General features: G+C 34.1%; 1 non-coding gene and 1 pseudogene across 1 annotated transcript; one reads left to right on the top strand and one right to left on the bottom strand.

Moving 5' to 3' along the window:
• Nucleotides 1–139,711: 139,711 nt before the first annotated feature.
• LOC124076721 (oxidoreductase HTATIP2-like) lies at nt 139,712–285,831 on the top strand (annotated as a pseudogene).
• LOC124076812 (U1 spliceosomal RNA) lies at nt 197,625–197,787 on the bottom strand. Its single transcript, XR_006846477.1, has one exon. It is a non-coding gene; the product is annotated as a U1 spliceosomal RNA (small nuclear RNA).
• Nucleotides 285,832–288,358: the final 2,527 nt, after the last annotated feature.

The raw sequence follows: 288,358 nt of genomic DNA, 5'->3' as shown, positions 1-288,358 counted from the left end.
GAATTCACTATTTTGTGAAAACTCACAACAGAGTCTCTGTACAGTGGACTCAGGCTCCAGCTATGGCTACAACATAGGGGTTTTTATACAAGAAAAATAAAGGGCATGAAACCTGTTAAAAGGAAAAAAAATGGGCTTAATAAATATCTACACAATATTCCACATTAAAAGTAGAATAAAAATTATTCTTTGCACAAGAGATCATATGTTAGGCCACAAAACACATCCCAGAAAATATGAAAAATTCAAATAATTTATTGCCTCTTATTGGGTCATAATGAAACTGAAAACAACAGCAATAGAAACCACAGAAATTTATCCAAACCAATAGAAATTACACAATAAAACTTTGATGAATGGGTCAATGAAGAAATTAGGAGATAAATTAAAGACCAATATAATCAAATGAAAATGGAAATACAATTTACCAGAATGTGTAGGATACAACAAAGTTCTAAAAGGAAAGTTTACATTAACAAATGTTTACATTTTAAAACAAAAGAACAATCTTAAATAATCAAAATATATAAATAAATGGTGGGTTTCACAATCTTAGTAAAAACAAGAACAACCCAAACTCAAAAGCTATAAAAGGGAAGATATCATAAAGTTCAGAGCTGAAATTAGTGAAGTAAAGACTACTAGAGAAATTTTTTAAAATCAAAGTAAGAGTTGGTTCTTTGAAAAGACAAAAATTGATTATCTCCTAGCCAAACAATTGAAAGAAAGAAGGAGAGAGAGAGAAAAAGAGAGAGAGAAAGACAGAGAGAGAGAGAGAGAGAGAGAGAGAGAGAGAGAGAGAGAAGAGAGAGAACTAACTAAATTCATGGAATTGGAGACAAAAATGAAGATGTTAAAACAGATAACATTGAAATCCAGAAGACCACCAGGGATTATTGAAAAAAATTTGTATTCAAATAAATTGAAAAAATCTAGGAAATAGCTATCAGGGAATATAGGTAAAAATGATCAAAATTGAATCAAAGGAATGAAAAAAATCTAAACAGATCAATAACAGTTGATAAAATTGAACCAATAATTTTAAAAATTCACCCACAGAAGATGGCAGATTAGAGAAAGGAAATACTTCTCAATTCAAAATTTTTAAAATGAGAAGACTACTCCTAATCAAGGTGGGTAACTAAGGCTGAAATTAGTAAAGTAGAGACTACAAGAGAAATTTTTAAAAATCAAACTAAGCATTAGTTCTTTGAAAAGACAGAAATTGATTATCTCCTAGCCAAACAACTGAGAGAGAGAAGGAGAGAGAGAGAAAAAGAGAGAGAGGACACAGAGAGAAGGACACAGAGAGAACTCAAAAATACTTCAACACTGAAATTCATCATGGGACAGAAAAAGTAATCATGAAGATACGGAAAGTTAGGAACTTCGATCATAATTATTAGCTCTTCTTAACTCTTTTCCCCACAAATAATCATATTTTTCTGTGCCATTTACTTTTTGCATTTTACTACTTTTATTTATTATTTTACTCCATATTTAGAGACATCATAGGCAACATGTCACCTGCTTCTTCTCTGTTCACTTTTTAAATATTTCAAATTTTCTCTGGATTTACTACCATGTTTTCTCTTCACTAATAAACTTAAATTTCACTAACTGATAGAATAATATAGTTTATGTGATTCCTACCCCATTCATGTTGTTATTGTTAGTCAGTGTATGACATAGTAGACAACTGCTGGTTAATGTCTGATTTATTTCATGGTTGTTTATTGTTGATGCTGATATTAAATGCCAACATCACCATTCTTTTACAGGTAGAGTAATCAATGTTATTGATGTCAAAGTAGAACCTGGACATTTATTTTAAGACTATACATCAATTGTTAATATTATTGCTAGTTCTTGCTCCACTTTTCTCAAAGAGGATCAGGGAAGCAATTGGAATACTTTAGGCTCACACAGTAGAGATGCTACTAATGAGCAACACTCATCATTCAGCTGTAATGATGAACAACACTCCACCACACATGAACTAACATCACTCGAGACTCAAAAACACTTCAACACACAGAATAGGGGAAATATAAACCCCAAAGAAATAACCAGGCTTCAAGTAGGAAGTAGAGGGGGAACTCAGGTTCTAATCATGAATATCTACTATTACAGGATAAAACAAACAAACAAACAGAAAGAAAGAAATTCCTAGAAGAAAAAAGATAACTATACACTAAAGGACACACAAAAAGAAGAGAAAGAGGAATCCAATAAAACTGATATACAAATCCAAAGCCTCTGAAAACATGAGGAAAAAGACAAACAAATCCCCCCAAATTTACAATCCCCCAACAAAGGAAGCCACAGACATATGGAAGTGGATAACAACAGAGAAAGACAATAAAATATAGAATAAACTAAAAGTCATTCTAAGGAATAAATTAAGAAAGAAAATAGAGGAGATGAAAGACCATTTCAGTAAAGAAATAGTTATTGAAAAAAAAATGAATGAGAATTCCAGGAAATTAAAGCACAATGAATAAAATTAAAAATTTACTTGAAATTATGACCAACAAATTAGATTACATAGAAAATAGTCCTTTAGAACTGAAAGATGGAAATTCAATCCTTGAAGACTGTTGAGAGCCACAGCCGAAGGGGCCCCAGCAAACTTCCAGCTGCCAGCAAACTTCCAGCTGCCGGCTGATGATTGGCTCACAGCGGCCCCAGCAACATCTAGCTGATTGGCTCCTCGGCCCCAGAAACATCTAGCTGATTGGCTCCTCTGCGGTGATGCTCATTGGGCTGTTTCCCTGCCCTTTCAGACCACGGAGCTGCTCATTGGGGGACTTTTTTGGCTCCGCCCACGTGACCCAGCCAATCGGCCTCAAGAGCAGGAGGATTGTGGGAGGTGGAGAGAAGCTTGTGTTGGAGAGAGAGGCTTGTGGAAAGCCAGTGGTGGCAGTTGAGGCTCTGAGGGTTTTTCCTGAGAGGCTGTTTTGTTTGGCGTGTGTGGTTCTAAAAATAAAGTTAGTTTCTTTTGACAAGTGGCTCCTGATTGTGCCCAGCCAGACTGCGGCAGAAGACAATGTAGATGAATGTGAATACTTAATATACAAGAAAAAGGGGGAAAATAAGACAATGATCTTAATATTAAAGTATTCTTGATCAATATCCAAACCTGAGAGTAATTGAATAGAAAAGAATATAGAGATACAGGCTAAAAGCATTAAGAACCTCTTTAGTGAAAGAGTAGCAGAAAAGTTCCCTCACAATAAATGATATAACATTCACATACAGGATACATATAAAAGTTCAAATGCTCATGTGTTGAGGCTTGGTTGCCAATGCAGCAGTGTTATATGATGGGGTTGGGTGTGGCTCTGAGGAAGTACTTGGATCATGAGGCTTTGAATTAATCAGTGGATCAACCCATGAATGAATTAATGATTTGTTGGCATTAATGGGAGGTGGTAGAAACTGGGATATGGGGCATAGTTGGATAAAATCGACCATTAGAATTGTGCCCTGAAAGGATAAATCTTGTTCACAGCCACTTCCTCCCTTCCTCTCTCTCTGTTTCCTGTTTGCCATGAGGTAAACAACTTACAGCAGGCATGATGCTCTGCCTCACTTCAAACTCAAAGAAATACACTAAAACTTCAAAAACAGAGAGAAAAATAAATCTTTCCTCCTTTAAGTTATTTTTCTCAGGTATTTTGGTCTCAGTGATAAAAATATAACTGGCATGAGAGTCTCTTTCACTGGGCAATGCCGCAGTCTGGCTGGGCACAATCAGGAGCCACTTGTCAAAAGAAACTAACTTTATTTTTAGAACCACACACGCCAAACAAAACAGCCTCTCAGGAAAAACCCTCAGAGCCTCAACTGCCACCACTGGCTTTCCACAAGCCTCTCTCTCCAACACAAGCTTCTCTCCACCTCCCACAATCCTCCTGCTCTTGAGGCCGATTGGCTGGGTCACGTGGGCAGAGCCAAAAAAGTCCCCCAATGAGCAGCTCCGTGGTCTGAAAGGGCAGGGAAACAGCCCAATGAGCATTACCGCAGAGGAGCCAATCAGCTAGATGTTGCTGGGGCCGCTGTGAGCCAATCATCAGCTGGCAGCTGGAAGTTTGCTGGCAGCTGGAAGTTTGCTGGGGCCCCTTTGGCTGTGGCTCTCAACAGGGCACAAAGATATGAGGGCATTTGAAAACAAATATTGGGTTCCCCAACTAACAGTAGCACAGAGTAGTGGAAATCCTGAAGCATCATTTAAATGGAACAGACCAGATGACAAAACAAAGTATCTGAAAATTGATATGTTTGGAATCACAGCACAAAAAGGTCAAGTCAATGTATCTACCTACTAAATTAAATATTTAAATATGACTTAAAGTTTCCTAGCAAAATAGATAAAATGCTGTGGTAAATTTTAAAAAAAAATCACTATGCATACCCACAACTTAGAAAATCAAAACTGGATGAGAAAAGATAATCAACTAACAGAGCAAAGAAAATTGCTACAGATGAACAGGAAATTTCATGAGATTAGAAAGATTAATTATACAAGACATCAAGATCCTAAAACTTTAAGCACCAAATAAAAGAGTTTAGGAAAGATCCCATCACTGCAAGCAGCCAAGACTGAGAATCCTGTTTAACCACCAAAATAAATTTTTCTGTTCAGCCCAAAACATGAATGTGGGCTGATGTAATAAATATGTAAGCAAAAACTGACATGTGTGAAAAGAAAAAGACAAATACATCATTTTAGTTGGGCCTTAAACAATGATCTCAACAATTGAAAGAACTATTAGAAAACCAATAAAGATATAACAGATATGAACACTGCCATCAAACAACACAATCTAGTTTAAGATCTGGTATTGTGATGTCTCTTGCTTCACGCTTTTTGCCAAGGATTGCTTTAGCTATTCTTGGTCTCTTATTTTTCAAAATTAATTTCAGGATTGCTTTTTCTATTTCTTTGAGGAATGTTGTTGAGATTTTGATTGAAATTGCATTAAATCTGTATAACATTTGGCCAATTTGACAGTATTAATTCTTCCTTTCCAAGAACATAGGAGATCTTTCCAACTTCTAAGCTCTTCTTCAGTGTCTTTGTTTAGTGTTCTGTAGTTTTCATTGTACAAAACAGGTCTTTCACCTGTTTTATTAAATTGATCCCCAAGTATTTTTTTTGAAACTATTGTGAATGGGATAGTTTTCAAATTTCTCGTTCTGAGGATTCATCACAGATGTATAGAAATGCATTTGATTTATGGGTGTTGATTTTATATCTTGCTACTTTGCTGAATTCATTTATTAATTCTAGAAGTTTTCTGGTGGAGTTCTTTTTTTCCTCTACGTATAGAATCAAGCCATTGGTAAATAGTGATAGTTTAAGTTCTTCTTTTCCTATTCATATCCCTTTAATTTCTTTCATCTGTCTAATTACTCTTGCTAGAATCTCAAGGGCTATGTTGAATACAAATGGTAAGAAAGGGCATCCCTGTCTTGCTCCAGTTCTTAGAGGGAAAGTTTCCAATTTCTTCTCAGCAAAAGGAACAATCAATAATGTGAAGAGAGAGCCCAAAGAATGAGAGAACATCTTTACTACATGCATATCAGTATATATAAAGAACTCAAAACACTGAACACCTAAGAAATAAATAATGGGTAAGGTACTGAACAGACACTTCTCAGAAGATATACAATCAATCAACAAATATATAAAAACATGTTCAATTTCTCTAGTAATTAGAGAAATGCAAATCAAAATTCAGACTTCATCTCATTCCAGTCATAATGGCAATTATCAAGAATACAAGCAATAATAAGTGTTGGCAAGGATATGGGGGAAAAGGTACACTCATACAGTGCTGGTGTCACAGCAAATTGGTGCGATAATTATGGAAAGCAGTATGGAGTTACCTTAGAAAACTTGAAATGGAACCACCATTTTACCTAGCTATTCCAGTCCTTGGTCTATACCCATAGAACTTAAAATCAATATACTGCAGTGATTCAGTCACCTCAATGATCATAGCAGTTCAATTCACAACAGCTAAACTGTGGAACCAACCTATATGCCCTCCAGCAGATGAATTAATACAGAGACTGTGTTCTATATACACAACAGAATATTACTCAGCATTAAAAAAGAATAAAATTATGGCATTTACAGGTAAATGGATGGAGATGGAAAATATCATGCTAAGCAAAGAAAACCAATCCCAAAAAACGGATAAGTGAATGCTGATCCATAATGTGTGTGGGTGGGGGGGGTCGGGGGAGAATGGAGAAACTTTGATTGGGAAAAGGGTAGGAAGGAGTATAAAGGGCAAATGAGGGCAGGGAGGATGTTGGAATAAGATAAACATCATTACTGTAGGTGCATGTATGACTGCACATATGGTGCGACTCTCTATTGTGTACAACCAGAGAAATGAAAAGTTGTGCTCTAATTGTGTACAATTAATCAAAATGCATTCTGCTGTCATGTATACTAATTACAACAAATAAAAAAAGAGAGAGTCTAAATGACATGTAAAATATTGTATTTATGAAGAAAAAATAGGGCTGGGGTCGTGATTCAATGGTAGAGTACTTGCCTGGCATGTGTGAGGCACATGCATAAAAATAAATAAACAAAATAAAGGTATGTGTCCATCTACAACTAAAAAATCTTTTTTTAAATGTGAGGAAATTGTATTTTTTAAAGTCCTATGGTACATTTGACCATATAAACTTTATTCAAGACAAATAATAAATCTCAAAACCTTTAAAGATTAAAATGGTATAGATTGTGTTCTCTGACCATAATGGAACAAAATTAGAAATCAGCAAAAGAAAATCAATAGGAAAACATGTAACCACATTTCAACTAATGCACAAAAAATAATTAAGCAGCATGTATCAATAATGTTAAAATGGAAGTCTCCAATGACATACATATAAATATTTTAAAAAACATGTTAAAATATGTACAATGCAGCTAAATTATAGCTAAGCATGATTTTATAACACTAAATTATTATATTACCAATGAAAAAATGTTTCAAATATCAACATAACTTCCTATCTCAAATGAGCAAAATAAAGCAATAGCAAATGGAAAGAAATAATAAAGAAGAGAAGTCAATGAGTTTGAACATATGAAAAATTAGATAAAACTAACAAGACAAAAGTTAGTCCTTTAAAAGAATAACATTAATAAACTTTTAGCAAGACAGAAAAAAAAATTGAAAGGGAGATAATTCACTTATATCAGTACTAAAATATAAGTCATTACAAAAGATTCTCCAACTATTAAAATGGTAGGAAGAAAATATTATGAATAACTTGATGCTCTTTTATTTTGCAGCAGTGTAAAGGCACCAGTCCCTAAACCACATATTACCAAAACTAAACCAAGATAAAATAAAAGATACAAATGGAATTACAATCATAAAATAATTTGAAATTATAATTAAAATTTTCCCCAAATAATTTAACTTCCAAGCCCAGATTATTTCAATGGCATATTAGAAAATGTTTAAAGAATTGACACCAATTTTTCACAATGTCTTTTAGAAATAAAGGAGTATAGAACATTTTCTCACTCATTTTAATGAAATTTATTTTATATTGTTGCATTTTATTATTTATTATATTTAACATTTTATTAGTATTAACCTGATACCTAAACCTGAAAAAGAAATATATAGAAAGAACATTAGAAATCAATATTGGACTCTGGTGGTAACTATAGGAAGCCACATGTGATACATTTTTATACAACTAATTATATACACAAACAAATGAGTAAAACTACAGAAATCTGAATAAGACTAGTAGATTTTTATTCATATCATTATCTTAGTAATGAAATTGTGTTTCAGCTTCATAACATGTTATTATTTTGGAAAAGTGTCATAATGTAAAAACAATCTTTAGTATTTCTTACAACTGCATGAGAATTCGTACATTTATCTCACAACAAATTTCAATGAAAAAATATATTATAGTGGGATAAAAGACTGAATTGAGTCAAAGAATTATAGAACAATGGCATTTGAGAACTGTAAGATACATAGTGATCATATTGGCACAAAGCTTATTTTACTGATGATAAAATAGACAGGTTTTCCAAGGTCACAAAGAAAGTTAGTGGCAGACAGAGAGCTTATCTGGTTTGACCTGAATTTGTCCTATTTCTGCTCTCTATGAGCTGTGGACTTATGCAGCTCATATCACATAATCTTCCTTAGTCCATTTCTTTATCAATGAATGGGAATAATAGAACTAACTCCAAAAGTTTAGAAATATTCTTATAAGGATCAAGTAGATAGCCTATGATTGAAGTTACTTTTTAAACTATAAAGTTCAATCTACTTCAGAATGACGGAAATAAAACAATAATTATAACAATGCTTTCAAAAGATATTTCCAGATAAATATAAATAATTACATGGAGAAGATATTTTGAATATATTTTCAAGAAAAAAGGTTTTGTATGTCAAAGCTATATAAGCTTAAATTATTTATTGATTTTTAAGGAATGCTATTATAAAAGATGTAACTTTTTGTTTAATTTAATTTAAATCTATATGAAAGTAATTATTTTATTTTATTTAAAGGTAGCATTAGTTGTTTTCATTCCTTAGGATTACTATTCATGGTATATTTTAAGAAAGCAGTTAAATTCAAATGGATGTTTGTGTTAATGTACAATGCACATTAAGATATGTTTATGCTTTTCAGCTAATTACTACTAAATGATATTTTTTATTTATATATGACAGCAGAATGCATTACAATTTTTATTACATATATAGAGCACAATTTTTCATATCTCCGGTTGTATACATAGTATATTCACACCAATTCATGTCTTTATACCTGTACTTTGGATAATAATGATCATCATATTCCACCATGATTAATTAATCCATGCCCCTCCCTTGCCCTCCAACCCTAAATGATATTCTTGAACTAAGATTTTATTTATGAGATATGTGCAGTCAATTTAAAAAAAAAAATCAGAGGTAAAAAGAATGTTTAAATTAAATTATATTAAGTTGATTTTTGTGTATTAAATAGTCAAATCACATTTGAATCAGGTGAAATATTTTTTAAATTTTCTTTTCTTACCATTATTTTATTTGTTTTATTTTAATGTTATGCCAGGGATCAATCCCAGTGCCTCTCATATGCTAGGCAAGCACTCTACAACTGAGCCACAACCCCAGCCCACATCAAGTGAATTTTTAAGTACTATATTGTACCTCTTTCTGCCATAAACAAGCAATATTAGAAAAAAATGTGATCATATTATGACATTAGATCCTTTTCCTCCTTTTTTTTCATGTACCCATTGCTTAAATTAAACAAAATTTAATTTTTTAAGAAAAGATGAATCAGCTTAGTTCCCTATTAACTTTGAAGGGTGCAGGGCAATATGTCTTGCCAGGGAGCCAAATTTTAGCCATTAAAAAGTAGTTATTTCAGTTTTAAAAAAATAAAAAAGAAATAAATCTTATTTGTCTTCTTATAAAGCTCATTAAGAAAGTAAACATAACATTTTTTAGCATCTTTATTTGAAAGGCCCTTACATATTAACCATAAGAAAAAAATCTGTCCTAGTAAATCATGTACAAAGGAAGTTTAGTACCCATCCTCTACTCAGAACAATTTATAATTTAGCATAATACATCATGCAGGTTTAATTTAAGGGTTTAAATATCTCAAAATTAGAATACTGAGACTCTTATTATGTGAAAATTACTTGCATTTTTAATTTTGCATTTTTACATACAATTTTGAACTTGAAATAACCATACCTGACAAATTTTGAATCAAAATTCAATAATATAGTACAATATGTGTTGGGAATATGAAGAACAATGGGTTAATTTCAACTTGCCACATTAATAATATTTTGTGTTCAAAATGCAGTTTGTGCATTAAAAAATTTATGTTTCCATTAATATGACTTCCATAAGCCATCTCACTTTAATAGGCTTTATACTTTTTCTTAACATAATTCAAATTTCCTGTACAGGTGAATTTAGTTGCTAAAACACTAAATGTAGGAAAAAGGAAAGGACACTCTCAAGGGCGAGAGTGGGTCCTCTCAGAGAAGAGAGGGACAATGTGCTTCTCCTGCACTCTAGTTTTATTGAGGATGACTGAGAAGTTTACACAGAGTTCTTCCCAGGTCCACCTCTTGACTCTTGATTGATGGCAGGGTGACATCATACTTTCAAGGACCCATTGCCATGGCAACTCTAGGTCACTTTGCCCCATGCTGGCTGGTTTTACTTGGATTTTTTTTTTTTTATTTCTAGTTGTAGATGGACACAATATCTTTATTTTATTTATTTATTGTATGTGGTGCTGAGAATCAAACCCTGTGCCTCACGTGCTAGGAAAGTGCTCTACAACTGAGCTACAACTGCATTCCTTTTAGATTCTTAACCATACATAACACATTTTATGGTTAAGAGGTACTACCCTTATCTCCCCTACTTTCAGGATCTGATCTCAAAAGTCTCCTGGGTTCCTTCCATTGACATTATCTAAGGCCTACATTTCTCCTGCCAATTATAGGTAGTTTTGCTGAGGAATGTTACATATCCTGTCTACTTTTGCCAGGCAGGGTTGCAGGTAAATTGCTTCCTGGAAAAGAAAGGACAGGGGCCCATTTTATAGAATTATTCTCTGTACCTCATGTTTTGCCTTTTCTATCCTTAATTGTCTGTCTCTGAACAGTTTTTCATATACCAGTCTTAGAATTTCTATAAGAAGCAAAATAAAAGGAAAGATGGGGCTTTAGAAAAAGTGTACTTAAAAGTATAACAATTAATTTAAGAATCACTATGTGATTATGACATATTAAAGAATAATGTGATATTTACACCTTAAGGCTGTTGGGAAAAGTATAAAAGACAGCCATACCCCAGAGAAAAAACCCCAACATGGCGCCTAAGCACCTCTTCTTCCTACCTTCTTCTTTTCTGCAGTGGCGCGAAAAGTTCCCGCCCGTGTGAACTCTCCCGCCGGCGCCAATTTCAAATCTCGCTGGCGGGGAACCTTAGCCCCAATGAGAACTAATTCCTGGGCTCCGGAGCTGATATCTGAAAGAACTTGCCAATAAACGGGTTGCCTGCCATTTATCTAAACCCTACCATCTCCCCCTTAGTTCTATATAAGCACACTGCTTTTTGCAATAAAATTGGAATTCTCCCGGCGAAGTGTCTTTGCATGGGGAATTCTTTCATTCTGGTGCCATGACTCGGATACGGGTGAGCTCTTTCCAACAAGAGCCCCATCCCAGCTCCGCCGAGACACTCCGCCCTGGTCCGCTCTTTTCAGACTGGGCTGCCTGCACTCAACACACTGATCTGGCGTGGTAAGGATCCCCTGACCCCGGCTCGCCAACTCCCTTGGAGCTATTGCTGGATTTGTGACCGTGATCGTCCGGCACACTCCAGACGCCCGGTGGGGGAGAGGGAATCCACCCCACTAAGACCTTTACTGGTTGAAGTGGACCCTCTGGTGATCCGTTTCCCTTTGGGGCGTGAGGCTTCTGAGTTTACACGAGAGGCTCTGTGGTTTTTTTCCCTCCTCCGCTGCCGCTGCCAGCTAAGAGTTGCTGTTTCCTGCGGGGCTGCTGTGTCTGGCTGAAGCTGCCTCTCTGCTCAGGAAAACTGAGCTCCCGGCCTGGAACTGCGTTCTGCCGGAGCCGGAGTTCTGTTTTCATTACTGACTTCTTCCACTGCGGTCGAAAACTTTCCTGACTTCAGGTTGCCCATGGCTCCGACCCCATTGGGTCTCACAGATCGCACTTCACTGGTGAAGACCAGGTAGTGCCCTCTGTATTTCCTCGCGATGGCTGGTCATTTTGGGGACGCCCACCTGACCCCCCCCCCCCCGTTCGCCCTGGGCTTCCTGGAAGCCGGTCCAGCCCGGGTTTTCCCTTTGTCTCTCTTGCTTACTCTTATTCTATCTCTCTCTCTCTCTTCCATCTTTCCCTGTGACTATGGGCACCTCTTCGTCTATACCTGAAGCCTCACCTCTCAAATGTTTAATAAAAAATCTGGCCACACTCTCCCTCACACCAGACATCAAGCCCAAACTTCTAATCAAATTCTGTACCCAAGATTGGCCTACATATCCACTGGATAATGGCAATCATTGGCCTCCAGAAGGCTCCTTAGATCCAAACCTCCTCCGGGACCTTTTTAACTATTGCCAGCATCTGAAAAACTGGAGGGAGATTCCCTGCGTTGAAGGTTTTAGCCTTCTCGCACAGCACCCTGCTCTCTGCTCCTCCTGCCCTCCCTCTCAGGTCCTTCTTGCTTGCAAACCCCTCTCTTCCCCTACTTCTACTCCTGACTTCGCAGATTCTTCCTCATTTGACCCAGCAGATGAACCCCCACCCTATCCCCCAGCCCCATCTGCCCCTTCTCTCCCACTATACCCTCCTCTTCCTCTGCCTGATTCCACAGATACTCAGCCTTCCGTTTCATCCCCCTCCTCTCCGCCCTATTCTGCCTGCTCCACCTCCTCCTCCTCCACAGAGACACTCCCTTCCCCTCCCTCTCCTTCCTGTCCGCCACCTGCCTCTTTCAGTCCTCCTGTTACCAGGTCTAAGGGACTCCTTCCCACCCCCAAGACAATCGCACCCCTTTGTGAGGTAGCTGGTCCTGAGGGTGTCATCAGAGTCCACGTGCCCTTCTCCATGTCGGACATTACTCAGCTAGAGAGGAAGTTAGGCTCATTCACCACTGACCCCACCACTTACATTTGGGAGTTTCAATGGGTCCTACAAGCATATAGCCTCACTCATCATGACATCTACATGCTCTTGGCCAATACACTTCTCCCCGAGGAAAGGCGACGGGTCTGGGAGCTAGCCCAAGCCCATGCTGATGAAAATCATAGGACCAATCCTACCCACCCCATGGGCCCTCATGCTGTCCCAGAGCAGGATCCCCTACGGGATTACAACACCCCTGAAGGCTTACAGTCTCCTGACCTTTTTACATCCTGCCTCTTGGCGGGCCTAAAAAAGGCCACCCGCAAGGCTGTTAACTTTCAAAAGGTGCAGGAGGTCATTCAAAGGAAGGAGGAAACACCTTCAGAATTCCTGGATAGACTAACCAAGGCCCTTCAACAGTACACAAACCTTGACCCAGAAACCCCTGATGGCCGTCATGTCTTAATGACATATTTTCTGGCCCAAAGCTACCCTGACATTAAAGCCAAGCTTAAAAAGCTTGAACAGGGCCCTGCTACTCCTCAGACTGAAATCCTTGCTGTCGCTTTCAAGGTCTTTCATGGTAGAGAAGATGAAAGTGAACGCCGTAGGCAGAGGGCTGAAAATGCCAAATTCCAAATGTTGGCCCAGGTCATTCAGAGAAGGTCATCACCACGCCGTCCTAGTAAGACACCCCCTGGAGCTTGCTTCAAATGTGGTAAGGAGGGACATTGGGCCAGGGATTGTCCTTTACCGAGGACACCCTCCAACCCCTGCCCAAAATGCCATCAAAGGGGACACTGGGGGGCAGACTGCCCAACAACCCGGAAGGGAGGTTGGTCAGCTGCCCGGCAACCCCAGCCTCTCCTGGGCTTGGCAGAGGAGGATTGACGGAGCCCTGGGCCTTCCCTCCCGACTATTACCATCAAAAAGCAAGAGCCTAGGGTCACCTTCCTGGTGGATGGACGCTTCATTACCTTCCTCTTGGATACTGGTGCCGCTTTTTCGGTCCTGAGGGAGTATTGGGGTCCTACCACACCCTCAAAAACTCCTATTGTCGGGGTAGGAGGTAAACAGATTTTCCCTCGAAAACTCCCCCCCTTATCATGTTATATGCAGGGATCCCTTTTGTCCTTCACACACTCCTTTCTCGTTATGAGCCATTGCCCCATTCCCCTTCTGGGAAGGGACATACTCTCACTATTAAAAGTCACCATTCACATATCACCCCACACCTCTCCTACCTCTCATTTCCTCATGATGTTCCTAGGGGCAGATACACCTCCTTCATGCACTCTTCCACAACTATCTAAACAAGTTAACCCTGAGGTTTGGGACACAACTACACCCTCTATGGCTAAATGCAGTCCTATTCATATTGTCTTATGGGACCCTTCAAGATATATTAGTCAACCACAATATCCACTCACAACCACAGCCCTCCTAGGATTAGAACCCATCATCCAGGATTTATTACGAAAGGGGTATCTTAGGCCTACACACTCTCCTTTCAACACCCCCATTCTGGCAGTTAAGAAACCTAACGGGTCCTACAGGCTGGTTCAAGACCTTCGCCTTGTCAACTCCTCTGTGGTCCCCATCCACCCGCTAGTGCCCAACCCTTACACCCTCCTCTCTCAGATCCCTGCCACTACTACCCACTTCTCGGTCCTAGATTTAAAAGATGCATTCTTTTCTATTCCCTTGTCCTCAGAATCTCAGGATATCTTTGCTTTTACGTGGACTGACCCTCACACCCGCCATTCTCGTCAGCTTACCTGGACTGTCCTCCCACAGGGATTCAGGGATAGCCCCCATCTCTTTGGCCAAGTTCTTGCCCAGGACCTCACATCCTTTCACTCCACCTGTCCTGACTCTACTCTCCTTCAATATGTCTATGACCTTCTTCTATGTAGTCTATGGATCCCAACTATCAACTGCGGGGGTTGGGGGCCTCCCAGCATATGGAGGTGGCGCTGTTGGTTGGACACTTACGCCCTCTGGTGATAGAAAGGTGTTAGTAGCAGTCTCCTGTAGAGGTGGTGCTGTTGGTTGGACACTTACACCCTCTGGTGATAGAAAGGTGTTAGTAGCAGTCTCCTGTTGTAACTTTCCCCCTGATGGCTTTTTCTGTTTTACACTTTCTTTCTCTGTCTGACTAGCTTGAGAGGCCTTCTCTTTTACTTGAATCTTTTCCTCTGTCTGACTAACTTGAGAGACCTTCTCTTTTACTTGAATCATTATGTCTTCTTCTTCCTCTACCATTGTCTGAACTGAAGGCTTTGGACTAAGCAAACAAGATATGAACGTCCACAATGGCAATGTGCCAACTGGCAGAGTCCCTGGGCTTTTCTTTTCTACTCTTTTTAAATCTTCACCATGATGGTTCCATTGTGATATATTTAACAACTCCTCCTTAAAAAGCCATGGGCTACATTTTTGTATTGTATCAACGTATGCCCTGATTGTTCTTGATTTTACTGAGATGCCTCCTTCCTCTAACAATTTACTTAACACTCTTTCAGTTTGTTTTTTACTAATTTCTGATCCCATATTTCTACTATAATACAACCCAACAAGATGACGCCAAACAAAACCGAGACAGAATGAAATAAAAAGGGAACAACAAAAAGTCATTATAGCCTTTCTATCCTCCTGACATGGGCATCCGTCCTTTCTCCCTATCTGTTCCTCAGATGTAAATAGTTTTTCCTCAGATGTGAGCGGTTTTTCTTCCGTCTCACTCATCTCCAGGGACAGGCAACTTAAAACAAAAGTGAAACAAAATAACAAAAGAAGAATCTTAAAATGGCTACCCATCCTCTCGCCCTGCCCTCAGGGGCGAGCAGTTCACTTACCCTCAGTCGCTCCCCGTGCGAGCCACCAAATGCCGCAGTCTGGCTGGGCACAATCAGGAGCCACTTGTCAAAAGAAACTAACTTTATTTTTAGAACCACACACGACAAACAAAATAGTCTCTCAGGAAAAACCCTCAGAGCCTCAACTGCCACCACCGGCTTTCCACAAGCCTCTCTCTCCCACACAAGCTTCTCTCCACCTCCCACAATCCTCCTGCTCTTGAGGCCGATTGGCTGGGTCACGTGGGCGGAGCCAAAAAAGTCCCCCAATGAGCAGCTCCGTGGTCTGAAAGGGCAGGGAAACAGTCCAATGAGCATCACCGCAGAGGAGCCAATCAGCTAGATGTTGCTGGGGCCGCTGTGAGCCAATCATCAGCCAGCAGCTGGAAGTTTGCTGGCAGCTGGAAGTTTGCTGGGGCCCCTTTGGCTGTGGCTCTCAACAGTCCCTCTTGGGAACACTCTCAATCCCACACCGCCCAGCTTCTCAATTTCCTAGCAGATAAGCGATATAGGGTGTCTCCCCACAAGGCCCAGGTTTCCCAGTCTTCTGTCACCTATCTTGGTTTTCGTCTTACACCTGGGAAAAAGGAAATAACACTGCATAGGAGGCAACTCCTCTCTAATCTTCCAGTGCCCCATACGAAAGCCGAAATACTATCATTCCTAGGACTAGCAGGTTATTTTAGGGCCTGGATCCCAAATTATTCTCTTCTAGCCAAACCCCTGTATGACCTAACAAAGGGACCCCCTAGTGAATCTCTTGCCTCCTCCCCCAACTACCACTTCCGCAGGCTTCAGCAACTCCTCCTAAAGGCACCCGCCCTTCACCTTCCTGATCTTTCAAGACCATTTCATCTATATGTCCATGAAAAAGGGGGACAAGCACTTGGGGTCTTAGGTCAAAACTATGGGCCTACATTTGCACCTGTGGCATATTTGTCCAAACAACTAGACCCTACCATCCGTGGGTGGGCCCCTTGCTTAAGAGCTCTGGCTGCTGGACAAATTTTACACAAAGAAGCCTCTAAGCTGACTTTTGGGGCCCCTTTAACTATCCACTCCCCACATCACTTGAAGGATCTTTTAGCTTATAAGGGCCTTCAAACCCTTCCTCCATCCAGAGTTCTGTCGCTCCTCACTTCCTTTCTGGAAAACCCTAATATTACTTTCCTCCCCTGCTCTGCACTGAACCCTGCCTCACTGCTCCCAATGACTCCCACGTCTAACACACCAACTCATAATTGCTTGGAAACCTTAGATGATTTCCTCCCCTGTCATTCTTCCATTTTTGAGGGACCACTCACCAAGCCTGACCTTATCTGGTTCACTGACGGCAGTTCCTTTAGGCAGAATGGCACTCATTACTCTGGATATGCTGTAGTTTCAGCTACTGAGATTATAGAGGCCAAAGCTCTGCCTTCAGGAACTACCAACCAGCAGGCTGAACTTATAGCAGCCACTCGTGCCTGCCTTCTAGCACAAGGCAAATCCCTCACCCTTTATACTGACTCAAAATATGTCTTCCATATCTTATTATCCCATGCTGCAATATGGAAGGAGCGAGGCCTACTTACCACCAGAGGTAATGCGATCACTAATTCGGCTCTTATAACAAATCTGATAGAGGCCTCCCACTTACCCACCCAGTTGGGAGTTGTCCATTGTAGGTCCCATCAGAAGGATGGCTCTCTCATCACTGAGGGCAATGCCAAAGCTGACCAGGCGGCATGAATAGCTGCTACCACCTCCAGTTATGGCCCCCCTGGAGGACATATAATGGCCACTTTAGACAGCTCATCAGAAGCCCCTACTTCTTCCAGTAAGAACAAGGATCTTTTCAAGTTCCTTCATACTCTATTCCATTCCAATTCTCAGTCTTTAACCCTCTTTTTACAGAGCTTCTTCTCCCTCACCCCCTCTGACAAAGACATGCTCCAAAATATAGCCTCTAATTGTCAGATCTGTCAAAGGACCAACTCTCATACTCCTTTAAGGCCCAAACCTTTCCCTTCCCACCAAGCCCGGGGACACATTCCCGGTGCTGACTGGCAGGTAGACTTCACCAACATGCCCACAGTACGGCGCACTAAATACCTCCTTGTCTTTGTGGACACTTTCTCTGGTTGGGTTGAGGCATTTCCCACTTCCAATAAAAAGGCTTCCACTGTAGCTTCAATCTTACTGACAGACATTATCCTCAGGTTTGGTATGCCCACTTCCTTACAATCTGACAATGGCCCTGAGTTTATTTCTAGGGTCACACAAAAGGTCTCTCAAGCCCTCTCCTTCAAGTGCCATTTCCACTGTCCATATCGCCCCCAGGCTTCAGGGAAAGTGGAAAGGGTAAATCGTACTCTAAAGGAAGTCCTTACCAAATTGACAATGGAATTAAACTTAGACTGGGTCAAACTCCTTCCCTTGGCTTTGCTTCGAATCAGAGCTCTCCCTAAGAAACCATCTTTACTGTCTCCCTTTGAGATAATGTATGGAAGACCTCTTATACCCCCTGGGCTGGTCGTTTCACAAGGACCTCTCACCCGAGATTTGTCTTTGCCTCTCTTGTTTCATCTCCGCTAGGAACTCTGGAAATATCAGGACTGGCTTCTTCCAGACCCAGTCTCCTCTCCAAACACTCCTCCCTTAACACCTGGGAGTCTAGTCTATTATAACACCCCAGAGGAGAAAGGGCCTCTTGCCCCAAAATGGGAAGGCCCCTATCCTGTCATTCTCTGTACCCCCACTGCCGCCAAACTCTCCTTACCAGACAACCGTCTCACTCCCTGGATTCACATTTCTAGGTTGAAGCCATATCACCAGGATGCCCCACCTGCTGACAACAGAACCACCCCAGAGAAACTCCAAGAATCACCTCCTAAACCTCCCCTTTACTCCTGCTCTCCACACCCATCTCACCCCTTTAAGTTGCGGCTCACACGGTGTTCTCCACAGCCCAATTCCTCTTAAAAAAGACACAATGAGCTCTCCCAACACCCTAGTCTTCTCTCTCTGCTTGTTTTTTGTGCTCTGCTTATTTTCTGTGCTCTGTCGGGACTGGCCTTTACCCTCCTCTCCTACCATGTATTTATTCACTCTTCGGTAACCATACTCAGAACATGGCATGCAGAAGGTCTGCACAGTGGATGCAACTACTTGCTTCATCCACAACTACACTTCTATTTCCCTAAAATTATCACCTTCAAGGACCTTCGTCCCTGGTAGCTGGAACTGGCCTTTCATTTGCTTCCTTTTTGATCAAACCAAAGACTATTGTCATTGGTGGCCTGAGATATATAATGGGTGCCCCTATTGGTCATGCAGGTTCCATGATGAACGTGGTAGCTATTCTTACCACTCACTTGGTTACCCTGAAGGGTGGACTTCTAGTTACCTAAAGTGCCATAAAGGCTCTTCATCCGATAACAATGGATGGTATACTTTAGATATACCTGACCCCAAGGCCAAACGTTGGGACTATGTTGAGTTTGCTGTCTATGCTCGGACAACCTCAGCCAGACCCACAGGGTGGATGACTGTTGGCCGCACCCTGATTACGCCACCTAAAGCAACCATCCAGGTAGTCGAACACATCAAGGAGTCAGAATCAAAACTTCGAGATCTTATCCATAGCCCATCCAAAGAAGATTCAGAGCCTTCAACCCCCTTAGGCCCCCCTCCCACATGGCTCAATTTGCTACACCAAACTCTTCGATTATTAAACTCCACCCCTCTTTCTGTGCCTACTTCTCAGTGCTTTCTCTGTGCTTCACTTAGTCGTCCACTTCTAGCAGCAGTCCCATTAGCGTCAGGAAATATTTCAGCAAAAACCTACAATTTCTCTAAGAAAGGACAACCCCTACATGTGACACGTATCCCACTGTGGGAAAGTTATTCCACCAATACTTCATTTCCTTTCATCTGTTTCCACCTGCCAACAATGAATCCTTTACCCATTTGTTCCTTGAGCTATAGCACCCCATTGAGCCTTGCGTTTATGCAACCTGGACATTTCCTCTGGTGTAACGGGTCTTTAAGTACCTCAACAATCAATGTCTCTGGCACCTGTTTCTTGGTTACTGTAGTGCCTCAGCTGTCTTTGTATACTCCCACCGAATTCCGGCAGCTGGCCCTACCTTCCCACACCCGTAGGGCAGTCTTTCTGCCGGTTCTGGTAGGCCTCACTTTAACAACCTCAGTGGCAAGTCTCGGACTCTCTGGTGGAGCTATAGGTCATGCTCTATGGGCATCCAATGACCTGCAACAAAAACTGCAGGAAGCACTCGATACCACTGCTGAGTCTCTGGGCTGCTTACAGAGGCAGGTTACTTCATTGGCACAAGTGGCTTTACAAAACCGAAGGGCGATTGATCTTCTCACTGCAGAAAAAGGGGGGTACATGCCTGTTCCTCAGAGAGGAATGTTGCTACTATGTTAATGAGTCTGGGCTAATAGAAAAAAATGTTGTTAAATTGCAAGAATTATCGACCCAACTGCTCAAACCCACCTCCTCTAATCCCATAACGGGGTTCTTCCAATCCTCTCTTGCCACGTACTTACTACCTATATTGGGGCCCCTTATTGGGATGCTCCTTTTTTGTGCTCTCTTGCCCTGCATAATGAAGTTCCTTCAAACCCAATTGCAAAAAATTTCTAATCAAACTTTCAACCAGCTTCTGCTTAGGCACTACCAGCCTCTGATGACCGATGAACCCCCAACATCTCCAAGAGAACAGTTCACTCAGTGCTGAAGCTCACTACGAGGCACGATGGAAGGCAACGGACATCAGACAGCGGGAGACAACGAGCTCGGAGAACCTCTTAATCTGCCATCCTGGATTCATGAGCCTTTATGTCCTTCTAAGCTTCCTCATGGCCCTTGGCCTCTTCTCTGTCAGTCCCCCAACATGGAACTTCTGCCAAAAATTGACCTTTGCTTTAATTTTTATCTTCATTCTGTTTTTATTCGCTCTGATCTTCTTCAGATGCTGGTGACGCCATGTCCAGGCAACACTGCCAGTGTTTCCTAGAGTCTCTGTTACAGGACCAGTGGCTGATACCAACAATCTCCTCCATCCAGGACTGGTTCGATGCCATCGACAACTTGTGGCTTCAGGGAACTTTCACAGACTTCACCCCTATGGAAGTAGCTGTCTATAGCCACTGGGTTTTATTTCTGGCTGCCATGATATCCCCAGACCTGCCCCCCCCACCCCACCCCAGCATTCCTCCACTTCCCTTTCTAGGCCCCACAGCTCCCCCACACAGCAGGAAGCAGCCGGATCTGACTAACGAGGTCCCACTTCCTAAGAAAACAAAAAGGGAGGAATGTTGGGAAAAGTATAAACGGCAGCCATACCCCAGAGAAAAAACCCCAACATGGCGCCTAAGCACCTCTTCTTCCTACCTTCTTCTTTTCTGCAGTGGCGCGAAAAGTTCCCGCCCGTGTGAACTCTCCCGCCGGCGCCAATTTCAAACCTCGCTGGCGGGGAACCTTAGCCCCAATGAGAACTAATTCCTGGGCTCCGGAGCTGATATCTGAAAGAACTTGCCAATAAACGGGTTGCCTGCCATTTATCTAAACCCTACCATCTCCCCCTTAGTTCTATATAAGCACACTGCTTTTTGCAATAAAATTGGAATTCTCCAGGTGAAGTGTCTTTGGGTGGGGAATTCTTTCAAAGGCTAAAAAAGGCTTCTTGTGTTGCTCAAAGCTCTGTCTTTGTTCCCAATACCAATTCATGCCAATTTAATGATGAGGACATGGATTTGTGAAAAAAGGGAAAAGAAGGTTTATTGCTTTGCTATGAAAGGAGAAACAGGAAACTCCAGTCCCAGGGACTGTGGTTCTACACATCAAGGAAAACAGAGCTTTGTAAAGAAGCTCTTCAAAAAGGCTACATTCCAGATGTGCCCTGGCAGGGGGTCCCAGGTGTATCCACAGGGTGGACTTGTTAATTTGAAATCTCCTTCCTATTTCTTTGACATTCTTCCTATTTGACATTCTTCCTATTTCTTTTGCCTTTTCTATTAAAAAGCATAGCTAATGTAAGAATGCACATTATGGTGGACTAAACTAACTAAATTATCTTCTCTGCTTTCAAATTAAAAATTATGGAAATAGTATAAACCAAAGGGTAGAATACATAGTAGAAGATATATTTCAGGTGCTAGAAGACATAAAGGAAGTGTCAGAACAATGCAATGTGTATTATAGTCCACAGAATCTTGAAAGAAAATGAAGAATATCTTAGTTATAGTCTTTGCTATTTAAACTGACACCTCAGTAACCATGGGAATATTTACAGTGTCATTAACTAGATCCTCTGATTTTGGTGACATTTCAAGGATAGCATTAAGGTCTTGGACACACATATGTTAAACATAAAGCAATGGACACTTTTATAATTCAAATCATATAAAGGCTTTAAATAATCACAGTGAAACAACATACCAGGTTTAGTCAAAAAGACTTGTTTAATCTGGCTTATTAGTTGTGGTTATAATAAAATTCTCCCCCCCAAAAAAAATTGATATATAGTCACTCCCTTATAAATATTTGTGTTTCTGATTTTTAATTTCTCAATTGTCACTTGACTGAAGGGTTTTTTGACTCTTTGTGGAATTCAGAGAAAAACTCAAGAACTGTTGTCACAGAGTGAAATTCACTTGCAGTAAATAAAGAAACACAGGGATAGACTTGCAAAGCCATGACTCCCTGAAGCTAGGGCAAGCTTTAATTTATTTGTGTAGGAAATGCTTAAATGGGAGGAGAAAATGCATCAGCAAATGAATGGGTGGGGGTTATCTTTCACAGGTGCAGTCTGACAACAAATTCCTTCCTAATTTCCATGAAAATGAGGCTTCAGCTCATCTTTAGGTTGAGATTTTGGCATGGCAATGAAGTAAACTTCACCTATTTAGCACATATTCCTGAGAGCAATTTGTGGAACATTATCTCTAAAAGATTACTTTAAGAATATTTATTAGAAAAACAACTTTACTGTGAGGTCCAAAATACTGAATGGGAGAGAGTTTACATCATGATTTTCCAGGCTACTGAAGGGAAAAATCAGTTTGCATCTTGTTTTTTCAGGCTACTGTAGGGAAAAAGTTATATCCTATTTTCTCAAGCTGCTGATGGGGAGAAGGTTTCACCCTGCTTTCTTAGCCTGCACCTCTACTAACAGTGTAGAAATCCCAAAACTCTTAATATCAAGTTTATCCTGGATTGATACCTCAAGGTTCATGATAAATCGAGGTGTTGGTCATTAGTAAAAAACTATGTAGCACTACATATTAAAAACCTTAGCAGCTATGTAGCCTGAAAAGAAATATTAATGAAGAATATTTAAAATTCAAAAATTACAGCAAACTCAGGAAATTTTCATTATAGAAATTGGAAAATATAATAACTTGACAATATTGAAAAAATTAACAGATACTAAGCCATAAATATTTAAAATAATAAAATACAATATAAATAAGAACAAGCCATCTTTAAAAATAATAGATAACATTCCAAAATATGTAGGGGGGGGGAGGAAATAAAGCAGGTATTGAAAGGAAAGTGACCACAACACTCAGAGCAACCGAAAGATCTTTATTGCAGCAGTGCAACAAAGAGAAAGGAAAGAAGGAAAGAGAGAGAGAGAAACAGAAGAGATGAACAGGGAGAGAGCAAGAGCAAGAGAGAGACAGAGAATGTGCCTAAGAAAGATAAAGAGCAAGAGAGAGAGAGCAAGAGAGAAAGAGCAAGAGAGAGGGGGGCCTGGCAGGAGGGAGTTTTTATAGCCCAAATCTAATGGGGCCTCTGGGTCTGCAAGCTGCCTTGTTGGCACAAGGGGGGGGGGCGGTTAAGTGTTCAGATTTAAGCAGGGTAGAATGTTCAGACTTGAGGCAAACAGGTGATAAAGGACAGATAGAGGGGGGTTTGAGTGCGTGGGCTATCTTGCAGCCAACATCTGTTCAGCCTGCCCTGCAGACAACACAGTTCAGCCTGCTCTGCACCCAACAGGTATTCCAGTTCCACCAAAAAAAAAAAAAAAAAAAATCCAGAAAGATCAGTTGAGTAAAGAAAGGAAATTGATGGGGAGGAAGGAGGGAAGTGATAAGGGAAGAATAGTGGAATGAATATAACCTCACTTTTCTATGTACATATATGAATGTCACACAGTCTCACCATCAATTAAAATATATATATAAGTAAACAACAGAAAGATCAGTAGAGTAGAGGGAAGGAAACAGGGGAAGGGAGGAGAGGAGGGAAAGGGAAGGTACTGGGGACTGAATTACAGGAAATTATAGTCCATGATTTTATAATTATGTCAAAATGAATCTGAATGTTATGTGTAACTAAAAAGAACCAATAAAAAGTAATAGGTACCATAGATTGTTTTTTTTGCCAGAAATGATGCAATTTTTTAATAAAAAATTAACTGAGTAAAATTAAAATCATAATGGTTGGAGTAAATAATCTGTTAAATACAATGAAATAAGAATTAGTAAATGAAGGATAGATTAGAGAAATTTGGTCAGAAGGCATTACAAATAGACATTATGAAATTTTCTGAAGAAGCTGCATTTGTATTAAAGTTCCTGACCTTGGCTAACTAAAACATCAAGATTGTAGAGAAGGAATACTGTAGATCCACAGCCAATATTACCTTGTGCTATCTTACTCCTTTTCATAGAAATTTACCTTAACTTTTATCCCTGGTCCATGTGACTGCTATGTACACTTATGGGAACGTGTCACTAAGTTTAAAAGATATATAGGCTCCACTAACTTTAAAACTAAGAATGCTACAATATAGCATGTAAAACCAACAAAGGATATTTCGCTACCAGGCTGTATGTAGCCCACCTGCCTGATATTTCCACCCATGTAACTGGTAAAAATATTGATTTATTACTATCTCTTGTTCTATAACTATACCAGTTCATGTAACCTCTTTCACAGTGGAACATGTTATTCAGGATAATTTGAATCTACATTTCTGGGTCATGGTCAGAATTGAAAGGAAAGTGACCACAACACTCGGAGCAACCAAAAGATCTTTACTGCAGCAGTGCAACAAAGAGAAAGGAAAGAAGGAAAGAGAGAGAGAGAAAAGAGAAGAGATGAACAGGGAGAGAGCAAGAGAGAGACAGAGAGCGCGCGTAAGAAAGATAAAGAGCAAGAGAGAGAGAGCAAGAGAGAAAGAGCAAGAGAGAGAGAGAGCAAGAGTGAAAGAGCAAGAGAGAGAGGGAGAGAGAGGGGGGCCTGGCAGGAGGGAGTTTTTATAGCCTAAATCTAATGGGGCCTCTGGGTCTGCAAGCTGCCTTGTTGGCCCAAGGGGGGTTGAGTGCTCAGCCTTGAGCGGGACTTGACACAAACAGGTGATAAAGGACCAGATAGAGGGGGGTTTGAGTGTGTGGGCTATCTTGCAGCCAACATCTGTTCAGCCTGCCCTGCAGACAACACAGTTCAGCCTGCACTGCACCCAACAAGAATAAATTAATTTCTTATTTCCTTTAAAGAAAAGTTGGGCCAGGCATGGTTGTTGGGGTCTGATTTCCTGAAGTCATGGAAAATGTACCCTTAAGAATCTGCACACACAGTTTCTGTTTATTAGCCAAAGACAAGGAGGCTGGAATGCTGCACACATCTCCACAGCAATAACTCCTCATACTAGGCTAATTCTTGTGGGCATGATGGCCCTAAGGAGAAAAATAAGAACCTAGCTGTACTATCCACTACATAGTTTAGGTGTATATTTTCTAGCATTTTATAAGAACACATCCTATTTTGTCACTGTAAAAAAATGTTTTTTTACCACTAACAAACAAGTTAGTTGTTTTCAATATGTTATGCCATAGTTAAGGTTTAACCACACACTGCGCTATAAAAGATGTGCTGTACAAGAACTAAGCAGTCTGCAGCTTTTCAGGAACCCAGCTCCCTAAAGTAAACAAATTGTCAATTTTAGGACTCAGAGTCTTCCTGCATAATTGCGGGACCAAATGCTCAGCAATAGCTCATTTGTGGCACATAATGGCACATGCCTGTAATCCCAACAACTCAGAAGGCTGAGGGAGGAGGATCAGAAGTTCAAGACCAAACTCAGAAATTTAACAAGGCCCACAGCAACTTAGTGAGATCCTATCTCAAAATAATAATAATAATAATAATAATAATAATAATAATAATAATAAGGCAAGGATGCAGCTCAATCAGCATTAAAGTGTCCCTGGTTTCAATCCCCAGTACATAAAAAAGGAGGAGAAAATGGCTATTTTACTATTTTATTTCAACTACATAGGCATCGAAACTATAAAAGAGAAATTTGCAAATAGTGGCAATAGAATGCAAATGTCCAAGTTATTTTTAAGCACTGTCAAGATGAGATAAAATAATGGGAAAAATATGACTAAAAATGACCCTGAATTGATAAAATGTATCAATTTGAAGACTCAGAAAAATAATTGTCTGACAGATAAATAACAAGAATTTCACAATTAAATGCTGTACCTTGACATTTTAGAATATCATTAATACTGTGATATTAAAAACAAGCAAAAATGAAAATACAGATTACGTATGAGATGTCAATAAGATTAACAATAGATTCTTAGAGTATTAAGAAAAAAAACAAAAATATGCTGGCATAATATTTTCTATGTATTGCATGAATCTAAATGCCAAAACATTATTATTTACACATTTTTTGAAAACTTGTCAGTATATGCACAGTATTCTCTATAGTCTTTTTAAACAAGTGAATGAGAATCATTTGTGTGTGTGTGAGATGAAAAAATAATTTAGTGAAAGACTTTTATTTTATAGCGCTATATGATGTTAACTACAAAAAAATAAAATGATGACCAGTTAGATATATTCATAAGACATGTGTAGAACTTCTGGGAAGGCTGTTTACAGTAAGCCATGTTAAGTAGCAGCTATTACCCTTCTTCTCTTTAGCTGTTTCTGTGGCAGGCAATGCCTCCCTCTATTGACTACATTCTAAGCTGTCAGCTTAGAAAATTGGGTTACTTAGAATGTAGAAGCTACTTATTAGAATGTGTTTAAAAGAAAACATTTAAAAAGAATAATTTGTGGGGCTGGGGATGTGGCTCAAGTGGTAGCGCGCTCGCCTGGCATGCCTGCAGCCCGGGTTCGATCCTCAGCACCACATACAAACAAAGATGTTGTGTCCGCCGAAAACTAAAAAATAAATATTAAAAAATTCTCTCTCTCTGTCTCTCTCTCTAAAAAAAAAAAAAAAAAGAACAATTTGTCCACCATCATGGTGAAGCTACCATACCAAATTTGTTCTATTGCTAGAATATGTTATCTATTAAAAAAATACTTATTTTAAAGTAATTCATCATTATTTTTCCTGTATATATTCAACACAAATCAAAACTGCTGCACTAAATACGTATTCCATAATTTGATGAAAACAGAACACATTTTTAGATAAATAAATAGATGCAATATATAATAAAGAATAGTGGAAAAACTGCTGCAGTAGTACAGCAGAAGTAATATGTTGAACTCAAAAGAAAGTAATAAAATGACAGATATAATTCTGGTAAAACATGTTTTCAATTAATTTAAATAAGACTCAGTAAAACAATAATAAATATGAATAAATGGATGGTTGACAAATAAGGTGACAATTAACATAATGAATACCATTAACAGAAAAGTCAAGATTGAAGAACACCTTGGAAGATGGAAAGATCTTAAATGTTCTAGGACAGATAGAATCAATATGGTCAAAATGGCCATACTACCAAAAGTGCTATACAGATTCAACACAATTTCTATTAAAATTCCAATAACATTCTTCATAGAAAAAAAGCAATCATAAAATTTGGTTGGAAAAATAAGAGGCCTAGAATAGCCAAAGCAATGTTCAGTGAGAAAAGTGAAGAAGGAGGTATCACTATACCAAACCTTAAATTATACTACAGAGCTATAGTAACAAAAATGGCATGATATTGGCACCAAAACAGACAAGTAGACAAGTAGTACAGAATAGAATACACAGAGACAAACCCACATAAATACAGTTATCTCAGCCTAGACAAAATACCGTAATTATATATTGGAGAAAAGTAGCCTCTTCAAAAAATGTTGCTGGGAAAACTGGAAATCCATATGTAACAAAATGAAATTACACATCAATTTCTCGCTCAGCACAAAAATCATAGTGGATGAAGACCTAGGCATTAGACCAGAGAACCTGTACCTACTAGAAGAAAAACTATGCCCAAATCTATATTATGTCAGCTTAGGAAGTGAGTTCTTTAACAAGACTACTAAAGGACAAAAGTAAAATCAAGAATCAATAATGGATGATATCAACTAAAAAGCTTCTTCACAGCAAAGGAAATAATCAAGAACATGAAGAGAGAGTCTAGAGAATTAAGAAATCTTTACCACATGCACTTCAGATAAAGCATTAATCTACAGGTTATATAAAGAACTCAAAAAACTTAACACCAAAAATAATAACAACAACAACAAAAACAATCATCATCATCATGATCATCTAATCAATATATGGGCTAAGGAACTGAAGAGGAACATCACAGAAGAAGAAATACAATTGGTCAACAAATAAATGAAAAAATGTTCAATATCTCTAGCAAATAGAGAAATTCAAATCACAACTATTGTAAGATTTTATCTCATTCCAGTCAGAATGACAATTATCAAGAATACATAAATAATGAGTGTTGCCACGATATGGGGGAAAAGGGATACTCATACATTGCTTGTGGGACTGAAAATTGGTGCAACCTCTATTTGAATGGAATTACCATTGGGTCCAGCTATGTCACTCCTTGATTTATACCCAAAGGACTTAAAACCAGAATACTACATTGATGCAGCCACATCAATGTTTATAGCAGCTTAATTCACAATAGCTAAACTATGAAAACAACCTAGGTGCCCTTCAACAAATAAATGGATAAATAAAATATGGTCACATACACAGTGGAATATTACTCAGTCATAAAGAAGAATGAAATTATGGCATTTTCCTGTATATGTATGGAACTGCAGATTATCATGCTGAGTGAAATAAGCCAATCACCAAAAACCCAAAGGCTGAATATTCTCTCTGATATGCAGATGTAACACACAGTAACACACAATAGGGGCCGGGGTTTAGAAGTGCTTTGGGTTAGACATATGAGAATGAATGGAAGGGATGGAGGATGACAATAGGAAAGACAGTGGAATGAGTCAGACTTTACTTTCTTATGTTCATATATGAATACATGACCAGTATAATGCCACATTATGTACAAACACAAGAGTGAGAATTTATACTCCATGTATGTATAGAATGTCAAAATACGTTCTGTGGCCATGTATAACTAAAAAGAACAAATAAAAATTTACAAAAAAAGAAATGTCAAGAAGCAGCAATAATATATTAAAAGCTTGAAATCTTTTGAAGACCTTTAACAATATTAAATATTTTCAACTTTATTATGTCAAATATACATGCTATTTTATTAATAACAATGATCAGACCATCAGATATTAGATTACTATAACAAAATTATAACAAAACAAGAAAAGTTTACTAAAAGGAATAAACAAACTTGTTGAAGCCAAAAGAAAATGAAAAAAAAAAAAAAAAACCGAAATAAAACAAAGGGAGCAAACTGAACAAAGGAGAAAATAGTTCAAATTTAGAAATAGTAGTGGCATACTTCATGGCTGTATTTGGATCTTTTCAATGGATGTTAAGGTAGATTAGAATTTTTTTCTTTCTTAAAAAATATTTCCATGGACATTAGCCTCACATTAAGACTGATCTGGGACTGGGGTTGTAGCTTAGTAGTAGAGCACTGGCCTTGCACACATGAGGCCCTGGGTTCGATCCTCAGCACTTCATAAAAATAAATAAATAAAAATAAAGATATTGTGTGCATCTACAAATAAAAACATTTTTTTTAAAAAAAGACTGATCTGAAAAAAATATAAGTAAATTTATCCTGAATATCTCTGTTAAGCAAGCTTGTTTGGAAAGTAAGAATAAAATAGACGCAAATAATTTAGTACTTAACACAGATAACAAAAAATTAGCATGGTGTTCATTCCTCATTCATTTTGTCTTCTATTTTATAGGTTGACACCAAAATCAAAGAGCAACATATAAAAAATCTAAGTCTTATTTCTGATATTGTACTGCAGTTAAACAATTTTATAGCCCATACCATTATCACTGTAAGGGTAAAAGAAATTGAAGTTAAAGTGTAAAAGAACAGGCATTGTATAAAGTTTCTAGGCTGCAAGGCCTGAGTTAAAATGTAAAGGATTAGGTATTGTTAACCTGAAATTCCTGTAATTGTTAAGACAATGCTTGGAACCGCCCAGTAAATATTCCCTCTGACTGCTTGGTTGTTTAATAATTCAGGGCTCTGTGTGATCTTGCACGTAGGCATTGCCTGGTCTAAACCAATCAGTTTGAATGTATACCCCGCTTTAGAACTGACCTATCACCCCCGCCTGACCTGTTCCCGCCAATGAATGAACTAATCATGTTTAGGAATTGTTGTTTGATTTTCCCGTGGTGTATGATGATTTGTTAAAGGAGACTGTGATGTAGGTAAAATCCCCGCCCTCCCCAAAAAAGTGTACTTAAGCAGTGCTCAGCCCCTGCTCGGGGCTCTGGGCTGCTTTCCCTTCCTGGGTGAGCCTGGAGCCTCAGTGCGCTGAATCGGATCCTCAATAAATCCTCTTCTGCCAATTGCATGAGTGGTCACTTGGTGGTCTCTTTCTCCGACGCTTCGCTGGACCCTTACATCACAATGTGTAGATGAAGGTGGAAAATCTTGGAATCAGGATGGTAAGTAAAATACTCCCTTATAATATTTTTCCTTAAGACAGAGGAAGGGTTGTGGTGAGCCGCTTCTGCCGTTTCTGCAGATTATGGTCGCCATTACAAGATGACGCTGGCTCCGCTGTGGTCTGTGACAAACAACTCCTTATCTGGGAGAGTTGGCACATGATTTTTCACCACCCTGTGAGAAAGCTCCACGCGGCAGCTTTGCATTGGGGCTTGGGATGCTTTATTAAGGCTGGGAGGGGCATCCGAGAGAAGAGAAGAAGAAATATCAAGGGCCTGAATAAACTGTTGAAAGAAGATTCTCGAGTTGCGTCTTCCTTGCGGGCAAGGGGTCGCGACAAAGGGTGATAAATAGCTTTGTGGTAGATCTTTGCATGACTTGCTATCTTCCTATGTTTGGGGAAAATAACAGAGCATTAGGGCTTGTTTGTTTGGCTTATTGATATGTGTAAGGACTTTCAGATGCCAGGAAAGAGTTGATCACCTACAAGGTAGTGAAAACAATTGCATTGTACATGCAAATAAAATTCTCACTGAAGGAAAAGTGTATCATCCTATACACCACATTATTTCTTCAAAAATATTTACATATATTAGCCAATGTATGATAAGATAAAATAAAACATGAAGAATGATAGCAAGCCAAGCATAATGGCATACAGCAGTTCAAGAGGTTGATTAAGAAGGCTTGCAAGCTCAAGGCCAGCCTCAGCAACTTAGTGAGAACCTATCTTAAAATTTAAAACATCAAATCAGATGAAAAATAATGGGGATATAAATCAGTGCTAAAATAGTCCCAGTGTTGAATTCCCAGAACCTCCCCTTAAAAAATAGGTCAATATAAATGGAAATAAACATATAAATGAATAATAAAACAGGTCTAAAGTACTCTAGATAATAGAATTAATAAAGAATAAAACAATTATAATTATGATAATGGAATAAAAGCTAAATTTCAAGTTTTCTGCAAGAGCTTAGAAACTTTAAATTTTGACCTTGCAGTTGAAGAAAGAACAATTGGGAAATTCCACTCCATGACACATAATAATAAAAAAATCAAGAAATTAATGAATAATTTTAAGAGATTAAATATGGCTAAAAGGAATGTTATTGTGAATTGGAAGATATGACAAAACAAACTACCCATATTGATGCAGACAGAATCAAAACAATGGATAAAAGCAAGATGGAAAGGAATAGGGAGAGAGAGAATATATACAGTGAGGTATAATATATTTTTAATTTAAATTTATTGATGTGTTCCTTTCTTTATCTGATCATGTTGTTGTAACTGCTGTTTGTAACTACAAATTTTCTACTACCCACTCTGTATTTCCCTTTGCCTTCAGAAAGCACCTTAGTTAGTTATGGTTCTTTACTAAGTAATATAATACAAAACCCTTTATTCCTGAAGGGGCAACCCTTTCATAGTCATGTCTTGGCTTCAGTGTTTTAGTTTGTTATTTACCTTAATCACAAGGCATTGTAATATTAAGACATATCTGAAAGTATATACTTTATTCCAGATATAGTCTCCTTTATCTCTATTCTGTAGTAGAAGTCTAATATTCTCTTGATAGTCAAGAACAATCATATAGTAATCACTGCAATTCCCATCTTTGCCTGTTTAATCAGAGAGATGAGAATCCAAAAGAGAACAGCAATATTATTTTTAAATTAAAATTTTTGTTGATGTATACAAATTATATATAATGGATTCATTGTGACATAAATGTATGTAACATAATATGGTAAATTTCATTCCTAGTATCTCTCCTTGCACTCCCTTCTCTCTCCCTCTGAACACTTTTATTTACAGTACTGGTCTCCCTTCTATTTTCATGAAATATCTTCCCACTCCTCTCTCTCTCTCTCTCTCTCTCTCTCTCTCTCTCTCTCTCTCTCTCTCTCTCTTTCTCTCTCAATTCTACATAAGAGAGAAAAAATACTACCTTACACTTTCTGAGTCTGGCTTGTTTCATTCAACATGATATTCCCTAGTTATATTAATTTCCCTGCAATTAGCAGCACAATTTTCTTATTTTCTGTTTGAATAAAATCTCCTCATGTACAAATATCACTTTGTGTTTGTGTGTGTGTGTCTGTGTGTGTGTGTGGTACTGGAAATTGGACCAAGGATTGTGGTACCATGGAGGCCATGGAGGCCATGGAGGATTCCACCAATATTCCAAAGGAAGACTGGGAGACCAGGTAATGTGTTGCTGGATCAGAATCCCTGCAGGAAGGTGGCACATGAAGTTTTGAGAGTGAAGCCAGAGTTGCATTGTGCATACCAGGAGTTAAGAGATATCAAAGCTACAGGCTGTGAATACAGAGAGACTGAGATAGAATCCAAATAGTCTGCACCCTGCAGTTTGGCCAATTGAACTACATGAAAAATTGAGACCAAATAAGGTACAGTGGCCAAGATTAGCACCATTAAAAAAGGAGGAGGGTCACATAATTGCGTTGGCTATTCTAGGTCTTTTGATCATTTTAGATTCCCCCCTCCCCTAGATATGTGAAAAATGCCATTGGTATTTTGATAGGGGTTGTATTGAATATGTATATTGCCTTAAGTAACATGCCCATTTTAATTACATTAATTTTAAATATTCATGAACATGGGAGGCCATTCCATCTTTTAATGTCCTCTTTTATTTTTTTTTTCAGTTTTCTGAAAAATGGGATTGCAAGTAGCTAGGCTACCATGCCTAGCCTAGCTAACATTTAAAATATAATTTTTGAATTAATATTTATCCAAGGTATTGGGCTTCAGTTTTCCTTCATTGATGTGTCTTCATCTACTTTTTCTATCAAGATGACAAAGGCCTCATAGAATGAGTGTTTCTTCATTTTCTATTTCATAGAATAACATGAGAAATGTTGGCATTCATTCTTTTTGAAGGTCTAGAATTATTCTGCTGTGAATTCTGATCCTGGGCTTTTCTTTGTTAGAAGACATTTCATCATTGATTCAATATCATTGCTTCTTATTAGTTTGTTTAGGTATTTTATATATTCTTGGTTACATTTCTATAGGTTGTATGCATCTAGAAATCCATCCATTTTGTCTTTTTGTTCCCCTAATTTATTGAAATGCAAGTTTTTGAAGTAACCCCTAATGATTCTCTGGATTTCAGTGAAGTCTACTCTGCTATCTCCACTTTGTTCACCTTCATTACCTTTTCTCTCTTTCTTTTGATGTTTATCTTCAAGAACCAACTCTTATTCATCAGTCTTTTGCATTGCATTTTTAGTCCCTATCTCATTAATTTTGGCTCTGATCTTTGTATTTCTTTCCATCTATTACATTTAGAATTTTTTAACACTTGAACTGTATCATTAGGTTATTTATTTGAATTTTTCTGATTTTTCTTTTTTGCTGTGTAGTCACTCATAGCTGTACCCTTCCCCTAATATCACTTCACTGTGCCCCCAGAATCTAGTATGACACATTTCTACTTTTGTTTGATTCTAAAAATTTTAAAGTTTATTTTCTGGTTTCTTTGGTGACCCACTCATCATTCAAATGTGTGTTGGTCATCTCTATGTGTTTACATAGTTTCTATTGCTGTTGATTCTTTTATGTTTTTGTTTTTAAAATAGTTTTTATTTTTAAAAGATAATATGTGCATTTCAGGAAAGAGAAAAACACAAGTATAGAACAAAGACATCCAGTTACAAGCAGTTTAATTCACATATCTATCTGGGTCATGTGTATCCAAACATAACACCCCATTTTTATGTGATTGAGATCATAGTGTGTATTATTTTTCCATGCATCATAAATATTCACAAATTCAAAATCTCAAAGCTACATGTGTATTTTTGATAACCAAGAATGCACTACACCAACTCAGTTTGTTAGAAAAAAAATTGCAATCTTTCCTGTGGACAAAAATTTCACTGAAGACAAAATGGCAAAAGGATTCTATATAGACAAATTGCTAGACTTACAAATAAAATAACGCATTCCCTTAATGCTCAATTTAAAATGAGACAAAGCAACATAATACATCAAACGTGTTCTAAGAGCGTTCATTATCGGTTCTATACAACATAAGCAAGAATGCATATTTCCAATGAAATAAAGTAGTCCTATACTACAGCCAGAAGATGCACACACATCCACATTAGTGGCTCACAAAAAAATGTAAATTCTTGAGCACTTATTCCCATCCTGCTTATTTTCTTCTGCCCTTCTACTGCAAGCCTAATGAGCACACTGCCCAGAGATAAAACAATTTCATGTCCAAATGTATTTTTTCTCTCAAATATAACAAAAAGGTGATTATAAGTTAGCTAATTCACTAGCTTTTCTTCTTATGACACACTGCCACATCAGAACATCTACAAAGGTTAGATGTTGTGAAATAAAGTATGAACTTTGTGCACAATAAACACGAGTATTTTGCCAAAGAGTAATAATTTAAAATTGTCTACCATGTTTGGAGATACAACCTATGAGCCCTTCCCCTCACCCTTTCCCTTTTCCATCTTCATCATTCCAGTGACTAAGTTCAGGACTACTCCAAGCTTCAAGAAGCAGATTAACAAAGGTCCTTCCCAGAAGACAGTTCTTCCTAAAATCTAACAACTGATATTTATATAGGATTTATTTTCCTACTTCTTACAAACTTTGGGCATTAGGACTTATTCTTTAATACCCAACAGTATTAACTAAAATGGACATATTACAATGGCCAGGCAATCTGAGCTAGTCTAAGGGGTGCAGGATACTTCTGTCTATTTATTTTCTTTCCCCCCTACCCATGATCCAGTAAACCTTCAACATACTCTCCAAGATGTCAAGTTTAAAAATTCCATTCTCCTAAATAGCAACCATTCCTATGTAGTAACAAGAACAACAAATTAAAAAAAAATACTTAAAGAGCATTATTTTAGCCTTCTATTCTTAACATACATTGTACACTTTTAAACATCTAGAAAGACTAGATGTTTCCAACAAAGACTTAAGTTTCCAACTATACATACAGTAGCAGTGAATAAACCACACACACTTTTAACAATGACTAGATTCTGATGAATAAACAAATGCCTTTTTTGTTTTTAAAGCCTAGAATTTGAAAGTGTCTTCCAAACAGGAATATTATCACATGGAATCCTCTCTTTCTCATCTCTTGTCAAGCCAGGGGTCAGATATATTATGCATCTGTAATGCTTGAAAATGACTTAAACTATTGTACTTTGTAAGTTGTTTTAAGAACAGTCTTTCTGGGGCTGGGGATATAGCTTAGTTGGTAGAGTGCTTGTCTTGCATGCACAAAGTATTGGGTTCAATCTTTAGCACCACAAAAAACAAACAAACAAACAAAAAACCCAAAATAGTCTTTCTTATGAATTTTAACACTAACTGTTTTAGTTTACTGTCTCTACTTTTACTGTATGTAGACTGGCAACCACTTTAACATCTAGAAAGACTAGATGTAAATTAGGATTTGTTTGTCCTTTACACAAACTGTTTATATAGCACAGTAAAACAAAACTCACAAACAAAGGAGATAATGGTCAATCTTGCTTCACAGAAAACACAGTGGTATAAAATCCTTTGCATTTTCTTTTCCTCAGTTCCTCCTTGAACCAGCACAGATATAATGTGTACTGCTCAGAGAAGAATTTTGATCATTCCATTTCCAAAAGTCAGTAATTTGTTATGAATTTTAACAAAAATATATCTAAAAATGTTTTATTTACTACCTCTACTTTTAATATACTTGCGCATTTCTAAACATCGAGAAAGAGTACATGTTTTGAATAAGGACATAAGTTTGTCCACTATGTGCAAAGTAGTATGTAATAAACTATACACATGAAACAATGGTTATATATGAAAGAATCTTATAAATAGGATCATTGTGGCCTGGTATTATTTGTTTCTTCCATTTTCTTATTTCCTGTCATATGTGATATAGACACATGTGTCACTGAGACATGTTACAATTTCACTTCCAAAAGTCCTTTTCAAAAGAGTGCGTTTCTATGAATTTTAACACATGTACAAAATGCTTTAGTTTACACATTCATTGGTAACCTCTTTAATATCTATAGATTAAATCTATAGATTACATATTATAAAATCAGAACACCTTTGTCCAGCATTTGTGTGTGTGTGGGTGGTGGGAATGGGGTTCCCCTAGGTGAAATGGGCTGGCTGAACAATGAAAGCTACGAGAAATAAAACAGTGAAAAAAATACAGAACACAGAAATTAATTTCAAAAGCTGGGGCAGGACAGCCAAACTGATCAGATGGATTGAGCTTTCAGACAAAATGGAGCCCACACCTGCTTTATTTATATTAGGAACCATTAAAAGATTCTATAGAATGTTCTTCTCCAGAAAAGGTTAATGGTGGGCTGTTCAGATTATGCCCATTTCCAGAGCTATGATGAGGAAACTTCCTAGTACAGCAGAAAGAAAGGTCACATACATTGGGCAATCTATTACAGTGGGAGAACCATGGGAAGTTCCCATCACCACGCCTCTCTCTCCCTGATTTCAGGCCGAGAGAAGATCCTCATGTATTTCAAAGTTGCCTTCAAGCACCAAAAGTCATTTACAGAGAACAGATGTTGCTATGAATTCAACACAAAATCTGCTAATTTTATTAACTACTTGGAAATGAACTGGCAATCTCTTTGTCATCTAGAGACTAGATGTTACACAATTGGGACTCATTTGCCCACAATGCACACAAACAAACACACACACACACACCAAAACAAAATGCACAAAATATACAGAAAAATCATGTCTGAAAATGTTCAAGTATGAACACAGTAACATTTTACCTTTTGCAATTGCTTCCCTCCCACCTCCTCCACAGAACTGAACAAGTATAGAGAGTACTATTAATGAACCCAACCTAATTCCCTCTCAAGATTGGGAGCCATCTTGTCACAAAGTAATGAAAAATTAATTTCTGTTTTACTATAAATTACTGCAATTTCTAAACTTGTTTGGAATTCCTGCCCATTCCTTGAACTCATCCATGCCTGGCTTTCCCTGACCAGATAACAACCCTCTCTAAAACCTAGTACTGCCTCATAAATCCTGGCTCCCCCTGACCAAATGACAACCCTCTCTGAAACCTTGGTGGTGCCTCATAAATTCTGATGTTGGGATCTAAATTTATTCCCTACCTTGAAATGTTAAGCCATGAAGATCATGAACCTGCTATCTGCCTTTGTATTATGCTTGTCAAAATGTGTTACATTTTATAACTTTTACTTTTAGCATATATCAGAAACTTTAGAACATCTAGAAAGTGTAGATGTTTCCAAAATTACTTAGCATTGTCAATGATATATACAGTAATGAGGACTAAATGCACACATAAAACAATGGTTATAATACAAAAAACATCTTTTACATATAACTTGTCTGGCACAGGACCTTCTCCTTCTCAAGTCAAGATCTTCTCCATGTCTTCTTCACTGAACAGATAAGGATGAGTGTCACTCCTAGAGGTGGTCTAAGAACTGTATTTCAAAGTCACTTACATGATAATTTTCTAATTTTTTTAAATGAATGAGCATTTATAAGATATGCTATGTTCTAATTCTATCATTAGTTGGTAACCTTTTTACATCTAGAGTGGCCAGATGTAGAAAAAATTTTCTATGAAAAAGATGGGGGAAACTTGAGAGCAAGCTATTTCATATTATATTCCCAGTCCTTATACAAACGACCAGTTGATGGGCACTTTCAATTGGTCCAATATTGTGTCTTGCTTTACTGTTTACCAGAGTAGAACGAAGACCAAGCACCCAAATGCAACTAATCAGTTCATCTGCCATCATCTGGGGCTCCCTTCACCTTCCAGGACTGTTAAAGCCTTTTTTTGTCATTTTGTGAGATCTCATCGAATGGGCAGGGAAAGGTACCCACAGGGCTATGATTTGCTGGCTCCATTGTCTAATGTGTGGCCAGGCTTTCCAGTGTCTACTTGCAGCTTTAGTCCCTCAAAAACTCTGCAGGCCTCCACAACGTTCAATTAGCTGCATTATTCTTACTACTCAATGCCCTTTACTATCCAAAGTTCCCATGTCATCAGCTGCAGTTTTCCCCATCCCAGGAGATCCGGGAGTACACAGAGTCCAAGCTCCAATAGGTTTCCATTATCAGGTCATCCAGGCAGTGGGAGAGGCTTGCTGGTCCTTAACAGTCTGAGTCTGCCCAGTGTGCAACCACAGTGGGGGCTCTGGGTGCCTGCAGGGCAGAGGTCACAGCTTGTCCCAGGGTCTAGCTCCTCTACCCACCTGGGGTCCAGGGGATAGATGGTCATGGGGAAACAGGAGTTGCTGCATTTCTTACCATGCTTTCACAAACTGTCTTGTTGATTTTTAATTTCATTTAATTAGGATCTGATAACATGAAAGGAATTACATCAGTTATGTTTATATTTGATAAGACTTGCTTTGTGGCTTAAAACATGATCAGTTTGGGGGAAAGTTACATGGAAATCTGAAGAGAAAGTGTATTCACATATTGTTGGATGAGATATACTGAAGATGTCTATTAAGTCTATGTGATATATAATATGGTTTCAACCTGTAGCATCTTTGCCAATTTTATTTCTGGGTTACTTGCCTATTGGTTAGAGAAACATTAAAATCATTTGGTATTATTGACTCTTGGTCTTTATGTCAAATATTATTTGTTTAATTTGTTTTGTTGCACTATTGTTGGGGTATAAATATTTGATATCAACATATCTACTCATTGAATTGTTCTCTTTAGCAGGAAGTAGTGACCTTTTTTATTTGTTCTGATTTATTTTGGCTTGACTTTGAGAGCAGTTATTTCTCCTTGCTTTTGTGTCCCATTTTCATGGCATAACTTTTTTTCCCCCTGTCCTTTTACTTTCAGCCTTTGAATGCTTTTTTTTAGGTATTTTTTTTCTTCCCCCAGAAAAGATATATTTGGGTCATGTTCCCTAATCCAAACCACCATTCTATGACTTAGTTGAAGAATTGAGAACTGTTATATTTAATGTTATTTAAGACAGGTGTTCATTACTTCCTGCCATTTTTATTTACTTGAAAAGTTCCATTTAATTCTAATTCTCATTCGCTTATGTACTCTTTTTTTTTCTTTTTTTTTTTGGGGGGTGGGGGGGAGTGGTACCAGGGATTGAACTCAGGGGCCAGGGGCACTCGACCACTGATCCACATCCCCAACCCTATTTTGTATTTTACTGCTTATCACCTAGCTTTTGTTGAGGCTGGCTTTGAACTCACCATCTTCCTGCCTCAGGCTCCCGAGTCTCTGGGATTACAGGCATGTGGCTAGCTGCATATGTACTCTTCTAATGAGATATTTTCTTTCCCAAACACTTGGGTGTTTTATCTTATTCCTGTGTAGAATTCCATTTTGTATCTCTTGCAATACTGGCTTAGTAGTCATGAATTCTACTAGTTTAAATTTATCTTGAATCACTTTTGTTATTTAATTCTGAAGGATAACTTTGCTTGATATAGTAATCTACATAGATACTTATTTTCTTTCGAGACTTGAAAATGTCATTCTAAGCTGTCCTGGATTTCAGTGTTTCTGTTGACAAATCTGCTAACAATTGATTGGTTTTCCCAATTGGTGTCTTGGCTTTTCTGTCTTGTAGTTAATTTTTTTTTCATTCATCTGGGTTTTTGGCATTTTAATTATAATGTGTGATTCCATACCAGACATGGTGGTATGGTATAGTCCCATAATCCATGTCACACAGGATGGTGAGGCACAAGGATTGAAAGTTCAAGGTCAGTCTGGGAACCTTAGTGAGACCCTCAGCAACTTAGCAAGACTCTGTTTCAAAAAAATAAAATAAAATAAAGAAAGAAAAAAAAAAGAAAATGGACTAGAGATGTAGCTCTGTGGCAAATCACCTCTGGGTTTACAAAAATTAAAAATATAAATAAAAGTTATGTGTCATGGAAAATTTATTTTCTGATCTTGTATATTTGAAATTCTAAATAGCTCCATTATCTGGATGTACTTTTCATTCCTAGTTTAGAAATTATATGACTATTATTTTACTGAATAGTTTATCCATGTCATTTACCCATGTTTCTAATCCTACCTTGATACTTATGATCCTTAGGTTAGGTCTCTTATATTGTTATAGGTTCCTTAGAAATTCTGATTATATTTTTTGCTTTTATATTGCTATATGGTAGAGTATACCCACCTTGTCTTGAAGCTCAAAAATACTGTTTTCTACTTTATGTTTTTGAAGGAACTTTCAACTGTTAATTTTTTAAATTTTTTGATATCATGCCTTTTCTTTCTATAATTTCTAATTGGTTCTTCTGAAGAATCTGTTTCTCTGTAGTTAAAAGCCTCTTTTGTATCCTGTAGTTTTCTTCCTTAGTTAATTTCTTAGATCTTCTTTTAATTAATTGGCCATTTTGACAATCAACTTTTTTCTCCATCAAGCATTTCATCTACTTTAATGTCTTTGAATTCATTTGCTATAGGGTTATAAAATTTTGGTGATGTCAAGTTTTTTTTTTTCTTTATGTTTTCTGAAGTTCTGCATTTACACATCTGTTGTGATTTATTCCTCTTCCTTTTTTATTTAAGGGACTTTTATGAGCAGTTTTATCTTTACAATAAGCCTGGTGCTGGTGGTATATAATATCTTAACACATTTAATCATTATACTCAGAGTGTTCATTTCAACCACCAGAGCCACTTTTAGAAGAGAAACTAACCACCAGTATTAATTTAAGAGAAGACTATATAATCAGCATATATTGAAAATGTATTTATTGCTAATAATATCCTCAATGCTACTAATCAATGATAATAATGGGTAAAAAATCAATACAAAATTTACTGAAAAAAATTAATAACACATGTTATGGTTTGGATATGACATGTCCCTCAAGAGCTCCTTTTATGACAGGAATATTCAAAGGTGAAACAATTAGATTATGAGAACTACAACTCAAACAGTCCATCCTAGTTTGAATGGACTCTTTGCCAACTAAAGTAAGGTATAGTGTGATGGAAGGAGGTAAGTCACTGAGAATGTGTTCTGGAAGGGTGGTTCTTCCCAGCCCACTGTTTCCTGGTCCTGCCATGAGCTGTGCAGCTTTCTCTGATGAGTCCTTCCCTCATGATGTGCTGCTTCATCTTGGGCCCGGAGCAACTGAGTCAGCTCTCTATGGACTGAGACCTCTGAAACTGTGAGCTCTGAAAGAACTTTCCCTCGTCCTCTACATTTTTCTTGTTCCGCATTATGGTCACAGTGATGCTAAAGCTGACTAACATGGTATACTTAGTACTCAATTATATTGGGAGAAATTTGATCATAAAAAAAGGAAACCAAGCAAAAAAGAGAGTAGGGAAGGAAAGGGAGACAGAAGAAAAATGAGGAAACAGGGAAGAAAGATAAAGGAGGAGAATGAAGATAAGAAAAAAGAGAAAAAGGCATCAAGAAAAATATCCAATTAATTGAAAGGATGTAGAAAATTAATTGAAACCATTAAAAACAAGTGTTAAAAAGACAGCAAAACACTTTACACAGACCAACTAATACAACCATAATAAAATGATTTGATTTTCTTTTGTTTACTGACATATTTAAAATAAAATTTTCACACACTCTCATAATTACAAAACCAGTTGTGGGTTTGCCCTTGTAGGTTTCAGTACTTTGGATGAGGCAGCACTGGGTAGAGGCAAAAAGAAACCCCATATCTGAGATGTTAACTGGCAGTTAGCAACTCATCCATAAGGTCATGGCTGGGGAGCACAATGGGGACTGGCAGCTGGGGTTTGGTGGGGCAGCAGCAGGAATTTGGGGAATTGGAGGGTGGCTGGAACAAATGGTGGCATCTGAGACATAGGAAATGACTAATATGTGAAGTACAAGATTGCGGCTTGGGTGCCAAGTGTTTAACACCAAGGGCCTTGTCAGTGTTTGGTGGAAGAGGTATATGCTGTTTCCTAGGTGCCTCCTTCCCTGGTTGAAGTGCTCATCAAGCTGAGATGCTCAGAGGCAGCTGGTAGCAGAGGTGCACTTGACTCTACCCTCCATGACAGGGGCACTTGGCAGTGGCCCATGGCATAGTTGTATACTACTTCCTCTTATGTTGCTCTTCCTGGTAGAGGTGCTCATCTATGGCCTATAAGAGATGAATGAACCATTTCTTAGGAACTACCCTCCTTGGCAGATGTGCTCAGCAGCAGTTAGTTGCAGAAGTTATGAACCCCTGCACTGCACTCCCTGGAAGTGTTATTTTCTCTGCTGTACTCCCAATGCACATACTAGAGGTAAGGGGGAGTTCAGTAGCTTTCAGCTTTCAGTGATCCCACTTCACAGCTTACTTGGCCAGCTTGATGTAAATGTATTTTTAATGATGTTTTTTAGCTGGTGTCTCTAGATGGAATGAAGCTATAAAGATATATTTGCTTCCTGAACTGTAAGCTTAGACGTGTTTTCTGCAAAATGACTATATGCCACAGATCTCTGCAGAAAACTGAGAAAACTGGATGACTTCTGAATCACAAGGTGGCTTTATAACTTTTCTTGGATGTTAACTGAGTCTTCTCATTTTTTTCTTCTATGGCTATTTTCTAAGTAAGCTTTTCAGCTTTGCCTCTCCCTTTTTTATTCTTTCCTTCCATACATATGCTGATGTTGCGGGTGGTGGCTCCAGGTTAAAAAAAAATTCTTCTGGTTTTCTGTTTCAGGAACAGGAATTTCCAAGTCCCTCCACACCTTGGATCTTCACAAATTGTGAATCAGTACATCAGATCTGTCACCTTCTTCTCTGGCAGTTGTTCTCACACTACTTTAATCTGCAGCTGTAGAGGAATTAAGATCTGCAGTCTACCTCATTTTTGCTGTCTTGAACCTTCCCAGCTGCAGTCTTAACCTTCAGTTCAAAAGAATAATTTTTGAGTCTTTTTTTATAGTTAACATTTTCACATTACCATTAATTTATAAATAGTTTTTATTATTTCCATAGACATATATTAAAACTATTATATATGTTATTTTTATTAAACTTTTTCTTTTTTATTTGTTCTAAATAGTTATATATGAGTAGAATGAATTTTGATATATTATACATAAACAGAGTATAATTCCCTATTCATCTGATTGTACATGATATAGAATTAAATCAGTTGTGTATTCATATATGAATATAGGAAAGTAATGTCCAAATAATTCTACTGTCATTTTATTTCCATCCCCCAACCCTTTCCTTCATTCTCCTTTGTTTAATCCAAAGTCTTTTTATTCTCCCACCTCCCCTTATTGTGTATTAGCATCCTCATATCAGAAAAAAATTCAGCCTTTTGTTTTTTGGGGATTGGCTTATTTCACTAGCATGATAGTCTCCAGTTCCATCTATATGAAGGCAAATGCCATGAATTCATTCTTCTTAATGGCTGAGTAATATTCCATTGTGTATGTGGCCATATTATCTTTATCCATTTATTCATTGAAGGGCACATAGGATGATTCCAAGGTTTACCTATTGTGAATTGAGCTGTTATAAACATTAGTGTGGCTACATCAATGTAGTATGCTGATTTTAGGTCACCTAGGTATAAACCAAGGAGTGGGATAGCTGGGTCCAATGGTAGTTACATTCCAAGTTTTCTGAGGAATCTCCATACTGTTTTCCAGAGTGGTTGCAGCAATTTGCAGTCCCACCAGGAAGGTATGAGAGTACGTTTGCCCTCACATGCTCAGCAACATTTATTGTTGCTTGTATTCTTGATAATTGCCATTCTGACTGGAGTGAGGTGAAATATTAGAGTAGTTTTGATTTACATTTCTCTAATTGCTAGAGATGTTGAACATTTTTTCGTATATTTGTTGACTAATTGTATTTTTTTTCTGTGAAGTATCTATTCAGTTCCTTACCCCATTTATTGATTGGGTTATATGGGGGTTTTTTTGTGTGTGTGTTAAATTTTTTAGAGTTATTTATATATTCTTGAGATTAATGGTCTATTGGAGTTGCAAGTGGTAAAGATTTTTCCCCATCTGTAGGCTTACTCTAAATACTGGAACAAGACAAGGATGATCTCTTTTGATAATTCTATTTAACATTGTTTTGAAACTCTACCCAGAACAATTAGACAGAAGAAAGTAATTAAAGGGATAGGAATAGAAAAAGAAGAACTCTTAAACTATCATGATTTGCTGACAATATGAGTCTATACTTACAAAATAATAAAAAAAAATCCACAAGAAAACTTCTATAAGTAATAAATTAATTCAGCAAAGTACTTAATATAAAATCAACACCCATAAATAAAACAAGTTCCTATATATCAGTGATGAATCCACTGAAAGAGAAACAAGGAAAACTACCCCATTCACAATAGTCTCAAGAAATAAGATATTTAGGAATCAATCTAACAAAAGAGGTTAATGACCTCTACAGTGAAAACTACAGAACAATAAAGGAAAAAAAATGACGACATTAGAAGATGAGAAGATCTCCTATTCTCTTGGATAGGCAGACTTAACATTGTCAAAATTGCCATACTACCAAAAGCGTTATACAGATTTAATGCAATTCTATTTAAAATCACAATGACATTCTTCATACAACTAGAAAAAGCAATCATGAAATTCATTTGGAAAAATAAGCGATCCAGAATAGCCAAAGCAATATTTAGCAAGAGGACTGAAGCAGAAGGCATCACTAATACCGGACATTAAATTATAATATACAGCCATAGTAAGAAAAAACATCTGGGTATTGGGATCAAAAAAGACACATAGATCAGTGGCACAGAATTGAAGACCCAGAGACAAGCCCATATAGATACTATTATCTCATAGTAGACAAAGACTCCAAAAACATTCACTGAAGAAAAGATAGCCTCTTCAACAAATGGTGCTGGGAAAACTAGAAGTCCACATGTAACAAAATGAAACTACACTCCTCTCTCTCACCCTTCCTGAAACTCAACTCAAAGTGGATCAAAGATTTAGGCACATGAACAGAGAACCTGTGCCTAATACATAAAAAGTAGGACCAAATCTTCACCATTTTTGTGAGTTTTAACAGAAACCTTCCTCTCTGTATAGTTCTCACCTTTATGCTACTAAAGCATAGAGTAGTGAGAACAAGGAGCATTATGATTTTTCACTGGGAATAATAGAAAGCAGTGGTATATTCCCATTGCTATCTATTAATCCATTAACCTATGATTCCTGCCTATGATTAAAATAATGCCATATATTAGACATTGGTTCAGAGTCTTCTAGGGAACATTGCTTCAGCTCAGCAAGGTACTGCTCCCTAGCTTGTGTTATATCTCCGTCTTCAAAAAGGTATGTGTTGCTCCATCAAGTTAGCTACTTTAGTATGATAAGGAATATGTTAAGTCCAATAAAATTCATGTGAATTGACATATTCATGACTTCTTTTGCTGGGAAGTAATTTCCTAGATAGTGGCATTTAATCTCTGGAATACCTCCAAAAATTCCATATTGCTTTTGGTTTACCATTTCCATTTTCACTAGAATCTAGTGGCACTTAAATTCCTGACATACTTTCAGAGATTTAGTATTACTTTTGGTTTAACATTTTCCTAGGTAGAGACTATGCTATTATCTCTCATTTGGCTTTCTGGCCCTGGTGAAATTTACCCCACAGGTTAGGGAACAAAACCAGAGATTCTGACAGATAGTAAGCATCTATTTCAAATATACATTCCAGAGCTAGAGAAATAAACAGAATGCGTTCAGGACCCATTGAGCCCATTTTGAGATAGATTTGCACTAAAACTCCATTGATCACCTGGCCTCCATAAACCACTATTCTGACTGATAGACTGTGGTGATATTTTAGGTATCTATCTCTGAATTACTGCCATTTAAAAGACAATACATAGTAATAAGGAGAACGCTGATAATCCATTACATAAACTAGCAGTAGAGATATGAAGAAAATCTGCATTGAATATTCTTTATCATCCTTTATGAGAAGCAAGGAGATGGGTGACTCCACATATGATTCCTTTAAACATTCTTGGAAAACTAGTGAATTCAATGAGGTTGACTTGTTGCTTCTAACATCACTAGACAAACTGGTGGGAGAAAGAGGTAAGATATTTGATTTCCAAACTTGAACTTTGTAAAAGTGATCTGGAAACTTCCATGTGTGTCTTAAGGGACACCTTTATCTCCTGTATCATCCTGTGGTTGGCTGAATTACAATGTTAATTGAACTCTCAGCCTGGCAGTGTGCCCAATGTTAAAGTGAGGACACTGTTGGTAAAAGAATGGGAATATATAAAACAGGGATTTATGGGAAGTCTGATGAATCTGAGGTTATTGATCCCCTAAATTCTCATGAGCCAATCATTCCAGGGAAAATCTTTTCACATCCCCAAATATATATATATATATATATATATATATATATATATATATATATATATATGTATATATATATATATATATATATATGTATATATATATATATATATATATATATATATATATATATATATTTAAATTTTATTAGTTATTGATGGACCTTTGCTCATTTATTTGTTTATATGTGGTGCTGAGAATCGAACCCAGTGCCTCACACATGCTAGGCAAGCGTGCTACCACTGAGCCACAACCCCAGTCCCCTCAAATATATTAATCTCCCCATCACCAGAAAAAGTAGCCTTCCCACTCCTGGGACAAGTGATCTACCACCCTCCATGGTAGAGGATTCCACACTCCCACTAGTAACAACTTCTGAGGGAATTAACCCTATAGAACATTCTGCATCTAGAAATTGAAGAAACTTGCTTGGTATTATAACCCCTTTTTATTTGTTATAGACATACAATAATAAAATTTTCTTTATTTTAAAAGGTATGATCCAATGTACTTAAGACCACCAGAACACAAAAATCTTCATGAAAGATTCCTAAAATTTCTTAAGGGCTATCTTCCACTTTCTTGAGCACATGTGTCTTACCAAGACCTTCAAAACCTTGACAATTGTACACATCCAGTACTGTTAATTTGATGTTATTAAATCAGTGGACAAATATGATTTTCCACAGAATACACAGATTACCAAGATACTTTTGGCTGTATTGTGATAGAAAGTCAGAGAATGAATGAATCCCTGTGTAACATAATATTTATTGACCCTATTTTAAGATTATGGCTAAAAACTTCAATTTTTCTTTGTAGACAGTTTGATAAATCCACATCCCAACCATTTTCATTATCAAGTTATAACACTCCTATGTTATCTCTCTCTCTCTCTCTCACACACACACACACATACACACACACACATACACACACACACACACACCCCTCCAGAGGACCTGATTCCATACATCTAAGGATGGCCCCTTTCCTATAGTCCCACAAAATCATTTATAAGATCCAGTTCACATAAAGCTCATGTAGTCTAGCTATTCTTACTGTTTGTTAGGGTCATTTAAGAGATTTTGACTTAACCTTTTGACTATAATAGCACTTACCCATATGCTTGAATCCATAGGAGTTTTGCTAACTACAAAGTTTATCCATTCTAGTTATATGTTTAGAAACGAAGGAAATGAACACTGGAGTATTCCATGGATCCTGTGAACAGGCTATGCAGTAAGATTTAACTGTAACTTCAGGTAAGTGGAGTCACACAATAACAGATAAATGATGATGAGGTTTCAATCCCCAAGTATTATAGTGAGTTATGACTCTGTTTTTAATAGCCCCAAGACACAATTGAGTGTCCACAGGCCCCATAATGTGAAATTAAAATTATTTTCATTTAAAATTCTCACAGCGCTATTGAATTTGTTTTGTTTTGGTACTGGGGATTGAACCCAGGGGTGCTCAACAACTGAGCCGTATCCCCACCCCCTTTTTTAAAATTTGATTTAGAGACACCATCTTGCTAAGTTGCTTAAGACCTAGCTAAGGTGCCGAGGCTGGCTTTGAATTTGTGATTCTCCTGCATCAGCCTCCTGAACCACTGGGATTACAGGTGTCCTGGCTGAAATTTTCTTAGTGGCAACAGTCTGTTCTACTGTCAATGACAACTAGAACAAGTTCAAAAACTGGGCAAAGTGTTCATAATAGTTGCCTTAGAATCAGTTTTTCCTCTGAAATACTCTTGTCTCTTGCCTCCCTTTTTTGCCCACTATGGCAAGTCACAGAACCTGGAATTGTCATCCTTGTGGTAGTCCTTATAAACTAGATGCATCCCATTTTTTTGAAAGCAAACTTAAAGTCTAAAGAGAATACTATAATACCTTTCTGTCTTGGAGCTGATCATTAAGAAATTCCCTGACTTACCTTGTATGAAAGTTAAATCATAATGTCCTCATTTCATTAGAGGTCCAGCCCTACATTCAGAAAGAAGAAATGTTAAAAATAGAGGTCAAGAAAAACCTAAATATACAGACTTTCTTAGGTTTTCTCATTTATTCTATTAGCATTTGATTATAACATTTAAATTAAATCATTTCTACATGGCTATTTATGCTTCAAAGAACCAAAACAGAAAAAAATGGATAATTCACTCGGGGTTTTTGGGCCTTCAATCTGAAGACTTCTGTGTCACATAGAACTATGATTAAATAGATGTGTTATAATTTTCTCTTTTTAATCTGTCTTTTGGTATAAGTGTGTCAGTCATGATTCATTATAAATGATAGTAAAGGAAACAAGTTTTCTTTTCCTGTTACTACAGAATTATGAATTTTGGCACATTATGGTTAATTTTATGTTACAACTTGACTGGGATAGTGAATGTCCCAAGAGCCAGTAAAACATTTCCAGGTGTGTCTATAAGGATCTTTCTGGAATACATTACCATTGGAATTGGTACACTGAGTAAAGATGATTTTCCTCACTAAAGTTAATGTGTACCAAATCATCCACTGAGCTCCTGAGTAGAACAAAAAGAGTAAACACAAGTTTGCTTTCCTGTGTTTGAGCTGGGACATCAAACTCTGACCTTGGATATTGGTACTTCCAGCTCTTTAGCCTTTGAATTCCGACCAAGACTTGTATTACCACCCTCTCATCTTATCCTCAGGCCTTCATACTTGTGCTGAATTATAGTACTAGCTTACCTGGTTCTACAACTTTATGATGGTAGATCATTAAATTTCTTGACCTAAATGATCAGATGAGCCAATTTCTATGATATCTCTTAGAATTTTGTTTCTCTGGAAACCCTTGATAATACAGGTAACTAGGTGACTACTTTCTCTCTCTTAATTATTCATTCCAGATTTATTCCAACATTCCCTGGTAATATAAATTAAACAATGCCCTTATTAACTGAGTTTATTTGTCTTCAAAATTCTGTTCTCTATTATTCATATATGTTGCTTTCTGGGGTACAGTTTCCTCAATTGTTAGTTTGTTCCTTTCTTTCATTCTGTGGCTGGCATCTCTTGTATGTAATCAGTAAGCACTGCTACAGCATTTCTAAGATTTTAGGATCTTATCATCCTCATAGTTGTCAATGAGCCCAGTTCTGTAACAATAACCCCTACTCTTATCCCAACTCAAGAGATAATAGCTATCATTGCGCTTCTCAATGATGCCAAGAACCCCTTATAAGAGCATCCTTGTTGCTTTGCTACATATAGTAGGCTCTGTGAATTACAAATTAATGAAATTGACTGAAGATATTTACAAATATTCACAGTATTTCCACACAAGTAGACCCAAGTTTGGAACCATTTGGAACTTTTGAACTATCACAGAAATTATGGTATTTCTAACTCATTTTGTATGAGTCATCAGTTTTTTCTAAGTTCTAAAAGCCACTCTACCAGAGTCATTTCTAAGATGCTAAATTGCAAGTTACAGAAGTGTGTTGCTATATAACTAAATTCTAATTATTTCAACATTTTATCTATATTTCTTTGAATTCAATGCCATATATATTCTCCTAAATCTTTCCAGTTTATGCTTGTGATACTAAAATTCTTAAGGAAAAATCAATTAATCTCAATGCATAAACAGATTAACTGAAAACTACAGAAGGAGACACTGACATTCTTACAACAATTTAAGATCTGATAAGAGAAAAGAGTAAGAATACAGAAAAAAATGAAGCCATTCAAGTGGCACAAAAATAACCAGAACTTGAATATCTATAATGATGGGAAAAACAGAAACTCACTGATGTGAATTCAACATTTTCTATCTCTCATTGGTAAATGGCACAAGAGCAGCAGGCTGAAAAACCAAGTAGGAAGCCAAGAAAATATTAATTTTTTTTTCCTGTCATCCCATAGATTGGGAGAGGGGAAAAAAGCTATTAAGACAACCAATACAGATAAGAACCCTGCTGATAATGTTTTAGTGAGAAAATACAGAGAAGTATGATCCATACTCTGAGCTTTTTTTCTACTTTGGAAATCTTTGTTAATTTTGTGGTAGCAGGGATGGGATCTGGAGGATATTTGTTTCTGAACTTCATCCTCAGCCCTTTCACACACTGTCTCACTACATTTCCCAGGCTGACCTTGAATTTACAGTCTGTATCAGCCTCTTGAGTTTCTAGAACTACAGGATGCACCACCACAATTCGTCACTTCAGACATTTTTGATATGAAAATGACAGAATTAGGAAATTAGGGATAGTTGGTTAGCTAAAAAGAAAGTTGCTTCCACAATTTTGAGAACTAAGTGAACTTTCAACAATATCATTGTGGCGTATCTGTAACAACCAAGTGGCACTCAACTGATTCTTAAAGAGATTTCCTTGTGATTAAGAGCAAACCAGAAGTAAAACAGAACTCTCAAATATTGAAATCAACTCACTCTCATTGAAGTAAGGGAATGTTTCCTTAACTGTTTTATCATAATAACAAGAAAAAAAATCAAATCCTTGCAATAATTCTATATGTTTTTCAATATATTGCTCATTATTCAAATAAAAATATATAGTTATTTTAAGAAAGAAGACAAATGGGACGGCCAAAAAAATAAATCCATAAATTATCAACTTATGAAGGTTATTTGACATGGACCCTATAATTATACTTTTCAAGAACTTAAAGATATTGTAAATGTTACTAAAGGAATAAAGTGTAAGGAAAAGTAAGCGCAATATTTAAAGGATGAAAAAATACTACAATTAAACTAAGAAATCAACATCTGGGTTTAAGATTGTATTTGTTGTTGATTGTGATAATGTTATCACATATGTTTGCTTATGTGCAAATTTATGAAATTTTACACTTTAAGTATGTGAATTTGTTTCTGTATCAAATATACCTTAACAAACTGTTAGAAAAAGAGTAGATTGGGCAGAACTAATGTGAGGAATATTGAACTGAAAAAAAATACCAGCTGAAATTATAAGGAATAAAGCACTGAGAGAGAGAGGAAATGAAATGATGGAAATTAGAGAAAAGTGTGTAAGACTAACATGGTAGAAATGATGAATGCATGTATAATTAAAATTCCAGAAAGAGTAAAGACACATGCAATAAAAAAAAATGAAAATATTACAGAAGTGGCATAGTACATCACACCATGGATTCATAAATTCCAAAAAGGAATGACAATGAATAAATAAATAAATAAATAAATAACAGAAATCAATCATTATCAATTCAATATGCTTAAAAAATATGAAAAAGAAAAATACTAAAAGTATCCAGGATAATAATACATTGCCTTCTTAGAAACAATAAAATACCCAGTTAATGCTTTAGCTAAAATTTGGATCCTAGAAGATAAGCTTATGTTATTTAAAGTGTTGGAAAATACTATTAAGTATGATTTCTGTAATCACAATAAATATTCTTAAGAGACAGAGATAAAAGTATGTTTTCAAGTTAGTAAAAAATGAAAAGTCACAGATCATACAACTTAATTTAGAGATACTGATAGATTTTCTTCAGGCATAAGGAAAATGCTGCCAGAAGAAACAAAACACATAAATTCAGGAAAAAAAAAATTAATAGGGCAAACACATGGGTAAATTTAAATGAATACTGACATTACAAAACAATAATTAAATTTGTTTAATAATTTAAATTGGTAGCAAAAGAAATAACTTGTATCTTAAATAGGAAAAGATGTATTTTTTTATAATTTTAGGGTATTCTCAAAATAATAGTAAATTCAGGTATAAATAACAAATGTTTACTTGGACAAATGAATTTGGAAACATAATTGACTAAGAATAGTTAGAAAAGAATTTTTGGGTATTGTGCCCATGTAAAACTAAAATAAATAAATATATAAAATACAACTAATAATGTTTAAAATAACAGTGTAAATAAGGATTTTAATAACATAACTCACAATTGATGCAATCAGAATATGTGAAACACTACACTGACAAAATAACTCATATTTTTCTTAAGAGCACAAGGAATAGTTGTCAAAATTGAACATATTTCAGGGCCAAACAAAAATTCTAAAAAGACCCCTAAAAATAGTATAAGAAAAACCACAAAGTATATTTTTTCACAATATAATTAAGTTAAAAATCAGTACAATAAAGAAAAATAGACATTCTTAGTGTTTGGAATTACAATAGACTCCTCAATAAGCCATGGATTGAAGAAAACAATAATGCAAATTAGAATACATTTGCAAATTTCACACTTTGATTCAAGTGGGTTATGAACTCCCATTTTTACCCCGTATACAGATTGCAGAATCACATCAGTTACACATCCATTGATTTACATATTGCCATACTAGTGTCTATTGTATTCTGCTGCCTTTCCTATCCTCTACTATCCCCCCTCCCCTCCCCTCCGATATATCAAGAACTATGTAATGTTTTGAACAACCAACAATAAAAAATAAAAAAAAGAATACATTTGCAAATGAATAATATTAAAACTTGTGAATCATACCTAACACCAGCTTAGGAATAAATCTTAAAATCTATTTAAAATACTTGTATTTGAAAAGAAGGACTTGTGCAACACAGCATTCATCTCAAAAAGTTACTAAAAATATTGTCAAATTATACCACAAGGTCCAGGCGTAATGGCACACACCTGTAATCACAGCAGCTCAGGAGGCCAAGGCAAAAGGATTGCAATTTCAACATCAGCCTCAGCAACTTAGTGAAGCCTTAAGCAACTTGGTTAGACCCTGTCTAAGAATAAAATATAAAATGGGCTGGGGATGTGTTTCAGTGGTTAAATGCTCCTGGGTTAAAATCCTGTTACCCCCCCAAAAAAAATCACCTCAACATAAATTAAGTTTAAAAATAAAGTTGAGAACAAGGTATAAAAATCAATAAATTATAGTTCAATAAATAATAAATAATATTTATGGATCATTGAATAAAATATCTTTATAAATATGTAAAATATATGTAATCAATAAAATCATATTAACCAAAATTTAATGACAGGGAATTTCAATATATTAAAAAAAACTAATGAAAATAAAATTGATATCACATATTAAAGAAGCACAAAAATAACAAAAGTTATCTTTTAAGCACACATAACCAGTTTTTTTCCTTATTTTTAATTTTCATATATAAAATTGCAATTTTTCCTTCCAAATATATCTTAGAATCAGCTTTATATGTATTATTTTAAAACATGACAGTAATTATATTTAAATTATACTGATTTATTTGTTTTCATATTGGCAGAACTGACACATTGACTATATTAAATGTATCAATTCAGAAGTGCATTCTTACCACTTATAACAGCACAATTTACAATAGCTACATTGTGGAACCAACCTAGATGCCCTTCAGTACATGAATGGATAAAAAAATGTGGCATTTATACACAATGGAATATTACTCAGCAATAAAAGAGAGTAAAATCATATCATTTGCAGGTAAATGGATGGAGTTGGAGGAGATAATGCTAAGTGAAGTTAACCAATCCCCCCCAAAAACAAATGCTGAATGTTTTTTTTTTCTGATATAAGGAGGCTGATTCATAGTGAGGTAAGAAAGGGGAGCATGGGAGGAATAGAAGAACTCTAGATAGGACAGAAGGGTGGGAGGGGAAGGGAGGGGGCATGGGGTTAGAAATGATGGTGGAATGTGATGGTCATCATTATTCAAATACATGAAGACATGAATTGGTGTGAATATACTTTGTATACAACCAGAGACATAAAAAATTGTGCTCTATATGTGTATTATGAATTGTAATGCATTCTGCTTTCATATATAAATTTAAAAATTAATAAAAATATAGGAGAAAGAAAATATCAAGAAGAATATTTGAAGAAATAATGGCTAATAATTTTGTCTAAAAAAATTGTTGAAAAGATTATTGTTCACAAAAAACCTCAAAAGAAAAATCTTCAAGTGTCCTAAACACAAACTCATCCCCATCTAGACACATGATATTCAAAATATCATAATCCAAAGGCAAATAATTTTTAAATTGTCTTATTTTTTAATTTGTTATACGTAACAGTAAAATGCTCTTTGATACATCATGTATAATGAAGTATAATTCCTCATTCTTCTGGTTTTACATGAAGTAGAACCCTACTGGTTGCATAGTTATATATGCACATGGGGTAATAATGTCTGATTCATTCTAGGATCCTTCCTAACCCATAGCCCTGCCCCTCTCTTCACTTTCCTTTACCTAATCTAAAGTAACTCTATTCGTCCCTAGCACTCTCTCCCCTTACTGTGAATTAGCATCCGCATATCAGAGAAAATATTTGACCTTTCATTTTTTGGTATTGGATTATTTTCCTTAGCATGATATTCTTCAACAATTTACCTGCAAATTACATAATTTTATTCTTCATTAAAGCTGAGCAATATTTCACCATATATATGTATGTGTGTGTGTGTGTGTGTGTGCCTTTAGCTGTTATGGGGTTGTCAGAGAAGGGTCCTAGTAGTCCTTATCTTTATTCTTTGAGGTGGTCACTGTTCCATGTGGAACCAGGTGCTTTTCAGGATTTCAGTCCCAGATAACAATTTCCTTTCTTTGTGTGTTGATGAAGTGAAGTTTGGGAGTTCTTTCTATGATGATGGTGTATGGTCTGGGGTTTAGGTCAGGCTGAGTCAGAGTGACTGAACACAATGACTTTTGTTAAGATGGAGGATATGTTTCAAAATGGCACTGACTATGTCAATTTCTTCCTAACATTATTTTCTAGATAAATTTTCTTTAAAAATTTGATTTCTGAATGGATAGAATGACAGCAAAAAATCTAAGGACTATTAGTGGTGACTGACAGAAAATGTTTTGTAGTAAAGATGACATCCAGAATGTGTGTATAATTATAATGATCCCCTTAAATGATTATGTTATCTTGGCACTGAAAAGGTAGTTATATTCCCTTATGCATTTTGTTTTACTCTTCTGTGTACGTAGTTTATGTAAAGGGCAAATGAGTCCTAATCTACATCTAGTCTTTCTAGTTGTTAAAGAGGTTGCCAGTGTATGACAAAAGTAGAATTAGTAAACCAAATTTGTATGCTTTGTATTGAAATCCCTAGGAAGGATTGCCTTCTGAGAATTTGAGCATTATGGCCCACCGGATCAGTGAAGGGCTAGAATGCTCATATTTTGAAGATATTTTCAAATTAAAATGATTGTTACATATGTACACTTTATTCAAGATTGTCATGTACATAGTAGACAAATTGAGACTTTATTTGAAACATCTAGTCTGTCTAAATGTTCAGGAGTACCTGGTGTATGTTAAATACAGAGATAGTAAAATATCACTTTGTCAATACATTTTTGCTAAAACTCATATGAAATATTGTCTTTGGGGAATTAAACTTTTAAGCCAATTCTGTGAGCACTATAGTTCTGTCTGTACTTGTACAGTGATGTGTAGGAGGTGGTAAGGAAGCAATTACAAAATGTAATATATTAGTGTGTTCATACTTGGACACTTTCAAACATCATATTCTGTATGGTTTGTGCATTTTGTTGTGCATATAGTGTATATATATAATGGACAAATGAGTCACAATTGTGCAACATCTTGTCTCTAGATATTAAAGAGATTGCCAGTATATGACCAAGTATTTAGTAAAATTAGTACATGTTGTACATTTTGTGTTGAAATTCATTGGAACACTTTTCCTCTGTGAAGGTTTATGGAAGATAATATTCCTACAAGACAGCTCCCTAAGAAAAATGGAGGGACAATGTGGCTCAGGAGGATGGAGGAAAATTAGCCAAACATTAATGATGGACCCTGAGGGAAAAAGTAAAGTTTAAACCTTTCCAGGGTTCATCCCCATCATCTCTACCAAAAGCAAATATTTACACCTTCCCAATCACAATGGGTCTTGAAGGAAGGAGGCAAATACTGAAATTCCGGGCCCTGGACTTTTACCCTTTCCCATTGCAGATGAGTCCTGGAAGGAGAAAAGCAAATAGTGAAACTCTAGGTAACAGTGGGATCCAGAGATAAGCAGTGAACTCCAAGTTGTGAGGCTTTACCAGTGACAATAAGTTTAAAACATTTTACAACTGCCTTCCTTAATTAAAATTTTAACCTGCACAAATAGGTCCCTGACTTTCCAAACTGCATGTCTGCAGTCTCTGATGATTAAGTCACCCTCATTGAAAACTATAAAACTTATACTTCTTCTGTAACCATGGTACCATTTTCTCTACCCAAAAATTAAGCTCCTGGCCATGCCCCATAGAATGACTTCACTGAAGAACAAAGGAAAGCTTGCTGATCCTAGGTTTGCTTCCCATCTCCTTCCTCTGTCATTTGGTGGCCATATGCTTACACTCTGTGAATGAGTTTTGGATATGAATTTGTTCAACCATCTCTAAGTGTCACATATGCCTATACTTGTCTACTATACTAAAAGTAGAGTGAAGGAAGTGAGGCGGAAAAGGTTCAAGGACAAAATGGTCATATGAGAAGACACCTTAGATTATAACCATTGTTATGTGTACAATTTTAATTACCAGTGCATTGTGCACAGTAGACAGTTTCTTATGTGGAATATCTAGTCCTTCTATATATTTAGAATGCTTAATGTATTTAAAAGTATAAGTAGTACAATAAAACTTTTTTATAAATAGCTTTTAAAAACTGAAAAAACAATTGAAGGGAGATAGAGGTAGAAGTGGGGGACCAAGATGTAAGAAGGAGAGGAAGAAAGAATCAGGGAATGTTGACCAAATTATGCTATGTGAATGTGTGACTATATTATAACGCATTCCAATTTTATATGTAATTATAATGAATCAATTAAAATCAATTAGTTAACTAGTAGAAGGAAAACTAATAGAGAAATATAATCAGGGAACTGAAGTACATATGAAAAGTTAAAGTATTGGGGATTGAAATGGAGAAAACTATGTTATATACATTTGTGAATATGTCAAATAAACCTTGTTTTTATTTTTAACTGTAATGAACTAATACATTTTTTAAAAATGATACAACAAAGACTGATAATTCAGCATAGAAAGATAACTTAGAAGTTGCCTAAGAATCAAGGTTCTTCTAACATATCTTGTTCCTTCCCCAAAGCCCAGGAAAGAATTCTTTCTGCAATTTTGACCAGTTTATACATTCAGACCAGGCAAAAAAAAAAAAAAAAAAAAAGGAAAGAAATGCAATTTCCTCCCATCTCCACTCGGAAACATCATTTTATATTGCACAAATAGAGACTACAGAATGTAACCACACATGGAAGGACTTTGGCAAAGCTCCTTCTTAAGCTCATTTAAAAAATAGTTTCAAAGTAGTTTCTGCTTCTTGGGTACATTAATTCTCCCTAAGAACATTTATCACCCTTCAAAACTATCTAAATTCCTTATTCTCCTCTTCCTATATATAAAAGGGTAGTAGATAGACATCTGAATCATGTTGGACTAGTGGGTAATTACATCTTATGATTAATCTCTCTGTGCTTGATAATCAATTTGCACCTCCAATTAATGTCTTTTCTCCATTCATTCCAGTGATAATGACTGACTAATCCAAATGCCTCCTCACACCTAGGGTTCCATCATTTATTCATGCAAATGCCTTACATATTATCACAACACAGTGACAGTATGGTCAATATGATCAGAACCATCAGGACAAAATTCAAGTGCTATATCCTGTATCTTTTCTACCTGTTCAATTTCCATATATGTAAACTGGCTCCCAAAATGGTCCTAATGATTCTATATTATAGCATTTATGATCTTGTTTATTCTTCAGTCACACTGAAATGACTTGTCTGCGTGACTAGTGAAATACTCAGATGTGACTGTACACAGCTTTTGTGACTAGGATATAAAGAAAATTTTAATTTCTGAAATGTTCACTCTGGGGAAAGATAACTACCATGACATTAGAAAAACTCAAGAAGGCTTGTGAAGAGGCTTTCATAGAAAGTGATGATGGGGTTCAGAGCATCCTTCCTAAAATATGATACCTTGGCATTTGAGAAAATAGCAGAAGTAAGCTCTTCCTCCCTTTCTCCTTTTCTTTCTTTCCTAAAGCATTTTATTTGAGATGTCCCTTCCCCATATTGGAGGAAAGGAACATCTTTATCTGTAAAGACATGGATTTGACAAAAAGTACCTGAACAAATAAATAAGCTTTAATATTTCCTCCATTTGTTACCACTATATTATAAAATTTTGATCCTTATATTTCCTTGTAACTCTCTAACCTTCATGAAATCTAAACACAATAACATGTATGCTTTTCTTTTTTCTTTTCAGTGCTGATTTTAAAAGGTTTCCATAACTTAAAAACTTATCATTTGTTATAGATGTCTCAGTCATGCACCTACCAATAAGAACACATGTCCTTCCCCCTAAAGTACCAATGTATTTCACCAATGGCTAGCATTAACTTGACAGTTGTAAACTGAAGTTCTCTAAACAAGTTGCATCTATGATAAAAATCCTGTAGACCGATAGAATTTGGATGACTAGAACAACATAATTGTGGAGAGATGGAACATTGTACATTGTACAATATGTCCCTTATGTTTTGCAAATCTTAGGCCCTTTAATACTATTTATCTTAACTTTTATATCTGACCTAAAATGCTTGTGACTTTTATGTAAACATCTTAGAATGTATCACAAATTTTAGCAGATGTCTAGTCTTCACCAACACTAAAGCTAAGAATTTAATAACATATAAAACCTATAAAAGGGATTTCTTTGCCCTGTAGCCTGCTTACCTGATGGTTCTATCAATATAATTGGTAAATGTATTTATTTATGGCTTTATTTTTTTCAGTGACTCTAAATGTACACGTAACTTCTACTATCATGTAACATGTTTATTCAGAATCTCTTCCCAGGCCATGGAAACATATTTGACTCAGATTAAATTATTTTCTTATTTTCTTTAAGGAAGAATAGTTATTTTATGTCAAAACAGTAATATAAGTAAGTCACATTAGGAGCACATCCTACAAACCCAATCATTTCCTATGATGACAGCTACCCTAGTTGATATGTAACTGTGAACTCATTAGAGACCTGAAACCAGAACTTCCCTGCCAAAGCACTCCCAAATTCCTAACCCACAGAAATTGTGAGAGATGCTGAATATTTATTTGTGCTTTAAGATACTAACTTTTGGATAATTTGTTAAACAGCAACTGTCCCTTATTCATAGCTCCATTGCTCAGAAATTAAAAAAAAAATCAAAATTTTAAATTTCAAGATGCTCTGAGTCATGTTATAAAGTATTGTACATTTCCACTTTTTCCTGTACAGATATGCATCATTCTTTTTTTCTAGTGTTTCCGTATTTTATATACTACTTGCTAATAGTAGTCATTTAGTAGTCATCTTGATTATCAGATTTATTGTTGTGTTATCACAGATCTACTGTTAAAGTGACTGTTATTTTACACAATAACACCAAATCATAAAAATAGTGAAGGTGGCAATTCAAATATGCAAAAGAATGAAATTAAAGTGATTTAATAAATGGTAAAATAGTAAGATATTTTTAGAAAGGGACATCATATTCAAATGATTTTTACTATAGTTCTGTTACTAGCTATTACTGTTAATCTAATTGTGCTTAATTTATAAATTAAACTTTATCATAGCTATATATGTATGTAAAATAACAGTATTTATAAGGTTCTGTACTATCTGCAGTGTCAGAAATATATTAAGGGTCTTATATTCCCATGGAAAAGGCAGATTATCATGAAACAATACATAATATATACAAATATATGTACCTAGATTTGGGATGCTGTCATTAAAAAAAAGCATGAAGTGTTGAAGTGTACTTAAAGTTTGGCTATGACAAGTACCAAGAAGAACCTTGAAAAGAATGACAGTGAACATGTTGCAAGGGATTAAAATCATTTTCTTGTGTCTCTTAGGTTCAGTAAATAGTGACCTATAACTAAAACTGACAATACAGAGATTAATAGAGGAAAAGATATACAAAATTATGAATTTTTAATTATATGCACATGTGGTCATCACAGACAGAAGTAAACACAAAAATGAATGGTATAATTTGAGAATTTATATAACATTTTAATAGGGGGAAGGAAGGAAGAGATAGAACCCTTATAGGAGAGAAAATTAATATTGGGAAAGATAAATGGACATTTAGAGAAACAACTGAAATATAGGATACTCTGTGACAATATCTGTCTGGGTATATTTTCAACTTGTTCTCTCCTCTCCTATAAGAGTCTATATTTCCTAGTTGATAAATAAATAACTTCAGAGTTAGGCAAATGTTTCTGGGTTATTTTATTATCTATACTGTTGTGAAATAAGTTTCTAAGTATCGCTTTTAATCTAGGACCACAGCGTTTCAGCAAAATTGATTTCAGAATGCCCCTAGTCTGTGTGAATACAAAAATATTTTCTCTAAACTTCACAGTTCCACTCATAAGTGTTTATATTGTTGGCTTCTGGCAAAATTGACCAAAACATGCTATTCCAATGATCTTTTTATTTTAATCTTTCCAAGGAAAGTTGGGCCAAATCTGCTCAGTTGATATTAAACAACACGTATCCAGCTATTGCCAGCAGTAAGATTACGTCTCCTAGGGTAAAATGAGGTCAAATCTGCAAGTGTTGGTTTCAATCATAACCTCCAAGGATGTTGGATTTATTCAGTTGAAAAAAAATCTCATTTGCCATAAACATCTATCTTAGAAACTCCAACGGCTCCTATTTAAATGTTTGTATTAACTTTCCAACTAGCCGGAAGCATAAACCTAGGTACAACAAGATATATTAGTAATTTTCACAAGCTTCACTTTGACTTTCAAGGAAGAAGTTTATAGAAAATTCTGTTAACTAGATAACTCTTGTCAAGGAGTTTAAGCTGAGTCTTTAATGCCTTCCAGTCTTAGGTGGGTTCATGTGTCCCAGGAAAAATTTTAATACCACCTATCTAATAAAATAAGTTCTACTGAAGGAAAATATCCCTCACAATTCATCTTTGAACATTTGAATTTTCCCATTATGTATTCCTAGATATGTATGTATATGCACACACACACACACACCACATAGATTTAATATGTAGATATCTTGTGTAGAAAAGAAGGAGCCAAAGCCATCCTTGGGTGTCTTGTAATGGATGGATGGCTCAGCAGTCAGTTTGAGTTCAAATTATCCATAAAGGCATGGAAAGCAATTTGTGGGCAGGTCAGAATAAAAGGTGCATTTTGAAAGACTTTGTTTTGTTGGGGTTCATATCTCTGGCAATGGTGGTAGCAGGGCCTTCCTCCCCAATTTTTTGCTCCCTGGAATCAGGGAGCAAAAAATCAGTTGAATCAGCTCTCAACTTTACTTGAAGATGCAAGGGGGGAAGTGTTTCTGTGGCCCAGTTTTTGTCCAGATGAAGATGAAAATGAAATAGCAAAAAGAGCATTCAGTGGCACATTTATGTTTGGCTTAATACATGTTCATATCTTAAGTATTAGAACATGATAAAACCTAGGATGTTTGGGAAGAGACGGAGATGGAAAGAGAAAGCAAAACAGATTTTTAATTAGTAGTCTCTACTGTTGGGCACTATATTCTCTTGTTCCTCAATATTGGAAGATAATTCTTATTTCCATTTATTCTTGTTCTCTTTGTGCTTTTGAAAACACAATTTTCTACAGTTCAATTGGATTGTTTCTATATGTTAAGTGGCATGCCCAACATTGTTTCAGAATAGTGATTCTGATATACTATATAAGACCCTGGTACAACTGCCGTAAAACAGCCATTTTGATTACTAAATGAAAATGAATTTAACAAAATGCTTTTTTAAATAATTGACTCAAACAATTTTATTTTCTTTTTGAGTGTGTAGTTCATTTTATCTCAGATTAAAAAATACAAAGTAACAAATAATACAACTAAATCATTTCTTTCTCCTGCCAAAGAAAAAGGAGGAAAGGAATTTAGGGGCTTCTTAGCTAATTTTCTGAACTTTAGAAATCAGGGGAGAATTCTCTAAGAGAAAATTTTTGGAAAAATTTTCGAAACTCTAAAGGTATACCTAGTTTAATTGTGACTTGTGTTAGTCAGTTTTCTATCACTATAACAAATACCTTAAGTGATCAACTTATAAAGAAAAAAGGTTCATTTTTTGTTTATGGATTCAAAGACTTTAATCTATGACTGGTGGGTACCACCATTGATTTTGACCTGTGGCAGCACATCATGTTTGGGAATGGGAGGTGAAGCAAAGTTACTCACCTCATGGCAGTGGAAAAAAAAAGAAAGAAAGAAAGAAAAGAAAAGAAAAAGGAAGGTGATGGTTTCCATTATACTCTGGCCTTACATATGTCTCCCTCCTCCCTCTCTCTCTCTCTCTCTCTCTCTCTCTCTATATATATATATATATATATATATATGACCTTAATGACTCAAAGATGTTCCATTGAGCCTCTTAATGTTTCCACCACCTCCCAATACCACCAAACAGGTGATTATACCCCAGATCCAACTATAGCAAAACTCAAAACCAGTAAGCATTTGTTAGGCTCTAATATAAACACAAGGACTATGTCACCAAAGAGGTTGCAAAACAATGTAGTCCTGCTAAATATCTAAAGTTTTATCTCAAAAAATACCTGAAAATCAGACCTTCACTGTTAATAATGAAGGTTAAAATAATTGTCAAATTATTACTTTTTAAAAGTTGATGTATTCCATTTTATTTAAACTGACATTATAGTTTTATTCTAGTCATCCTCTATTTTCATATCATATATCCATAACCTTCTGATAGAAATAAAACTCTTTTTACAGAAGAATATTTTCATATCCCTTAAAGTCTGAATCTGTCAGCTACCTTCCCACCCAATATGACCTGAGGATATTTTTACCAAAAAAATGCATATACACATAGATAGATAGATAGATAAATAGATAGATAGATACACACACATACTTATGAGAATGTTTGCGCAAGTCAGACTATCAATTTATTGTTTGAAATCTACCATAAAAGGCACAAATCTCAGACTATAAATAGTTCTAATGCAAAATAAATAAATAAATAAATAAGCCAAAAGCAATGAGATATCTCTGAGAAAGTATTTAAAGTCTCATAGAAGATGGTGATCATCAAGGAAGACTTCATCCTTGCAATTTGTCCTTCTCTGACCTTGTAGTTTTGTCAGAAATTACTAAGCATGAAGGAAAATGACTAGATCAGTAGTGGTTTCAAGACTGATCATCCAATATTCACAATTCAATTCTTTGATCCAGGGTCCCACAGAAGAGTGATTTTCAATAGTTTCAGGATACTAGATCTGTCCACTGAGAGTAAGACCATGCGTGCTCTCAGTTTTGAAAGTTGAAACTCACAGCAGGAAACACCTCTTGAACCAAGTCCAAGCAATTAGAGGAAACCACTTGCGATTTCCAGAATACCAAAACCTAACCAATCAACCAACCAAAAAAAAACCCCAGACAGAGGCATTCATTTGCCTCAGGAAAGCACAAAGGATAACTGCTCTTTTCTCTTCCAAAACCAAGACTGCTGGTGTTGTAGGTAATGATGTGAACATTGAACACTTGGAAAACACCCAGGCTAGTGTAGAAAGCATGTTTTATTTAAAGGATAGAAACAGACTTCTCAGCAGAGAAGGGGGCCCAGATTTGGAATCTCAATTAGTGAGAGTGTCCTGCTCCTTTTATACATTTTAGATTTTTTTTTCTTCTGCCGTCTTCTTCCTTATCTTGCTTCTTTTCTCTCCCCATCCTGAATAGGTGACCAGTGGCCAGGATGAGCTAAAAGGTGAGAGGCAAAGGGGCAGGGATAGGGCCAAATGGTGTAGTGATCCAGGCAGTAAGGTAACAGCTCAGGAAGTATTAATTAACAACTCTTATAATACCCTTTGGAGAGGAACAATCCCTGAGGCAGGTTACCTTAGCAACAGGCTGGAGCAGGAGGGCAAAGGGCTTTGGAAGGAGGAGGAGGAAAAGGTGGCATTTGATTTCTTTTCCTTTCCAACCAGCCCCTACCTTCCTGACCAGACTCAATTATTTATTATCTACATTGACTGTCCTTTTGTCCCCCAACGTCACTGGAGTAGTATTGGTTTCTCGTGAGGCTTTTCTTTCTTCTTTTTAGCCCTATTTTTGCCAGTCATTTGAGTTGACCCACTTCTAAAAAGTATTTATCTTTTACACAAGAACTCATTAGCAGGTTTCAAAGGTACTTTTCAAAATGTCACATATCTAGCCTGGTGCAGTATCCCATGCATGTAATTCAGGTGTCTCAAGAAGCCCAATCAGGAGAATTTCAAGTTCAAAGCCAGCCTCAGCAACTTAGCAAAGCAATATAGGGAGATCCTGTGTCAAAATAAAAATAATCCAGGCTGGTGATGTGACTCAGTGGTTAAGCATCCCTGGGTTCAATCTCCCTGGTACAAAAAACAAACAAAACAAAAAACTAAAAACAAAAAAGTCATATATCAAGTTGTCTGTCTACCATTATCTGAAGATGGCCTCCCTCTTCCCAGCTGTGTTCCTTTGCATATTTTCTTGCCTGAGTGAGAAATGATACCAAAAATCCATCAAGGATAACTTTTTCAGTCTCCCATACCTTAGAAACTATAACAATATTTTAGATATCCTTGTTTTTTCTGCCTTGTTTTTCTTTTTTTTTTTTTTTTTTTTTTTGTGTGTGTGTGTGTGTGACATGTTGGTGATTGAACCCAGGACCCGACACATGCTAAGTACATGCTCTACCCCTGATCTATATTGCTAGTCTCTTGGCCTCCTTGTTGATGGTAAAAAGCCTAAACATTAGCGAGTAAGGGACATTTATCCCCAAGGGAGACAAAAAGCAGTTTTTCCCAAAAATGTTTCTCTGTGTACTTTTCTGTGATCACAGATGGTTCGTTTCTGCCACTTATGACAAACATTTTGCCACCATGAACACAAATCCAATTATTGAGAAAAAATACAAAACGTGAAAAAAATCTTTTTTCTTTTTCTTGGAAGTTTTCCTTACCCTTATTAGTTATTTTCAACATTTACAGGGCTAAAATTCACAACTGTCAAGAGAAGCTGTTATCTCTAGCTCTGGGAATGCAAATGTGAATGTAGCTGCAAAGTAGTCTTTTACATTGCCCTTGGTTTTCTTTTTATAATTAGATGGTGCATCCTACAGCATCTTTTTCATACTTATTTCTTACACCTTTCCCCACATGGGCATGTGTATGTTAGTGTCAAACAGAACTATCAACATTCAAATCTCTTACTTCTCCCATTTTCCAGGAGGTAGAAAGAGACACTAGTGCCCCAACTAGCCTTATGGCACCAGCTGCCTAGAGTAGGAAGAAATACTGTGCAAGTGATAAGTCTCTAATCAGGTCAACTTCCCTACAGCCTCTTGCTTCTGGTTTCTCTTAAAGAACCTCTCCTCACAATAAATTCCTTTGGTGTGCTTCACTATAAATAAAGCACTCATAGACTTTTTCCCTTTGTCAGGATAAGACTCATCAGATCTTTCCCAGCCATCAGGCCCCTGCTTTCAATACAAATATTTCCTTGTTTTTTGTTTATTTCCTTATATTACTTTTCATCCTTTTTATTTCCAGCTGGCCCACACCTCAGAGGGTTACATATTTTTTTCCCCACATAGGCTATGGGTGACAGAGAACAGCTGGGGACACTCAACATCTTTTTCCTTTTTAATCTCTTAGGTTTATATTCATCTGCTTTTCAGGAGAGTAGTTTGAGGGCAGTTGAACACCATATCTGGCAGCTGAAGTCTCCAAAAACACAGTTTCTGAAAGAAAGCCTTGTAGAAGTAGCATTCATTATCTTTTTAACTCTAAGAGTCACATACTTTTTGTTATAGTAATAGGTCTACTGAAATTCAAAGGAAGAAAATATTAACATCACACTATAAGACCATGCACAATGAAAGAATACACACACACAAACACACACACATACACACACACACACCTCCAAGTTGCTACAGTTGGAAAGTTCAATGGCCACAGATAGCTATATTATAAAAATATAGATAAAATATCTAAAGTGAGTAGGTAAATAACTGCTTAAAAGAGAGTAGATGCTACTTTAGTGTAAGGAAAGATAATGGAGGGCAATGGAAACTAAGCAAGAAAAACTGAAACAGACAAAACTTACAATTTACCAAGAAATATTAATTACTGCAAATAGAATATATTTTCTGCTGTACAGTTTCTTTTGCATAATATCTACCTTGTTAAGGAACATTCTCTTGGTTTATTCACATAGCCCAGTGTATTTCATGTGGTTATTTATTTACTTTTATTGCAAAAGCAATGAACACAGTAATATTTGAGAATATCCAAATATTGCAAATGGCTGTAGAAAGTGAAGACTGCCTCATCATGCTCTCTGTCACTACAGTTTTTACTAATACTAACTCACATACAATAATTACTAATAAGCTTGAATAAAGTCATTAGGTTAATAAAATATAAAAAAAGATATCTTTTTTCAACATCTCCTATAGATTTTTCCTAAACTGAACTAAATGCACAAACTTCTTTCAAATTCATTAATCCCTGGTTCTTGGCATAAAATAAATTCTGATTTTCATTAACCTAATTGAATTCTAATTTGGATCCTACTTTATCTGAATTTTCTGATGAAAATTCAAATATTTGCAATGTTTTTTTTATTAATGCTTGTTTATTTAGAAACTGATTAGGCAATTCTCAGATTATTCTGTCCTCTGGTCTTTGTGCTTAGTCTTCAGACTATGTGGACAAATTGAATGTAGGTGAAATGTAATCAAATAATTTAGTTATGTGTTCATAACGCCCCTGTAAATGTGGTGGGAATGTAGATTGTGTCCATTGTTTTACTTTATATTCAGAATTAAGATTTTCAGAGAAAAAACATTGTGAAGAGAACATCATCTGCCACAGTTTGCAAGGTGACAGCTCCCAAAGAAACAAAATGAAACTCAAAGAATGCTAAAGGACTTCAGCTCTATTCCTAACACAAATGCTTAGCATAGAATTTGTTCTCAATCTTTTCCATATCAAGAACAACACATAACTATTTTATGTTTACCATCGAAGTGTTCTTTAAAAGTATAATTATTATATACTATGGAATAAAATACAAACGTGGTTAAATAGATATATTGGTGAGCATTGATATGAGTAAACAGACCCTTTGGAGTTATTATTCCAGGTGTCATTAACTTACTTGCTGTGTAAAATGTGCTGCAGGATAAATTTTCATATTATATGCAATGATAATTTTATTTTTCAAATTTAAGGAACAATATAAGTTATCTTCCTTATGCCCTATGAAATGTCTAAAGAGAGTTATTTCCAAAAGAAATAATTAACTAATATTAAGTTTTGAATGCTAATTAAAACTTTATTAATCTCTCTTTCTCTTCTGATAAGCCAGAATTTTAATGTTCACACAAAACTAATTTTATTGACAAAGGCTTGGCATCATGAAATGCTAAAACTTCAGATTTAGTGAAAAATTTACAGTGTTTTGATAAAGTTTGAAATATTTCCAAACACTTAATTTTGTAAAGAATCTGCAAGAGACCAACTCCTAGAATACTAAACTCTTCTGTGTGTGTTTCATTCAGTTTGATAAAAAAAGTTCACCTTATAATATTCAACATTTTGTCTCACCATTACACTGTGGCAAGCTTGATTCCCAAGAAGATATTGTGGAAAATGAAAGCTTGTCACATTAAGTTATTTTAAATTTTCTTTAAATCTGAAAGTAGATTATTATTAGTTTCATTAAATATCAGTAAGAACTACATTATTATTTTACAAATCTCTAAGTGTTTAGTGAAAAAATATCTAGGTATAAATTTAAGATACCTATTTTAATGGTTCTGTAAGGACAAACAGACAAAAGGGGTGTTTATTATTTTATAAGAAAATAAACAAAGAGTTATTTAGTATTCATTACATTATCAGTTTCTAAAGATGAACTAAATAAAATTTATATTTTTCTTTCAAATAAAGAGAAATACATTGGACATTTACTGCATTTTGAATTAATTCCTTTTAGGTGGTTGCAACAAAATTTTCTCTACAAAAGTATATCTTCTCAGAAAATAAAAATTATGGAAGCATTTTACTTTTATTTTTATTTTTTTGGTACTGGGAATTGAACTCAGGTGTACTCAGCCACTGAGCCACATCCTCAACCCTATTTTGAATTTTATTTAGAGACAGGGTCTCACTGAGTTGCGTAGCCCTTCGCTTTTGCTAAGGCTGGCATTGAACCCCCAGTCCTCCTGCCTCAGCCTCCCAAGCTGCTGGGATTATAGGTGTGTGCCACCGTGCCTGCCTAAAGCATTTTACAAACTCTCATCATTCCTGGTCAATGAAATATACAAAGCTGATGAGAAGCTCAGATCATCACTTAATCCAGAATAGCCAAGGAAAAATTATCAAATCTTGTGACTTTATGTGTTCTTATGTCACTAGTTTTAGAAATTTATTCATTGAGTGTCAAGATATGATGTCCTCTTCTTTAATTTTTAGAAATACATTTCTTTAATTTTTTTTTAAATTTCTGAAAGCATTAATAACAACTTGCAATAATTGTTCTCAACAAAATCTATCCTAATTACACTTAAACCACAGCTGTACTGGCACAAAAAGTCTTGCCTTATTTTCAATTTTATATGTAAATGCATGTTATCTTTTTATTGGTATGTTGTCTATAAATAGTAACTAAGTTTCCAAGCTAACCTACAAATGAACTTCAAATAAATATGTAGAAATCCCCAAGTGCATTAGGGCTCTTAATTATTCTAACTTATGGCCATATTTAAAACAAAGAAATCTACTTCATATTCATATTTTAAAGTTATTTATAAATTAGGAATTTTCCATTTCATAATTTCCTGACATTTTGAAGAAAAAACATAGTTATAAACAATAAAAATGGCATTTAATGGTGTTAGTTTTTATTCTTACCCTCAGCAGATGAATAAAAATGCATTTTAATTTAAAACCCCAGATGTGGTCATTTGTAGGAAAAAAAAAAAAAGAAATATATATATATATATATATATATATATATATATATATATATATATCTCAACATAGATTTCTAGACATATAGTCAGATGTAGTTATATCATGAAGTTCAATCTTTAAAAATGTACTGATGATGATCATATTTTTGATGAACTGTCCCTCTATCCTCTGTTTTGAAGAGTTTAACATTGTTTTGGGCCATAACATATAGGTTAATTTGGATAAAATTCTGAAATTACTTCATGGAAAAATAGTTTCTAGGCCCCCACATAAGGTTGTGTACTGCACAGCTCTGGGGAATGACATTTCACAGTCTAGTCTATAGAAAAAACATAAATTGCTAAACTGGTAAACAGACTCGTTCACCTATGACCATAGGCAAAAGCTACATTGAACCTTAAGGTCACTGTTACTGGAAGTTCCAACTAACATTGAGATAAAATAAATATAAAGAGCTGGCAGAGCTTCTCCTTACATTATTTGATAGTTGTAAACTTTTGTATGTCTTATTTCCTTCTATTAACTGCAGGCATTAGCATGGCATCCAGATATTAAATAGACTCATTCACAGCTGTTAAGCACAGAAAAAAAGTTACCTAGCAGTTTTCCTAATTGTAGTTCTTGCTTCTCTGTTCTCAATTTTCTAGGTCTAGTCTATTTTTCCATATTCCAGTAGTCTCTAAAATAAATTCTCTCTCTTTTTGTTTTTTATTCCCTAGTTCAGTTGACTCTGTGCTAATCTCACAGAGCTCCTGAGTGGTGTCCAATTCTTCCATTTTATCTAAAAGTTTATTGTTACTGTATAATCACAATACCCAGGTTCCTTGTTGTTCTTTTTGTATTTCAAAGGTCTGTTTTGCAAATAACAAAAACAAAATAAATAAAGATTTTTCAATTAAAATCTCATTTGTTTTACTATATATTAAATATATATATATATATATATATATATATATATATATATTTAAATTAGGTGGAAAAAACAGTTACTGAAAACTGATACAGAAGTGAGGGATAGAAAGACAAATATTAGATTTTTATTTATCAGAATTTTTTGTCTCTAAAATGTGTAAGCCAAATGTGATTTTTTTGTGTAGGCAAAAACCAAAGTCTATGATGGGACAAATCTTTCTTCTCGTGATATACTTTTAGTTGCATATATTAATTCAAATAGACTTTATCTCTGAAACACACACACACACACACACACACACACACACATATATATATATATATATATATATATATATATATATATATATATATATATATTGATTGACCTTACAAAAATGGCTCTATTTTTTGCTATTAAATCTGCAGGAATCTCACATTTTACATAGGGAGATATAAGTACTTTAAGGTCAATATTCCAAATTCCTGTCTTCATTATTTGGAATGAGGCAGATCTGTTGGAATGGTCAAAGGAGGATCTGATCAAAACCAAATTAAGGACAGGTTTATTAAGAAAATTTAGCTTCTTGTTTTACTTTACACTTTTTAAAAATATTTTTTTTAGTTGTAGATGGACACAACACCTTTATTTTATTTGATAATTTTTATGTAGTTCCAGGGATCAAATCCAGTGCTTCACACATGCTAGGCAAGTGCTTTATCACTTAGTCAAAACCCCGGCCCACTATTTTTTATAATTAAATTTGTATACTTTTAATGAGTTTATGGCCCACTTTGTTTTTACTTTGTTTTAAATTACTTCTCACAGTTTCTCTATTGATGCTCATTTTTTCGTTTTTATAATTCTATATGAAAGCATAATATAAATACATGTGCGTAATAATGTGGACATATAAAAGGTAAATGTGTAGATCAGAATAAAATCAGAATAATACCATATATATATATATATATATATATATATATATATATATATTATCAATAAATACAAAACTACAGCAAAAAGGTATAAATAGGATATTTCTGATATTGAATTGAGTGAAAATGTAAAGATCATTTCTGGGTTTGTTAAGCTCAATATTTTAAAGTTTTCTTTGTTTGTTTTTGTTTTTGTTTTGTTTTGTTTTTACTGATACTCCTGGGATAAATTTAAACTTGAGAAAAATGGTTGTGTATCTTTAGCAAACATACATGTCATGTTTGTCTACATTTCTCAGTATCATAGTATTTACATAGGACCATGTAAATAATTCTTGACAACAATATGATAACAGAAGTGATACATGTCTATTCCAGGTTGAATTAAAAAAAATAATAACAGGAAAACAACAAGATAAATTAGAAAATACTTTTAGGATAATCAAAGTAAAATCACAACATACCAAACTTATGCAATCTATCTTATGCAGTATTTAGATGTAAAGGTATTTGTGACACCTATATCAAAAGAAAGAAAGATCTTGTATAAATAATATAGGTCACCATGTTAAGAACCAGTAAAAGAAGCTGGGTGTTGTGGCACATACCTGTAATCTCAGCTACTCAGGTGACTGAGGGAGTAGGATCATAAGTTCAAGCCTAGCCTTGACAAATTAGCAGGACTTTGTCTGTCTGTCTGTCTATCTATCTATCTATCTATCTATCTATCTATATAGATATATATATAAAACTCAGTGGTATACCACCCCTGGATTAAATCCCCAGTACAAATAAATAAGGCTGGAATGTAGCTCAGTGGTAGAGTGCCACTGGGCTCAAGCTCTAGTATCCAAATAAATAAATATCAGTAAAAGAGCACACTAAACTCAAAGTAAATGGAAGAAAGAAAATAATAAAGTTAGAATTGAAATAAATTTAAAATAGAATGGAAAACACAAGATTCATCAAAATCAAATATTTGATTGGTTTTATGAAAAAATTAACAAAACTGACTAACTTTAGATAAAATAAGTAAAAGAAAAAAGAAATCACTAAGATCAGTATTGAAAGATGAAATTAGCATTAAATTTATAAAATAGAAAATAATTGTAAGGTCATATGGTGAGCAACTATAGATCCCCAAAGTGAAATGGATAAATTTTCAGATATAAACAAATTATCAAACTTACTCAAGACAAAGCAGAGAATCAGACATATAACAAGTGAAGAAACTGACTTTAAAATAGTAAAAAACAAACTTACAAAGAAAAATATAGGGTCAGATAGTTTTAATGGTGAATTCTACTGAAAGTTTTAAAACAAGAACTGACATTGCTGTTTTCCAAACTCTTCCAAATAATAGATAAGGTTGCAACATGTACATACTAATCACATCAAGTCAACATTATGCTGATTAAGACAAATACATCAAAATAAATTTGCAGACCAATATAACATACCAATATAAACGCAGAATAGTAAAGTTATTGGATAAATACAGTAGTATATGGAAGGGGTTATATATCATAACCAGGTGGGATCTATACCAGGAATTCAAAGATGCTTCAAAATATAAAACAATAGTAAATTTAACACATCTTCTCAATAAAATAATATATAAGAAATTCATAGATGCAAAAAGCACATGATGAAATGAAAAAGCCTTTTGTAATAAAAACTATCAACAAACAAAAAAATTAAAAAAATCAACCCATAAAGAATATGTATTAAAAATACATACCTAAATATTATAATAAATTTTGATATACTGAAAACTATCTTTTCAATGTCAGGCACAAAACCAGAATGTCCCCTCTCAACATTGTTCAGTATGTCCTAACAAGGGCAATTATTCAAATTTTTTTTAAAAACGTGGAGATTAGAAAGAAACAGGAAAACATATTTCTACTGGCAAATGACATATTATATAAAGAAAACCCTAAGGAATCTAGCCAACGCAAAGAGTTAAGTCTAATAAATGAGTTCATTTTTCAAAGCTGCAGAATCCAAGATCAATATGCAAAAAGATTTGCATATCTTTACAGAGGCAATAAAATATCTGAAAATAAATTTAAGAAAACAATTGTATTTACAATAATATCCAAAAAATAAGTCACCTAGAAATTATTTAATAAAGGAAATCAACAATTGTCTATTTTAAACTGGAAATTATTATTGAAAGAAGTTAAATATCTAAGCAAATTAAATATACCCCATTGTCATAAATTGGAAATTTAGTATTATTTTGATGGAGAAAGACTGGACTCAACTCCAAATCCAAGAAGGACAAATAGAGATTACAAACAAGGAAGAGACTAAGGGTCAGAATATGCAAATTTAATAAGAGGAAACATTAAGGAAGATTATGGTTAAACTGGTTATGACAGGATTATTCCTGAAAGCAGGCCATGAGTTAACTCAGATATAATCACCTTGTAAATTAAATAGCACTAGCACAGGTAACATAAGGAGCTTATTGCCCAATTTGCCTAAATACAGGGTCTTACATGTCCATTCGTAAAAGTGTTTCTCTACAAGGAAAATAGTTACTGTAGGAAGTGACTCATCACCTGGGAGAGTTAACAAAACTTATATATATTAACTCCCTCACATTCCCAAAGTGTAACTTTCTCACTCAGAATTCAAAAACTCCTTTTCTGTTTTCCAGCTTAAAACAGCACTACATATCATTCAAATTCTGGTCCCCATCTTGAATATCATTTATTTGTGAACACACACACACACACACATATTATATATATATATATATATATATATATATATATATATATATATATATATAATATGTTATATATTAACATATATTAATATTATATAAGAAAGTATATATACTCAAAAACCTTACAGTATATATACTTGCATATATAATATTAATATATGTTAATATAAAATATAATTTAATATACTAATATATATCTTATATGTATGCATGCTTTATATATATATATATATATATATATATATATATATATATATTTACATGTACTTCTATAACGAGAGAGATTGTAATTTTCCATTTATTCATTTATCTTTTGTTATTTTAATTCATAAGGTCTCCAGTCACTAAACTAAGGAGGGTAGAGAAAAAGAGTTTCTTCCTTATATAAAATATTATATTTATTGATAGAGACATTGGAAGTCTTTTGTAATTTTATGCATTATCTGACACAAAGCACATATATTGTCATAAAAACACTTAGTCTAATGGATATTATATAAATATATTTTATTTGATTCCTATTTTTTGTGTCATTGCAAGTAATTTGCACAATATCTATCTGAATACAATAAGATTTAAAAATTGTTACAATGTTATTGCCAGAATATTTTATTTAACAATAAATTTCATTGTATTGTTGAGTATAAAAAGAAAAAAAAAAACTGTACTTAATATTAGGTAGGTTAGTCAGGCATGACAAGGTGGGTAAAAGAAAGGACAATGATGGAAAATAACATATAGGCAAGACATCAGACATATTCATTAAGAAAATATGTGAGTCATGAAACTAAGATCACAGTTTTATCAGGCAGGCAACTATCTAAAAAGAGGGAGTCAGAATGCCAACCTTTATTTTGGGGGTTCACACACCATTATCTTTCTTGCAAATGAGGACTTTAAAATATTCAGGTATAAGTATTGTGTAAACATTTTTATAGGACCATGTTGGTTATGAGTGGAAATTTGGACCACATAGGTTATTGTATCATGATACATGGTGGGGTTATGGAGATATCCTTGATATAACATGGTAAAAGTTTGCTGTCTGCTATCCCAGTGAAAGCAAATGAGTTTTGATTCTCAAGTGCTATATCTATTACAAAGAAGGAATTAACAAGGTTTAATATGCAATGATATGTTCCCAATTAAATACTAAATTCTTCCAGAATAGCAACTATGTTTGGAATAGCTGCATACAATAAAGAGATCACCTTATTTAATTCCCTTTAATCTACTATTATTTGCCAAGTTTTACCCATCTTTCTCACTGGCCCCATAGGGGAATTTAAAAGATTGTGGATTGGGTGAATTATGTTTACATTATCCAACTCATGTATGGTCTCCATTATCTCTTTCATTTATTTGTTATAATTAGTTATACATGAAAATAGAATGCATTTTGATACATTATACATAAATGCAATATAACTTTTCATTCTTGTGGTTACATGATGTAGAATCACACTGGTCATGTAATTATATATATACATAGGGTAATAATGTTCTATTCATTTTATTATCCATCCTACCCCATATCTCCTCTTTTTTTTATTCACTCCCCTCTGCCTAGACCAAAGTACCATTATTTTTCCCTATTTTCCAGCCCCCTTATTGTGAATTAGCATCCACATATCAGAGAAAACTTTCAGCCTTTGGATTTGGGGATTGGCTTATTTTGCTTTACATGATATTCTTCAGCCTTATCCATTTACCTACAAATGCCACAACTTTATTCTTCTTTAAGGTTGAGTAATATTTTATTGTGTATATATACCCCATTTTCTTTATCCTCATTTATAGCACCTCGTCTGCTTCTACAGTTTAGCTATTTTGAGTTGAGCTGCTTTAAACATTGATGTGGTTTCATCAGTGTAGTATGCTAATTTTACGTCCTTTGGGAATAAACCAAGAAGTGGGATAGCTGGGTCAAATGGTGGTTCCCTTCCAGGTTTTTTGATGAATATCCATACTGCTTTCCAGAAGGGTTGCAGCAATTTGCAGCACCACCAGCAATGTATGGGAATACCTTTTCCCCCACATCCTCAGCAACATTTATTGTTGTCTGTATTCTTGATAATTGCCATTCTGACTGGAGTAGGATGAAATCTCAGAGTAATTTTGATTTGCACTTCTTTAATTGCTAGAGATGTTGAAATTTTTTTTCATATATTTGTTGATAGATTGTTTTTCTTCTTCTGTGAAGTGCCTGTTCAATTTTTTGCACATTTGTTGGTTTGGTTATTTGTGTGTGTGTGTGTGTGTTAAATGTTTTGAGTTCTTTACATAACTTGGAGATTAATGCTCTATCTTAGGTGTAGTAGCAAAGATTTTCTCCCATTCTGTAGTCTCTCACTTCAGGTTATCATTTCCCTTGCTGAGACGAAGCTTTTTGTTTTAATTCATTCCATTTATTGATTCTTGATTTTACTTCTTGCACTTCAGGAGTTTCCCTATCTCTCATTCTGTACAAAACTCAACTCAAAGTAGATCAAAGACTTAGGTACTAGAACAGAGAACCTGAACCTAACAGGAGAAAATGTAGGCCCAAATCTTCACCATATTATTTTAGGAATTGATTTCCTTAACAAGACTCCATTAACTCTTAATGGCTGTTGGGAAACTGATATTGTATGGGAGTGACTATTTAATCATCAAAAGGGTATTTTGCAGGCACTCATAATATTTACTTTGCAATTAACACATGCTTAATCTCCCAGAAAAGCAAATGGAACACCCATAATATGATTTGTAGATATTTACTGTATAAGATATCAGCACCTATAAAGTATTCAGAAATGGGAGCTACCTGGACTGAATAGTGGGTAGATGACAAGTATCTAAGCTGCAGCATTAGTGTTATAGCTCAGACTCTCACTGTCTTTACCTATATCCATCCACAGTGTCTAATTTACCTGATGATTTTTCATTTTTCCCATATACAAGGCATATTTAGCTCCTATGTCCTCCAATGCTCTTATTATCTGAATATTTTTTGACAATTAGTGTATTGCCATTTCTAGATATAGCCTCCTTTAAAGTGATATGGCTTGTGCCACTGAACTTTTACCTTTACCCTAGTCCTCACACAACCAAGGACTCTTCAGGTGGAGATACTGCCTCTGTTTCAATAAATTTCCTAAGTTTGGCTATATAATCTAGTGGCAAGAAGCAGCCAAGCTAGTAATACCCAACATTTTCATCAGTGGCACTGAGTAAAGTCAGTGACATAAAGTGATGTGTGCAATTACTGAAACAGTTTTAGAAAATTATGTATCATTTAACTTTACTCCATTTGTTCCAGTTCTCCACAAGTGTAGCAGTCATGCTACTATACTTTCTTTCATTTTCTGCCTCTACTTGGACCCTAATTCCACCAGCTCCACTGTGGTTTACAAGTTTCACTTTGGTATGCAAATATCTATCTAGAACAGGGAAAATATATATGTATATGTATATAGATATAGATATATAGATATATAGATATAGATCAGTTTCATCAGGCCTCTCCTGAAGAAAGAACTTGGAGGTCTCAATGGAGAGGGTTCAGGTGTTTTATTACTCTTTGGCAGCAGTATCCTAGGATGAAATGGAGAGCCATATTATGCCTGCAAACAAGGGAGCACATAGGATAGGTTACATAACCACTTCAAAGATGGATTTCTTCTTATTTTTTATGAACTGTTTTATTTACTTTACACTATGGTCATTCTGATACCCACGTAAAGATAGGAGACAAGGGAAATGGCTAGTCTCCCCTCTCTGTTGCCTTCACTATCACATTCCTTGGGGTCCTTCCTATCTCTCCAACAGAAACCATTTTTTGTAGGCATTACTTTCTGTTTATCCCAATATAATAAGTTATATCCACAATACTTTCTTATCTTTTAAGCAACTTAAATCATATTATAATGTATTAAAATTATATATGAAACTTAACAATGATTCTTTGCTGTACTAAACTTTAATGAGGTTCCTGCACCTCCTCCCAGGCCCATATGTGTTCTCCTAGAAAAATATACTTTTAGCAAGAAACCAGCCAAGTCTGATAACAAGGCCCTCCAACATTGATATTTGATCATTATTGGTATCTGATTAAGTTATTCCACACTTGCCATCACCCAGTTAATGTCTTATCAACCTGTCCAGTCTTCAGAAAGAATAATATTTGGTTGGTTTAACCAGAAACTCTCTTACCCATTCCATTATATCTTAGTAATTTTCCATACACAATCTTCTTACCTTTAAATTCCCACTTGCACATGTTTTGTTTGAAATTGAGCCCAGTGCCTTTCCCCTACTCCAAAGTTCTATTTCAGTGGCCCCTGTACCATGGTTATAATAAAACATTTCTTACTACACTTTAACATGTAGCATTGGATACATTTTCTTTAACAAACAATAGTAAAACAGAACAAGATCACCATAGGTGACACAAAAAAATTTGTTTAGCTAACACTCACTGGTTCTAGCCTTAAAGACAGGATTGTTTGAAAGGAATATATAAATAAATAAGTACATAGATAGATAGATAGATAGATAAATTGATAGATAAAGTATGTATATATGGTGGGAAATGAAAACTAAGCCAATCATCCTTTCATTGTCTTATTACTTAATTTTCATGTATATTAGGTTGAGAGAAGCATCATTTTCAGCTCTCACTTTTTTTAATTATGCATTCTGAAATCATCATTTGTAGCTCTCACTTTTTCTTTATCTTTTTTCTTTCTTGACTTTTTTGTATTGGCAATTGAACCCAGGTTTTTAATCACTGAACCACATCCCCAAGCCTTTTAATTTTTTTTTTTTTAATTTTGAGATAGGGTCTTGCTAAGTTACTCAGGACCTCACTAAGTTGCTGAGTCGGGCTTTGAACTTGCAGTCCTCATGCCTCAGCCTCCTGAGTTCCTGGGATTACAGGTTTGTGCCACAGAGCCCAGCTCTTACTCTTTTTATTAACTTTAAAAATAAATAGGTGTGATGTGAAAGCAAGTCACTAAATTTCTTCTAGAGGAGAGTAAAAAATAAATTCAAACCTAACAATTTTCAGAAAAAGGTATAAGTTAAAATGACAGGCAATAATAATACATTAATAGAGGTGGGAGTAGTGGAAGTATTTCCTTCCAATGAGTATTTTGAATACTTTAGACATAATAATGGCTGTGTTATGCTGTGAATGAATAAATTTCAGATTAAAAAAGAAAGTTTGGGGTAACGTTGATGTAGGGAAGAAACATAAAACTTCTTGTGCACCTTAGTCATTCAGACAAGTTTATTTATTTATTTTTTTAATTTGAATAGTATTTGAATATACAAGTATGACTAAATTCACTTTAGGTCAAATTTGAAGAATACCTTTTCATATTTAAAATAGCTTCAAAATCATAATGGAAAAAGAGGTAAGATGACCTAATAAAGCTAAAACATAATGAAATTAAGCAAAGTAATAAAATAAAAAATAATTAGCAAAAATCTAGGAAGAAGGTTTTGTAAATTCAAATATCATGATATATTTTTAAAAATATTTATTTTTTATTTGTAGTTGGATGCAATACCTTTATTTTATTTATTTTTATGTGGTGCTGAGGATTGAATCCAGGACCTCCCATGTGCCAGGCAAGAGCTCTACCCCTGAGCCACAACATCAGCCCCTCATGATATAATTTTTGACCTAGAAATGTTGATAGTGAGTGTAATACCTTTGTATAATATAGAATGCATACTGAAATAATTACATATTTTAAAAATCTCAGTGAGTCTCATTAGGATTGTAACAATCAATTCTTGAATTCCAACTAGGGCTCACTTATCAGTATGCCATCTCAGTGAAAAGGAATGGTAATCTTCTGGAATCAAACAATGATATTCTCTTTTGTGGTTGGTTTAGTCAGTTTTTGCATTTTTGTAGGAAAAAATCCTGACGAGGACAAATTTACCTGATAAAAAGCTTATTTTAGCTCATGCTTTCAAAGTTTTAGTTCATAGTTGGCTGGCTTTATATCTCTGGGCATGTGATAAAGTAGAACATTTTGGTGGAAGCACATGTGGAAGCACATGCAGCTCAGAACATGGTAATCCAGAAACAGAGAAAGATCTCTCCTCCCCTGAGACAAAATATAAACTCCAAAAGCACATTGGATGGAAACCTATTTCCTTTAGCCAAAACCCTCCTGCTTAGAGTTACTGTCCAGTTAATATATATCAGTGGATTGATCCACTGATAGGTCCCATTTCTCATAATCTAATAATTTCTCCTTTGAACAAACCTTGCATTGTCTCACAGGAGATCCTGGAAACATCTCTTATCTAAACTGCAATGTTCTACCCCAGGCCTCCCAAAGATTTTCACCAATGCAAAATAAATTTAGTCTATTTCTAAGAGCCCCCATAGTCTTAACATTTTCATCATTGCCAGGAGTCCAAATACAAAATCTCATCTGAGGTTCAAACAATTGATTGTTTTTCCCTGTAATGAGCAAAAGCAAATTACATATATCTAATGTATAATGGCACGGAGTAAATATTATCATTCTGTCACAGTCACAAGAGAGTCAGGATATGAAACTCCAAACCTTGGTTCTAGTGTCTTTTTTAAAAATATATTTTTAGTTGTAGATGGACAAAATACCTTTATCTTATTTATTTATTTATCTATCTATTTATTTATTTATTTAATGTGGCACTGAGGATCAAACCCAGTGCCTTGCATATGCTAGGTGAGCACTCTATCACTGAGCCACAAACCCTGCCAGTTTTTGTGTCTTGATGAAAGATAATTTAAAGTCAGACATGAAAAGCCAAGCTAGATATTTTTATTAAAAGCAAAAGTAAAGTAAGTATTATAGTTTGGATGTGATGTGTCCCCCAATAACTCATGGGTGAGACAATGCAAGAAGGTTCAGAGAAGAAATGATTGTGTTGTGAGAGCCTTAATCCAATCAGTGGATTAATCCCTGAGTTCAACTGAGTGCTCGTTGAAGTGGTGGGTTGCGGCTGGAGGAGGTGGGCATTGGGGGTTTGACTTTGTGGTATGTATTTGTATCTGGCAAGTGGAGTCTCTTTCTCTGCCTTCTGATCATCATGTGAGCTACTTTCCTCTGCCACATCCTTCCACCATGATATTCTGCCTCACCTGGAGCCCTGAGGAATGGAGTAGGCTGTCTATGGATTGAGACTTCTAAAATTGTGAGCCCTCAAATACACTCTTCCTCCTCTACACTTTTTCTGGTTGGGTCTTTAAGTCATAGCAGTAAAAAAGCCAACTAAAACAGTAAGACTCAAACAAAAAGCACTCTCAAGAGGGATGATTGGTCATTTCCAAGCAGAGAATGCAAAATTAAAAAAAAAATTACTGTTTCCAAATTTATTGCTGTTTTATGTTTGCCTGGAGAAAGGGATCTGCATTCCATACTGTTTGCTAATCAGGTGTTCAACTCCTTGATCATATTTGGTGATAAATTTTTGACTCTTATTGATCTTCTCTATAACAGACATGGTGGCTATCCTATTCAGGGAGGTTTCATCTATTAGTAAATACTACATTTATGCGGGTATTGGACTCAATTGCCAGACAGTATTTATTTTAGCATGCCTGAGCTATTAAAGAAATCTCTCTTCTACAATACATTGAAAAACTGATGGTCAAAAATTCTAACTTTTCAATGACTCCAATGGACCCTGTCACAAGTTAGTTCCATTGATCTTTCTTTATTGATGCATTTCTTAGTTGGTTCTCTTTGTTTCCAACTATTTATTCTCAAGGTTTGTGCACCTGTTTTTTTTGGGGGGGATATTTGATTATTCATTTTCCTTAAAAGTAATTTAAAGAAAACTTTAAAAGTAATTTAGAGAAACCCTTTGACCCTAATCTGTTACTTGTTTGCATTCCATTACTCAAAGATAACTACAACCTAATACACTCCAAAAAGGAGAAAAAGAGGCATAGAAAAAATGAATGAGACCAAAATCCATCTGGGAAAATAAGTTCTGTAGCTCCTCATCCAGAATCTGGAGCACATAACATTGTTATATTCTCTCCAAAGGGCTTCTTTACCTCCACCCTATTGGCCTATTTGGTTTAATCTCATATAACCTCTCTTTTGGCTTGTTTCTGTTCAATTTCTGCAGCTTTCATAAGGAGACATTCCATAAAACTGACATCTCTTGATCTTGGAGGTCTGCATTATTGCTTTGGCTTCCTTCACAAATCTACATGCATTATCATCTGAAGGGCAGAACATAGGGACTTCAACCCTGCTACACTTGTCTGGCCTCCCTGACCTCCTTTGAAATCTTAGTAGAAATCTCCATGACCGCCTATCTCTAGGATCCTGCATTCTTGCAGAACCAGGACCACGAGGATAACAATGAGGTCTGTTACCATCTTGAGTCTGGAACCATAGCTGCAACAGCCTCTGAGTGCCTATATGGATTGATCATGGTGAAAAAATTCCTAGGTACCCCTGTGCAAGCAGAATAGCTCTATCTTCTCAAAGAAATTTTTATTTTTACATCCTTGGGCCTGAGATGGGTATGTTGTTGCCAATTCCTGAGATGCCCTCAAACCTTCTTTCATATTGTGTCTGTGCATAATAGTTTTCATCTCTTTAGTGGCTGCAATCTTTTTAACAATCACAACTTCCTTAACCCCAGTTTTACTTTCACATTCCTGACAAAACTGAAAAATTTTCCAATCTTTGTGTTTTGCTTTATGCTGCTGCTTATCACCATAAACTTGACTGAAAGCCATAGCAATATCAATGACACCATCTAAATGCTGTGGTGCCTTGAAATTTCCTCTGTCAGTTTAATAACTTTTAAATTCAGCCTCAATAGAAGTCTCAGGATATGTGCAGAATGTAGACAACTTCTTCACCAGAACATAACATAAATGGCTCTAGTTCAACTTCCAATGGATTCCTCCTTCTCTATAATGGTATGAGTCCAATCTTACTGTCATAGTCCTATCATCATTCTGGAGTTCTGAGAGCCCACAAAAAATAAAACTTTAACATCCACTTAAAACACTCTAATGCTTTTCCATCTTGCATCTCTAAACTTTTAAAAATTTCTTCTCCTGCATACCAGCTCCAAAAGTTTCTGAACCATAAGGTCAGGTTACTCATAACAATGACCCTGCTTCTTGATATTAATCTGTTTTAGTAAACTTTTGTATTGTTTTAATCTCAAACATGATAAGAACAACTTTAAAGAAGGAAATTTTTATTTTGAGTCATGGTTTCAAAGTTTCAATCTGTGGTAAGCTGACTCCATAGCTCTGGGCCCACAGCGAGGTATAACATCTTGGAGGAAGAATGTGGTGGAGTAAAGCAGTTCTGGGCATGGCAACCCAGAAGCACAAAGAGAGCTCCTTTCACCAGGACCAACATATAAACTCCAAAGGCACACGCCAGTGTTTTATTCCTCCATTCACACCCTGCATGCTTAAAGTTAATACTAAATTAATTCCGATCAGTTGATTCATTCACTGCTTAGGTTCTACCTCTTATAATCTAATCATTTCATCTTTGAAAACTTGCATTGTCTCATACATGAGATATTATGGAGCAATTCATACCTAAATCATAACAGTGGTTTATTGATTTTTTGTTGTTATTTGTTTCTAGAATTTACATCTTAGAATATGTTTCAAATTAATAATATATGTTGCCAGGCATGGTGGTAGCTTGGGAGGCTTAAGCAGAAGGATCATGAGTTAAAAGCTAGCCTCAGCAATGGCAAGGAGCTTAGCAACTCAGTGAGATTCTGTCTTTAAATAAAATACAAAATAGGGCTGGGGATGTGGCTCAGTGGTTAAGTGTCCCTGAGTTCAATACCTGGTACCCCCCTCAAAAGAATATATGTTAAAGTTTACCAAAGCTATATAATAATAATATTTTAGTCTGGTTTAAAAACAATCAACATATACTTCTGAGTTTTTGGAAAGTTTCTTTTGTAATTTAAATTTAACACTATACAGTTGAGTACTAGATTTAGATTTGTGTTTTTGAGTCCAGAAGTATGAGGAAAAACCTATAATCATCAGATTCATGTCTAGTTTATCATCTTTACTTAATTTAGTTAAGTACCTAAGAGTGTTTTTTGTATTACATCATTAAAACATAATAAGAAAGACAATACATAATTGTCTTTCTTATATAAATACTTATACATACAAGGGTAATTATTTCATGACAAATCTCTACATAGAAAAAAAAAATTTGTAAGTCAGATATTATTTCAAAAACAATATAATCACACAAACACAAACACACACACACAAACATTGATTAGGACCCAAACTAACTAATACCCATATATATTAAAATAACACTACTTCCTATTCAGTAAACACACATATTTGAATAGTTACATCAGGTATCAAAATAAAACCTAAGAATGAATTTTTCCACTTACTACTAAATACTCTATAATATAGAAATTTACTTGCGTTCATTCAGCTCTTTTGTAGATATTATGAATTATCTGCCTAAGCCTCTATTCATAATATATAAATAATAAAGTATTTAAGGCTTATGTAATTCTAAGTCTATGATTAAGTTGAAAATCAACAGAAAAGAACAAAGAAATAAAAGGAAAAAAGGAAAAAAAATTAGCCACCAGCTTATAAACTTTGTGATCTAGAAATTCACTAATACTCAGGGAGGAGAACTTTATGCAATATACATTGAACATGTAAATGCAAAGGTTGCCCTCCAATGTGGTTTTCTCATCCTGTGGCACTCATACACACTCAAAGTTCAGTGACCTAAATTTCTCTTTGGAAATATCAAGAAAAAACTTATAAGCTGATGTTAGGATGTTAAATGAAATTCTGCAAAATAATTACTTTGTGGCCTTGCCCAAGTCACTTTGAACAACAGAATGAGCAGATAAAACACTCATAGGTACTTTATTCCAACTATTTCCTTTTAAATGAGGAATCTGAGACTTAGGAAAAAAGCATATTGAGCAATTATTCAGCTAAACAGTTTCATAGGACAAAATAGAATCAACATTTTATAACTGCTAGTAAAATGTTTATTTCACTAAATTGCATGCAATCTCTGGGAACTCAACTATTACAACTCAAGAAATGAAAATACTTAAAACCGCTTCATCTTCTTAATAGGGCTGTTGTAGCAGTCAAAGACATAATATATGTAAAAGGATTTTGTCAACTAATGCTATATAAATGTGAAATATTACCTAAATAAAAAAATTACCTAAAATTTGGAGAACTATCTCTTCATAATTATAAATACTAGAAGTATCCTAATGAAATAATATGAAAATAATAGCATTGCTTTTATTATAAAATGAATCTTTGTAATGTAATAGTGTACTGGGGATTAATTGTGATAACCTTCATGACTAGCATTTCTAGGCAATTCTGCCTTATTCGTGTTTCTGAGCAGAATTGCCATAGACTTGAATTTGTCACTTCTAAATTAATATTAGTGACCTAACCAGGGGCAAAGTAAATAATCCCCTCCATATCTGAAGTAAAGTGAATGATTCAGCCAGCTCTTTTACCACTGTGACCAAAAGACAAAACAAGAACAATTTTAGAGGAGGAAAAGTTTATCTAAGGCTAAAGGTTTTAGAGGTCTTACTGCATAGATGACCCACTCTATTCCTCAGGACCTAAGTGAGGCAAAACATCATGGCAAAAATGTGTGTTGGAGGAAAGAAACAGGGAATGAAGCAACAGGAAGCAGAGAGAGCAAGTTCCCCAATAAAAAATACAAAAGACATATCCCAAAGGCATGTGCCAAATGACTAACCTCCTCCAAACATACTTTACCTGGCAACAGTTAATCGCTCCCAGAGGATTAATGCACTGATTAGGTTAAAACTCTCATAACCCAGTCATTTCATATATGAACTTTCATGCATTGTATTGCACATGAGCTTTGGGGAGAATACCTCATATCTTAACCATAATAGCAAATCTTTACAAATTTATCTTCTTGAAATTAAAATTTATAATTTTAACAATGAATATAAAGAACCTAAGGTAGTAAACATAAATAACTAAAACTAAATGATCATTATAAATGCAAAAGCTAGAGAAAAACAAAGAAAAGTTTAACCCATCACGTTAGAACTTGCATTTATTTAGTATTTTGCATTTAAGTTATACGCTTATATTTATTCACCTCCTCATATGAAAGGTAAGTGGGATATTTATCTGACATAAATCAAAAAACTTCTTGACATAAGAAGAAAATTTACATAGATCAAAGCTTTACTCAGATACAGACAAGGAGTCTAATTTCTATTGTCATTCATGGCTACATGGAATTCTACAAGCATCTGTATTAGTCAGTTTCTCTAGAGGAACAGAATAAACAGGAAGTATGACTATAAAAGGGGATTTATTAGATTGGCTTACACAATCAGAAGCTGGATAGTCCACAATGACTACCTGCAGGATAGAGAACTGGAGAAACAAGTAACTGCACAGTCCAAGAGTCTGAAGCCTCAGAATAAGAGAGACTAATGGTGGTACCTGAGTCCGAGACTCAAGGCTTCTGGAAACTCTCTGGGGAATCACTTGTGGAATTTGCTTTGAAAGAGCAGGAGTCTAATATCCTCAGGTGATCACAGTAACAATCAGGAAACTGTTCAAGGGGCTTGGGTTGTGGCTCAGTGGTAGAGCCCTTGCCTAGCTCATGTGAGGCACTGTTTTTTCCACAGCACCACATAAAAATAAACAAATAAAGGCATTTTGTCCAAATACAACTCAAAAAATATGTTTAAAAAAGAACCTGTTCAAGAAAAATCAAACTTGCATCTGTTGCTGCTTCCTTGATCTTCCAACTTTTATTTCATCCAAGCCACCCTCCTATTGGATGATAAGTCCCCTCCTTAGGGAGTGTATCCATTTCAATTGACTATCCCACATGCCAATCATTCCTAGACTCACCCTCACTGATGCACCCAGAAGCCTCTTAATCTTTGGCACCTCTTAATCCAATCAAGATGACAATTCAAATTGACCATTATGACATTCCTAAATAAACCTTAAAGATACCTAAGTTTTTGTATGTAAAGAATCTTACTTAATAACCAGTGGAGCCAGAAATTGTGGTACATACCGGTAATCCCAGCTACTGAAGAAGCTGAGTTAGGAGGATCACAAGTTTGGAGTCTTTGCAACTTAGGAAGACCCTATTGTTAAATAAAAAATAAAAAGGGCTGGGGATATAGCTCAGTGGTAGAGTGCCCCTGGATCCAATAACTAATACTCCAAAATATAAAATAACAAATGGATGTAATAAATAGACTGTGTAACAGTGTACTAAAACCTACCATGTGGCATTTCTTGTTATAATTTAATACAGTGTCATTCTGATCTTATACATCAGTCTGCTGACCTTAAACAATTATGAGAGATGGGTCTGGTTTTTCCACATTGATAAAAATATGATAAATCTCCAAGAATGTGGGCCAGTGCATAGGCTAAAGTGTGACAACTTGTTTTACACACTGAATGTGCTCATCTAAATGGCTTCTTTTAAAAAAAATGATGAAGTATGGTTTATTTATTTATTTATTTGTTCTAATTAATCATACAAGACAGCAGAATGCACTTTGATTTACTGTACACAAATGGAGCACAATTTTTCACTTCTCTGATTGTACACAAAGTAGAGTCGCATCATTCCTGTAATCATATATGCACTTAGGATAATGATGCCCATCTCATTCCACCATCTGTCCTACCCCCATGCCCCCTCTCTTCACCCCCTTTCACTTTGCCCAATTCAAATTTCCGCCATTCATCTCACTACCCCCCTCCCACATTAGTGATCAGCATCCACTTATCAGAGAAAACATTCTTCCTTTGGTTTTGACGATTGATTTACTTTTCTTAATATGGTATTATCTAACTCCATGAATATTAATGCTGAATAAAATTCAATTGTTCATATATACTAGTTTATTTATACATTTATCTATTAAAGGGCTTGTAGGTTGGTTCCATGGTCTAGCTATTACGAATTGTGCTTCTATAAACACTGATATGGCTGCATTAGTGTGGTATGGTATTTTTAAGTTCTTTGGGTATAGACCGAGGAGTAGGACAGCTGGGTCGAATGGTGGTTTTATTCCAAGTTTTCTGAAGATCTCCACACTGCTTTCCAGATTTTTTGCACCAATTTCTAGACCAACCAGCAGTGTATGAGTGTGCCTTTTCCCCCACATCCTTGCCAGCACTTAGGGTTATTTGTATTCTTGATAAATGCCATTCTGACTGCAGTGAGATGAACTATTAAAATAGTTTTGATTTGTATTACTCTATTTACCACAGATGTTGAACATTTTTTTCATATATTTGTTGATCAATTGTAAATATTCTTCTGAGAAGTTTCTGTTCAGTTCTTTAGCCCATTTATTTATTGGGTTATTTGTTTTATTGGTGTTAAGTTTTTTTAGTTCTTTATATATCGTGGAGATTAGTGCTCTATCTGATGTGCATGTGGTAAAAGTTTGCTCCCAGGGTTTGTCTCTGTGTTTTGTATTCTGTAACATTGGTCTACATATCTCTTTTGGTGCAAATATTATGCTGTTTTTGTTACCTTAGCTTTGTAGTACAGTTTAAGGTCTGTTATTCTGATGCATCCTGCTTCACTTTTCTCCCTAAGGATTGCTCTACCTATTTGGGGTATCTTATTTTTCCAAATACATTCTATGATTGCTTTTTCTGTTTCTATGAGGGATAATGTTGGGATTTTAATTGGAATTGCCTTGAATTTGTATAGAACTTTTGGTAGTATGGCCATTCTGACAGTATGAATTATTCCTATCAATGAACATAGGAGATCTTTCCATCTTCTGAAGTCTTCTTCAATTTCTTTCTTTAGTGTTCTGTAGTTTTCATTGAAGAGATCTTTCAGCTCTTTTGTTAGATTGATTCTCAGGTATTTTATTTTATTTTTTTGAGGCTATGAATGGGGTAGTTTTCCTAATTTCTCTTTCAGTGGATTCATCACTGATGTATAGGAATGGGTTTGGTTTATGGGTGTTGATTTTATATCCTGCTACTTTGCTGAATTTATTTATTAGTTCTTGAAGTATTCTGGTGAAATTTTTTGCTAAGCAACTCAGTAAGACCCTGTCTCTAAATAAAATACAAAGTAGGGCTGGGGAATGTGGTTCAGTGGTTGAGTTTTAATTTTCTGAGTTCAATCCTTAGCATTCCCCCAATATATATATATATATATATATATATATATATATATATATATATATATATATACACACACACACACACACACACACACAGTTCTATGAATAAAAATTATCCATATTACACAAGTGTTAAAAGGGTAAAACAAACACTAATATTACTGTGTTAGTTTTAAATCTTATAGAAAATACCTATGATAATTACATTACCAAGATAATTGGCTTATTTTAGCCCATAATTACATTACCAAGATAATTGGTTTATGTTAGCCCATAGTTTTGGATGTTTTAGTTTTTGGCCAGTTGGCCCCATTGCTTTTGGGCATATATAAAGACAGCTTATTATTGTGGGGAGTTCATGATGGAGCAAAGCCACTCGTCTTATAGATGGGAAGCAAAACAGAAAATGTTCCTATGCAATAGTGCACACATGTAATACTAGGCATTTGGGAAGATGAGGCAGGAGGATCATAAATTGAGGCCAACATCAGCAACTTAGTGATACACTGTCTTAAAATTAAAAAAAAATAAAAATGGCTGGGCTTGGTCGCAAAGTGCCTCTGGGATCAATTCTCAGTAATAACAAAAGAGAAAGAAAAAGAAGAGGAAAAAAAAGATGAAGAGGAAGAGAAGAAGATGGAAGAGTAGGAGGGAGATGAAGAGGAGGAAGAGGGAGGAGCAGGAGGAGAAGAAGAGCGAGAGAAGGAGAAGAGAGGAAGAAGGAGAAGAAAGAGCCTGGAGCCCAACAGTATTCCCTTCAAAAGCATGTCCCCAGTGAATGGTAAACCTGCCACTATGTCCCAACTCTTAAAGTTTCTACCAGATCACCTCCCAGTGTGGTCAAGCTGATGATTAAACTTTAAACATTTGGATATTTGGAGGACATCACTGATTCAAACTATAGCATTAATTTTTTGAGTTCTTATCTTTTAGACATTCATATTAAAATATTTATGATATATGTAAGTAATATAATATGTGTTTTTCTTCAGAATAATTGGGAGATGATTTTGGTGGTAAAAATAAAATGAGCTGATAATTTTTGAAATTGTGTGATGGACATGTAGGGGTTATTATACTACTCTCTCTACTTACAAATAAGTGTATTTCTCTAGAATGCAAAGTAGTAACAAATAAAAATTTCACATTTTCCACCTATCATATCTAACAGTCTAATATGTATTTCTACCCTTAGTCCTCTTGTTGCAATGGATGAATTCGCCTATGCATCTCATTTAATGCCTTTCTTAATTTTTCTACTCCTATTATCTACCCAACTTGTTCAAGTTAAGGTGCAATCCTCAACACACAACCAAAAAATGTTTTTATCAATACTACTAATAAATTTCACAGAGAAAAATTAAACAAGTTCTTTTACACAATTGAAAAATACACTGGAAACTGTTACACTATGAATATTTGTGTTCCTCAAAAATGCATATATTGAAATACTAACACTCAAAGTGATTATATCTTGAGGTGGTACCTTGGGGAGGTGATTAGGTCATGAGCACTGTGGACTAGTGCTTATATATAAATTCATATTTTATGACAATAAAATTGTGCCATAGACTAGGAAATTACAAAGAAGAGGTTTATTTTGGCTTCAAGTTCTGGTCCAAGGACAAGTAACTATATCTGGGCATGCACAACTTTTTTGCCTACAGAGACCAATGAAGCTCAGGACATCACACACAGTCACACAGGGAGTATTTGGAGGTGTATGTGTGTGTGTTTATTTGCCCCCTCTGGTCTCTCTCCACCTTCTTATAAAGTCACCAGTATTCTATTATGGGGTCTCCATTTCATGACCTTATCCATCCCAATTGTTACCCAAATGCCCACTCTAAACACCATAACAGTGCCCTTTGGAAAGAGATCTCAGAAAAATAGCATATGTCTTCTACCATATGAGGTCATAGGGAAAAGATGGTTTGGTCAAGGTAAAATAAATAAATAAAAAGGAGCTCAGAGGCTAAATGCTGAAACAATAGCATTTTCAAAATAAGGAATTGTAATAACAAGAAAGTATACAAGTGTTGAATCCTCTGCAGAAAAATGCTACTCAATCATGTTTAATAAGGACTTGTATTCCCATTCAATTTCATGTTTCTGTAGAAATTCAATTTTGTCCAAGCCACCACATTCTTCAGTTATTAAACTATGTTTCAATCCTCATGTGTGTGGTTTTCTGGTAGTGGAAAAAAAGCTTTCGTCTGGAAATGAGCTGACATTTCTTCTTTTCAGCATCTAGTCATCCGCCTTCTTAGCTTTCCTTAGTTCAACAACTTTTATTCAGTTCCACCTATTTCTGTACTTTTTAACTTGTTCTTGAATCTGTTAATCTAGATAACTGGTGAATTCACATTCTCATTCGTGGACATGATTATGAGACAAATGGAGAAATTTGTACACTTAGCTCAGTCTTCCATGTGAGGTGGTATGGCATCGACAAGATGTGGATCAGCTGCCATGGAAATATGAGGTGGTGTGGCTATATACTGATTTTTTACATATCTATCACAGAAAGCAAAGACGTCTTATGTGCTCTTGAAATATTAAATGTTTTATACTTGATCACAGAGATCACTTTAAAATATTATTAAAGATAAACATAATATAGACCACATTCTCTGACCAAAGTAGAAAAGTTACAGCAAAAATAAAAAATAAAAATTGATAATCAAACAAGCCAACAAAACTTTAGCCACTACATATTTAATTCAAATATTAAAACTGAAACTATAAATCATTTAGTAATTTTTCAAATGATCATATCACTCAAATGATCAGACCTAAAATTTGAACTATTCAGATGAAATTTCATGGTATTTAATGTTATTATTGAAATATAGAAGACTGAAAATTAATGAATCAAAGATTCACAATAAGAATTTATAAAGCGGGGTGGGGCCATAACTTAATGTTGGAATTTTTGGCTAGCATGCACAAGGCTCCAGGTTCAATCCCCCGCATTTCACAAAATGCAAAAACAAATAAAACCCAGAACTTATAAAAAATAAGTGGAAAAAAAGATTGTTGCTAGGAAGATGGCCGCGAATAGAGTGCATCACCCCCGGTGTACCGCGTCACTGCGCAGGTGAATAACGAGTTAGAACAACCAAAAGCTATCTTGTTAGGAATTTCCAGCAAAATTGGGGTGCACCGAAACCTAGAGGAAGGATTTCCATCACCGAGGACCGGTTACTGGGTCTCAAACGTGAGCGAACTGTGCGACCCGAGATCCAGGCTGACTGATCCGCGGCCCGTCCCACGGCGCGCCCCTCAGCTACAGACAGTGGGGCGCGCCGAGAAAAGTGGCCAGCAAGCAGAGAGAAAAGGCGCTGCGGATTCTGTGGAGTCCTGCTGGCTGTGCCCTCAATGAGCTCAAGGCTGAGTTCAGGGTTTGAGACGGGGGAAGGAAGCGGTCCAGTTCTATCCCCCACACCGGACAGTCCACCAAGGAATCCAGCGGCCACCATCTTAGAGAGCTGACGTCACCATCGCCAGTTTCCGACAGATTGCAACAATAAAACAGGTGTGTGTTACTCAGCCCATCTCCCATACAGCGGGGAATTCACATAAAATCTCTCCCCTGCTTTCCGGGGAAGGGATTATCAGAACGAGCCTGCATAGAGACTTGGGGAAAAGTAAAGACACCTGACCTCCAACTCCCCCTCCCATCAGCGGCGAAAACGAAACCTGTCTTGCCAGCTCTGAGGGAGGGGCAAGCGGAAAAAATCAAAACAATAGGGTGCAGGTTCCCAATAGCCACCCTCCACACCCAGCAAACTGCAGGCCCAGAGTACAGTTTGAACTGCCGAGAGGCATCACACTGGGGAAGGCCTGGCTAACAGGAGAAGCCAGGGGACGAGAGGCCAGGAATAAACCTAAGCTAACAGGTTTTTGACAGACACCAGTGTGGGGAGGAGGGAGCGGCCTCACATGGACTGTATCCTACAGCCAGAGGGCAAAATCTTGGCCCGGAAGGCACAGCACCACCTACTGGAAGCAAAGAAAATAGAAGCCTAACAGTGCCCCCTGCTTTTTTTTTCTCTTTTCTCATTTTTTTAATTCTTTAAGTTTTTAATTTAAAATTTTTGTTTGTTTGTTAATTATTTTTTCTTATTCAATTGTATTTTTTTCAATTGTAATTTTTATTTTACTGCATTTTATTATTATTATTATTATTATTATTATTATTTTATCATTTCTTTTCTTTTCTATTCTTTTCTCTTTCTTTCTTCTCTCCCTCTCTCTTTCTTGGTTTGCGTCCTTACCTTTTCCCCATCTTTCCTCTTAAGCATGAACACTCAGATTACATATAACTTACTAAATGCAAATAGATGAATACTACGAATAGGTCTATAGTCCGCCTAAGTCCTTAACTACCCCCAAGTACTCCTGTCAATTCTCTTGTTAATATCCGCCTGCATTTGAGCAACCCCCCAAAGAAGCTAACACATACTAACCTCCATACCATCAAATCGCCCGACCTTAACATTAAAATCCTAAGTCCAAACCTCAGTTCTCTATATGCCATCAAAATCTGAAGGCCTTTAATGAAACTAAGGAATTTACCTTATCACAATTAAATCCACCATCTCTAAACATTGTCTCATAACACAAAGGAGAGATAGTGGAACTATAAAAACCAAAACAAATTTAAAGGAGAAAAAAGAAACATAGCAGTCAAACAGAGTTGGAAAGTAACTTGAGCACCATGAAAAAACAAGGGAAAAAAGGATTACAAACAATGCAGGACAACTTAAATACACAGGTGAACCTAGAGGCATCAGAAAAATGGACAGAGAAAGAACTCAAGGCATACCTAACTCAGATGGAACGGAATCTTAGAGAAGACTTTAGACAACAAGTTTAAACAATGAAAGTATATTTTGAAAACGAATTAAATAAGCAAATTCAAATGGCAAAGAATGAGCTCTACCAGGAAATAGAGATTTTTAAAAAAAATCAAACAGTAATCCTAGAAATGCAGGAAACCATAAACCAAATTAAAAAACTCAAACGAGAATATTACAAATAGACTAGATCAAGTAGAAGCCAGAACATCAGATAATGAAGACAAAGTTTATCAACTTGAAAAGAATATAGTCAACACAGAAAGGATGCACGAGCAATCTATCCAAGAGATATGGGATGTCATAAAAAAAACAAACCTGAGAGCCATTGGGATAGAAGAAGGCATAGAGGTTCAAACCACAGGAATGAACAATCTATTGAATTAAATAATCCTAGAAAATTTCCCAGATATGAAAGATGGAATGGATTGCCAAATCCTGGAAGCCTACAGGACCCCAAACATTCAAAATCGTAATAGATCAACTCCAGGACACATAATTATGAAGATATCCAACATACAGAACAAGGAGATAATATTAAAAGCTATGAGAGAAAGGAGGCAGATTACATTCAGGGGTAAATCAATTAGGTTAAGGTCTGATTTTTCATCACAGACGTTAAAAGCAAGAATATCCTGGAACAATGTATTTCAAACGCTAAAAAGTAATGGATTCCAACCAAGAATACTGTATCCAGCAAAATTAAGCTTCAGATTTGACAATGAAATTAAAATATTTCATGATAAACAAAAGTTAAAAGAATTTGCAGCCAGAAAACCAGCACTGCAAGGCATTTTGAGCAAAACACTACAAGAAGAGGAATTGAAAAACAGCACCCAAAACTAACAGTGGGAGGTAACTCAGTAAAGGGAAGGAAAAAAAATAACCAAAAAGGAAAAACTAGCCATATCAAAATAAATAAATAAACAATCATGACGGGTAGTACTAACCATATTTCAATAGTAACCTTAAACGTTAATGGCTTAAATTCACCAATTAAGAGACATAGGCTAATAACCTGGATTAAAAAAAAAAAAAACAAATCCAACAATACGCTGCCTTCAGGAGACTCATATGATAGGAAAAGACATACACAGACTGAAGGTGAAAGGTTGGGAAAAATCAGACCACTCACATGGTCCTCGGAAGCAAGCAGGAGTGGCCATACTCATATCGGATAAAATCAACTTCAAACCTAAGTTAATCAAAAGGTATAAAGAAGGACACTATATACTGTTAAAAGGAACCATCCACCAAGAAGACATAACAATTATCAATATATATGCACCAAACAATGGTGCTGCAACATTCATAAAACAAACTCTCCTCAAGTTCAAGAGTCAAATAGACCACAACACAAAAATTACGGGTGACTTCAACACACCGCTCTCTCCATTGGACAGATCCTCCAGACAAAAGCTGAATAAAGAAAGTATAGAACTCAATAACACAATCAATAACCTAGACTTAACTGACATATATAGAATATATCAACCATCATCAAGTGGATACACGTTCTTCTCAGCAGCACATGGATCCTTCTCAAAGATAGACCATATAATATGCCATAGGACAACTATTAGTAAATATAAAGGTGTGGAGATAATACCATGCAACTTATCTGATCATAATGGAATGAAACTGGAAATCAAGATAAAAGAAGAAAGGAAAAATCCTGCATCACCTGGAAAATGAACAATATGTTACTGAATGATCAATGGGTTACAGAAGACATAAAGGAGGAAATCAAAAAATTCTTGGAGATGAATGAAAATACAGACACTACATATAGGAATCTATGGGACACAATGAAAGCAGTTTTAAGAGGGAAATTCATTTCCCGGAGTTCATTCCTCAAAAAAAAAGGAAAAACCAACAAATAAATGAACTCACACTTCATCTCAAAACCCTAGAAAAGGAAGAGCAAAACAACAGCAAATGTAGTAGAAGGCAGGAATAATTAAAATCAGAGCGGAAATCAACGAAATTGAAAAAAAATTGAAAAAATTGATAAAACAAAAAGTTGGTTCTTTGAAAAAATAAATAAAATCAACAGACCCTTAGCCATGCTAACAAAGAGAAGAAGAGAGAGAACTCAAATTACTAACATACGGGATGAAAAAGGCAATATCACAATGGACACTACAGAAATACAGAAGATAATTAGAAATTATTTTGAAACCCTATATTCCAATAAAATAGAAGATAGTGAAGATATCGATAAATTTCTTAAGTCATATGATTTGCCCAGATTGAGTCAGGAAGATACACACAATTTAAACAGACCAATAACAAAGGAGGAAATTGAAGAAGCCATCAAAAGACTACCAACCAAGAAAAGCCCTGCACCGGATGGATATACAGCAGAGTTTTACAAAACCTTCAAAGAAGAATTAATACCAATACTTTTTAAGTTATTTCAGGAAATAGAAAAAGAAGGAGCTCTTCCAAATTCATTCTATGAGGCCAACATCACCCTGATCCCGAAACCAAAGACACTTCAAAGAAAGAAAACTACAGACCAATATCTCTAATGAATTTAGATGCAAAAATCCTCAATAAAATCCTGGCGAAGCTGAACCCTTTTCTCTCACCATGCACAAAAGTTAACTCAAAATGGATCAAAGAGCTTGATATCAAATCAGAGACTCTGCGCCTGAAAGAAGAAAAAGTTGGCTCCGATCTACATATTGTGGGGTTGGGCTCCAAATTCCTTAATAGGATGCCCATAGCCCAAGAGTTAATAAGTAGAATCAACAAATGGGACTTACTCAAACTAAAAAGTTTTTTCTCAGCAAGAGAAACAATAAGAGAGGTAAATAGGGAGCCTACATCTTGGGAACAAATTTTTACTCCTCACACTTCAGATAGAGCCCTAATATCTAGAGTATACAAAGAACTCAAAAAATTAAACAATAAGAAAACAAATAGCCCAATCAACAAATGGGCCAAAGACCTGAACAGACACTTCTCAGAGGAGGACATACAATCAATCAACAAGTACATGAAAAAATGCTCACCATCTCTAGCAGTCAGAGAAATGCAAATCAAAACCATCCTAAGATACCATCTCACTCCAGTAAGATTGGCAGCCATTATGAAGTCAAACAACAACAAGTGCTGGAGAGGATGTGGGGAAAAGGGTACTCTTGTACATTGGTGGTGGGACTGCAAATGGTGCGGCCAATTTGGAAAGCAGTATGGAGATTCCTGGGAAAGCTGGGAATGGATCCACCATTTGACCCAGCTATGGCCCTTCTAGGACTATTCCCTGAAGACCTTAAAAGAGCGTACTACAGGGATACTGCCACAACGATGTTCATAGCAGCACAATTCACAATAGCTAGACTGTGGAAGCAACCCAGATGCCCTTCAATAGATGAATGCATAAAAAAATGTGGCATTTATACACAATGGAGCATTATGCAGCACTAAAAAATGACAAAATCATGGAATTTGCAGGGAAATGGATGGCATTAGAGCAGATTATGCTAAGTGAAGCTAGCCAATCCCTAAAAAACAAATGCCAAATGTCTTCTTTGATATAATGAGAACAACTAAGAACAGAGCAGGGAGGAAGAGCAGGAGGAAAAGATTAACATTAAACAGAGACATGAGGTGGGAGGGAAAGGGAGAGAGAAGGGAAATTGCATGGAAATGGAAGTAGACCCTCATTGATATACAAAATTACATATAAGAAAATTTGAGGGGGAAGGGAAAAAAAAACAAGAGAAAGAATTAAATTACAACAGATGGGGTAGAGAGAGAAGATGGGAGGGGAGGGGAGGGGGGATAGTAGAGGATAAGAAAGGTAGCAGAATACAACAGTTACTAATATGGCATTATGTAAAAATGTGGATGTGTAATTGATGTGATTCTGCAATTTGTATTTGGGGTAAAAATGGGAGTTCATAACCCACTTGAATTGAATGTATGAAATATGATATGTCAAGAGTTTTGTAATGTTTTGAATAACCAATAAAAAAAATAAGTGGAGTAGGGGGAGAAAAATAAATGTTGATGTGGAAAATAAGAAAATAAATTTTATTAAAAATAACTTGATCAAAAACAAACACATGAAAATTGTGTGAATATAAGTAAAATTTTACGGGAAAATGAATTTAATTCAAACAAAAATGTTGGACTAAATTTCAAAAGAAATTTACAACTTAAAAAATATACAAAATATTCTGTATAACTGCACAAGCCACAGGAAAGCTAGATCTCTCAGAACCCATTATTTTATTTAAGACCTACTTCATGGTAATGATAATCCAGTTCACTGAATTTAAGACCAAATGCCCTGGCTACTAGATGTTCAATAAGCCCCTGCAACATCCCTGTATTCCTCTACCTTTATTTCATGAAAAGCAACCAAAACTCTGAAGAATATAAACCATATTGTGTGCTTTTTTCCCACCTCTATATTGTAATCCTTTTGCTTGTGGCCTATAGACTCTAGTGCACACATAACTCAATATTAATATTCAGTTATCTAACAGGTCCTTAAAATTTTGACCAGGTCTTAAGGTATACTGTTTGCCATAAATAAATTATTTTGAGATGCTTTTTCGTTATCTAGAGAGAAACTTGTAAGATTTTTTTTTAACAGTATGCAATTTTACTTACTTTAAAATAATCCTCAAGTCCTTTAAATTTGAGACCACACAAGAATATTTATCTACTTATTTTTGTTTGTTTCAGAACACTTTTTAAAGTTACTAAGTTGCTTTAATTATTTTAAAGCAGAGGAGAAGAAGAATCCCTAAAACATTGTTTATAGTTACCCTGGTCCTTGCAAGGTAAATACAATCTTGACTTTTATATTCCTTTCATAACTCAGTATAAAAATATCTTTTAGCCAAATTTCTTCTCCTTTTTTCTACATAATCTTCTGATAGTAAAATTAAAATTCCTTGCCTTTATGACCATCCTTGTTAAGAAAGGAAGTTTTGTATGGTATAATTGTTATTGTCCAATTAAATTGGATATACAAAATAAAATACATTAAAAATTAAATAATGGACTAATCTGAAAATTATATCTTACTTTAAAAAAAAGCAAGTTTATTTTCCTCCAAGAAGAATTTTCTTATAATTAAAAAACAGAGGGGCCGGGGCTATGGCTTAGTTGTAGAGCACTTGCCTGGCATGTGTGAGACACTGGGTTTGATTCTCAGCAGCACATATAAATAAACATGAACAACTAAAAAAAAATTTAAAAAAATTATTTTTTGATTAGGTTCTCTTTCAAAAACTCCTAAATTCTAATTATCATTTGCATGTAAATCTGTTCATCATTTGAAAAATAAATATCAATCTAAATCTAATGGTCCTTTTAAGCACACAATTTTTACTTAAGACTACACTACATGAGAGGGTAACCCAATATGCTGAAAATCTTTCAATTGTTATTTCTTTGAGAAACTTTTAAATTGGAACCAAATTTTTAGTTAGCACATAAAAGTACCTGATAATATGGAAAAAAGTATAAAAAGAAAAAAATGCAATATCTGAAAAATACTAATACCCATAATCAAAGATTATCTGTTAATGTTAAAAAAAGGTATTTTGGGGGGCTGGGCTTGTGGCTCAGTGGTAGAGTGCTTGCCTAGCATGTGTAAGGCACTGGATTTGATTCTCAGCACTGCATAAATAAATTTTGAGGGTACACAGACATTCAGATAACACAAGTCTCTTGTGCATAGTTCTAGATATATACCTCTGGTTAAGACCATTGATTTAAACTATCAGCTATTAGTATGTATTAAATAGTCAAAGGAGTGCAAGACAGTATCTAACCCATCTCAAAATCATAGCAATGTAAAAAAAAATCCAGTAATGCAGTTGAGGAACTATACTTGACTGAACATTGCTGATTAGAATTGCATTATAAGATCTCTACATTAGCATTTGTTATTTTATTATGCTTCCTGCTGTATTGTATATGACATGAATCATAAAATGATATAAAAAGAGATGTCAGAATGTCTGACCTTCACCTTCAGACAAGTAAAATATATTATTGCCATTTATTATTATTATTATTATTATTATTATTATTATTTATTTTTTATTATTATTTTTTAGGTGAAGATGGACACAGCACAATGCCTTTATTGTTATGTGGTGCTGAGGATCGAACCTGGGTCCTGCCTTTGCTAGGCGAGTGCTCTACCACTGAGCCACGATCCCAGCCCCCATTTTTTATTATTATGTAACAAAAAGAGGGATTAAGTGTCTTGCTCAACTTATTATAGCTTGAGATTTTAATAACTGAAGAGCTTGTGGGGCCACTTGATTGTGATTCTTTACTTCATTTGCTTTTATCTAGGTAATCTTACTGCCTGAAGACTGTAAGGAATGTGTCCTAAGTATAGCATATACCTGTCAAGGAAGAAAATCAAAATGAAGTAGCATTGTTTAGCACACTTGAAATGGAGGTGGCTACATTTGGATTGGGTTTCAGGCACATACACATGTAATCTAAGTATTTTTATGTATTTTGAATGGTACATATAAATTGTTTATATTTAAGATAGATGATTTGATATTTGTGTACATTCTCTTGGATACAAATCATAAAAAATATATATATATATATATATATATATATATATATATATATATATATATATATATATATATATATATATTTTCTCAATTATCATTCATTTATGTTAAAACATTCAAAATCCTTTCTAGTCTTATAAAATATATGCAGTACATTATTTATACTCACCCTTTGTGCTATGGAATACTCAGAATTTTTTCTCCTACCTGTGTCTATTATCCATCAATTAAAATTTGCTGATTTCTCTCTCTGCCCTATTCTGTTCAGCCTCTGGCAATCACTATTCAACACTTCACTTCTTTAAATATCAAGCTTTTTTAAGTTCTACATATGAGTGAGATCATGTGGTAATGGTATTTCTGTGCCAGGATTATTTCACTTAATGTTTTATAGTTCCATCCATGTTTTTGCAAATGATAGAATTTCATCTTTTTATATGGCTGAATAATATTCCATTGTATGGATGTACTACAGTTTTTTTTTAATCCATTTTTCAGTTGATGAAAGTAGGTTGTTTCCATTTCTTGGCTTTTCTAAATAGTTCTGTAATAAACATAGAAATGAGGGTGTCTGTTTGATTAAACTATGTCATTTATTTTAGATATATATCTAGTAATGAAATCCATCTTAAATATAAACAATTTATATGTACCATTTAAAACACAAATATATCTAGTAATTGATAAATAATCTGCTAATTCTATTTTTAATTTTTGTGGAGACTCCCTAATATTTTTCACAAGAGATATATTAATTTGCATTTCTGCCCTGCATTATGCCAGTACCATGCTATTTTGCTTTCTACAATTTTGTAGTATATTTTGAAGTCAGATTGTGTAATGTCTCCTGATGATCCCCTTCCTCAGAATGGATTTGAATATTCTCAGCTTTGTGGTTTCATATGAATGTTAGAATTATTCTTTCTAGTTCTGTGAAGAATATCATTGTTATATTGATAGGTATTACATTAAACTGGTAGATTACTTTGAGTAGCATGTATATTTTAACAATATTTATTCTCTAATTTATAAATATGTAATATATTTCCATTTATTTTTGTCCTACTCAATTTTTTTAATCCATGTTTTATACATTTGTTTGCAAAGAATTTTTACTACCTTGGTTAAATTTATTTATGTTTTTTTTGTTTTGTTTTGTGTAGTACAGAAAATTGAACCCAGAGCTTGAAGCATGCTGGGCAAAAAAATTTACCACTGAACCATATCTGGAGCTTCTCCTAATTGTGGGCGGGGAGGTTACAACTATAGTAAATGGGGTTACTTTTGTTTTTCTATTTCATATAAGTTGCTGTTGGTGAAAAGTAATGCTCCTGATTTAGCATGGTGATATTATATCCTGTAACTTTACAGGATTTATTTTTTCTAATAGATTTTTGGTAGAAAAATACTTTGCTCCTTTCCAATTTTTATGCCCTTTATTTATTTCTCTTGTTTGATTTTCCTTGCTCGGATTTTCAGTATAATGTTTAATAAAAGTGCTGAACATGACATTTTTGTTCTATTCTGAATCTTAGAAAGTATTCAGCTTTTCCCCATGCAGTACTTCCTTGACTTGTTATATATGATATTGTTATATTGAAGTATAATTATTCTATATCCAATTTGTGTAGAGTTTTTTTCATAAAAGAATGTTGAATTTTATCAAATGCTTTTTCTGTATCTATTGATCATATTTTTTTTTTCTTCATTTTGATGATGTAATGTATTAGGCGTATTGATTTGTCTATGCTGAACTAGATTTTCACTCCTGGGATACATCCTACTGACATTTAATCATGGTAAATTTTTATTTTATTTTATTTTATTTTTTTAGTACTGGAGATTAAACCCAGGGGTGCTTTACAAATGAGCTACATCCTTAGTTCTTTTTACTTTTTATTTTTAGATAATGTCTCCCTAAGTTACTGAGGCTGGCCTCCAATTTGCAATTCTGTCTCAGCCTCCTAAATTCCTGGTATTACAGGCATGCCTTATTGTGCCTGGCTGAATAATCTTCTTAATATGCAAATGGATTCTAGTTGCTAATATTTTGTTGATGATATTTTACCAATATTCATTAAGAATAAGTCTTGTAGTTTTCTTAATTTTTAATTGCTTTTATTTTGTTATGTTCTTGTCTGGCCTCATAAAGTAAGTTTGGAAGAATCGCATTCACTTCAATTTTTTGCAAATTGAAATAATTTTTCTTTAAAAGTTTTGTAGCATTCCATAGTGAGGCCACATTGTACTGATTTTAATGGGAGGATTTCATTACTGATTCAATCTCATTAATCATTATTCTGTTCAGGTTTTCAGTTTCCTCATTATGAAATCTATGTAAGGTATATGTGCTAAGAATCTGTCAGTTTCTTCTACATTACCAATTTTGCCAGTATATGGTTATTTACAATAACCTCTAATGACCCTTTGTTTTTCTGTGGTATTAATTTTAATATATTCCTTTTCATATCTGACTTTATTTATTTAAACTGTTTTTTTCTTAATCTAGCTAGGGTCTTTATCAGTTTTGTTTATGTTTTTGAATAATCAGTCCCCACTCTTTATTATTTGTGTGTGTGTGTGTGTGTTTATTCAGTTTCCATTTATTTCATTTCTACTCTATTTCCTTCTACTAAGCTTGGTTTTGATTTCTACAAGCTGAAAATTGAACCAAGATGTATGTACACACACATATATCCCACAATGTGAGCTGAATTTTGACTGAGTCAAACCAGTTTTCTGAAATAGTATTAAATTCTGCTGATCTGTATGATGGACTTCTCTCTCCAAAACTATTGAGTGATTGAGAATGCACTCAAGATCTTTCTTACATCTTTATTTTTCTGGCACCAATCATTTCCTTAACTCATTCTTAAATGATATAACTCCTAGGTTTCTTTTGGTTTTTAATATAGACAACATTTTTTTAAGCCTCAAACCATAATTAAAGCCTACATGAATTTTTGTCTCCTAGGTTGCAATCTTAACTAAGCCATAAATAAATATGATTTGCTTTGTTCTCAACTAGACTGACTTTTACTTAGTTGATATACTAAAATATATATATATATATATATATATATATATATATATATATATATATATATATATCTATCTATCTATCTATATCTATATCTATATAGATATCTATATCTATCTATATCTATCTATATCTATCTATCTATATATATATATATATATATATATATATATATATATATATATATATTGTTTTTTAAAGATGGAATACTGCCTATTTAAAGTTTCTGGTTAATTGAGCTTCTCTATATTGACATTTTTCTATATACAATGAGGTAAGAAATTGCAAATTGAAATCTTCTTAAATTGATCATCAGATGTTTTAAAATTATGATTATATTATCTATCATTACATCAAAAGGAACCATTGCTACCTCATTTTTTTTTTCTTTTTACCCTAATATGATTTATGGAAGAATTGTTACATTATTCATTAAGCTTATAAATCCAGTAATTTAGAAAACAAAATTTATAATGTTTTCTTAGCAATTATCCCCATTATCAGCATAGACTAGGTTTATAACAGTATCTGAAATCAATGAAATCATTGACAGAAATGCCTCTTAAATATTTTCAAAATCTTTTTCTTAATTGATTAATATATATTCTTTAGATAATTTGGTAAGTGGAAGTGTCATTCTCCTGTAACTATGGTATGGTTGGTATACCTTTTACAGCTATTAGGAGATGCATTTTTTGGTTTTATATATATATATATATATATATATATATATATATATATATATTTTTTTTTTTTCTCATTAATATTATCTCATTGACATTTACAATAGGAATATAATAGAAAAGAATGCATTGCATAAATGATAGTAGAAAAAGTAACTGATAGAGAATTTTTGAATAATAAGTCACTCAATTGAGTTTTACTTTCTTTAAAATTATATTTAAAACTTCTTTCTTTATGTTATTATGCTCATTTAATAGGGAAAATGTGTGTTCCTCACCTAATGATGGGAATGGATACGGAAGAGTATTAGATGATGAGGAAGGCAGAGAAATAGAAGAAATTTTATAATGAATTTCTGACAACATAATGCAACCCCTAAAATAGTTTTGCTATGAGTATGAATTATAACTCAATATTGTATAATTGTTTGGAATAGACACTAACCTATCATAGTAGCCATTCATAATTAGAACACATTCCTGAAATTTTTTAAAAACTTGATATTTATACTTATCACCTAAGTGTATGCTAAATGGTTCTAAAATTCTGAGTTAAAAAAAATAAGACACCTCAAATTTTGATTGATCACCTGGCCCAAGTTGATAAAGTCACTGACTTATGATAAAGACAGTCTGGTTTCACTTATGTTACATACAAAATAAATGGCAATGTTAAACATTCAGTAAAGTGTATTTTTTTCTGAAGAACATAACTCATTATTGAAATAAGAGTTTTAAGCATCTAATTAATTTTTGATAATTTACTATTTTCATAAAACATTTGAATAAAAAGAAAGCTGGGAATTGTACCATCACTATCCTTCCCCCAATTAACAAATATTTATTTGTAATTACTTATCACAGTAGACTCTTGAGCTAAAATTAGTATTTTGAAATATAGAATTGAATTTCTACATTGAATCATTATTGTTCATACCATTATCAGTTCAAAAAATTATATTTTAATTTCACAGGAAAGAAAATTAGGATGTTTTAAATTTAACTCATGCAAAATGTCATAATGCCATATTACCTTTGGCAATACATACAAATGCAGGTTTGTGTATGAGAATAAATGATGTGAAGATTTTATTACGAAATGTATATTGATCATTTAATGCAATAACTGAAACTAAGCAAAATAGCATTAAAATTTTAAAACAGATAAATCAAAAGATAAATGCAATTGAAGAACACAGTGGAAACAAAACTTTGGAAGCTACAAAGCCGGCAAACTAGTTTTTTTAATGCTTGCAAATCCCTAAGAACTATAAGACAGAGCTTAGTGAAATGTCTTGATGCTATGAGGAACAGGAGGTGATAACTTTGTAAAAAGTGATAGCAAAAACGGAATGGTATACTGAAATAAAATGGTGAAGATTAGATCATTAAGTACAAGTGTACTTTGAATATAACTGATACCTCATGACTAAAGTTAACTATTATTTTGCTAATGGAAAGGTCTTTATTATATTTGCTTTTTCTAGAGTTCACTGGTAGGTACTCATGGAAAATAACACCAAATATAAGGAGATACATGCTTATCGAAGTGTGTTCTATTTGGTATTCTGTTGGCTCTTGATATTCTTTCATAATATATCAAGGAGCTATATCTATAATTCTAGGCCTGGACCAAAATTTTGCTGAGTTAAATATTGAAAATTTTCAAGAACTAATAAATTAAATTTCTACTAATATTTTATTCCAAGGAGACACCCACTGTTACAATATTTAAATTCTTTCTGGAAAAAAAATGGCTTTCTATTACATTGAATCAGCAAGCTTTTTTTCATTGTGCTGAGAATTATGTACTTGTTTATTTGAATCTATGCTAACACCTATATTAAAATTAAACATTTTCTGGTAGGGCATTGTGGCACACACCTTTAAACCCAGTGGCTCAGGAGGCTGAGTTCAAAACCAGCCTTAGCAAAAGCGAGATGCTAGTGAGACCCTGTCTCTAAATAAAAAACCAAATAAGGCTGGGGATGTGGGTCACTGAGTGCCCCTGAGTTCAGTCTCTGGTACTCCCCCCAAAAATATTAAACATTTTCTTCTTATTTATTTATTTACTTATTTGTTCTAATTTGTGATATATGAAGCAGTTCATAGTACACAAATGGAACACATTTTTTTTTTTTCATTTTTCTCATTGTACACAAAGTATAGTCACCTGATTCTTGTCTTCATACATGTACCTGGGGTAATGATGGCCATCTCATTCCACCATCTTTCATACCCCCATGGCCCCTCTCTTTCCTTTCCTCCACTTTAGCCTACCCAAAGTTCCTCCATTCATCCCATGCTACTCCCCACCCGCATTAAGGATCAGCATCCACTCAAAGAAAACATCTGGCCTTTGGTTTTTTGGAATTGGCTTACTTTACTTAACATGATATTCTCCAACTCCATCCATTTACCTGAAAATGCCATGATTTTATTCTCTTTTAATGCTGAGTAATATCCCATTGTATATATATACCACAGTTGCTTTATCTGTTCATCTATTGAAGGACATCTAGGTTGGTTCCCCAATTTACTATTGTGAATTGTGCTACTTAAAAATATAAAGAATTGCATTCTAAGTTGCAACTGTGAAAAATTGAAGTTGATGCTGTAAAATTCTAAATAAATTTTTAAAGCATGGAGTGAGGAAGTGGGTAAAATCAGAATGATGACCTGAAAGTCTATTTATGAAGCAGAGTTAAATCATTTCTTGAGATTATAGTCGGTTTTATGTATTAATTATACTGATTAAAATAATTAAAAGCACTGAAATAGTTTATTATCTTATTTTAAAGAAAACTTTGAAAAACTAACAAGATAGAAAAAATCTCTAAAAGAAAATTAGTAACTCAGAAAGTTAAATAAGCTCTTGAACTCAATTTATCCTCAGGGCATTTTTTGATGTTAAAAAGTTACACCTGGGGCTGTGATTGTGGCTCAGTGGTAGAGGGCTCCCCTAGCATGCAGAAGGCCCTGGATTTGATTGTCAGCACTACATAAAAATAAATGAATGGAATAAAGGCATTGTGTCCAACTACAACTAAAAATAAATATTTAAAAAGTTACACTTTAATTTACATAATCATAGCTCATAAAGGGGCAAAAATAAATGTTCAGGTTCCTTACCCAGTACTGAATGTTATAAGAGAACTCCTTCAAATAGAAAAACCAAAAATCTATACTTTTAAAATTAGTAAGATATAAAATTAAAGAAGTTCTATGGTTTAAAAATCTAAATTTTCGTTATTTGAGCAGTTCATGAAAGCTACCATCATGCAATTAATTTAATAATACTCAAGAGATAATGTATCTAGGTGCCTGATTAAAGCTAACACTCTTTATATTTGGAATAATTGATTACCTTCTTAGGCCTCTAATAAAACTATGTTTTTTTTTCAGTTACAATTATAATAATGTTAAAAAATTAATCAAGTGTCAAGGAAGATATATATATATATATATATATATATATATATATATATATATATATATATATATATATATATATTAAAATTAACCAAAGAAACAGAAAACAAACCATTATAAAACATTTCAAACCCCTGCCATCACCATCTCAAGGTGCAAACACCTTCATCTAGGAACACTGAGCAGGGTCTGGGAATCAAATATCAAGGTGCCTGCAGTACAGGTTACATCTGAGATCTTTCTTCTGGGTGTCCTAATAACCACCATCTTGCTGCTTCTTCACATGGTCACTCCTTTATGTGAGTGCATCCCTGGTAGTTTCTCTAATTGCAAATGAAAACAACATTGAAACCCTGGGTTTTGCAGCATGGCAGACCCTATGGAAAATGAAACCCAGATCCCTGAGTTTGCAGCTATGTCTATGTGGACTTGTCTGAGCCTAGAAATCCTGTGGAAAGTAAGAAACTGGGAGCATTTTGCCTGGGTAAATACAGGCTAGACAGGCTGGAGAAAGTGGGGCCCTACCCAGCTCCATGAGTCTGGAAATGCATGCTACAGAGGGTCAGAAGGTTGGAAATGGGTGTGAGGGCATCATACTCCTGGCTTACACAATCAGCCATTCCAGCAACCACCAGGTTCCCAAGGCCCACTCAGTTCAGCATGTGCTGGGCCCCAGCATCAGCCTGTTCTCCAACTAACTCCCTAGTCTGGCATTCACTGATCCCCTGGTCCTGCAAAGCCTGGCACCCAGAACCTCTGACTCCCCAATCCCCAGTCTCCTAACACTTCCCTAGCCTTCAGTCCAACTCAGTTCTCCCAGCTATGTCACTGGCCAGCAACTCTCAATACCTGGTCGTGATCTGCCGGATAAAACTCTCTAAAAAAGGTCATAGGTCCTGGTGCTCCGCTCTCAGGACAGCCTGGGAGAGAAGTGCCTGACAGGTAATTTGAAAAAGAGGGGCAGGAGAGAATGAGTTTGGAGAATAAACCAGAGACCAGGAATTTTTGAGTCTACAGGCAATGTAAGGGGCTACGATCAGGTTCCTACATCACATGAATAAAACCCAAAAAAGATCCCTGGGGGTGTTGTCTTCCAACATGGATTGGCATTTGCTACACACCACTTTGGTGAATTCTGCCTCCACTCTCCCACCTATCAATTCTCAAAATCCTGAGAGTGGCACTACCATCAAACTCCAGACAACACCACCTATTGGCTGAGAAAGGAAGCTGAGAAACTTTTGGGCTACAACAGAAACAATTGGTCAATTTTCCACTGAGGTCATTTTTTTCCCCCTATATCTCTCACATTTCTACCATTTTTAAAACCAAGTGTTTTCATGCATCTGTTTATTTAGGACTAGAATTTCTGTATAGTATATCACAGTTTTATTGTGCATCTTTTTAAAATTTAATTTTAAAATTAATTTTATATACATTTTCACTCTCTCATATCTGCTTGCATGGATTCTCTTTTTGTCTTTTCCTCTGGTAACAGCCAACCTCTATTGATTCCTCTTTCACTCTTTGTATATTCTTTTACTTCTAACTGCTCTCCTTCTTCCTCATAAACATCACACCCTATACCACTTTTGCTTTCTCTTTGTCCACCATTAAAAATTGTTAATTCTTTTGCAAACTTACTGCTTATATTGTAGAAAATAATTGAAAACATTATTTCTGTTTATCATGACAAAACTGTAGAGAATGTAATAGGAGCTATTTGCTTTAAGGCTGTATATTATTTGCATTGGGTATTAATATTGGTCTTTGCCTTAAAGGTAAGGTATTGGAAACCTTCAGAAACAATATAAGTCTACAAGATAGAAAATGTACTGTCTTCAGATCCACACTGCTAAATGGGTAGACATACAAACAACATGAAAAAAAAAAAAAAAAAAAAAACAACAGGGAAACAAAGTGTCCAAAACAAACCAAGATGATACAGTAATAGAAACCATCAACAATAGTAAAAGAAAAGAAGTTTACATTGTACATACTTAAACTAATATTCAACATAAAGGACAATGTAAGGAGTGAAATCAGAGATAAATTTTAGGAGGTGGAAATATCACTTTAATAAAAAATAAAAATTCTGAAAAGAAGTCAAGCAGAAATTCTAGGAATGAAGCAATCAACAAACCAAATTAAAAATTCAATGGGCAGATCACCAACAGACTAGAACACTTGGAAGACAGATCCTCAGGCAAGAGAGGCAAAATATATAATCTGAAAATAAAGTTGACATGCAGAGAAGATGGTTAGAAACCATGAAGACAAGATTCAAGAATTATGGGATAAAATGAAAAGACCAAATTTAAGAATTATTGGAATAGAGGAAGGTGTGGAGATATTATTTCAATGAAATAATAGTAGAAATCTTCCCAAACCTAAATACTGAAACGGAAAATCAAATACAGAGGCTTTCAGAACCCCAAATGTACAAAATTACAAAAGACCCACACCAAGGCACATTATAATTAGAATGACTATCATACACTATGAGGATGGAATTTTACAGGCCATGAGATAAAACTATGCAATTACATATAAGGGGAAACCAACTCAGATCTCAGCTGATTTCTTAATCCAGACCCCCAAAGCTAGGAGGTTCAGGAATAATATATATCAAGCTCTGAAAAAAAGATGGATGCCAATAAAGAATCTTATATCCAGCAAAATTAAGCTTCAGATTTGAAGATGAAATAAAATCTTTTCATGATAAAAAATGTAAAAAAAGAACTCACAACCAGAAAGCCTGAATTATAGAATATTCTCAACAAAATACTCCATGAGGATAATATGAAAAAAAAAAGTAAAATCCATCAAAGGTAGAATATATGCTGAAGGGATAGTCAATCAAAAGAGAAACTAAGTTAAATTAAAAACTAGAAATAAACTAAAATGACCAGGGATACAAAGCCCATATCTCAGAATAACTTTGAATGATAATGGTGTAAGCTTATCAATCAAAAGACATCAACATCTATTAATCAAACACTTTTCAATACATCACAAATTAATCCACTGAAAGAGAAATTAAAAAAAAACTACCCCATTCACAATAGCCTGAAAAAAATAAAGAAAAAAATTGCAAATCAATCTAACAAAAGAGGAAAAGAATCTACAATGAAAACTATAGAACACTAAGAAAAGAAATCGAAGAAGACTTTAAAAGATGGAAAGCTTTCCCATGTTCTTAAATATGAAGAATTAATAGCATAAAAATGGCCATATCATCAAAGAAGTGTTTCAAAACATATTCTAGAACTGATGATTCTTAGTTTTCAGCTTGAAAAGGTGCACTGTGTGCCCATTGCCCTGTGTAATAGTAGAACTACACCAAAACAGATTCATCACTGAAATTTCCAAGATTTTAAAAAAAGAGTAAAAGAAGAAAATTCAATACAAAGTACTGTATACAAACTATAAATAACAAAACATATACAATAATAGTAGAATTCAATTTCTAAAGAAAAGATATTAAAGACTAGAGAAAATTTGACATATGCTTTCAAGTTTCTGAAGGTCCACTAAGCTGAACAATTGAGTAAGGTACAGTTAAAAATTAAATATATTTAAGATTGTGTATTTCCAAACTATTTTCTATTAATGTACCCTTATTCAGAAAGACATTATAGGAATTATTGTCACCAAATAAGTAAGTAAAATGAATGATAATAGACCATTCCATTCCCCAATATACACTACTTCAGTATATTGATTATATTTATCTGAAGACAATTGAGCAAAGAGCTCTCCAAGACAACTTCTTTAACCTTTTCTTATTTGTCTGAAGGCAGAATATAAATTTACAAATTTCCCCACTACTCCTTCTGCCAGTAAGGATAGACGTTAATCACTACAGTTGATTGTAGACTTTCAGCCCAAAAATGGTACCAGAGGAAACTATGTAACAATACTTGTTAAATAATACTTATCTTCTATTATTTCCCATTTATTTACTTTACTAAAATTAAATGGCCTCAGAAGCTCAAAGTCCATTTCCTTTGTCTTATCACTTCTCTTTTTAACATGTACATAAGCCAACATAAGCTTGGAGCTACTCATGACCTATCACTCCTTTGTATGTATCTGATGCATGAATTAATAAACATTTGCTTGATTTTCTTTTGTTTATTTTTCTTTGTCATTTTCATTTGCAGGGCTTTAACAGATGAGCCTCAGATGGGTAAAGCTAAATATCTTCCTGCCCTACAAAACCAAGAGAAAGAAACAAGAGCAATAAGAGAGAGGGAGTGGGAGAGGGAGAGAGAGAGGGAGAGGGAGAGTAATTGCTTAATTAAAATAATGCTTTATCCACTAGAATGTGGAAAGATTTCCTATTCTTGGATATGCAAAAATCCTATTGTTGAAATGGCTACATTACCAAAAACAATCTACAGATTCAATGCAATCCTTATCCACATACTAATGTAATTTTTCCAATATCTACAAGAAATCAGTCCTAAAATTCATACGGAAGAGAGAGAGAAAAAATCTAGAATAGCAAAAACAATTCTGAGCAATCAGAGCAATGTGGAAGTCATCACAATTCCTTACTTCAAATTATGTTACAGAGCTAGATAAACAAAATCTTCATGGTAATGGCATGAAAATAAAAATATATACCTGTATAGTGTACTAGAACACACACAGAAAAACTCACACGGATGCAGTCATCTTATCCTTGACAAAGTACTAAAATACAAATGTTGGAGCAAAAACAGCTTTTTAAATAAATGGTGCTGGGAAAAGTAGGTACCTACATGTACAAGAAAACTGGGTACCTACCTATCTCTTACTCTGCACAAAGGTGAGCATAAACATAAAGTTGGATTAAACACCTAGGGATTAGAAAAGAAAATTTGCAACTGCTAGAAGGAAACATTGGGTCAAACTTGTTCATATGCAAACACACACACACACACACACACACATTAGAATTTCTGTTCTAACTTTATGTTGACAATTAGTAGAAATGTTGTATTTTGTATATATTGACCTTTCATTCATCATTTAAAGGATATAACTTTATATTTTATTACAGAGATAGCTCCTCAGAAGATTAACACTTATTGATCTTTCCATAATGACTTGAAAACGATTTTATAAACCAATACTGTGTGTCATTGTTATCTTTTAGGTTATTCAATAAAATGTTGCAATTATTTTATAACATGAATGTAAATTCTTGGTTAGATGTTTTTCTAGGTATGTTATGTTCATTAAAGTTGTAAATGTTGCCTTTCAAACTATATTTATGAAGATTTTTATGGATCATAAACAACACTCTTCAGGATTTCTAGTTTGTTTAAATAACTGTTTAGGTTTTCTGTGGACAGTCATGTCATCTGTGAATAATGCCAACTTTTATCATTTATTTTTCTTTATATATTTCACTGTCTTGGAACAGCACTACAAAGTGAAATAAAAATGATGTTAGTGGAAAGCCCTGTCTTATTTCTGACTTTAAAGGAAATCACTTAAAAATTTTACTGAATAGTAAAATATTGGTTTTAGAATTTGATATATAAATTTAATTAAATATAAAGTTCAATATTATAATGTGACAAAAGTTTTTGTACTGACAGATTTAACAATTTATCAACTTTTTTTCTGAGTTAATCAAATTGTTTTCTTCTCTACTCTTGAAGTCAAATTTAAATAATATAGAACAAAAAGAAATACAATAGAGGTTATGAAATGTCACAGTCTGTGAATACATGGAAACTGAAATTTAAAAATAGCTGAGGAATTTGGATATATCATTTGAATGTGCTACTTTTGAAAGTCACACTTAGCCAAAAAAGGTAAACTTTTTTTCAGATTACTTTAAAGGAATAGTTATGAACATTTAAAATAAACACAACTACTTGTCTACATTATCTCACAGTTTTTGAGGTTCATTCTCCTGTTTATTAATCTAAATAATAGGTCACTTTTGTAGAATTTTTAAAATTATTTTTTGATAAGCAGATATTCAGAATAATGGCATTGTCTGTAATAAATTCTACTTGTAACTAATCATGGTTAGCCTTTTCTGGAGAAAGCACACTGCCAATCAAGTAATGAAGTATGATCTAAGGAATCTGCCAGAAGCAGAAAGTAGAGAGCAAACATACTGAAATTAATTCAAAAGTCTTAGCAAGCCATTTAAATGGACAAACTGAATGTGTGGTCATTTGGAGACATTTTTATTAGGAAATGAAAAAAATCAGTGTGTTCATTATTAAGAAGCCCCACAGCAATTGATTCTATCATAGCCAGAGTTTGTAAAAATAAATCACAGTGTAACCTTTCTCAAACTCACAAGTATATCCTTTCTTAAACTCATTCAGATTAAACGGTATAAACATAGGTTTTCTAAATACATTTAGTTAAAATTATCCAGTCATTTACAGTCAAAGGAGATTAATATCTATCCACATTGATTCTTTTTATAAGTAATAGCTTACTTAAATCTAAATCTTACTTTATCTAAATTAAGCTAGTTCATTTTTCAACATTTTCTCTGTTTGAGTTAGTAGAAGTAGAGATTGGTTTTACTGGTGTACAATGGAATTATGTCTGCCTTACCTTATAATTTTTACATAAATTTAAAATACTCATTTTGGTACAACAAAGAGAATGCTCATATCTCAAAAAACACAAGGAAATATATTGAAATACACAATTCCCATTCTTGTTGCATTGAACGAGGCAATTCCTTGAAAAAAAAAAAAAAAAATATATATATATATATATATATATATATATATATATATATATATATATCAGTGATGCTACATTGTGTTCAGACATTGAAATGAAAAGTTGTGCTGCAATTTTGTACAATGGATCAAAATGCATTCTGCTGTCAACTATACCTAATTAAAATAAATTAATTAATTTAACAAAGATATATATCATATATATTTATGCACAAACAAGCACACATGTAAACATGAAAATGTGTGTGCATACATATGCACAGAGACACAAGCACCAGCATGCACACAAATATTAACATATGGGTAGGGATAGGAGGGGTGAGAGAGTTAAAAGGAAGAGACAGACTCTATTTTTATTTGCCAGACTATTAGGATTCTTTCCATTGTTTATTTTTAATTGTATACAAGAACAAGTTTACCTGAAAAATAGGTACACATAAATATCAATTTTGGCATAAATGGCAATGTAAAGCCTATGTTTATCTAGATTGTGAAACACCTGTTTCATTTACTCTAATTGTGTTATTTTAACATTTTTCCTTGTCTTCCATTTTCAAACATGTGATGTAATCGTTCTTGTAAAGATTAGCATGGAATACAAGTCATAAGATAAAAAACTAACTCTTAACAAAATTAGTTACCTGGTATTTCTCTTTGGCAATATGTTCATTTTAGAAAAAGGCATTTGAATGCCTAATGTCACTTGTAAAATATAAAAAAAAATTATATCATGATTTTTATAAAAGTTCAAAAAACATATGGTCCATTACGATATCATTACAGATATAAAAGGATTCTGTTTGTGTGTGTGTGTGGGGGGTATGGTTTAACTCAAATATAGGTTTCAGTTGACAATTTATCTCTTTGAGGTCAAAAATTTTAATGAAAAATTCTGCTTGGCAAATAATTATTGGCAGTGATTGGGAGGTTCTCTGTTTTGATTTCTCACTTTGCTTAAATCTGGCAATGATAGAGAAGGGATCTTGTAACACATCAATTTTACTCTATGAGTAAAGATCAATAATAGTAAATTTGTAAACTTTTTTTTCTTATACTTTTGTTCTTTTTTGTGGGAACTCACTTAGAAAGAACAGAGAGATGATGGAGGAAAAATCATGAATGAATCAACAGAAGGTCAAACAAGGATGCTTAGAATGATACAAAAAGATAGCAATTTCTGCAAGCCCATGGGAAACATACTTGCTGTGAACTGAAATATAACCTTATGAGAACACCAAAGGAATAATTTACGCTTTTTCTAGGACCTCAAAGTTACTTTATGATTTATAACTATTATTTCTTCTAATGAGTGCTTCTGGGTAAAAATACATGTATTAGTATATCAAGATATATCTATCATATATATATAGGAGTCTTCCTATATCATATATTTATCCAAGAACCTACATTTCTAGTTTTAGAATCATGAAAATCACTCTTCTAGTAGCATATGTGATCCCATTTACTCTACAATACAGGTGATATGTTGTCTATTTATATACACATGAGCACACAGAAACACATATTTTCAAGCCCTTCTATTTGAGGTTATACAAAGATGTTAATGAAGACTTAAGCTATGCAACAATTGAACAGCCAAATTATGGATCAAGGTTAAATTCTTCACAAAAAAAGAATCTCCATTTTTACTTAGTGAATTCAAATATTCATTAAAATTTTTAACTCTAATTAGATAAAGCAAGGAGAGATAGAAGGGTTCTGCATGAAAGACTTGTAAACACCCACTTAAAGCAGATAGACAGCTAGACTGTTGTGTATTACTGTGGTTCTAGTCAGACTAGGTCAAAGACAATTGCAACTACATCTCCCAATGCAATAGAACATCCATACCCCAAAATAATTAAAATCATTATCTGTTAAGGAAGTAAAAATACTTCCTTATTAACCAATAGAAACAATGCTTTGAATAGGGCAGAAATTTAGCAATTCCATATTTCTTATGTGTTGAACTATATGAGTTGAATTAGTTATGTTTAGAAACAAAATGCTTCTTCTAGGGCATGTTTTTTTTTGCATACCTATGGTGATATGTATTAAATAATACTCTCGTATAGGAAAAGGAATAGATTAAAAAACTGATTTCAATAGTTTCAAAGAATACTCACTTGACTAAGCCTAACTTTTTCTAAATTGTGATTATTGGGGCAAATTAACTTACTAATGAGTAAAAAAGCTGTTCTAAGAAGAAAACACATACATTACTTAACGTCTCAGAGAGGGAGACATACAAAAATTTAATTCTTTCACCTTCTAAAAACTCTGAGGGAAAAAATGTACTGAGATAATTGTAATAGTGCCCTGTTATTGCTCTAAATGTTTACCACAAAATTTGTGGTTTAAGGCAACAACAAAATACTACCTGACAGTTTTGATGTTCAGAAGTCTGAAATTGGTTTTGCAGAAATAAACTAAGTTATCCAAATAGCTGCACTCCTTCTGGAGGCTTTAGTGTGAAATCTGTTCTTGCCCTTTTTAGCCTCTAAAAGATGCCTAAGTTCTTTGCCTTGGTAGCTGAACCACTCTGATTTCTGTTTTTATCATGAAATATCCTTTTGTAACTTTTACCATCCTGCTTCTCTCTTATAAATACCTTGTGATTACACTGGCCGTACCTACTCTAGAAAATATCCCCACTTCAATATTCTTAACTTAAGGTATTGGTAAAACCCCTTTGCCTGAGTAAGGTAAAATACTTATAGGATAGGAAGTAGACTTTTTTTTGAGGGATAAGTATTATTTTGCCCAACCACAAATATTTTTTTTTTCATTTAATTTTGAGAATCCTGAAATCTGAATGGTATAAAATGGAAAAATTGACTGTTTGAGGTACTAAGTTTGAGGTACCAACTTCATAGGTGAATGGATGAAATGCATTACAAATAAAATATTTCCAAAGAATTCTAAACTGAATTCTCAGAGAAGCAATTCATTTAATGATGAACTTGACAACATTTAATCTTCAAATGTTAAATGGCAGTTAAAAGAATTACCGATCTTTGTCAATGACAACAAAGAGCATTATATATATAAAATACAGAATTAAACAAAAGTATCCTCTTCTCCTTTTGTTTTCCTGTACAAAATATATATTTGTATATTTATTTATTTATACAAAACTATATTGTAATCATATTTATAAACTGCTTTATAATAAAAAAAAAAATGAGAGATGCTACTATTTAATTTTTTTCCAGTATTAGGAATTAAACCCACAGGTGCTCTACACTTAATTGCATTCACAGCTCTTTTTATTTTTTATTTTGAGACAAGGTCTCACTAAGTTTATCATGCTGACATTAAACTTTCAAGCATCCTGCCTCAGTCTCCTGAGTCCCTCATATTACAGGCATGCACTACAGCACACAGGTCATTGTTCAAAATTTTATTTTGTCTAAATTATAGATAACAGAATTTCTTATTTTACTTTTAAAAATTTAATCTTTTTTAGTTTTTACTGTATATCAGGCATTGCCATAAGTTTTTAAAGCCTGTGCTAAATGATTTTTGCCATAGTCACATACCCCCCTCCTTATTCCACACTTCCTTTATCATGTCAGTAACCAAATTTTGTTTGGCTCCACTCTGCAGAGCTAAGTGCTTGGAAATCAGTTTTTCCTCCCCAGTCAAGAAAATGAATTAATTAAATCAATTATAATCATGGAGATACTTTCTTCACAGAGATTAGATTAATCAGGAGCACAAAACTCAATTTTGCTCTTAGAGGTTCTGTCCATGGTTGACCAATTCTATTGCTCTGGGCTCAAGTGAGGCAGAATATCATGGCAGAAAGGCATGACAGAGGAAAGCTACTCATAGCAGTCAGGAAACAGAGAAAAAGTGAGGTGTCAGGGGTAAAATATAAACCCAAAAGTCATTCCCTCACTGACCTACTTACAGCAGCCACACCCTACTTTCCTACATTTACTAACCAGTAGAGTAGTTCTTTCAAATTACTGATTTGTCAAATGGATTAATCTACTAATTATGTTATAGCTTTCATAATCTGATTGTTTTACCTCTAATAATTCCTGCATTGTCTTACAAATGAGTTTTTGCCCCACCATAAATCTTTGCCATAATGTCCTGCCTCACCATAGGCCCAAAGTGATGGGGTCAAGAATCAATGGACTGAGATCTCTGGAACTGTAATCAAAATAAACTTTTACTTCTTTTAAGTTGTTTTTGTTTCAGCAATGGAAAACTGATTAATATATCATGGAATTGTGCTAAGTGAATTTGGTGAAATAACTACTGTGTATACTTCTGTACATTTGACATACTGATCAGATATATTATAGTGATAGATTTTCTGCCATTAAGTCATGCTTAAATTCTTAATAGCATATTATCTTGGTCATGGTGGTGTTATTCTTTTAACGCCTTTCTATATTTGGTTTTCTTATATTTTGATTTAGAATGTGGTATACATTTCAGCATATTTAAATAAATCTGTTAGTAATTCTGTTTAAAATGATTGCATAAGGTTATCTTAGTTGTACAAAATGAATTAAAAAGTTTTCATACTTTCCAATTCCTTATGATTATTTATATATAATTAAAATAAGCTACTAATTCAAAGAACTTACATATAAAATTTCCTGGGATTGGTACTATCAACATCATGGTTTCTTGATATTTTTTGCCAATACATCCATGTCTGTTGATTTGTCCATGATTTATATTTTTCCTTTGGTAAAATTTTGCAATTTATATTTACTATAATGTTTTTTATGTGTCCTCAAAATTTTGTCATATATTAGCCTACTGATGTGAATTATACAAATTATGAATATTCACAGCATTTGTGGCAATGTATCCTTAAATTTTTATAAATTTATTTTAAATGTTGAAATTATGAAATATTATATTTGTACTACAAAAACATGTACATAATTATTATGTTAAATATAGTCAATCATAGTAGTTACATTGTGTATACTAAGAAAGCTGTATCTGTAGGTTGAATCACAGTATGTCTCCCCAAAAGCTCTAGTGTTAGTCAATGCAGGAATCTTCAGAGGTGAGATGATTAGATTATGAGAACTGTGATTTCATTAGTGCATTAGTCATTTGATGGATTAATAATTTGAATGGACTACTGGGGGGGGGGCGGTAACTGTAGACATGTTGTGTGTGGCTGGAGGAAGTAGATTACTGGGGTTTGGCTTTGGACTATATCCTGTTCCTGGTTCTATTATCTTTACACTCTGACTTCCATGAATGGAGTAGCTTTCTTTTGTCATGCTGTCTTACCATGCTGTGCTGCCTCACTTTAGGTGCAGAGCAATGAAATTGGTTAACTATGAACTGAAATTGTGAAGCCAAAATAATTTTTTTTCTCCTCCATGTTGTTCTTGTCAGGTAGCTTGGTACCAATGAAATGTGGTTCAGAGACCTTTGGAACTAGATTGCAGAATTTTAGAAAAGTGTGGAGACGCAGGATGGAGAAGACTTAGAATATTGCAAGCAGAACTTAATGGGAAATTCTGATGGGAGATCAGACCAGAATGCAGTTAAGAATGTGGAGAGTAAAGGCAGTGCTCATGCATTTTAAATGAAAATGAGGACTCAGGTGGGAAATGGATTGGAGGCCATTCCTGTTATATCTTGTTGAATAAATTGTTTACATTTTCCCATGTATTGATACTTTACCTGCCTAAATTTAAAGGTTACATACTAATTAATCTCTACAAAGAAAGTTTAAGGCAGCACAACATTCAGGCAGTAGCATGGGTATTGCTGGCAGCTTTTAGACTGTGATAATAGGAACAGAAAACGGAGATGAAATATTTTTAATAGTTGCAGTCTGGCCTGAAAAGTAAGTGTAAAACTGGGGCCAAGGAAGATGTGATTGCTGAAATGATTGCCTCTACTAAAGAGAAGGTAATTACTTTGCAGAAAGAATAGGTAATATGCCTTGAGGGCATCTTGGGAATTAGCAATGCCTTACCTATCACAGGTCCAAGGGTGTAAAAGTGAACACTTATTTGAGAAGAAACAACAGAGGTCTCCTGTTCGCACAGGAGTACCAAGGAAGTGGTTTTCCCAAGTTTCACTATGCTCAAGATTTCACTATGCTCAGTTACCCATGCATTCAGAGGTTGCTTCAGCTGTGGTTCAAGGAGAACAGGTTACTTACTGCTTGAGCTAGTGGGAGGTCTTGGCATCATCCACATTGTGGTGGTTCTGTAGAAATGCAGGATATTGAAGTTGGGGGGTCATGAAAGCATTCACTGATATCTCGGATGAAGGCCTGGGAGTCCAGGCAAAATATAGCAGGTTCAGAATTCCTGTAGTTAGCCCTTGAAAGGGAAAGGTGTGAAGTTGTGAATATGAAGCTAAAGCTGGAATGGGGATTCCTGAAATTAAGAAATGTCAGGGACATGGAGCATCTTCTGAGGAAACTTGCAGGAAGCAAGCAAAGCCTTACCAGGACAAAGGCCACATGGGCTACAATCTGTAAGGCCATAGGGGCAAGGCTGTCCAAGTTATTTGGAGCTTACTTCTTGACCCCATGTGCCTCAGATGTCAGATGTCGAGTTACAGGTCATGTTTTCCCAGCTGGATTTTGGTCTTTCTTTTGTTCCATCAATTGTTTCTATGCCATTATTTCTCCTTTTTGGCATGGCAATTAATCTGCCATTGTATAGTGGATGCATGAAACTTAACTTTTGATTTTTACAGAAATTCATAGTCAAGAGTTTTCCTTGAATGTTGGAGGAGACTTTGCAATTGGAATTTTGAGCAATGCTGGAATTGTCAAGGCTATGGGGACTCTTGGAGATGGCCTTCTGAAATGGGCATGAGGTTTTTTGGATGAGGTGGAAAGTTATGATTTAGGACCTTGAAATGTCTTCCCAAAAATCTCATGTATTAGGCAATGCAAGAATATGCACAAGTGATATGATTAAATTATAAAATTGTAACCTCATCAGTGGATTAATTTATTTTATAATAATAATTTGAATTGACTACTGGGTGCTGACTGTAGGCAGGTTGGATTTGGCTTGAGAAATTTTGTCACTGAAGGTATGTCCTTGGACTACACCTTGGTCCTGGCATATCTCTCTCTCTCTCTCTCTCTCTCTCTCTCTCTCTCTCTCTCTCTCTCTCTCTCTCTCTGTTTTTATCCCTTACTGCCATGAGCTGAGCATTTTTCATCTTCCATGCCTTTCTGCCATGATGTACTGCCTCACCTCAGGCCTAAACAACAGATTCAGCCAATTATAACTGAAATTTCTGAAACCATGAACCAGAATAAACTTTTCTTCCTTTATATTTTTTATTTCAGGTATTTTATTCACAGCAACAAGAAATTGACTAATAGAACTGTCTCTTATACTTTAAGACTACCAAGAGAAGGAAATATCAAGAAAGAGAGAGGGAGATATCTCACTTTTATTACATATCCACTCCCACATTTACTCTTTCCATAGTTTCTTTAAACCATTCATGAGGGTAGAGCTTTCATGCATAATTGCTTCTTCAATCTCCCGCTTCCCATTAAAGTTCTCACTTCCCAATACCATCATAGTGAAAATTAAATGTCAACATGAGTCTTGGAGATGCCATTTAAGTCATAGACTTTTATACTTGGGCCATCAAAACTCATGTCCTTCTCAAATAGAATATTCCTTCCACTTCTGTAGACCCGAAGTTTTCACTTATACCACTATCAACCCAAAATTCTAAAAATCAGAGTATCATATGAATCAAATATGGGTGAGATTCAAAATAAGTTGTAACCTGATGCAAATTCCCTTCAGTCTTCAGCTTATAAAATCAAAACAAATTATCTACTTCTTAAAATACAATGGTAGTCTATGCATAGGATACACACTGTCACTCTAAAAGAGAGAGATAGGGAGTTACTCCTTCCAGTAAGTTCCAAACCCAACAGGATGACCATTAAATCTTAAAGTTCCTGGAGAATATTTCATTCCATGTTCAACCTCCTGGACTGGAAATTTGGGGCCCCCAAGCATAGACAGCCTCACCCCTATTGTGTTGGTCAACTCAGATGATGCAACACTTTTCTAGGGGATGACACTATGTGCTGGTAGCTTTAAATTCCTGGAGTCATGTGAGCAGAATCTATTGTGGCTCCTCCAAAAATTGCCCTAGTGGGCACTCTTTGCAGAAGTTCTATCTCCAAGCCCACACTTTTATTCAGCACTGCCTGCATTTTTATTCAGCTACGTGCAGTGTCTTTGCCTTTGCAATAAGTTGTTATCTGGGGCCTCAGTATATAATATCCTTTGAAATCTATGTGAAGAGAGTCATGTCCCACAGCTCTTAAATTCTATGTGCCTATAGATTTATACCATAGGGATGCTACCAATACTTAACATTTGTACTGCCCATGGTGGTAGGTCAAGTCACACAAGGGTTTTCTTGAGCCATGACTGGGGTAGCCAAGAAGCATTGTACTGGAATGTAGGGAACAGAGACTTGAGGCAGCTGTGGGCAGTGAGTCAATGGAAGGCAACTTGACCTATCCCATGAAACCATTCTTCTGTCTTAGAGCTCTGGAGCTGTGGTGGCAGGGTCAGCCTCAAAGGTCTCAGAAATGTCTTAGGGATTTTCTGCTATTTTCTTGGCAAATGGTACCTGGCTTCCTTCAATCTCTGTGAATCTCTTTAGGAAAGGATTTTTTCCTTAAAACCTTGGTACTCTTTTCCAAACACATCTTTTCATTGTTCACATGGCTAGGGTAAGAGTGTTCCAAATCTTTCCATTCTTTTTTTCCCTATTAAAGACACATTCTGACTTTAAATCATCTCTTTACATTTGTACTTCATTAAATAGAGTTAAAATAAGACATCTGAATATTGCCCTGCTTATACATTTCCTCTGCCAGATGCACTAGTTCATTGCTTCTATGTTCCACTATTCATAAAATACTAGGGCATGAACACAATGCAGTCAAATTTTTGCAAATGTATAACAAAAATGGTCTATGCTCCATATTTTTGGGGGGTACCAGGGATTGAACTCAGGGGCACTTGACCACTGAGACTCATTCCTACCCCTATGGTTAGACCCTCGCTTTTGCTCTGGCTGGATTTGAACTCGTGATCCTCCTACCTCAGCCTCCTGAGCTGCTGGGATTATGGGCATGCACCACTGCACCTGGCCTATATTCCATATCTTGATCCTCATTTTTTTCTATGAGCATATTAGAATGGCTCTTACAGTATATATTTTTATTAACAAACTATTTATGATGATGCAAATAATCTCAGTGAAATTCAAGTCTTTGCATAGTCCTCTTGCAAGCATTCACTAAAATCGTCTTTAATGCTTAATTTATGACAATACTGGCTTTCATAGACAGTTCCATTAAATTCTCCCAGCCTCTACCCATTACCCAATCTGAAGTAATTTTCCACATTTTCAGACTTTTGTTATAGAAACACTTCACTTCTCAGTACTGAATTTCTCCTGTTTCACCAATAACTATGAACTATATTTGGGGAAGTAATTTCAAACCTCCATATTTGAAATGCAGAAAGCTTTTTAAATACTTCAACAGTTATTTTCACTCTTTGAAAGTGTTTAAAATGTTTCTTAACATTAAATAGATATCATGAAACTAAATGTTGGTGCTTGTAGACTTTAAACACTGAAATTCCAAATAAAAAAGCAATATAATCATATAACTTGTCCCTGATGTACAAGTAAAATACATTTATGGATTTTTATGTCATAGCATAGTATAACGTTCTTTAATTTACTTTCTTAAAATAGATTTTATAATTGCTAAACTTTATCCAGGAATCTACAGTTATATTCCCAAAGTCATTAACTTTAAAATGCTATAATCCAGTTTCTGCATAAGAGTTCAAATGCAAAGTGGAACCCCTGAAAAACCAGAGTTCACAATGATAAAAATAATAAATCAAAGCCAGCATCCCTATAACGTTCAAAACCATGCAGGCACACTAAATTTGACATATATTTAGTGAATGAAACATTATTCTGAAAACAATGTTGGCATTAAAAGTTCTAAATGCCAAGAGTTTTAGAATTAATCAATAACATATTCTTATAATAAAATAAGTTTTTTATGTTTTCTAAAAGGATCTTTTTTGGATCACTGTGATTTCATTTTATTTCTCTTGCCATTTAAACAACCTCACAGAAAAAAAGTTCATCGCTTACTCATTCTTCAGTAGCATTACAAATAATTATATTACTAGGCATTCTAGCTCTACTAGAATAATAATAAACTGTGAGAAAAACTAGAGCTACTGTCACAAACAAATGAGAATATGAAGCACCAAGCCTTGGTCCTTATGCTCCCTTGAAAGAAAATTTTAAGTTAAACAAAAGAAACCAAAGAAGAGAATGTTATAAACCAAAGTCAAAGCTCAAGCAAAGAACACTGCTAAAGAAAGAAAGAGAGTGGGTTGTCTCTGAGTAGAGAATGACAAAGAAAACTTACTGCTACTTCTGAGTTTATTATTGTTTAATGTTTGCCTGGAGAACTGAGTTTCCACTTCTGAAATCTTTACCAACTAGATTTTTAACTTCTCCTTCATGTCAGATGGGGAATGTTGTTTTCTTAACCCTCATTGGTCCTTTCTATAACTTATAGTGAAGACCCCATTGGGAGGGACTTTATTTCCAAGTCAATCCTTTGTTAATGTGGGTGCTGGTGTCAATTACCTGGCAAACTTTATCTTAGTGTGCTGTACTACTAAAGAAATTTGTTTTTTGAAATACATTGAGAAACCTATGGCCATAAATCTTAACTTCACAAGTATCCCAGTAGACTATCAGGAGTTAGCCCCATCTTTCTTTCTTTATGGGTGTGTGTGTGTGTGTATTTGTTGTTGTTACTGTTGTTTAAACTGGGGGATAAACCCAGGATTGCTTTACCACTGAATTATATCCCCAACACTTTTTATTTTTTAAATTGAGAGAGGGTCTCAGTAAGTTGCTTTGGGCTGCACTAAGTTTCTAAGTATGGTCTGGACTTTATGATACTCCTGCCTCAGCCTTCCTAGTCACTGGGATTGCATGCTTGTGCCAAATCACTGGCATTATTTCTTAATTGTCTATCCTTCTTAACATTATTTCTTCATTCTTTGTTTCCACCTGTTTATTTGTAGGGTTCATACACCTGTTGTTTTTCTACAAGTTAGTTAAGTTAGTTATTCATTAGTGTTCTCTCTCTCTCTCTCTCTCTCTCTCTCTCTCTCTCTCTCTCTCTCTCTCTCTCTCTCTCTACCAGGGATTGAACTTAGAGGTTCTTAATCACTGAGCAACATCCCTAGTCCATTTTTTCATTTTTTTTTATTTTGAGACAGGCTATCACTCAGTTGCTTAGGGCCTCACTAAATTACTGATGCTGAATTTGAATCTGTGATCTTCCTGCCTCAGGCTCCAGAGAGGCTAAAATTACAGGTAACTCCCCCATACCCAGCTGTTCATTACTCTTAAATACAGTTTAAAGAAACCCATATGACTCTGTTATGTTTTTAACTTGCATTCCACTGTTCATTACTAACTATTACCTAACATCGCAGTGGTTGGTTTAGGCCAGTTAGAAATCATGGATATATTATTGCCAGAAGCAGAATTTTCCCTTTGGAAAGAAAAATTCCATTTTCTTTTTTGCTATGTATGTGATCTCATTAATTACAATTTTTCAATTGTTGACTTCTTCCTAACCCTAGAGATGAGAAGCTGCCTCTCATTGTATTAAGAATATCAGATACTCTAAGTATACTTTCACACTAGAATTATTTCTATATGTCATGATAATTTCAATGCCAATGGTTAAAACTCTCTCATAAGTAAAAATGGTCCTTTATTAGAAAAAATCAGAGCAGGACTTTCAAAATAATTCTGTTTCTTGTTTTCTGTGTTATTCAGAACTTTTTTGCAATTATTCCTAAGGGTGGATTCCAACTACTTTGGTCACATAAATGACCTGCCGAGAATAATGTGGTTGATCTCACAAACAAAATTAAAAATGATTGTTTCCTTTCATTAGTCCATCTGTTTAATTTCTTATATGGTAAGCAAACACATGTTAATCAAATTGTTTTCAGGGGCTGGGGCTGTGGCTCAGTGGTAGAGCACTCGCCTAGCATGTATGAGGCAGGGGTTGGATACTCAGCACCATATAAAAATAAATTAATAATAAATCAAAGATATTGTGTTCACCTATAACTAAAAAGCAAATATTAAAAAAAAGTTTGTTTAAGCAAGGATGAGACACATCTCTCTCTCTCTCTCTCTCTCTCACACACACACACACACACACACACCAGATTTGTATTTAACCTACAAAAGAAAACTTTTTCCTCAGTTCTTCTAACCTGTCAGCAGTATGCACTATAACAGAAGACAGATTAACCAGAGGAAAACAGAAACTTATTAACTCAAGTATTTTGCATATGCATATGAGAAAACAAAGTGTAACTTTCAAAGTGCCTTAGAATTCAAGTTTGAATAGCATCTTCAGTTAAAAACAAAGAGAAAAGGAGGTGAGAGAGGGCAGGGATGGGAATGTAAAAAGGAAAAAATGTAGTAAACAATGATTATATTTGTTACATGGACTTGTCTGTGTCTTTTCAACTCATAATAATCTATTGTGATTTAGAGCCCTCATTCTTTTTTTCTGGTACAGAGAGACAGACTGTTACAAATGGAAATTTCATTCATAAATGTAAATTTATCTTATTAAAATTATTTCTACTCTGTTTTCAGAGCTTCTCCTATCCCTGCTGTTTTTCAAAATAATTTGTATGACAAAGGGGCATATGTCAGGTGCGGTGTTCTGGTCTTCCACTATTATTTTGAGATGAACATTCTCTTCTCATGTATAGATTTCAAATGTTGCGGTTATTTTTTAATATATTTCTTCTGAATTGAAAAATTTAGAGTGTATATGGATTAAAAACATTTAAGAGTTTAGAATTTGTTAGCAGAGTGGCATAACAGAAAGAGCACTGAACTGGAAGCCAAAAAACCTTGTGAACCTAGTGAACTCATTACCCCTAAGTCTTGGTTTCTCATATTAAAATAAACAATTTCAACTATATTATCAGTCTGAAAACTTTATACACACACACTTACACACACACATAACCTCTAAGTTTATAATTTTTCTTTTTCTCAGTCATCAGTTTATATTAAATTTCAAGGAATTATATTGGATATTAAATAATATATGAGCATTTTTAAAATATTTGAAAATTATGTACATTTTATATCTTGAATCTTAGTATTGTTTAAGAATGAAGGCAGACAAGGTATGGAAACAACCCAGGTATTGTTCAATGGATGAATGGATAAAAGAATGTGATATATATATATATATATATATATATATATATATATATATACACAATGGAATATTACTCAGCCATAAAGAAGAATGAAATTATGGCATTTGCAGGAATATGGATGGAACAGAAGAATATCATTCTAAGTGAAATAAGCCAATCCTCAAAAACCAAAAGCTGAATGTTCTTTCTGATTTATGGATGCTAATCCAAAACAAGGGAGGTTGGGGAGGGGAATAATAGAAATCCATTGGATTAGACAAAGGGAAACCAAGGGAAGGGAGTGGGGAGGAGAATAGGAAAGACAGCAGAATTAATTGGTAATAACTTTCCTAGCCTTGTATTTGTATACACAACCAGGGTAACTCCAAATCATGGATGACTACAAGAGTGGGAACCTAAATTTAATAAGTTATTCTCTATTTGTATATATTCTGCCAAAATACATTCTACTATCATGTTTAACCAAAACAACAACAACAACAAAAAGAATGGAGGCAGGTTTGGCTATTTTATCTCACACTTCATATGTTGCTTTCCTTCATAGTTATCTCCTCTGTTCCACAGTTAAAAGGTGTCTTGCATGTTATTAATTTATTTATTGGTAATGGGGATTGAACTCAGGTTATGCTTAACCACTGATTTGCATCCCTATCACTTTTAATATTTTATTTAGATACAGGGACTCTCTGAGATGATTAAGTCTTCACTAAATTGCTGAGGCTGGCTTGAACTTGTGATTCCCCCTGCCTTAGCTTCCCAAGCCACTGGGATTACAGGCATGGGCCACCATGCCCAGTTGTATTTCATATTATTAAGGTGTGTTGGTATTTATCCTGAAAGTCTAATGGATTTTATTTACAAAAATAATTCTTACCTCCTTGAACTCTTCATTCCCATCACAAGAGGTAGATTCTTGTCCCTGATAGGCTTAATTTCCCACCTCATCTTTCATTATGTTTTTTTTTTTTAATTGTACTCTATTCTTTTATTAGTTGTTCATTATGTTATTGCTTCAAATATAATTTCACTGACAGAATTGATTCCTTGGCCAAATTCTAGTCAGGTTTTTCCAAACTCTCTTCTCAATTAGACCATATATTTTGTGACATACTATTTATCTCTGCATGTTCTAATGTTAGCAAAAATCTTTTTAAGTCAGTTTAACCAGAATCCTTCATTCTTGATATTTGATCATATCTCATTGGATGATTCATTTCTAATAATTTTCCAGGTGATGTCTGATCACACTGAATTTCATCTGACATGATATTTCTTTCTAATAATTTCCAATCCACAGACCCCTCAACCTGCCTCTTGGCAATACATTCTCACTTTTCTTTGTGGTAGTAAGTGTTGAGCCCAAGCTCTTTCTCCTGTTGCAAAACCTCATAGTGGTGCTTGCTACACCTATTTCGATAACCTCTCTGAATAAAATCTGCCTTATCTTTCTTTTAAAATAAGATTGTTTTTAGTTGTAGATGGACATGAAACATTAATTCTATTTATTCATTTTAAATTGATACTGAGCATCAAACCCAGTGCCTCACACATGCTAGGCAAGTGCTCTACCACTGAGCTCAACTGCAGCCCCTGCCTTATCATTCTTTTTTTTTATTTTTTTTAGTTGTTGATGGACATTTATTTTATTTTCTTATTTATATGTGGTACTGGAAATAAAACCCAGTGTCTCAAGCGTATGAGGCAAGCACTCTACCACTGAGCAACAACTCCAGCCCCCCTGCCTTATCATTCTTAACAAACATAATAAATAATACTTTTCTTCAACATTGTGTAGAAGGGTAATATACTAATGTGTTAGTCTGTTTTCAGTTACTAGAAAAATATCTAAAGTTGTATACTTTATGAAGAAAAGAGGTATCATTAGCCCACATATTTGGATGCTGATAGTGCAATACACATACAGTTGATTTAAAAAAGGCCCCCCTTATCTGTGTCACATCATGGCTGGTAACATTATGGCATGTGTGAGTGCAAGAAAGAGTATACTTCTGTGGTAGTCTTTTTAATTTGAAAACATTGAGGTTTACCCAAAGGTGATCAATCGTAATAATGGAGTGTTTTATAGGTCTTGAATATATTTTTCTTATAAAAATGACTTTCTGGCAAACATGGGAACTATTTTGACTCTCTTAAATTTCAAGAGTCCCAAATTTTTTGGGACTACAGTAATCATTGTGTATATATTAAAACTGCCTTCATACATAACATGATAGTGGAAAAAAATAATGCAAAATAAAATGCTGCAGTTTTAAATTGGTTATTAAATGCTCTGTATTGTTTTTTAGTACATTTTTTTCTTAGATGATTGGTGGGAAGGACAATATTACATGATTAGTTATGCATGAGTTTCTATTTTTGCTTTTCAAAGGTTGAAAATATGTATATATAATATATATAACATATAATATGCAATATATATTATAATATACTATGTAATTTTATATATATATATAGTAGTTTAGATTAGTTGTCCCCCAAAAGCTAATTTTGAGATAATGTGAGAAAATTTAGAGATGAAATGATTGGTTTTTAAGAGGTTTTATCCTAATCAATGCATCAATCCACTAATGGTGGTTAACTTCTTGGTAACTGTAGTCAGATAGGATGTGGCTAGAAGAGATGGGTCTGCGGGCTCATGCCTTTGGGTTATACAATTTGTACTTCATGGGTAGAGCTCCTGTCTCTTTGCTTCCATGATACATGGTGGGGTGTTCTGAGCTGCTTTCCTCTGCCACAGTCTTCCACCCTGATGTTCTGGCTCCCCTCATACCCCAAGGAATGGAGTTGTCCATCTATGGACTGAGACCTCTGAAATCATAAGCCTCCATATAAACTTTTATTCCTTGAAAATTATCCTTTTCAAATATTTTGGTCACAGTTTTAAAAAAAAAACTGCTTATCATGTAAGTCTGAAAATGCTTTTAAAGTGAAATATGGTTGTGTTTCCTTGAACTTCTGTTTGGTATATTGCTGATTTCTAACACAAATCTAGTAGTAAATTAGGTTTCACAAGTTGTGATTTCCTTCAGTTGAGACAGAATGGGGTCTTCTTCTGCTTCTAATTCATTCAGTGTTTGTACTTCCTGAGATGACATTCACACAGTCATGATCATTAATAAAACATTAACATCAAAGTAGCTATTTTAAATGAAATAAGAAAATAGCTGAATCAAATAAACCTGTTTTAAATTCTAACTTTGAGTAATAAACATGGAAAGGTTACCCTTTGAGTACAAAAGCAATTCATTTCTTTAAAATAGCATATTTTCTTATTATTTGTTTCATACATTAAATTATCATTAATGTGCTTTATTAAATAAAATATCACAAACATTGCTTAGACAGTCTGAATTTTATCTTCATATTTGTTATGAAGAAAAGTTTTGCTACACAAACTTGAAAAAAAATATCAAGGGGAAAACATTGAACTCAGTGAAGAGAATTAGTTGTTGTTTAAAAACTAAGAGCCTGCCAGACTTGTTGTCACATGCCTGTAATCCCAGAGGCCCTGGAGGCTGAGACAGAGGATCACAAGTTCCAGGCCAGCCTCAGCCACTTAATGAGGCCCTAAGCAACTTAGTGAGACCCTGTGTCCTAATAAAAACAAAAAGGGGCTGGGGATGGGGATGTAGCTCAGTGACAAATCACGAATCACCCCTGGTTTCAATACCCATTAACCAAAACAAAACAAAACAACTACTGGTAATTAAAAATGTCTTTCACCTCCTAATACAAGGAAACCCAACAGGGTCCTCTTTGGTGACACTTTAGTTATTTAGCAAAATTATCCACATTTCAGTGTGATAAACATATTTAATTAAAATCCTGAAATATCTTTATCTTTGGATAGAATTTTCTTTATTGATACTGCAAAAATCTAAGGTTTGCTTTATATTACAATGGAAGCAAAGCTTGTTCCAGAATGTTGTCAACTATAATTTAGTAACAAACTGGAAATACTTTTAAACACATAACAATTTTCAAATATTCAGCATATGCTCAAGTTACTACATGATAAATACTATACAAGTTCAGAATAAACTTTAATTTTCTCTTTAAACTTCAGAAATTTAAAAAGCTGTAACAAATTTGACACATTATTTATCATATCATACCAAATTTTTATAATGATAAAATGTTCATATAATTATAAAATGTTCAATATAATGCTCCCTAATATTCATTGAGAATCACTATGTTCCAGGGAGTTTTAGAAGTGACAATTAAGTTACTATCTCCATTTAATACTCACAATGAACAAATAAATTGGGTCCTATTATTACCACCATTTTTTTTCTTTTTTTAATTTTATTTTATTTAGAGAAAGGGACTCACTGAGTTGCTTAGTGCCTCACAGTTTCTGAGGCTGGCTTTCAACTCCTTCTTCCTGTCTTAGCCTCTCCAGCTTCTAGGATTACAAACATATGCTCCTGTACCCTGCTATTACCGCCCATTTTGTAGTTAAGTAAATGAAGGGGAGAGTTTAGTAATTGGCCTCAAGTGATGATTACTTTTATTTGTGAACTTGACTGATCCACAAGTTACCCACATATTTAGTCAAACATAATTGTTGGTGTTTTTGTGAGGTGGGGATTGGACAAGTTCAACATTTAAATAGTGTACTGATAAAGTAGATGACCCCTCACAATTTGGGGCTTGCATTATTAGTTGAAGGTCTGAAAACAACAAAAGGCTGATTATCCCACAAATAAAAAAACAATTTCCTGCCCAATGGCCTTCAAACTGCAACATCAACTCTTTGATTCTACAATTTCTGGTCTGATTACAACAGGAACATGGGCTCTGCAGATTTGGGGTTTGTTTGTCTCCATAATTACTTGAGACAATTTATTAAAGGTCTCTCTCTCTCTCTCTCTCTTTCTCTCTTTCTCATTTGTGTGTGTATGTGTGAGTGTGTGTGTGTGTGTGTGTGTATATATATATATATATATATATATATATATATATATATATATATTCTATTGATTGCACATTCCTGGAGAATCCTAATCCTAATATACTCCATGTCACTCAGTGAGCAGAGAAGGGGAATGAGGTTTGAACTCAAGCTATCTGTATTCATTTACTTTCCTAGATCTTCCATTTCATTTTTCCCTTTTGGAAATGCAAAATAATAATTATTCATCTTCATTTGACAAGTTGTCAAATCCTTATAAATAGTAATTGTGTTCTAAATCCATCCCCACTCCAAATGCACACATACCCAAGTTAAAAAACTTTATTTGTTTTAATACCTACTTTGAGTTGTTTTTCAAAGCCCATCATGACCACCTGACAGATTCTACAAAGAACATCATTTTAGTTTGCCACTCTTTACTTCCAAAGCCTGAGTATCACCTACCATATGCTATTACTGCTAAACACTTCACCTCACTCACAATGTACTTGGCAACAAGTATTGCTTAGAACTACACATCCATGATGTGCTACTTTTATTGAAGTCTAATATTTTATTAATTCATTTGTTTATTTGGCACCCACAAGACACTTTCTATGCTTATTAAAATGTGTGGTACTGAAGAGTCGACTCTTATTTTCCCAATACCCTAAAATAAATGACCCTCCAGCAGTATCTTTATCATCTTTTAGTTACATTAAGTTTAAAAGCTGAAATCCTGGTCTCCCATTTATCATGAGAAAACAGTGTTTCCCATGTAACTATTCAGAGGCAAGCCAAGAATAGAATTCCAATCTTTTGTTTATTATCCCAACATTTAATACATTGTCTGCAATGTTAAACTATTTTATAACATAGCAGTGTGTTTCAGACTCACTCTGTTAAATGAAAATTAATTTGCTTTTTAGAAAAGCTTTTAGTATTTTCTCTTTTATTTTTATTATTTTTTAGAGTTTGCTTATCCACTGTGGTATTTGTTGCGCCTTTTAAAACTATGTTTTGAATTTTTTTTGCCAGTTTTAAAATATTGGCAGCAATTTTGCTTCATCCTTTTCCACTTTATTCTTTTTTTGTGAAATAAAATTAAATTTATGACAGACTTTCTCAGTTAGCTTATTTATTTTAATTTTGTCTTCATTAATTCTGTATCATTTTATTATCATGTTTCTCTTTGCAACAAAAGCATTATTCTTTTCTTTATGTTTTTAATTGTTATATTAAATGAGGAAGGTTCTACACAGGCTTTACATTTTATATATATTCCTGCAGAATTTATATATTCTTCTGACAAGTGGCTTAAGTTATTAGCATTTCCAGAATACCCTAACTTACTTTTAGGAAATAGATTATCTGAAGCCACACTTTATACCTTGGAAACAGTGGGGAATGTAAAGGTAGGCTACATTTGATTGGTAAATACTGTATGCATGTATTGAAATATCACAGTGGATTCCAATAACATACACAATTAATACATGTAAATCAAAATTAATTTTTTTCAAAAAAACATTAATTTTTGTTATATGTTAACTACATAATTGTGTAAGTGGGTCTTCTCTATATTTTATAATTAATTAATTATGTTATTATATTAATGAACCCAGGGACACAATAACAATTAGCTCAAACCCCAGTCCTTTTTATTATAATTAAAATTTTGTTTTTTTTTAGTTGTAGTTGAACAGAATGCCTTTATTTTATTTGTTTATTTTTATGTGATACTGAGGATTGAACTCAGTGCCTCATGCATGCAAGGCAAGTGCTTTGCCACTGAGTTATATCCCGAATCCCTTATTCTATTTTATTGTTGATATAGGATCTCACTAATTTGCTGAGACTGGCCTCAAACTTGCTATTCTCTGCTATAAGCTTCCTGAGTGGCTGAAATCATAAATGTGCACCACTTTGCCAAGCTGTAAGGGTTACTTTTATTAGCAGAGTTAAACATGTTTCTATTTTCATAAATATTAAGCATAAAAATGTAGACAAATGTGTTTTCTTATTTTATTGATGCAGGTCTGGATTGTTTCTAAAACTTTTAACTGTTTATAAAATAAGTCTCTATTAATATTTTTACATAATTTCTGTGGTGCCAAGGAATACTATTTCTTTTTTAAAAATTTTTTTTAGTTATAGATGGACACAATATCTTTGTTTATTTATATTTTTGTGTGGTGCTGAGGATAAAACTCAGTGCCTCACATGTTTGAGGCAACTGCTCTGCCACTGAGCCACAACCCAGCCCAGGAATACTATTTCTGTTAGGAAATATGTAACTTTTGTGTGAGAGCATATGCTTGTGTTGAGATTTAGTATATGCTACGGAATAGCTTTCCAAAGTGTTTATATCATTTTAAACCTACGTGAGCAATGTAAATGAGTTTGAGTATCTTCAAAATTTCTCCCAAACTGGATATTACAAGTCATTTGAAAAATATATTAGCCTTTGTAGTGAGAGTATAGAGTTCTTTTATTGTGATTTTGATTTGCATTTTTGTTAAATAAGAAATAAATAATTTCCATATATTTAATGGCCACTTGGAAATCTATTTAGTAGTTTGGCCCATTTTTACTTTATACATTTATTTATTTATTTATTTATTTATGTTACATAAATAGAACACAACTCTTCATTTATCTAGTTGTTCGTGATGTAGAGTTACACCATTTGTGCAATCATACCATTACATAGGGGTAATAGGGGTAATAATGTTCATATCATTCTACCAGCCTCCACCAACACTTCTCCTGCCCTCTCTTCCCTCCCCACCCTTCCTTCTACTCAGTCCAAAGAAGTTCCTCCCTTCTTCCTTTGTACCATTATGGATCACCATCCACTTATCAGAGAAAACATTTGACCTTTTTTTTTTTTTTTTTGGCTTACTTCACTTAGAATGATATTCTCCAATTACATTCATTTGACTGTAAATGCCATAATTTCACTCTTTTTTAAGGCTGAGTAGCATTCCATTGTGTATAAACACGTCAATATCTTTATCCATTCTTTTTTAAGGCTGAATAGCATTCCATTGTGTATAAACACCACAATATCTTTATCCATTCATTTATTTAAGAGCTTCTAAGATGTTTCCACAGTTTAGCTATTGTGAATTGAGCAGCTATGAACATTGACATAGTTGCATTACTGCAGTGTGCTGATTTTAAGTCCTTTGGGTATAAACTGAGGAGTGGGATAGCTGGGTCAAATGGTGGTTCTATTTCAAATTGGGTACGATATCTGCATAATGCTTTCCAAACTGGTTGTAACATTTTGCAGTCCTACCAGAAATGAATAACTACACCTTTTCCTCCACATCCTCATCAGCACTTATTGTTCCTTGATTTTTTAATAATTGCCATTCTGACTGAAGTGAGATGAAATCTTAGAGTAGTTTTGATTTGCATTTTTCTAATTGCTTAGAGATGTTGAACTTTTTTTTTTTCATAAATTTGTTGGTCAATTGTATATCTTGTTCTGTGAAGTGCCTGCTCATTTCTTTAGCTATTTTATGATTGACTTATTTGTTTTTTGGTGTTAAGTTTTTTTTGAGTTCTATATATATCCTGGAGATTAGTGCTCTATCTGATGTGTGTGTGGTAAAAATTTGCTCTTGTTCTGTAGGCTCTGTCTTCACTTTATTAATTATTTTTTTTGCTGAAAAGATTTTTAATTTTTTTTAATTGTAGATGGAAACAATATCTTTATTTTATTTGTTTATTTTTATGTGGTGTTGAGGATCGAACCCAATGACTCATGCCTGCAAGGCAAGTGCTCTACCACTGAGCCACAACCCCAGCCCCTGAGAAGATCTTCAGTTTGAATTCATCCCATTTATTGATTATTGATTTTACTTATTATGCTTTAGTAGTCTTGTTAAGGAAGACAGTTCCTAAGCCAACATGATGTAGATTTGGGCCTGCTTTTTACTCTATTAGGTTCAGAGTCTCTGACCTAATTCCTAGGTCCTTGATCCACTTACAATTGAGTTTTTTGCAGGGTGAGAGACAGAGGTTTAATTTCATTTTAATGCATATGGATTTCCATTTTTCCCAGCATCATTTGTGGAAGAAGCTCTCTTTTCTCCAATGTATTTTTTGGCAACTTTGTCTAGTATGAGAAAACTGTATTTATTTGGGTTTGTCTCCATGTCCACTGTTCTGAACCACTGGTTTACAAGTCTGTTTTGATAAGTTTGGACTGTTTTTAAATCATTCAGCCATCTGTCTTTTTCTTATTTGAAGAAGAGATCAAAATAGCTCTAACTATAAGAAGCTATGTATACATGTGTATACATGTATATTAGAATAATCAGAAGACATGTATAACAGAAGATATAAGTTCAGATATACTTGATAAGTATGTATATATTATGTATACATATGATATACTTTGTATATTTAATATTTAATAAGTATAAATATGTCCTTTGATCATTATTTTTATTATGTAAATATATTAAAAAGATCTTCTTTCACCTCTGGTTTAAATTATATCTCTCTTCCCTCCTTGATGAGATATTTTGTTACCCAGAAGATAAGTTTAATGACATATAATTATATATTTTTTGGTAAGTACCTTTTGTGTTCTATTTTTTTTTTTAAATGTGTATTCCACATTAAGACATTTTTCTAATGTACATAAATTTCTTTCTTTCTTTTTTATTTATATATGACACCACAATGCATTACAATTCTTATTACACATATAAAGCACAATTTTTCATATCTCTGGTTGTATACATAGTATATTCACACCAATTCATGTCTTCATACTTGTACTTTGCATAAAAATGATCATCACATTCCACCATAATTAATAACCCCATGCCCCCTCCCTTCCCCTCCAACCCCCCTGCCCTATCTAGAGTTTGTCTATTCCTATGAATCAGCCTCCTATGTCCATAACTTTCTAGAAGCTAAGCTGTTATTTTTTTTTTATTTTATTTCATTTATTTTTATATCTATTTAGTTACTTATATAGGTACCAGGGATTGAACTCAGGCGTCCTTAGTCTCTGAGCAGCATCCCCACATACAGTGTCTGGGTAGGCACTGCCCTCATTCTTTTTTTTTTTTTAATTTTTGTAGTTGTAAGTAGCCAGCTTGCATTTATTTTATTTGTTTATTTTTATGTGGTGCTGAGGATCGAACCCAGTGCCTTACACATGCAAGGCAGGCACTCTACCACTGATCTATAGCCCCAGCCACCCACTCTTAAAACTTTTCTTTTTATTTTGAGATAGGGTCTGGTCAAGTTGCTTAAAGCCTGCTAAATTGCTGAGCCTGGCTTTGAACTTGTGATCATTCTCCTCAACCTCCTGAGTCACTAGGATTACATGCATGCATCAACACAACCAAAAACCTATGTTGTTTTTTTTTTTGTTTGTTTGTTTGTTTTGTTTTTAATTTCACAATAGACCTGTGAATTATCTCAAAATATTTTTTGCATATATGATGTATGGGAAAGAAAGTTTCTTTTTAATCCTAATATCTAATTGACTTGGCACAACTTATTGATAAGTCCAAAAGTAATTTTATGTAAATAAAATGTTTGTATACTTGTAAAACAGATTCTGGACTCTATTCTCTTTCAGACATCTACAGAGTCTCGTCTCCACTTTTACCCATAGAGTATAGGTTTCAGGATACCATCTCCTCCATGGATGTCTGAAGCCATGTATAGTACTATTTTTTCCTATACATACAGGACTATAACAAAGTTTAATTTATTAGTTGTACATGGTAAGAGGATAACAAATACTAAAACAAAAATTTATAATAAAGTTCTGTAATAAAAATTACATGAATGCGATTCCTCTCTCTTTGAGGTTGTGTTCATTCTTCTCCTCTTGTGATGAAAGTTAATATAATGCTATAGTTGACAAAGATAACTGAAACTCTGAAAAGCAAAACATGGTTAGACAGTACTATTCTGTTTGTACATTCCTGTGCCAGTAACACTTTCATCTCTGTGGCTTTAAGATTTGATAAATGTTAAGGACTGTATTATTTTCCATAAAATTCATATGTTAGAGCTCTAACCCCCAATTTTACTGCATTTGGAAGAAGTTTGTTTAAAAAGGTAATTAAAGTTATATGAGTTCATCAGTCCCTAATCTGACAAGAGATTGGTGTCCCTCTAAAAACAGGAAAACATAAAAGACATCTCTCTCTCTCTCTCTCTCTCTCTCTCTCTCTCAATGTACAAAGTAAAGGCCAGGTGAGGTCATTATAAGAAGGCAGCTATAAGCAAACCAGAAACCCAGACTTCATTAGAATCTAACCCTAACAGCAACTTGATCTTAGAATGTAAAATTAAAAAAAAAAAAAACCTCAGGGGAAAAAAAAATTGTCACAGTTTCAGCAGAGAGTATAGTGAAAAACAGGCCTGCTCCATTGGGCCCTCTGGGTCCCCTTGGCACCAGGCCAGTGAGTGAGCTGGGGGCCAAGGGACAGTCCATGGCCTCTGCTCTGTAGACACTCAGAGCTCTTGCTGCAACTTCCCACTGGCTAGCCCAGGCTGTAAAGTAATGAATGACCTGATGTCAGTGGTGACCTGTCAGACCCTGAACACTGTGGGCTCTGGATTTTCTGGCCCAATCCTTCCAGTCTCATCCAAAGTGGCAGTTGAGGTCATGGCGCCCTTTGGTGGTGGAGGGCATGGCTTGGCGAGAAGGACAGTGGTAGCCCAAATGCTGGGGAGTCCAGCAGGGACTTTGAGAGCCCAAGAAGGCAGGTGGACACCTGAAAGCTTGTCCATGCATTGGACAGTGGAGCACCTTGACCCGACAAAGCAAACAAAGGCCTTAACCATCCTGGAAGGTGAGTGAAGTACCAGAATACAATGGATGGAAGGATTATTGGCCTCCAGCCATTGATGACCCTGCTACCAAAGATGGAAAGGAGAGGGACACATCATATTAGACCAATTGGAAATGCCTACCACCCTTTCGGAAGTTTCACTGGTTTTTGTAGAAGACCTGTGTATATAATATGAAAATGTGCTCTCATCTTTCCCCCCAACATTTTAAAACTTTTGCTGTATCTGTATGTACTAAATGTAAAGAGGTTGCAGACATATAATAGAGTTAGAAAATAACATCTTGTAAATGCCCATTTGCTTTAAAAATCAAAAATGTCTTTCGGAAATGACTTTGAAATTGAGTTGTTAGACCACTTCTAGGAGCAACAATTCTCCATCTTTCTTCATTGGGTTAGAGGAACATGGAGAAGACTTTGACATTGAGAAGAAAGAGGTCCTGTTCCAGACTGCTTATACATAAAAATACATTTTTTTTCATATTATAACCATTGTTTTTTTGTTTGCATTTTATTAATTATTGTATATATACTTGACATTGCTAAGTAGTTTTTCGAAATATTTAGAATTTCTAGATCTTCTAAAGTAGCTGATATATGTTAAAAGCAGAAGTGGTAAAATAAACATATTGTAAATTTCTTTTTGTTAAAATTCTTATGAATTTTTTTGTGGGGGAGGGAGCAATAGACAATCTCCTTTTGAATAGTACACCTTATCTTCTGGTTCTCCAGAGCACTGTGCCAGTATGCTTACAATGAGGCAAGAGTAACCATTGTTCCTTATGTCTATCGGTTTTGCTTTACTTTGCTGTGTACATAGTATATACAAAGGATACATGAGTTCTAATGTATGTCTAGTCTTTCTAGATGTTAAAGAGGTTGCCAGTGTATGACCAAAATATAATTAGTAAACCAATTTGTATGTTTTGTGTTGTATTCCTAGGAAGGTTGTCTTCTGAAAATTTGAACATTATAGCCCACTGGGTTGGTGAAGGGCCAGAATGCTCATATTTTGAAGACATTTTCAAATTAGAACTATTGTAACTTGTGTGCAGTTTATTTAGCACTGTCATGTACATAGTTGAAAAATTGAGTCCTTACTTGAAACATCTAGTCTGTCTAGGTGTGTAGAAGTGCTTGATGTATGTTAAATATAGAGGTAGTACAATATCACGTGGTAAATATCTTTTTTCTAAAATTCACATTAAATGTTATATTTTGGAAGTGGCATTGTTAAACCATGTCTGTGAGCAGTATAGTACCATCTGTACTTGTGCAGTGATGTAGAGGAGGTGGGAAGGAAGCAATTGCAAAATATGTTAAATATGTTAAATATGTAATATGTTAGTGGGTTCATCCTTGAACATTTTCAGACATCAGTTTTCTGCATTTTTGCACATTTTGTCTTGCTGTGTATATAGTGAATATAATGAACAAATGAGTCCCAATTTGGCAACATCTAGTCTCTAGATGTTAAAGAGATTGCCAGTGTATTACCAAGTAGTTAGTAAACTTAACACATTTTGTACATTTTGTGTTGAAATTCATAAGAAAGCTTATTCTCTGTAAATGACAATTATTTTTAACCATCTATGGACATTACCTAAGCCTGTAATTGTCCACAGAAATAAAAGTAGAGAGAAGGAAGTGAGGAGGAAAAAGTTCAAGGACAAAATGGTTGGTTAGAAGATGCCTCAGATAATAAGTATTGCTGGTGTGCAATTTCATTTACCAGTGATGCATGCATAGTGGACAGGTTCTTACATGGAATATCAGTCCTTAAATATATTTAGAACTTCTCAATGTATTTAAAAGTATAAGAAGTAGAATTAAAACTTCTGTGAATACTTATTAAATTTGTTTTAATTAGTTATATGTGATAATATAATGCATTTTGATACATCAAAATAGTAGAGTATAATTTCTCATTCTTCTGGTTATACATGATGTAGAATCTCACCAGTTGTAGAGTTATATATGTTCATAGGGTAATAACGTCTGATTCATTCTACTATCCTCCCTACCCACATACACCCTCCTCTCCTTTAACTTCCTTCTACCAAATTGAAAGTAGCTCTATTCTTCCTTAATCACCCCCACCTTATTGTAAATCAGCATTTGGATATCAGAGAAAACATTCAACCTTTGTTTTATTGGGATTGACTTATTTTACTTAGTGTGATATTCTCCAGCTGCATCCATTTACCAGAAAATGCCATAATTTTATTATTCTTTAAAGCTGAATAACATTCCATAATACATATCCTCTTCTTCATAATGTCAAGACTCATTTCTGTGTATAATAATTATGAATATTTAAAAATTTCATGTGCATAATAATTATACCAAACAGTGACATTCATTATGACATATTCATAATAGCACATAACTTAAATTGGTCTATTTCATTCTCCCATACCTCCCTTTTCCATATCCTCCCTCCTACCTCTGATCCTGTTTCTCTCCCCTACTTTTCTCATTCCCATTTTCATTAGAGACTTCTTTTTCTTTTTCTCTCTAGCTTCCATATATGAGAGGAAACATTTGCCCTTTGACTTTCTGAATCTGCCTTATTTTACTTAGCATGTTTCTCTACAGTTTAATACATTTTTCAGCAAATGGCCTAATTTTGTTCTTTTTCATGGGTAAGTTGAATTCCATTGTGTATACATACACTTTCTTTAACTATTTACCTGTTGATTGACATCTATGCTAGTTCCATAATTCGGCTATTGTAAATTGCACTGCTATAAACCTGGGGATATGGATATATGTATATATATATATATATATATATATATATATAATGCCTATGTTAATTCTTTTGTATATTACCAAGAACTGGTATAGCTGAGTCAAATGGTGTTTTCATTTCTAGTTTTTTAAAGAAATTTTTTATTTATTTCTGCAACTGTACTAATTTACAATTCCTTCCAAATTGCATAGCAGTTCCTTTTTCTCCTGCATCCTTGCCAGCATTTATTATTATTCATATACTTGATCATTGCCTACTAAATTAGGTCAAAGATAAGTGTGGTTTTGATCTGCATTGCCGCAGTCTGGCTGGGCACAATCAGGAGCCACTTGTCAAAAGAAACTAACTTTATTTTTAGAACCACACACGACAAACAAAATAGTCTCTCAGGAAAAACCCTCAGAGCCTCAACTGCCACCACCGGCTTTCCACAAGCCTCTCTCTCCCACACAAGCTTCTCCCCACCTCCCACAATCCTCCTGCTCTAGAGGCCGATTGGCTGGGTCACGTGGGCGGAGCCAAAAAAGTCCCCCAATGAGCAGCTCCGTGGTCTGAAAGGGCAGGGAAACAGTCCAATGAGCATCACCGCAGAGGAGCCAATCAGCTAGATGTTGCTGGGGCCGAGGAGCCAATCAGCTAGATGTTGCTGGGGCTGCTGTGAGCCAATCATCAGCCGGCAGCTGGAAGTTTGCTGGCAGCTGGAAGTTTGCTGGGGCCCCTCAGGCTGTGGCTCTCAACACTGCATTTCCCTTATTGCTAAAGATGTTGAACATTTTCATGTATTTGTTGGCCATATTTACTTCTTGTGAGAATTGTTTAGCTCATTTGTCCATTTATTGAGTGTGGAAATTTTTTGATGGTGTTAAAATTTTGAGTTCTTTATGCATTCTGGTATAAATCCTCAGTCAGAGGAGTAGCTAGAAAATAATTTCTTGTAATATATAGGCTCTAATCACAGAGTTAATTGTTTTCTTTGCTGTGCAGAAGTTTGATTTTTTTTTAACTGATGCCATCCTATTTTCTAATTGTTGGCTTTATTTCCTATGCTTCAGTTATCTTATTCAGGGAGTCAATATCTTTGCATATATTATGTAGATTTGAATCAATGTTTTCTTATAGAACCTGCAGATTTTCTTAACTAATTCTTAGGTCTTTGATCCATTTTGAGTTGATTTTGTGTAGAGTGAGACTTAAGGATCTAGTTTCACTCTTTTACATATGGATATTCATTTTCCCAGCACTTTTTTATAAAGCTGTCTTTCTCCATGGTGTATTCTTATGCTTTTGTCAAGGATCAGATGGCTGAATCTGTGTGGATTTGTGTGTGTGTGTTTTCTAGGGTTTTAAAATAGCCCATGTGTCTATTTTTGTGTCAGTACCATGTTGTTTTAGCTACTATTGAATAGATCTGTGATGTAATTTTGTAACTATATTATGTGATGTTATTTAGTTACCATAATCTATAATGTATTATGGTGCCTTCAATATGGCTCTTTTGCCCAGAATTGCTTTGACCATTCTTGGTGCTTTGTTCTTTGGCCTATTTTTCATGTTGAACTGTTTTTCTCTAAATCTTTGAAGAGTGTTCATAGTGTTTTATTGAGGATTTTATTGAATTTGTATTTTGTTTTAAAAAAAACGACCATTTAAAATATTAATTCTGCCTATTTATTCACATGAACATCTTACTTTAAATGTTGAAATCCCTACAGATCCAAATCCTAAAACCTAAAATGTTTAAATAGAAATCTCAAAAGATCAAAAACACCATATATAATTCTTCAAAGGAGAATTTAAAACATCTTTAAAAGTATTTATTTAAACATCTAAAGATGGTTATTTTTTTAGAAACAAATATGACAAAACACTTCATAGGCTAGTTTACACACAGCAAAACAGGAAATAATGAAATATACATTTTTTTGCAAGTATGAACACACTCAGGTATATGATTGACAGTTGTATGAGTGTAGCAGTTATCAGCAAACAGTAATCTTAAAGGAATGAGTAAAAAATGAAATGCAAAAATATATATCACTGGTAATTGTGTCTACCCATTTTGTTCAGTGTGGTCATATGCAATACCATGATGGACAACCTAAGTCTTTGTTGAGATCAATAAAAAATTATTATGAGCCATCATTATATATAAACTGACTCAGAATGAGAAAACCTTGAAAATTTCAATCCTTTACAATTACAGATGCACAAAAGGGCATAATTTCATTATTTAAAAAGTTCCAATGATTTTACAAATTGTAAAATGCTTGCACATAGAGTTAAAATTATGATAATTCACTTTCTTGGACTGCAATTCAAAAAAATACATAAAACAAATTAGAATTCTAGTAAAGTTTTCATAAAATGTCTATCTACAGTATTCAAATGATGAATAGGTGAAATGCATATTATAGTAAATTGAAAAAAATAAAATGCTGAAAACTTTAAATAGTTGTGAATAAAATAGGTGCTAAAATAGGCAGACAGTTAAAGAAATGGGTCCCATATAGTCTTTTCTAAGTTATAAAAGTCACTCTGTGAGTTTAACCTGTAGAAGAATTCCAAAGAATCCAGACAACTTCTTTGTCCTGGGGAAGTGACAAAAGAGAGACAGACTTGAGTGAGGGCTACAGACTGAAGTGTTAACCAATCAGAATGTTGCAGGCTGAACCATTTTCAAAGACCTGATTAGCATAGATTTTACCAATAGTGTTGGTATTTTTTCAATACCTGATTAACATAGACATTAATGAATACCTGTACCAGTAGTTAAATAAACCTCTAGGCTAGTTCATTTAAGTAGCAACTCCTATTGTGTCCTCTTACAACCCGTGGAAGTTCTATCTCCTTTTTACTCACTTGAGCAAATCCCACATTTTTACACATACTCTTCGTCATCCATACATTTCATTCTTTGAATTTGTGAGACAATAACCTATAAAGAAGGCACTGTCAGGAAGCTGCTGAGACACTACAGTAACAGAGGCTGAAAAATCTGATATTAGTTGGGGAAAAAAAGTATAAAGAAAAAGCAAAACAGTACAAGCTATAAGAAAATTCAGCATCAGAAAAAGTGTATTATTGGTGTCACCATCCTGGATATGCCAGATGACTGTGAGCTCATTATGAAAATTAAAAGCACACATTCAGCTAAATGCAGTGTCTCACACCTGTAATCCCAGATTTTAGGGAGTTTGAGACAGGAGGATCACAAGTTTGAGGCCAGCTATTTAGTTGAAGCCCTAAGAAAATTTGTGAGGCCCTATATTAAATTTTTTTTAAAAAGCACTGTTTTTGTAGCTCAGAGGTAAATTGCCCCAGGTTTTAGTCTAAAAAAAAAGAAGGACACACACACACACACACACACACACTGAGCTCCAAGACATGTAATACTACCAAATTAGGGAAGAAATGAGGTGGTACATCGATCCCTAGAAATTAGAAATCGCCTACCACTCCCATAAAAAGAACTGATGACTGCAGGCATACCATAGCCCTTTATAACCCAGTTCTAATTAAAACCCAGATTCCCATATCTGCTGGGGGAGAAGGTGTTTTATATTGCATAACTGGGGACTTCTGAGAAATTGAGGCAGCTTGAAAACCACTCTTGAAACTCTGATCCTTTTTTGTTTGGTTGGTTTTTGTTTTGTTTTGTTTCTTGTTTTTTTTAATTTTTAAATTTGTTCTAATTAGTTATACGTGACAGTAGAATGCATTTTGATGCATTGTACACAAAGGAAGCACAGCTTCTCATTCCTATGGCTACATAAAGTGCAGTCACACCAGTTTTATAATCATACATATATAACGTAATAATGTCTGTCTCATTCTACCATCCTTTCCATCTCCACAGTCCCACCACTCTCCTCAGTCCCCTCTGCACAACCAAAAATTCCTTCATTCTTCCCAACCCATCCCCACTATGGATCAGAATCCACTTATCAGAGAAAACACTTGGCTTTTGGTTTTTGGGGATTGGCTTATTTCACTTAGCATGATATTCTTTAGTTCTATTTACAAGCAAATGTCATACTTTCATTCTTCCTTAATACTGATTAATATTCTATTTTATATATATATATATATATATATATATATATATATATATATATATATATATGTCACATTTTCTTTATCCATTCATCTGTTGTACGGCATCTAGGTTGGTTCCATAGTTTAGCTATTGTGAGTTGGGTGCTATAAACATTGATGTGCCTGTGTTACTGTAGTATGCTAATTTTGATTTCTTTGGGTTATAAACTGAGGAGTGGGACAGCTAGGTCAAATGGTGGTTCCATTCCAAGTTTTCTGAGGAATCTCAGTACTACTTTCCATAATGGTTGAACCAATTTATAGTCCCACCAATGTATGAGTGTACATTTCCCCCCACATTCTCCCCAAAACTTATTATTGCTTGTGTTCTTTATAATTGGCATTTTGACTGGAGTGAAATGATATCTTAGTTTTGACTTGCATTTCTCTAATTGCTTAGAGATGTTATACATTTTTTCACATATTTGTTGACAAATCATATTCATTCTTCTGTGAAGTGTTCAGTTCCTTCACCCATTTATTGACTGAGTTTTTTTTTTTTTTTTTGTCAAGTTTTTCGAGTTCTTTATATATCCTGGAGATTAGTGCTCTGAGATGTCTGTGGTAAAGATTATTTTTCCCATTCTATAGGCTGTGTCTTCACATTCTTGATTGTTTTCCTTGCTGAGAAGAAGCTTTTTAGTTTGAATCCATCTTATTAATTGATTCTTTATTTTACTTATTGCAGTTTAGGAGTCTCGTTAAGAAAGTCAGGTGCTAAGCCCACATGATGAAGATTTGGACCTATTGTTTTTTTTTTTTTTCTTTTAGGCACAGGGTCTCTGATCTAGAGCCTAAGTTTTTGACCCACTTTGAGTTGATTTTTTTGTGTGTAGGGTAAGAGATAGAGGTTTAATTTCATGTTGCTACATAAGGATTTCCAATTTTCCTAGCACCATTTCTTGAATAAGCTATTTTTTTTCTAATGTATGTTTTTGGTGCCTTTGTCTACTATGAGATAATCATACTTATTAGTGGGTTTGTCTCTTTTTTTCTATTCTGTACCATTGGTTTACATGTCTATTTTGGAGTCAATACCATGTCATTTTGTTACTACTGCTCTGCAATATATTTTAATCTCTGGCAGTGATATAACTCCTGCTTCACTTTTTTTGCTAAGTTTTGTTTTGATTGTTCTAGGTCTCTTATTTTATCCAAATGAATTTTATGTTTGCTTTTTTGATTTCTATGAAGAATGTCATTGAGATTGTAATACCAATTACAATAATCCTGAATAAAATTTTTGGCAGTATGGCCATTTTGATTATATTAATGCTGCCTACCCAAGCACATGGGAGATCTTTCCATCTTCTAAAGTCTTTTTCAATTACTTTATTTAGTGTTTTGTAGTTTTCTTTGTAGAGGTCTTTCATCTCTTTTGTTACATTCATTCCCAAGGGTTTTATTTTATTTTTGAGGCTATTGTGAATGGGATAGTTTTCCTAATTTATCTTGCAAGTGGATTTATCAATGATGTATAGAAATTCATTTGATTTATGGGTCTTATATCCTGGTACTTTGCTTAATTCATTTGTTAGTTCTAAAAGTTTTTGAGTGGATATTTTTTATCTTCTATATATAGATTCTTGTCTTCAGCAAATAGTTATAGTTTGAATTCTTCTTATCCTATTGATATCCCTTTAAGATTTTTTTGCTGTCTGATTTCTTTGGCTAGCATTTTAAGAAGGATGTTGTCAGCTTCGCTTTCCTCTGGGCCCAAGATCCTGGGTTACTCTGCTGTACCCGTGCTGAAGCTCACCAGGGAGCAGGTCTGGCTGCTGAGCACCAGGAAATTAACTAGGGTGACAAAAAATTCAGTGTTCTCTTTCTAAAGTTTTCATAGAAGATGGAAGGCAGTCCCCACTTGCGGCCCAGTGGGTACAGACGGAATTCGGTGCAGAACGCAGAGGCCTTGCTTGTGGGTCACCAGACCGAGCTCTGAGCACAGCACAAGAAATGGCAAAACAGAGCCTGGGAACCCTCCCCAGATGGGTGGAGTTGAGTACCACGGAGATTTGGCAGCATAGAGACACAGGCTTGCAGATCCTTTAAGATTAGAGTGCACCAGACTGCGACCCAAGTCACTTCAGGGCACCAGACAGAGGACCAAACTCAGGGCATAGTGGACAAACATCCTAGCCCCCCCTACCTCAACCAAGTGGTTGCCATCTTGGAAAATCTACCACATCAGCTTTTGGTGGATGTAGAAGACAGGGAGTTTGGCCTCTGAACAGCTCTCGGTGGGCATGGCTATCAGATGGAATATGACAGAACAGGTTGCTGGTTTTCACACCCCCTCCACAGCTGTGATGACTTGGTGACTACCCAACACAGAGATAGTGCTCAGTTGATCAGGAGCACGGGGCGGCCAGGGCGTGGCAAGCCCAGAGTGAACCTAGGGCTGTGGATAAGTGTCCCAGTAATTGGGGCCTGGTGGGCAGGAGAAATGAGGGAGATAGAGACCAGGAGCAACCCAAAGATATCCAGATTGGAGAGGCACCAGTGAGAGAAGGGACAGATGCCTCACAAGGATTGCTTCCTCCACCCTGAGGGCAGTTACTCAACCTGGAATACACCTACTGGAAGAGAAGAAAACAGAATTAGAAGAGTGTATTTTTTCTTCTTTCCTTTTTTTTTTCTTTTTATCTTTCTCTTCTCTCTTTTCCTCTCTCTTTTTTCATTCCTTTTTGTCTATCTCTTCACTCCTCTTTTTTCTTCTTCTTTTCATTGACTTATCTTCCTCTTTCTCCTCCTCTCCCAACCTCCCAAGTGTTAATATCTCTACTACGTGTAAATTAATAAATGCAAATAGGTGATTGTTTCTATGATTCTTATTGTCCTCCCACGTACTTAGCCACCCTAAAATACCTCCTGTCTATTCTCCTGTTAATATCCCCCTTCATTAGAGCTCTCCTCCAAAGTAGCTAAGATATATTAACCCCCATACCCTCACATATTTCCCCCAAATATAAAGCATAAAGTCCTACAATCAACCCTCAGTTCTCTCTATGCCACCAGAATCTGTATGCCTTTAATAAAGCTAATGAATATATTTTAAGCTATAATTGAATCCAACATCTCTAGACATTGTCTCCCATCACAAAGGAGAGATTTTGGAACTATACAAGAGCAATACTAATTTATAGGAGAAAAATAATAACACAACAGTAACACAGAACTGGAAAGAAACGTGAAAAACATGAAAAAAAAAACAAGGAAAGAAAGGGCCACAAACAATGCAGGACAACTCAAAAATAGAGGAGATAATAGCTTCAGCAGAAAAAAATGTCAGATAAAGATTTCAAGATATTCATGGTTCTGATGATCTGGAGTCTTAAGGAGGACTTTAGACAGCAAATACATACAATGAAAGATCACTTTGACAATGAATTACATAAACAAATCTAAGAAGAAAACGATCAACTCTACAGGGAGATAGAGGTTATAAAAAAAAAACAGAAATATTGGAAATGAGGAAATAATAAACCAAATTAAAAACTCAAATGAGAGTATCACCAGCAGTGTAGAACATTTAGAAGTCAGAACACCAGACAATGAAGAAAAAGTATATCATCTTGAAAAGTTTGTAGACAGCTCAGAAAGGCTGATAAGAAACCAGGAGCAGAACATCCATGAAATATGGGATAACATAAAGAGACCAAATTTAAGAGTTATTGGGATAGAGGAAGGTATAGAGGTCCAAACCAAAGGAATGAGCAATCTGTCAATGAAATAATTTTAGAAAACTTTCCAGACATGAAGAATGAAATGGAAATCCAAATCCTAGAAGCCTACAGGACACCGAATGTACGAAACCACAAGAGACCCACACCAAGACACATTATAATGAAAATGCCCAACATACAGAACAAGGAGAGAATTTAAAAGCCACAAGAGAAAGGAAGCATATTACATTTAGGGGTAAACCAATTAGGTTAACAGTGGATTTTTCAACACAGACCCTGAAAGCTAGAAGATCCTGGAACAATGTATTTCAAACGCTGAAAGATAATGGATTCCAACCAAGAATCTTGTATCCAGCAAAAGTAAGCTTCAGGTTTGAAGATGAAATAAAAATCTTCCATGAAAAATAAAAATTAAAAGAATTTGCAGCTAGAAAACCATCGATTCAAACATCATTGGCAAAACATTATATGAAGAGGAAATGAAAAATAACAAAGAAAATCGATAGTAGGAGGTAGTACAGTAAAGGAATCACATGATCATCAAAGAAGAAAAACAAATCAAGGCAAATAATAAAATAAACAAACATGGCTGGAAGTACAAACTTATCTCAATAGTAACCCTAAAAGTTAATGGCTTAAACTCACCAATCAAAATACATAGGCTAGCAGACTGGATTTAAAAAAAAATCCAACAATATGCTGCCTACAAGATACTCATCTGATAAGAAAAGACATACACAGACTCAAGGTGAAAGATTGGGATAAATCATACCACTCACATGGACCTCAGAATCAAGCAGGGGTGTCCATACTCAAATAAAATAGACTTGAAGCCAGTTAATCAAAAGGTATAAAGAAGGAAACTACATACTGCTAAAGGGAACCATTCACCAACAAAACATAATAATCATTAATATATATGCCCCAAATAATGGTGCAACTATGTTCATCAATCAAACTCTTCTCAAGTTCAAGAGACAAATAGACCACAACACAATAATCATGGGTGATTTTAACACACCTCTCTCACCACTGGACAGATGTTCCAAACAAAAGTTGAATAAAGAAACTATAGAACTCAATAACACAATTAATAACTTAGACTTAATTGACTTATATAGAATATATCAACCAACATCAAGCAGATATACTTTTTTTTCTCAGCAGCAAATGGATCCTTCTCAAAAATAGACCATATATTATGCCATAGGGCAACTTTTAGCAAATACAAAGGAGCAAAGATATTACCATGCATTTTATCCAATCATAATGGAATCAAATTGGAAATAAATGATAAAATAAGGAAGAAAAATTCCAACATCACATGGAAAATGAACAATATGCTACTGAATGAACAATGGGTTACAGAAGGCATAAAGGAGGAGATTTAAAAAATTAGAGGTAAATGAAAACGCAGACACAACATATTGAAATCTCTGGGACACTATGAAAGCAGTACTAAGAGGAAAATTCATTGCATGGAGTTCATTCCTTAATAGAAGAAAAAGCTAACAAATAAATGACCTCACTCTACATCATAAAGCCCTAGAAAAAGAAGAACAAATCAACAGCAAATGCAGTAGAAGGCAAGAATTAATTAAAATCAGAACTGAAATCAATAAAATTGAAACAAAAGAAACAAGTGAAAAAATTGACAAAACTAAAAGTTGGTTCTTTGAAAAAATAAATAAGATTGACAGACCCTCAGCCATGCTAACGAAGAGAAGAAGAGAGAGAACCAAAATTATTAGCATATGGGATGAAAAAGGCAATATCACAACAGACACTACAGAAATACAGAAGATAATTAGAAATTATTTTGAAAACTTATACTCCAATAAAATAGAAGATAGTGAAGGCATCGATAAATTCCTAAAGTCATATGATCTGCCCAGATTGAGTCAGGAGGATACACAAAACTTAAACAGACCGCTATCAAGTGAGGTAATACAATGAAGCCATCAAAAGATTACCAGCGAAGAAAAGCCCAGAACCAGACAGATATACAGCAGAGTTTTATAAGACCTTTAAAAAAGAACTAATACCAATATTCTTCAATCTATTTCAGGAAATAGAAAAAGAGAGAGCACATCCAAATTCATTCTATGAGGCCAATATCACCCTGATTCCAAAACCAGACAAAGACAATTCAAAGAAAGAAAACTTCAGACCAATATCTCTAATGAATATAGATGCAAAAATCCTCAATAAAATCCTGGCAAATCGGATACAAAAAATAACAAAAAGATCATGCACCATGATCAATGGGATTCATCCCAGGGATGCAAGGTTTGTTCAACATACAGAAATCAATAAATGTAAATTCATCACATCAAAAGACTTAAAGATAAGAACCACATGATCATCTTGATAGATGCAAAAAAAGCATTTGACAAAATACAGCATCCCTTTATGTTCAAAACACTAGAAAAACTAGGGATAATAGGAACTTACCTCAACATTGTAAAAGCTATCTACACTAAGCCTCAGGCCAGCATCATTCTAAATGGAAAAAAAACTGAAGGCATTCCCTCTAAAAATTCTAAGCAGGAAGAATGATCAATGGTATAGGATAGTGGACACAGAGACTAACCCACAAAACTACAACTACCTTATATTAGACAAAGGTGCTAAAAGCATGCACTGGAGAAAGGATAACATCTTCAACAAATGGTGTTGGGGAAACTGGAAATCCACATGCAACAAAATGAAATTAAACCCCTATCTCTCACCATGCACAAAACTTAACTCAAAATGGATCAAGGATCTAGGAATTAAACCAGAGACTCTACATGTAATAGAAGAAAAAATAGGCCATAATCTCCATCACGTGGGGCTAGGCCCCAATTTCCTTAATAAGACACCTATAGCAAAAGAATTAAAACCAAGATTCAACAAATGGGATGAATTCAAACTAAAAAGTTTTTTTCTCAGCAAGAGAAATAATATGTGAAGTGAATAGGGAGCCTACACTCTGGCAACACATTTTACCCCTCACACATCAGATAGAGCTCTAATCTCTAGGATATACAAAGAACTGAGAAAACTAAACACCAAAAAAAAAAAAAAAAAAAAAACAAAAAAAACAAATAACCAAATCAACAAATGGGCCAAGGACCTGAACAGACACTTCTCAGAAGAGGATATACAATCAATCAACAAATATACGAAAAAATGCTCATCATTCCTAGCAATCAGAGAAATGCAAAATTAAAACTACTCTTAAGATACCATCTCACTCCAGTAAGAATGGCAGCCATGATGAAGACAAACAACAACAAGTGCTGGTGAGGATGCGGGAAAAAGGGACACTCATACACTGCTGGTGGGACTGCAAATCAGTGCAGCCAATTTGGAGAGCAGTATGGAGATTTCTTGGAAAGCTGGGAATGGAACCACCATTTGACCCAGCTATTCCTCTTCTCGGACTATACCCAAAAGACCTAAAAACAGCATACTACAGGGACACAGCCACATCAATGTTTATAGCAGCACAATTCACAATAGCTAGACTGTGGAGCCAACTTAGATGCCCTTCAATGGAGGAATGGATAAAAAAATGTGGAATATTACTCAGCACTAAAAAATAATAAGATCATGGCATTTGCAGGGAAATGGATGGCATTAGAGCAGATTATGCTAAGTGAAGTTAGCCAATCCCAAAAATCAAATGCCGAATGTCTTCTCTGATATAAGGGGGGGGGGGTGACTCAAAATGGGGAAGAGAAGAAGAGCATGAGAGAAGATTACCTCTACATAGAGAAGAGGGGTGGGAGGGAAAGGGAGGGAGAAAGGGAATTGCATGGATGGTGGAAGTAGACCCTCATTGTTATACAAAATACACATATGAAGATGTGAGAAAAAGAAAAAGAATAATGCTACCTTAGATTAAGTAGAGAGAAGTGATGGGAGGCAAGGGGAGGGGTTGGGGAGATAGGAAGGATAGTAGAATGAAACAGACATTATTATTACTGTGGGTATATATGTGAATGCATGACTAATGTGATTCTACAACCTGTATACTCAGAAAAATGAAATGCTGTATCCCATGTGATTCAAAAGTATGATATGTCAAGATCATTGCACTGTCATGTGTAACTAATTAAAACAAATTTTAAAAATCAAAAAAATAAATAAAAATAAAATTAGACATAAAAAGAAGGATGTTGAACAGAAGTAGTGAAAGAGTGCATCCCTGCCTTGTTCCATTTTTTAGAGGGAATGCTTTCAATATTTCTCCATTTAGAATGATGTTGTCCTTGGGCTTAGCATATATAGCTTCTATAATATTGAGTTGTGCTCTTACTATCCCTATTTTTCTGGTGTTTTGAACATGAATAGGTGCTGTATTTTGTCAAATGCTTTATCTGCATCTATTGAGATGATCACATTATTCTTGTCTTTAAGCCTATTGATGAGATGTATTACTTTTATTGACTTCCCTATGTTGAATCAACATTGCATCCCTGGGATGAACTCCACTTGATCATGGTGCACTATCTCTTTAATATATTTTTATATGCAATTTGCCAGAATGTTATTGAGAATTTTTTCATCTATGTTCATCAGAGATATTGGTCTGAATTTTTCTTTCCCTGATGGGCCTTTCTTTTTGGTATCAGGGTGATACTAAGCTCATAGTTAATTTTGAAAGGTTCCCTTCTTTTGTAATTTTTAGAATAATTTTAGCAGTATTGATGTTAATTTTTCTTTAAATGTCTTGTAGAACTCATATGAGAATCTATCTGGTCCTGGGCTTTTCTTATTGGTAAACTTTTGAATGTGTCTTCTATTCCATTGCTTGAAAATAACCTATTTAAATTGTGTATGTACTTCTGATTCACTTTGGGTAGAGTATATGTCCCTAGAAATTTGTAGATATCTTCATAATTTTCTATTTTATTTGAGTATAAATTTTCAAACTATTTTGTAATTATCTTCTGTATTTCAGTAGTGTCCTCTGTTTCTTCACACATTTGATAATTTCAGTTTTCTCTCTGTCTCTCTGTTAGTTTAGCTAAGGAATTGTCAATTTTATTTATTTGTTTTCAAAAAAAACTTATTATTTGGTCAGTTTTTTGAATTGTCAAACCATGATTTTTAAGATTAATTCAGAAAGACTTCAGAAATGTCACTCAGATTAATAGGCATGAGTTTATTAAAGGATAAGAAAAGGGAAAAAGGAACACTCTCAAGGGAGAGAGTTGATTCTCTTAGAGAGGAGAGGGACAATATGCTTCTCCTGCACTACATTTTTAATGGGGGTCCCAGAGACATTTCTAGAGTGTCCTTCCCAGGTCCACCCCTTGACTTTTGACTTACAGTCAGATGATATCAGACTTTTAAGTACCCACTGCCATGGCTACTCTAGGTCACCCTGGCCCAGGCTCACCAGTCCTAATTGGATTTTTAACCATATATTTGAATACATATTATTGTTAGTAGGATTCATCTTTGTCTTCCAGAATTTTACTATCTGGTCACAAAAGCTTCATGGGTTTCTCCATCTGCATTATTGTGCAGATAACAGGTCTAAATTTGCTGATTATGCAATAATCACTTTTTCACAGCCTAGAAGAAAAACCATGTTCAGGTAAGACATTAACCCTCGACAATAGTATATCAAACAAATATTCCTAAGCAAAATATAATGCTAAAATTAAATGTAACCAAATCTCTAAAATTTCTTGATATAGTTTTCCAAGATAGTTTTGGTATGTCAGTTATCTATTTTTAATTCTTCTGATGACTGAGAGTGGCAGGAGATAAGAAGACAATAAATAATACACAAAGCTGGTGAGACCTCTTGTTATCTGACAAGGCAAGGTCCTTTGTCAATATACAGTCCCCTGGGAAGTCCAAATGTAGGACCATTTTCTTTTAATGAGATTTAATATGTTCTTGGGCTTTTTCAGTTTGGGTGGGATATGCTCTTATCCATCCAGAAAAGGGTCTTGAAAAACTAGAAGGTTTGTATATCATTGACATAGGGCTAAAGTTTAGTTGAGAATCTTCTGCAGGAAACATGCCCCATCATTGGACCAGGTTAAGTAAAGATGGTGGCTTGGTATCACCCTCACCCAGATTATTACAAAGCCACAGGGGACTTGCTCTTGGAACTCTCAAATGATAGTCTTCAGGCCTTTCCCTCCATGGACATGGTTAAGCAAAGTGATATGTTTATTTTTCCCAAATAGCATTTATCACATTTCCCCTTAATATTTTTTTATTTATCAGATGGGAAATAAACCTTTACAATTTCTCCCTCACTCTGCCATCCATTTTCTCCTAATTTATATCTCTACTGATTTTTCCCATTCCTCTTCAGTTTCTTGTAGGATGGGCTTGGATTTAAGTTTAGGTTAGTGGAATTTAGAGTACCACTGATATCATACTTTTATATCTGTCCCACAATGTAGTGTCTAGTATACTCTATGAGCAACCCCAGATGTTTATTTTTGTTCCATATTATCTGTGAATTATTGGTGTGATGAACATTCTCATCCCAATTAAGCAGCTCTTAGGGCACTTTACAGTCCCTACCAGTTCTCAAGTAAAGAAGCCCTTCATGGGGCTGGGGTTGTTGCTCAGTGGTAGAGTGCTCACCTAGCATGTGTGAGGCACTGGGTTCGATCCCCAGCACCATATAAATAAATAAATAAAACAAAGATATTGTATCCATCTACAACTAAAAAAAATCTTCTTTAAAAAAATAAGTCCTCCATGAAAAGAATATCCTGAAAAATAAATATTTCTAAGATCTCAAGTAATTTACAGATACTTGAGAACTTATAGGATTTTTGTTGAAGTTGTTTTGTTAAATGGCAAAAAAAATAGTGAGTTTTGAGGCATGTAGTGATAAGGCAAAATCACATATGTTTCAATAGAGCTTTGTTTGTACCTAGTTTTATCTCATGGCCAAGAATAAATGTCTTGATGTTCTTTCTGGTGAGTTCTGACACAAAATAAAACATACCTTAAATATAGCAATTGTTGTTCTCCACCCTCACAAAGGTGTTGCCATCATTTTTTTAGTTAAATATTTTCAATAAGATAGGTGTTTATTTTTACCTATAACAGAAGGTCTTAGAGAGGATGACACTTTCCTTCAGGGACCAGGTTGGAATAATTTACTTCCCCAAATATCAAATAAAGAGAATGTTAAAATGAACACAAGAAATAATAGGATTTTATTTAAAGTAAAGGACTGAGACTATTTCCTAGTGGACAGTATCTATACACTATAGATTCATTTTACTGGATTATAAAATATGAGATAGTTTAGATAAGGGAATGAGGGAAGACAGGGCAGGAATTGGTCATAGGAACTTAGATTCATAGCAGAAACTTAAAGATTTAAGGGCATTATGTGTATTGGAACTAAAGGTGGTAATTATTGGAGACAGTTTGTTTGGTTATGACTTCAAGACTAATTTACTCCAAAAAGGTGGCTTGGGTGAACCCAATATTTGATAAAAGAAGGATAAGTTCAAGATACTTGCATGTCAGTTGCTCATATGCATGTCTTACATTCCTTTTTGACTGAAGAATGGGGTGTGTTGGCTTAAGGGTGTCCCCTAACTTTGGTGGTTTTGTGAGCAAATACTCCTCTCCTAAGAGGGAAGAAAATGTTTGGCCAAGGAAAAAAGAGAGATAAAAAAAGGGATGAAGAGAGAGCGAGATAAAAGAAATAAAGAAAAAGAAACTATCACCCATTCATGTTCTATACCAACCTAAATTAAAAAGTGACACTTTTTTCTCCTTTTATCTCAAGTGGGTGTAGGTGTGAGTTACACATAGCATACCTACTATTCCAATTGAGATTGGAATTAGCAAAAACAAGTCAGCTGAGAATTCTATAGGAAATCCTGCAATCAGAGATAAAAGAGGAAAAGGGAAGGATTTTAAAGACCATTGAGTTTCTTCACAGTTTTACAGTTCAATGTATTTTAGGACAATGTCAACCATCACCTTACTACCACTTGAATCTACACAGCTTGGTTCCATTAACCCTAACCCTAACCCCAAGTTGTGTAAAACATTCAATTAGACTTACCAATTTCATTGCCTCTGATGTCCTCTTTGGGTGCCAAGAGATATCAAGGGAGAAGAGGTGTCTATGATGAATGTCTTGAGTCATTCCAGGAGAGAAGGGGGAACTTGATCCATGACCAGCAGGGTTCTTGGCTCACATTATAGATAAGAATTTCAGCATGTACCAGTCATAGGCATAGACAGATTTATTTAGGAAAGTAGATAATACATTGTATGGAGAATGTGGGAATTCTCAATGGAGGAAAACTTTGGGTAGTAAAGTAAGGAACATGTATCCAAGGGAGAATGCAGGCCCCCATTTGAGAGTAAGAGACACATTTGGGGGGTTCCAAGCTGTTTTTCTAAAGGAAACTTGTTAGGGGTATGCAAAGTATGTAGGAACATCAGTTTCATGACCTTAGGAGAGTTTATTATGGTTTTATCTATTTCTGGATCTTCAGGCTAATGTGTTCTTCATTATCTAATTAGTATATAGCTTTGGATAGTCCTCTAAAATGATAAATCTTTATTTTTTTTTTATCTCTTTCTCCTTGATGTATTTATTAGGAGTTTAAATAACACTGCACAGGGATATTTACATATTTCCCAGAAATTGGAAAGTGACAGGCCTGGAAAAGGATGTGGAAATTTAAATAAAAAATGTATTTCTTTATCCTTAACTGTTTGCTTCCTTTCTACTCACTTTTTATTCCTTCTATCCCACCACAACATTATAATTTCTAACTGGTAATATAATTGTAATTCACTTTTGCATATTCATTTTACATCACAGATCAAGGATAAATTAATTTATGAATTCTAATAGTAACTTTATTCATTATTTTGGGTTTTCTCTCCACAAAATCATGCCATTAAGAAAACTGATAGTTATGTTTTGCCTTATTTCATGAAAATAGCTTTCAGTAACTGCTGAAAAGACAATGTTTTAGTGAGGAGCTTCTTTATATTTTTGCATACTGGGAAAGATTTTTCAGGAACAAGGCAACATTACATTAATATACTTGCCATATTTTGATATTAAAGTTATTCTGACCCCATGACATGAGTTGTGAAATAATCATTTTGCTATAGATCTGGGGCCTTCCAGGAAGCTGAGGCAACATGAAGACCACCTTCAAACTTTAATTCTTTCTATCAAATTGAAAATATTATAGACATGTCACTCAGAGTAAGAGGCATGAATTTATTAAGGGAAAGGGGATGCTCTGAAGGGAGAGAGTGGGTCTTCTTAGAGAGGAGAGGGACAATGTGCCTCTCCTGAACTACATTTTTAATGGGAATCCCAGAGAAATTTCCAGAGAGTCCTTCCTAGATCTACCTCTTGCCTCTTGACTGATTGCAAGATAAGACAACAGACTTAAGTAACCACTGCCATGGCAATTGTAGGTCACTTTGGCCCATGCTGACTGGCTCTATTTGGATTTTTAACCATATTCTGTTATAGATTTTATGGTTTGGAGGAACTATCCTTATGTCCCTGAGTTACAGGATCTGGTTTGTGAAAAGGTTCACCAAAGTCTTCCCCTTCAGGGTAACTAAGGTTCCTCTTTAAAGTTTGCTTTTCTCCTGCAGATGACAGGTAGTTTTTTGAGGAATGTGACCTATCTCGTCAACATAAACCATGGAGGGCTGCAGTTAAAATTTTTCTTGGAAAAGAAAGCATGTTTGGGGTAGGACCATGAGCCCATATTATAGAATTATTCTCTTACTCTCATGTTCCCATCATTCAAATAGGTCCCATATCAATTTTGTTATACTATGGAATGTTGTTTATTTCTTCCCCCATTGGTAAATATTTGGCAAATTTTATCAGTGAGTTATTTTCAGAAAATTTTAACAGTAAGTCATTTGGGAGTAGATTTTGCTTTAATTACATTAAAAAGACATAAGAATACTCAGGTTTTCTTATTACTTCACAAGTCAGTTATTTTAGATGAGTTTTCAAAGATTTTATCTATTTCTTTTGAATTGCCAGTTTTATTCCTAAACATTTCTTCATCATATTCATTTAATTATTTTTAAAGTCTTGAATCTTTAATGATTTTTCCTTTTAAAATCTGATATTGCTAATTTATCTCTCTCTCTCTCTCTCTCTCTCTCTATCTATCTATCTATCTATTTATCTATCAATCTATCTTTTTTCTTGGTCAGTATTAAAAGGGATGTAATTCTTTTTGATATTTTCAGAGAATTGATGATATGTTTTGTTAATTTTCTCCAGTGGGTATCAAGTTTTTATTTTATTGATTGTGTTTCTTGAGTTTATTATTTTTCTCTCTAACTTCTTTGGGCTTTAATATGTCACTAATTATTTTAAGTTCTCAGAAAAAAACTTAGGTCATACATTTTGAATCTCTAAATTTATATTCTAATTTTAAGTTATTTATTTATATATAAGCCCTCTAAAGCTGTGTTCCACAGGTTTTGCTAAGTTTTGGTATTATTTTCATTCAATTCACAATATATTCCAATTTCTATTGTGATAGTTTTTTGACCAATTGATTATTTTAAGTGCATGTTGTTTAGTTTGCAAAAAAAATGTGAGTGATTTTTAATAAAAGTTGTCTTTATGATATTAATTCCTATATTCAATCTACTGTGGTCAGAGGATATAATCTCTATAGTTTTAATAAACTGAAATATTGAGAGTTGCTTTAAACTCAATTATGGCATATCTTGCTATAGGAAAGTTTAAAATTTACTTTTCTGATCTGTAAGTTTGACATTTTATTTTATAAACTAAGATCATAATAGATGAGAACAAGATTATACATGTTTTAATATATGCTTAAGGCATGGAAGTATTCTACTCAAACAAGAGCAAAATACCTCATCCTTATTAAAAACATAAAGGGATTGTACCTTGCACATTTGGGCAGAAGGGAAATAGCATTGGTTGTAGAAGTTGGGGAGGATAATGTGTAAATAAGGGTTGTCTTCTAATGCGGATTAAGTAACAGCCACTTGTGGCAAACTCTTGTATCAGGTGTCATATCCTTCATTTTTTCTTCTAGTGGAAAGATTCTTTCTAGGTAGAAAGGGGATAAGATGTCATACAGAAATGCCTGTGTAGATTTGCTATGTACTTATGTAAATCAATGTAGAATTATTTTTACAAAAAGCCAGATTTTCAGAGACATTCTGATTCCTGCAGTCTCCGTTTTAATGAATAACTGATGTGAAATATGCCAAACAAATATATTTTGAGTGACATATTTTACTCTCCCTTATTAAGAAGTGTTTAATGTGTACTTCTAAAGAATGTGTAAGAGGCATCTGTTTGGTGCACAGCTCTTTGGATGAAATGAACTTCAATTCTGTGTTATTTTTATTTTATTTTATTTTTATTTATTGGTGATTTTTTTGTCTGCACATTCTCTGAATTACTGTATGTGAAAATGTTCATTGACTATGGGCTGAAATCTCTCATGGCTATGGATTTGCCATAATTTTTTCTTTTCAGGTTTGTATACATAGGATTGTTCTATTATACTCATTGATTATCTCTTCAACTTTATTACAAATTGCTACAACTCTATATTGTCTATATTATTTAGCTATATTAAAGTTTATTTGCTTAGTGATTGTTGGGTCAATCATTTCTCTGCTTTTAATTTAAAAATTACTGTCATAAACATGTTCAAAAGTGCATTGTTTTATTAATAAAATCCAACCTGAAAATCTGTCTTATGCAAGTAATATTTATCTGTTTAATTAGTTGTAAATAATATTTATTTCTAAAAAATTTCCTTTATTTGCAGCTCATTTTGTTCTCAAATATTTTACTTAAAATTCATTGTAAACATGCAGATTTTATGATATCTTTCATATTATTTTACTACTTCTGATAAATGAAGGATACATTTATAGATTTCTTTACTAAATTTTCTTTCTCATGATTTATTTTCTGATGATTTGTATCATAGTGGTAAGCTCTTCATCAATAAAAGTGACTCTCTCCCTGCCTCCACCAATGAGAAATTTATATACCATATTTATATTGCTAGAGAATATACCCCTCAATAACATCCCTTATTTATATAGTAGTTTTATATGTTTGATACCATTTTTCCCCTATTGTTAATTTCTAAGCTTTAGCTTATTGCACAAAGTGGGTAGTATAAATTTGGTGCTTGCATTTAACATAGCTTGTGTTTTAATTTTTAATAATATAATTAAAACTTTTTTTCCTTACTAGAAGCCCCAAAGATGCCAATAAAAAGATTTTTTCTAATATTCTTTCTAGGATTGAATGACAAATCAAAGGTCCTGGTTTTATTCAGGTATTCATGACCAACATTCCACCTTAGGCAGTCCTACAGCCATGCATCTTTTCTGTCTTCATATTAAGACCCAAGATTTAAGCCCTTTGTCTTATATCCACCAGGACAGCTATAGTATTTGTTTTAAGTTTTCCTGGCTTTGAGATTCTACTTTGTTTCTAGAGCTTAAAAATTTGTTCTTCTTTTGATCTTAGGTATTACTTTTGTAAATATATTTATAATGAACTATTTGTGATACAGGAGAGGAATCTATCACCTTCGTCAATTATGTATTGGAACTCAACTTTTGTATTCTATACAAAAAAGTTCATTTTTCAAAATTGTTTTATATACCTTACATATCAGAAACACAATAATTTCTTACTTAAATTTTTGTTAATATTGAGAAAATTAGGTGAAATTATTTATATTTTAGTGAAATAACACTTATAATCAAAAACCTTGGGGACTGCTGTTATAGCTCAGTGGTAGAGAGCTTGCATAGTACATGTGAGGCACTGGGTTCAATTCTCAGATCACACAAAAATAAATAAATAAAATGAAGGTAATATGTCCCCCGCCAAAAAAACTTTGAAAATTATGCCCCCTTATATCTCTACATGTGATATTTTCAAGTACAAAATGGTTCTTTGGAACCTATGAAAATTTATAACTTCTTCTAGTGTAGAGAAAATATGTATGTCATGTGTAGTTTTATCTGCTAAATCATTGCCCAAACTAAGGGCTCCAGGCAATCCTGTATGTGCCCTGATATGTCCTATAAATAATGGATCTTTTCTGTCCCAGATTAGACTTTGTATAGTGGAAAGCAAAGAGAAAACAGTAGAGGAAGGGGAAACCCTACCAGCATCTTCAAGAGATACTATAGCATTAACTACATACTGACTATCAGAAAATAAATTAAATACAGAATCTTTAAACATCACAAAAGCTTGTAAAACTGCATTAAGCTCTACCTTTTGAGCTGATTGTTTGGCTACTAAAAATGTAAAAGTTTGATCAGGGGTAACTACTGCTCCTGTACCATTATTTGACCCATCAGTGAATATATTTGGAGCATTCATGATAGGTGTTTTTCTTGTCATTTTTGGAAAAATTACAGGATGCAATGACCAAAAAGACAATAAAGGATTAGATGGTAAGTGGTTATCAAATGAAACATTAGATTTGCACATGATTATTGCCCAAGTATTTAACTCATTAGCTAACTCATCAATTTGATTCATAGTATATGGAGTAATAATTTTATTGGGAGAAATTCCAAACACTCCCTTTGCTGCTTTTATTCCTTTGAGTATTAATTGTCCTACAGCCTCAGGATACCTAGTAAGAATAGTGTTAGGAGAATAAGATAAATGTATCCATAATAATGGACCTTCTTGCCAAAAGTTTTCAGGTGAAACTTTTTGGGTCTCCTAGGTATAGAATCATTTCATCAGAAAATAGTGCTAATTTAAGTTCTTCTTTTCCTATGTGTATCCCTTTAAATTCTTTTGTCTATCTAATTCCTGTGGCCAGTGTTTCAAGAACTATGTTAAATAGAAGTGGTAAAAGAGGGCATCCCTGTCTTGATGCAATTTTTAGAGAGAATGGCTTCATTTTTTTTCTCCACTTAGAATATTGTTGGCCTGGGGTTTACTGTAGATAGCCTTTATGATCTTGAGATATATTCCTGTTAGCCCTAGTTTTTCTAGTATTTTGAACATGAAGGGGTGCTGCATTTTATCAAATGTTTTATCTGTGTCTATTGAGATGATCATATGATTCTTTGTGATGAATTACATTTACTGCTTTCTGTATATTGAACTATGCTAGCATCCCTGGGATGAATCCCACTTGATCATGGTGCACAATATTTTTGATATGTTTTTGTATTTGATTTGCCAGAATTTTATTGACAATCTTTTTTTCTCTGTATTCCTTAGAGATATTGGTCTGAAGTTTTCTTTAATTGATGTGTCTTTGCCTGGTTTTGGAATCAGGGTTATATTGTCTCTTAGAATGAGTTTGGAAGTGCTCCCTATTTCTCTATTTCATGAAATAAATTGAAGAGTATTGGTATTAGTTCTTCTTTAAAGTTCTTGTAGAATTTAACTGTGTATCCTTCTGGTCCTTGGCTTTTCTTAGTTGGTAGGCTTCTGATGGTGTCTTTTATTTTATCACTTGATATTCATCTGTTAAAATTGTGTATATCATCCTGCTTCAATTTGGGCAAATCACTTGACTTAAGAAATCTGTTGGTGCCTTCAACATCTTCTATCTTATTGGAGTACTAGTTTTCAAAATAACTTCTAATTATCTTCTGTATTTCTGTAGTGTCTGTTGTGATATTACCTTTTTCATCACATATGTTAGTAATTTCAGTTTTCTCTCTCCTTTTTGTTAGTGTAGCTAAGGGTCTGTCAATTTTATTTATTTTTTTTAAAGAAGCAACTTTTTGTTTGGTCAATTTTTTTTCAATTGTTTCTTTTGTTTTGATTTCATTTATTTTATATGTAATTTTTATTACTTCCCGCCTTCTACTGCATTTGGTGTTTGTTTGTTCTTCTTTTTCTAGGGATTTGAGATGTAATGTTAGGTCATTTATTTGTTGACTTCTTCTTTTATTGAATGAACTCTATGCAATGTAGTTTTCTTTTAGTACTATTTCAGAGTGTCCCAGAGATTTCAGTATGTTGTGTTTATGCTCTCATTTACCTCTAAGAATTTTTTAATATCCTCCTTGATGTCTTCTGTAACCTACTGTTCATTCAGTAGCATATTATTTACTCTCCAGGTGTTGGAGTAATTTTTTATTTTTTCACTGATTTTTAATTTAATTACATTATAATCTGATAAAATGTAGGGTTGTATCTCTACCTTTTTATATTTGCTAAGAGTTGCTTTGTGGCATATTACATGGTTTAATTTTGAGAAGGATACATGTGCTACTGAGAAGAAAGTGTATGCACTTGATGACAGATGAAATATACTATATATGTCAGTTAAGCCAAAGTTATTGATTGTATTATTGAGATATAATTTCTTTATTAAACTTTTTTTGGAAGATCAATCCAGTGGTGAGAGAGGTGTGTTACAGTCACCCAAATTATTGTTTTGTGACCAATTTGACTCTTGAACCTGAGAAGAATTTGTTTGATGAACATAACTGCTACATTTTGTGGGGCATATATATTTATAATTTTATGTATTGTTGGTGTGTGGTTCCCTTGAGCAGTATACAATGTCCTTCTTTATTGCTTTTGATTAAATTGGGCTTGAAGTCTATTTTATACGATATAAGAATGAAAACTCATGCTTGCTTCTGCAGTCCATATAATTGGTATGATTTTTCCCAAACTTTCACCTTTAGTCTGTGTATGTCTTTTCCTATCAGGTGAGTCTCCTGGAGGCAGCATATTTTGGGGTCTTTTGAAATCCAATCTGCTAGCCTATGACTTTTGATTGGTGAGTTTAAGCTATTAACATTCAGGGTTATTATTGATTGAGCCATGGTTTTTATTCCCAGCCATATTTTTTTTTTAAAATTTTGTTAAGTTGACTTCAACTTCTTCTTTGATTAGTTTTTTGTTTAGGTTACTACCCCCCTCTACTGATTTTCATTATTGTTTTCCATTTCCTCTTCATGGAATATATTTCCAAGGATTTATTTATTTATTTATTTTTTAGTGCCAGTTTTCTAACTGTAAGGTTTTTAAACTTTTGTTTATCATTGAAGGTTATTATTTCATCATCAAATCTAAAGCTTAATTTTGCTGGACACAAGATTCTTTGTTGGCATCCATTTCCTTTCAGACCTTTTAAATTTCAGAGTCTGTGTTGAAAAATCTGCCATTATCCTAATTGGTTTCCCCCTATATGTAATCTGATTCCTTTCTCTCGTGGCTTTTAAAATTCTCTCCTCATTCTTATGTTGTGCCTTTTTATTATAATGTGCCTTGGTGTGGATCTCTTGTGATTTTGTACATTTGGCATCCTGTAGGCTTCTTGAATTTGGTTTGCCAATTCATTATTCTTGTTTGGAAAGTTTTCTGATATAATTTAATTGAATAGATTATTCATTCCTTTGGTTGGGAACTCTATGCCTTTCTCTATCCGAATAACTCTTAAATTTGCTCTTTTTATGCTATTCCTTATTTCTTGAAGTTTCTGCTCATGGTTTCTTACCATTTTCACTGTATGGTGTATGTTCTTTTCAAGATTATAAATTTTGTCTTCATTTTCTGATTTCCTGTCTTCCAAGTGGTGTATTCTGTTGGTGATGCTTTCATTTGAGCTTTTAATTTGGTTTATTGTTTCTTTTATTTCAAGGATTTATGTTTGGTGATTTTTTTTAATTTTTTTTTAATGTTTTTGTAGAACCTGTATCTCCCTGTTGAGGTGATCTTTTGCTTCCTGTATATGTATATGTAGCTCCTTCTTTTAATGATCTTTTGATGAACGCATTTGCTCTTCTACATCTTCATTTTGTTCACAGAACATTTTAATCATGTACATCCTGAAATCCTTCTCCCTCATTTCATCTGCTGTGCTGGCCATGGGTTCTAATAATATGGTATCATGATTTGTTTGGGGCACGTTCTTCCCTTGTCTTTTCCTGTTGCTTCTTTGTCTTCCCTTCCAGCTCTGTGTGTCCAGGATGTTATATTTTTTTACTCTATAGGTTTGTAGAATTCCAAAACCTCTTCTTTGTGGGGAAGGGCAATTTTAACAGAAACCAATATCAACAATATACCACCTATAAACAATTTGTTGTTATTAAGATGTTTACAGTTTTGTCACAATGTACAGAAATGTTGGATTCAATTAGTTTGTATAATGTAATCATTAGTTTTGTAAAAAGGTTTACATTTTCTGATGGTGGACAATAAACTGGGGGTTAGGTGTAGAATGATATGCTAAGGAGGTAGGATGTGATGATATAGAGTTAATATATCTTAGGGAGTGTGAAAGAGAAACCTAAGAGGGTTAGTAGCAAGAGAATAGGCAGGAATTGGGTACACAAGTACTTGGGAAGATAGTAGACAACATAAAAGAAACACCCATATGTATTTAGAAAAATAAAGGATGTTAAAATAGTAAATATTGGAGGGAAAATAAAAATGAAAGAAGAAAAAAGAAAAAAAAGGCATATACAACTCTTCTATATTGAAATATTCAGACGTTCCTGTCCCCCAAATCCTAATTCATGTAAAGTTCTTGGTTTCACATATGTTGGGGATATGAGGGTGGGAGAATAATGGGGGTAGAAGAAGAAGAAAAAATAAAAATTCTTGAAGGAAGAAACCGGGATTGTTGCTAATTTTAGAGATCTGTATCTTTCCTGCTTTCCTTCTCATTCAATAGGTGGTGTTGTCTTTTGTAAGATGGAGTCTCTGCCCTCTGTAAGGTGACACTAACCAGGGTGGGAAGGCTGGTCCTGGTGCAGGTACCTGGAAGTGAGGAGTGGTACCTGCCAGTCCCTGCAGGGAGACTGCACCTCAAGGGTCCATTAATGGGTCTGCTCATATGAATTGATTGCCAGGTCCTATCTCCCTATCTTGCCTGAAGATTTCCCAGTTCCTGGTTTCTCTGTTAGTCTCCAAACTTTAGCCCAACTCCCTCTCCCTTAGCAGTTCCCATTTGAGGAACTTCTCCCACAGGAGCTCCCGTGGGTGGCGCCCTGGTTGACCTGTGCACCTGTCCCACTGAGAGCTGTTTTGTGATGTGCAACTACTGTGCTGGACTACCGCACTGGAGAGAGAAGAAAAATGGAAACCTAATACTTGGTCAGCTGGATTTCCAATCTGGGACCTACCCACCGAATATGGTGAGAAAGGTGAGCCAAGATGGAGGCAGTTTGCTTCCAGTGCCAGGGTATGGGGAGGCGGGTGAAGGGAGCCAAGAGATGGCTTTGTGCTGAGGGTAGGGAGCAGGTGAGTGTCCTGCATGAGAGCAGAGCGACATCTGGGAGTATAGGGGTCCTCTAACACTCTCAGAGATGCAATATTCCTACTAGGTGAAATCCAGGTCACGGAGTGACACAGAATACTGCCTCCCTCTGGCCTGCCATATTCTTCTTCTATATTATTCTTAATCTCTACATTAATCTACAATTACATGAAAGGACATAGCAATATAATTAGGTTAATTGGATATTCTGATAATAAGAATGTTGAGACTACACCAGGGTTGCTAAGTGAGTAATGTTATTCTATTGGGTCACCTTAAATAAGACACCATATATTTGCTTTCTCAAATTTTAATTTCTCATGCTTTTCTCATTTTGAATCATCTATGTATGACCATCTTTATTTAGCTAATCTATTTACAAAGAAGGAATGTAAGTCTATAGATTGGCAGTGTCCACAAACATACTGCCATTAAATGTTGTTCATTGTTTCTAATTATTAATGATGTGCCAAGGAAGAAAAAGTACTGTTCCAAGCAGAGATCACTTTTAGGCAGATGACAAGCTGAACAGAAGCATTCACATAATATGGTTAACTAATTTTTACTTGTTTGTCTAATTTTCTTTTATTAGTAAGTTTACTTCATAGGCCTAGGAAAAGTAAGGATAATCTGCATTTGCATTTGTTCTCTATATTTATATGTTTATTAATTATTTAATAAATTTTGGAATGATGAGCAACAGCTGTTTTAATAACTTTCTCTATTGTTAAAAAATACTAAACTCATTGAGGTTCCAATATGTGACAGTTATCCCAAATTTGCCTTAATTATTTTTATGACATGTTAAAATAAATAGAGATCCATTATTCTGTGATCTAAAATTATCTAAAGTACTTCTTGGACTTTTCTGTAGGATCAAGAAAAAAATCACATAGAATACACAGAATAAAACAAAAAGGTTGAAACTTTAAAATTCATTGTGACGAATGTTTCATTTTTCTTCCAAAATATCAATGAGACTGTCAGAAGTGTGAAAAAGTAAGTATAAAAAATGTTTTGACAGTTGGGTATTTTGGCACATTTTGCATCTATTAATATCAGTGACTCAGGAATCTCAGGAGGGAGGATTGCAAGCTTAAGATCAACCTCAGCAACTTAGACCCAGTCTCAAAATAAATAAATAAAAATAATAGGGACTGGAGATGTAGTGTTGCTTCAGTGGGAAAGCACCCTGAGTTTAATCCCCAGTACACACACACACACACACACACACAAAGAGTTTTTTTCCAATTCGTTTAATCAATATGATTTCTTTTCCTCATTCACCACTAATTGTTCTATTCTTTTTTACCTATCTATTTTGGTTTTTATTTTTATGTTATTAGTTACTGTAAGCAACCTTATCTTATCATCTTCTGGTCACACTTCATAGTATGTTCCTGAATGGTAAAGATTCTGACTGATCTGTGTATTTTCTTCATGAACAGGAAGTGTGTGCATACACACTCACAAACACACACAGAGAAGTTTAACTGAAAAATTAGGAAGAGTAGGTATTGAAGTAATAGTATAGTTTTAGTTATTAAAGAAAAAATAAGCTTTTCAAATTGAAATATCTATGAAGGCTTAAAAGGGGGAAAACTCCATTAATGATGATAGGGATGTGATGTCATTTGACAGTCTGAAAAACAATACATATAGGATACATATTTCTTAATTACATTTGCATCTCTTATTTAAATTTTTGTTGATTAATTTTGGGGAATTGAACCCAGGGGCACATTTACTACTGAGATGCACCCTTAGCACCCCATTTTTTAAAAAATTATTTTAGTTGTAGTTGGACACACTACCTTTATTTTATTTTTATGTGGTGCTGAGAATTGAACCCAATGCCTCTCATGTTAGCATTTCATTTTTTAATTTTTAATTTTTTTGTACTGAAGATTGAGACCAAAGGTATTTGGACCTTGAGACTACATCCCCAGCTCTTTTTATTTTCTATTTTAACAGAATGCTGCTAAGTTACTGAGGTTAGCTCCAAACTTGTCACTCCCTACCTCAGCCTCCAAATTACCTAGCATTAAACCATTCCCAGGTTAACTCTTATTTTTCAGAAAACCAAAATTACAAAATATTGAAAATTGTAAATGATTATTAAAACAACCTGGTTTCTTATCCTTATTTGTCTATATTATGTATCTAAGACTGGGGAAATATTTAAGTCTTTATTCAGTTTAAATTCAAAGAGGGAGGTCAAAATTTTAAAGATGAAAATTACTTTTTTTCATTTGTTCCAAATAGTTATTCATTACAGTACAATGTATTTTGACACATTATACATGAATATAGCATAAGTTCTCATTCTTCTGGTTGTACATGATGTAAAATTATACTGGTCTTATAATGACAAAATGCACATAGGATAAAAATATCTGATTCATTTCCAGTATTCTTTCTTCCCCCAAATCCCCTCCCCTCACTTCACTCCCATCTATCTAATCTGAAGTAACCTCTATTCTTCCTTAGCCACACCCCTTATTGTGAATTAGCATCTGCATATTAAAGAAAACATTTGGTCTTAGGTTCTTTGGGATCAGCTTATTTTACATATCCATGCTCTATCAAAGGTGCATGTGGTAAAGATTTTCTCCCATCCTGTATCCTCTGAGGATGGAAATTTGATTAGACAATTCATGGGACAACTTATCCTGCCAAATTTATACATATTAGGTCTTAGAGTTCTACGGATTTTGGAAATTTATCATGGTAACAACCAAAATTAAAACTTAATGGCAGTTTTTCATGAGGGAGAACTTATCTTACAATTAAAATTAAACTATATCCAATATAAAGCATATATGGAAAAAGAAAAGACTCTCCATATATTGCTTTTTTTGGAATTCACAGGCTAATGTGGCACTGTATAAGTCAAATAAACTTATAGTGTGCAGCTTTTATTGTACAGGTTATATCTTTTTTTTTTTGTACAGGTTATATCTTTAAGAACTGGATATTAGAGAACTATTTGTGACTACTATTTGGTATGCATGACAGACATGACATACTAGGCATATTTATTTTTAAATGTAAAAATTTACATAACAAATTATAAAAGCCTTGATGGAATGTTTCTGAAGCTTTACTAGGACAAAACAAATAATTACAATATTGATTGCATGATCTGTCATGTTTTTCAATCCTTCAAAATCAATGAAAACAAAATTAAAATTCCTTTCTCTTGCAAGATTCGTGTATGTTATGCAAAGCTGGTAAATTCTGTCCTAAGACTCAGACCCAAAAATGAGCAATAACAAACTCTCAGAAAATCTAATTGAATTTCAATTATACACATTTTCTTCTAGGATTTAGTTTTTTCTACCCTGTAGTATTCTTTTATTCCACTTCTTTTATGTCTAAAAAGTCATTGATCTTTCCAAATCCAATCATTAAGATTGCTTTAAATCACTTGCAAACACTGATTCTACAGCCAATTGCTCCTCTTTTCTCCCCACAGAGTGTGAAGCTGGAAGTAGTCTGCTATAAAGTCATGAAGAGATGCTCTTGGCTCATAAAAATCTCAGGCAACGACTTTATGTTAGTTACTGCCCATACATAATCCTAAACACACTAGACCCTAAAGACAGTGTCTGGAGACTAAGTTGCCATCACCTCTGCTGCACACAGAACAGTTCTTAGTCCACTGGCAAAGAAGAGTTTAGTTCCGCTAGCTTTGGGTAGGTATAAAAGAGCTCCAACTGGCATTTATAGTAAATGAGCAATGAAAATTCACTTTCTTTTGGCATTAGAAAAGAATATGGGGAAAAAAGTGGAAAGTAATATTTTAAACTTAGGATTAATTTTACATAGATTTCAGACTAGTATTGCTTAAAAAGGTTAAAAATTGGGTACATTTAATAATAAAAAGATAATAATAATTAGTGTGTATAATCATCTTTACAAATAGAAGCTTCTTAAACCTGTTCTCATCTCTTTTCCTCTGTTCTCAGTTTAAACTTGTTTTTTACATACATCCTATATTTTTGTTCATTTCATAAAAGGACCTCTAAAAACCAGTTTCTAAAAATGATTTGTTGAAAGCCTCCCTTAACGTTAAGTAGTATGTACAAATATAGAGATATCATTTTCTCTTATGAAAATAAATAATTGTTTATACATGCATGTCTCTTCTACTCCTCCATGAGTTTCTTGAGGATAAGACTGTGTATCAATTACCTTTGCAATACCAGTGTGAAACAACTTTCAAAATACAGCAGATACTTCCTAAATGAAAAAAATGATGAGTAAATTAATTAACACTTTCACTTTCATAGGATATTAGATAGAAGCTTCTATAAATATGGCAGAACTTACCAATCAACACAGTGGTTAGATACTCTTGAAGGTACTTAATACTTTCCCTATTATATTAGTATAATTATACTTTAACCAAATGAATGATGTTTGTAATTAATTTTCAGTAAGGTTTGAATAAGAAACTATACTCTGTAACATCATTTTTAAGCCATAATATTGAATTCCATTAAGCATGATTAGGGAATAGGAATAACTCAGCTTGATGTGTAATCTAAAACTTATATTAGTTAAATACCTTGAGATTTTTCTCTCACAAATCCTTTCAACATATTTCTAACAAGGTAGATGAATATTTTTAATTTAAAATTCTTTTTATTTTCCTATTTACCATACAATGGGGAAAATCTGGGTAAAGCAATGGCCTACGTACTGGTAACTGTAGGCTAATATTAGCCAATTTTCATTGTGTGAGCATGACTTGCTTTAGTTTACAGTTTTCAGTATACTTCAAATGTTCTCCCTTGCAATAAGGAGAATATGAGGTTTCCTGAAGAATAAGTTTCAAATTACTTTAAGATTGTGTAGATCATGAGAGAGGACACAAATTCTGATGAGTAGAAAATGGACATTTTCTTTTTTTTTCTGAATGTGATCTTCAAGAATGGAGAAAGAAGCACACATATTATTTAGAATGTAAGTATGAATAAATTTGCAAATTACAAATCTGTTTTAACTTTTTTATTTATAATCTAAAATTAAAGAAAAAATAGAAAATGTACATTATGTAAAATGTGTTTCAGTTGACCTTCCAAAAATACTTAAATAATTTTGTTTAAAAATAAAAGCCATTTAAGTGTCCATATAAAAAAAAATGTACTCAACAAATTTGTGGAAACAAACAGAAATTATTAATATTAGTTCACTCTAAATTGAAGAGTTTCAACTACCACAGCTTGACTTGAATTTGATGTAAAAATTTTTAAATTTTAAAATATCCATTACTCATTAATCTATGAATGTTTTCATGAGCGACCTATATAGTATAGTGTTTGTTCATACACAATTAGAAAGAGATCTTAGAGCACATTTGATAGATCAAAATTCACAAAGAGTTTACTTTGATAAAAATTTCAATATATCTGAAAATGCATTTTAACTTTGTGAAATCTATTTAAATGAATATTTCATGGATTATTTGTGATAACAAGTGCAATTCAAAAGGTTTTTTTTCACTTTGGCAGTGACAAAAAAGTTTTTATACACTTCAATTTGAATTGTATTAGTTTGTTTTATACTCATACAATCATTCAATTACTTTCTGGTTAATTAATTCATTCAATCACTGAGCATCCTTTTCCTGAGCATCTATAATGTGCCAGGCACTTTTTCTATGTGCCAGAGATACAAAGATGAATGGTAATGAGATCCTTTCAGAGTCTTACTACTTAGCATGGGAGGCGTGGTAATAAATAAAAAACAAATTGCATGTGTTGTAGAAATGCTATGAACATTCTGAAAAGGGGGATTCCTAGAAAGGTCCCACACAAGTGGCATTTGAATTGATTTTTGAAGGATAAGTAGAAAAATTCAAAGTTAAAAAATAGGGAGTTGGATTCTAGGGAAAGTAAAGGACATGAGCAAATGTCTTAAATGTTTAAAGGAAAATGGGAATTGCATTATAGTTGCAACAAAGATTGATTTTATTAGCTAAATGTGAACCTTGGGACTGGGGTTATGGCACATTGGTAGAGCACTCGCCTTGCACATGCAAGGTCCTGGGTTTGATACTCAGCAACACATAAGAATAAATAAATAAAATAAAGTTATAAAAAATGTGAATTTTCACAAACAAGGAAAAACTCATTTTTTAAGTGCTGGGGATTGAACCCAAGGCTTTGCATGTGCTAGGCAAGTACTCTGCTACTTAATTATTCCCACTGGTGGCAAATAAAAATTTGACTATTCAGTTTCTAATTTGGAAGACTCAGGAAATGATTGCAAATCTAATGTATTATATGCATAAATTATTCAGGGAAATTAGTTTTGTTTCCCACATAGTTAGTTTAAAAAATTTGGAAACAGCCTTGAGGAGATATTCAAAAAGTTATTTAAAATATAGAGCTATACATAGTTCTTGTCTATCAAAGAAAACAAGTTTTTTGTTTGTTTATTTATAACAAATGATGGGGAAGTCTTGTGCTAGCAAATAAAACAGCTTTTCACCTCAGCACTATTGAAAATGCTTTATTGTTAGAGGGTGTCCTCTGCATGGTAGGACACTTATCAGCCTCACTGGCATTAATCCACTAGACTCAATGTATTTTTTCTTGTGATACAGAACACAGGCCTAAATCTGTGATACAGAGTATCTAGATTCAGTTGTCTGCCCACATCAGGAATAAGAGAAAATTATATAAAAAGTAAAAATAAATTTAATTGTAATTTGGTCAAAACTGAGAAGACAGCTAATCTCCTTTTCCCCACCCACACAAATATTACAATTTATAGAAAAAATTAAAAAAAATAGATGTATAGATTTACCCAGGTTTGTGTACCCCACAAAAAGAGATGTAATTCTGTTGCTCTTATTTTTGTTGCAAAATACCAAGACTTAATGGGTAGTTTTCACTTTTGATCTCAGCATGAGATGATTGTAAAAATAGCTTAAAGAACAGATTACCAACTGATTTTGTTGTTGGCTTTGACTCTGGCTTTAAGATGAGTTGCATTGAGGGAACAATCCCCAAAAGGTATGAACTAGTGAAGGGGCAAAAGAAGGTTGAAAAGGTTCTTTTGCTGAATTAGTGGCCCAGTGGAACTACTTGTTCTCTAAGTCAGGAAATATTAAGATGACTAATAATTGCCTGTGAACCTTCAGACTTTCTAACAAAGATCTTATTATTGAGTTTCTGTGAACACATTTGCCAAAATGACTCTTGGGAAGGCAGTATCCACATTAAAAGCATTAATAATGGCCCAACAGAAAACAAGTCAGAACTCTACCTCCCCCCACACCCTGGTTGAAAATGCTTACCATTCTCTACCTTTCATTCTGAATTCAGCTCCCTGTTTAATAGTGGTTCTTTGGAATATAGCCCTCAGCCTTCAGTTGCTCTGAGGATTATTTATAAAATGACATGTTTTTCATTTCCTTTTCTCCCTCTCCCACTCTCTAACCTAGGGGTGGGGTATAAGATTACCTTGAGTTCTCCACAGAAAAGAGATATTTGGAAGAGGATCTAAGAAATTAATATCTCCCAAATTAACAAGTGAATCCCAACATACCATAAAGGTACCCTGGGACTCCCTGTCAAGGCACACCTGGAATGTAGCCTTCAAATAACTTCTTTAATAGCTCTCCATTTTCCCTAATGGGCAGAATCTCAGCCTCAGGGACAGGAGTCCCCTGTGTTTCTCCTTTGCAAGCAAAGCAATACAACTTCTTTTTTTCTTTTTCTCGAGACTGTGTCCTCATTAATAAATTGGCATGAATTGGCATTGGGGATAAAGACCCAGTTTTTGGATACACTGCTACCAATGAGAACAGTCATGATTGAATGACATAAATGACAATCCTCCAGTTCTATGTCTGCTTTATACATGTTGCTTTGAAATTAAAAAAGAAATAATATTCATAAGGTGACAGAACTGAAGCTTTCTGACTGTTAGCACAAAATGACTGAGCTAGGTGCAACCTTCATGGATCAGAATCCTGGGATTTTATTCAGTGGTGGAGTCATGCCTCCAGTGGACCCACTTTCTTGATAGAAAATGAGCCACTGGACAAAGAGGGAATCTGTGGACATGTATGTTACACTGAGAGGTGACTTAATTATTGACAGAGCCTATCAGTTTGGGCACTTAGGAAACAGGTTTGTGAGAATTTAAAATTTGTTTTTACTGGGCAATATTTTTACTTGGATAAGAATGGAGGGTCTGAGGTCAACATTCAGGGTCTTTTTCCCTTTATCTCTTTCCCTTCAGGGTCCATTGTACTGCCACTGGGAAGTGTTATATTTGGGGAAGGATCAATATTATCAATGTGTTACCTTCTTCCTCACTCCCTCTTCCCAGGCCACCTATTTGGGTTTGTCATTTTCCATATCTTAGACTGATAATCCCACCTGGAAACAGAAAAAAACATGATCTCAAGCAGGTGCATTTAATCTGTCCCAATGTGGGCCTGAAAATTAATGACTGACACAGGTATTGCTTTTTTTTAGGCACTGTGATTATGTGATTTAAAATGTACCTTGAAATGGATAAAAGTGAAAATTTGTCACAGATGTTGGACTGCTTTCCAGAAAGTTGATATCATTGTGCTATATGGAACAAAGGAGGATTTAGAAACACTGGAGGGGAGAGGGAGGTGTGGGGGGTGGCATGGGGGGGAGGGAAGGATAGAGAACAGAAAGCTGCAAGTAAAGATGGAAAAGAAACCAAAGAAGGCCAAGGCAGCAGGATTTATTTCAAAACCACTTGTCAGTTGGGCTTGGTGGTTCATGCCTGTAATCCCAGTGACTCAGGGGGCTAAAACAGGAGGATCACACATTCAAAGCCAGCCTCAGCAATTTTAGTGACGTCCTGTCTCAAAATAAAAAGTAAAAATGGACTGGGGATGTGACTGAGTGGGAACGTGCTCATGGATTCAATTTTCAGTACCAAAAATCAGAACAGAAAAACAAAAAAATCCATTGTCAGTGAAGAATGCACAGGGCCTTCAAAAGTGAAGAAAAGTAAATCTGAGGAGCCAGGCCCTGATTCTAGAGATATGCAAACCACCTCAGCCCCTAGAAGTGCAATAACTCCTTTCTAGAAGAGCTTCCATGGGACCTCTTTCTGGAAACCTGGAAAAATCTCATGAATAGTATGAAGAGATCTTTTATGAACAGTAAATAATTTGAAAACCACAAAGTACCTTTTCACAACTCATGGCTCTGCCAAATATTCTAAGAAGGAGTGAGCCTACTGTGTCAACCATCAGTCCTACTGTTTCTCTTCTTTTTCTTTTTCTTTTTAATGTTAGTTATACATGGACACAATATCTTTATTTTGTTTGTTTAGTTTTATGTGGTGCTGAGAATCAAACCCAGTGCCTCACATGTGCGAGGCAAGCACTCTGCAACTGAGCCACAACTCCAGCCCAGTCCTACTGTTTCTGAGGCACAAGTTTACTTCTCCTTCCCCACTTCACACTCTCCTACACTGTCCTCCGTACCTTATATCTCTGGTGTGCAATCTTCAAGTGATGCAATAAAGTTGTCTGCACCTACTTTGGAAGCAGCATAGTAACTCTTGCTGTGAGGGTCATGGGTTCTTGGGAAGAATGGTGTGGGCAGCTTGCAGAGTGATGGTAAGCCTTTCCCTCAGGCCAGCATTTATACCTATCTCCACAGGCAATGTGTGGCACTTTTCACAGCCATAGTGTAGTGTTGGTAGCACTTTGTATGATTAAAATTATGGAAACATCCATGTTCCTTATGGGTGTGTGATGAACTAATTTTGTCTAAATTTTTTTATATTTTGTTGCTAACACTAAGTCAAATGGTGAGTGAAAATGAGCCTTAGAATGAATTTAAAATATTGGTTGGCTATTGAACTCTTTGAAAGACACTGTTCTTCACTCCAGCCCTTAAAGGAGCAGGTGCTTTACTGTCTGGCACTCAAGTAAGTTTTCTTGTATCATTTTGAAGACAACAGAGATTAGTTGAGTACCTAATGATTGAATATAGAATAAAACATATCTTCATTTTCTTTCAAAAAATAACAAAATAAAAAGGACAAAAGGAAAGAATGAAGAGAGAAAAGAACAGGTTAGTAGGACAGTGGATTAAATTGAAAAAAAAATGACTTTTTAAAATTAGAAATAGGCAGAAAGAAGACATAAGTTGAGGACAAACACTTGAAATATTAATTCAGAAGTTTTGCATACTTTACAGGCCTGTCACGCCCCGAACCATTGTCTCTTTCCATGCCTGACTTTTCCACATTCCTAGAAAATCTGTAAATCATTCAATCTAAAATGACATTGTCGATTTGCTTTCTGCAGGCTGTCTTGACGGCTATGGCTAAATTGTCCGGCAGCCGCACCTAGAGGTTGGAGCTGGGCTGCATGCCGAGCCCTGTCCTCCAAAGGCTGGACCGCAGCCTTCAGCGCCTGGGTCGCCTGTTCGCTGCTACACCCTCGGGCAGAGCCTGCTCTGGGGTCATTCTGCATGCCCCTGCCAGGGGACCCGTGCTTCCGAGGAGGGAGCCGGAGAGCCGCAGCGGCAGCCGCTTGGGCCCCGGGGGCTTAGCTAACATATATAGAATATATCAACCATCATCAAGTGGATATACTTTTTTCTCAGCAGCACATGGATCCTTCTCAAAAATAGACCATATATTATGCCATAGGGCAACCCTCAGTAAATATACAGGGGTGGAGATAATCCCATGCTTTTTATCTGATCATAATGGAATGAAACTGGAAATCAATGATAAAAGAAGGAAGGAAAAATCCTACATCACATGGAAAATGAACAATATGTTACTGAATGATCAATGGGTTACAGAAGACATAAAGGAGGAAATCAAAAAATTCTTAGAGATAAATGAAAATACAGACACAACATATCGGAATCTATGGGACACAATGAAAGCAGTTTTAAGAGGTAAATTCATCGCCTGGAGGTCACTCCTCAAAAAAAGGAAAAACCAACAAATAAGTTAGCTCACACTTCATCTCAAAGCCCAAGAAAAGGAAGAGCAAAACAACAGCAAATGTAGCAGAAGGCAAGAAATAATTAAAATCAGAGCGGAAATCAACGAAATTGAAACAATGAAACTATTGAAAAAATTAACAAAACTAAAAGTTGGTTCTTTGAAAAAATAAATAAGATAGACAGACCCTTAGCCATGCTAATGAAGAGAAGAAGAGAGAGAACTCAAATTACTAACATACGGGATGAAAAAGGCAATATCACAACGGATGCTACAGAAATACAGAAGACAATTAGAAATTATTTTGAAAACCTATATTCCAATAAAATAGAAGATAGTGAAGACATCGATAAATTCCTTAAGTCATATGATTTGCCCAGACTGAGTCAGGAGGATACTCACAACTTAAACAGACCAATATCAATAGACGAAATAGAAGAAGCAATCAAAAGACTTCCAACCAAGAAAAGCCCAGGACTGGATGGGTATACAGTGCAGTTTTACAAAACCTTTAAGGAAGAATTAATGCCAATACTTTTCAAGCTATTTCAGGAAATAGAAAAAGAGGGAGCTCTGCCAAATTCATTCTATGAGGCCAACATCACCCTGATTCCGAAACCAGACAAAGACACCTCAAAGAAAGAAAACTACAGACCAATATCTCTGATGAACCTAGATGCAAAAATCCTCAATAAAATTCTGGCGAATCGGATACAAAGGCACATCAAAAAAATTGTGCACCATGATCAAGTAGGATTCATCCCTGGGATGCAAGGCTGGGTCAATATACGGAAATCAATAATTATCACTATTTGCGGTTTAAATGATTCTATACCTAGAAGACCCAAAAGGGTCTACAAAGAAACTACTAGAACTAATAAATGAATTCAGCAAAGTGGCAGGATATAAAATCAACACGCATAAATCAAAGGCATTTCTGTATATCAGCGACAAAACTTCTGAAACGGAAATGGGGAAAAACACTCCATTCACAATATCCTCAAAAAAAATAAAATACTTGGGAATCAACCTAACAAAAGAGGTGAAGGATTTATACAATGAAAACTACAAAACCCTAAAAAGAGAAGTTGAAGAAGATCTTAGAAGATGGAAAAATATACCCTGTTCATGGATAGGCAGAACTAACATCATCAAAATGGCGATATTACCAAAAGTTCTCTATAGGTTTAATGCAATGCCAATCAAAATCCCAATGGCATTTCTTGTAGAAAAAGATAAAGCAATCATGAAATTCATATGGAAAAATAAAAGACCCAGAATAGCAAAAGCAATTCTAAGCAGGAAGTGTGAATCAGGCGGTATAGTGATACCGGATTCAAAACTATATTACAGAGCAATAGTAACAAAAACAGCATGGTACTGGTACCAAAACAGGCGGGTGGACCAATGGTACAGAATAGAGGACACAGAGACTAATCCACAAAGCTACAACTATCTTATATTTGATAAAGGAGCTAAAAGCATGCAATGGAGGAAGGATAGCATCTTCAACAAATGGTGTTGGGAAAACTAGAAATCCATATGCAACAAAATGAAACTGAATCCCCTCCTCTCGCCATGCACAAAAGTTAACTCAAAGTGGATCAAGGAGCTAGATATCAAATCAGAGACTCTACGTCTGATAGAAGAAAACGTTGGCTCCTATCTACATATTGTGGGGTCGGGCTCCAAATTCCTTAATAGGACACCCATAGCACAAAAGTTAATAACAAGAATCAACAAATGGGACTTACTTAAACTGAAAAGTTTTTTCTCAGCAAGAGAAACAATAAGAGAGGTAAATAGGGAGCCTACATCTTGGGAACAAATTTTTACTCCTCACACTTCAGATAGAGCCCTAATATCCAGAGTATATCCTGCCACTTCCTTTCCTATTTTTATGCCTTTAATTTCTTTCGTCTGTCTAATTGCTCTGGCCAGTGTTTCGAGAACTATATTGAATAGAAGTGGTGATAGAGGGCATCCCTGTCTTGTTCCAGATTTTAGGGGAATGCCTTCAATTTTTCTCCATTGAGAATGATGCTAGCCTGAGGCTTAGCATAGATAGCTTTTACAATGTCGAGGTAAGTTCCTGTTATCCCTAGTTTTTCTAATGTTTGGAACATAAAGGATGCTGTACTTTGTCGAACGCTTTTTCTGCGTCTATTGAGATGATCATATGGTTCTTATCTTTAAGTCTATTGATGTGGTGAATAACAATTATTGATTTCCATATATTGACCCAGCCTTGCATCCCAGGGATGAATCCTACTTGATCATGGTGCACAATTTTTTTGATGTGCCTTTGTATCCGATTCGCCAGAATTTTATTGAGGATTTTTGCATCTAGGTTCATCAGAGATATTGGTCTGTAGTTTTCTTTCTTTGAGGTGTCTTTGTCTGGTTTCGGAATCAGGGTGATGTTGGCCTCATAGAATGAATTTGGCAGAGCTCCCTCTTTTTCTATTTCCTGAAATAGCTTGAAAAGTATTGGCATTAATTCTTCCTTAAAGGTTTTGTAAAACTGCACTGTATACCCATCCAGTCCTGGGCTTTTCTTGGTTGGAAGTCTTTTGATTGCTTCTTCTATTTCGTCTATTGATATTGGTCTGTTTAAGTTGTGAGTATCCTCCTGACTCAGTCTGGGCAAATCATATGACTTAAGGAATTTATCGATGTCTTCACTATCTTCTATTTTATTGGAATATAGGTTTTCAAAATAATTTCTAATTGTCTTCTGTATTTCTGTAGCATCCGTTGTGATATTGCCTTTTTCATCCCGTATGTTAGTAATTTGAGTTCTCTCTCTTCTTCTCTTCATTAGCATGGCTAAGGGTCTGTCTATCTTATTTATTTTTTCAAAGAACCAACTTTTAGTTTTGTTAATTTTTTCAATAGTTTCATTGTTTCAATTTCGTTGATTTCCGCTCTGATTTTAATTATTTCTTGCCTTCTGCTACATTTGCTGTTGTTTTGCTCTTCCTTTTCTTGGGCTTTGAGATGAAGTGTGAGCTAACTTATTTGTTGGTTTTTCCTTTTTTTGAGGAGTGACCTCCAGGCGATGAATTTACCTCTTAAAACTGCTTTCATTGTGTCCCATAGATTCCGATATGTTGTGTCTGTATTTTCATTTATCTCTAAGAATTTTTTGATTTCCTCCTTTATGTCTTCTGTAACCCATTGATCATTCAGTAACATATTGTTCATTTTCCATGTGATGTAGGATTTTTCCTTCCTTCTTTTATCATTGATTTCCAGTTTCATTCCATTATGATCAGATAAAAAGCATGGGATTATCTCCACCCCTGTATATTTACTGAGGGTTGCCCTATGGCATAATATATGGTCTATTTTTGAGAAGGATCCATGTGCTGCTGAGAAAAAAGTATATCCACTTGATGATGGTTGATATATTCTATATATGTCAGTTAAGTCTAGGTTGTTGATTGTGATATTGATTTCTATAGTTTCTTTATTCAACTTTTGTTTGGAGGATCTGTCCAATGGTGAGAGAGGTGTGTTGAAGTCACCCATAATTATTGTGTTGTGGTCTATTTGATTCTTGAACTTGAGGAGAATTTGTTTTATGAACGTCGCAGCACACTTATTTGGTGCATAAATATTGATAATTGTAATGTCTTGTTGGTGAATGGTTCCTTTTAACAGTATATAATGTCCTTCCTTATCCCTTTTGATTAACTTAGTCTTGAAGTTGATTTTATTCGCTATGAGGATGGCCACCCCTGCTTGCTTACGAGGATCATGTGTGTGGTATATTTTTTCCCAACCTTTCACCTTCAGCCTGTGTATGTCTTTTCCAATCAGATGTGTCTCCTGGAGGCAGCATATTGTTGGATTTGTTTTTTTAATCCATGTTACCAGCCTATGTCGCTTTATTGGAGAGTTTAAGCCATTAACGTATAGAGTTACTATGGATATATGGTTTGTACTTCCAGCCATGTTTGATTATTTATCTTCTTTTTTTAAAATTTAATTTAGTGTGTTTCTCCATGGTTAGTTTTCCCCCCTCCCTCTGTTTTTATAGAGCCACTTCACACTGATGATTTTGGTTATTGTTTTTCATTTCTTCCTCGTGTAGTGTTTTGCTCAAGATGCTTTGCAATGCTGGTTTTCTGGCTGCAAATTCTTTTAGCTTTTGTTTATCATGAAAGATTTTTATTTCGTTGTCGTACCTGAAGCTTAATTTTGCTGGATACAGAATTCTTGGTTGGCATCCATTGTCTTTCATTGTTTGAAATACGTTGTTCCAGGATCTTGTCGCTTTCAGCGTCTGTGATGAAAAATCCGTTGTTAACCTTATTGGTTTACCCCTGAATGTAATCTGCCTCCTTTCTCTTGTAGCTTTTAATATTTTCTCTTTGTTCTGTATATTGGATATCTTCATAACAATGTGTCTTGGCATTGGTCTACTGTGATTTTGTGTGCTTGGTATCCTGTATACATCTACAATTTGTATATCCGTTTCCTTTTTTATTTCTGGAAAGTTTTCTGTAATTATTTCATTCAGCAGGCTACTCATTCCCTTGGTTTGAATCTCTGTACCTTCTTTTATCCCAATGACTCGTAGATTTGGTTTTTTTATGTTATCCCATATCTCTTGGATGTTTCTCTCGTGATTTTTAACCAGACTTTCTGAGTTGGCTAGGCTCTTTTCAAGATGATATATTTAGTCTTCATTATCTAACGTTCTGGCTTCTACTTGCTCCACTCTGTTAGTGATACTCTCAATTGAGTTTTTAATTTGGTTTATCGTTTCCTTCATTTCTAGAATTATTGTTTGATTTTTTTTATAATCTCTATCTCCTGATAAAGATGCTTAACTTCTTCTTTTATCTGTTTATGTAATTGATTTTCAAAGTGTTCTTTCACTGTTTGGATTTGCTGTCTCGTATCCTCTTTAAGGTTCCATTCCATCTGTCTAAGGTATTCCTTGAGTTCTTTATATGACCATTTTTCTGCTGACTCTAGGTCCTCCTGAATATTTAGGCTGTCCTTCATTGTTTGTACCCCTTTTCTTCCTTGCTTTTTTATGCTGCTCATGTTACTTCTTGTTCTGTTTGACTGCTGAGTTACTGTTTACTCTTATAAATTTATTTGATGCTTGGGAGGAAAGATATTAGAAGGGAAGGGAAGAAGTCACTAAAGCGAATGAGAGTAGGCAGGTAGAATTCAAGGAAGGGGGAATAAGAAAATTGAAAAGAAATGAAAAGACAAAAGAAACAAAAACAAAACACACACAAAAAAGTTAGTAAATAAAGAAAGAAAGAAAAGAAAATTTTTTTACAAAAATAATAATGATAATAAAAATAATGAAAATTAAAATTAAAAAAATTATAATAGTAGTAAAAATAAAAATAAATTAAAAAAATAGAAACATTAAAAAAGTTAGAGAACAACAACCAAAAATATTGAAAATGAAAGAAAAAAAAAAGAGAAAAAAAATGATAATAATAATAATAATAATAAATGCAATCATAGAGTTCGATTAATTTCTCTTCCAGTAGGTGGAGCTGTGCCCACTGGGTCAAGCTTCTCCTCTCACTAAGTGGGAACCAATCACTGTGCAGCAGCTCTTCCTCACAGACTGGGCGGGTCTCCAATCCTGAGTGCCTAGGGCCTTCTCTTGTGTTTCCTCAAGCCAGGCCACGCTCACCTGTGACGCTCACCACAATACTGGCTACACGCCATGTCTGCTGCTCCTGGGAGCCCTGTTACGCTGGTTTAAATGCAGTTATCTCCTCTGCTGGTGACGTCAGTTCTCTGCCAAGGTGGTATCCCATGCAAATGGTGACCATTCGTTCTCTTTGCCGGGTGACCAATGCAACGGGTGGGTCCTGACTGTCTCTCCCAATCCCCGTTTCAATCCTGTGGCCATTGCCTATGAAGGCTCGGTTGGTTTTTACCTCTGAAAGTTCATAAGGGCCAACCAGTTATTTCAGCGGGATCCTTAGTGCTGAGTCACAAGAAGCAGGCGAACCGGAGCTTGAATGCAGCCGATCCGGGCTCGGTGTGTGTGTTCTGAGGGGACCAAACTGTACACCCCAGATCCACGTCAGCTCAGCATTGCCTAGTGATCCTGAGCAAACAGCATTTATACAATTTACAGCTCCCTATGCCCGCGCAGTTGAAGAGGTCAGAGACTTGATCTCTCCCCACCCGCTGCCATGTTAGATCTCCTCAATGATATTCATGTTGCCCTTACAGCTTCCTGGCATAAGCAAGATCTTGGGATTATACAAACTGCTGCTTCTGTTTCCAGTCCAGATTTCTAGAAATTAAACCCTGCCGCCATCGCCTCTTCCCCGGGGCCAAGCTCAGGGGCACCGCGCTCGTCCGTGACCGTAGCGGCGCTGCCGCGGCCTCCGCCGCTCCTCGGCCCGGTGCCCGGCCCCCAGGGCCCAAGCGGCTGCCGCCGCGGCTTTCTGGCCCCCTCCTCCCGAGCACGGGTCCCCTCACAGGGGGATGCAGAACGACCCCAGAGCAGGCACTGCCCGAAGGTGCAGCGGCGAACAGGCGACCCATGCGCTCAAGGCCGCAGTCCAGCCTTCAGAGGATAGGGCTCAGCACGCAGCCCAGCTCCAACCTCTAGGTGCGGCTGCCGGACAATGTAGACATGCCATCAAGACAGCAAGCAGAGAGCAAATGGCGGCTCCCATGGAGTGGATTTTCGGCACAGAAACCGCAGCCCAGCCAACAATCCCAATCCACAAACTCTCCCTGTATAAAAAATATTCAAAAAAAAAAAGGCGGGGTGCACTGAGTTTTCTTTGCCTAGGGTACTTACAATCCACTGCTGATTACACATTCAGCTTCTCTGCCCGGAGCGAAGCGAAAGAGGAAGCAGATGGGAGCAAAGTGCCCGCGGCTCTGAGCAGCAAAGCGTCCGGGAGCCAAGTGTCTCTTTTTTGATCTCTTTGTTCTTCCTGCTGCTTGGCAAAGTGGTCCGCTACATATTAACGGAGAAAGGAGCTCTTACACGCTGCGCGAAATCTCGATTAAAGCCGCTGCTCTGAGCACCACGCTCAGCACTTCAGCAACCCCCGTGCTCAGCGGCCATCTTCTCATATTATTATATTCTAATGAGAGATTATGTCTACACATTCTCACCTTTTGATGTTGTTCCCCTCCCCTCCCACTCCTCCTTCCTCCTCCTTCTCCTCTTTCACTCTCCTCCTGCCCCTCCCCATCCCCTCCCTTCCCCTCCTCCTCCTCCTCTTTCACTCTCCTCCTGCCCCTCCCCATCCCCTCCCTCTCCCCTCCTCCCTCTTTCTCCTTCTTCTCCTCCCCCTCCTCCTCCCTCCCCCTCTTCCTTCCTCCTCCTCCCTCCCCCTTGTCCTACCTCCCCCCTCCTCCCTCCTCCTTCTCCTTCCTTCTACTCCTCCTCCTCACCCTCCTCCCTCTTCCTCCTCCTCCTCCTCACCCTCCTCCCTCCTCCTCCTCCTCCTCCTCCTCTTCTTCTTCTTCCATTCTGATCAGTGTGTCCAGGTATTTAATGAGGTTTTAATTTTCATCTCCCTGATAGTTAATAAAGTTGAACATCTTATTTATTTTTTTCTGTGTATCTTCTCTGATGAAATATTTATTTATGTCATTTGTCTAGTTTCTCTTTTCTTTCTTTTTAACTTATATCAGATATTTTCAAAATTACCAAAAAATGCAAGATATCAAATTGTCCTTCAGTAGGTAAATGTAAAAACTGTGGTATATGCACAAAATTAAATGTTATACATCTATGAAAAAATGGGAAATCAAGCCAAGAAGAACCAAAAGTAATTTGAAATGCAGATTGCAAAATAAAAGACAACCTGAAAAGGCTACCTGTTGTATGATTTTAAAACTATGATATTATGAATAAATGCAGAACTTTGTGTCTAGTATAATAGTTAGTGGCTGCAAGAGATCAAATAGAAAGCTGGAAGAGATGAATAGGTGGAATAAGAAAAGGTTTTAGGGTATTCAAATTATTCTGTATGATACTGAAATAATGAACAAATGTTATTTGACATTTGTCAGAATCCATAGAATGTAAAACAAAAGGATCAAACCCTAAGGTAAATTGAACAATTTAAATAACAATAATCACCATAGTAATAAATCTACTAAAACAAATATAACTCTCTAATATAAGATTGTAGGAATATGAGCAATTCTGTGATAGTTGCACAGTTATATGGGAACTATACCCTTACTATTCATAATTTTGGTAAACCTAAATTTTCTGAAAGAAATTCTATTATGTTTTATTTATTTATATTTATTTTATAAATATATATCATATATACATTGGTAATTGTAATTATACATATTAATATATTTGTTCCTGCATGTAGAATAATTTGGTTTATTTCACTCCCATCTACCTCCCCTTTCACTCCTCCCTTCCAGTAGCCTAAGTCAAATTCTGTAAACACTGCTCTCTCTTCTATTTTCATGAGATCACTTTATGTTCTATTTTCCTCTTTAGCATTCACATATGAGAGAAAAATACAGCCACTTACTTCTGAATCTAATTTTACTTGATGTTTTCTACTACCATCATTTTACTAGAACATCACATCATTTTAATCTTCTTTAAGGCTGAATAAAACTCCATTGTGTGTGTATGTGTGTGTGCGTGTGTGTGTGTTTGTTGAATGGACACCAAGTTGTGAATTGTATTGCAGTGATCATGTGTTTAAATTTATCATAATAGTATGTTGACATTAGGTATTGCTATGCCATGATGGCTCCATTTCTAGTTTATTGAGGAAACCCAATACTGATTCCCACACTTATACTACTAATTTATAATCCCATCAACAATGTATGAGTGTTATTTTTCCTGCATCATTGTCAACATTTATTATTATTTGTATTTGTATTGTTGATGATTGCCATTCTAGCTGGAATGACATAAAATTGCAGTGCATTTTGATTTGCATTTCCCTCACACTAAACATGTTGAACATTTTGCCAAGTATATGATGGCCTTTTGAATTTCTTCGTAATAAAAATGTTTTGCCATTATTGATTGGGCTATTTTTTATGGTTTTAATTTTTTCAAATGTTTTATATATCCTATATATTAGTCCTCTGTCAGAAGAATAGTAGCAAAGATTTTCTCCCAAACTCTAGGCTCTCTATTGACTCTGTTAGCTGTTTTCTTTGCTAGTTAGGTTTTTAATTTGATGCAATCTCATTTATTAATTTTTGGTTTTATTTCCTGAACTTTAGGTGTCTTATTGAGGATGTCGCTGCCTGTGCTTATGTGATGGAGTGTTGTTCTAATGTTTTCTTTTAAAAGTTTAAAAGTTTCTGGTCTAGCTGGTCAAGGTGGCACACCTGTAATCCTAGAGGCTCAGGAGTCTGAGACAGGATGATGACTAGTTCAAAGCCAGGCTCAGCAATTTAGTGAGGCAATTAGCAACTCAGCAAGACCCTATCTCTAAAGAAAAGGCTAGAAATGTGGCTCAGTGTTTAAGTATCCCTGGGTTCAACCTGTGGTATCCAAAAAAAAAAAGTTTCTGGTTTAATTCCTAGGTTTTTAATCCACTGTGAGTTGACTCTTTGTAGGGTGGGAAATTAGAACCTAGTTTTATTCTTCTTCATAAAGATATCTAATTTTCCCAGTTCCATTTGTTAAAAAGGCTGAAGTTTTTACAATGCATATTTTTGGTGCTTTTGTCAAAGATCAGAATACTGTGTATGTATGGGTTAATGCCTGTATTTTCTGTACTTTCAGTATTTTCTTAGGTGTATTTTTATGCCACTACCATGCATTTTTATTATTCTGGTTCTATAGTATGATTCAAAATGGAATATCATGATGCCTTCCATATTGCTCTTTTTTGCTCTGCATTACTTGACTATTCTGAGATTTTAGAACTGTTCTTTTGAAGTTCTGTCAAGAATGTCATCGGTATTTTGATGAGAATTTTTTTGAATATGTATATCATTTGGGGGAATATGGCCATTTTAGAAATATCAATTCTTTCTATCCTACTACTTGGTCTATCTTCTAATGTCTTCTTCAATATCTTCTTAAATATTCTATGAATTTCATTGTAGAGATCTTTCACCACTTTGGTTAGATTTATTATGAGGTTAGATTTATTATATTGGGAGAGGTATTATTATAAAAGGAATTGTTTTCCTGATTTCTTTATCAGTGAGTACATTACTCTTATGTAAAATATTGTTTTTTCAATTGTAGATTTTCTGTACTGTTGCTTTGCTGAATGTGTTTATCAGATCTACAAAGCTTCTAATGGATCTGTTTAGGTCTTCTAAGTATAGGATCCTATCTTCTGAAAGCAAAGATATTCTGATTATTCCTTTCCTTGCTTACTTGGTCTGAATAAAATTTTAATTACAACATTGAGTAAGAGTACTGACAGTGGTTATAATAGTTTCTGCTTCCTGATTTTAGAGAAAATGGTTTCAGGTTTTTTCCCATACACTAAAATGTTTAATTGGGTTTATTTTATATAGCCTTAGTAATATTGAGGTAATTCCTTTTATCCCTAATTTCTTCAGAGTTTTGGGTTATGAATTTTTGGAAGGCTTTTTTTCATCTATTGAGATGAAAATACAATTTTTAATCCTAATTCTATTCATGTGATAAATTATATTATTGATTTTTATTGAATCATTTTTATTGAATCATCCTTTTCTCCCTAGAATAAAAACAAATTGATTATGGTGTACAAGTGTTTTCAATGTGTTTTTGAATACATATTGCTAATATTTTATTTTTTAAAAATTTGTATGTGCATTTATTGAGCCTACTGGTCTGTACTTTTCTTTCATTAATATTTCCGTATCCAGTTTTGGTGTCAGGGTGATAATATCTTCATATAATAAATTTGGGAATGTTACCCCTTACTATTTCATGGAATTATTGGAGAAACATTGACATTATTTTCTCTTTAATGGTCAGTAGAATTCAGCTGGGAATCCATCTGGTCCTGGGGTTTCTTTATAAGAAGGTTTATATTTTTATTACTGCTTCAATCTCATTGCTTGTCATTAGTATCTTTGCATTTTCTTTATCAACTCTTGGTTCAGGTTTGGTAGGTTGTATGTGTCTGGGCATTGGTCAATTTCTTCTGATTTTTCCAAATATTGGAATAAAAATTTTCAAAGTAGAACCTAACAATCCTCTGGATATTACAGTTGTCAGTGTTGATATTTCCTTTTTCATCTCTAATTTAACTAAATGGGGATCTTCTATATTTTCCTTTTGATTTGTTTGGATAGGGCTTTATCAATTATATTTATCATTTCAAAGAACTACTTTTATGTTTCAATGGTCCTTTGTATTTTTTGTTACTTTATTTCATTAATTTGGCTTTGATCTTAATAATTTTCTTTTTTGTACTCACTTTGGAATTATTTTGTTCTTATTTGTATAGAACTTTGCAATGCATAATAAGGTTGTTTATTTGTAATCTTTAAGTCTTTTGTTTTTCAATGTAGATAAACTTAGCTATAATATTTTCTCTTACAACTACCTTTACAGTGTCCTAAAGATACTGGTGTATTGTATTTTCATTCTCACTTGATTCTAACAAATTTCTAATTTTAAATTTGTCCCCTAATTTAATTATGATCCATTTATTGTTCAAAAATTTATTGTTCAATTTCTGTGTTTATGTAATATATACACATTTTCTTGCTTTTGATTTTTAGTTTAATTACATGATGATCAGATAAGATGTAAGAGTCTATATAAAATTTTTTTTTTCTTGCTAAGACATACTTTGTGACTTAAAATGTTGTTCATTTTGGAGAACATTACATGATCAGCTGAGGAGAAATTGAGTTTGTCCTACTGTTGGATAAAATACTCTGTAGATATCTGTTAGGTAGCTTTGAGGTGTAATTTTTTTTTTTTTTAAGTCTGAAGAGTCTTACTGATTTTATATCTGGATGACTTATCCATTAGTGAGAGAGGTTGAATAGTTTTTGCTATATGTAATTAGGAGAAGAAATGTTTGGAGCAGAAATGTTTATTATCAATATGTCATCTTGTTGAATTGTTCTCTTTTCTAGTGTGAAATTACATTACTTTCTCCTTCTGTGAATTTGGATTTATATCTGCTTTTTCACTTTAAGAGTAGCTATTCCTACTTGCTTTAATGATTCATTAGAATGAAATTTTCCATTCTCTCACATTCTGCTGGTGGATGTCTTTGCCTATGAGTCTCTTACACACAATTTATATTCAGGTCTAGTTCGATTTAATCTATTCTTAGCAGTCTATATCATTTCATGGAAAAGGTGACATCATTTTCATTCAGTTATTTCAGAGATGTTTGTTATTTCACATCATTTTTATTTATTTCTAATGTTTAATTTGGTTATTATTCTCATTTGCTTAGCTATTATTCTAGTGAGGTTCATATATTTGGAACCACTGGGTTTGTATTAAAATTATCTGTGTAGTATTTTTGAAATATTTTACATAATCCTGGCTTATTAGTCATTATATATATATATATATATATATATATATATATATATATATATATATATACACATACATTTTAATTTATGATTTTCTTTAAGGTTTATATTTCTTCTTTGATTTTGAAGGTCAACTTTGTTGGACATACCAGTTTTGCTTGAAAAAATATTTTTTTCATAGCTTGCATGGCTTGGAACAATTGTTATAGGCCTTCCTCAATTTTAGAGTTTCTGCTAAGACATTTGAAGTTATTTTGGGTTACCAGTAAATGTAATTGTTGATTCAGGTTTTAAAAATTCTGTCCTTATACTGTGCATTAAGAAATTTGATTTTAATGTATTGTGGAAAGATACCTTTCTGATCTTGTCTATTGGGGGTCCTATATGCTTCTATATTTGGATGCAAATCTCATTCCAAAAGTTTAGAAAATTTTTATTTTTAGTTCACTTCTAATATTACTTTTTTATTTCCATTATTTTTGAATTAGCTCTTTTATTGTTATATCAGATGTGATTATGGTTCCTTATCTTTGTTAACTGAGTTTTTAAGTTCACATACCTTGATTTCAAAAGCTGATATTCTGTCTTATATTTTTTTACATACATGTATTATACATACATAGTTTATAACTTATTATAATTAGCATTCTATACTTATGATTATACATGATGTGAAGGTACACTGGCTGAGTATTCACATATAAGGATAGGAAATTTATGTTCAATTCATTTTACTGGCTTCCCTATTACTATATCTCCTCCCTTCTCTTCATTCCCCTTTGTCTAATTCAACCAAATTCTATCTTCCTCTCCCACCCTCCCTTGTTGTGAGTTAGCATCCACATATCAGAGAGAAAGTTTGGCCTTTGGTTCTTTGAGATTGACTTATTTACGTTAGCATGATATTCTCCAGTTCCATCCATTTTCTGGAAAATTCCACAATTTCATCATTCTTTATAGCAGAGAAATATTCTATGATGTACATATACAACATTTTCTGTATCCATTCATCTGCTAAAGGGCAACTAGCTTAGTTTCACAGTATAGCTATTGTGAATTGATCTGCTATAAAAATTGGTGTTCCTGTGACATTGTAGTATACTGATTTTATGTCCATTGGGTATATACCAAGGAGTAGGATAAGTGGGTCAAACAGTGGTTCCATTCCACGTTTTCTGAGGAATCTCTGTACCGCTTTCCAGAGTGGTTGCACCAAATTGCAGTCCCCCCAGCAATGTATGAGTGTACGTTTTTCTCCACATCCTTGCCAACATTGCTTGTTGCTTATATTCTTGACAATTGCCATTCTGATTGGAGTGTGATGGAATCTGAATAAAGTTTTAATTTTCATTTGTCTAATTGGTATATAAATGGGAATTTGACATCCTGTATTTTATTCCTGAATTATTTCCTTACATCTTCTTATAGTTCATTTTTCATCTTAACCATTAACGTTTTGAATTATTTGTATTGGATTTCATATACATCAACATCTGTATTCAGTTATTTAGGGGTTATAAATTTTGGAGGCATTTTGTGTTTTTTGTGTTTCTAGATTTATAAATCTGATGCAATGGCTTCTTCTTCCTCTTGGATGGGGTCCATTAGCATATAGTTATCTCTTTCTAGCACACCCTCAGTCTTGGATTGTATCTTAGTTTAACACATCCAATCAGTGTAATAAAAAATATTAATTTCAACCACCAATACCACTTTGAAAGAGATAATAACAACTAGTAGGGGTGGTAATTTAAAAACACATACATATTATATAAAAGACATTACTAATAATTTCTATAATTCTGTGGACTAAAGAAAAATGTGGGTGATAAATAACTTAGAATAAGATGAGAAAATTAAGTGTTAATGATTGTATCCTATATTGAATTTGAAAAGGGTAAAAATAGAAAATGGAGGGAAAAAAGAAAAAGAAGGAAAAAATCTGGGAAAGAAAAGAAGTCATTTTTTTTAAAAAAGAGAACAGAAAGGATGAAGGGGAGGGTGGAGAAGTACAAATTGATGGAAGAAAAATGATATCAAGAGATGATCTAATTGATTGACAAAATACATAAAATTGATAGAAGTCTGACAAAATATAAAATGTAGGGGACTCCAGGATTCAGTTATTATTGATTCAGTTATTATTCAGTTATTATCTGTTCCATAGAGATCCGGTTTTCTTCATGCTTGGGTTTTTGAATTAAAGAATTTTCTTTCCAGGATTTCAATTTTAAAGTCTGACTCTCTGGAAGTTTTTTGTGGCAGATATAACACAGTGGCTTGTGTTTGTTTGTTTGTTTGTTTGTTGTTGTTCTCTACTTTGACCCAAACTAGCTAAACTCTGTGGGGGGTATAAATGTACTCTTCTCTCCTTTTGACTGGTTGACTCAGGTGGTGCTGTGTCTGCTTCAAAGAAGATCTCCCCCCTCGAATGGATTTATTATTGAATACTGTCATGGGAGTATATCCCTTGCAGGGATGCTGGTGAGTCTCTTACTCAGTCTCCCTGTATTCCGATCTATGTTGTTTCAAGATGCTTAGTCCATGTACTGGGAGCAGGGAAGTTGTGTGATCCTCCAGTACCTTCTAGAGTGGGAATAATGGCACTTGGGTCTCTGTTTTTCAAATGACCCTGATAATTCCCAGTTCCTTCCCCCCCAGCCACAGTTCTTCAGGACCACTAATTTCCGATGAAAGTGCCCTTTGCTCTTCTCCATTGTGAAGACTTAAAAACTGGCAGCTTCCCTAATTGCTCTGAGATTTACCCCAAGTTGCTGCAGTAGTTTCTTTATATTCCCAGACTAATTTGCATCATGGACAAACACAGATCCAGTGAAAAATAGAGCATAAGTGTCTGTTTAGTCTTCAATATTAATTAATTAATTAATTTATTTATTTTTTAATTTTTTTTAAATTTTTATTTATTTATTTTGCTATATCGGGTATGGAATCTGGGGCACTTTACCACAGAGCTGTATTCTCAGCCCCTTTTTATTATTTATTTATTTATTTATTTATTTATTATTAGTTGTTCAAAACATTACAAAGTTCTTGACATATCATATTTCATACATTTGATTCAAGTAGATTATGAACTCCCATTTTTACCCCAAATACAGATTGCAGAATCACATCGGTTACACATCCACTTTTTTACATACTGCCATACTAGTGTAGTATTCTGCTGCCCTTCCTATCCTCTACTATCCCCCCTCCCCTCTCCTCCCCTCCCCTCCCCTCTTCTCTCTCTACCCCATCTACTGTAATTCATTTCTCTCTCGTTTTTTTTCTGTTTCCCCTCACTTCCTCTTATATGTAATTTTGTATAACAATGAGGGTCTCCTTCCTTTACCATGCAATTTCCCTTCTCTCTCTCCCTTTCCCTCCCCCTTCTCGTCCCTGTTTAATGGTGATCTTCTTCTCATGCTCTTCCTCCCTGCTCTGTTCTTAGTTGCCCTCCTTATATCAAAGAAGACATTTGGCATTTGTTTTTTAGGGATTGGCTAGCTTCACTTAGCATAATCTGCTCTAATGCCATCCATTTCCCTGCAAATGCCATGATTTTGTCATTTTTTAGTGCTGAGTAATACTCCATTGTGTATAACTGCCACATTTTTTTTTATCCATTCATGTATTGAAGGGCATCTAGGTTGGTTCCACAGTCTAACTATTGTGAATTGTGCTGCTATGAACATCGATGTAGCAGTATACCTATAGTACGCTCTTTTAAGGTCTTTAGGGACTAGTCCAAGAAGGGGAATAGCTGGGTCAAATGGTGATTACAATCCTCTTTCTTATTTTAAACTATTTTATTATTTTTATTACTCACTTTTATTATTTATTTAGTTTCTTCCTAAACATAGTTTGTTATTTTAGTCTGACTTTAGCAATTATAATAATTGTCTTTAGCTCCTCAATTTTCTTTCTTTCTTTCTTTCTTTCTTTCATACATAACAATATTGGAATACGTTACACTCATTATTACCCATTTTCAGCTCAACTTTTCGTAACTGTGTATATAAAGTATGTTCACGCAAAAATTACGCCATTATACATGTACTATTTTTTGCATTACAATACTTAATACACATATATACCACAGTTTTTCATATCTCTGTTTGTATATAAGGTAGGTTGACACCAAATTCAATTCTTAATACATATTTTCAATGACATTATACAGCCTCATACATAGTGTGAAAAACTTTAAAAAATTTAAATTCTTCCCTCCTGAATTTTGTGCTATTTTTGCCTCAAATTTAATAGTTATTTTGTTTAAATGGTTATTTTTTATAAAGGTAAGTACAAGGGATTGAACCCAGAGTCTTTTAACCACTGAGGCACTACCCCGGCTCTTTTTATATTTTATTTATGGAAAAGGTCTCACTGAGTTGTTTAGCACCTCACTAAACTGCTGAAGCTGGATTTGAATTTATGATCCTCCTGCCTCATCCTCCTGAGATGCTGGGATAACAGGCAGCACCATACCCAACTTATAGTTACCATTTTTTTTAGAGAGAGAGAGAGAGAGAGAGAATTTTTTAATATTTATTTTTTAGTTTTTTCAGCGGACACAACATCTTTTTTTGTATGTGGTGCTGAGGATCGAACCCGGGCTGCACACATGACAGGTGAGTGTGCTACCTCTTGAGCCACATCCACAGCCCAATGGTTACCATTTTTAATGTTCTTCATTCCTTTTTTATAGATCCAGATTTCCATTGGACAATATTTTCCTTTTGCTTCAAAGAAATTCCATTAGGATTTGTTTGTTTGGGCCTGCCAGTGATGTTGATGACTCCTTTCTGTTTGAATACCAAAGAAAGTCTTTAAAACATTTAAATTAAAAAGCAGATTTTGCCTGGATAAAGATTTCTAGATGAACAATTTTTTTTTTATTTCACACTTTAAGGAGGTTGCTCCATAGTCTTTTTAGTAGAATTGTTTTCAGTAGGAAATATGATGTCATCTTTATTATTATTCATCTGTACACACATGTCATTTTCCTCGGGATGCTTTTAAGATTTCCTCTTTATCACTGGTTTTAAACAATTTGATTATGAAGTGCCTTGGTGTAGTTGCCTTCATGTTTCTTGTTTGGAGATCTGACATATTTGTGGGTTTATAATTTTAATAAATTTTGGAAAACTTTCATCTATTATTTCCATGACCATTTTTCATGTCTCCACCTCTCTTGCTCTTCAAAAATTCAATTCCATGCACAGGAAGCTGCCTAAAGTTGTATCATAGTTCACTTATGCTATATTCACTTTATTTTTATTTTTCTGCATCTTTTTAATGGTTTCTATTGCTAGGTGCTCAAGTACACTGATATTTCCTTGTGCTCTTCTTAGCTTTGCATTAATCCTATATAGGAGAGCATGAACTCAGTTCCCACTATCACAAATTATGCAGTAGAATTTCCCACATTTGAGGAAATCACAGGGATCAGATTGTCTAGAATGCAATGAAAATGCCTCACCCTGGGAAAAACCACCTTTGTGATCATAGTATCTTCCCTTCTAGGTAAGTATTCTAGTGCATTTCTTTATCAGACATTATATTTTCCTTTATAAATTTTGCTTTGGGATCTTTTATATGTCTTTTATGTTGCTACTTTTTAACATATGAATACAATTATAAAAATTTTAATTGCCTTGTCTACTGATAAGTTCTCTGTCAATTGATTATTCTTTTCATGGTGGGTCTGATTTTCCTACTTCTCTTCATTACTGGTAATAATTTTGGAAGCACAATATTGTGAATTTTTTACTGTTGGATTTCGGATATATTTATATTCCTAAAAATATTCTTGAAACTTGATCTGAAGTGAATTGAATTTGAAGTTACTTGGAAACAGTTTGGTCCTTCTACATCTTGCTTTTAACATTTCTTAGACTGGACCAGAAGAGAAGTTTAGTCTATTGATAATAATTTCCCACTATGTTGAAGCAATATGCTTCTGTGTACGCTATTCCATGCTATATGCACTATGATATTTTCCAGTCAGGCTTGTGGGAACAGGTATTATTTCTGGACCTGTGTAAATATTTAGTAATTCCTTTACAATCATTTTATGTTGATCTCTCCCCAGTCTCATCACTTGTCCCCACACATGCTTTATGATCAATAGTCTGCTGAATACCCAACAGGGAACCCTCGGTAGATCATCAGGCTGGAAAAATGTGGCAGAGAAGAAATCAGAAAACTGAAGTACAGCTCTACTCACCATTGCTAAACATAAGGGCATGTGATGAGCATGAAGAAGAATGCTAGCTATATCTAGGTGTAAGTAAAAGCCCCTAGCTGACAGTCAACAACGAAAAGAAGGACCTGAGTCCTACAACTGACAAAACTGAATTCTGCCAAAAACTTGAGTGAGCTTGGAAGCAGATTATTTCCCCATAGCCTCTAGAAGTAAATGCAGTCCTGTCAACATCTGTTTCAGTATTGTGAAGTCCAGAGCAGAAGACCCCTGTGAAATGTACTCTACTAGACTTCTGACTTACAGAACTGAGATAACAAAATGCCTAAGTTTATGGTGATTTTGCTATAGCAGCAGTAGAAAACTAACACCCCCAAGAGGAGTATTTTGGTATATTTGGGCTTGAGCAATTCATGTTTTTGTCTGGACTTTGCCATGATTATGGAGTAGTTTTGATTTTATTTGCATGGTTACAGAGTGATATCATCTAATGTTGATGATATATGAAATTGTGTATGTTAAATGGGAGAACACGGAGAGTTTGTTGTGAGTGTGCGGCAAACTTGTAGTCACACCAAAACAGAAGAGATAGTACCAGGCCAGCTTCTGGATGTAGAAAGTTGATTTTATTGCTATTGTTTTTACTGTTTGTTTGTGTTTCTCAGCGTTTATGTACTGAGCTGCCTGCTAATTTTATTCATCCTAACTTTAAAACACCCTACTCAAATTAATGATTCAATGAAATTACAAACCATTACATGCTGTGGTTCTTTAGGTTAATTATAACCATAAATGTTAAATCTTCCAGTATCAAGGTATGCTGTTAAGAAACCTGGATATCATTCAAGGAATTAACGGTTATATTTCAGTGCTAAGTATGGTTAGAATATAGAGATCAGGGGAGAAATTATAGGTTCCAAAATGAATGCAATCTGGCTTTTAAAATCAATTTACTTATTTTTCACATGTAGTGAAAATTAGTCCCATTTATAACAAATAGAAGTGGATAACTGTGGGAAATATTGTTTATGTTTTAAATAGATCTTCTCATTATCATTATAATTTTTAAGACAGGAGAAAGAAATACAGCACTGAAATATACTCCATTAAAATATGCTCCATGTAATTATTACCTCAGTTATTTATTCACTATTATACAGGGTGAAATTGGCACTGTATTATACAAAATACCTATAAAGATACTAATCTCTTTTTCCTACAATATATGTAGAATTCATAGATTCATCATAAGAATGAAACTGTTCATTCTGATTATCAAAGGAAATTCAAATATTACAGGCACATCTTACAATTCACTAGGATCTCCAGATCAGCCCCCAACTGACCATCATGTAATCTCTGAAAATAGTATGGAATTTCTAAAATTTTATCTGGTTTAATTCATTTTTTCTACTTCTACTGATCTCTGTGAGTTCAACCATGACCTCCAAAGATATTCTAATATTTGAGTGAGAGTTGACACCTTCATTCTAGATATTTAGCTAATCTATCCCTATTCCATTGTCTGGTTAATTGTCAGAATAAATAATGTACATGTTATGTTTTTCAGGCACAAATAGTTATGATGAATTTATTTTGAAATGACATTTATATTATTAGTTACATATTTTATACTTAGAATAAATTACTCTAGTTTCACTGAATAGTAATAATTAAGATTTATTATTAATTTTATTTTCCATATTCCAAATTTGTTCTAATGGGAAATCTAAGAAATTTAGAAGCTTAGGCCAATGGGACCAAGTTAAATTAATAAAGGATTAAAATATCTGACATATTAGATATTTTCCAGGACATTTTTTCAATGGTATGCTAAATCCATTCAAAATGACAAGTAGTCTTAAAGGAAGCATTCATGAGTTATTAACACAACAGTACAGTCTTTTCCTCATTAATACAATAATACATTCTTTTCCTCAAATGACATTATATTTAATGAACAGACAAGTAAAATTGAAAATCATTTTCCTAGCTTTCCAGTGAAATTTCATTATCATTAAGTGTGTAATAAAAAGAGTATCTACTTAACTAAGTTTGTGAGTGCATTTTGAGTATTTTGTACCAATCTCCACTTTATATCAGATATGGAAAATAACAAAGAAATATTGTATTTTTTTTGTACAAGGGTTCCCAAAATGAGGAAGTTAAAAATGAAGGGAAAAAAAAAGATGATGATTAAGGTGAACTTTGGAGACTTTCACACTCCCTTAAACCCTGTGTACCTTACTTAAGTGTCTAATGTGTAAGATCTGCTTTCATGAGAAGAATGACCTTATCATTTATAATTTCTATAGCCAAGTTGGTAATTAAAGCTAGTTTTATTAACTGTGCATAAAGTTCATAAGTTCACATACTATCTTGCTCATTCAGGCTGATATAATAAAATGCCATATACTACTTAAGTTATAAACAACAGAAACTAATTTCTTGAAGTTCTGTTAGCTAGAAAGTCCATAATCAAGGCAACAGTAGATTCAGTAATCAGTAAGGGCTTGTTTCCCAATAGAAAGATAGCACCCTCTCACTGTGTCCACACATGGAGGAAATGCCAAGATAGCTCTCTGGGGTTTCTTTTGTAAGAGCACTAATAAAAGCCACCATTCATACAGGTTCCACTCCTGTGAACTAATCACCTCTCAATGGCTCCATCTTCAAGGTATCAGCACTTTGGGAATTAGGATTTCAACATATGAATTGGGGCAGGGCACAAACTTGCTATGTCCATAGCACATACTGAATGAAGGATTAAATTTTCCTTTCCCTCTTTACTAACATCTTTTTTTAAATAATCTGAGGTGTCTTCTAATATGACCATTTTAAAAATATTTACTTTCTAGTTATAAGTGTATACACTGTCTTTATTTTACTTTATGTGGTGCTTAGGATTGAACCCAGTGTCTCACACATGCTAGGCAAGCCCTCTACCTCTGAGCCACAACTCCAGCCCCTAATATTTTGTCCTTGAACCTTTCCCTCCTCACTTTCTTCTTTCTACTTTCAGTCTAATGGACAAGTACAGGCACATGCAACACTTAGAGATGGTTGAACAAATTCATATCCGATAGTCATTTAGAGAGAACAAGCTTTACTGCGAATTTCAATAAAAAATGTACAAAATGTTCTAATTTTACTATCTAAGTAGTCAGATACTGGCAAGGTCTTTAACATATAGAGACTAGGTATTGCAAAATTGCTGCTCATTTGACCATTATATGCACTATATTCTCAGCAAAACAAAATGACCAAAAATACATAAAACTGATGTTTGAAAATGTCCATGTATGAACACACTAACATATTTTGCAATTGTTTCCTCCCACCTCCTCCATATCACTGAACAAGTACAGACAGTATTATACTATTAAACCACAGAGGTGGTTTAATAGTTTCATTCCCAAAAGACTATTTCATATGAATTTTAGTAAAAAAAAATATTTACACAGTAGCATTTTAGTACTTTTTCATTGGGCACTTCTAAACACGTAGACAGACTAGAATTTTCAAAGAAGGACTCAATTTGTCCACTATGTACATGACAGTCTGGAATAAACTGCACAAATGTAACAATAGTTCTAATTTGAAAATGTCTTCAAAATATGAGCTTATAGCCCTGACAACCTCTTTAACATCTAGATTAGGACTCATTTGTCTTTTATATATACTGTGTACACAGCAAGGTAAAACAAAACCCATAGAAATAAGATACAACTCTTAGCTCATGGTAAGCACACTTGTACAGTGCTCCCAAGGACCAGCACATAACTCTTTAATAGTCAACGGGGGATTTGGCTATTCACCCCCCAAACATTTCATAAGAATTTGTTTTTATTATTGGTTGTTCAAAACATTACATAGTTCTTTTTTTTTGTTGGTTGTTCAAAACATTACAAAGCTCTTGACATATCATATTTCATACATTTGATTCAGGTGGGTTTTGAACTCCCAATTTTACCCCAAATACAGATTGCAGAATCACGTCGGTTACACATCTACATTTTTACATAATGCCCTATTAGTAACTTTTGTATTCTGCTACCTTTCCTATCCTCTACTATCTCCCCTCCCCTCCCCTCCCATCTTCTCTCTCTACCCCATCTACTGTAATTCATTTCTCTCCTTGTTTATTTTCCCATTCCCCTCACAACCTCTTATATGTAATTTTGTATAACAATGAGGATCTCCCTCCATTACCATGCAATTTCCCTTTTCTCTCCCTTTCCCTCCCACCTCATGTATCTGTTTAATGTTAATCTTTTCTTCCTGCTCTTCCTCCCTGCTCTGTTCTTAGTTGCTCTCATTATATCAAAGAAGACATTTGGTATTTGTTTTTTAAGGATTGGCTAGCTTCACTTAGCATAATCTGCTCTAATGCCATCCATTTCCCTGAAAATTCCATGATTTTGTCATTTTTTAGTGCTGTATAATACTCCATTGTGTATAAATGCCACATTTTTTCATCCATTCATCTATCGAATGGCATCTAGGTTGGTTCTACAGTCTAGCTATTGTGAATTGTGCTGCTATGAACATCGATGTAGCTATATCTCTATAGTACGCTCTTTTTAGGTATTTGGGGAATAGTCCGAGAAGGGGAATAGCTGGGTCGAATGGTGATTCCATTCCAAGCTTTCCAAGGAATCTCCATACTGATTTCCAAATTGGGTGCACCAATTTGCAGTCCCACTAGCAATGTATAAGTGTACCCTTTTCCCCATATCCTCGCCAGCACTTGTTGTTGTTTGACTTCATAATGGCTGCCAATCTTACTGGAGTGAGATGGTATCTTAGGGTGGTTTTGATTTGCATTTCTCTGACTGCTAGAGATGGTGAGCATTTTTTCATGCACTTGTTGATTGATTGTATGTCCTCCTCTGAGAAGTGTCTGTTCAGGTCTTTGGCCCATTTGGTGATTGGGTTATTTGTTTTCTTATTGTTTATTTTTTTTAGTTCTTTGTATATTCTGGATATTAGGGCTCTATCTGAAGTGTGAGGAGTAAAGATTTGTTCCCAGGGTGTAGGCTCCCTATTTACCTCTCTTATTGTTTCTCTTGCTGAGAAAAAACTTTTCAGTTTAAGTAAGTCCCATTTGTTGATTCTTGTTATTAACTTTTGTGCTATGGGTGTCCTATTAAGGAATTTGGAGCCCGACCCCACAATATGTAGATCGGAGCCAACTTTTTCTTCTATCAGACGTAGAGTCTCTGATTTGATATCTAGCTCCTTGATCCACTTTGAGTTAACTTTTGTGCATGGCGAGAGGAGGGGATTCAGTTTCATTTTGTTGCATATGGATTTCCAGTCTTCCCAACACCATTTGTTGAAGATGCTATCCTTCCTCCATTGCATGCTTTTAGCTCCTTTATCAAATATAAGGTAGTTGTAGCTTTGTGGATTAGTCTCTGTGTCCTCTATTCTGTACCATTGGTCCACCCGCCTGTTTTGGTTCCAGTACCATGCTGTTTTTGTTACTATTGCTCTGTAGTATAGTTTGAAATCTGGTATCGCTATGCGGCCTGATTCACACTTCCTGGTTAGAGTAACTTTTGCTATTCTGGGTCTTTTATTTTTCCATATGAATTTCATGATTGCTTTATCTATGTCTACAAGAAATGCCATTGGGATTTTGATTGGCATTGCATTAAACCTATAGAGAACTTTTGGTAATATCGCCACTTTGATGATGTTAGTTCTGCCTATCCATGAACAGGGTATATTTTTCCATCTTCTAAGATCTTCTTCTATTTCTCTCTTTAGGGTTCTGTAGTTTTCATTGTATAAACCAACTTTTAGTTTTGTCAATTTTTTTCAATAGATTCTTTTGTTTCAATTTTGTTGATTTCCGCTCTGATTTTAATTATTTCTTGCCTTCTGATACATTTGCTGTTGTTTTGCTCTTCCTTTTCTAGGGCTTTGAGATGAAATGTGAGTCACTTATTTGTTGTTTTTTTCTTTTTTTGAGGAATGACCTCCAGGCAATGAATTTCCCTCTTAAAACTCCTTTCATTGTGTCCCATAGATTCCGATGTGTTGTGTCTGTATTTTCATTTATCACCAGGAATTTGTGGATTTCCTCCTTTATGTCTTCTGTAGCCCATTGATCATTCAGTAACATATTGTTCATTTTCCAAGTGATGTAGGATTTTTCCTTCCTTCTTTTATATTTGATTTCCAGTTCAATTCCATTATGATCAGATAAAATGCATGGAATTATCTCCACACATACTAAGGGTTGCCCTATGGCATAATATATGGTCTATCTTTGAGAAGGATCCATGTGCTGCTGAGAAAAAAAGTATATCCTCTTGATGATGGTTGATATATTCTATATATGTCAGGTAAGTTTAGGCTCTTGATTGTGATATTGAGTTCTAAAGCTTCTTTATTCAACTTTTGTTTGGAGGATCTGTCCAATGGAGAGAGAGGTGTGTTGAAGTCACCCATAATTATTGTGTTGTGGTCTATTTGATTCTTGAACTTGAGGAGAGTTTGTTTTATGAATGTCACAGCACCATTATTTGGTGCATAAATATTGATAATTGTTATGTCTTGTTGGTGAATGGTTCCTTTTAACAGTATATAATGTCCTTCCTTATCCCTTTTGATTAACTTAGTCTTGAAGTCGATTTTATTCAATATGAGGATGGCCACCCCTGCTTGCTTCCGAGGACCGTGTGCGTGGTATGATTTTTCCCAACCTTTCACCTTCAGCCTATGTATGTCTTTTCCAATCAGATGTGTCTCCTGGAGGCAGCATATTGTTGGATTTTTTTTTCATCCATGTTACCAGCCTATGTCGCTTTATTGGTGAGTTTAAGCCATTAATGTTTAGGGTTACTCTTGATATATGGTTTGTACTTCCAGCCATGCTTAATTATTTATCTTTTTTTTTAATTTGGTTTGTTTCTTCATGATTAGCTTTCCCCCCCACCACTCGCTTTACTGAGGTACTTCCCACTGTTGGTTTTGGTTATTGTTTTTCATCATTTCTTCCTCGTGTAGTGTTTTGCTCAAGATGCTTTGCAATGCTGGTTTTCTGGCTGCAAATTATTTTAACTTTTGTTCATCATGAAAGATTTTTATTTCATTGTTGTACCTGAAGCTTAATTTTGCTGGATACAAAATTCTTGGTTGGCATCCATTGTCTTTCAGTGTTTGAAATACGTTGTTCCAGCATCTTCTCGCTTTCAGCGTCTGTGATGAAAAATCCGCCTTTAACCTTATTGGTTTACCCCTGAATGTAATCTGTCTCCTTTCTCTTGTAGCTTTTAATATTTTTTTATTTGTTCTGTATATTGCATATCTTCATAACAATGTGTCTTGGCCTTGGTCTACTGTGATTTTGTATGCTCGGTGTCCTGTATGCATCTAAAATTTGTACATCCGTTTCCTTTTTTATATCTGGAAAGTTTTCTATAATTATTTCATTCAACAGATTGCTCATTCCTTTGGTTTGAACCTCTATAACTTCCTCTATCCTGATGACTCTTAAGTTTGTTTTTTTTATGTTATCCCATATCTCTTGGATGTTTTTGTCATGATTTCTTACCAGCCTTTCTGAGTTGGCTAGACTCTTTTCAAGATGATATATTTTGTCTTCATTGTCTGACATTCTGGCTTCTACTTGCTCCACTCTGTTAGTGATACTCTCATTTGAGTTTTTAATTTGGTTTATATTTTCCATCATTTCTAGGATTATTGTTTGATTCTTTTTTATAATCTCTATCTCCTGGTAAAGTTGCTTATTTGCTTCTTTTTTCTTTTTATGTAATTCATTTTCAATGTGTTCTTTCATTGTTTGAATTTGCTGTCTCATGTCCTCTTTAACATTTCATTCCATCTGTCTAAGGTATTCCTTGAGTTCTTTATTTGACAATTTTTCTGATGCCTCTAGGTCCTTCTGTATATTTAGGCTGTCCAGCATTGTTTGTATTCCTTTTCTTCCTTGCTTTTTCATGATGCTCATGTTACTTCTGGTTCTGTTTGACTGCTGAGTTACTGTTTACTCCCATAAATTTATTTGGTTTTGTGTGTCTCTGGTGTCTCTCTTTTGTGATGGGAGACTATGAATAGAGATGATGAATTTTGTTGCACTTTAATGCATATTCATTCGTTTCCTAAACTGTGTATGGATTCTGATGGCATATAGTGATCTGTGGTTTGGTCTTGGGACTTATGTTTAGGTCAAGTGATGTGATGGTATTGAGGTTGTATCTCTTGGCAACCTTGGAATGTTGCTCTACTGATGAGTTATATTAACAGGAGAATGGTCTGGAGTATTTGGGGGTAGCTAGGGAATTGGTAGCACTATGTAATGCCTCGGAACATTTACCTATACATATTTAGTAAATTACACATAAACAGCGTTGTGATGCTTGGGAGGAAAGGTATTAGTCTGGGAGGGAAGAAGTTGCTAAAGAGAATTAGAGTAAACAGGTAGAATTCAAGGAAAGGAGAATAAGTAAATTGAAAAGAAATGAAAAGACAAAAGAAAAAATAGAAAATAGAAAATAAAAAAAATTAAAAAAATTTAAAAAAATAATAAAAAAATAAAAAAATATATAAAAATAATAATAAAAAGATTAAAAATGCAGTCTTAGAGTTTGATTAACTTCTTTTCCAGTAGATGAAGCTGTGCCCACCGGGCCAAGCTTCTCCTCTCAATATGCAGGAACCAATCACTGTGAGGCGGCTCCTCCTCCCCTACTGGGCGGTTCTCCAATCCTGAGTGCCTAGGGCCTTTTCTGGTATCCAGTCACTTCTCCACTTTTCCTCTAGCCAGGCCCCGCTCACTGGTGATGCTCACCACAATACTGGCTACACACTAGTTCTGCTGCTCCCAGGATCCCTATTTTCTTGAATGAGTGGGCACACTCTCCCTGCTTGCCATTCCCCCAGACCCTAAGGTTGTGGAGCTTGGGGCTGAGAGCCCTCAGCGTATTTTGCCTGCCCTCCGGTAGCCATGCCCCTGGGAGCTGGTGCAAGAGACCTCAGTTGTCAGTGCTGGTGGGAGCGGAAGCCGGGAGTCCCGCAACGTGGGTCCCACCGCTCCTGATTCCCTGGGTCTGACTATCGTGCTCACAGGAGAGCTGAGAGGGGGCCCTTGAGGTTTCCCTGCTGTGTGGAGAGGAAGGGCTAGGGGGTTACACACCTGCAGCAGCTAGTTTCAATGAAGTTATCTCCTCCACTGCATTCTGGCATTCTGGTGACGTCAGTTCTCTGCCATGGTGGTATCCCATGCGAATGGCGGCAGTTCATTCCCTTTGCCGGGTGTCCGATAGCCACTGCCTATGAAGTTTTGGTATTAACCTCAAAAGTTTCACGGAGGAGCCGAAGAATTGTTTCTGTATTCAGCGGGAGTGTTTGTAGTGCTGCTGAGTCACAGCGGTTTGGCTGAGAGATGGAGGTCTGGCTGTGAGACGCAGTCGGTCAGCCAGAAACTGCTTACAGGAGCCTGAATTCACCCGCTCTGGGCTCGGTGTGTGTTCTGAGGGACGCATACTGTTCACCCCAGGTCCACGTCAGCTCAGCATTGCCTAGTGATCCTGAGCAAACAGCATTCAGACGGTTTAAGACTCCCTTTGCCCACGCAGCTGAAGAGGTCAGAGAATTTATCTCTCCACGTCCGCCACCATGTTGGAACCCCCTGGTCTTCAATATTTAAATTTCAAGTGTGTCGAGAGCAAGCTAAAAAAAAAATATGTAGTGAAATGCGTAAAACAAAGATAAACTCTAGGGATTCCTTGGGGAGTCCAAACAAGGAGTTTTTAAAGGTGTTGCCTCCTCCCCCTTTCATTCTCTTTGCTAGGGAACACTGGAGATTTCTCCCAGAATGATTCAACTTTCTAGTTATGAGTAATTGTTTCCTCAGATTATGAATTTGGTGGACGTTGGCATCTGCTTTCTTAAACTTGGTGAGAGAATTTCTTTCTTCTTTTTAGAAGAAATTGGCCTCATCACTGAGCCACCAGTCACCAGGTGCTGCCATTGACTTTTTTTAATCAATTCTCTATTCTTCTTCTTTGTTTTTTACCTGGTTTCTAGCTTTCTGGGTTGCCTACCAGTGTTTCTCCATAGTCTTCCTAATTTAGTTTGCAACTGGAAAACTGTTTTATTTTTAGAGTAATGTGTCTTTTTATTCTCTCTTTTAAAAATTTATTTTTTGAGGGGAGGTGTGATGGGGATTGAATTCAGGGGCACTCAACCACTGAGCAACATCCTCATCCCTATTTTGCATTTTATTTAGAAACAGGGTCTCACTGAGTTGCTTAGCGCCTGACAATTGCTGAAGCTGGCTTTGAATTTGTAATCCTGTTGCCTCAGCCTCCCAATTCACTGGGATTATAGGTGTGTGCCCTTGCTTCTGGGTCATTTTTTTTTTTACTTCTTAAACCATTTTATTGAAGTGTGATTGATACAAAACCTACATATAATTAGTATTTATAGCTTGATGAATTTGGATATAAGAATGTGTCCATGAAACCATTACCACAATCTATACTATAAACATAAACACCACCTCTAAAAGTTTATTTTCACTCTATTATTATTATTATTATTATTATTGTGGTTTTATTGTTCTATTGATTCTTTCAAGTTTTACATAACATTAGGATTCATTTTTATATAATTGTAATATGATGGAATATAATTAGTTCTAATTGAGTTCCAGTACTTTCCCTTTCTCTTTCTTCCTTCTTCCTTCTGTTTCCCTCCCTCTATTCTTCTGGGTAGAACTGAAGACTATTATGGTAAGTGAAATAAGCCAATCTCAAAAAAGTTAAAGGTCATATCTTTTTCTGATATGCAGAAGTTTTTAAAATAAGAGGGATTTAAAAATAGAAGAAATATCAGTGGAGCAGATGAAGGGGAATGAAAGAAAGGAAAGATTGATGGTAGAGGGAAAAATAGTAGAGTATGTCTGACATAACTTTGCTATTGTACAAATATGAATATACCACAGTGAATCTTAACCCCATGCATATACACAAGACATTAATTTAAATTAAAAAAGAAACCTATAATTAAATAAGAGAGCTATTATTTTAATTCAGTCTTGGGGAGCCGTTATATTGTGTATTCCTTTGATTTGGCATTTTTCCTCCATTTCCCACTTTTCTCATTGGATTATTTCATTTACTGATCTGGGTTTTGGTTCTACTGTCAGTTTAATTTTTGAGAATTTGTGGTGTTATTTTTTTACTTACACTGTCTAGTGTCTGTTGAAGCTAATACTGGTGCCTGCTGATGCTGCCTGACCCCTAAAAGCACTTCATTAGACAGGCAGCCTGGTGGGGGAAGGAATCTTTTAGTCCACATTATAGAAGAGTTATTCCTAAAATGGACCTTTTTCAGGGAGATTATCTCCACGTGAGACAGAAATGGTTTCTGATCAGGGTCTTTTTTTTTTTCTTCAGGCTAGTTCTGCAGGCTAGCTTTCACCTTGTTATGTGAAACTGTTACATCAGTTTGCTGAAATTGGCAGATCAGAACCCTTAGACAATAAAGACAGTTTCTTTATACATGGTAATATTAATTTGAGCAATAATCTGAAAGCAAAAGGGAAAGAGAAGGAAATGCATTGCCAGATCAGAGGAAACACCAATTCCTGACGTCATGTAGCTGGAGAAACGTGAGACAACTTTTCAGCATCCCAACTGGGAATTCCTAAGCAGAGCCTCCTCTCCAGGGGTGAGACTCCAAAGTCTTACTTCCAGTGTGGCTCCTTAAATACAAGTTGGAACAAAGAAGGTAAGGTTCCCACAGAGTATGTGATTTAATGCTGCACTTCATCCCATTAAGGACACATTATTCCCCCAAATAGCCAGATCCCTGAGGGGAGGGAATGTTTGCCTTGAGGTATGTGAATGACTCTAAGTTCTTCTGAGACAAACCCACAAAGAAGTCTTGATTCATTAGAGGTGCTGTCAAGAAAGTACATAGGTCACTGGAAGCACTGAATAAGGAAATGCTTTACCATCTTTCTTAGCCCTTTACACCTCAGCATTTCTTGGTATGAGTAAGATATTATCTCCAACATGACAAGATGACAAGGATGATAATGATGATTGGAAAGAACAGCATTTCCTTGACTGTTTATTGTCAGCAGCGTCTCTACTAATCCTCCTTGTAGATAACACAGGCTGGTTTGGTGTTCTTTGTAGGATTCCTGTAAAATCCAGGGGGATAATGATTTCATCTGGTCAGCCCCTCTAGTTTTGGTGTCAGGAAATGCTGTTCTAGGTGGCCGCCTTCTGTTTTTTTATGTATCATGGAAATACAAGAAGTCTTAAGCCAGTGTTTTTCTAGTTATTAGGTTCCAAACCAGTTTACCTTTCTTTTTACCACCTTTCCAAGTTCTCCTTACCTGGTCTTTTCTGGCATTTACAGATTTTATAGTTAAAGTAAGTGAAAGAAGGAGAGGTAAAGACAAGCTTACATTAAATTTCCCTGACAGAGAGTCTTATGCAATATTTTAAATTACTTGGTTTTGAAACACCCCCCAAAATATAATTCTGTTGTCAACATGAGACTATTAGTATAGTCAAATGGACTACTGAGTTATTTGAAAATTTTTTTATATTTTGACTTTGTCAAAGAATTTTGACAGAGTAGAGAAAGACCTACATGAGGAGTCATAAAGCTTTATTTTTTTTAAGTTTTATTATGTATTAATTGTATTGTTTGGACATTCAAATTTTTTCTTTGAATTTAAACAAGGTGAGTAAAAAATTTTTCAAATCTCAATTTCTTAAATGTAAAATGAGTGTAATGGAGCATTATGAGATGCTCTAAGTGAAATCAAACCACAAAGTTACCTACTAGCAGAGATGCAATAACAATGCTTGAATTTTTTTTCCTTTAATTATAAAGGCTTAAAATTTATTTTTTGGGTGGGTACTGGCAATTGAACCTAGGAACACTTGACTACTGACAAACATCCCCATCCACTCCCCTACCATTTTTTTTTTTTTTTTGAGACAGGGTCTCACTAAATTGCCGAGGCTGGCTTTGAACTTATGATCCTCCTGCCTCAGCCTCCTGAGCCACTGGGATTATAGGCATGTGCCACTACACTTGTCCAGGCTTCAATTATTTTTGAGGTAAGTTTGCTCCCTGTTATAATGTAGAAACCACTTAATGGAAATTTTGTTTATGCCATGCTAAATTTAAATTATAACATGAAATGGAAAGCAAGCCTAAATTTTTTTGCTTGATAATATTGCAATTTTTAAAATTTAACTTTCTTTGGAATTTAGAATTGTAAGAAAACAAAAATTTGGGCAGAGAAGATATGCTCAGAGATATTTGAAAGGGATAAACTTGAGCCAGTTTAGATTATTAGACCAGTAGACTCTATAAAAAGCTCCATCTAGCTTTAGGTTTCTGTATGTCACGAATTGATTCTCTTACAACAAAGACTTCTGTAAAATATTAAAATCTTCTTAAAAATTAGAGCTGGATTTGGTCCTTGCTCTAGAGAATTGAGTCCACATTTATGGTAAAGTTGTATAGGGTTACAGCAGCTTTGTAAAAATATTTTTCAATGTATAAAAATGTGACCTGCAGAAGTGTGGAGTCTGGGTAAGTTTTCAAAGAACATACCAGATGTAGTTGAAAGTTCTACAGAGGAATATTTCTAGAAGAGAATCTAGTTAAAAACAAACTACAAAAGTTAACTCTTAAAGTCAAACTAGATAGGAATTTGGCCCACTGTGTTTGGACCTAAAATGGAAGATGGGACTCTGAAGTATTGGATATTTTTGTCACTTGAGTATAAGAAGACCTGTACAATTGATAAGTCTTAGGGTTGGTGTAAGGGTCAAAGCAGAAAATGTACATAAAAAGGGCTATGCAAATTATACATTGCTGTAGTAATATAAGAAATCTCTTAACATAATGTACTTATAGGTAATAAGGTGTTTTTATTTGTGATTTCCTAAAGTGCTTTTTAGTGAAATATTTTGCAACTTTAAAAGGGAAAATACAAAGGAAATGGATCATTATATGCTGAAACTCCTTTGTATTGTAAAGTAGCATAGCATAAAAAGCAGATTGGAAGGCTAAGAAGAATATGTGTTTTTTATTCTTTTATAGTTTTTATCCATAGTAATAGTGGTTTTAAAGTTAATCTTCCTTTCACCTCTACATCCACATCCTCCACATCCCTTCTGTTTATTTGCTTTTCAGGCCACTAATATTCTTCTATTTAGAATTCTTCATTGGGCATAGTCCACTCAACCAAAGTAGTTTACAATCTTCAGGCTCTTTCTTCCTAGACTTTCCCTCCAGAAGCCACAAAAATACATTTCAATCCATGGATTTATATGTTAGTTTAAAATTAATTTGATTTATTGAGTGCATAAACACTTGCAGAATACTTAAAATACATAACTTATAATTTATGTGTAAAATATGTATATAGGTTGAAATATAATGTATATATATATACATATATATATATATATATATATATATATATATATATATATAATATATAATAGTAACACATATATACATATTTGATACTGGAAATTGAATCCAGGGACACTTTGGTATTCAGCTTCATCATCCCCAGCTCTTTTTATTTCTCATTTTGTGGCAGGGTCTCAATAAATTGTTTATGGTCTTGCTAAGTTTCTGAGACTGGCCTCAAAATTGCTATTTTCTTGCCTCAGCCTCCAAAGTTCCTGGGATGATAGACATGTGCCAATGCACCCAGCATAAATTTTTATCAAATATCTATTTCATACTCAGCTGTTTGTTATTTTCTTTACCAACATTATATTTAACCTTCAAAATAGTTCTTAAATTTATGTTATTTAATGTTCAGTAGAATTTATAAAGTTGGGTTTTCAAAGAATTTGTCATCTTAAATTATTAGGTGTTTCTTGGCAATTTATCAAAGATATTTTGGGTAGAATATCTTTTAAAAATTGTGTTACATATACACCAACCCCATATTTCTAAAAGTCTTAGTTATTGGCTGACACAACATCTTTGTTTGTATGTGGTGCTGAGGATCGAACCCAGGCTGCATGCTTGCCAGGCGAGTGCGCTACCGCTTGAGCCACATCCCCAGCCCCATTGTACATTTTTTATTGCTTTAATTACTATCCCTATTCTTTTGTCCTGAGTCCCACATTGCTGGGAGCCATTAGCCAAGTAGGTATGACAATTTCCTTGCCAGCGTACCCCATGTTGCTTAGTGGAAGGACTCGTGGAAATAGGACATTTTGCAGTGACATTGCAGTTAGGTGACCTTGCTCAAGGACCAGGGCGGATCCGGGATTAGGGTGTTCCCGGTTTAGGATAATCGGGTTTAGGGCGTTCCAGGTTTAAGATTATTCCTGCTGGGAATAGGGCGTATCCTGCTGCCTGAGTTCCCCTTGAGTTCTCACGGGATTCAGACAGTATTTTTTGGGAGACAGAAGCCCAGTGGATGTGGATTTGGGCAGAGAACGTGGATTTCCCCAGAACGTGATTGTAGACGGCTGGTGTGAGTTTGGGAATAAAGAGTTGCTGTTTGGATCTACAAGCTGTGTGGTGGCTCGTGATTGTGTGCCCAGCCAGACTGCGGCATTTGTGCCCAGCCAGACTGCGGCACCACATATTCCTGCCAATTGTTACCCCATACATAGCTCTACACTGCAAACTGAAAGAGGATTAGTTAAAACAAATAATAACATTGAAAGCCATTGTCTACTATTTCTTAGAAGGGTAATCACATTGCCTTGTTCTTCATATGACTTCTCTTATTTTCTCTCATGACAAAATTAAGACCTAAAGTTACTGCTGTATATTTATATACACTTTCTCTTTTTGCCATTAGAATGACACTGTCATCTAATACAGAATACATGCATTCCAAATCTCCTTGAAGCATGCCAGTTATATAAACACAATTACACAGGGGGTTTTAAAGAAATTTGCACCAAGTTATTTTGCAGACCTTGGTATGTACACTATTGTTTTGCCATTTCAATTTGTGGAACTTATTTTTCTTCATATGTTTTCAAATGTCATATGTCATATGTCTCTTCATAGTGCCTCTCTCATATGCCTTTAAATCACTATAGTATATAACTTGTATTAACTGGAATCATCAGAAAGTCAGCATCTGGTACCTGAAGTTAAACCTAGACAACCTTTTAGTTACTTCGAATTTCTGAAGAGCTTTAAGAAAATAAATCCTTACATGGTTAATGAGGAAATTTTCTTCCAAAAGTTTAAATGACTTGCCCAATTTTTAAACAAGAAGGTATAACTGAACTTTGTTTTCATTCAGAGTTGACAAAGTCCATTACCTTTAAATGAGAATAATAGATTTGAAGTTGTGCTTTTGGGAAGCCATCACAAAGTCTATTATGTGCTTTTATAATTCTGTGTATCTATATTGGGGGTGGGTATATAATGTTTAGCACTCCCCCTGATAGATAAGATTCTTACAAATATATGTGTAAAAGAACATTTTTTTATAATTTATAAACTATAAAAAAAGAAACAAGTCTTTCTTAGATGCTTAAGCAATTTTTGGATAAACTAGATGTGAATAGATTAAGTACTACTCTACAAAAGTGGTTATTAGGTGTATCCCTTAGATCTGATAAAAAAAAGGCACATACCTTAGGCCCTATAGTTAAGGAGAAAATGACTTCCTTCTACCTTTCTAGGTTCTTTGGCTAAGGTGTTCAATGAATTGGCATAAAACTGATGAATAGGAGAAAAACTTATTATATATGCTTGCCAAAGACTAACAAAAATACGAGATTTAAATACAGGCCAGATGACCTAAGCATCTAAGCTTTTATAGCATCTTAACCTACAGAAAGGAATAAGAACTTGGGGCTTCTGGGGATTGATGAAAACAAATTATAGGAGGGCAAGGGATTTAATGCATAGTAAATCATTGTTGCTTTATTATGCAGATAAATCTCTCAAGTACTATAAATTATCTTGGAGCAATTTTCTCCATGGTACAGATAACTTTACAAGTGAAAATTCCCTTTATAGATATAAATTTCTTTTACAAAAGAGGCAGATTTTCATAACAGTATCTGTGTTTGTAGTTTCTCAAAATAATTGCAGAACACTCACCATGACAAAGATGCATATTTTGGGGCAGAATATTCTGATCTTCTGTGGTCCTAATCTGGGGTGATCTGTTCTGAGAGGGATTAGAGGATCCTACTCTGACCTCTTAGTGCCATGCCACTCTCCAGAAAGTGAGAAATCAAAAGGCAAGGGGACTTGCACACCTGTGTCCCTTGCCTCAGACTTCTTTCTTGATCATTCCCTATCTATTGCAAAGGAATTCAGGAAGTGTCATTCCAAAATATGCCACTTTGGGAGGGTGATTTCTACTGTACTTTGTGGACTGTAGATACAGGAAGAGGATGTTATTGAGTTCCTCTTATCTGACTGAAGAAAGATCCTGCTCTAAACAAATTGATTGTCAACATCAGGGTTGTTATTCACCAGAGAAGATGAACTTTTATCACAGGAGAGAAAGATTAGACATCAGCACCAGGAAAAAAAAAAAAAAAAAAACTATTGCAAACTGTCATCTATTGTTCCTAAATCCAATCATCTTTGTCCAAAAGGATTCATTCTCCCCTAAGTTATCTATATCCCTTCTCACTACTGGACTGTAAAGAGGGTTCATAAGTTTTAGATCTTATTAGAAATTTGGGTATTCACTTTTTTTTTCCTGATGCTGCCATGCATGTAATAAATTTGTAAAACTTCCTGTTAATCAGCCTGTCAATCTATTTTATCAACTCAATGAACTCTCAGAGAGTATGCGGAAATTCTTTCTTTTACAACTTGAATCTTGGATATTCTGTGCCCAAATCATGAACTTATTTTTAAGGCTTACATAAAATTTATTCTTGGGTTTGTTGAAGATAGGATATTTGTTGGTCTGACTACCTGCTTCACGTCTCTGTGTCTGAGGTTTAGCTAAAAAGTAGCTGAAAGCAGGGATGAAGTTGTGGATAGAGTGTAGACATGCAAACTGGGGTGTCTGCACACTAGCATGCAAGACTCTTTGAGGAACAATTTGGAGAAGAGTGTGGGAAGAGGCAAGAGACAGATTGTTGATGGCTTTCCTGAAATTATCACTTTTTGGTTCAGAAGTCCAAGGAGTGTGAGAGTTTGAGCTAGACACTGGCTTCCAAGGTCTCTATGAAATTATATTTTGTCAATAAGAATATATTTTGTTAAATAGTTAGCTTGATTTTTAACTTTGAAATATTTATATATATATATATATATGATGTGTGGACTTATGTGTGTACTCTTGCCTTAAGCCATGCTAAAGTTAATGATGAGTTTGTTGGTTCCTGATTTACTTAACAAACTATACGAGTAATGTCAGTCAGATATCATCTATGCTGAACAGAAATTATATCTTTGTATCCATTTTAACAATTATTTCATAATTATTATGTTTTCTTATGCCCTTACTAGGAGGTAATTTTGAATTTTCCTATTTTTGATATCTTCAATTTAAGTTTGAAATAAATATTTTGATGTGCTTATAACTTTACAGAATAAATTGTTTAAACTATCCCCAATTTCAACTAAGCACATCCTAATTTTAATATATTTATTCTTTTTCATATTTTGAGTGATAATTTATTTAACAAACTACTTTCTTAGTTAAATAAAATTATCGAAATTTTCCATGCCAAAGTAAATTGTAAAATAAATAAGCAGATAGTTGAATAACTAATGGAAGGGTAGAAGGGTGGATTTATGAGTTTTAAAGTAATTTCTATGCAGTGGAATATTTTTTTTTTTCCTGTACAAGGTTCAATTTCACAACATGTAAATAATGAGGCTAATGCTATACTTCCTGTGTCATAATTAATAATGTCATATAATCAACAGAGAATACAATCAGGGTCATATGAGATTAGATTGAAATTTTTACTCTGACATTAAATATCTGTATGATTTTAACAAGTTATAGGAAATATTAAATAGTATTTTCTTACCATAAGATGGAGAAAATATGTTTATTTCTCCTCATAGGAGAGTAATTGGTTCTAAAAGTGTTGGTTATTAAGTATCAAAAATTTTATTGTTCATTATAATTTATGTAATATCTACAAGGTTTTAATCAATTAAAAATTGAACTCAAGCATCAAGCTCATAATAGGCTTAATATGCATTCATAATTGGATTGTGTATAAAGCAGTAATATCAACTATTACACCAATAAATAATTTCTATATTTCACTCCTTGTTTAGAAGCTAGGTCAATTCTTGTAAATAGTGACAATCTTCTAAGAGTTTGGGGAATCAAAATAGGTTGATTTCATTTCATTTCATAAAATTGTTTATATTTTAATATAAAGTCATATTATGTACAAGTTCACTAAAAAGAGATCTAAATCAAATACTTATTTTTGGACAATTATGTAGGCTAGCATCTGTTAACCATTTACAACAATATATGTTTCCTAGTAGTTGATGAATCAGCATCATTTCTCTTTTATTTTCTGAAACTCAGTGTTCTCTATGTTAGCATGGTTTCTCATCATTTAACATGGTACATGAAATGCTGTAACTGGAAGGAATGACATTTGAAAATAAGCTCACTTTTTAAAAATCTCCTATTGAAATGCCTATCTTCCTAGGTCTAACAATTTAAATAGTTATAATTCAATATCTTTCTGGAAAGGAATTTTTAATAAGATGAAAGTTGGAGGTAAAGAAGTGGAGAAACAGAAGGCAGAGAAAACAGCCCAAGAAGAGAAAGAGTTCCAAAATTTGAGCTATGGAATATTTCTTTAATCACGAAGATGAGGAAGACAAGACCATCAAGAAAGACTAGGCAGAGATGAAACATAAATGACAAGTGAGGTGGGAGGGAACCCATAAAGAGTGTTTTTGAGGAGCTAAATGCAAAATGTATTTAAAGGAGGGTTTAGTAAGCTAATAAATACTGATAGGGGAAGAACTTTGTTAAAGTCATGCTAAAATTTTGAAAATTACCCTGTCTTCAGGGTGGATTGAAGCAGTTTAATCAGTATAACTGCATGATCTGTCTTAATTTGGAGGAAATTGAGTAGGATGTAGAAGAAAAGCAAAGAAATTGAATGCAGTAGATCAGTGAAGTGTTCACTGATTAAATCAGGACAGAGATTAGAAGAAACTTAAGTGTTTCTGGTAACATGGAAGTGGAAGGGTAGGTTTGATAATCATTTTAGAGTGAGAATTTATAGAACTTCAAAATAAGTTAAAAGAATTAGGCTAATTCAGGGATTTCCTGCTTGGGCAAGTAGGTGATTTATTAAGATGCGGATTATGAAAAACAGACCAAGTTTGGTAGCTAGGTGAGAAGGAAAGGACAAATTGTTTCCTTGAGATTCTTTTTCTTTTATTGTGTGTGTGATATGCAACTATACACAGAATAATTTAAAAATATACCAATCTGTAAATTAAAACAAACAAGGGGAAAGTTTTAAGAATGGAGGAATAGTCAAGATTGTCATATTCCTATCAGTACTGAAGCATTGGTATTAAGAAGAGATCTTTGAGATTGACAGGATGTACTTATAAATAAAAAAGAAAAGTATTTCTTTATAATTAGAACAAAATGTAGGTGTGAGAATCAACTGAAAGAAGTCAAAATAGCAAGAGAATATAAAAGACTTTCATAAAGTAGATGATGAACGAAAAGGAAGAAATAGAAATTAAAATTGAGGAATAAACAAAAAAGGGGAAAAAGCAATTCTACAGGCACAGTAAATTAGGTAATGATTAGAAATCTTTGAGGTTCATAATAATTTGGGACATCTTGTTCATGTGATCCAAGCCAGACTTCTAATTCTAATAATGCCATGATATTTTGGCATTACCAATATTTCTTAACTAATTTCTTTTGCATCTGCCCTTCCCAAGTGAGTAGCAATATGACTTTAGACTATCTCTCCACTTGCCCCCCATTTTTCAGTGTTTCCTGTGCTTAGTTTATATTCACTAAAAGTAAGTTAAAGTAAGGCATTAAAGTAGTGATTATAATTATTCTTCCCCATTGAAGAATCTCACTTCGTATCCTTACTCCTTCTCAAAATAATATTCCAATTTATCATTCCTCTACAACTTTGTTCATGCTGTTCATGGTCACTTCTTTTTCTTTTTCTCCTATTCAAATTTCACCCTGACTTCCATATCAGGTTTAATCTCCACCTCTTCTGTCTATGGTAACTTGGACCCTTCTGTGACCTATACTTTTGCACACTACAAAAACACTTCATGTTCATATGGTACTGTCTGTTTTCCTTAGTTTAATTTGTGTGAATATCTTCTTTCACCAATTTGATTGTAAACTACTCCATTTTTTTTTAATTTTTTTTATTGGTTGTTCAAAACATTATAAAGCTCTTGAAATATCATATTTCATACATTAGATTCAAGTTGGTTATGAACTCCCAATTTTACCCCAAATACAGATTGCAGAATCACATCAGTTACACATCCACATTTTTACATAATGCCCTATTAGTAACTGTTGTATTCTGCTACCTTTCCTATCCTCTACCATCCCCCCTCCCTCCCCTCCCATCTTCTCTCTCTACCCCATCCACTGTAATTCATATCTCTCCTTGTTTATTTTCCCATTCCCCTCACAACCTCTTATATGTAATTTTGTATAACAATGAGGGTCTCCCTCCATTACCATGCAATTTCCCTTTTCTCTCCCTTTCCATCCCACCTCATGTATCTGTTTAATGTTAATCTTTTCTTCCTGCTCTTCCTCCCTGCTCTGTTCTTAGTTGCTCTCATTATATCAAAGAAGACATTTGGTATTTGTTTTTTAGGGATTGGCTAGCTTCACTAAGCATAATCTGCTCTAGTGCCATCCATTTCCCTGCAAATTCTATGATTTTGTCATTTTTTAGTGCTGCGTAATACTCCATGGTGTATAAATGCCACTTTTTTTTATCCATTCATCTATTGTAGGGCATCTGGGTTGGTTCCACAGTCTAGCAATTGTGAATTGTGCTGCTATGAACATCGATAACTACTCCATTTTAATAAGCTAATCATATTCTTTAGTTTTGAGCTCCAGCTTCCAATTCAGGCTTCCTTAAGTTAGCATTAAAATATGGAGCAAAGGGTCAGGAACAATGAAATCATTAATCTTTTATTAATCTTTCAAAAAATGTTTTGTTTTAGTTGTACTTGCACACAATACCTTTCTTTTATTTTTTATGTGGTGCTGAGGATCCAGTCCAGCACCCTGCACATGCTAGGCGTGTCCTCTACCACTAAGCCACAACCCCAGCTAATCTTTGCTTAATCTTAAAAACCTTAAAGTAGATAGAATATCAAGTATTGATATATGATGTACCAGATATATTTCCTTGTCAGTATTTCTAAAATTTTCTACACCGTAATTTTTGGGAAATAGAACATTGGTGTATATATATATATATATATATATATATATATATATATATATATATATACACACACACATACATACATAAGCTGAAATTTCCAAGGCTATTGTGCTTTCAGGAATTATTTCAGCAATTTTATCTACAAGAAATATACATTTTACTTTTATTGTACAATTGAGAGTTCTCAAACTGTCTTTAATTTTAATATTTTTCCCTTTGGAGAAATCTAACGCTTTTCTCAATCTCTCAGAACAGAATTCAGTGATCTACAAACCTTAATGCCTGCTTTTATCTGTCATTTAACTGAACTATCCTATTAACACAAACTAATGTAATCTAAATTAGTAATGTTCAGCATTTTCAAAGTTTAATTTGAATAATTTCTTTTGGCCTTGAACATAATAAATTTTTTTGGTGAATTATCTTATTTCCCTTTTCCAATCTCCTTTTGAAGCTGTCATGTTTAAATTGAAAATGTACAGATATGAAACACTTTCAATACATAAAAAGTTGTCCAGGTTCCATATGAAAATAAAATGTAAGACAATATGAAGCTAAGTTTACACTTTAATAAGTATAGTGGGCTCCTTGGTAATTCCTCACAATTTGAATAAGGAAAATTTTGTTTCATTTTAATCCTCTCTTCTAGTGGTTTCTACTCTCATATTTTTCCTTGAAATTTTTGTTATTATATCCTTACCATGAATATAACCGTACACGGATGTTGTGTGATGTCCTGATTCTTTTGACTTTCCTCTGAAGTACTATATTGTTTTAGATAATTTTTTCCTTCTGTTTTTTTCCCATCTCAATTTACCTTTGTCTTATACCTCAGTGCCCTCTTCTTTGAAAATAAGAACAAGATATTAACCAAATAAATGGGATCGTTTTTGCATCAACATGCCTTAACCCAATCAAAGAACAAATCTCCAGAAGTTCATTCAGTTCTTAATTTCATAGAGATGTAGTCCCCAATAGGGACACTGGTTGGTGGGAGAGTTACGCATATTTTAGACAGGGAGTATATCAGTCTGAGGCTGATATACATAAGAGGCTCTCACAAAGCTTTCTTTGGTAAGTGAAGCAGAGTTATAATGAAGAAAAGTAATAACCCTCCTAAATTAAGGGTTTATTTAAAAAGATTAAAAAATGTAAATCCAGCATGATGAGGAAAAACATAACTTTTGATACTAAAGGATAATTTTTAGTACTCAAATTTCTTCAATTAAAATGGTTCTCTAACTTATGTTATATTTATCATTTGGGAAGCTTGTTAAAACAATTTTTAGCTTCTCTTCTCTGAGATTCTGATTCAGTGTTCTGGTACATAGACCAAGAATGTATGCATTTTAAAATTAAGTAGGTAATTTTGATATGAGTTTTCTAAGGAGTTTATTCATACAATCTCTGCTTTGAAATAAGAAATAAGCATATATGAATCTGTCTTGTTCTGTAATTTCATCTTTGTCAAGTGCAACCTCCCTTTTGCAATTGTCATTAAGTTCCCCAGACTGGCCTCAAACTTGTTATCTTTCTGCCCCAGCATCGCATGTAGCTAAGATTTACATAGTTGTATTCCACCATACATAGTTTAACTCAACTCTTGACTCTATTAGATCCTAAAGAAAGTCCTCAAAATTGAATTAACCAATTTTGATGAAGTGTTTCTATCATACAGATATAACAACAAAATTAAGTTCCAGATCCTTCAGAGTGTTTAGGAAAATAGAATTTAGAACAATATAATCAAGCCTTAAGTAGTTTGGGAATTAGTTCTCCAAATAATATAGAATAGATACTATGGAGACTTAAAAAAATCAAATGTATGCTTTGTGAATTATAATTTATTTCAATCACCTCAACCTTTGTAGTGCATTATACTTCTGTATGCTGATTATAATTAATAGCCTAGGGTGCTAGTAGCTATTATAAATGTTTTCATTTTTGTTATCTCTGATAAACACAAACAGTTTTTAAAATTATGATTTTAGATATTATGAGTTTTAATTGGTGATATTTAGCATATTCTAGATGTATGGAGTGGCTAGATATATTTTAAAGTGATTACCACAATCTTATGTTGTATTACTACAAAAAGCAGAGACTAAGAATTTGTGTCCAAGTTGATTATTCTTGTAGAGCAGGTATGTGATCACATGGGGTACTGAAGTGGAGCATAAGTCAATAATGGGTATATTACTGAGTTGATCATTGTTGTGGGCAACCAGAAATCATCAGGTTAGGTCCCTTTTCAGCTGAGTAGACTAAGCTTGAGAATTATCCACCTAAGAGATGAGATAAAAGAGTATTTATTTTCTGGATATAATTTTTTTGTGTGATTTTACTGTATACTTCCAGGTTTGGGAATGTGTAAATGCTCAGTAGGAACCTGCAGGAATTCCTTTTAGTAGCTTTTAGTGCAACCTTAGCACAGAATGTGAAAGATATGGCTCAGTCAAAAATAATGCTGTCAGTTTACTCTTGTGCAAAACTGATTCTGTATGAACTGGTTACATAAATACTACAATGATAAAAGTTGAGCAGAGAGGACGTAACCAAGGGAGCAATAAGTGTCTGATATATCTGCATTAATTTATGGATCATGTTGTGACTTTGTTGAATAACATATTAACAAGCATTACTAAATTACATAATGGTTGTTGTAACTGGATTTTCATTGAATAAATTTCTAGAGTTCAAAATATGTGCATTGTTTCAAAATATATTAAGCTCATTCTCATATTCCCTTCGATGGAGGATAAAAAGCTAGTGATCTTAGCATGGACCATCAAAAACAGTCTTGTACATTTGAGTTCTAAGCAATTATACATTAAAATACTGAACTTTGAGGATGTCTGGTTATTTATATCACTAAATGTAGGTGTCAAGTAGACTAGGAGATACCCCAGATAGCTGGTAAATCAATATTTCTGAGTACATTCTTTTTTCTATGTGTGGTGCTAGGGATCAAACCGAGGGCCTTATGCCTGTGAGGCAAGCACTCTACCAACTGAGCTATGTCCCCAGTTCATGAATACATATTTGAGGGTATTTCAGAAGATATTGCCACTTGATTTAGTGGATTGAGTGGGTAATATTCACCCTCCTCCAATGTGGGCATGCACAGTCCAATTATATAAGCAATTGGATAGATAAAAAGGCAAACATAAGAAAAAATCACCTACTCTCTATCTTATGGATATGTAACATCAGGGTTAATACCATCAGTCCACTGGAGTTCTTGGGCCTTCAGTCTCAGAGTGGGAGATACACTCTGAGCTTACCTCATTTGGAGACTTTCAGACTTAGTACTGAGTCACCCCACTGGCTTCCTGGTTTATCCAGGTTGCATATAACTATCCTGGGGCTTATTATCCTCCATAACCACCTGACTCAATTCCTCTAATAAGTCTCCTTTCATTTGCCTATTTATCATCTATTATCTATCAATCATTTATCTATCTATACAACCATCCATCCATCCTTCTATCCATTCATTCTATTTGGTTATGTCTTTCTGGAGAATCCTGACTAATAGAGTTACCATGCTCTGAATGGACACATGCTGATTGTTTAATGTAACATGATGTCAATGAACTAAAATGACAAATAATTGAGATTAATTTACCTAACATTTGTCATCAGCATCCTGCCAAGTATGTGTACATTAAAAAAAATTAATTTCACTTGTTCAAATTGCTTTAAATCAGTATAGAGTAGTTTACAAAGAATTTATTTTTTTTATTCTTTTTGATACTATGAATTGAACCCAGAGTGGTCTACCTCTCAAACCTATTTTGTTTATTCTGATTTTTGAGACATAGAACTACCTCTCAAACCCTTTTTGTTTATTCTTATTTCTGAGACAGTTCTCATTAAGTTGTTTAGTGTGGTCTCAAATTTGTAATCCTCTTGCCTCAGCCTCCTGAATAACTGGGAATATAGAAAAGCACCACTATGTCTAGCTTACAAAGATTTTATATATTTGAAATATATTTAAAGAAGTCATTTATTGTTCATTATGAAACATGGAACAACTATGTAAAAATAGTGCACAAACAGTATAGTGCAAAAATTCGAAAGATAATACCCATTGACAGTCTTGTCCTCCCTGTCTTCTTGTGTATGATTGTGTGTGTGTGTGTGTGTATATGCAGCACAAGGTGTGTAGAAACAGTTCTCATTTCAGTTAGTTAATTATATGTGGCATTATAGCCATGAGGTAAAAGGCAAAAATAAAATTATTTTTAGAAATATAAACATTCCTAATATAAACTTTAATAACAACATTTATTGTAAAGTCAAATTTGGATTATTATAACTCAAGTTGAGGTTTTAAATGCTTTTAATGAAGAGAATAGGAGAAATCTTGCCTTACTATTTATCCCTCTTTACCATGAGGCTCCCAGAAAAGCTCTAAAACAAATGAATAAAAACAAAATTATAATAAAATTACAATTTTATTATTACCTGGCCTTGTTCACAATGTCTTCTATAAATAGAAAAGAGGGACCTTACCTGGGGCATGCTATTTAACCTTGAGAACTAAATAATAAAATGATTTATTTAAAGTAAAAACTTTCTGGTGATATTATATATCTAAAATCCTAACACAGTATAATATACATAAAGAGAAAATTTCACTCAAGGGAGAGTACTTAATTTGAAAGAAAATATGATGGTACAGAAAAATTATTTTTCTATGAATCTTTGCACTTATGATTCTTAATCATTGTCCACTTTTAAGTGAAATAGATTCAATAGCTCCTTTAATTTACCCCAACTATTATGTTATATACTTATAATTATCATAATAAATGAGGAAACTGAGACAGAGAAAGTGTACATGATTTAATCAAAATTGCACAATTTATAAGGTCTAAATTATTTCAAGAAAAGTGCTCTTTCCACTTTGCAATCCAATTTTTAGAGAGATTTATTTAACCTGTTTTATAAAATAGTCATTTAATATTTCATGTTTTCAATGAGTTCTTATGATTAAAAGTCATGTTTAATAGTTTAAGACTGGATTATTTAGGTTTATTTGACCATGAAGTCTCATTCCTTTTCATACAGGCTACCACATTTTTGACAAGAAGAGCCCAATATTTTAGATTCAAAATCAAATAAACCACATTGGTTTAAGTAAGGTAGTAGTGATGGTCCAATCAGAGAAAGCATTTTTCAAGTATTGTCAAGCATTTTTTTAATTACTATTTTTTGAAGCTATGCTTGTTGAGAGGGAGAAAAAGAAAAATAAGATATAGACCCTGTTTTCAAGGAATAGTTAGACCAGCAGCAAACTAAGAATTTGAAACTCATTTTAACATTTAGCTATTCAGGTTAGATTCACACAAAATAATTCTATATCAGGAACTTGGTCTATGGAAAGTCAATTAGCTAGACTGTTTTAGTCTAAATTTAAATGATTTCAAAAAAAATGTGTCAAATTTCATTCTAGATGGCACCTCTCTCCCTTGCATAATCCTAATTTTTCCAAGAAAAAAAAAGTCTGCAACAACAATCATAGCCATGGAAAAAGAAAATAGGAATATCAAGAACTATGTAATGTTTTGAACAACCAACAATAAAAATTAAAAAAAAAAAAAGGTTTAACAAAGGTACGATAATACAGTTAACTTTGAAAAATAAAAGCAACTAAAAAGGTAGGAAGTCCATAATTAAATGTACTTTTAAATGGGAAAAGAATTAACCATTCAGTATTGTAAAGAATAAAAACCTAAAATCTTGGGGTTTTGTTTAGAAAGGGATATTTATTAAGCACATAGAAAAAGAAATGTTTGGCAATAATATTATGTATTCCTAAATGTAGTATCTAGCACTAAACAATAAAATTTCAAAGCTTTTACACTTAAAAAAAAAGAAAATAGGAGTCATTTTGGACCAGAAATAGGTGAGATACAGAGTGACTATAATTAAAATGGCAGTATTCAAAATAAAATTACCTATAAGTTATTTTTTAACAATTTTCTTAGTTGTAGATGGATATAATACCTTTATTTTATTATTTTATGTGTGGTGCTGAGAATAGAACCCAGTGCCTCACACATGCTAGGCAAGTGGTCTACCACTGAGCCACAACTCCAGCCCCAATAAGTTATTTAAAAAATATTTTTAGTTGTAGATGAACACAATAACTTTATTTTATTTATTTTGGGGATCGAACTCAGTGAAGGCAAGTGCTCCACCACTGAGCTACAACACCAGCCCAATTAGTTATTTTCTCTAATGAAGATAGTAAGAGAGAAAATAAATTGAAGTGTAATATTGCACTGAGAAATTCACCCTAGGTATAGAAGTAAAGAAATCTAAAATAGGAAAAAGAAGTCAGGAATTGTGGAGAATAGTTTAGAAAGCTTCAGCTATATTTCAAACATGGTTTAAAATGGTATAACAAGATGAATTTTTTTTTGGCAAATAGATAGCAATAATTGAGGTTATTGTAGTTCAGTGTTCTTTTATCTAAATTCTTTAAAACATGTTCATTAATATCTAGTCTTCTTGATATTACACTGGTCAGCAACTGTGATGGGAGTGACAAATTTAGCCCACCACCTGTAGTTCTATGGTTTCTATGGTTTTTTCTATGGTTTCTATATTAAAAAATATTTCTTTTTTTTTCATTTTAAAATGGTTAAAAAATAGGAGAAGAGTAATTTTTTTCAGAAAACATAAAAAATTATGTGAAATTGAAGTTTAAGTGTCCATAAAATTTTACATGATCATATGTTTACATATTATCTGTGACTTACTGTGTTTATGCAGAACTTAATAGATGTGAGAGATAACTTTTTATCTTATAGGCCCTAAAATAGTATATGGTCCTTTATAGAAATATTTGTCGATTCCTTTTGTATTTTATAAGAATTTTATGCTGATAGTTTTAGTTTATGTACTACTTCTGATATATTCCTTCTATTTTGACTTATAACATTGTCATTCTTTTTTCATGTAGATATTTTAAGTTCTTCCTTATGATTTATTTTACTTATTTATAGTGTTTGTTTAATTTCCAAATGCCTTGTCAACAATTGTTTTTTAAACATTGAAGTGTTTTTTAATGTTTTTCCCCAATAGTATATGCTGTTGAATACATTATATATACCATTAAAACATGTCTATTAGTTTAATGACTACTCTTTAAATTATACAATGCATTGTTAACAAATTTGAGTGCCTGCTTCAAGACCATTAAAAATTCTTAGAACACCAATAAAACAGCAGTTTTCACAATCAGCTTTAAAATAAATCTCAAAGAATATTGTCTTTTTGTTTTACGTGCTTACATGAAAGTATATTTAACTTACTTAAATTACTGAAAGATAATTTCAGAGCACTCAAGTCTAGAATGAAAGCTGTTTTCTCCAACATTTGGTAATATTTTATTTTCTCCCTTTTGGCTTTGATTGCCACCATTAACAATCCTGCCATTGATCAATTGATAAGAGATAATGTAACAAAATGGACTGTGTAGTGATACCTACCATAAAGCCTATACACAGAATTTAATTTATACTTATAAAATGGATTTTAAATAATTGTTATTGTGCTTTGTTTAGTTTAGGCCTTGTAGAAGAATATATCATTAAGTTCTGAAAAACTCATCATTAAGTTCTATTTGGCCCCATAATTTTATATTTAAGAGTTACTTGTCTTTGCTTAATAATCTGGCTTAGAAAATGCAAACAAATAAATTTGTAAAACTGACAGTGAACATTTCCCATTTCATCTTCCAGTTAATTTCTAAATTAGGCTGCTAACTACCTGAAGACCATCAAGCACCCGCTGCTTTTTAAATTTCCTTCATTATTTTCCTGTCCCTACCTCCTGATATGCTCAGAATATCACTGGATGTTAATTCCAAAATGTTCCATTATATTTCAAACCTGTTTCTTAAGACCAGTAGCTGTGAAATATGCAGAACATTAAACCACCCTAGCAGGAAGGAATACTATAAAAGCAGGTAGCTTTGTTTTTGTCTTCTGTGCTGTGTGTGTTTGTGAAAGATCAAATTCTGTTCCCTCTGGGGTACTTTCAGTGGGACAGTTAATCTAATTTCTTGCTGCTTTATATTTTTCTCCTTTCATTTTTTCTGACTGAAAATTTTAGAGGATTTAAAAAAAATATGCTGCTGACTGTAAATAGATTTATTGAGGAAGTTACACTGACTAAATCCTCATCCTTGTTCTTCTTCACATCAAAGGATGATGCAAAGGAATGCTTTTGCTGAAAATCCTCTTTAGTTTATCCAACTGCTAAATTATTTACTGCTTGGTTTCTGTATAAAATCTTTTGATAGAAATGAAAGCCTCAGCAACAAAGTGTGATTACTTTTTATAGCTCAAATGATCACTGGTCAGAGAGACAGAATAAGGGTGATTTTGTGGAAATCACTGTTTGAAGATAAAATATATAATATATTAAGAATCCTATTCAGCATAGTTTGTTGTGACATATATCCAAGAATACTGTGGGTCATATCATGACCCTAATAATTTTATAAGACATAGTCCAAATAGGATGGAATTCAGCTAGATTCTTCTTTCAACATAAAAATTAGAAATAATTCCCTTGTATTACACATTCCAATTCTGTGTGGTATAAGATATCAACCAATACCTCATCCATGTGAAGACTGTTTTCTGTCATTTATTATTATTTAAGTTATCAATTACGTCCTGATCACAGAGCTAAAAATAATTTTGGGGGGATTTACTACTTTTCTTTCTGTCTTCTTTTTTCTTTTCTTTTTGTTCTACATGGCTGGATATTAAGCACATACTAGGAGATCCTTTTAGTGCTTAGCTATATCAACAGCCCTATTTATGTTTTTACAGATAGGTAATTTATTGACTTGGTATAGAAAAGTGAAAACAAAAGCAAAAAAAGATGAAGAAACCAGGTTTCTCATATGCTGTCCTGCCACCAATTAGAGGAAGCTACTTATTTTTTTCTGGATGTCAATTTTTTCCTTTAAAGAATGTAAATGATTAAAAAATAGTTCACAAAAAAATTCCTAGATGTCCATGGTTATTGCTTGATGTCTAAAGTTTAAATATAAAACTGCAACAACTGCTATTGAAGCAAATATAAGTATATATAGACAATCAATTACTACCAAAATATATATGGAACACAGAAATATGTATGACTGACCTGAAGAAGAAGGCATGGATTTTGGAAGCAGAATTTGCATCAGGGTTAAAAGTAAAAGTTGCGGTCCCATGCATGTTTGAATTTGGATCTGGTAAGTGGTAGTAATAACAAGAAAAAAACAAATTTTATAGGACATTATGAAACAGAAAACCAGATAATTTTGAGCATAGTGATTACATGATTTAACTTACATTTCTTGAATTTGTTTAAGTATATATTTATTTATTACAGTGGAACGTATTTTTACACATTATACATATATGGAGTATAAATTCTCATTTTTCTGATTGTACACGATGTAGAATTACATTGGTAATATAATCACATAGGCACATAGGAAAGTAATATATGATTCATCCTACACTCTTTACTATTCCAATCCTCCCTCTCTTCCATTCATTCCCCTTTGTCTAAAGTACCTTATGTTTTCCCTACTTCCCCTTTATTTTGAGTTAGCATCCACATTTCAGAAAGAACATTTGGCCTTTGTTGTTTTGGAATCGGTTTACTTCACTTAGCATGTTATTCTCCAGCTCCATCCATTTACCTGCAAATGTCATAATTTTATTCTTTTTTATGGCTGAGTAATAGTCCATTGTGTATATATACCACAGTTTCTTTATCCATTAATTTGTTAAAGGGCATCTAGGTTGGTTCTACCATTAAGATATTGTGAGTTGAGGTGCTATAAACATTGATGTGCCTGCATCACTGTAGTATGCTGATTTTATACACACACACGAACACACACACACATACATACATTATTTCATTCCTTATTTCATCTGATATCCATTGGTCAGTCAATAGCATATTATTTAGTCTCCAGGTGTTAGAGTGGCTTCTAGTATTTTATGTAATCATTGATTTCTAATTTAATTCCATTATGATCTCATAGAATGCAAGGTATTATCTCTATTTTTTTTTGTATTTGCTAAGAGTTGCTTTGTGGCATAACGTGGTATATTTTAGAGAAGGATCTGTGTGCTGCTGAGAAGAAAGTGTATTTGATCATTGGTGAATGCAATATTCTACATGTTTGTTAAGTCTAAATTATTGATTGTATTATTTAGTTCTATAATTTCTTCATTTGATTTTTGTTTGGAGAATCTATCCAGTGGTAAAAGAGGTGTGTTAGTGTCACCCAGTATTATTGTTTTGTGGTCTATCTGATATTTGAAATTGAGAGTGTTCTTTTTTTTTTTGTATGTGTGTGTGTACATAGATGCTCCATTGTTTGGGGAATAAATATTTATGATTTTTATGTCCTGTTGATGTTGTATAATTCCTTTAAGCAGTATGAAATGTCCTCCTTTGTCCCTCTTGATTAACTTGGCATGAAGTCCATTTTATCTGATATGAGTATAGAAACTTTGCTTGTTTACAAGATTCATGTGAAGGATATGGTTTGTTGTTGTTGTTGTTGTTCTTTTTATCCTTTTACCTTCAATCTGTGAATGTCTTTGCTTATGAGGTGAGACTCTTGGAGACAGCATATTGTTGGGTCTCGTTTTTTTAATCCAATCTGCTAGGGTATGTCTTTTGATTCATTAGTTTGGCCTTAAGCCAAATAGTTCCTACTAAGATGTCTGCAGTTTTGTCGCAATTAACCAAAATGATATATTCAGATATTGCCTATAATACAAACAGTAACTTTGCAAAAATGTTTACAATTTCAAATGGTGGACAAGGAGAGAACAGAAGTGGTATAGGATGTGATGATTATGAGGAAGGAGGAGAGAAGGTATAAATAAAAAAATCAAAGGAAGAATGATAGAGGGAACAAAAGAGATTGGTTGGCTATTAGCAGGAGAAAAGAGAGAAAGAGCATCAAGAGAAACATAATTGAGAGACAGAAAAAAATATATAAATTAAAATTTAAAAACTTAATACAGAAATAAAGTAAAAATAAAATAATACAAAACATAACTGAAATTGGGCTGGGGATGTGGTTCAAGCAGTAGCGCGCTCGCCTGGCATGTGTGCGGCCCGGGTTCAATCCTCAGCACCACATACAAATAAAGATGTTGTGTCCACCTAAAACTAAAAATAAATAAATATTTAAAAATTCTCTCTCTCTCTCTCTCTCTCTCTCTCTCTCTCTCTCTCTCTATTTAAAAAAAATAACTGAAATATACTAATTAGACATCCTAATCCTCAATAAGCTAAAAAATATTCGTTTTGAAAAATAGTTTCAAAAATGATAGAAATGTAAGAGAGAAAAAAAGAAAAAAAAGTCTCAATGAAAATTTCAATAATTGTTTCCACTGAAGATTAAAAGATTTTTGGCTTCCCTTTGTTTGTACCATCCTTAGGATGAGGTTGTTAATGTGAGAGTGCTAATTTGAGACTGAACTCCTGGAGGAGTTTAGGCTTAGGTATACTGCAGTTCTTTGGCAAATTCCAGTTGGTCTGAAGATTTTAAATCAGTGAACCTCCAGAGACCAGCAATTGCCAGTCCATGCTGGAAGACTATACCCCAGGAATCTCCTTTGGGTTCCACTCATGTAGTTTAGGAGCCAATTCTTAGCCCACTACCTTGCCTGTGGACTCCATGATTCCTGGTCTCTGATCCAGTCTCCAAATTTAATCTGTCTGACACCTGCCCTTTAGAATTCCTGGTCAGGTGCTTCTCCGCCTGGGGATTCTGGTAGCAGCTAGATTGGAAGGGGAGGGGTAAGCCACAACCAGTATTCCCCTCATGTAAACCTCTCTCCCTGCTTGATATTGCTCCTGGTCTCTTGGGCACTCTCTCTGTTGCATAGCATGGGTTTGTCCAGCTTGTTTTTCAGGGCATACTTGGATCTGCCAGAAATTGTGTTTCCTAGCTACTGGCCACCTTACTGAGGCTGCAAAATGGGTCCTTCCTCTTTTCTCTGCACGTCCCAGAAAAGAAGCAGTTTCTTTCCTGTATAAGAATATTGTGCAGAGCACTTTACAGTTTAGTTGGGCAGTGTCTTTGATCTCTAAACTCTGTGTACCCAAACATATATCAGTCCTCCTGAGATTGGGGAGTTCCTTTAATTCCCTCATTGCTTTACTGCATTTGTGAAGGGACTGTTCTGGCTTGTGTCTCCAGCCTCTGCTGTGGCTGTTGCACTAGTACTTTCTTCCTTATTTTTTTAAATATTTATTTCTTCAGTTATAGTTGGACAAAATACCTTTATTTTATTTATTTATTTTTATGTTGTGATGAGGATAGAACCCAGGGCCTCACACGTGCTATGCAAGTGTTCTACTGCTGAGCCACAGCCTTGTTTTATTATATTCATCCTCCTGAGTCCCTGATCTGTTTTGAGTATACAGTATTAAATTCCAGCAAAGTTCCCCCAATTGTTGTTTATTCACACCCCTTCTGAAATGCTGCCTGTCTGCTTTTCTTGGTTTCATGCCATGGATCCACCAGTAAAGTGACCTCCCTATTAACTTATATTTCTTAAAGATCATTCTGGATGCAGAAATAAACCACTGTGGCTATGATATGGTATAAATAGCAAAAAGGATGATGCCAGGTGGCTGGTGGTAAAGTATTAATGATATAGATAAGAATGAGCAAAAAATCCTTTTGGAGAGAAGTAGTGTATGGTTGATTTAGATATATTAATTTGACATTCATAATAAACATTTCAGGGCTGGATTTGTGGCTCAGTGGTAGAGCGCTTGCCTAGCATGCACGAGGCACCGAGTTTGATCCTCAGCACAACATAAATGTAAAATAAAGATATTGTGTCCACCTAAAACTAAAAAAAACTAAATGCTAAAAAAATAAACATTTCAACTGGAGATGTCAAGTAGGCAGTTGGATATATGAATCTATAAATAAACAGAGATATCCTGCCTAAAGACATAAATTTGAGAATCACCAATATATAGAAGAATTTACATTGGTGGAACTGTTTAAAGTTACAATAGGACTTGGAAGTGAATAAAAATGAAAGTGTCCTAGAACTATATTGCATGAACATCTAATACTGTTGGTGCCTTTGCTTACATCTCCTTGAAATTTATCAGTTAACTCCTGTCAGCCCAACTTCCAATGATCAGCAGATGTGCATCTTTATTTTAATTTTTAGTATCATCTCTTTACACTACAGTTCAATACATTCTTACAAACAGAAAAATGAAAATTCTAGGAATTTAATGCCGCCCTTCGAGAAGCAGCTGTCAACCTATGACAAATATTAATAGATAATTTCATTGCCTTCACCTGTTTTGTAGGACAAAAATGTGTGTTCTGCACTGCCGCTCAGTACCTCAAATGGATTAATTAAGCTCTTCTACTACATAATGGAAACTTGCTTAATTGTTCACCCTACATTAGTCTTCTTTCCTTATTTCTCCACTTATTTATTGGTATTTATTCAGAATGTGATTCCGGGAAAACATGATGATAATGAGTTACTGCAATATTTACATGTTGAGCATATTAGGAAGAGCCATCAAAGTGGTTAAAATAAGGTTATTTGTGATAATAGCATACCTTGGCATCAGTGTGGACATTACTAATATGTCAGGTAAGATAAAGAGCAAATGTGAATATTTTCTCCTATATTAACATTATAGGAGTCAATGATGTTATTGGAAAGTGTGTTTGAGGCAAAATTGATTGAAATGAATTAAAGAAAATTAAAGGAACAGATTTATAAGGTGCAAGATAGGAAATATTTGCTACCGGAATTTTGTTGTAAACAAGGTGATTAGGGAAATTAATAAGCAGCTAAAGTAAAATGTGAGATAAAAAGGTTAATATTTCTTACTTTATTTTCATCATAAAGTAAAGCAGATACAATGAAATATATTACTTAATTGACCTTATGGAAAGGAGATTATCTAAGTGGGACTAACCTAATAACAGGAACCCTTTAAAAGCAGAGTTTTTAATAATTAAAATTAATAATAATATAGTGATATATTTATATACAGGACAGATTAATTAAATTGTATAAGTGGAGTGTGTAGCTTTAAAAATAGGAAAGAAAAGTCATAAATAGCAATATAAGGACAGGCAGAGTATATTGGAATAGATATGAGTAAGTATGGTGAGACAAGCACAAATTTCTGAAAATTGTATGGAAAGGGTAATTTTGGGTAGGCTTAGATGGATTCCATCTTAAGGTATTGCTAGCTCAAAATTAAGGTGTCACTTGGACTACATTATTAACTGGAAGTTTTGGGAAAGAACTTAATTCCAAGTTCATTAAAATTGCCAGAATTCAGTTCTAGCTATTTGTAGGACTGAGGTACTTATTTCCTTGCTGGCTCTCATCTTGGAGCTACATTCAATTCTTAGTGGTTGTTTACAGATCCTACCTGATTGCAATGGCCAGAAAACTCTGCTTTTAAATGGTTCATGTCATTAGATTTGTCCCACTTAGATAATCTCCTTTCCTTAAGGTCAATTTATTAATGTATTTATTGTTTCTGGAAAATAATTTTTTTACCATGTAATAGTAATACAATGGTAAATTGACATCACATGACAAAAGATCTTTTGACCCATCAAAATCTGGCTTCTGTTTCCCATAATTTTCATCTTTTCACATGCAAAATACATTCCCTCTATCCTAAATCCCTTAACTTTTTTATTTTTTTATATTATTTGCTTGTGTCCAAAATCAACATGCAAATCTACATTTTTATCATCTCATTAGCTCAAGTTAAAAATCTCCCCTAAATGTACTTAGATTTCAGAACAAGATCTTATCATATAATCTAACTGATCAGGTTAAAATGAGCTACCATGGCATGATGATTCCTCTCTATCTACATGCCTATGAAACAAAAGAGACAAGTTATTTTCCCCTTTGTAGGACAAGTATAGCAAAAGTTATATATATATATATATATATATTATAATTCAAAAAATAAAAAAAGGAAAGTAACATGCCATAGGTTCAAGCTGTTTGGAAATGCAACCAAACATACATTGGATTTTTTTTAATAGGTTCCAGGACCTATAAATCATTTTCCTTTTCTCTCAGTTTTCCTCCCTGTCATCTTGAATAAACTCACTGGGCAATTTGTTCTGTTCTCTAGGCTCTCTATATTGCCTTCTGAGTCACTCTTCTTTTTATATGAAATGTAGTATGTTTTTTTGCAACTGAGTGGTTTTTATTATCATCATCCCTCCCAGTAGAATTTTGAGTCTATAGCCTTCTTTTTTTTTCTGTACTCTTTTTCTCCTTGTTAGTCCTACCTGGAAGTATCTCTGTCTACATAACTTAATTGAGAAACTTATTGGCCTTGGATAAATTGCACTGGGTTTCACTCTATTGGAAAAAAAAAAAAAAAGGTGGTCTACCTGTCATTCTGAGATAATTCCTAATCTATTTTTAGCTTCTGCTCTGATACCTGAGAGATGTTCTTAAGCTTCCCAGAAGCCCTCTGGTTTAATTGAGAGAAACTCAGTCATACCCTTAATCTCTTCAAAGATCCTTTTGTGTGACTGAATACTTTGATTTTTAAAAATATTCCTGAGGTTTTAGTAAAATGTTATAGAGACATACTCAGCTTTCATATATGTTACCCTTTCTCTATCCATTTCCTGTTTTTAGCATCTTTATCCATTTTAAGAGACTAAGAATTTTCAAAATCCAAAGATTCTGATTTACTTTGATTTAATGCTTCTTCCCTCAGTTTGTCTCTCTCTTGTCCCATGTTACAGTAAGCATCTAGAAGACAGTAGGTAGCACCTTCAGTATTTTGTTCAGAAATCTTTAGCTATATATCCAGTTTCATCACTTACAAATTCTGTCGTCCACATAAACTGCAAGATCCAATTTTGCTAAACATTCTGCAATACATAAAAATTATAGGAGAGTGGGCTCTGGATGTGCTCAGTGGTAAAGTCCTTGCCTCAAATACATGAGATCCTGAGTCTTAGTACCACCAAAACAAACAAAACCAAAATTGTAGAAAAGTTAAATATATCACCCCAAATATCTTTGGCATAGTTTGGGCTGATTTACAGACTTTTATAGACATAAAACTCTCTGAAAAGCCATCATTTATAAAAATAAATTTATATCTCTATTCATTAAAAAAAACAGCGGTTCTGGTAGATGCTTTTCTATCTGACATCCCCTTTCTTTCTAGGAAAATCTTTTCATAATGAAGAAGAAATTGGATGTATGAAACCTGGCCCAGACAGTTCCCACAGGAGATTATTACGTGGGGAATTTTTCTCTGCTCATTGTGCATTTCCTTGCCTTAACCTTCCATAACTTGCTGACATATTCCTTTATCATAGAAGTATAAGCCACTTTTACTTTAGTACTGTGTAATATCCAAATGTCTAGCTCTCTTTTGGGTCTCATACTTTGTTTACAGCTTCAAAGTTTATGTATATTAACAAACTTAGGATTTTTCTTCCTGCAAATCTATTTTTAGTGCATTTCATAGGCTAAAATTTTTAAAACATCAGAGGAAAAAGATCACATGCATTAATGTATTTATTTTAAAATTGAATCATTTTATTTTAAAATGACATGTAGTAATTGTACATATTAGGGAGTACAGTGTGGTATTTTAATAAAGATATACAATATGTACTGATTGAATACAAAATGATTGGCAGTTCCACCTCCTTATCATATGCTTGTATTTTAAGACTTCTAATTCTTCTTTTCTAATTTTTCACAAAATATTTAATAGGCTATTGTGAACTTTAGTCACCCTAATGTGCTATAGAACACTAGAACTAATCTCTCCTACCTAGCTGATTTGAAATCCATTATCCAGCTTCCCACTAACCCCTGAACCCCTTACACTTACTAGCCTCTACTAATTACTATTCTATTCTCTTAGACTTTGAGTTTTAGGTTTGCTCTGTTCTTGTTTTTCTAGTGACATGAGATGATGTATCATTAGTTTGAAATCTTTTCAATTTTTTTAATATAGGTGATTATGCTCCAAATTTCCATTTTAGTGCTGCTTTTGCTGCATTGCATAAGTTTGGGTATGCTGTGTTTATATTTTCCAAAAATTTCTTTACTTGGTCTATACCTTTAAAATTGCCCACTTATATTCAAGACTGTTGTCTTTGTCAGCTTTTGGTGCTGTGACCACACACCCAACAAGAACAGTGTATAGAAGGAAATTTTTATTTTCGCTCATGGTTACAGAGGTTTAGTTCATTTTTTGGCAGAGTACACTGCTCTGGGTCCAAGGTTAGGCAGAATATCCTGGTGGAAGGGCAGGCATCGTGGAGGAGTACTGCTCTGCTCATGTAAGTCAGGGAGCAGAGAGAGGAAAAGGGGAAGGGGCTAAATGGAAGGTGAACCCTTGAAAGGAAAAACCCCAGTTGATCCACCTCCTCTATCCATACCCTGTCTGCATACAGTTACGATTCAATCAATGTTCTCAGATTAATTTGGACTGATTAAATTGTAGGTGTCCTAATCTAATCATTTCACCCCAGCATTAACATAGGTGTTTTGGGGGATACCTCATATTCAAACCATAATAATTATTCTTGATATGTGAAATCTTACTCCTATGATATGTGGTTAATTTGCTTCTTCTTGTTTTGAATATCCTTTTTTTAGTCTTCCCATTTATAGTTCATTTTTGTTCTTTGGATATTCTCTGTATTCCTAATTTTTTATACTATTCCCCACTTCCATCCCCTGCCATTTCTACTGTCTATTGTATCTCTTCTTCTCATAATATTATGCTTTTGCATGTTTTTATGATGATAGTTGTGCCTTTTTTTGTCTTTTAGATGAAAGACTCTTTAAAGTATCCTTTGAGATACCAGTCTGGTGGTGAAGAATTAACTATCTCAGTTTTTGCTTATTCCTTATTTTCCATCATTTCTGAAGGTCAGATTTATTGGATATAGTATTTTCATTAAATAGTTTTCTTTTCCTTTCTTTCTTTAATTCACAGTTTTGAATATGTCATCTCATTTCCTTCCAGCCTGTAAGGTTTATTTGGAGAAATTTGCTGTAAGTTTCATGGAGAATTCTTTAAATGTGACTTGGTGAATTTCTCTTTCTGTTTTAGTACTTTGCCTTTGTCTTATATTTCTGACACTTTACTATAATTTGTTTTCTGATCAAATCTATTTAGGAAATTTGGGGTCTCAGGAACATGCTTGTCCATGTTTTTTCCATGATTAATAGCATTTTCAATCATGATTTCATCAAATAGTATTTCTGTCAGTTTTAAATTGTCTGTGTTTTCTGATCTCTTCACAGGTAAAAAAATAATGTGTTTGTCTAATGGTATTCCAAAAGTCTCAGAGTCTTTCTTCATTCTTTAATTTTCTTTCTCTTTGTCAACCTGAGGTATTTTAAATGACCCTTTACATTTAGGAATATTTTTCCTCTGCTTAACATAATGTGTTGCTGAGACTCTTCTCTATATTTTTTAATTGAATTACTGACTTTTTCTGTTCCAGGATTTCTATTTGTTTCTATTTCATGATGCCTATGCCTACTAATTTTTTTCATTCATATTATGAATTATTTTTCTAATTTTGTTAAATTATTTTCTTACATGTAATTCAATTTTTTATAAGGACGGTTTTGAGTTCATTTTTAGTCATGTAGTAAATTTGCTTTTCTTTTTGCTAGAGAGTTATTGTGTCCCTTTGGATGTATTATATTATCCTTTTTTTCATACATCTTGTGTCCTTACCTTGAGATTTGTACAATTGTTGATCAGTTTTCTCTACCTATTTTATATGGTGTCTTTCATTTTAATGAAATTTCTATAAAAGATATGTCTTTCATTGTCAGTTGGCTTATTTCAATGACTTTGGTGAACGCAGGACACCATAGTGCAGAATTTGTATAAATTGCTATTCTGTAATTGGTGGCTTTGGGTGCACTGCAGTAGCAGAGTTAGAAGGCCCATTCATCTCTACAGGTCACATGGGAGTTGGAGCACTCTAGCAGCCAAAGTTGTTGTGGCAGAAACTGCAATTGGGGTATGTCCATTGTGTAAATACTCCAGCAAGTCCAGCAGGTACAGAGCAATGCATATTCATGATAGGTGGAGACCATTTGTCAGTCTCTGAAGGTCATGATGGGGTAAGGCAATTGTAGCATGTCCTAGGCCAGTTTGGTACAGTTCTTTTGGCAGAGGTCATAAGGTACTTTTGTGATGAATAGCTCGCCTGTTTGTCTGTGGTGAATAGGTTGGGGTGTGGTTGTTATAGGTTGGCTGGATGATGCAGTATTTATCTTGCAGTACATTCTTGTGGGTCACTACAGGTTGCATAGATGTAGAGCCACTCTAGTGGCTTGGGAGGGTGAGACATGCACAGGAACAAGAGTGGGACAGAGTCTGGTTTGGTATTAAAATGGTACAGTGTAGTAGCAGCCTTGGTAGAAGAAGATACAATGTGAACTGTTACTTCTATGAATGACTACAATGATGTATACTTCCCTGAAAACTCCACAACTGGGCTCAGGGCTTTAGTATTTTTCAGCAGTAAAAACTTGAGGTGTCTTTGGTGCCAATATGGCCTGTTAGGTGGCTAGTATTTACCTTTTGCCCACTACGGATGGATCTTCTTTGGTTCAAACTGGTTTGGACTAGGGCAACTGGGAAGACAATACAAGGAATTTCATTTTTCATCTTTACCAGACCTTCCAGAATCTCTATGCTTAAAGATTCCTATATTCCATCCACACTGAATTCCAACAATATCTCCCAAACATTCTAGCCACTAAAAGTATATAACACTAGAATTAACCAAGTAGAAGTAAGACTCAGCAAACGTTAAGACAGGTCATTTGAAGTTATCTTCAGGGCCACAAATTCCAATACTAGAGTCTAGAAAGTAACCTCATGAAAGCTACATGGTTTGATTAAAAAGACTAAATTTAAAATTTTCCAATACAACCAAATATCTTCCTTCAGTTTTCAATAATATGTTCCTAATTTATTTTTGAGTTATTAACCCAATTTTTGTACCATACTTCTATGAAATGTATGTTTATGGCAATATGAAGTTGTTTCATGGGCTTGAACATTTACCTAGGCTTTTTCTACTTGTTAATTACAAAGATAATTCATTTTTAATTATTTCCTATGAAAGTATCCCTTTTTTAGGTACCAAAATGTATATTAATTCTCTATTGTTGCATAATAAAATAGTTACAGACTTAGTGGTCTAAAGCAATATCAATGTATGATCTCATAGTTTCTGTAAGGGAAGTCAGAGAAATCTCTTTGCTTTTTAAAGATTCACTTACTAGGTCAGGTCTGGTCATAATAATCTTCTTATATATTTTATATAACCACAAGAAGAATTTCTCATCATATTCACAGGTTTGACCCATACTTGAGGAAATGTTTAAGTAAGTTTGAGAGTTAGTAGAGGCCATTTTAAAATTCTACCTACTGTACTTATAAAAAAGGATAATGACAGGGTCAATACACTAGAATAAAATCCATTACATTTATAAGAAATTACTTGGACATCAGCATGTTTTTCCCTTAGATGATGAAAGGACTGGGGATATGCTTCTTCCAGTACTCTTCTTATTGACTATTGACTAGATCTTTAGAAATTCCATTAATGAACCATATTTCTTATTGTTGGATGATATTTTTGGATTTATCCTGAATCCCATTGGTGGCAACTTCAAAAATTTTCAAATCAGTTTGATAGTTATGGTAGGAGTAGCTGTATACAGCCCTCCGTTTTCTTCTATGTTCTTATTGAAACAAGAGGAAAGAGCTTTAACTGAGCATGATGATGAAGTGAGGTATTGAACATGTGGGGTTAGAAGAATGTATGAAAGAGTCCCTTGTAGGCATGAAAATGTATGAGCCTGAAATTTTAATAATAGTATTGCTGGTCAGAACTAAAAGCAAACTCATTGTCAATAGTAATATATGTTAGTCCAATCAGCTCAGTGTCTCTCACCTAACACTAGGCCAGCAAACGTGTAAGATTGATTGCTATATTATTCAGGATTCTGTTAGTGTTAATTATACCTTGTATAATAACTTTATGAATACAAAGTGCTTATTTTGGCTCACAGTTTCAAAGAAAAGATTTATTCCATTTATTGGCACTGTTGCTTTGGGCCTAGGGCAGCACATCATGATAGAACACATGGCAGAGCAAAGCCACTATGAAAGTAAGAGACAGGGGTCCCACCATTCCCTTTGAGGGCATGACTTCAATGATCCAAATACTTTCCACTATGACCCCCACCTCTTAAAGGTTCCGCAACTTCCTAATAACACCACTTCAGGGAACAGGTGTTCAACACACAGACCTTAGGGAGATATTTAAAACCCAAACTATAGCATTTTGCCCTGTACCCTAATGAATTTTCTCCATTTTACATTACAAAATATATTTAGCTCATCCTCAAGAGTCACAATTTCTTAACTGGTCCAACATTACTCAAAAGTCCAAGTCTAATGTCTCCTTTCTGATTGAAGGCACACTCAGCAGAGAATTGCTGTAATAGAAAGTTACATACTTCCAAGATACAATGGTTAGACAGGCATAAGGTAAACTTTTTTTATTTCAAAAACAACAGGAAAATATCAAGGAGGTATCAAAACAATGCAAAACCAAAATGTTACAAGACAGCATTAAATCCCATGGCTCTATGTTCAGTATGCATGGCACAGTGTGGTAAGATGTGGGCAACCATGGGATTGGGCGGCCCTACCCATGTGGCTTTTCTGGTTGCAACATGCATGGTCAATATATCAGTCTGGCTTGGGATATTCAATGCAGCTTTCTTCAAGAGATATTCTAAATTTCTGGCACTTCATCCTTCTTGGAGTCTGTGTTATAGTTTGTACTTTATTATCAAAGTTTCACATTATCACTCTGTCAGAGGCTAAGTGCAGAGATTCTTATCCAGCCATACACTTGCTAACCTTTTAGTCTTTACTATGAAATTCTAGTAGAAACCTACATGAACCCATAATTCCTATTCCACATGCCTTCAAAATCAGTATTACATGGATGATGACAAAATTTTCCACCAGCATGAACTGTACCTGGTCCCAATTGAACTGACTGTAGCACCTTCTGAGTATCTTGCCAGTTGGAATTAGGGAAGTAAATCCCAAGCCTAGGCAGTTCTGGGAATGCATGGAACTTCAGGTTCTCCTCTCAAATAAAATTATTTGAAACAAAATTCTAATTTTATACTTTTAAGCCTCTCCATCTCCCTCTGCTCCTCCACTCCCTCTCTCTCTCCCCCATCCCAGCTCTTCCTCTCCCTCCTCCCCTCCCCCTCCTTCTCCTCCTCCTCCTCCTTCTGCTCCTCCTTTTCCTCTTCCTTCTCCTTCTATTTATTTTCTTAATTTTTTTGGTACTGGGGATTGAACTCAGGCACACTTTACCACAATATTACATCCACAGCCCTATTTATTTATGCATTTATTTTCAGTCAGGGTCTTGTTAAGCTTCTTAGGTCCATGTTAAATTTCTGAGACTAGCCTTGAAATCTCAATCCTTCTGCCTCAGCCTCCAAATTTGCTGGGCATACAGGGGTATGTCATCACACCTGGTGCACTTACTTTCATTATAATGGTGTGAATTTTTTTTTTTTTTTAGTAATTGTACCTTATTTAGCTGCTCAATAGACATTCTACTTCTTTTGCCTAACTGCAAAACTCTTTTCAAATCTTTTCTCCTCCTTTTTCCTCTTAATTCTCACTGTAAATTTGGCTGAAGGCAGACAATAATGTCCCTGCCACAGTCTGAGTATATTTTGCTGCCTTGAAATTTTCTCCACCAGATAAACAAGTCTGTCTCCATTACAAGTCAGTCTCTGGCCAGGTGCAGTAGCACACACCTTAATCCAAGCAACTCTGAAGGCTAAGACAGGAGGATCACAAGTTCTAGGACAGCCTCAGTAATTTAACTAGGTTCTCAGCAACTCAGTGATATTCCATCTCAAAACAAACAAACAAACAAATAAAAAAACAAAACAAAACAAAATATATGGCTGAGGAATGTAGCCCCATGGTAAGAAACCCCTGTTTTAAATCTCTAGTTCCAAGAAAAAAAAGCCAATCTCCTGTTAACTCTCAAAAATTGAATAAAGTATACTTAAATTCATTGTCACAGTGTAACAGTGACCTCTAGTCCAATTTCTAATACCATCATCATTTCCATCTAAAACCTCTTTAGCATAACCTTTATTTTGTGCATTCTCATCAGCATTTTGATCTTCTGCCAAAATCACCTAGTAAGCTTTGCTTGTGTCATTTTATGCTTTCTTTAATCCACTCCTCAACACTTTTTCAAAATACTCCTGTAAACCAGTTACAATGCTAATCTACATTATCAAGTATATAGCAATGGAAAAGACCTTACATTCTGATACTAATTTTCTGTGTTAGTCAGTTTTCTGTTACTATAATAAATATGTGAGATGATCCACTTGCAAAGATAAAAGTTAATTTTTTGTCACAGTTTCAGAGACTTCAGCCTATGATCATTTGACTTTGTTGCTTTGGTGGGAAGCAGCACATCATGGCAGAACACAAGGTAAAGCAAAAACACTTAACTTATGACCAGGGAAAGAAAGAGAAAGAAGAAGAATCTGAGGTCTCATGATCTTTTACAAAGCCATGCTCTCAGTGACTCAAATACTTCCCACTAGGCCTCACCTCTTTAGGGACTCCACAACCTCCAAGTAGTGCCACTTCAAGGAACAAAACTTCAATACATGGGCCTTTGGAGATATTTAAGTTCCAGGCAATACTTATCTCCTGAGTAGATAAATATCATAAAGTTTTTTTAAACTGTCTTCTATGGTTTTAGGAAATTCCATAATGCAGACCTACAGAAAAATTCATGTTTCTAGCCCCTGTCCACTGTTCTAGCTTTATCTTATAGCACACTATTTTTTTTTATCCTTTGTACCATGGAAATTATTTCTTGTCTTCAAATTTTGTATATAGCATTCCTCCTCAGAGTATTCTTACAGAGGTTCTTTGATAGTTGATACACAGTCCCCTATCAGAGTGGATCTAAAATAGAAATTGCATTCTGAAGACTTTTCTGACCTTTCCAAGGCTAGATAAAAGTCTCCTGTCTTGCCAGGTGGTGGCATACACCTATAATCTCAGCAGCTCAGGAGGCTGAGGCAGGATGATTGTGAGTTCAAAGCCAGCCTCAGCAAAAGCAAGGGGCTAAGCAACTCAGTGAGACCCTGTCTCTAAATGAAATACAAAATAGGGCTGGGGATGTGGCTCAGTGGTTGAGTGCCCATGAGTTCAATCCCTGGTACCCCCCTCCCCCTGGAAAAAAAAAAAAAGCCTCCTTTTTTTTTTTCAAAACTGTTTTAGAATGCAAGCCACAAGTATCAGTGGTCTTAATAGACTTATCTTTATGGGAACTACTGAATACATGCTTTTGAATGAACTTTTTATCAGTTCTGTTTCATGAATAATATGCTATTAGTGACAATCACTGAATAATATGTGACAAATTTTAAAATTCTAACCATGGAATTTTTAAAAGAAAATATAAAAGAAACTTTCACTTGGAAGAAAACTATCCAGAATCTGGAGAGAGAGGGGTGTGGTGGATGGAAAAAGGAAAATAAACATGCTGGACTTGGGAAGCTAAATATGAAATTACCTGAAATACCAAAGTTATTTGCATAAAATTAGCTACATAAGAGAAGTATATTTTGGGTTTTATAAAGCATTGTGAATTACAAAATTGCATTCAAATAAACAGAAAATGTCATATTTGTTGATGTTAAACCTAGGAAGTAATGGAAATATTGATCACCATGACATGTATTTATACTCCTTCAGAAAACAGAGGTTGAATAAATTTTCTCAGGATTTGAATGATTTGCTGATCTTACATGACCTCGTGTGAAACAAAGTTTAGAAAAAGTATGCTTATTATATTAGTTAAAAGATAATTCAAAGTTTGTTACTTGGTTTCTGAAAAAAATAAGTTGACAATTAGTACTCTAATAGTTTATACTTTGATTTAAAAATAAATTACATTAATAAGAAATATTAACTACCACATGAATGGTGGTGCCTGCCTGGAATCCCAGAAACTCCAGAGGGTGAGGAAGGAGGATTGCAGGCTCAAACTTGGCCTCAGCAATTTAATGATGCTGTAATGATACCCTGTCTACAAATAAAAATAGGGCTAGGAATATGGCTCAATGGTAGAACATCTCTTGGTTCAATCCCTGATACTAAATAAATAAATAAATACCTAGAGAAGTATATGCATGTTTTCTGGGTGAGTAGTATTACTTTTTACAATGCTAATTGATAAACTATGAATGAGAGTTTTATGTCTTGGATTTTATTCTGCTTCTTAAAGATCCAATTACCTAAATTACAATCCTTATTGTATAGTTGACTCTAAAGTGACTTCAGATGGGCACAGGATAATCATCTGAAGTCTTTCCATTAGTTGAAGGGTTTTAAGGGCTGGAAAGAGAATATCTGCTAATAAAAATAAAATTTAAGCAGTGGTGTAGGCCTATAGTCCCAGTGGCTCAGGAGGCTCAGGCAAGAGCATCACAAGTTCAACCCAGCCTTGGCGATTTAGGTAGGCTCAAAACTACTTAGTGAGGCCCTGTCTCAAAATAAAAAAGTAAAATATGAAGGCTAGAGATGTAGCTTTCAATCCCTGTTTCAAATATATATATATATATATATATATATATATATATATATATATATATATATATCTCCACACACATATGTATATATGAAATATATAATATAAATTTATATAATGTACATAAATATATACATATATAATCATATATATAATATTATAAAACCACATACTAAAATATAAATATATAAATACATTTATATCTTCTATATTTATCTATATATTTATATATTGTATCTCATTTATTGTTTTAAATATTATATATAATTATATATCATATATTTATTGTATTATATTTATATGTAACTATTAAATATAATGTATATTTATATAGCATATATTTCTTTTAAATACATGATATATTTATATATTATATATATTTATCTATATTTTATATATATTCTCTCTCTATATATATATATATACACACACACACACACACACACATACACCAGCGATTAAATGCAGAGATGCTTAACTATTGAGCCACATCTTCACCTCTTTTCATGTTATTATACACATATATGTATGTATATATACATGAAATTTTAAAGATAGGAATGGATGAGTTTTAAAGGAATAATGGGGTTAGAAAAGCTAATGGGCAAATTTTCTTTCTGTTTCTGATTTCTCCATCATTTACAGTAAAGTGTGAGATGCTTATGGATTTCTCTGCTTAGGACAATTCCTAGTATGTATTATCATCCAAATATTTCTTGAATTGACCTTTTTACAAATTTCTGTAAAGTCATAAGCACAGATTTACTTGTTTGCTTACCCATTTTGTCCCTTTTAGATCAAAATTCTGGTACTCTTTTCTTTGATTAAGAGGACTTTTTCTTTGCACAATCTCTAGAGATTGGAATTTATATTTTAATATGGCAATTATACAAACAGGTTATAATCTTTTAAAAATAAAGTTTTAAATGTGTTCTATAGTAATTGCCTCCAAAATTCTATGCAATTATGAATATATGTTTGTATTTACATTAGTTTGGTTTATTTTAAATGTACTTTTTCTTATCACAGTCATGTTCTAACCTCACAGAAAAACTGAGCAAAAATGAGAGAATGTTTAATTTGCATCCCAATTATAGTTGAGGAAACAAAAGCTTACAATGATTAAACAATTAAACCTTGAATATTCCTGATCTCCTTTGCATGACTCAGTAAAAAAAAAAAAAGTGAAACTTGATCCCATGCTCTGTTTTCCTACCTCAGTGTTCTTTCCCTTGTTCCTTTTTGTATTTATTTATAGTGAGTAATGCAGTTTTGTTTAGCATCATTTTTAGATGTAAAGAAAACAATTGAAATTTATCTTATATTGCCAGCTTCACAACTATAGCCAATCCAACTATTTCCTTAGGTTGTCTTTGACTTTAAGGTCATAACAATCTTCTCTTCATCTAATTTTTATTTACTGACTATTCACTAAATTTTATTCTAGAAGTTTTTAAGGCAGAGGTGATGAAATACTATGTGAGAGCTTTGTGTTTTTCACTTCATTGATGTTATATGGGTACATGGGAGGACCATCAACACCAGCATTGGTGACTCACAAATGGCTTCTAAGATAAAGTGTTCTAAACCTGAGACCAAAATATAACTAGAAAGATAGCATTTTAAAAGATATTGGAAGTCATCCAATGTACTCTAGAAAAATTTATATGTTCCTCAAATTAAACTTACCAATACCCTATAGTTTATGTCATTACAAGCAATGGCACCATATTGATGATGCTACTTTGTGTGTGCAGAGGAGTCTAGTAATTAATTTCTGTTAGTACTTCAATGAGCTGTAAACTAGAGTTAATTCCTTGCTTTTGTTGGCAAAATAGAGAAATGCTTCTTTGACTTAGGCTCCTGGTAATTATTACTTTGAGAAATATCCCTAGTTACTACGAATTTCCATCTCCATTTTTTACCTAAAATATAGATTGGAAATGTTATTTATATTGCTGTTAACAACATAATAAATATGTATGTATGTTATGCATGTGTGTTAGTGTGTATATATATATATATATATATAGATATAGATATATAGATATAGATATAGATATAGTGCCTACTTTTTTGCCAATTACTTTATATGTTACCTAATACATTTATATCTAAAAATCCTATGATTTAGATAAGATGCTTCTCATTTTATGATAGAAAAGAAACTTAGGATCAAAGACATTCAGAGTTGGTCTAAGGTGACTTTTTTTTTTTTTTTTTTTGGTAATAAGTATTAAACCCAGGAGCATTTAACTGCTGAGCAACATCCCAAGCCCATGTTTTCTTTTGTGTTGTTTTTTTGTTTGTTTGTTTTGTTTTAAAATTTTAACACGGAGTCTCACAAAGTTGCTTAGGTCCTCCCTAAGTTGCTGAGGCTGGACTTGAATTTGCAATCCTCCTGCCTGAGCCTCAAAAAACACTGGGATTAAAGGCATGCACCACTGTGCCTGGTCTAATGTGACATTTTTAAAAGTACAGAATCAGGAGTAAAAATTAAATCTATCATAAATCCACTTTTTTTCCTTACCATATCACAAACAACAGGAAGGATATTTAGAAACCTGTGAGTCAGAAACACTATTTTATTGATATGGAAACTGGTAAAAATTACTGGTAAAAATTAAGTAATTTTCCTCAGAAACACATCATGGGATATGATAAAAATGAGAATAATGAGCCTATAGATTTCAGGTCTTGGTTCTTTCCAATAAAATTATAGTATTTTATCATCAGAATCTATCACATTTAAGATTTGAATTATGGAGCTGCTGCAGTTATAGCTCAGTGGTAGAGTGCTTGCCTGGCATGCATGAGACACTGGGTTTGATCCTCAGCATCACATAAAAGTAAATGAATAAATTAAAGCTACTGTGTTCACACAACTAAAAAATTTTAAAAAAAGATTTGAAGTAAAACTAAGAAGAAGGCCGTCTTATTATTAGAATATGAACACATGAATCTTAAACTCATGATTTTCCTGGAATAAATAATGTTTGTTTTTATATTATTATAAAAAGCATGCTGGAGGTTGACTAAGCATTCATATTTGAAGTTATAGTGGAGACTGATATTTGAATCCTCTCTACAATATGTACCCAGGAAATATGCAAAAGATAGGCTCTGTTCATAATAAACATTATGAATAGAAACTTGGGAAATTTTTTATTCCATTCCCTGTGGAGGAAGAACAGGTCATTGCTTTATTGACATGTATGAAATACATCATATTTTCTCTTTTGCTGATGCTATAAATTCAATTCAAATTCTCTAGCCACATCAGTTATGAGCATAAACTATATCACATAACCTCAAGTCTCCAACAATAGTAAATAATACAAGAATGAATGCAGCTAGAACAATATTGCTTCCTTTAATATGAAAAACTAAGCATCCATCTCGCTTCCCTCAGATGATTTCCTCAGCATGTTAGAGTAGAGGGATGGCCTTAGTCTCATAACCAAGTTAATATGAAAACATTGGCCACATACTACATATGAACCATTTAAAAATATTCTGAAATTGAGACAACTGTTCTTGGAGTAATTTACAATTTCTAAAAGCATTTACTTGGAAAACTTAAGATGTTTCTGTTGACCATGTGAATGAACAAAGGGACATAATGGAAAATAAAATTTAAAAATATGAAATTTAATTTAGTAGCAGATTAAAAAGGAAATAAAAACAAATTGCAATTCAAGGTTTATTATAGCTGTAATGAAAATTGTTCTACCTTTATGGCAGGATCACATGGTATATCACTGAATCTATCCCTAAGATATTATGTTATTACTCATGTGCCTGTTTTAGAGATCCCTGAAATTATTGACACTAGTCAGTGATCTAAATTTGGATCATACAAAAGTGAACAAATAGGTAATTGAATATTAGCAATGTTAAAATAGGAAACCACTGTAATCTTAAAATATGAAGATGAAATGCCACTATTACTGTAAATATTTGGATGGCAAATTATTGTTGTAAATGCAACCTTAGGGGTTTTGAAGGAACAGTGTGTAAGAAAATGAATTATCATAAAGACCATAACATCTTGTTATGGGTTATCATTAGGTATCACATTTGTGACTTGCCAATGAAATTTATCATCCCACTGCATCTGCAGAACATTGTCATGGAGGGACACAAGCAAAATCACTAAGTCCCTGTCTAGTCTAGTCTACTTCAGTACCATAGTCTTTGTTTTTCATCAGCCAAAACTTGTTTATCTGTGTGGCAAAGAATGATTATATGTATCTCATACCAGCACTGTGGGATACTAATAAGGATAGTACTTCAAGATATTGGGACCTGCCTTAAGCTGCAGACTTAGCCTCCCTCTTATGGCAGTGGTTGCCTTCCTGCCTACCAAGGGTATACACAGGAAATGTGGAATGATGAATTATCTCTGCTGAAAGGGGACAAAGCAGAAACTATTTATTTTAACTAGCATCTTTGTGTGGTGAGTTTTAGTGATGCAACCAAAATAGTAGCATAAAATAAAGGCCTCCCCTGCCCTGGTTCCTCCTACTTCACTAATTTCAAGTTCTAATAACCATTTGCTGCCAGGTATTGAAATTATTTGATTTATGTGACAAGAAATTTAGATGTCATTGTCATACTCCTACATTCTCTTTCAGACTAACTTGTATTTTTTCTGGATTAGGGTTGGAAATATATAACCTCCACTGCATTATCTCTCACCTTCTTCACTTCACTTCTGAGTTTTATCACGTTCTGATAGTTACTAATTAGGATTTTATTTTGTTTCCAAAAAAAATTAAAATGTAAATAAAGTGTTTGATATCACTTACATAATTATTTTGAACTTAAATTATTTTTTCTAAATGTTAAAATATATTGTATCTTTGACCCCAAAACTTAAAATGCATGCATGTGGTTATATAGGGGCATACTGTGAATGCCCTTATTGCATAATCCAAACCTACATAAGGACTAAAAGTTATAGTTTGGTGTATATGGCTGCAGACACATCCTATTTATATAGTCACATAAAATGAAACTAGATCACCAGATGTGGTGGTGCATGACTGTAATCCAAGTTGCTCAGGAGGTTAAGGCAGGAGGATTGCAAGTTCAAACCAGCATCAGCAATTTAGCCAGGCATTATGCAACTTAGTGAGACCTTGTCTCAAAATTAAAAAAAAAAATAAGAAGGGCTGGGGATTTGGCTCAGTGATAAGTCATGCCTGGGTTCAATCCTTGGATACTGAAAAAAAACAACAACAACAAAAATTAAACTTGATCAATGAAAAATCATAAATAGGAAGGAAGCTAGCAGGTGGACTGAATGATGGGAAGGAAAAGGATGTTGACATATTCAGTGAATGTTATTTCTTGTCTCACCATTTACAATATTATACAAACTTTTCAAAAGTGAGGATATTTTTGCTTCTTTATTTCCCCAAAGTTCTCCACTCTCTTTTTCCAGTATTCCACTAATAATCTTAATGTTAAATTGTTGAGATTTGATAGCATCTATCTTTGGCCCTGTATTCATAATAAAATGTTTTTAGTTTGTTTATAAATTTATTAATAGTTCAAGTTAAATAAAGAGCCGTTATATTACTGTGACAATTCTAGTATTGCAGGCTGAAGAGCTATTGTTAACTAGAAGGTATAATTTTCTTGACATTTTGCAACTACTGTTTTGATTTCAACTTTCTTCAAAGTACTTAGCAGGTGACAACGAATACTTGTTTGCACATTTTATTTTGATTTTACTCATTTATTTTATTTTTGCTATTTATTTGGAGTTATGGTGTATAGTCAGAAAAAACAATTTATTTTTTCAAATTCTACTTTTCGGAGTTTTTTGAGATAGTAGGACATGATAGCCAGTCAAATACAAAACCACTACAGAAACAATTTCTATTAACCTGATGAATCAGATAAGAACTGAGGGTGTGTGTGTTAGAATTTCATATGGCTATTATTGTTTTTAATTTTATTTCTTTCTTAATTACTACCAAATTAGTTAATACATGTAAAATATTTATCAGACTACCTGGTAGAGTAATAGTAAACTTTAATTATAATTATTATTATTATTATTATTATATACTGATGCTTTGTAATTCATACATATAAAACCCTGATTTTATGCCATTGGGAATGGTTTGCATCATCATTAATAATGGCCATAATTTCACAATGCATACATATATAGAAATATAATTTTGTGAATCTTAGGTATATATAATTTTTTCTGTTAAAAGCATTTTTGAAAGGAAACTACTTTTTTTTTTCTTTTTAAAGCATATTTTTAAAGCATTGAATATTTTTGCATCATTGTTTATCAAGCCCAGGGCCTTGGAAATGTAGTGCAAGCCCTCTACCACTTACCTATATCCCCAAACATATCTCTTTTAATAGTATTATTTTAAACCATAATTGTATATATTTATTTGGTACAATATGGTATTTAACATATGTATATGGTGTAAATGATTAAAGTAATTAACGTAACTATCAGTTCACTTATCATTTTTTGTGGTGAGTCATTTCAAATTTAATCTTTTGGCTATTTTTAAAACTGCAATATATTATTTTTAATTATAGGCCCGCTGCTATGAAAAATAAATAAATAAGATTTTCAGATATTTTAAAACATTTTCTTGATGAATTCAACTTTGCCTTCTCTCAATGTCTTTTTCCCAATTTAAATTTCAAACTTTAGGAAGTACATTGTTTTATGAATGTCAATTCTCAACATCATATAATTGAATTTTGTTTTTGTATGATACTAATTTTGCATTAATAACCTTGTCATTTACTTCAGAGTAATTATTAAGATGCTCATGGTAATACTTCTCAACTTATTTTATATGTTTCTGAGTATCATTTGTTTCTTTTCTTTTATATAATCCTCTTCCCATAATTTTGAAGGTATGGCTTCTCTTTCCATTCCTATTCAGAGTAGATTTTACCACTTAAATGAATAAGTATACATTTATATTTTATTTTATGAGGTTTAGAAACAAAATGGTAGCTATAGGTTTTCTTCTATGAGTTGTAAAGAAATTATTTCTCTAATTTATTACTCATTCAACTCACATATACAAATTTTTAAGTTTAATCTCAATTCAATTTAGTTATTTTGGTATTATTATTTGTCTTGTATCTCCTTGTCCATTGCTGCTGAAACTGTTTTTTTAAACCACAATTAGCATAATTACTTAGACCTCTTTTTATTTTAAGAAATTGTGTCATATAATTATATTCAAATAATGGGTGATTAATTTATATGGTTTTTATTTTATTGTTTTAACATTTTTACATTTCTTGCTACAGATTGCTTTAGCCTTAGCAAGAAGAGTGAAGCAGGTGACATCACTATACCAAACCTTAAAATATACTACAGAGCAATAGTAACAAAACAGTGTGGTATTGATAACAAAATTAGACTGGTAGACCAACTGTACAGAATAGAGGACACAGGGACTAACCCACATAATTACAGTTATCTTATTTTAGACAAAGACACCAAAATCATATATTGCATTAAAGATAGCCTCTCTAACAAATGGTTCTGGGAAAACTGGAAATCCATATGCAACAAAATGAAATTTAACCCCTATTTCTCACCATGCACAAAACTCAACTCAAAGTGGACCAAGGACATAGGAATTAAACCAGAGACACAGTGTCTATTAGAATAAAAAGTGGGCCAAAAATCTCCATTATGTCATATTAGGCACCAGCTTCCTTAACAAAAATTGTATAGTGCAAGTATTAAAATCAAGAATCAATAAATTGGATGAATTCAAACTAAAAACTTTCTTCTCAGCAAAAGAAACAATTAGTGAGATGAATAGAGAGCCTACATCATGGGAGCAAATTTTTAATTTAAACACCAAAAAAAAAAAATAGCCCAATCAATAAATAGTCCAAGAAACTGAATAGACATCTCTAAGAAGATGATATGCAATCATTAAACAAATATATGAAAAAATGTTCAACATCTCTAGAAATTGGAGAAATGCAAATCAAAACTACTCTAAGATTTCATCTCACTATTTAGAACACAAACAATAAGTGTTGGCAAAGATGTGGGGAAAAAGGCACACTCATACATTGTGGGTGGGACTGCAAATTGGTGCAGCCAATATACAATGCAGTATGGAGAACCCTTGAAAATCTGGGAAGGAGACCACCATCTGACCCAGCTATCCCACTCCTTGGTCTATACACAAAGGACTTAAAAACAGCATACTACAACGAGACAGCCACATCAATGTTTATATCAGCAAAAGTCACAATAGTTAAACTGTGAAACCAACCTTGATGCTCCTCAGGAGATGAATCGATAAAGAAAATGTGGTATATATCCACAAGGGGATATTACTCAACAATAACAGAGAAAAAAAATCTTGGCATTTGCTGGTAAATGGATGAAGTTGGAGAAGACAATGCTAAGTGAAGTTAACCAACCTCAAAATACCAAATGCCGAATGTCTTCTCTGATATAAGGAGGCTGTTTCATAGTGGGGTTGGGAGGGGGAGCATGAGAGGATTAGAGGAACTCTAGATAGTGCAAAGGGGTGGGAGGGGGAAGGGAGGGGGCATTGGGATAAAAAAATGGTGGAATGAGATGGATATCATTACTCTAAATACATGTATGAAGACAGCAATAATGTGAGTATACTTTGTATACAACCAGAGATATGAAAAATTGTGCTCTATGTGTAGTATGAATTGTAATGCCTTCTGCTGTCATGTATAATAAATTAGAATAAAAAACTAAATTAAAAAATCATTTTTAAATAATTATACTCTATAGTAGAATGAATTTATGCACTTTGATATAAATTAAAAAATCATTTTTAAATAATTATACACTATAGTAGAATGAATTTATGCACTTTGATATATCATGCATAAATGGGGTATAATTTCTCCTTTTTCTGATTATACATGTGGTAGAATCACATTGGTCATGCAGTCATATATGTGCATAAGGTTATAATGTCTGTTTTATTTTACTATGCTTTCTATCTCCATATACCCTCCACTCCCTTCACTCCCCTCTCCCTAATCTAAAGTAACTCTATTCTTTCCTCGTACTCTCACCCCCTTATTGTGAATCAGCATCTGCATATCAAAGAAAACATTTGGCCTTTGTTTCTTTGGGATTAGCTTATTTCACTTAGCATGATATTCTCCAACTCCATACATGTAGTGGCAAATGATATAATTTCATTTATTCTTTAAAGATGAGTAATATTCTATCGAATGTGATATTTATTTTGATTTATCTGTTATCTTACAGTTTCCATAATTTAAATTTCTAGATCTTTCTGGAATGTCAATGCTAGCATATACAGTTTTAATAAATACAAGTAATTGGTGTTCCTAAAATTTTTATTTGTATGTGCATGCTTATATTTCATGGAAAAAGTAAGCAGCTATTATCATGTCACAATAATATATTTGAAAAGTCATTCCTAAGATACATACTAATGATACTTAGGATGCTGGAAATTTATAAAATATATTCAAATTTATTTGAACATAAGCATACTAAATGTACAAGGATTTGGATGAAGAATGTTTATTTTTTTCATGTTAAAGGGAATATTTATACTGGGAAGGTCATAGCCTATTAGTGAGCAGCATTAAAAACCCATGTTCATATTCAATTGCTGTTTGAAAAGAAGCATTATGTCAAATGCATACTTTTCCATATTTATCAATTAAAATTAATTATTTATTCCATGTGTGTAAAATGAATCTCTCATCACTATTTCCACTATCCCTACACATTCGCTATTTCTTATATTCTCTTAATTATCCAATTCATCTTTGAATTCTCTCAAATCCCATTAAAACATCTTTTTTTGGTCTTTTCCTCCTCTTTTCTCTTTTTCCTCCTTTGACCTTCCTCATTTCTTTCTCTTTCCTTCTATCTTTCCTGTCTGCAAGGAATATCTGATAGATCATATTCCAGTGCTTGAAATATTTTTGAGAATAAAAATTTAAGGCAATAAATGGGCGAAATTGAAGAGACTATGGCACAGGTATTCATGAGTGCACATTCAAGTACTAATAGAAGTACAGAACAAACAAGAGTAACACTGTTTTATAAGTCTCTTCAAAAGCAGTCTAATCGAAAGCAGATTAAAAGTAGAAAAAAATGAAGAACTTAGCCAATCATGTTGTTTACACAAGAGCAGGTAGAAAAATAAATTTGGGTGTCTCTTAAAGGATTCTGTCATACAGAAATAAGATAGAATTTGGTCATCTTGAAAAAATAAAAACTGTATCTATGTGATCTATATGCATCCCAGAGATGGCAAACTGAATGAAGAAACTCAGGTAAATAACATAGATTAACTATATTGGAATTTACTCAAATGAAATATATTAATAAAATGTTAATAAAGTTATTTAAAAACCCACAAACAACTGAGTTTGAGTTCTCACTTCAGCTAAATGATGTATATTACGTACTTAAGCAAGGTCATTGTCTCTTCTGAAGTATTATCTTCTTTACTCCATGTCATATGAGAAAAGTTCCAAAACAATGAATATCAAGTTTGTTTCCAAGCAAGGAAAAGAAGTCAAATGTCAACTAAAAACATTATTTTTTATGTGAGGTTAAAAACTGTAACCTTATTCTGCTTTGCATATGTGTGAAGAATGAGGAAGAGGACAAAAATAAGGGAAGAAAAAAGACAGAGGGTTATAGTGTAGATATCTGGTAGCACCCCAAAGCTCATGTGTGAGACAATCTAATGAAGTTTAGTGTATTAATCCACTTATACTGATTGACTGGGGTTTAACCATAGGCAGGAATCATGTAGCTGGAAGAAGTAGGTCATTGGTGTCATATCTTTGGGGTATATATTTTGTCCCTGGTAAGCTGTCTTTTTTCTCTCCTTCCTGTTACCATGTCCTAAGCTGCTTTCCTCTGCTGTGCCCTTCCACCTTCATGTTGTGCCTCATTCTTGGCACAGTGCTGTGGAGGTGGCCATTTATGGACTGAGAACTCTGAAACTATGAGCCCCAAGTAAACTTCCTTTTCCTCTAATTGTCCTTGTTAGTTGCTTTGTTCACAACAACTAAAGAGCTAACTGAAACATACAGGGACATTTTTTTTTTCTCTTGGAGAGTTCTTCCTTGAGGAATCTACACTGAAAGATTGATCTGATAAATAAGAAAATCATTTTCTGTCACTGATTCAACTGGAAATGTCTAAATTCAGTAAGGTAAAATTAAAGTGACCCTTTTCTATCCTTTCCATCTTCATCCTGTCATTACAGTTAAAGTTTTTCTTACTATATTCATTTTTTTCTGTTTCATCAATCCATATCTGGTGGGAATCGCATATAGATTGTTAGGCATAATTTTCAATAATAACAACTTAGACAAAGATGAGACAGTCCCCATAGAAATTGCTCCTTGTAACAAGGGGAATGAGAATAAGTTAAATTTCACATGTGGATAAATTGCAGTTTGCATTCTGTGTGCACAACTTCATCAAATGAAGAAGAAATATAAAATTAGTTTGTAAGTTTCTAACTTAGAAAAAAGTGAACTATGCAAGATGATAGCATAATATTTCATAATATGATTTATTTCCTTAAAGAACTAATGAGGATATCACGATAATAATGTCTCTTTCTACAGAAATTTTTTTAAGGATTTGAAAACTTCAGAACATGAAAAATGTAAATTAATCTCCCTCTACTTTTGTACCAAGCCTTGGGTAAATATGGCTTGGAGATATAACAAATTTCTTTCTAAATAGAATAAATACATACATACTATCCAAAAAATACAATAGTTCTGTACAGGGCTCACAGTGTCTGTTGAAGTTTTCTTCTAGTTGCTAGAAAAAAATATTTTTCACTGAAATATTGGGGGTGGTGATCCTAATTTAATTAAGGACAGTGCAGTAGCATAACTTCTGGAAACAAATAAGAGTAAGCCTCCCTTCTTCTATTCCTGAATGTTGTTCCGAACATTGTACTTTAAATGTAGCATATAAGAAAATTTTTAATCATGTTTCTCATCAATTATTTTATCCTGATCCCACAACCCATTTTTAGAGAGCATTCACCTTGGCACATTTCAAAAAGTCTGTTTAGCAGCTCTTGCTGAGGGGATAGTGAGAGACATGGTCTAAATCTCCTGATATAATCAGAACAAGCCAGGCACAGGTAATTAAGAAAGAAAACAGTTTAGACAATGAAACCACCAATCTCTGCATTCTCCGTCAGTGTTTCACAACAAACATTTTTCACCACAATCCATTGAGAAATCAATGAAATCTAATCTGGAGAGAGAGGCGGGGGCAAGGAGCTAAAGAGAAAATTTGAGGGGGAAAAGAATGGTAGATACAGTAAATATGCAGAGTAAAACCAGACAGATAATATGTGGCCTCCAAGCAAGAAAAACTGAAAGTACTATATCTCCTTTCAGTTCTAATTTGCAGGGCCAAGTTTTAAATTTTGTCTTTGGGTGTTATGAGATCACTCACTTTTTACTTAACTCAGTTTGAGTGGGGTTCTATACCTCAAAATAAATTTTAAAAAGTATATTAGATCCTTTGCACAATTTCTATTATTTAGAAATATTCGATTGCAAAATATGATTTTGAGATTTTATAATAATAGACACATTAAAAGAAGAGGAATTCTGATTCTGTAACTTCTAAAGTTAGCTACTAAATTTCACGTTTTCTTAAACACCTTTCACTACGTTATATATAAATATACACCAGTAATCTTTAATCTCTACCTTAAGAAAAAGAGAATTATTTGCATTGTGATGGATACTGTTAATTGCAAACCCAGGATGTATTACATCTTCTTCTTTTTTTTTTTAATTTAAGAACTAGCTCCCTTCCCATATTCATTCGGGTATCTCAAAGGAAACTAAATAAAGCACTCTGCCCAATTAGAATGATTTTGATTGATTCCAGTTTTATTGGTTCAAAACAATGTGTGTGATGCTATTTGGTCTCAGGAAGTATAAGAGTCTTTGTCTTGTTTCTGAAGAAAGTTCATCCCTCCTAATAAAGAAATAGTGAATAGCTGGTCTCTTGTCCTGAATACAGGCTAACTTTATTGATATGCAACCTGTATAAGTTCACAGGGCCCCGCATGTTGAAGAATTCTGCACTTGTTTTAATTTCCTGCTGTGTAAGTCTTAACATTTTAAATAGTCTTTTATTAAGGAGCTCTACAATTATATTTTTACTAGAACCCCACATGTTATGTAGCAAATCCTGTCTTCATATTTTCATATACTAGATAAAGAGGATGGCTTGATATCCTCAACAATTTTGTTTATTTATACTGCTTTGTGAAATGAAAATAATAGTTATAGATATCCTGTTATCTGTATCAAAATAGAATCAATACCCAAAATGGCAATGTTGTGAATAAAAAAAAAAAAGAAGTGCATGGTTCCCAAAATCTCTTACCATACCATTAATTTAATCAGTTTTGTGGTCTTGATCTACCTTTGAACTCTGAATTTTCTTTCTTATAAAAGAACACACAATTTTCTTCCTTTTTTATTTTATTTCCACATTTTATTGCCATTTTTCCACATCACCACTATTTATTTCCACCATTGCCATTTTTCCACATTGCATATGATTTTGGATGGAGGCAATATTACAATCAGAAACATGTACCTAATTTTTTTATTTATTAATATTTGAAATGTGTATATTAGGCAGTCTTCTCTCTCTCAGATTTTCAAATTTCTCAAGTTGCTTCTATTTAAAAAACATATAATAAAAATTATCTGATTACCAAGCCTGCTGTCCAAATTTCTGGGAATATAAAAACCACAAACTCTGCAAAAGAAATGTATTCAGCTCTCAGGTGAAGAGGATCTTATTCAGACTCCTACAGACAATTAGGAATTAGATTAACAGTATTTCTGGCCAAGTCTTATCAATTTTTTCCTAACTAGTGTTATGATTGCCTTAAGACAACATCACAAATTGTAGCTCAAAAAATGGGAAAATGAAGACAGTGGGAGTAAAGAAATATGACTTTGTTTTAATAGGCTTAATTTCTTTAGATTACAATGGCAAAGAATGTAACTGAGACTCTGACTCGGTCATTGTCAAATAATTTGTGAATGGCCTAATATACACCTAGAATTAAAGTGATTATTTTAATACCAGTAGCATCAAAGTTATATTAAGAGGAGTTTATTCCATTAATTTGATTAAACTTTTGTTATAAGTTAAAATATTAGGCTTTCTGCTATTACACAGAAATGATCCACTCAGAAATAAAATAAATTAAGAAATAATTAAAAGATTAAATAGAGAGCTTACTGGAAAAAAATAAGCTGAAATAGAAAATTATGTATCATCTAGTACATAGCTTTTCTGTTTTTTACTTTTCTGTTTTTCCCATTATTTATTAACTATAATTTCTATATATTATTTACAGTTGTGTATAATTTATTTATATACACACTCAGAAGAGTTTGAAATGCATCTTGTTAGTTATCTATAACTCTGCCAAAATTAAGTAGCATGTTTGGTTTGAGATTTGATGAAGTTAAGTTAAATTTTAAATTATTCAGGATTAATTCTTCAGTTACCACCAATACCTTATAAGACTTTGGTTTTTACGTATTACAACTATATTTATTATGTATCAGCATACACTTCAATGCATTTACATATGAAAAATAATATTGAATCTCTTAGAAGATGATCCCTCCCTCCTGGGATTTAACTCAGGAATGCTTTACCACTAAGCTATATCCCTACTCTAAGCTAATGTGCTAAGGACCTGGAATGCTCTATCCTCCTGCCTCAGCCTCATGACTTGCTGGGATTACAGGCTTGTACCACCATGTGTATGTTAATGGGGTTTGAATCCAGGGCCTCAAGTCTGCTAGATAATTGCTGTGTCACTAAGCTAAACCCCTAGTCCAAATACTGACTCTTTAATGAGCTTTATAGCAAAACTACAATTTGCCACATTTTAATTAATGCATATGTATGTGCAAGTGTGTGTGTGTATGTGTTTGTGTGTGTGAGTGTGTTTGCCCCTGTTTAGTTTGTCATAAATATCTTAAAGCAGTCACCCATACAAAAAGACAGCATTATAGATTACACTATAATTACCAATATTAGTCTGGAGAAGGACATTTATTTACATTAACATTTAAAGACTTGGTCCACAGGTCTACATTTAGAAATACTTCAAGTGTTGTCTCAGTATTCTATTTTATACAAAGTGATAAAACAAGATGTTATGAATGTTATAGACAATTTTGGAGTATGTTTGTTATTTTTACATTTAATATCAGAAGACAATATAGATACAACTAAAATAAACTTGAACATGTAAAATTATGCCAATTATTAATGGAGTATTATGATGTTTTGAGGTATATAACCTCACATACAATTTATGAGTCTTATTTGAGTCATAGTAAAGTTCATCAAGAATTAATACTTTTTTCTTGAATGCTTTTATGCTTTTGAATGTTTGAAATCTCTAAATTTCAGTTTTGCCTCAATTAATAACATTAATAAAAATAATAATAGCATAACTCAGAGATAAAATATATTTTATTGGATGGATGTAATTTAGGGGAAAATGTAATTTGCAAATAGTAGTAATGTATTAAATTAGCATAATTTGGCTTACAAATAATGTGTATTTTATTTGCTAAATATCTCTAATAGTAAGTATGCAGATCATTCAATATTTAGGATTCAAAATTATCTGAAGTGAAATAGAATTTATTAAATAAATTGTCAGACAATAATGTTTTATTAAACACTAAAAATGCCCCATAATTTAAATCATAGAATTAAAAATTCTGAAATTTAAATATATCAACAATAGCAAGAAAAATAAACATTCTATTCTGGTTTGCCAAAAGGAAACTATGTATCTTATATTTCCCATTTTATTCAATTAAATAATATAGTTCAAACAACAACTTTGGTCCATTTTGTACAAATATGGAATTAAGTATTTAAAGAAAGACACATTAATGAAACTTTTTAATAATGTGACAGAATCCCATTTAAAATGAAATATTCTAAGGTAGTTATATTTCTCTTCATTTGGATTATGAGAATTATTTATATATTCAATGTTAATATTATAGCTTCATTGACTAATAGAAAAAATCCACAGAATATGAATTATTCTAAGAAATAATTAAAATCCTTTCTTTTTTTAATTTAAAAAAGTTGAAAAGTTTTCTAATGACATTAAATCTACATTGCTTCTGGTTCAGCTTCCAAATAGCAGCTATTGGTGTATAACTCAAAGATACTGCTTAAGACTTCTATTTTAATTTCCTATAAAGCTATAAACTCCAATATTGCATAAATATTTGATGAAATATATGAGTGATTATAACATAATAAGAAGTGTAAGTGAAATAATTAATTTAAAAATGGTAAAAATGATGAGTATTTCAAGGGACATACCCCATATTTTAAAAGCTATCAGGCAGACATCAACTCAGAAGCAGCTTAGCACCTAAACTTTAGCCTGCAGTCATGTGGTAATGAAACTCCTGACATTAAAAGTACATTTGACAGTTGTTCTGACTCATAAAATGATGGATATTTCAAAAAGTTCATTACAAACTGCAAGAAAAGCGTTGAAACCCATAAAATATCTTTTAATGTTTATTGCCAAAAAGCAGCTTAAAGATGTTGATACATGTTAATAGTTGGATTTGTGACATTTGGAAATTTTATTCATAATTCATTCACAGAATATAAAAATCTATACAAAATGGCTTGGCTGGAATATGCTTGTAGGCAGACAGAAAAAGATCCAATTGCTTGTAACTGACTGGAAAACCATTAAATTTATATCACAGGGACATAGAAGAAATAAGTAGTATCTTATTCCTGAAAATGTTTTACAAGCTATCACTCTGTGTATTCATCCAAGTTCTTTTTTATATAGCACAATTCTTTTTATAAGTGATTTCATTATCTTTTAAGAATGTGATTTATTCAGTACTATTATTTGAAGTTTGCATTATATATTTCAAAGTGCTTACTCATGTTGCTTGATATTGTTAGGATTTTAGAAATAGATTTCATTATGTTGTTAAAATTCAGTAAGTTTTCAGAATTATTTTACCTACAAATAATGCTATTTCAAACTGGTAGAGTGTTTTCTTTCTGATCTGATCATATTGCCAATTATTTTATGAGAATGTATCTTTAACAGAAGGGAATCTTGACAATCTCTAGATAACAATCTTGTGGAAGATCCGAGTAGAATGGTCTGAGGCCTTCCTTGAAATTAAAAGCAAAAAGACATTCCCACACACAAATACACACCTATACCAACACATATAAACACATACACTCAAAGAGAATGAGAATGATGATCAGGTAACATTCTGGTTAATAAAATACTTTAGCAATACCTAGACTAGAGCCTTAAGAGGTGGGCATTATTGTTTCTCAAACCAGAGATATGGAGGTTTTTGAGTATAAATTATTATTGTACAGGTACTTCAAAAACAGGTAGGCTTACAAAAATCCCTTATAATAGAAATGACCAATAAGCCTTCTGCCATTGTTATTCTGTTATCAACCAAATGATCTCTATTTTATCTAAAACTTATCCTGTTTAGGAAATTGAGGCCAAGGAACAAGACTTACTCCTATGAGTTATTATCTATGAATATTGTCATTTCTATTGAACTTGATGGTATGATTATATTTTTATATTTTATAGCAAATGGTACCCAGTGAGTGGTTGATAGTGAATTTCTGCTCCAAATAATATATATATATATATATATATATATATATATATATATATATATAAATATATATATATCAGAAGATATAGAAACTGAAGCAAGAGAAACTAAGATATTTGCATTATATTGCTCAATCTAACTATGCTAGAACAGTAATTTGACACTTGAGATCTATAATGAGTCTTTTGTGGTATAATCAAATTTCTATAGTACAATATAAAATTACTGGGCCTTTTGACTTGGCAGAATTACTTTTATCACTAAACCTGTGACAATGAGAATTTAATATTTATGAGACACAGTTTCTTATTTCTAAAACTTTATTAATTATCACCTTGTACATTAATCATAATGATTGATGTTAATGTATAAATAAGTTATGATCTAATTCCTTTGTCATAGTAGATTACACATTGCATGTGTTCTCATTTTATTTTCATATGACATAAAAGTAAATCAAATTCTTGATTACAATCCCCCCCAAACAAAAACACAAATCTAAACTTCTTCTTAGTTCAATCATCAAAAGAATATATCTAAAAACATTAAATATTTCACTACATCTGTGAGAGTGTTTTAAAGGAATAGTTGGAGGTTGCATGATTAGGGACAAACCCAACTGAATTCTGTAACTGCATATAATATCTTAACCCTTTCTCCACTCTGACTCTCACTCTCCTTCTTTACACTATTTTCCCTCTGTATATCTTTATGTTATTCTACATATCCAACTCCTTTCCTTTATTTTACTGTAGCTTCCACAGAGAGAGAAAACATTTAAGTTTGTGTTTCTGAGTCTGGATTATTTCACTTAGAATGTTGTTCTCCATTTTCATCTATTAACCAGCAAATGCCCCATTTCATTCTTCTTCATGGCGGAGTAGAACTCCATTGGGATTTACCACAATTTTTAATCCATTCATTTTATTTATGGGCATCTGTATTGATTCCTTAATTTAATGATTGTGAATCATATTACTATAAACATTGCAGTGGCTTTATCACTAGTATGCTGATTTTAGTTTTTTTGGATAAATAACAATGAAAGGGATCGCTGGGTCATATTATGATTCCACTCCAAAATTTTTGGGTAATTTCCATACTGCTTTCTAGAGTACTTGTTCTGGTCTGCAATCCGAACAATGTACAATTATGCCCTTTTCCTCACATTCTTGCCCGAAATTATTATTATTGTTTTTAAATATGATCAATGCCATTATGACTAGAGTGAGGTGAAATTTTAGTGTAGTTTTGAACTGATTGCTAGGTATGTTGAACATTTTTTCATAAATTTGTTGGCTATTTGTGGGAAGCCACTCCTGAGCTATTTAGCCATCTTCACTTGACCTTGAGCCAAGGATATTTTGGTCTAGCATTGCATGTTATTTTGTGGGCCCTCTCACTTAATGGATTATTCAATGCACATGACTTCAGTCTTCACTGGGCTAGGAAGGCTGCTTTCCTAGTTTGGGAATTGGGTGTGACCCATTGGGACTGGATAGCCCACCTCCTGCCTTATTTGGCCAAGAACATTAAATGAATAACCTTTGAAGTTTCCCCATATATAATAAAGCAAACACGGGTTCTCCCTCTTTATCTCTCTCTCTTCCCAGTGTGGAAGCTGGACCCCTAAGGTCATAGAGCCCACCTGCCCCTGCTTTTCAAAAGTACTTCCTGTGTAAAGTGGTTTATTCTGGCTTCTTTTTCTTAGCTCAATTTCATAGCCAGCCAGCCTCATTCAGAGAAGACCCAAATTCCATCAGCCTTGAGGGACAAGGGCGAGAGCCATTTTTGTTTCTTCTTTTGAGAAGTTTAGTTTTCTCCTTTTGCCCATTTATTGATTGGGCAATTTGATTTTAGTCATTGAGGTTTTGAAGTTTTCATATTAATTTTCTGTGGTAGGAGTAGCTGGCAAAGATTTTCTCCCATTCCATAGGCCCTCTCTTTATGCTCTAACACATTTCCTTTGCTGACCAGAAGCTTTTTAACTTGGTGGTAACCACCTTTTTGATTCTTGATTTTATTTTTTTATTTATTTTGTTTTTTTGGGGGTCTTGATAAGAAATTCAGTGCTAGCCCCAATATGATGGAGTATTGACCTTATATTTTATTCTATTAGATGCAAGGTTTCTGGTCTAATTCTTACTCTTTGATCCATTTTGATTTGATTTGTGTGAAGAATGAGAGATAAAAAAATATAAATAACTTCATTTTTCAACATATTACTGTGTGGTTTTTCCTAGTACTAATTGTAAAAAAGGCTGACTTTTCTTTATATTTTTGCCAACTTTGTCAAATATCATATAAATGTATATAAGTGGATTTTTCTCTATGTCTTCCATTTTATACCATTGATTTTCATGCCTGTTTTGGTGCCAGAACACTGCTGTTTTTCACACTATACCTCTGTAATATAATTTCAGTTCAGGTATTGTGATGTCTCTTACATTGCTTTTCTTGTTCAGTATTGCTTTGTATATTCTGGATCTCTTATACTTCAAATGAATTTAAGGATTTATCTTCCTAATATTGTAAAGAATATCACTTGTATTTTGATGGGAATTGCACTGAATCTTTATATTACTATTGGTAGTATAGACATTTTGACCATATTAATTCTGCTTATGCAAGAACATGGGTAGACTTTCTATTTTCTAAAGTCTTCTACATTTTTTTCCTTTAGTGTTCTATGATTTTTATTGTAGAGTTTTTAAACTCCTTAGTTAGATTAATTCCCAAATATTTTATTTTACTTTTGAGGTTATTGTGAAAAAGAATGGGTTTCCTGCCTCAGCTGAATCACTATTAGTGTAGAGAAAAGCTATTGATTTTGGGGTGTTGATCTTATATTCTGCAGCTTTATTGAACTCATTTATAAGTTTGAGAAGTCTTATGGTAGATTTTTTTGGGGCTACTTGATATAGGAATATGTCATCAGCAAACAGAGATAGTTTGACTACTTCTTTTTCTTTTTATGTCCCTTTAATTTCCTTATCTTGACTAATTGCTCTAGCTAGTGTTTCAAGAACACTAGGAATGGTGAGAGTAGACAGCCGTGTCTTGTCGCTGATTTTAGTGTAAATGCTCTTAGTTATTTTTCCATTCAGTATGATGTTGGCTTTGTTTTTGTCATAAATAACTTTTATGATGATGAGGTTAATTCATTCCATACTCAGCTTTTATACCATTTTTAACATGAATGGGTGCTGGATTTTAATCAAAGGCCTTTTCTTTATGTATTAAGAAGATCATGTGATTCTTTTCTTTAATTCTGTTTAAGTGGTAAATTACATTTATTTATTTGTGTATTTTGAACCAACCTTGTATTCCTGGAATGAAACCTACTCGATCACAGTGTATTACCTTGATGTGTTTTTGAATGTGATTGCTAATACATTATTAAGGACTTGTGCATCTATATTCATCCCCAATATTGGTCTATAGTTTTCTTTCCTTGATTTCACTCTGTCTGATTTTGGTATCAGGGTAATACTGGCATCATAAAATACATTTGGGAGTATAACTTCACTTTTAATTTCATGGTTTTTTCAATTTTATTTATTTTCAAAGAACCAAAGAATTTTATTGCTTCTGAGTATTTTTTTTAATTCTCAATTTTGTTAATTTCACCTCTGATCTTAATCATTTTCTGTCTTCTACTGTTTTGGAATTAGTTTGTTCTTCTTTTTCTATGAAAGTGAGGTGGAACATAGCTTACAATGCCTTTATTTTTAATTGGTGCTGAGGATCAAACCCAGGACCTGCCCATGCTAGGCAAGTGCTCTACCGCTGAGCCACAATCCCAGCCCCAGGATTTCTTTTTTTAGTTTAATGTGGGCACTCAGTGATATAAATTTTCCTCTTAGAACACCTTTCATACTGTCCCATAGATTTTGATATGTGACATCTCTTCCTATTTATTTTTAAGAATTTTGTATTTTCTACTCATTTCTTCTTCAATCCATTCTTAATTTAAAAGAGTATTGTTCAGGGGCTGGGGCTGAGGCTCTGCAATAGCGTACTTGCCTACTATGTGTGAGGCACTGAGTTCAATTCTCAGCCCCACATATAAGTAAAAAAAAACAAAGGTCTATGAACAACTAAAAAATAAAAATTAAAAATAAAAAAGAGTATTGTTCAATCTCCACGTGGGGATGTATTTTCTATTATTTTTCTTGCTATTTATTTCTAATTTCATTCAATTATGATCTGATAGGATACATGGAATTATATATATATATATATATATATATATATATATATATATATATATATATATTTTTTTTTTTTTTTTCATGAACTGCTGAGAAAAAGGAAAATTCAGCTGTTAAATTCTGTAGTTGTCTGTTGGGTCTATTTAATTTGTAGTTTAATTCAGGTTTAAAATATCATTTTGATTTTGTTTTGACAACATGTTTATTGACAAAATGGATATGTTGAAATTATTCAGTATTATTGTGGAGTCTAGTTGAGATTTAATGTCAGGTAGTATATTTTTATGTAATTGGGTATGCTAAGATTTGGGGTGTAAATGTTTAATATCATTGCATCTTATTGTACTGTTCTCTTTACCAGAATGTAGTGGACATTTATGTCTCTTCTAATTAATTTTTGCTTGAAATCTGCTTTGTCAGATATGAGAATATCTAATCCTGCATGTTTTCATACTCTCTCTCTCTCTCTCTCTCTCTCTCTATATATATATATATATATATATATATATATATATATATATATATTCCATAACTCTCAAAGAAAGAAACATTTACTCTTGGGTAGAGATTTGGAGTATTTCACTACTTGTGGACATAGTCATTGTTCCTGTTTTAGTTTTTGTTTTTAGATTTTTGTTGATATTTATTGGAGAGGCTGGTGGCTACTTGTAGGTCAATATATAATTTATCTTCTATGTTGAAGACCTTCAGTATGAGTTTTATTTTATATTAAGAAAGACTCTCTACCTTTTTTATACATCTGTTTTATTTTTTTAATCTATCCTGAAGACAAATCCACTGCTTTTAGCCACCATGTATGTCTACCATGGCAAGCAAGTTTGTGCATGTTACTCACTGAACAACTTCAGGGACTATCATTCATACAGAATACACGTGGTTGCCTTAAAAATCAGAGATATGAAAAATTGTGCTCTATACATGTAATAAGAATTGTAATGCATTCTGCTATCATATATAAATAAAAATTAATTAAAAAACACAAATTTGTGGTTTATATCTGCCATTCCAAATTTAGTTACACGGTAAATTGCACTGCTAACTATTCCAGAATTAACACTTTCCTCTCAAATTTATTTTTTATAAGTTTAAAAGTTCTCTGAGGCTTATTTAAAGAAAACTTCAGGATTTATGAGCCTGAGGATTCCTGCATTCTGGTCAGTGAAAAACTTCTATCATTTTTTCTCTACTTCTCAAAATTTCTACAACCTCCTTCAAATATTCTGTTATAACTTTGTAATATAAAGCAAATGCTAATGAGGAAAATATATAGCACAAAATTTACTTATTTTTTTCTGGTAGACATAGTATTTCAAACTATTTATTTCTACTTTCCTTTTCATTAAGTAATGAACCTGTGCTCAAATATTTCCAGTGATGAAGAGAATATTATACTATTAAGAACTTTTTTTGTTATATAGTTTTAATTTTAAGAAAGGTTTTCCTTATTAGGGTAGACAAAAAAAATCACTAAGACTTTTCCTCATTTATCTTATGCTTGTTTTCTGAAGATTTTAATATGTCTCTTTGTTCATGCTCATGAAAAGACTCCAAATATCCAAAGGCATCTTTTAATATCTCTGGCTACTCCTTTATTTTTCTTCACTAAAGACTAATTGTCCCTAATTACTTTAATTTACTATTGCTTTAAATTTTTAAAATCATATCACCATCTTTGTCACCTTCCTTTAACATAGTTGTTGGCATATTTTTTCCTGCAAAGAATGAAATAGCAAATAATTCACTTTGCATGAGACATAAGATCTGAGTCACAAATATTTAACTGTTACTGTGAAAAAGCAGTAAAAGATAATATAAAAAACTTATAATTATAGTTGTGCCCAATATCATTTTAAAGAAATTTGTTTTGTTTCACATTTGGCCAGATTCCCCACTTGTGTGCTAAAATCTAATTTGATCATCCTGCTTGAAAATTTGGTGTCTGTAATTTAATATAATATCACAGGTCACCAGAAACTACAATGAAAATCACTTTAAGCAACATAGTCACAGAGTTCCTTCATATTCCAATAGTTACATTAGTTTGGGTCTATGGGCATATTATTTGTTTTTATTATTTTTTTAATTTTTTTTAATTTTTTTATTAGTTGTTCAAAACATTACAAAGCTCTTGACATATCATATTTCATACTTTAGATTCAAGTGGGTTATGAATTCCCATTTTTATCCCAAATACAGATTGCAGAATCACATCGGTTACACATCCACATTTTTACATAATGCCATATTAGTGACTGTTGTATTCTGCTACCTTTCCTATCCTCTAATATCCCCCCTCCCCTCCCCTCCCATCTTCTCTCTCTACCCCATCTACTGTAATTCATTTCTCTCGTTTTTTTTCCCATTCCCTTCACAACCTCTTATATGTAATTTTGTATAACAATGAGGGTCTCCTTCCATTTCCAAGCAATTTCCCTTTTCTCTCCCTTTCCCTCCCACCTCATGTCTCTGTTTAATGTTAATCTTTTCCTCCTGCTCTTCCTCCCTGCTCTGTTCTTAGTTGCTCTCATTATATAAAAGAAGACATTTGGCATTTGTTTTTTAGGGATTGGCTAGCTTCACTTAGCATAATCTGCTCTAATGCCATCCATTTCCCTGCAAATTCTATGATTTTGTCATTTTTTAGTGCTGCGTAATACTCCATGGTGTATAAATGCCACATTTTTTTTTTATCCATTCATCTATTGAAGGGCATCTGGGTTGGTTCCATAGTCTAGCTATTGTTAATTGTGCTGCTATGAACATCGATGTGGCAGTATCCCTGTAGTATGCTCTTTTAAGGTCTTCAGGGAATAGTCCCAGAAGGGCAATAGCTGGGTCAAATGGTGGTTCCATTCCCAGCTTTCCCAGGAATCTCCATACTGCTTTCCAAATTGGCCGCACCAATTTGCAGTCCCACCAGCAATGTAAAAGAGTACCCTTTTCCCCACATCCTCTCCAGCACTTGTTGTTGTTTGACTTCATAATGGCTGCCAATCTTACTGGAGTGAGATGGTATCTTAGAGTGGTTTTAATTTGCATTTCTCTGACTGCTAGAGATGGTGAGCATTTTTTCATGTACTTGTTGATTGATTGTATGTCCTCCTCTGAGAAGTGTCTGTTCAGGTCCTTGGTCCATTTGTTGATTGGGTTATTTGTTATCTTATTGTTTATTTTTTTTGAGTTCTTTGTATACTCTGGATATTAGGGCTCTATCTGAAGTGTGAGGAGTAAAAATTTGTTCCCAGGATATAGGCTCCCTATTTACCTCTCTTATTGTTTCTCTTGCTGAGAAAAAACTTTTTAGTTTGAGTAAGTCCCATTTGTTGATTCTTGTTATTAACTCTTGTGCTATGGGTGTCCTTTTAAGGAATTTGGAGCCTGACCCCACAATATGTAGATTGGAGCCAACTTTTTCTTCTATCAGACAAAGAGTCTCTGATTTGATATCAAGCATATTATTAATGGGCAAGTGAAACTTTTTTTCACCATCATTTCCTCCAATAGAGTTTTCACATCAACAGAAAGATACCTTGAATCAAATGTATGAAATATGATATGTCAAGAGCTTTGTAATGTTTTGACCAACTAATAAAAAAAAAACAGAAAGATACCTGCCATTCCTTAAGTTGAAGCCTTAAAATTCAATCTTAATTACTGACACTTAAATTTTATCAGTTTTGTCAGTGTGATCCTAATATTCTCCTATGCCAAGACAATTTTGAATATTGATTCTGTCATTTACCTTATTAGTTATCTTTCCTTGCATTATGCCATGTAACATTTTATAGTATACTTAACCTGTAAAGTCTAACAATAAAGAACATTGGCTGATAGCTTTGTGATTAGACAAATTAATAGCTGTGTGATGGGGAAAAGCAATTTAAACTAATTTTAATATCCTCCTATCTAAAATAGTATGTTAAAAGAATTAAATAAGATAAGGAATTTTATATATATATATATATATATATATATATATATATATATATATATATATATATATATATATATATTTCATCATTGTGCCCCTGACATTGTACTACTCTTCAGTTGGTAAATGCTACTGGTCTTATTATCATTATTCTTATCAAGTGTTGCCTCAGCTAAAGTCCAGTAGCAAAACATTCTCAGTGTTTTCATCTAGTAATAAGACACAATCTACTCAAATAATAGTGTTAGATTAATGACATAACATAGGTTCCTATTATACTGTTAATCCCATTGCTATAGGACAAATAGTCATTATCTATTCAGTTGGGCATAATTTAAATCTCTATCATGTTTTCTCTTAATGGCAGACTGGATCAGTTTATACCAAATTTTGACTCATATCTGACTTGAAAATGTTTGACATATAAAAATGTGGCCTGATGACTTGTAAAATCTATGTATAAAAATTTGCTTATTGTCTATGTCTTGAGATAATGTTTTTGTTTATACTGAAATACTCTTTTTAAAGTCACAGTTTCCCCTGAGGCAAAACAAAACTTGTTCAAATTATATCAGATTGCTGTATTTCAATAAGATTTTATTTTATTAATGGATGCATGAAATCTATCCCATTTTTAAATACCACAGGGTAGCAATAGTAGCAATTATGTGTAAGAGTTCTGAAATTATAAGGTCTCAGTCCTAAATTCATTTCTTATTTACAGTGAAAATGTAACAAATTACTCATTATATTACTGGTTAATATGTATCATCTACAAAACAAGGATAAATATAGTTCTTAATGCATAGGATTTTGGATTATTATAAAACTAATACTTAGATCAGTACCTTACACATATTAAATGTTCAATAAATGTTAGCTCTTATTTGAGAAGACAAAATGATATTTTCAATTGCAAAACTGTTGAGATGAGCTGAGAAGCTTAAATTTTGATCTCATTCAATGTTTCTTTTTTCTTAACATGAAATGGAGGAAAATAATTACTCGAAGTTTTGAAATGATGAGAAAACCATATAGATTACCCAATAACATTTTCTCTCTGTCATGCAAATATGGGTTTTTCACTTTGGGAAGAATGTGGTTTGTAAGGTACATATTCTTGAACCATTCTTAAATTTATCTGCACCTCTTCAATGTGTTTGTTCTTGGGAAATGTTAAAGATACAGTTTTGAGTTTCAGAATTAAACAAAATTAATTTATAACTAATTAAAGGAGGTCAGGGCTAATATTAGAGCCCCAAACATTTACAATTTTACTTTTATAGTACAGCCTATCATAAGTTCTACTCTCAAAAGAAACTACTAAATTAGAATTTGAAGCTTAGTTCTCATTACCTTTAAAACCCATGTCCCTAAAGTAAATGTTATCATATATCATCTACTATCATCCCTTGCTATAGCCATCCACCAACCTTACAGATACTCTCCCTTACTCATTGAATATTTTAACACCTTGGCATCTTCCTCTACATGTTCTACTACTTATGCCATTCCATAAATCTTTTTATGTGTGTGTGTGTGTGTGTGTGTACTGGGAATTATACCCAAGGGTTCTTTATCTACTAAGCTATATTCCCAATCCTTTTTAAAATTTCTTTCTTTCTTTCTTTTTGAGACAGTGTCTTGAAAAATTGATGAGCTGATATTGAATTTTCAATTCTCCTGCGTTGGCCTACTGAATCACTCACTAGGAGTACAGTCTTGTGCCACTGTACCAGGGCCATGATTCTCAATGAGTATAACATTCATAGAAATGATACACCTAACATGATGTAGTCTGAATTCCTTCATGTCCTTCCCTATAATTACTTTTTTCCTCCATCCATTGCAGCTTAATGCATGCATGGTTATGCCCTAGATCTTCCTTGCATCCACTTAAAAATTTCAAGATCAAATTTCCCATTCTGTGACACATGAATGTTACAATGTTCAGCTCAATATCTCTATCTCTAGTATTCAACTGCCATAATTTTCTAGTCCTGTTGGAACCTCCATTTCATTGAACATACTGGATCTTCAACATCCCTCATGTCTTCAAATCTCTCTTTACAACATTGTTTCATGCATACTATACCTCTTGATACCTCTTTTTTATCTCTGATAAAGGTCCTAAAAATATAATAATAATAACCAATTCATTACCTACTTCATCCACACTTATACCCAAAAACTGAAAAATGCTGGAGAAAAACACATAAACACAAATGTGTCTTATGCTATCTCCAGTCTGTATCCACATAATAGTCACAGTTAATGAGTCCTCAGCACTTCCTGTAAACTTACTAATCCTAAAAAGTCAATTTATTCTATCACTATCTGAAATAACTTCTTCATTATCTTTTCCTGTATCCTGAAGCTTCCAACTCTCCTCCATATTTTCCATTTCAGTTGATGAAATTGCTTTTTATTTCACTAAGAAAAAAATTCTCAGAAGAAAAGTTCATATTTTTCAACCACAAAACTACCAACTTACAAATGTCTATAATAATACTCTATTCTACTTGTTGCTTTAAGGAACAATTATCTTTGCTCCTATCTTATAACCCCCAAGCCACTTGGCCACATTTTCCTACCTTCTGCTAAAGAACTCTACTTGTATTACTAGTTCTTTCCCCATTACATCATTAATTTTTCAAAAATCCTTGTAATTTCCTAGAGAGCATACTGTGGCCTTTAAAGATGTGTGCCATTTTACAATTTAATTTGTATTTGTGGCCTCTATTTCTACTTGTCATTAGCATACATGTTTAGTATGCTTCCTCTTCATCAAAGTGTAATTTCACATGTGGAATGAAGACTACTTTTTATGTACATAGGTATAATCACAGTACCTAGAATATAAACATCAATAGTAAATAATTTTAAATAAATGAATACATAAGTTCACTTATAGGTTTTCTGAGAAACTGCCAGAACATTATTGGTTTAATTATTATTGGATAAACTGCTTTATTTTACTTTGAGAAATTATATTTCATAATAATTTTTTCTTCTCTAGTTAGTACAAAATTACCTTTGGTTCCTTGTATATTCTTGGACAAGAGTACTCACTAACCAAATATTAAAAATGGCAAGGTGTTTACCTCTTTTTCTTCTTATGAGGAAGGATATTAACATTTTCTAGAGAAATTCCCAGTATGTTAAAAATTCAAATGGAATGTTTTTCTTTCCTTTTTTTATTCTCCAAGGTGATATAAGCACAAACACAATTTATTTTTTTTGTGAATGCTTATACATGTTTACACATTAGTCCAATTTTTGCACTTTTCTATAGAAGTGATAAATTTTACACTTTTGGTATTGTGTATTATTTTCCAATATTTTCTGATAGTTTCTAAATTCTGTGTATTGTAGTTAGATATAAATAAGCATTTTGGGAAGTAATAAACAAATCAGAATTGTGTATTGATATCACTCCAATTATATTGGTTGTCAATAGAGAGTAGTAATATAATCACTACAGATATGTTTTTGTAGTCATCTGCATGCTGCACATAACTGTTATTTCAGTTATGTATTATGACTATTTATTCTAAAATATTTTTTAGTTAGTACTTTCTGTAGAGATGATTCTTTTTAGCTTGAATATAATCTGGTGGTAATAAATGATCTCTTAACAATATAGAATGAAATTATATACCTAGTGATAGTATTTATGGTTGAACCATACATGAGGACATGACAGTAATCATAATCTCCAATATATTTTCAAAAAAATTGTCATTTTATATCAACAATGGCACCAACATAAATTTAGGAAATTGAGTTTTTAATACGAATATTCTTGTGTTTTATAAAACTAGAGTCCACAGCAAGCTTTAGTATTAATTGAAAAAAAAGAAAAAAAATGCCAACTACAAAAATCTGTTTTACTTAAACATAATAAATAGAAGACAAGGAGTTCTCAAAGGTTTTTGGCAAACATTCTTTAGTTGTTTTTATGTAACTATTATCTCTTTCCATAGCTGCCTATGTGTTTTAATGTAGTAAGAAATTCTCTACTTCATTTTCCTTTCAAATTGCTCAGCAGGAATTCAGTAAATGTTTATCCTATGATGGCTTTAAACAGCCTAGAGAAGAATCTGGTATGGAAGATTGGAGCAGATAGTATTGTCTCTATTTGTTTAAGTGCTTGAGGTATTATAATGAATCGAAAGAAAACAATTTAGCCACAGATGCTTTGAACTGAATACATAGGGAGAACAACTGGAGAAATTGATAGAGTACCTTTAAATCTGCCAAGCTGCTGAAGGCGTTCTTGAGGCAAAGATAAAACCTACATTTGAGTGCTGTCTAAACCCTCTTTATGAAACACAAGCTCAAAGTGTAGAAAAATCTGACACAAAGGAAATGATAACTGGAATGCAACGCATTAAAGATTTTTTGAAAAGCAACTGTTACAGGTCAACATATGAAAAGTAAGTAGAAAATGGTATGAATTAGAACATAGGGATGAAGTTATTCATATCTGTCCTTCAGATGGAATACATGTGTGATCTGCATTAGAGGAATAAGAAAGTGAGATGTTAACTAGAAACAAGATTAGGAAATGCTAAACGAAACATTAATAAAACTTCATGTGTTTTCAGGTTAGGCATCCGTTCTTTTTCAAAGCTTAAGCTGAGGTACATATACTTCTTAGAGAACCACTACAATAATGTATTTGTTCATATATATATATATATATATATATATATATATATATATATATCACTCATATATGTGTGTATTTTATCTATAATAGAAATTTGTAACTTGATACTGATATTAAATTTGAACATATGAAAAAGGAAACAGACGTATGATAATATATTTAGTTATGTATTATTTCTTGCCTCAAATAAAGTATAAATTCATTATCTTTAATTTTCCTTAATAACACAGCTCAATACCATTGCATATTAATTTCACTCTAAACATAATAGACTTAAAAATCTTTCATGGCTATTCAAGTTCTTGAAAGTAGGAAAAATTATTTACTAATTAATAAAGGGATAATTTCAAATAAAATTTTGTAACTATATATTTATATGCACATAGAGAACAAAAGTTTGAAGGAAATCCATTAAAATATCAACAATTTACTTGGATTCTGTGATATATTCCCATAATCCATTTTCAGAATTATAGAGCCTATTCTTAGGTACTATCAGAGCAGCTAACTGCCATCCTTCTCAAGCAGTTTACTTTGGCTTAGAGAACTATCTCCTCCAGGAGCATGCTTACTTCCTAGGGAACACTGAATCCAGTAATCAGTGAAAAATTATAAAGCACTGGTTCTTTCCCTACATCTTGAAACTATAATGATGGACCATTTGAGCTTCAGGGCTCCTTATGGTATCACTTTAGGCATTTGCTGTGATTCTATCACAATTGAACCTTTCCTTCTTCTTAATCTATTTTCTTTTTTTTATTTCCACCCCACTATTAAATCTGAAAACATGTTCTCACATATTTATGCACATTAATTATCTCCCCATGAAACCTAATCAGCAACAGATACTACCATAATTTGACAAAGAAAATGGATATGGATAATAAGATATGATCCTGGAGCTGGATCATCAACCAGCTAGAACAAGGACAAACTTCTCTCAAAGGTATAGGGAGCAGCTATGAATTTGCAGGTTATATGGTCACTTTAATTCATACCAAACTCTGCTAGCATAACATGAAAGCAGCCAGAGATAAAATATAAAGAATGGGAGTGGCTATATTCTTATTAAATGTTGTTCATCCAAATAAACAACTAACCCATGGGTCACAATTTGCTGGCCCATGAGATAGATGGAAATGAAGAACAGATAACTGATTGTAATTTAGAGCCTGAATAACTACTCATATAAAATAGTAAAAAGCTTGCTATAATTTTCTCAGGGGTTAAAGTGGGATACTATAGTAATAGAATGATACATAGCAACAGAAAATTGTATTGGACATTTGATAAATATGGGATAACAATATTAATAAGAACAATGGAATTGTTTGGTTGCTACTAGGGAAAACTGTTGCTGTGTAAGGCATCAACAGTAAAATGGCAGGGAAACTCCATGCCCTCATTCTGTCTATAGAAACATCTAAAAACAATCAGAAACATGTAAAAACAACCATTCATAACTTGTTTCTGTCTTGCCTAAGTTAGATCTCAGGCAGGAAAAAGTAGTAGCCACAACTCATGAAGGTTTCAGAGACAACAGACCTGGAAACATCTTGTGAAAGATATATAAAAGCCTATCTAAGACACTGAGGAGAAGTTAAGTAAGCCACTTTAAAAAACGAGGACAACACTGATAGAAATTAAAAGAGAAATAGTTCTAAATAATTTTTGGGGTTATTAATACACAATGTTCAATGATGATTAGAACAAACCTGTTAATGATCAGCAAGAAAATATAAAACTTTAAAATGTTTGTTAGACCTAAGAGACATATATGGAATTCTACCAAATAATGTTAGAATCAACATTTTTTCCAAAGGGCACTTGAAATGTTTACCAAGATAGACCATACATTAGCAGGTTTCAATAAGTTTTAAAAGTTAGCATACAACTGTTATGCTGAAAATTTAATAAAATCAATCACAGAAGGAAAATTGAAATATTCATAAATATGTGGAAATTAAACAATAATACTCTTAAAAAGTAGACCAAAGAAATCATAAAGGAGATTTGAAAATACTTTTAAACACATTAAAACAAAAGCACAACATATGAAATCTTATTGAGTACAACAAAAGCTGTGCTAAGGAGGGAAATTTGTAGTTGTGGATGCTTACATTAGAAAAGAAAGAAGTCAAAACTCTTGTTTTCCAGAGTCACTCTGGCTGGAGGAAGTACACTTTTAAGGAGGTAGCTTATCATAAATGTCAATCAAGAAGTGAAGGATTGCCAGATCACCCACACCGGCCTGCACAGGACCAAGGCTCACAGTAGGCCTGCTCCATTCTGCCACCTGCAGACATCTACCAGAGCCCAGTCTCTGGCACAGGACAACCCCTTCCAACCAATAGACTCCTGGGAGGGCAGGCCAGGCCCAGATCCACCCACACAGGCCTGCGCAGGACCCAGGCTCACAGTAGGCCCCAGTCCATCCTATCACCTGCAGACACCTGCCAGAACCCAGCTTCTGGCAGGGGACTGCCCCTTCCAGCCAGCAGACTACTTCTGCCTGTGAGGGACCTAGGCTCACAGTAGGCATTGGTCCATCCTGCACCAGCAGACAGCCACCTGAGCTCAGACTCTGGCATAGGACAACTCATTCCAAACAGTAGGTTGTCCAGACCAGATCTGCCCTCACCAACTTGCGTGGGACCCAGGTCCAGTATCCACACTGCAAGAAAAGAAGACACATAGAACATGAAGAAACAAGGGAGAAAAGTGCCCCAAACAAACCAGGATACTACAATAATAGAACCTATGGACAGCAAAGTTGATGAAATGTCAGAGAAGGAGTTCAGAAGGTTCATAATAAAAATGATTTGTGAATTAAAGAATGACCTAAATGAGCAAATACAGGCAAAAATTGATTACTCCAACAAGGAGATAAGAGAGCAAATACAGGTAGCAAAAGATTACTTCAAGAAAGAGATAAAAACTCTGGGAAAAAAACTCAGAAATCCTTGAAATGAAGGATACAATAAACAAAATATAAATCTCAATAGAAAGGATAACCAACAGACTAGATTACCTGAAAGAAAGAACATCAGATAATAAAGACCAAATATACAATCTGAAAAATAAAGTTGATTACACAGTAAAGATACTAAGAAACCATGAAGAAAACATACAAGAAGGATGGGACAGTATCAAAAGACCAAATCAAAGAATGTTTGGAATACAGGAAGGCACAGAATTTCAAACCACAGGAATGCAGAATCTCTTCAATGAGAAAATATCAGAAAATTTTCCAAACATGAAGAATGAATTGGAAAACCAAATACAAGAGGCTTACAGGACACCAATTATACAAAATTACAACATATCTGAAGCAAGGCACATTATAATGAAAATTCCTAGCATAGAGAATAAGGATAGAATCTTAAAAGCCATAAGAGAGAGAAATCAAATCACGTATAGGGGGAGACCAATTCATATCTCAGGATATTTTTCAACCCAGACACTCAAAGCCAGGAGATCATGGAACAACATATACCAAGCTGTGAAAGAAAATGGATTCCAACCAAGAATATTATATACAGCAAAACTAAGCTTTAAATTTGATGATGAAATTAAAACCTTCCATGATAAAGAAAAGTTAAAACAATTTACAACTAGAGAGCCTGCACTAAAGAACATCATCAGCAAAATATTCCATGAAGAGAAAATGAAAAAAAAATGATGAAAATTAGCAGAGGGAGGTATTACACTAAAGGAAAACCTAATCAGAGGAAAAACCAAATCAAGTTAAGTACCAAAAATAAACAAAAATGGCTGTGAATACAAATCATGACTTAATAATAACCCTGAATATTAATGGTCTAAACTCACCAATCCAAAGACATAGACTAGCAGATTGGAAAAAAAAAGACCCAACAATATTCTGCCTCTAAGAGACACATCTCATAGGAAAAAACATCAACAGACTGAAAAGTGAAGGGTTGGAAAAAATCATACCACTCACCTGGACTGCAGAAGCAAGCAGGAGTTTCTATCCTCATATCAAATAAAGTACACTTCAAGCTAAAGTTAATCAAGGACACTACATTCTGCTCAAGGGAACCATACACAAACAAGACTTGACAATTACAAATATATATGCCCCGAAGAATGAAGCATCTACATTCATCAAACAAACTCTTCTCAAGTTCAAGAGTCAAATAGACCACAACACAATAATTTTGAGTGACTTTAAAACACATCTTTCACCACTGGATAGACTTTCCAAACAAAAGCTGAAGAAAGAAACTATAGAACTCAATAATATAATCAATAACTTAGACTTATCTCACATATATAGAATATTTTATCCTTCAAAAAGCAAGTACACTTTCTTCTCAGCAGCACTTTTGTCCTTCTCTAAAATAGAACATATATTATGTTACAAAGCAACTCTTAGCAAATATGAAAATGCAGAGATACTACCCTGAATTCTATCAGATCATAATTGAATGAAATTAGAAATCAATGATAAAATAAGAAATAAAAGCTACTCCAACACCTGGAGTAATATGCTACTGAATGAATAGTGGGTTGCAGAATATATTAAAGAGGAGATTTAAAAAAAAATAGAGGTGAATGAGAACACAGCAACAACATATCAAAATCCCTGGGACACTATGAAGGCAGTTCTAAGAGCAAAGTTCATTGCATGGAGTTCATTCCTTAAAAGAAGAAAAAGACAACAAATAAATGATTTAACATTACATTTCAAAGACCTAGAAAAAGAAGGACAAATCAACACCAAAAGCACCAGAAGACAGGAAATAATTAAAATCAGAGCTGAAATCAACAAAATTGAAACAAAAGAAACAATTGAAAATATTGACAAAATATAAAGTTAGTTCTTTGAAAAAAAATAAATAAAATTGACAGACCCTTAGCCATGTTAATGAAGAGAAGGAGAGAGTGAACTCAAATTATTAACGTACGTGGTGAAAAAGAAAATATCAAGACAGACACCACAGAAATTCAGAAGATAATTAGAAATTATTTTGAAAACTTGTACTCCAAAAAACTAAAAAAACAATGAAGGCATTGACAAATTTCTAGAGTGATATAATTTGCCCAAATTGAATCAGTATGATATACACAATTTAAAGAGATCAATTTCAAGTGACAAAATAGAAGATGCCATCAGAAGCCTAACAATCAAGAAAACCCCAGGACCATATGGATACACAGTGGAATTCTGCAAGACCTTTAAAAAAGAACTAATACCAATACTCTTTAGATTATTTCAGGAATTACAAAAAGAGGGGGCACTTCCAAACACATTCTATGAGGCCAATATGACTCTGATTCCAAAACCAGGCATAGACACATCAAAAAAGAAAACTTCAGAAATATCTCTAATGAACATAGATGCAAAAATTCTGAATAAAATTCTGACAAATTGAATACAAAACATATCAAAAAGATATGCACCACGATCAAGTGGGGTTAATCCCAGGGATGCAAGGGTGGTTCAACATTTGAAAATCAATAAATGTAATTCATCACATCAATAGACTTAAAGATAAAAATTATATGATCATATCAATAGATGCAGAAAAAGCTTTTGACAAAATACAGCATCGCTTTATATTCAAAAACACTAGGAAAACTAAGGATAACAGGAACATATCTCAATATCATAAAATCTATCTATGCTAAGCCCCAGGCTAACATCATAATAAATGTAGAAAAAGTGAATGCATTCCCTCTGAAAAACTGGAAAAAGACAGGGATGCCCTCTTTCACCACTTCTATTTAACATAGTTCTTGAAAGAGTGACCAGAGCAATTAGACAGGTGAAAGAATTTAAAGGGATACACATAGGAAAAGAAGAACTCAAATTATCACTATTTGCTGATGATATGATTCTATACCTAGAAGACCCAAATTTTTCCACAGAAAACTTCTAGAACTAGTAAATGATTTCAGCAAACTACCAGGAAATAAAATCAACACCCATAAAACAAAGGCATTTCTGTATATCAGAGACAAATCTTCAGAAAGAAAAATGAGGAAAACTACCCCATTTACAATAACCTCAAAGAATATAAAATAAAAATATTTGGGAATCAACTTAATGAAAGTGGTGAAAGATCTATACAATGAAAACCACAAAAGCCTAAAAAAAGAAATTAATGAAAACCTTAGAAGATGGAAAGATCTACCTTGCTCTTGGATAGCTAAAACTAATATTATCAAAATGATCATACTATCAAAAGCATTGTACAGATTTAATGCAATTCTGATCAAAATCACAATGGTATTCCTCATAGAAATAGAAAAAGCAGTCATGAAATTCATCTGGAAAAATAAGAGACCCAGAATAGCTGAAGCAATCCTTAGCAGAGTGAAGCAGGTGGCTCTGCTATACCAGACCTTAAGCTATACTACAAAGGAATGTTTAAAAAAAAAAAAAACAGCATGGTATTGGCACCAAAACAAAAAAGTAGACCAATGTTACAGAATAGTAGGCCCTAATCTCCATCATGAGGGATTAGGCCCCAAGTTCCTTAATAGGACTCCTGTGGTGCAAGTATTAAAACCAAGAATCAATAAATGAATGGATTCATACTAAAAAAGTTTATTATCAGCAAAAGAAACAATCTGTGTGATGAATGGAGAGCTTACACCTTGGGAGCAAAATTTACTCCTCACACATCAAATAGAGCACAAATCTCTAGAGTATATAAAGAACACAAAAAGCTAAACACCAATAATAATAATCATAATAATAATAATAATAACCCAATCAATAACTGGGCCAAGGTCCTGAACAGACACTTCGCAGAAGATGATATATAATCAATTAACAAATATATGAGAAAATGTTTATCATCACTAGCAATTAGAGAATTGCAAATCAAAACAACTGTAAGATTTCATGTCACTCCAGTGAGAATGGCAGCTAATATGAACACAAACAACAATAAGTGTTGGTGAGGATGTGGGGGAAAAGGTACACACAAACAGTACTGGTGGGACTGTAAGTTGGTACAGTCGATATGGAAAGCAGTATGGAGATTCCTTGGAAAATTGGGAATGGAACCACCATTGGATCCAGCTATCCCTCTCCTTGGTCTATACACAAAGGGCTTGAAAACAGCATAATACAGGAACACAGCACATCAATGTTTATAGCAGCACAATTCACAATATCTAAACTGTGCAACCAACCTAGATTCCCTTCAGTAGGTGAATGGATAAAAAAAACATGTGGCATATATACACAACGGAATATTACCCAGCAATAAAAGAGAATAAAATCATGGCATTTGCAGGTAAATGGATGGAGTTGGAGGAGATAATACTAAGTGAAGTTAGCCAATCCCAAAAAACCAAATGCCAAATGTTTTATCTGATAAAAGGAGGCTGATTCATAGTGGGTAGGGAGGAGGACCATGGGAGAAATAGAGGAACTCTAGATAGGGCAGAGGGGTGGGAGGGGGTATGAGGTTAGAAATGATGGTGGAATGTGATGGTCATCATTATTCAAAGTAGATGTATAAAGCACAAATTGGTGTGCATATACTTTGTATACAACCAGAGATGTGAAAAAAAAAATGTGCTCTATATGTGTAATCCCAGTGGTTCAGGAGGCTGAGGCAGGAGGATATCAAATTAAAACCAGCCTCAACAACTTAGCAATAGCCTGTATTAAAATTTAAAAAATACAGAAAATGGCTAGGTAGATGGTTCAGGTGGTTGAGAAACCCCTGTGTTCAATCCTTGATAGAAAAAAAAAGAAGAAGAAGAAGAAAAGAAGGACGAGGAGGAGAAGGAGGAAGAGGAGGAAGAGGAGGAGGAGGAGGAGGAGGAGGGGGAGGAGGAGAAGGAGGAGGAGAGGTGTAGTTTGAAAGCAAAGACTGTACTTCTTTTTTTTTTTTTGTACTATAGATTAAACACAGGTGTCCTCAATCACTGAGAAACATTACCAGCCCTTTCTATATTTTATTTAGCAACAAAGTCTTGCTGTGTTGCTTAGGGCTTCCCTAAATTTCTGAGGATAGATTTTGAACTCTCAATCCGCTTACCTCAGCCTCTCAAGTCACTGGGACTATAGGCATGCACCATCATGAGTAGCCAAAAACTTCTCTCTTTCAAGGTCATAGTGTTGGATTATGTTGCCTTGGTACCACCAGACAAAAAAACTGGGCAGGTGAATTTTTTCATGATGACTGAGATTATGTGCTAAGGTCTGCAAAACTGGAAAAGCTGTAAAGTGTAAACATTTAAGTAAGTCAAGAATTTTATTTATTTATTTAATTTTTTTACAAGTTAAGGGAGAAGTAGAAGCCAGGTTTGAAGATTTAAGTTGATTGCTATTCAGTATTTAGGCCTGCAACTCTGTTATGTGATAAGCAATACACTCTTCCAGTTGAACAATTGGTTAGGAAATTCTTTGGCTTCTAATCAGACTCTTGGGCCAGCAGGCAATTTGTGCCTGTGGTGAATGTGATTACAGCAGTGCTGAATTATATGGTGAGAGCAAGTGACAAGCATGTGGAAACTCTGGATAACAAGGCCTTCCCATTCCTGGGAAAAGCTAATGGTATTCTCAAGCCGTGACCTCACTGGAGAAATGCTTTTGATTTTGGACCTCAATACCCATCTTCAAATCCATACATTCAGGATCTAATAAGATTCTGGTGCTTTAAATTTGTCATTTCAGTACTTTCATCAATGCAAATCCAATCAAGACATGACTGTGTTCTGCATCAATGGCTGAGCCTGGTTGCACATATAGATCACACAGGAAGCTTTTGAAAAATGGACATTTAGAGGTCCTATTTTAAACTTGAATCATAATTTAGGGAATGTGGATACAGGAATCTGTAGTTTTCTTTTGCTTAAACTTGTCCTAATGCTTCTGAAGACAATTGTTGGGAGACAGCTTTGAAATATTTGTCTGCAGTCACAATGACAGTGTAAACCTTATGTGCCATGCAGATAAGTGCTATTCTAAAATAGTTGACATTTTTGTCTGAGTTATGCAAGTGCGAATTAACTACATGTAACCATGTAAGTGAACATTGTGCCTTTACTACTTCTCTAGAATACATAATAAAAAATATATAGCGAACTATATGTAGTTCATGGGAGAACTAAATAGAGGAATAAAAATAAATGCACAAATCCTGGGTGCCTCATGGATTATTTAAACAAATATTAGTGATGATATATAGCTTCTCAGCCAATGCAATGATGTAAAACAGCTACTATTTATCAAGTGCTGGCTATTCTCTAGTTCTTACATGTGTCACCTATACTTGAACCCTCCAAACAATCCTCATAAAGTGTACTATCATCATCATCATATATATTTTTTTTCTCTTTTTAGCTTCATATCTTAGATAGGGAAACTGAGGCTTTCCATGAATAAGAACCTTGTCCAGGGTTCCAATGTTGAAGACCTGAAGCTAGCAAATGGCCGAGTAAAGGTTCTAGCCCAGTTTAGCCTAATGCCATGACTTGTTAACCACTTTATAAAAAATCCTGTATCTGTATAATTCCAGGTATCTGAATTTTTAATATATATTGTGGATAAATACAATTAAAATATTTGAGTTTAAATAATAAATAGTACTAGAAATTCTAACCAGAGAATTTGGGCAAAAAAATAAGAAAGAAAGAGAGAGAGAGAGAAAGAAAGAAAGAAATTAAAGGCATTCAAATTGGAAATAAAGAAGTAAAATTATCTCTATTCACAAATGACATTGTCTTAACAAAAAATAAAAACATTCCACTGTAATTTTTGGAATAGAAATTCATCCAAAATTTCATGATTCAAAATAAGCATATAAAATCAGATGTTTCTATAAACCAACAATAAATAATTCAAGAAGAATATTAAGAAATCCATTTATAACAGCATTAAAAATTAAAATCCTTAGGAAAGGACCAGTCAAGAAGTTAAATGACTGGTATACAGAATGTTGCTGGAAAACAACCAAAGAATATACCAACAAATAGAAATAATACTTTATTTATAAAATGGATAGGAAAACAATATTGTAAAGCTATCAATACTATCTAAAGTGTTCGACAGATTAAATACAAGACCTACCAAAATCCTAGTGTTTTTTTTTCTTTATTAAAACTTTATGCTTAGTATTTGGGTTTATCCCAGAAACTCTTTCATGTGTGGAAATCACTTTCAGTTCAGCACGATCCCCTTTTGTCTCCCATTTTCCCCTCCCATTCTCCTTTCTTTCTCTCATTCGTCTTCCTCTACTCTATTTGACTTTCAGTGAGTTTTAAAATGTTTTTACTTAAGTAAAAATATTCACCCCAAAATTCTTGTGGTTTCTAAAGAAACTTGGAATAATTAATACCACTCTGAAAATAAATAAACATGAAGGAATCATAGTTCTTGACTTTAAAATTTACTATGATAATACCATAATGAAAATTGTGTGCTAAATATGTAAAGATAAACATAGAGGGCAACTAAACACAATAGAAACTATAACCATAACCCTTGAATATATGGTAAAATCATCCTCATAAAGCATGTTAAAAACAATCAATGGATAAATTTAAAAATATATTTTAACAAAATATACTATAAAACTAGTAATTTGAATGTTATTATCAAATTGAACCCTTCCTTTATACCATATTAAAAATTAACTTAAAATGAATCAAAGACCTAACTGTAAGGGATAAAACTATAAAACTTTTATAAGAAACTTGGAGGAAAATTTCATGTCATCAGATTTGCTGATAATTTCTTAGATATTACCTTATTGAGTTAGGCAATGAGGGAAAGAATAAAGAAATTGGACTTAATAAAATTGAAAACCTTTTATCCATCAAAGCACACTATCAAGAAAGTGAAAAAAAAACAGCAAATGAGAGAAAATATTTTCAAAGCATGTATCTAATAAGGGATTAACATTTAGAATATATAATGTAATTATACCAACGGAAATAAACCAAACAAAAAAGGAAAAGTATTTTATGATTCCCTTTATGGGAATCAACTAATATTATAATATTCATGGTGGCAGAAAGTAGAATAGTAATCATGAGAGTTTAGGGTGAAGGATGGAATTTGGAGTTATTTAAGGAGTATGGTTTTTGTTTTGGCTGG

The sequence above is a fragment of the Marmota monax genome, unplaced genomic scaffold (assembly GCF_021218885.2).
Source record: "Marmota monax isolate L192 unplaced genomic scaffold, Marmota_monax_Labrador192_F-V1.1 WCK01_AAM20220418_F8-fsc00050, whole genome shotgun sequence".
In the NCBI taxonomy this organism is placed as follows: Eukaryota; Metazoa; Chordata; class Mammalia; order Rodentia; family Sciuridae; genus Marmota; species Marmota monax.
This window is presented reverse-complemented; position numbering and strand designations above follow the sequence as displayed.